The 288,358-nt window shown below is 40.2% G+C and overlaps 6 protein-coding genes and 1 long non-coding RNA gene across 15 annotated transcripts in view; 6 read left to right on the top strand and 1 right to left on the bottom strand.

The window, feature by feature from the left end:
• The window catches only part of LGR5 (leucine rich repeat containing G protein-coupled receptor 5), an 80,253-nt gene extending 48,038 nt beyond the window's left edge, over positions 1 to 32,215 (top strand). The window contains 15 exon segments of the mRNA XM_044449858.1: positions 6,035 to 6,250; positions 9,588 to 9,659; positions 10,477 to 10,545; positions 16,053 to 16,124; positions 17,812 to 17,883; positions 17,992 to 18,060; positions 19,026 to 19,097; positions 22,459 to 22,524; positions 23,370 to 23,441; positions 24,614 to 24,685; positions 27,557 to 27,682; positions 28,926 to 29,071; positions 30,441 to 30,524; positions 31,528 to 32,037; positions 32,100 to 32,215. Coding sequence (XP_044305793.1) covers positions 6,035 to 6,250; positions 9,588 to 9,659; positions 10,477 to 10,545; positions 16,053 to 16,124; positions 17,812 to 17,883; positions 17,992 to 18,060; positions 19,026 to 19,097; positions 22,459 to 22,524; positions 23,370 to 23,441; positions 24,614 to 24,685; positions 27,557 to 27,682; positions 28,926 to 29,071; positions 30,441 to 30,524; positions 31,528 to 32,037; positions 32,100 to 32,215 — 1,834 coding nt within the window.
• A 14,714-nt stretch (positions 32,216 to 46,929) lies between these two features.
• ZFC3H1 (zinc finger C3H1-type containing) lies at positions 46,930 to 94,379 on the bottom strand. 4 transcript variants are annotated; one of them, XM_044449801.1, is made up of 35 exons: positions 93,583 to 94,379; positions 89,209 to 89,628; positions 87,998 to 88,059; positions 87,492 to 87,690; positions 87,135 to 87,361; positions 82,016 to 82,139; positions 78,572 to 78,669; positions 77,683 to 77,886; positions 77,337 to 77,501; positions 76,461 to 76,598; positions 75,114 to 75,232; positions 74,668 to 74,814; positions 72,543 to 72,717; positions 72,251 to 72,382; positions 70,458 to 71,003; positions 70,260 to 70,369; positions 68,046 to 68,177; positions 65,909 to 66,030; positions 65,402 to 65,503; positions 65,158 to 65,277; positions 63,350 to 63,533; positions 62,466 to 62,652; positions 61,463 to 61,654; positions 58,890 to 59,127; positions 57,160 to 57,265; positions 56,521 to 56,719; positions 55,879 to 55,973; positions 53,940 to 54,050; positions 52,542 to 52,646; positions 52,286 to 52,451; positions 50,998 to 51,098; positions 49,978 to 50,079; positions 49,333 to 49,372; positions 48,014 to 48,076; positions 46,930 to 47,888 (listed from the first exon to the last, which is right to left on the bottom strand). In XM_044449801.1, exons 1-35 carry the CDS (start codon positions 94,184 to 94,186, stop codon positions 47,751 to 47,753), a joined length of 5,973 nt encoding a protein of 1,990 aa, XP_044305736.1. In that variant the 5' UTR covers positions 94,187 to 94,379; the 3' UTR covers positions 46,930 to 47,750. The 4 variants fall into 4 exon arrangements, with proteins under 4 accessions (XP_044305736.1, XP_044305738.1, XP_044305737.1 ...); XM_044449803.1 differs by having other exon boundaries at positions 46,930 to 47,885; XM_044449802.1 differs by having other exon boundaries at positions 87,998 to 88,056; positions 93,583 to 94,378.
• Positions 94,380 to 94,492: 113 nt separating this feature from the next.
• On the top strand, positions 94,493 to 139,456 carry TMEM19 (transmembrane protein 19). Of its 4 annotated transcripts, none has more exons than XM_044449865.1 (9): positions 94,493 to 94,667; positions 96,145 to 96,236; positions 121,710 to 121,869; positions 128,194 to 128,347; positions 129,646 to 129,759; positions 132,572 to 132,709; positions 133,133 to 133,384; positions 135,302 to 135,511; positions 137,502 to 139,456. In XM_044449865.1, exons 2-9 carry the CDS (start codon positions 96,187 to 96,189, stop codon positions 137,663 to 137,665), a joined length of 1,242 nt encoding a protein of 413 aa, XP_044305800.1. In that variant the 5' UTR covers positions 94,493 to 94,667; positions 96,145 to 96,186; the 3' UTR covers positions 137,666 to 139,456. The 4 variants fall into 4 exon arrangements, with proteins under 4 accessions (XP_044305800.1, XP_044305799.1, XP_044305802.1 ...); XM_044449864.1 differs by having other exon boundaries at positions 94,493 to 94,688; XM_044449867.1 differs by lacking the exons at positions 94,493 to 94,667; positions 121,710 to 121,869 and having other exon boundaries at positions 96,218 to 96,236.
• A 3,687-nt stretch (positions 139,457 to 143,143) lies between these two features.
• LOC123033313 lies at positions 143,144 to 144,240 on the top strand. Its single transcript, XR_006416600.1, has 2 exons — positions 143,144 to 143,800; positions 144,118 to 144,240. It is a non-coding gene; the product is annotated as an uncharacterized LOC123033313 (long non-coding RNA).
• A 1,835-nt stretch (positions 144,241 to 146,075) lies between these two features.
• Positions 146,076 to 157,346, top strand: RAB21 (RAB21, member RAS oncogene family). Its single transcript, XM_044449863.1, has 7 exons — positions 146,076 to 146,561; positions 151,190 to 151,249; positions 151,533 to 151,640; positions 152,332 to 152,395; positions 153,158 to 153,212; positions 154,153 to 154,241; positions 155,532 to 157,346. The coding sequence occupies exons 1-7, from the start codon at positions 146,397 to 146,399 to the stop codon at positions 155,669 to 155,671; spliced, it is 681 nt and encodes a 226-aa protein (XP_044305798.1). The 5' UTR covers positions 146,076 to 146,396; the 3' UTR covers positions 155,672 to 157,346.
• A 5,088-nt stretch (positions 157,347 to 162,434) lies between these two features.
• TBC1D15 (TBC1 domain family member 15) lies at positions 162,435 to 192,232 on the top strand. 3 transcript variants are annotated; one of them, XR_006416595.1, is made up of 18 exons: positions 162,436 to 162,551; positions 165,494 to 165,586; positions 165,773 to 165,847; positions 166,810 to 166,948; positions 170,890 to 171,100; positions 173,335 to 173,428; positions 174,485 to 174,682; positions 174,796 to 174,924; positions 176,310 to 176,413; positions 176,840 to 176,934; positions 179,032 to 179,148; positions 180,441 to 180,541; positions 182,488 to 182,587; positions 182,959 to 183,056; positions 186,381 to 186,497; positions 188,002 to 188,088; positions 190,817 to 191,096; positions 191,294 to 192,232. XR_006416595.1 is itself a non-coding variant. In XM_044449829.1 (17 exons), exons 1-17 carry the CDS (start codon positions 162,528 to 162,530, stop codon positions 191,009 to 191,011), a joined length of 1,977 nt encoding a protein of 658 aa, XP_044305764.1. In that variant the 5' UTR covers positions 162,436 to 162,527; the 3' UTR covers positions 191,012 to 192,232. The 3 variants fall into 3 exon arrangements, 2 of the variants coding, with proteins under 2 accessions (XP_044305765.1, XP_044305764.1); XM_044449829.1 differs by having other exon boundaries at positions 190,817 to 192,232; XM_044449830.1 differs by lacking the exons at positions 180,441 to 180,541; positions 182,488 to 182,587 and having other exon boundaries at positions 162,435 to 162,551; positions 190,817 to 192,232.
• Positions 192,233 to 199,205: 6,973 nt separating this feature from the next.
• TPH2 (tryptophan hydroxylase 2) lies at positions 199,206 to 265,099 on the top strand. Its single transcript, XM_044449831.1, has 11 exons — positions 199,206 to 199,310; positions 207,290 to 207,442; positions 210,568 to 210,751; positions 210,861 to 210,961; positions 216,243 to 216,310; positions 221,557 to 221,753; positions 227,034 to 227,169; positions 228,997 to 229,123; positions 258,797 to 258,892; positions 264,335 to 264,468; positions 264,577 to 265,099. Exons 1-11 carry the CDS (start codon positions 199,206 to 199,208, stop codon positions 264,749 to 264,751), a joined length of 1,476 nt encoding a protein of 491 aa, XP_044305766.1. The 3' UTR covers positions 264,752 to 265,099.
• Positions 265,100 to 288,358: the final 23,259 nt, after the last annotated feature.

The following is a 288,358-nucleotide window of genomic DNA, read 5'->3' as shown; positions in this document are numbered from 1 at the left end:
GAACAATTTGATGTTCTTTTAATACACTAACTGCTGTAAGAATAGAATATTTTTGTATCCTTAAACTGACCCTCTTGTAAGCATAATAGCTGCCTTAAACTTTCCACATGTTAGCCATATATTTTAAATTATAAATAAGGTATTGTTTATGAGCTAATGGATTTAGCTTTGAAAGTGCCAAAACTTTGATCAGCACAACTAAAACAACTGAATGAAAATGTAAGGTTTCATTGCATGTTTTACATATCAGTGTGCATTAGTTACATTATGTCAGGAAGCACAATCACTAATGAAATGTTTTATTATCGGAAAGTAGAAAATGGTTCTTAAGAATAAAAGAAAGATTAGATAACAGAGAAACAATTGCAGCAGGAGATTTTAAGGTACTTTACGAACACTTTAACTGGGTTCCCTGTTCTGTAAAACATGCCATAGTAGCTTCTTAATTCGGTTGGTTAAATATTAACTTCACTGGATTTGAATCAGAAATTAATATTGCTAGTCCTATATTTCACACACACACACGGAGGGAAGGAGTAACGTTGGAAGGTTAAATTCCACAAACAGACCTAAGTATTGTTTCAAAGCACATGTTATGGTTAGTTACAAATCTTGTCATATTTTGTGCATGAGGAATTCTAAACAAAGGCCCCAATTCAGCTAGTAGTCGCTAAAGTAACAATGGCTATACTTTCCACAGAGTAAGCACAATTGAATCCAATCAGATTTTACTTAAAAAGTAATGTACATAGGCTGGAATTACATGCCTTAGTTAAAGCACTAGAACTAAGTCACGTGCAGAATAATCTAGTCTAGACTGCAACCCATGAGGCAAAATGTTGAGGTTACTCTGTAGATCATTCTTGAGCATAGGCATGAGGCAGAGACAGCTAGAGGGGAAGGGAGGCAATGCGCCATAATAATCAGGGACATTGATCTCTAAGACAACGGAAGCCAGTATTGACTGTAGGACTTACAGGTCCAAATATATGTGAATCCAAGTGTTTAGTTCACACATGTACAATAACGGATTTCTAGCATTTCCTCTCATCGCAGATGGATTAGAAAAGAGTCAGTAGGCTTCTTGATGCCTCTGTGCTGACTGTCCCTGCATTATGTAACTCAGTCCCGTTCAGCCATACCCCAAACTTTTCCTCCTCTCAACCCCCTTCACACCCTCGCCTCAGTCTAGCATTGGTTGGCTTTGGTCCTGCAGACTGAGGGACTTGTGTGACTGTCACACACAGACAACCGCACAGATCACGCTTTGCTCTCAGTAGCAAATAGCTATCCGTGTCTGAGGCAGCCATGGGAATGAATCTCGAGATACAGTTGTCTGCTATCGTTTATCTTCTAGCCAAAAGGTTTACACTTGGAAATAATTTGATATCAGTGTAAAATAAGCTGAGAAAATCAGGTCCAGCTTTGGCACTTGGCATTCTTAGGCAGCCACTGAGGGTCAATGGGTGTTGATAACTGCTGATTTGGACTACCCTTTTTACCTTTTAACAGGGAGCTGGGAGTTATTTAATGTTTCTGTTTCAAGCAATGCTTCAGCACAATGCCATACTGAGGCATTGTGAGGGGCAATTCCAATGAGAGAGCACTCTGGATGCTCACATGCTGTTTGTCTCTCCTCTGCTGCCACCCCCCACCCTACATTTTGAAAATAAAAAAAAATCTTTACTCAGCCACTGCTGACAGAGGAAGCTTCCATTCAACAATGGAACATGTAAAAACTCCTTGTGCATGCTCAGAGCATTCCTCAAGCTCCAGGGACTTCCCTTGAAGTGAAAGATTTTGGAGTTTGCCTTGTGCCCATCGCCAGGCAGTATTATCACCCCGAAGGGGGAAATGGCTCAATTAAAGCTAATAGCATGAACTGGCCAATCAGAAATGACCCCTTATATCTTCAAGGAAGTGGGTCTTCTGGGCAAGCTTGAGGTCCCAGGAGCCAGTGCGAGAACATCCTGTTCCTTTTTCCACAAAGGTGAAGTGAGAACAGCTCCAGCTGCATTACTGGAAGGTTGTTCTTGAAGGTGTGCGTGTGTGCATGCATGCATTATGTGTATGTTCTGGGTTTGTGTGTATGGTCTGGACTTGCTGTGTGTCTGTCTGTATGGTCTGGTTGTGTGTGTACTTGTGTGTGTCTGCATAGGGCATGGTAGGTATTTGTGTGTATAGTCTGGTGTGCGTGTGGTCTGGTCTGGGATTTGTTAGCGTGTCTGCACTGGGGTTACTATATGTGTGTCTGTATGGTTTGGTCACGTGTGTGTGTTCAAAGATTGCTTTTCTGTGTGGCTCTGAGGATATTGTATCTTATTCTAATCGTGATCATCATTATCATCATGATCAGTGTTATGGTTTGTGGTTGTGTGTGTGTGTGTGTTATTTGTGGTATTCTATTGGCTTCCTAAGGGATATACTTTATAAGGGATATACATCATCATCATCATCACATGCAAAGGGATACTCATACATTCCCCTGTGCAATCTAGTCCTCCTTACAAGAAAAGCATAATCTGAGGATGTTATACAGTGCTGCTTCTGAGGAGGCCTGGTGTGGTGGATGCTTTTTGATGGCTGTGGAAAGGCATGGATTTTTGGATTCTTTATTGTGCTTTTCTGTGTGGCTCTGAAAATATTATGTCCCATTTCAATTGTATAGGTTCTCACTTGTTATTCCACATCTTAGAATGACTTGCTTCTCTGTGGAATGGGAATTGCTGCTGGAACAGGCGAATGTGGCCCCAGACAAGTGCTTCTGTGTGGCTGTGTGATTTTCTCGCTCCAACTCCCCTTTGTGTGTTCTGCACTTCAGTTTTCTTTTACCGTGGGCTGGGTTGATGACAGTTGGGGAATCAAAGAGGACTCTACCTTTCATGACCCTTTGGCTCAGCCTTTGTCCTCCACCCCTCCACACAGAACAGCCACCATCCTCCCTTGGGGATTATGAGCAATTAAATTGATAGGAAATGTAATATCGTATGCAGCTGCTCACCACAAATTGTTGAGTTACCCAGCATTACTGCTGCCTACCAGGGGGTTGGCAGGAGGTACTAGATGGCACTTTCCCAGGGGGAACCATTTAACCTGGAGATAACTCAGAGAAAAATGTTGCAAAATATAGGTTTTATGAAACTTAATGCTTAATTTTGCATATGAAATTTTTATTTTGTGATGCAGCTTGGCTTGGTATAGAGCATGCCTGCTTATTGTTTAGGCTGATGCCTAATATATCACAATCCTCACTGGTATAAAGCAGCAACCTTGGAGTTGGAGGGAAAAGCTGTAAGATCTAGGTCATATATAAGCCAGGATGTTTCTCCTGCTGGAGAAAAAACATGGGAATTGATTAAAGCTTTTTTCTCCCTTTAATCAGTGTAACTGTCAAGCTAGTGCAACTCTTAAGTCCTTGGCTTAGACAGAAACATCACACAGACAAGAAATTTATTTCTGACTAAATGCAAAAAAAAGAAAAAAACCCTCCATATTTTTCTCTAAAGTATATCTTACTTGCACAGCTCAAAATATGCTGTTCCTTTGCAGAAAGGAGAGGCTCAGGGTGGGTATTTCTAAACATTTCCAGCTTCTCCAGTTTCTTGACAGTCTTTCTGAACTATTTTGGAAGCTGTGTCCCTATGGCCTGCCATGTCAGTTATTATATTGAAAATTTAATTGTTAAAGGGCTTTGACACTGAACTTTATAAATTTGTTCCAACTGACCTTGTCTCAGTTATTTGCCAGCCTGGCATGAAGCCACAGAAACTGTTATTTGTTCTCATGCAGTAGGTAGAAAGACTGTGGACAAGGGGATAGGCATTTTATTTGACTGTAAATGAAGAAGCAGCTTTAAGTAAAGAGATTAGCATGCTTGCCACAAAGCTTCCTTTCTTTCAAATGAGTTAGGTTAGTTTGTGCTGGATTACTTGTGTCCTGCACAAGATTAGTCTGTCTGCATCTTTCTATTAATGTAAGTTTATTTTAGCATTGCTTTCCTTTTCTTGACATGCTTTAATCTGACTACATTTGGAGGTAGTTAGTCTGATAACAGGTTCCTGAATCACTGTCTCAAGACTGTATCATTTCAGCCTGTATCACTGCAGAACTGCATTTACTATATTCTTTCCCAATAACATCTCCCCATTCCACCTGGTCCCATTTTCCTCTTCTTATACTGTTTTTTCTTGTTTGTTTGTTTGTTTGTTCATTTATCATCAAGCCTAAGGAAGAGTTTGGGGAAGCACATAAGCTAGTTCACATTCTTGTGATTTTTACTTGGTTGTTTAAACAACATCTTGCTGTCCCTCTTAGAGCCTGGCAATCTAAAGACAAGTACTAAAATTTCACTTTAAAAAAGAAGAAATTACCCGCAACAGTAAAATTATACTAAATAATGCATTCTTGTTTGTAAAAAGTTCTTGTTGGTGTCATACAGCCTTGAGTGCCATAGTTCAGGAAGGCACACTAAACTTTGACATGTATTCATGTCAGATAAATAAATGCCATTTTTGCCCTGCCTCAAGCAATCTGATTCATTACATCGACTCAATCCAGTAAAAATAAGTCATAGCTCTAATTCAGGGTAGATTATGAATGGTTATGGCAGAACTGTAGTCCTCAAAGAGGCTAGCCCTTTTATGCCTTTATCCAAAACTGCGGGAGTTCTCTCCCTGCAGGGTAACTCAAAACTTGGATGCAGGAGCAGTGAGATCTGCACAAACGGGCCAGATCCCCAGTTGCAAAACCACGAGGGTCTCTGTGTTAGCTGCTGAAGAATTGCAGTTGAACTGGTGGCTGCCTTGTGCACTAACAAAAAGTCTGCTTGCAGGCAGACCTTTTGTGGCTTTGACTTTCATGATGTGTGAAAATAAACTGTGGCATTTGTGCCATAGCACTGAGGAAAGTGCAGAATGACACCTGTAGAATTCCGAAGAAAAGCAATGTGATATTGTTCAGCTATCGCTGGCTGCATTCAGTTAGAAGTTCTGGGCATTAAATGCACCACAGGGAGAACAGTGTGTTAAAGTAGAAGAGAGGCTTGCTAAATTGTTACCCTTAATCTCAACTTGAAAAATATACAGGAGAGATGACCAGCCATTAACATCAGCTCTTTTTGAATGTGATTTGGGTTGCCAGTGAAGTACTCTTAAATTCCTGTTCTTTAGGACAGCGTATGCACACCTGCCCATAGGGCTATGCATTTCTAATATCTGTGTATTCTTAAGGGATGGGTCATACATGATGAATGCAGAAAAAAGTGGTGGTTTACTTGTCCAAATCAATGTGCTTGTAGTGGTCAAACACTTCTGACAGAACTTGCTGTCTAAGCAACTTGAGGTAGTTTTAGCAGAAAAACTAGCAACAAGCATTACCACTGTGGAGTCAGTTTGTCATCAAAGAAATCCAATGTGATCATCAAAGGTCCAAAGTGACACTTATAAGGCCTTTTCTTAAAAACGGCACCCATGTCACAAGGCAGGTGCTATAATAATTGAACAGCCATGGAGGAATTGTCCACAGAAAAGTCAGGTATCTTTACCCCTGGGTGGTCATTTGTTCTGTACTTTGATATGGATTACACAACCAGTACAGTCCTGCCTGATTCCTACCAACTGTATGAATTACTGGGAGCTCATGTGGATCAAAGCATGCTACACATCTTCAGGGTGATGATCAAAGGCATGGAAATGGCACACTGGCTCCTTAAAACCTAGGCTGCCTTGCCATTCTTGAAGATGGCTCTACCCCAGTCAGGGGAAGGGGGGGAACTTTTTTTTTCCAAAGACCCCGCAGGTGCTTAGACTTCCAAGGACAACCAAAAGTAGGATATAAAGCACTTGTAAATATTGAAGTCTATTATAAACAAGTATTGTGCCCCATAGAAATTAGGACAAAGTTGCAAGACAGAAGAAATGGGACATGTTAACTATGAAATGCAAAAACATGTGGCTTTTGTTCCTTTTCAGTTCATTCATTTATAAAACACTGGATTTTATATAACATCTAACTTCTACATTTATGTTTCTCCTAGGCGTCTGGATGCTAACCATATCAGCTTCGTACCTCCCAACTGTTTCAGTGGCTTGGTTTCACTAAGACACCTGTGGCTAGATGACAACTCTTTGTCAGAAATTCCAGTGAAAGCCTTCCGGAGTTTGCCAGCACTTCAGGCAATGACACTGGCACTGAACAAAATACACCATATTCCAGATTATGCTTTTGGAAACCTCTCCAGCTTAGTAGTTCTGTAAGTTTTCCTTGCATTTCAAAAATATAACATCACGGTTAACTGACTCTATCAAGGACTTCATGCTGTTGACATTCTGAAATAATTTAATATAAACCTACTGAGAAATACAATGTACTATTAGCAGAGTGAGTAGCAAAAATGTGGAATGCTGGATAAATCCAGAAATAAGTGAACAACGCCAACTGAATGCTAGTACTTAAGTGGAGGTGGATGGGCTCTAAACGTTCATGCATTTCTTTATTCTTGCATTTATTTAAAGATGTAGTTTATCTTCTCTCACACATGCAAAGGGATATGAAATTAATTGTTGGAAAATAAGTTTTGCTTGTAGTCTGATCCTGAGATTTGCTTCAGAAGTAAACAAACATTTTAAGATATAGTGGCTTTTTCACGTGACTGTTTAGTTAAAAGGGAACAGATTATGTGGAAGGGGAGACCTCAGATTTGAGGTGAAAGATCTGCTTCTCCTTCTTTTTCCTGGGGCAATTGTATGAAGAGTCAGCCATCACACAGGTACCTCTGAGCAAGCCACTTTCAGAATTTCAAACAGATGGGTGCAGGGGCTGGGGAGTTAATGGTGACTGAAAACCAGTTTAATTTTTTTTTCTAGAGTTATCTTTGTTGATATTGGAAGAATGGCCTTTTCCTTGTGCCATCTTTGCCCTACTCCGAGTCATAGTCTCTGGAGAGCCCTTCGTAAAATATATCCTAAGATTCCTATCACTCAATCTCACTCCATTTTCTTTCCTCCTATCAAGGTTTGCGGGAGTGGGGGTGGGGGGGGAAGCAAAAGACACTGATTTGAGAGATATGCTGTCTGCTTTTTCCAAAGCTAAATTCTGGGTTGTGGGGGAGGTTTGTGTAGGGTCCAGTTTCTGCTCTTTTCACTTTGGAGAGATGTCTACTTTACCCTGGAGAGTCCCAGAAATAGTCTGAAGGGGTTCAGGTCAACTCAGGATTCAGCAATGCAGATTTTTTCTAAAACTCTAATTAATTAATTAATGAAATAAATACATATAGCTAAGTAGTAATTGATACCTTTCACCTTTTCCAAAAATTCCAAAATAGTTCCACTAATCTACCCCAACAGAATATAATTTGGAATTGTAAAGTATACAGGTAATAGTTAAGCAGAGCAATAAAACAAAAGTAGGTCTTACATGCTAAAATGTTGATGTGATCCAAATCTGCTTTTGATCTCAGCTGAATAATTGAAAGTTGCCCAGTTCCTTTGTGACCTCACAGAAATCTAAGCTATTGGCCACAGATGAACTACTGATATCTGCCTGCAAGATTCCTTTGTGACATCAGATTATATCCAGTAATGGTAAAGAAAGATCTAGAGAAGGCAGACAAATCAGGTTCTGAGATTATTGCATGAGTGAAGAGATTAAGAGGATAAGGAGGATAATGAGGTATAAAGGGAGCATCCAAAGATATGTACACATGGACCACAAATGCAAACCATACTAAACGATCATGCTAGTAATTGTTAAAATGCTAATTGATTTTTTTTAAAAAGAAAAGAAATAAAAGAATGATTTTCTTTGGTTCATTTGTATCCAAATACAACATCTGATTCGGCATTCTCTTTTTGTGGGCATAGAAAGGATGTTTCCTTTATTAACATTTAGTCACCCACTCTGCCATCTTGCAGTTTTGTCGGCATCATTATTATGTGCAGCAAATTATACAAATCTTTGAGTAGAATGGAAAATCTGATCCCATTTTCAACAGGAAAAAAGGCAGGTTGCTTACTTGTAACTGATGTTCTTCAAGTGGTCATCTGTGCATTCACACATTTATTTATTTATTTATAAAATTTGTATGCCATCCAATTGCTTGCATCTGGATGGCTTACAGCATAAATAAATTGACAACCCACTCTGGCTGCAAGTTAATAAAACACAGCAATAAACTCAATATTAAAACAAGTTAAAATATCGATTAAATAAAAAGGTCTTATGGGCCTTTGCACCTCTGCAGAGCCTATTGTTGGAAGACTTCTATAGCTAAGTGTTCAATTTGGGCAGAAGCCCCCTTCCTGTTCTCAGGAAGCATGGAGTAGGTTCTTGCCCATCCTCTCAGTTCCTATAGAAACTGCCACGGGACTCTGGACTGAGGGGAGGAGAAAAGACCTCAACCCAGTCCAGCCCCAAGAATCCATGGAAAGTGAGGAAGCAACTGCTGGAGAGATGACAGCAAGCGGGCCTGGAGGGTAGGATGTGTGAATGCACCAATGGCTTTTCAAAGAATAGCAGTTTCAAGTAATCATCCGGTCTTTCTTCTGTGTGGTCTCTGTGCTGCACACATTTGGGTGACTGGCTAGCTTACCCTGTGAAGGATTGAAGGATGCTGTCATCACTGTAGAATGGAAGAAAGGACTGCCATGCTGAATGAGCGGTCTGCACTTGCATGGACATCCAGCCAGTAGCGTCTGATGAAGACCAAGGGCATGGACCACATGGCTGCTCTGTACATGTCTTGCAGGGGGATTCTGTGTAAGGAGGGCCATGGACAGGGTCCATGCTTGTGTGGAGTAGACCTTCAGTTGCATGGAAGGGTGGAGGTGGAAGTTGACAGTGCTGGAGACCCACTGGGATAGTCTCTGCGAGGAGAGTGGCTCTCCTTTCTTCTGGCCATTGTAGCAGATGAACTGTCTTGGTGAGCATTTGTGTCTGTGTAGCAAAAACATTTTGGTGGAGGGGGAAGAGGCCAGAAAGATCATGGGATAGCTTGTATCCTGACTTCTCCTGCCTCCACTCCACCAACCACTCCTCCTCATCTCTTGCAGCCTTATTTGCAATCTTAGAAAGACCATGAGGCCTCTTCTTTCTGCACTGGCCACAAGGGGAAGGAGGGGGGTCAGATCGCAGATCCCCCCCTCTCGGATCAGAGTGCTGTCTCCAATGACAGGTCTGAGAACCCGATGTCCGATGAGCTATGGGGGTCATAGGACTGTGACCCTAAGATTGGTCCTTGTGTACTCTAACTGTAGTAGCTGCCCTTGCGATTGTAAAAAGGAAATACTGGATGTTGGAGTGAAAAGGAGAACAAAGAGCAAAAATTGAATTAGTTATATGTGAAGGGTAGAGAGGTAAATAAGGTGAGAAGTAGAGAACTTAAGCACTTTAGGAGAAAGAGCCTGGAAACAAAATGGCTAAGTGACAGGTAGAATCCCTCTCCACTATACCTGTGTGAAAACCTGATTTTCATATAATCACACAGGCCTGGAAAAGGATAACTTTCAGCAGGTTTACCCATCCATATGTTTCCCTTGATTCTTTTGTGCACAGCATGTTCTTCTGACTTTGCTGTTAACTTTCTACCACAGGCATCTCCATAATAATAGAATCTTTTCCCTGGGAAAGAAGTGCTTTGATGGTCTCCACAGCCTAGAGACTTTGTGAGTTGACCTTTCGTTCATTATGCTTTGTTTTCCGTGTTTTCACTGACATTCTGCAAAACTAAAAAAGCTAAACATGCTTTTCAGATCACTACAGGCTCCGAGTCTGGTAGTTTATGATGAATCCTGAAATCAGTTATACTTTTCCTTTCAGTAGCGGCATAGAACATATCAGTGGCATTTGAAGAGAGTAGGTGTTCCTTGCACAATCTTGTGTCATTATCAAGTGTGACATATTTTTGCTTAGATTGAATTAGGCCAACTAAAATAGATTAAACTAGTTCATATTTCCTGATACAAATTTTAATGTATATGGTTTTAATCTGTAGTGAACTGCAGTACCTGAAGTTGTATTTATTTTGGTTACCTTTTTTAAAAAGTATAATTGCATTTTTTTTCTTTTCGTTCAAAGTAATTTAGGATGTTGACACTGATTTTAAGAATAACAGAACTCAGCTTTCAGTCTGGTTTTCTCAGTAAAGGAAATAAAACTAAGATTATTTGGGGGACTAGATTAACTAATCAAAATAATAATAAACAAGGAAGATGAAACAGTTAGAAATATTGATAAATGTATTGTGTTCTTGAAGTTTATTGTTGTAAGCTGCTTAGAGATGCCTGTTGGAATAGTTAGTAGTATACAGGTATAAAAATAAACTAAACGTTAAATAAGTTCTATAAATGTGTAGTCTTTAGATACAATGCAGGCAATGATTTATAACCTTATAAATACAATGAAGATGTATCCTTGAAAAGATGAACAAATACTATATAATTCAGTCTATGATATCCTCTTCTTGTCGTTGTTTTAATCAAGAGATCTAAATTACAACAATCTGGATGAATTCCCTACCTCTGTCCGAGCACTCAGAAACCTGAAAGAACTGTAAGTACTGAAGTTAGGGTATCTAAAAAGATTCCTTATTCCCAATGCTCAGCACATAATTTCAGTGCTGGTGGCTTTATCATCCTGACTGTAGGATGTAGCTGAGTCCTACTAGAGATTCCCCTTGTTTTCCAGCCTAGGAAAAAGAAATTTCAGCTTGGTTTTCCAGCTTTGAATACTATTTTATTGCCTAAGTAAACCTAAATTACAATTACAAATTGATATGAAACTGGCCATCTTGCTCTGGCATTCTGCTTTATGCTAATTTTAACTGCCTGTTCCATTTGAAGTGTGAAGATTTTGTTGTGTTACATGGACAGGATCCAGATTTGGACTTATGCAACTGGGCTTGTGGAAGTGTAGGTCCCCATACCCTTCTCCCTGCAGCACCCCCAGTTGCTATACTGGGGGTCTCGAGATGTTTGTAGGGGATGGGATAGAAAAGCCTTTCTTTCTTTCTTTCTTTCTTTCTTTCTTTCTTTCTTTCTTTCTTTCTTTCCTTCCTTCCTTCCTTCCTTCCTTCCTTCCTTCCTTCCTTCCTTCCTTCCTTCCTTCCTTCCTTCCTTTAATTAATATACAGGTTGTATGGAGGCCCTGCTGTGGGGTGGGAGAGGGGACATTCCCAAAAATCAGGTAATCTTCCCCGTGCCATGGGGAGGAGGAGACAAAGAAATCTACTTCTGCCAGTAAAGTGGCATGTTACTAAATCTGAATCCAGTCCCATGTTTTGACTTGTAAGCTGATCTGAGAACCAAGGCTGTAGAGCATTCTAAAAATGGTAATAATTAGCTTTTTTTAAAAAAAATAATAATCTCATTTTAATAGAGCCACATAGGATTGTTGATAGGATAGCATGGGTGTTTATTAATGTAATAAAGTAAGGACAAAACTTGATCTTCTGTGATGTACTTGGGTAAATCTGTCTAACCAATTGCACCTATTATGAACTTAGGTACACTTTAGGTGGGTCTCAGTGGAGATCAAGTTTGTTTTGATAGAAACAACGTATCTTCTGCTTCTCATTATGGGTGTGGATTAATTACAATTCTTAAAAAACAAAACAAAAAAGGAAGATTGTCAGTGTTACAATCATTTAGCCAAACCACCATATTGCATTGTATTATTCTGATGGGCTGTCTGCACTCTTAGCCTTGGCATATGATCTCTCAGATTTATGAATAAAATTGAATTTTATCCAGATTTGAAGGTTATATGGAACTATAACACACCCTCTAGTGATAATGGAAACTATTTTGCTGTTTTTACTGGCTATTAAAAAAATGAATTGACCATTTTTGTGGTTTAATGAGGATACTTGATTCTCCATTTTATAATGCAATTGAAACAACTTCAGTGAAATTAGAACTGTAATGTCCTAAATTCTCGGAATCAATAAGATAATGTGAAAGGGCAACTGAAGTGAAAAAGGCTCATCTCAATTCTTTGCACAAACTACAAGAACAATTAAGTTGCTCTGAGGAGAGTCTCAAAATCATCTGGTTCAGCCCTGTGAACTAAGACAGATTCCTTTGACTGCCATCTCTTCTTGTTATTCAGTAGTACCTTTGGAATAATGCAAAGGAAGCAAAAGCTGCTTATAGCTGCTGATATAACCTTGCTTTTAGCAGCCAGTTCTTCTTCCTATGGATTGATCCGGCTCATATGTATCTCTGCCACAGCCACTTCCCTGCAAGAACTGGGCCCTGTAAGTGTGACATGGATATGGCTGATTGCCTCGCAAATGCCACATGGTTCCAACTTTGATATGGGATCCCAACCATGTAAAATCAGTGGCTATCCTGAATGTATGAACTGGGACACTCTGAGAAGCAGTAGTGCTGACAACATCCCTGAAGTGTATTTATTTACCATAAGTGAGGGTCAAACAATATGTTAAGTTAAATTGAATATGTCTGGGAATCAAGGGCTCTTTCAAGAATAGTCAAAGAAGAGAGGCAGACAATACTGAAGGAGTTTAATCCTTTCCCCTGTGTTGCAGTTCTGACAAAAGTCTCCTCCCCAGTACACTTTTGCCACCTAAACGTGTCCTAATTTAACCGTTTGTAAGGTGTGTTGTGTTTTCTTCTGTTAAGAGTAACATTTAGTTAGTTCATCTCCACACTCTCAAATAGTCAAAGGTCTTTGGATTGCTCACAGTAATTCACAGAATGTAGCAGAAATACAATATTAAAATACAATATAAAATGCAGCATAAAATTGTTGGTGTGTGTGTGTTTAATATGTTGTAAGCTGCCTAGGGAGACTTTTTGGCAGTGATAGGCAGCCTATAAAAATGTGAATAAATAAATAAAATTTCAAGGCATCCCTCAGAAGGCCTGAGATGTAATCAAAGTCTATATGTAGATCCAGGTCAGAAGAGGCATTTCCTCAGGTATTGCAATCCCAAACCATGTAGGAATTTATAGGTTAAAATTAGAGCCTTAGAAGTGTACAGGCAACTAGTGCAAGCAGTGAGAATTGGTCTTACGTGTTCAGAACTTCTGGTCCCAGTTATTAATCCAGCTGCCACATTGTGTATAAACTGCAGCTTCATCCAAACCTCAAGGGTATAATGTGGGGGTTACCAGGGCATAGATTACTGAAACCAATTTATCCCTGCCCAGATAAGGGCATAGTTGAGTCACCAGCAGAAATTGACAGGGGGCACTCATTTTGCATAAGGGCATCTGATCCTCCTGGGATATATAGTTCTAAGAGGACCCCAAAACTATGAACCTGCTCCTTCAGGGGGACTGTGACTCATCCAGAATGGGATAAGCCCCCTCTCTCCGGTCAGAAGACCTACACACTACCAGCACCTCTGCTTTGCTTGGCTGGACCTTCAGTTTATTAGCCTTCATTCAGTTCAGTGTCACAGCCAGGCATCTATTTAGCACATCCGCAGTCACAGCTGGGAGATGAAAAGGAAAAGTAGAGCATACTAACAGCAGTGTGCATTTCCCCATTATATTATTTCACTTTATATTTCCCTGCTCTGTCATCTAAAGTGTGGCTATCATTTAACATATGGAAACATTTTGCACTGTAAATGGTATTTGGATACAAATTCATCTGAATTTTGCCCATTGCTGCCATATGGCAGATGCATCTCCAAATTCCACCAGGATGACCGAAAAAGCATCCTGTATGCATTAAAAAAATAATTATGATCTAGATGAATGATGGTTCCATCAGACTTGTAACAGACTTTCTCAGTCCCTGTGTCTTTGAACATAAATTCAGCTATCTTCTAAACATGCTGCCAGCAAGGCTGGCTTTCTGCATTGCTTCATATGTGACATTTTTGACTTTGCAGCAAGCAGCCCTCATTTCCCAGAATCCAGGCAACACGTTGGACAGAATTTCCCAAATCCTCCACAGCAATTTCATTTACGCACATGGTAACTCATCCATACACAAAGAAAGGAGCTTCTCTCAAGAGTGACCACAGTACTTCTACTAGCAGTTGGAAATATTGTCTGAAATTGGCAATCAGGATACAATAGTTACTAGATTACAAAAATGAGGTACTAGCCTGTTGTGGAGAATCCCATCCCTCTTGCAACAGTTCCCTATATTCCAGTGCTAGGGATGGAGAAAGAGGCTCCCATCCTCTGACAGCCCACTTGCCTTCTCCATGCAGCCTGCCTGGTTTCCTCCTGGTGCAGAAGACAGGCTCTGTCCCTTCTCTGTGAGTCCACTAACCTGCACACAATACTTGTAGACTATGGATAGCACGGTAGTGCTTAAGACAGGCTTCATTATTAAGCTACTTTCTTCTACAGTCAACTTAAATATGGACACATAATGCAAATTGTGCAATAGGAAGCCGGCAAGACATACTGATTTCCTCCTCCTTGGATGGTATCTTTCCAGTCTCCTTTCCTGTCTTTTTTGCTCTTTGCATTTGCAAGATGTTCATGTTCCCTGTGCTAAGTCCCCTTGAGTCCATTAGATGGATCTCAGTGATGCTTTGCACAAGGCTTCTAGGTTTTTTGAAGCTAAGAGGTCTTCATCCGTTCCCTTGAGCATGTGCCAGTTTCTCATATACATTTTAAACTCATATTCTCTGTGTGGTGCTCCCAGGTATTCAAAGGTGTGTACGTACAAAAAGGCCGTATGCCTTCACATATTGCTTCCACACTAAACATATGTATATAAGTATGGTGACAGTCGCTGTTAAAATGAGGCCTGCTATAGTGTTCTGAGTTTAAAATATTTGAAACTATTTTTATTTTAACATTAGTTTATCAGTTGTATTTATCCCCCCAGTTAAATAACCACGATGGTCACCAAACCTTTCTGCAGATTAGGAAGGAGGCTAGCATGAATAGTCATTAACATTAGCTGAATCTTACTAATTTTTCCTGCACACCAAATAGTATTGCAACAGTTCACTGCCTGATCTTCAGAAAATATCTCTGTTGCATTATCCCACCCCCCCAGGATAAATTAATGCTAAACATGATGAAAACCTCTGGGTTTTAATATGAAGTTTAGATACCCACAAAACTGTTCAATGCTGTGTTCTACCTTAACTTCCCTTGTTCCCCATTTTTCCAGAGCAAGTGCTTTAAAGTGCAACTGGTTTTCTGGGCCATCTGAGTATGGTCACTAATCTCAGCAGCTGATAACCTTGCCTGAGCAATGAATAGAGGTGCTTGTGCTAGTGAACCATCCAGTGTTTCCATTTAAATCTGGGAAACTTTGTTCATACCCGATTGAACAAATGAACATTTCCCACACTAATCATTACTGTTCCTCTTGTTTGTAACAATAGATTATTACTCATGTGAATAAAATGCTGTAATTAATTGGGAGACAATTTGCTTCTTTCTTGAATAGGAGTAATTACATTGTTTAGCTTGTCCATTTAAAATACTTTCATAAAGAAACTATGAGAACAGATAAAATGTAAAGGATGCCCTGGGATTTTCTGTAAATCCACATTCATTAGCACCTTAATCTAAAACACACTGGAAGTAAGTTCTGTTGATTTTAATTAAAACATTGTCCAATAAGAGGCTTAGAAGAATGGTCTAAGTACACTCACATGGGGGACAAAGTCCTGCTGAACTCTTTGGGGCCTGCTTTGGAGTCAACATGTGTGGACTCATTACTAAAAGAAGGACTTCAGCAGGAACTGCATAACATTGAGCATACCAACCAGGACAGCATCAAATGCAAATAACTTTTGATCTTATTGCTTTCAGGGGGATGATTGTGTGCCCTGTGAAGATTATTAAGGGTATAAAAGGCTTGAGAAAATTGATGCTAATGCTACAAAATTAGGAAAATATTCCATCTGTTCTATTAAACTGTTTTTGTTTCTGTCCCCAACCTTGCTGCCATAATGTGGGTGGAATAGAAAGCCGTCCATTATTGCATCAGCTAGCATTCTACAGAACTGAATTTGTCTCAGGAACACGTGCGTTACCATATCTTTAAAACATGCAGTTCATATCTTGCAAATATATGTATGATATTCTATGTTGTTTCCTTTTCAGGGGATTTCATAGTAATAATATCAGGTCAATACCCGAACAGGCATTTGTGGGCAATCCATCACTCATAGCGATGTAAGTAGTCACAAAATAAGTGAATAGAAAAAATGAAATTAATTACTCAATGTCATTGTCAGTCCTATCCTATGCATAGGCTGGTGCTTCCCAACTTCATGAATTTCCATGCTCCTTCTGGACACTGTATCTTCAATGCCCCAACCCAAAAACTTGACTAGGTTTCCTGCCCACCTCCTGCACCCCGTGTTGCTTCTTCCACTCTTGCCTGTTCCCCAAGACCCGGCTCCATGACACTTTATCACTCTCCTCAGCTCTGGCACAGAGTTACCCTATCATGCTATTTCTTTCTCTGCCTCCTGCACACACCCTTTCCCCTTATCACTTCATTTCCAGCCTGATGGAAAGAAACTACAACTATCAGGAAATTTCAGCCATTTGAACTGGTTACGGAAGGGCCACTTCCTCCCACTGGTAAGCCCTGATTCTATAAATATGTATAGGCTTGCTATTAAAAAGTCTTGAGAAGATTTCGGAGGGCCCTTTTCCACTAATGGAAACCTACCTTCAAATTTTGGGGAAAATCTTAACTGCATTGTAGAATCCTCAGTTTCCATGTGCCAATACTAAGATTGCAAATTCCCATGTCCCTTTTTATGCTGTTGCACTCAAGTTGTTATTTGTGAAGGTCAATTTAAAAATATAGCCCATGTGGAGTCTGCTGACAAGCATGTATCCATGTTGGCATTTCTCACCATGGGCAAAGTATGGACATACTCCAGATTCTGCACATAAATGAGCCAATTCATAAATTAAGAAGTTCCTTTGGCCAGTCTCAGAAAGACCATTTTTATTATTACCCTTTCAGTTAGTTGGCAGTGAAGGAGCCAAACACAGATGAAAGTGTTGCATACTTGTTTCATGATGTCTTCAGTAACATATCTCAATGACAGAAGGAAAAGTAAGGAAATGAAGAAAAATGTGTTTTAAGTTACTTGTCTGAAGCAGTGTAAGGCCTTTTTATATTGTGCTTAAGTTTGAGGCCAAATTCTTCTAGACTCTTAGTTTGGATGTAATATATCTCAAATTAAGTCAAGTGATGCACAAACCTTTTCCATCCATGAATGACTGAAGACCTCTTGTGTGACTTATCCATAAATTCCTAGAGAACTTTGGTTAGCAGGTTTGGAACAAATAAGGATCTGAATCCATAATTTAAAGCTGGCTTCTGAATTGACTTGTTCTGAGCCTAGTAATCAAAGGGATGGAGCACGCAAGCACAAGGCTTATGCTTATCTTGCTTCATATTACATCCAGATCAGACCAAAAAGTTCATTTTCAGTGAATGCCACCCAATAAAATAAACAAGGCTTCACACAGAAGAAAAGATAGTAACTCTGGAGAGGACATTCTTAGGAGTGTCTTACTGTCACACTTGTTACACAAATGTCTGAAGTAATGCTCAATCTCATTCCTATCCATTTCAGGGTATTCCAGACTTTTATAGTCCACACTGATCCATAAACATACATTTGCTCTGAGATAGAATGAGGCTAGAATTGTAATTTGGGAACAAATTAGAGGAGAAAACCTGTTTTAGCAGATTAAAAGTAGCCCTGCGAGAGAAGACGTAATGAACAGATTGAAGGCAAGGGCTTCAAAGCTTTTATGAGCATCCCTAATTTATTGCACATGTATTTGAAGATATGCATCTTAAGAGTTAAATTTCTTGTCTTCTTCTTCGCAGCCATTTTTATGACAACCCTATTCAGACTGTGGGAAAGTCTGCTTTTCAGCACTTACCTGAACTCAGAACCTTGTATGTATTCATATCTTTTAAAGCACTTCACCCCCCAAACAACTCCTCCTCTACTTTAAAAAAGAAAGAAAGAAAGACACACTAATTATGTTGTGTTTGTAACTTTAGGACATTAAATGGTGCTTCACAGATAACAGAGTTTCCTGATCTGACCGGGACAACAAGCCTGGAAAGCCTGTAAGTATCAGTTCATGTTACTTCTGAAAGCAGATGGCATTGATTATTGCAGATGTTGAGTTGCTTTAAAGGAGCTGACCTCCGACCACCCATTTGCAACCTGATCTGCAACCTGGCTAATCCAGAATTCATAGATTTGAGTTAGTTTGATCCCTTTGACACTGTGACCTGGCTCATGCACTTACTGGTCCAGCAGTCTTCTTATCTGAAGGGTGGAGAAACAGGTGGGTACCTCTCTGCTAAGCCGTGCACACGATGTCACTATGTGAAATAATATTCCATACAGAGGCGCATAGAGGAGCCTGATTTGGCCATGGGCAGGTTCACTAAACATGACAGTCCACCCTGTGAAGGGTCTCCATGGTGTGGATTGTTCACAGAAGGCCCCTTGGTGCATCTGCCAGGCAGTCAGGCTCTCAGTGGATTATCCTTCCCTGGCACACACATGATATCCCTGGCTTCTGAGCATCAAAACCTCTCATGTCTCCCCCTTTCTTCTCTGGCTGCAACTGCTTTGCTTTTGTGGGTGGGCTTCTTTTGAAATAGAGGTTGATTTTTATGGCAATATATTTCTCAGGTTTGGGACAACTCACTGTGGGTTCAGCAATGCCTAGAACAAACCATGGATGGTCATGGTGGCTTGCAGCAAAAAACCAGCTATCCTCCAGGAAGTGGCCTGGTTTTGGGTGGCATGGCTGTCCACCATGCCTGGCTGCACATGTACTTCCACTGCAAGAGTCATGGGCTTTTGCTGCTTACCTCGCAGGTTAATGTATATGCACAGTATAGGGAGATGACTGGGTGCAAGCATGTTCTTTCTCTGCACAAAGAAGACAAGCAGAGTGCTATGACATTGACATTGGGCACCAGAGAGGAATGTATTCTGGCATTTCAATTTAATCAGGCAGTGGATCAGGCTGTTAAGTGATAGGTATTGACTGTGAGTAATTTTTATACCTCAACAGAACCCTTACAGGAGCTCAGATCTCATCTCTTCCTGAAACAGTCTGTGATCAACTCCCCAACCTCCAAGTACTGTAAGTGTGAAGTGTAATTTACATTGAGTAATATGAATTTGAAAAGTTATCAAGAATATGTTATAAAATAAATATATACATTTAGACTTCTAAACTTCTAAATAGGCATATAATAAAGAATCTAGTGCTTCCTAAAACAGCCCCATAAATAAGAAATGCTAGTTTTCAGAATGGATCATTAAGTCCTTTTCCCATTTCTGCTCATTTCTGGTTGTTTAGGGCACCAGTAGTTTCCTATTGCATTAGCAGTAAGTCCCTCTGGCATGCAGACAACATAGAATTCCGTCCATTATTATGTGAGGAGACACAGTGGCTTGGTTTGCATGACATGAGAGCACTCCATTGCTGTTGTGCTATGCCAGGCACCAGCCACCTCCCTTTCTAGATGGCTTCCATGGCTGCCCACTTTGCCATTGCATGGCATGTTTTTCAAACCAAGCCACAGAGGGTGAGCCAGTTATTTGAGGGTCTTCAAAGGGCTCTCCGATTGTACATTCACAAGCAGGAATAAATTTGTTTTCATGGAGATTTTTTCAAGCAACATGAATAAGGAAACAGAATGGTCTTATGAATAATACATGCAAACTAACATGGAAGCAGGGTAGACTTATGAATAACATGTGCAAACTGAGCTCTTAATCCCTATTAGGAAAGGTTCTACACCTCAAATAGGTTTTAAGGAAATAATTGAGAAGAGGCGATGGACAGACTGGGGAGTGAGTTCAATGGATAACTTGATAGTAGCTGAAAAGGTGGCTGTAGGTACTGCAGCAAATGCAGCTGTCAGAATAGCTTGCATGCGATATGAGAATGGCACTAGGAAGAGTAGAAAGAAATGCAAAGGCTAAATGTAATGGCTAGGAACCAGTGCAAAGTACAGAGAGAGAAGTGGTAAACCACAGTAACAGGATGTGAAGGGAAGCATGTTAGATTTATTTACCAAAGAGCAGAGAGATGGCAGGAGAGAATGTTAGGTGACAGTGGTCTAAAATGAGAAATAACTAGACAAGGGTAGGTCAAGTTTAAAAACATGTGCAAAACTGTAATGAGAACACCTGCACAGATGTGGGAGACCTAGGTGAAATCAGTTCAGTCATACATTTATTGATGATTTATTAGATTTATATCCTACCTTTTTTCTTACAAAAAACTCAAAGTGGCTTGCATAATTCTAGTCCTCCTGCTCTCAATCTTATCCCCACAAGAACAACTCTGTGAGGTAGGTTGGGCTGAGAGTCTGTGACTGGCCCAAAGTCACCCAGTTGGCTCCATGGCTGAATGGGGAATAAAAGCCAGATAGCCTGAGTCCCAGTCCCACGCTCTTAACTACTACACCTAGTTTACTAGATGGACATGGATAGCATTTCTAAAAAGAGTTTGCATTGTAATGGAAACAGTATTATATAAACTTGGTTAGCCTGGTAGATTGAGATAAGCTAATGATACTATAATTAAATCTCATCGGGGCAATGGACTCGGATATTTTAAGAGGGTTGAGGGGAAATTAAGCCTATATATGGATTTGTGCAAGCTTTTTATTTTTTTTTCCAGACAGTTTTTAAAAGTCACTGGTGTCCAGGTAGCATAAATCTCATCTGGGCTCAGAAATACTTGGTAGAGCTACATACTAAAATATGAATGGATTTTTTTCTTTCCATATCTTTATTTTCTCCCTAAGCCACATTTATTCAACTGGAATTTTGAATAGTATTCCTGAGATATGTGGGAGACCTGGTTTCTTATAATGATTAACCAACACATTATTGTAACTTGCAAGAATGTTGCAGTGTTAGTTTAATCACTATCAAAAGTAATCATTCTGTCTACTTCTTTGTGAATGGGCCAACTGCACTTTCCTTTAACAATTACATCATGACAAATGTATCTCCTATTAGTTTGCTGGGCCAGCCAACATTCTAACTGTAACATATTAACATAATAGCAAAATGGCCCTTTATGAGCAAGGCTTATGTAGCTTGTTGCAGCTCAGGGGACATCATCACATTCCTGCAGTTTCTCCCTGGATACTGCAGGGCTGAAGGAGGTAGGCGGGAAGGAGACATGCAACCCTGCTGCGCTTGACCATCATCCCTCAGACTCAGCTGGATTTTAACCACCAGGGTTAAAGTGCGTGATTAAAAATCCTAAGGGGTTTAACGTGTTGTGTGAACTCAGCCATTCTGTCTTTGGTCTTTAAAGGTATATAGCCTACAATCTTGGCCAGGGACCATATTGTTCCTTGAGACTCTGTTGCCAATATCTGCAAAAAATCTGCCAAGTCCAGAGGCTCTATTAGATTATTCTAGCAGAGATGCAACATCACCATACCTCATCTTTGTGGTACTCACTTCATTATCCAGTTTCACTACACTGACCATTTTTACCTTCACCCTACCCTGCCCTGTGATAGAATTTGCTTCTCCACTCTGAAACTCTCCCCATCTCCAGTGTTTTCTCTGGTAGCAAAAGTACCTTCTTTCAAGTCTAACTTCCCTGTGCCTCTGAAACATGCCTTCCTCAGAAAAGATTACAGGTGACTCCTGTGTTCTCCTTTCTCCTAAATGAACATCTCCCAGACCTTGTGAAGCAGGGAAGGGTAGAGGGGAGGAATCCATGTAACTTTCCCCATTCCAGGGGAAGTAATATTCTCTGGCAAGGGGGAATTTGATTTTTGAGCAACATAAATTTGAGTTAATTGTAAAGAATTAACACAGACATAAAATGTTACTTTCTGAGGTTAAAAACCAGAAACAAAGGACATATCCTTCTGTCCAGTTTCATTAATTTCTTTACAGAGGCAAACATCCTATTAAACCTGATGGGAGTTTTCCCTGCACAAAGGAGTACAGGATACAAATCTATTTCCCTTTTTTCTTTCTTCTTTTTACAATTTCTGCAAATTACCATGGCTTGTTTTTGATTAGTTATATTATACTATAAATGATCCCAGATGTTTCAGTTATTCTGTAATTTGTTGAGTTTTGGCTCAAATCATTTGAAAGGCCTTTTTTTCTGTAGTGATTGATTTTCAGAGTTAGTTCTAGTTCCACAAACCACTTTCCTCAGCTAAAGATATGGCAGTTCTAAAGGTCAGAAGCAAGATTATTTAATTTAAAGTATAGTCTGGGAAGCTAATTAAATTTCACTGTGATTGCAACTAAAAAGATGGGATCCTCCTAGGGAAAAATATTTCAAAACCAAGTATCTCGTAGATTATTTTAAATAATTAAAAGGGAGGACAATTGGATCCAGTATCATGCTTTTCCACATATATGCTTTTCCAGAAAGAAGTAATTCTAAAATGTGTTTTACTATTTAGCAAAGTAATGTACCTTGTGTTTTCTCTGCATTTGTATTTCAGAGACCTTTCCTATAATCGGCTGAAAGACCTGCCCCATTTCACTGCTTGTGAAAAACTTCAGAAAATGTAAGGTTTCAAAAAAAAAAAAAAAACCCTTTTAGAACTATAATCTTAAAAGTCTGAATGTCTTATTTGATGTCTTGAGTCTCAGTTGCCTTATTTCAATATTCCCTTTTTGATTAGGAACATTTTATCTCGCCATATCACCTGCTTTTTTTTCTTTGTTTAGTAGATTATGTGTCTCCTCTTGGATGACACGCTATAACCATAAGGACTTTTGATAGTGGAGAGGAATTATGCCTTTTAGATGACTCTGCCTATGAAACTTCCAATACAATGTGAAAGATCCAGACCTTGATCCAAAATATTGGAGTTCTGATCCTCCCATTTGCTTCGCCACCTTCTTCACTATGGCTTCTTTTCAGCTCTTTAATCCTGCTTCTCATTCTTTAGGATAAAGAGACACTCATCTCTGGAGGAGAAGGGATGCCTTTTGCATAGAAACTCCTGTTCTACTGCAACCTTCCCCAACCAAATATTGTAGGCTGCAATGTCCCAGATTCCTAAGCACTGGCCATGCTGGCTGGGGATGATGGGAGCTGTAGCCCAAAACATCTGGAGGGCATCAGGCTGTTCTAGTGGAACATCAAGCTCTAAAAGAAATCTCACAATCTAAAGAACCATACAGCTAGTTCTGTTTATTCATGGAAAATTTGGACCCATACTTCCTGAATGTACTTAGCAAACCGCTCCTGAATCTGAGACTACTTTTCAAATGCCATGTTTAATATGACATGGGGATTTATATGTATCTAAACTCTTGAGCACATCTGAAATAACACTTGGATCCTAGACAACATTTGAAATTCTTCCAAAGTTGTTATCTATAAAGCCAATTTTTGCTATTACAGTGACCTACACCATAATGAGATATATGAAATCCAAGTGGGCACTTTTCAGCAGCTGGTTGCCTTGCGTTCACTGTGAGTACACCTATCAAAGAGGTATTTACCTTGGTACTGAGAGTCGTGGAAGCTCACATTCCTTTGCCTGCTCCTACATATTTTGGCTTCTATTTTTTCCCTTTGATCGTTCTGCTTGCCGAGTTAGATTTGCCAAAGCAAAACAAACATTCTGACGTTGAGTATTTCCAGCATGAATTCACACAGCCATGAACCAAAGAAAACAAAAATCCATTGAAGTAGCTTCCATTTGTAGACTTCACTTGAAAAAATAGGAAGCTTGAATTAATCATATATATTGTCCTGTTACAGATACACTCCAAAATCGACTGTTGAAAGGAAAAGTTGAGTGGTGTTTATACAGATAACAATATTAAAGAAATAGGGGCGGAGTGTATAAAGCTATAAAAATTGACAGCCTAACGGAAAGTGGAGCACTGCATGAATATAATATTTTGAAAACAATGAAACCCATTCCTATACTGCACTGTGCTTGTAGTCACAAACACTTTCCCTGAAAGCACGTGCATCAAGAAGGGGGTGTGGGAGAGGAAGATGTGGGAGAAATGTTACAAAAAGGAAATCAACACAGGAGAGACGTAGGGGAAAAGATACATGCGCAAGAGAGAAAGGGACAGGTGAGAAAGTGATGGATAGTAGGTCCATTTCAGATGTTTGGTGGAGTAAACCCAGGTGTAGCGTATGCACAGTGCTTCGCCCTTCCCTTCAGCCTCTTGCACACATGGCATAAGAGGAGATTTCCTAGTTTCTTAAGCCACAGTTTGCTGTGATGTGTGAACTATGAAAGCTGGATATTTGAGAGTAAGGGAAAATGGGGAGTGGAATAAGAAAGCACTCAGGCCAGTGCTCATTAACACTGTGGCAAGCCAGGGTTTGTTAGATCCAGAGGCTTTACATATGAACCAGGTCAGGGTTTGCTGATTTGGCGAGCTAAGGGAAGGATGTGTCCCTTCAAAATTTCCAGCTGCAATATTGGCTGCAGGGATGTCGTTTCACTCTAGTGACTTTTAAATTGGATGTGTCTCTTTCACTCTGACAGGCCTAAAATCAACCCACTGGAAGTGATTTCGTGCCATTCTTTCATTCATTCATTCATTCATTCATTTATTTGAAGATTGGATGTAACAACTCCTTGTATTACTAAGCACATATCATTTTCATCCTTCCTGTAGGGATTTAGCTTGGAACAAAATATCGATCATTCATGCCAATGCATTCTCCTCTTTATTGTCCTTGATTAAACTGTAAGTGTCTGCTTATTTTTCTTTACTTTAATGTTCAGTAGAGACCTGTTATGATCATTCAGATACGCAATGGCAAAAAACCCCTAATTCAGTGGAGAGCAAAACAGATTAGAACAATTTAAAGAATGATGAAAAGCAAAGCAGATTAGTTGTTTTCCTTTGGCCCGCACAGTAGTGTTGCAGTCCTGCACTGACGATGGTTTTAATTAGTGATGGGGTAGAATCCGAAACAGAAGTGCATGGACACCAGATTTTTGATGTCTACCCCCATTTGATTTAATTAGGATGAGACCCAAATCTCTCCAGAATGCAATAAATACATTTCAACTCCCAGCCACTGTAGCATCTACGTTCATTCATTACACTCTTCATCTCGAAAGATTCCAAGAGCCAAGACTATGTGTTCAATGTAATTAAGACCATCCCTGCCCTCAGGTTTACAACTTAATCCATCTCCCCGTAATTTACTGAAGTTGCAGTGGACTTACCTTAGGTTTAGCATTAAGTCTGTGGACACTACTGTTGGCATCAGTAGCATAGAAGCTTGGCGCCATGAAAACTGTAGTTCCAAATGTCAACATTTCCCAACATTTCTGGAATCTGTAAGTCTTGCTGTGCATGCTTGCCTGTTGTAGATTCTCCCCACCACTCCAATACTTTGAGGGAAAGCAGAGTGATATTGTCACTTTTGTAGGACTCAGTCTGCCCTAGAGACAATTTGGGTTCTGGTTGATGTCACCAAACATTTGAAAGATGTTCAGCGTAATCATCTGAAAGGAACAAAATGTTTCCAGCATGGAATGGTGGGGCAGCAGCTCACCCTTCATTTCTTAGTAGATTGCAAGCACAAATATAATGAGCTATGTGAAAGAGTTTTGATCTAGTCTATTTGAGATCCTTTCTTGACCTCAGGCTCCAAAATACAAGACAGTCCTTTACAATGCAGATTTCTATTGACACTTCACAGCTAATAAGACAATGTAACTCGAATAGCCTTCTATTAAGCCTCTGCTCATGTAAAGAGAGTTGAACTGAAAGTGGAGGTTCTTCCTAGTCCCTCCACCTTAGCAATGCTGCAGCTGCACCCTCAGCGGGGGCTCTCATTACTGGATAATTATTAAATTATCAGCGCACCTTTGATATGTGCCTGCTTAAGAAAAATAAATTGTGCTGTGTGCACAGTGCTTCTTCAATGAAACGAAAGTGAAGGAAGCCTAAAATAATACTACTTTATGCTTTATATTGTGTGCCATTGAAACCCTCCCCTTCCAAACACACAACAACCAGTCACCAGTACTGTCCTTTCAGCTGAACAAACACCCCGGCAGATCAAATTCTGCCTCCTCCCTGTCGACCTGTGTGTGTGCGCGCCTGCCTGCCTGCCAGATCGGCTCTGTAGGGTTTGGAGATCCTCCAGAGTGATGTGACAACATGCAAGAGAAGGAGGGGGCTGGAAAAGTCCTATTACGCTCTCTTACTGTTGGATTGAACCTGGAGTCATAACTTCAGAAATATGACTATGGTTCTGGCCAAAGCAAAACAACAATCCCCACCCCACCCCCAAATTTGTGACAATTTTTAAAAAAACGTGATTGCTACAAATATTGCACTCTTTTTAAGAACATAAATAGCTTTGTGATAGAGATGTGAATTTAAAAGCTAAAAACTATGCATAAAAATCAAGTAGTCAAGCCATTCCTTAAAAGACGATACATGAAATTCAGTAGCCTGGCAAGAAACAGAACCGATCTTCTTACCACATGGAAAATATAGAGAACCCTTATCATTTAGTAAAGCTCTCCTCCTCTGCCACCCCAACCCTAGCTCTAGTCTAAGGTTAGTATGACGGCTCAGTGAAAGCAAGTAAACATCCACTTTTACTTTTTTGGTATGCAGTGCCATTCCCATATGAGCTGAATTGTTCTTTCAGACATCACGATTCAAGGTCTTTATTGAATGCTGGTTATTGGTCTTGGGTAGGCACTGCACAATTTTCTGCTATAGAAAGAACTTTTAAGCATGAAAAATGGGTTCTGCTACCTTCCAGTTAAAATTGTTGTTATAACTTTGAATAACTGAATTGATACCCCCTTAAGGACTTGTTTTTTTAAAAAAGGGGGGCCAGTCACACAACTGGACTATGGAGAATGTAAGATCTTCAGATAGAATGAAAAGCTTTGTAGACAATTCTGAGATTTAAAAGAATATGAATCCAAAAGAGCCCTTCCACTCCTTGAAGGCGTCTTCTGCTCGCAGAGGTCTATTTGACAACTCACATATTACTGTCGTGCAGTAAAAGTGAAACTGAATTTAGAGATGCTTATTTTGTGCAACACATCAGTAATCTTTTGTACAGCAAAGTATGAAAACTGCTGTAGAACCTGTTGTGGCACCCCATAATTTCTTAAATGTCTGCATTTATGGTTCTTTGGCTCCAAAACAAGACAGTCTGGTTAGCTTGCAACTCAAAGCACACTTGTTTGAAAGTAATTTCCATTTAAAGCATTGGGACTGACTTAGGACAACCTCTGTAAAGGGTCCTTAGAACATCAAAGAGCTGTTCACAATAAAAACTAAAAGGAGAATCCACTAACGTTCTTGCAGTCCTCTGTTCATTGCAATGAAGTTTCCGCAAGACAATTGCCAAGTGAATTGCGTTCTAAAATGAAGTGACAGACTCTTACTAGTGACCTCAAGGAAAAAGCTGTGTTTTAACTGAATCCAGATAGACGTTTCTGGAGCTGGTTCATCAATTCTCTGCTGAGCGGTGTTTTTGTTAGCTTAATAACCTGTGACAAAAACAAATACCCTTGAGTGAAAAAAATCCCATCCTTCTAGAATTGTAAGCTGATTTTCTTTGTTATTTTACAGGGATCTGTCATCCAACCTTTTGTCCTCTTTTCCTGTAACTGGCCTATATGGTTTAACTCATCTAAAATTAACAGGAAATCATGCTCTACAAAGTTTGATATCATCTGAAAACTTTCCAGAACTCAAGTGAGTACCTCATTAAAACTAATAAGGCACACTTGTGTTCATGTGCAATGGAAGGGGTGTCACTGTATAATGTGTGTTACTTCCTATTCAAAGTCTTTGAACCATAGCACTGAAACTAAGACATACATGGTAAAAATTATGGCCTTATTACATCCTTTTTTATCTCAAGAAAATATGATTGATTTTGAACACCCTGGTAGCTGCTCACTCTGAAACACATCTGCTTCTCAGCAATACTTTCCCAAAAAAATATACAAGCCTCTTTTGCTAAAATTACTTTGTATAATTTATACTTTATAGTGGCATGCTTCCCTCCTGTTTGATTGTTACTTCATCAACTACCACTTTGAAAAAAAATGTAGGCAGTATATAGCTACAAAGAAACATAGGTAGTTTGAGGGTGGAAGTAAATACTTTGGAATATTCACAATGCAAAAACACTGCATCTGAAACATCTGAGAGTTGTTAATGGCCTGCTCCTTTGAGAGGTTGAGCTGGCATGTGCGAGCATAAAAGCAGGCTCAAAGCCTGCCCAAGAGCCACACGGTTGCAATTTGCTGTGTTGTACCAGCATTATGCTCCAACCTGGGGGGTTGAGTGAGCATCACCAGCTACAGCAAAGACACAACACAGTTTGCCTTCTCAAAAAATCAGCCATGCAATGTAAAATTAATGTCATATCTATGTCCGTTGGCCCTCAGATAAGAAGTCTGCTGTTTTGAAGCAGGACCTACAACAGTCTTGCAGTGCCACTGTTCAGAATCGCAGCCCCTTCGTTCACTCCCTGATTTTCTGTGCTTCCTCTCCAATAGACAGTATTCTATATTATGCTCAGTCTACAATATGCTGCTTGCTTTTTGTTTGTTTGTTTTGGATGCCTTCCCCAATTAGGTCTTAAACACTAAATATTATCTGTATTTCCACAAAGATTGGGGGTCCCCCATGCCTCCTGATATCTCCCTTTTGTGTCAGCATAGTGTTGTTTTGACAGCACTCAGAACGTGAACACTAGAAAAAAGAAATGATGGTGAGATACATGCAAAGTTCTGAAATGTTCAGGACTCTTGGAATAATGTGCCCCCTTAATTTTTGATAGATTTGCGTTTAACCACTCAGAACCCTGATTTTCTATTGCTCTGATTTGGGACTGATTGCTATTAGTATTGCTGACTTTGCAAAGGACATGAAGGTTAAGTCTACTGAGTTGCTTTAATGAGTGTAACCATATCCTGTTCTTCTAAAGGGTAATCGAAATGCCTTATGCTTACCAGTGCTGCGCGTTTGTGGCTTGTGACAGCCACTACAAAATCCAAAATCAGTGGAGCAAAGATGATAACAGCAGTATGGATGAATTTCAGAGGAAAGATACTGGTGTGTTCCATGCACATGGTAAACTTAAAAGATACATTAAAGTATAAAAAGAAGGGATTTGCTATTGGTCTGAAGGTGGTGGCAAGTGGTGAAATAAATCAGTCCTTTGTAATGTTGCTATTTTAAAAGAATGCCAGTATGCATTCTAATTACACTTTAGTCGAGCAGTACGTTTTTTGCTTTGTTTTGATGTAGCACAGTCAGGTTACTAGTGTTTCTGCTCAGAAATCTTTGTGAGCATTCTCCTTTGCTGTTTCAATCTGTCTTCATGTTGGTTACTTATATTGTTCAGCAATATAAAATAAAAATATATTTTATGCTTTAAACTGTACTGTAAGCTGCTCAAGGCTTGCCATATATAACATGGTCTAGATTGTATGCACTGATCTAGGCAAGGGGAAACTCATCTTTATGGTTCAGAAAGATAACAGACTATGCATAGGTCAGGTAAAGAAGGATTAACAATAGGTCAGTCTCCATATTGCTAGGATAAGAGTGTTTCTGAAGTGCACTACATGAGGCTGCAGGTCAGGGTATCCACGACTGACAGACTTCCTCTTCTGTGTAGTCCGTAGTTAGGAACAAGGTCTGGACCAATAGGTATTTTTATTGTTTTGAAACATTTCCAGTATTTGCCACCAAAAACTTTTGATGGTAACATTCATCAGTGTGAATGTTGCTTTATGGAGATCATAAGAGATTTCTGCCTCAAACAAAATATTGTGTAAAAGATGACACAAAGGGAAATAAAATTGTAGGAGAAATAAACAGGAGAGGCATGTGTAATTGAGACATGGACTTAGTTACAGGACAGGTAAATAAATAAATCATCTGGAAATATTGAACAGGATAGCATTCTCTCCCTGCCCCCCCACCACCACCCTGAATGCTACTAGGAACACAAAAACAGCCTCTCAAAACTCTGTATGTCACAGAATACATGTGCAGAACATTACAGATGCTTTGGCCCTCTTTCCCAAATGAAAGGGAGAGGTGGAGGAGTAGTCCAGATCCGTCTGCCTCTGGGGGAGGGGAATCCTTATAATGAAGAAAGAGCCTGATGTCTTTGGTGCGCACAGCAGCCACTCCTCTACATGAAACACAAATGTTCCATTATGCTCCAAATGCTGCCCCATGGGAAGGAGGTGCCCAACTTGGCTGGTGCTGTGAGGAGCTCTCTGTGTACCCTCCAGGTGGTACCTCAGAACTCAGCCCATGTTGACTCCCCCGAGATAATATTTCAATAGTCAGTAGATCCTAACAGGGTGATTTGGAACTCTAAACCGTGTCATCAAGGCAGCAATGGTCACAACCATCCTCTTGTAGCTACAGATGCGATACCGTCCACTATCTAAGTGACTGAATGCTGTGGTCTTCTTTCCTACAGATGATCATGACTTTGAAGATTTTCTTCTTGACTTTGATGAAGATTTGAAAGCTCATCATTCAGTACAATGCTCTCCTTCCCCCGGTATAAATCTTGCTGTATTAGTCAGGCTCCTGGGGCAGGGGGAACATTGCTTGTTTTTAAAACACTTTAAGATCCTCTCTTGTGTATTTCCAAACATTTTATGGAGCCATGTGGGAAATGGGAAGGTCTGAAAAGGGCCAGTGCTAGACAGAATACAAATCCATAGCCAAGTATAGCAATGAATCCAAGACTGCCAGTGCTAAAAAGCATAACAACCACAAGAAGCAAGCACTAATGGGAAAATATCCTTAAATCCTATCTCAGATTGCAAGCTTTGCTGACCATGTTTACTTTAGTCTTTCATATCGCCCCTACTTCAGTCATTCTGCCATAGCCTAATCCTCACCCACATCCAGATGCTGAATTGGCACTGGCACTTCATGCTGTAACTCACTTGAAAAGAAAAGACAGGGCTGTTTGGCATTAGTACATTGCGTGGAAATCTGGGATGAGATGCAAGCTTCACCTGGTTTCCCGTTCAACAGACATTCCCTAAAACTGGAGATTTGACATGGTCAGTGGGCTTGATGGGTAGTAATCATATATTTTCCTATATTAATTATAGCAAAATAAGTGTGATATCAAATCTGATAACAATGTTTTGTTTCCTTGGATGGAGAAGCTAAGCCTTCTTTTCCATAAAAGCCCACACAGGTGGATTAAAATAGAGTAAAATGAATAAAAATATTGTTGTACTCTTTTAGATTGTTTTAATATAGGTTTGTTTGGAATTTTTCATATTCTATGGTTTTATTAATGGATGGTGTAAAATGCTTTTAATAAATAAGAAATGGTGCAGCAGGTATTCATGAGCAGGCAAGAGGAAGCCTAGAGAGCTGCCATTTTCCAGACTCAGATACCAACAAATTAGAGTTTATAGCAAGAGATAGTTGACTCCATTTCCTCAGTACAGGAATCAGAGAGAGGAATGGAAATGGTACATGACTTATAACTCCACAAGCTGAACTTCATATCACTATGCTTTCCTGTCTTGTCACTGCAGGACCTTTCAAGCCTTGCGACTACCTCTTTGGCAGTTGGCTCATCAGAATAGGAGTGTGGACCATAGTGGTTTTGGCCTTCATTTGCAATGCGTTGGTGATTGTGACCATCTTCAGATTTCCGCCGTACATCTCCTCCATAAAGCTGTTAATTGGACTGATCGCTGTAGTGAACACTCTCATGGGCGTGTGTAGCAGCGTGCTGGCCAGTGTGGATGCACTCACCTTCGGGGTCTTTGCTAAGTATGGCGCTTGGTGGGAGGGTGGGGCTGGCTGCCACACCATTGGCCTCCTCTTCATCTTCGCTTCCGAGGCTTCCATTTTCTTGCTCACATTAGCAGCTCTTGAGCGCGGGTTCTCTGTGAAACATGCCACCAAGTCTGAGACAAAAGCTACCCTTGCCAGCATGAGAATTGCTGTTTTCTTTTGCTTTGGGTTGGCTTTAATTGTTGCAGTGATACCGGTACTGGGTGGGAGTGAGTATGGGGTTTCTCCCCTGTGCATACCATTACCGTTTGGGAAGCCCACTGCTGTGGGTTACATGGTAGCACTAGTCTTGTTGAACTCTCTCTGTTTTCTTGTAATGACAGTAGCCTATACAAAACTCTACTGTAGCCTGGACAAGGGAGAACTGGACAATATTTTGGACTGCTCCATGGTCAAGCATATCGCTCTATTACTTTTCACTAACTGCATTCTCTATTGTCCTGTCACCATCTTATCATTTTCTTCATTACTAAACCTTACTTTTATCAGCCCAGAAGTAATTAAGCCCATACTCCTAGTGATTGTCCCCCTACCTGCATGTTTAAACCCACTTCTCTACATCCTTTTTAATCCCCATTTCAAGGAAGACCTAGGAAGTCTTCAGAAGCAGACATTTTCTTGGAAAGCATCCAAGCATGCCAGCCTGGTCTCTGTTAATTCAGAGGATGCAGAGAAACAGTCGTGCGATTCAACACAGGCCCTGGTAACCTTTGCAGGTACCAGGATATCATACGACATTGCTGCCGACAAGTCATTAGTGTCGCCCTCCTATCGAGCAAGTGAAACCTGTGACCTCAACTCAGTAACATTTGTCCCATGCCATTAGCTTCCTTTCAAAAGTACCTATCCTGTTTACGGAATTATCAATCTCAGCTAAAATGAACGTGCATGAATTTCTTATGCAAAGAGAGAAAAAGAAATGCCTACACCTATGGCATGTGTCAAAAACATTGAATGGCAGTGAAAACAGGCATTCTGAAATGCCATCAGATACTAACTCAGTCTGCTACACACACAAATCCGTTGTTGCTTAGAGCAGTCTTGTAAAAAGTGCAAAACCCATTGATGTCTACAGTACCAGCTGATTCTTTGCAATACTGAGCAAAACAACAAATACAAAAGAGGCAAGTTCCAAAAGTAATAAAACACTCAACGTTCCTAAATCCATTTGTCATCATAGTGAAGCTGATTTTTAAGGAGCTAACAATATTTAAAAGAACTGTCTTGCAAAGTAAAAGATAAGAGAGTGATAAGAAAGATGCATCTATCCTAGGTAATACACAATACATCTGAACTGCCCTCAGTGCTCTTGTTGCACAATATGTATGAAAGTGAAGGACAATACTTACTCTTTGAAGATGTGGACAGCATGGACCAGTGTGAGAGCCTTCCCAAGGCCATAGTTGGGGCTTTGAATTTTCCTGTGGCTCCCACTTTTCCCATGGCACCTGATGGTCACTGTTCAGATGGCAATCCTATATCCATTTAACTAGTGGTAGGACCCACCAAATTCAGTTAGACTGAGCAGACTTGTATAGGAGTGCACAGTTCAGTGTTTCCTGATAAAGGGGAAAAAATGATTTGAAGACCTCCGGTCCTTGCAGATCTTGCTAGCAGTCAGGATACACTTTCGTATTAGGAAGCCTATTAACATTAGCAGTTACGTTTGAAGGAGCCACATGGGATGGTGTGGGTAGAGACATCTGTATTCTCAGTTCTATGTTGCATCAATTTACTGCTTGACATAAACCTTGCAAAAGATAATAAACATATACAGAAACTGTGTGCGCACACTCACACACACACGCAAACTGGCTGCATGATGATTACATTCCTGCATCACCTTAGATTTTGAAGCAGGGAAGCATGCTGTTGGAGAATTGTTCTTAAATTTACTGTGGATTAAACAAAAGATCACTGGACCATTGCACAGTACTTATTTCCATGTTTATCTAGCTATTTTAAACTGTGGTTCGGTTATGGAGTGCTGCTTAATGTCATTAAAATGGTTCCACACATGTCTATATTTACTTTTGTATACAAGCTTGAGACACAAAAGAGTAAGTCAAAAGACTGACTATATTAAAAATGAATATTAGATTAACTTCAGAACAAAATGGGCTACTATGCATATTATTTTTATAAGTAACTACTTCAAATGCTTTGATTCAAAAATTTTAACTTGGAAATGTTAAAATTCATTTTGGAGAAGCTTTTTTAAAGATACAATTTGTAAATATAGAACTGTATTTATTATTACAGTAAAATCATGCTAAAAGATGAGAATAAGCCATGTACAGTTTCATACTGATATATTTGCTAGATTTCTATTTTTTATTCATATATTTGACTAAATTCACTATTTGTATATAATATATGTAAATGTGTAGTGTGTGTAAATACATTGTGTGCTTTCTTTTCTACTGGTGTTTCAAATATATGTAATTTGTAATAAAATATGCAGCGCCTTATGTGCACAAAAGTTGGTTAGTAGTTCCAAATATTTCCTACAGTCGGCAAGCTATTTTTTACATTAGACAAAAACTTCATCATAATAGAATAGGTAAATTAGTATATTTCAAAAGAGAAAACCATACCTAAAATAATGCTTCACATTCCCACTGTACCTAATCTAGTTTTTGTCACATACCCAAAGGGTACAGGGTTGTCTAATTTGAGAATTTTATGGCACATAAATTTGCTTTTCAATACTTCAGTGTGTTACGAACAAGCACATGTCATAACAAACTTCTCATAAGAATCGAATGAAAGGGTATAATCAGAGAATAATCCAATAATGCTGCATTACCATTACTATCACAAAGACTCTTCAAGGAGTAATGATTAGAGGAATGTAATCACGGAAAGCTTAAGAAAACATTACGACACTCAGCAAAATTTTTGTTTGTAGTAGCATGTAACTAGGTGTTTGACTTATGGAAATAAATGTATATTGATGGATGTAGACCAATATTTTAGCTAAGAAAGACACCATATCCAAGTTCATTTTGAGAATCTCACAAATCATCAATCATTTTAAAAGTTAACATCACTGAGTTCCCTTTAAAAAATTAAAAACAGTTCTGTGTTATCCTTAAAAATAGCACAGAAATTTGATTCAAATCTGTCTTGGAAATGAGGGATGAGGTTTCTTGCTGTATTTGAAGATTTCTTTCTTTAAGAGAAAGGCCAATGTAGACACAAAACTACTAAACAAATCTATTTTTATGCATGGTAAAGGGGGAAATTATACAACATTTTGTTCACATTGGGATCAATACTTTAAAATATTGTTATGGAACATTGATACAGAGCTTAGGATAGCCACTTACACATTACCCCAAAAAAGGAAATATATCACTCATACCACCAAAAGGAAAAAAAAGGACAAAGCTGGACAGAGACTTGTATAAAAATTGTACAGGCAAGTCATACATACAGATACAAATTTGAAAGAATTGCTATAGCTTAAGTAGAACTGCAGTGCTGAGTATTAGAGATTAAAGCTACAAAGTGCATGCAAATGGAAACTTTAAGTGAGCATATTATATACACCATTCTGTAGTCATAGTACATATTTGTGCTCATCGGGCATGAGTCAAGACAGGAATGGGCAGCTTGTGCTACAGAGGTTGCTGCACTCCATGTTAGGACATCTGGCAGATCACAGGTTGTCCACCTGAAATTAAAGGCAGTACCCGAAGTTGCAATTTATAATGAAAAAATATTTTGCAATTTGACTGAATTTCCAGGATTATTCTTTTTCGTATACTGAAAGGGTCTTTTTTAAAAATGAGAGTTTCCATATTGTTTGAAAAGGAAATGCCCCAGTAACTCATCCTGTAGCTCTACCAGGTGTTTATTATTATCTTGCTGGCATATGTCATCAGTGATTAGGAAAGCTGAACCTGTGGAGCACCTGTTTGGGCATCCATTCACTGGCCCGTTCAAGCAATTCTTTGCATCTCAGGAGAGGACAAGTCTGATCTTCTGTCCAGGCCAGGCAGACCTTTTTTCCATCCTTTTGATGGAGAGGTGAATAACACTTCCTCCCAGAGCTGTGCTGCACACTCCATTCCTCAGCCAGGGATACAGTCTCATTAATGCACTGCAGGTCACGTATTTGCTCAATGAACACCCAGATACCAGTGGTTCCCCAGGTCACATGCGTCATGATGCTTGCACTCATTTGGTTTCGTATTTCCATGCTTTTCTTAATGCTGCTTTACTCAGCCTGGGTTGAGAGACATTGGGCTCAGGCAAAGCCAACCAGCAATTTGTGCTTGCTCAATTACTACTATTCATTCATGCATTCATTTATAACTTTTCTAGACTGTCCCTTACCGAAGTCTCAGAACAGTTTAACAATAAGGTCAAGGTAAAGGTTTCCCGGTGACATTAAATTCCAGTCATGTCTGACTCTTGGGGGCAGTGCTCATCTCCATTTCCTAGCTGAGGGAGCCAGCGTTTGTGCACGGACAGTCTCCATGATCATGTGGCCGGCATGACTAAACCCTGAGGTGCACGGAACACTGTTACCTTCCCACCAAAGTGGTACCTTTTTTTAATCTACTTGCATTCGCATGCTTTTGAACTGCAAGGTTGGCAGTAACATAACCTTGAAAATTGTTTGGTGAGTGATAGTGACCGATGCAGTTCTTTTCACACAGGTCTTATGTGACCTGGGTTAGGTATCCCAGCAAGCTCCCGAGCCGCCGTATTCTGTGCTGGCTGCAGCATCTGAACCAGGTGCAAGAGTGACCTCCCAAAGAACGCAGTGCAGTACCCTAATTCTAAGGAAACAGTGCATGGATCACCATGGCTAGTTTATCTCTATCCAGGAAAAGGTGTAACTGGCATACCAAAGGAAGTTGGTAGCAGGTGCTCCAGGCCACTGAGGTCACCTGGACCTCCAGTGACAAAGATGGATCCAGGAGCATCCCAAAACCATGCATGGGAATGGAAGCCCATCCAGGTCACACAAACAGCCTCCGTTCCTGGATGTGAAATTTCCCTACCCATAGCTCCTCTGTCCTACTGGGATTCAGCTTCAGTGAATTAGCCTTCATCCAGGTCCTAACTGCATCCAGACACCATCTCAGAGCATGCACAGGCTGTCCCAATTTGGCTGTCACAGAGAAACAGAACTGAGTGTCACTGGCATACTGGCGATATCTTGTGTCACAACTCCTGCTGAGATTGCAAATCTCCCAGTCTCGTCATGTAGATATTGAAAAGCATTAGAAACAAGATAGTGCCCTGTAGCACCACATAACTCAGCTTCCATGGGGTTGAAGCACAATCACCCAGTGCTGTTCTTCAGAGCTGAGTGTGCAAGTACACATTGAAAAACTAAACCACAGTGCCTTCAACTTCCAACTCATGGAGGCAACCAAGAAGTATATCCAAAACTGCTGAGATATCAAGAGGAAACAACAGGGTCAAAGCCTCCTATCCATATCCCAAATCAGGGCAACCCAGGCTGATTTGGATCTAATTGCAGACTGAAACAGTTCCATTCCATTCAAGAGCGTCTGCAGCTAAGAAGCCACCATTCTCTTGAATACCTTATTCAGGAACACAACATCTGTGACCAAACAATAGCTGGCAAAGACCTCTGGATCCTGGCAGGTTTTTTTCAAGAGTAGCCACACCACTGTGCCTTCAAGGTCATAGGGACCACACCATACATTCATCACTTCTTAGAACCACCTGATCTGTCCCCCATGGAGATTGAATACACCATGAAAGGAAAAGGTAAAGAAAGCATGTGTGGACGCACACTCTAAAACCCAGAATCGAACCTACAAAACAGGACAGTGCACTGAAGATCTCATCAGACGCTTCATCAGAAGTAGTGTTCAAGTCAGGACATTAGAAATGAAACATTTCATCATTTTACTTTCCTTTAGGACACACTGAGATTTGTGATAATGCAAGTTAGTAGGGGAATTAGGATAGATTATTCAGTTCTAGATTGCCCAATAAATTCCCTGGCAGCCCTCTACTTCAAGGGTTTCCATCCCAAATACTTTGGTCATAAGGAAGACATTTAGAAACATTTCTCATTTATAATTTAGGCTCATGTGCCAGACAAGGGTACCTTAACTAGCTAGCAAAAGAATCTCAGAGGATACGTTCGAAAATTAAGTCATCCCCATCATGCCCTGTATTAATACATTCTTATAACTTGGGATAAAGTGTTTCCAACACTTGGTTACAGTCGACTTAATAACTGAAAGAGAATGTGATCTCTTTTTAGTGAACAAAGGGAATATTTGTCCCTAGGGAACTTGTGGAAGTGTAACATGACTGGAAACAGAATGTGTATGACAGATGATGGAGCCCATGTACAATTAAAGTATCATTCTTACTCAATATTTCTTGGAATTACAGAGGACATAAATTTAACCCTAATCTTAACCTGAAAGAAGGGCATGGAGGTTACATTCAGGGTTACTTTTCCTGCCTAGAAGACTTATTCAGCTATTCATGGCTTTCCACATGTTAAAAGTAGACATGCCTCGCGTTCAAGAAACATATGACTCTTAATGGTTAAGGCCACACTTTAAAGCCATTAAAGGTAGTTACTAGTAGAATGGAAACTGTTTGTAGAAGAAAAGCATTCCAAACCCTGCTAAAACACCAAGTCTCCAAGTTTGTCCCTCCAGTTATTGAAAGTAGCAGGAGCTTTGGGAAGAGCTGGAATGGACCATTAACATCTGCCTGAATCACAGAACTGTAGATCTGGCTGTACCATACTTTTCCAGTGGGCTGAAAGGCCGATGGGGTACCAGTGTAAATACAATGCAGTGTTTTAGCCTCAAAGCCGTGGTCAGTTCCTTTGGTGACAGGTAAGAACAGGCTGAAGACTTTGCAATTAACTTTAGTTGAATAGTTTTACTACAATGGAGCTCCATGGATAGTCCTATAAAGCTCGGAATAAAAGCTCCAATAGTACTGTTGCTCATGCAGCCTCTCCCAGAATAAAATCATGAATATGTTTACCACTGATTTTAAACAGTGCTTTTCCAATAGGTGAAACCTCTAGAAAATGTGATGAAATTGGATGGAGAAATCACGGAAGGTTCATAAACCAAGTGCATCAGGAGCAAAATATCTTTATGAGTAAACCACTCTTTGATCTTACTTGTAAGATAAATCCGAACAAAAGGCTTCTGAATGCTGGGCTGGAATATGTCCCTGAATAAAAGATATAAACATGAGTTTTATATATCCGTTTGGATTTTATGATCCTCAATTGACTCAGGAGAGTTCTATGAATAAAGTTGTTGTTCTTATCTTGGAATGAGTCCAGGGAATATTCCCCTTTCTGTAGCAAGGTGATTACTCAGAGCTCAACACAGGGATTAAGAGCACTTCCTTTGAACCTCCCCACCTATTTCCAATATTCCTTGTCAGCTTCCACTGTTCTGGCAACCGTGACCCTACCTGGATGGAGGTACTCTTGTTTCAGTTATCCAGGCTTTGCTCACCTATCCTTGGGATTACTGAACTGCATGGGAAATAGGACTGAAAAAGAGCTGGATGTTTTAGTCCAGAAAACGGTACACACTATGTCAGCCCTTGATCATCTCCACAGGTGGTCGACCAGTCAGTTGCTGATCCCATGTCAAGTTCTGGGCATGACCTCAGAGCCTTAAATGAGGTTACCCAAAGCATCATCACCTTTTGTGAGCTGATCCCCAGCCCATACATACCTACCCAGACTGAGGATCACCTAGACAAAATCTTTCTGGGTGCTTTATGTTTTCTTGCTTCTAAACTTCCCAAAGAAGTCTGATATTGGGCAGTGTATAAATGCTGTACAGATGTTGAAGTCTCCAGTATTTCTTTTTGTCTATAGCAATACTTCTCCACAAAAAGCAGGAAGGGACAATCTGATATTGGCTGCATTACCATTCTGCCACTAGAGCTGCAGACAATGCTGCAAAAGTACCAAGATTTGTATGCATTGATGAATCAAAGGGATTCAAACCACTTCTGTACAGACACTTCATTTCGGCTCTTTGTTGCAGAGGAAAAATGTATCTTTTCCATGGGGCTTTTCCCAGGAGTTTGGTTTTCTCAGCCTTTCTATTGATTCTGTTATAGATGGTGCTGTGGTATAACTACAGAGAAATGGATTTTCATCTTCCACAAAGGCTTTCTTTCGGTTTGTTGCAGCTTAAATTTTAATACCAGGTTTTTCTTGCTCTAAAAGAACTCATTAATGCAGCAAGAAAGTCTGAGAAAGGCCTCAAAGGACAATAAAGTCATGAAAAGGCCCGGCAAACTTCCTTGAGTGAGGGAATGCTAGGAGCGGAGATGCTTTTTTAAAATGCCTAAACGTGCATAGAATTGCACCCGAGTGGTGCAAATGGATCCAGCAATTCTACACTGAAATCTATTATGTCCATTCCATCAAGTTTTGTGAACCAGAATATTTTGACACATTGGATGATCTATTCACCCCCACCCATGCTTCCAAAGCAGAAAGTGAGACTGTCCCCTTAGCTTCCTTTTTCATCGATGACATTAATTAGCCCATCCAGCTGGTGAGCATCATCTGCATAAACTCTGTCCCGGCAAAATGAAATTGACAGAATATTTCATGATGAGCATCAGTGATTTCACAAGCAATCGAGAGGATATTCAGCTGCACATGATAAAGAAGCAGGGATATGTCTCCAGTTTACTTAAGTGGAAGCTTACTAAAGAGAGCCAAAGGCCCCAGATCATCTAAGTGATGTTTGCCTGCTCCACAATGGGTGCCCATTGTGAGCAGTATTTTTTAAAAAATCCACCAGCTTTTGGGCAGCAGCCAAGATACACTTTCCTTGTCCCTGTTGCTCTATGATGCCACATCCCTTCCTGTTTCCTGAAGCATCTTCTTCTGTTTGGCATTGCTCTGCTACAAATCACATTGCTAAAAGTAGAATGGATGATAAAGGAATGGTTTAGCTCTTGATTTCTGTATGTGGTACAAAACTCTGAAGTAGGGTTGGCCCAGGACATTTTGTTGCCACAGAAAAGGAAAAGGTGGTGTTTCCCATTTGGACCAGGAGCTGATTCTCACCTTAACACTGCCATTAAGTAGTGGGCTTTGGGGGTGCTAGGCTGGCCTCATAGAGGACACAGCTCAGTTCGCCAAGAGTTTACACCGTTCCCGAACACCTGGCACTCTGACACCTGAGACAGCCACCACACACTGTCCGATGGAAAGATCAACCCTGCAGCTAGAAGCTGAAATGGAGAGTGCTAGGAAATGAGCTCACAGTCAGTGGAGATAAGGTGGCAGGTAGCCCATCCCTCCCACTGCACCCCAGTCATCCAACTGATTTACTCATGAATGATGTTAGGGCAGCTTTAGTAATTTCTGCTCAGAAATCTCTCCCACACAGTGGCATCTGGGCACCCTTATTTTCTATTATGAGAACAAGGGAACGTTGTCATGTTCAAGTGACTTTTCTGATCTAGTGGTTTACCACACCTATTTTTTAAAAAGCATCTTCAAAGTAGGTTTCCCAACAACCAAGACATTAATTTTACATTTGAATTACATTCCTGTTCTTCCAGAAGTGAGCACAATATTTGGATGCACAACTGGGCTTTTCCACTGAACTAGTTTCCATGCATGACATCAAATCTGACTGGGTTCAGACCGCATAGTAACATGCACTCAAGAATTTGGGTTTCCATTAAACTGTAGATTGTGGTTGAAATGTGAGTTATGATGCTTTCTGAAGCTAGCTGAGAAAATAACCCACGGTTCACAAGGTAACAAACCACAGGTTCTCTTCACTGGCTGTTTGTGGTTTATGGGTTTGGATGACATGATCACTGATGTTTCAGCAACAATCCACACTCGGCCTTTGCATGGGGTTTATCATCTGTGAACCCAATCACTGTGTATGCATGGGTCAGAACAACTGTGGGAAACTGCTGGGCTTATTTAGCTAAGGGAAAAGAAAATCTTGAGTATGGAAATTATGATGCCAAAAATGGACTGCAGGGTCATGTTGCTTCTTACCTCTGCTTTGGGATCACACTACTTCATCATAATTGTTGAGAGATTTTTTTAGAGCTTCCTTCTGAAATCTTGCTGATGCATTGTAAGGCAATGATATTTAGAAGCAACTTCCTGAATTCCATATACTTACATCCTTTCTCCCTAAAAGTCTAAACCCAACAACCACCACAATGAGAACGTTCAAACTAGAATGTAAATTGAGATTTCTGGGTAGGGGTAGGGGTGGGATCCTCTGCTTTAGCAATCACAGCTCTCAGGTGAGGAGGGAAGAGGCCTTACAAATCCAGTGCACGGGGTGCCAGAGGTGGACTTTTTATTTATTTTTTGCTTTAAGTACAATACACACTGTACTTACATGTATATTGCAGGCATATTTGATACATAATTCATGCATGCTATAAAAATATCACAACCTGCCATGAGCAAACAAGATAGAAGGGATCTGCCTTCCAAATGCAGGTATACGCTTGAAGAAGGAACACAGATAAATGTTCTCCTGTCGCTCTCCTGCGGTCACTTCCTGCATACCTGGGAGAAGCTACTGTCTTTTCTCTTGGCCAGGTCAGTTCAATGCAGACAGGTGCAACCGAACCCTTTTACAATATAAGGCTACCATCCCTTCAACGGAAAAGCAAACACATCCCAGCAATCTGTGCCAACAATTTTACAAAGGGTTGTTTTCAGTTGAAATATGCCTCTTTTTATTGTCTCTGATAGCCAGCCAGGTCGGTTAAGATCACTTCCAGCAGCAGCAAGTTCTGCTGCAAACATATAAAAGAGGCCGTCAGACTCCTAACAAGCCTCCTGGGCTGGGCTACAGTCACAAGCACTTTTCTTAACATCACTCTTGCTTCAGCCAAAATACCTTCATCAGCTACCCCTATCAGGTAATCAAAATATCCACAATGGTTTGGGGCCAGAAAGGACTCTTTTCTTGGCACAAAAAATCAAGTTTTGAAAATGTAGCAAGTCTCTTCATTTCTAAACTTTCCCAGATTATGGAGAACAAGACCATTGTTGTTAAAGATTTCTCCTGGAACCCTACCTTAAGAATCCCAGTGCTGAAAGAACCCAAGTGACTGTGAGTGAGCCAGGCCCTCATCCACACAATGCGTGCCTACTATCCTTCTCACCAGATACCATGGACCTTTGCACAGAAGGACATGCTCTACCCTTGAGCTACAACTCATCCCCAGGGGGAAAGGAATTGAAAGGGAAGATTGGTGCACTTCTCCAAATTGCTATGCACCCCAGGTGAGGCAGAGAGGAATCCAGGAACACACCCAGGGGAGGAAATTCCCAACCCCCAACAGGCTGTAATGGAGACAAGAGAAAGTGTGCACTGCTCACTGGTTGCATCTGCAGAGCTCAGCAACTCATTGTGGATGAGATACCATGGTGGGTTGTGTCATGTGAATATGGATTATGTCCCATAGGGTTGCTTGTTTATGGGCAAGTTACCCTGTCTGGCCATGGCTTGTGCTACAGGTTGTTGGACACGTGATTGTTATGTCATCCAAATCCAGGCATCCAATGCTATTGTGGGGACTGAGAATTGGACAATCTTTTGATGGCTGTTAAAGGAACCCAAAGTAAAAAAAAAAAAAAAGCTCTTTGAAGCTTCCTTGTGTCAATGCTGAGAATGCCTGCTGCCACTTTGACAGCAAATAGCACCTGCCTCCACAAGCCTGTGACTTGCATTCTCAGCATAGGGGGGCCAAGACCAAAACTAACGTTAAGTCAGTCACTCAAAACTGATGCCAATGTTCTGTGCTGCTTAGTACAACAATGTCTGGATTCTGTAGTGCCAGCCACTACCATCAATCTCATATCTGTGTAAGTTTTCCAAAAATGTTAGGTTTTGATGATGTAACAGGAACTAGTCCATGGTGACAGGTGTAAACCAGCCTTCTGAACAGGAAGTGATGCCACACAGTCCCAGGCTCCTATTTAGCTGGATGTGGCTGCTGGGAAATGGCCTTAAGAAATGCAATTCTTCTCCATGCAACCACTTAGGATGCCATTTTACCTGAAAATCCTCCAGAGCATGTATTAGTATTTTCATGTATTAGTTTCATTTATTTATTTAAAATATTTATATGTCAAGTAGGCAGCTCACATTTGTAAACTACTCAAAGCAAATAAGTGATCCTTTAATGTTGAGACAAGATGTGTTTAATGTAATACTTCAATTCTACATTTCACACTTTTGAAATGAGGAATTTTATGCACCTCCCCAAAATCAGAGTGGAGTTGCCATAACCAAACTGAAAAGTAGTACCAGACAAGGAAGTGCCTTATCCTGCTTGGAACTAAGACCATACAAGGCTTTACTCATGAAAACAAGGATATATAACTATTATGTTTATTTTAAACATCCAAGAATGTAAGTTCTCTGGGCAGATTAGTTATCTATACCACTCAACAGCTTTCACTTATTCAGTGCTCTGGGTACTGTATGAATTGGACAAAATCAGAACTGCAACCAGGCGAGGCTAATTCCTCAGAAACTTTTTAAAATCAAGTAATTTTTGAAAGTTATAATGTATTTAGGGCTTTAGATATTCTGCAATATCTGAGGAGGGTGAATTTAGACCTTCTTTGCAGTAAATGAAACTGAATTTGGACAGGTAGATCTTTTTGATGTTAAGCTTGTGGGGAAGTTATTCTTAAAAGAAAAATGCAACCCTAGCTCACTCACACTGAGAAATATCTGTAATATACTCCAGCATGTTTGGCCAAATAACTAGGATACAGCTTCTTCCCAGTTTTCAGTTATAAAAGAGTGAATTCAATTTCCCAGACTTGCCAACATACCACAAAAGCAGATTGTTGTGTGCAAAGCTCTGAAAAAAAGCTTTTTCTTCAGGCCCTTCCATTTTCCAAAAGTACTGAGCTGAACATGCATTTGGGGACTACCTTTAATTTCAGCTGCTCGGGAGGTCTGCCATGCCCCTAGTGAAGATCCTGGATCAGAATTTTTTGTTCATGTAAAACTGTACTTTGCAGCAATCCAGACAGTTAAGTTGCTCACATAGGCTATTACTATGGCAAATGTGGCCAAAGTGTAATATGAATCTTTGTAGCAGTGTGATGAGCTGATCAGGCCAGATGAATTTCCCTGAATACTGCAGACCCAACATTTCCCTGAATACTGCAGACCCAACATGGCAGACCCAATATCAGCCAAATGGCAATACCTGCAACTGAAACATACTCCTGCTCTGGATTTGAGAAGACATCAGAACTTGAAATTAAGTGAATTCATGTAAGATAGCTAAGTTTTATAAGCCTCCTTTCCTTTTGCATACAGGACAGCAAAACTATGAGATGAGATACACAGGTGATTTGAGCAGACTGGAATAATGTCAGAAAGTTCATTAAAATATCTATGGATTTATGCTTTGGAAACTGTTTGATTAGCACCTTCCATTTTTGAGACTGAAATAGAGTGCTAAGACACTAGTATACCTGGAAAAACCTTTTTCTGGGCTGGAAAATAGAACTCTCCTTCATATGATGCAGGATGGCCCTAGGGCAGCTTTTCATTTGAAATTCATGTTCACCATAATCTTGTTCTGGAACTGAGCTTTCATTTTTGATACTCAATTATAGTTGAATTATAGACTCCTAATATGGGGGTCTATCAGATAAACAGTTTAGTGACCAATAAATTTATACTGCAGTATTAGAAGGGGCATCCCCCCAGTATAGTAAGGAACCAAGTCCTTGACAATATTGTGTGAACATGCCTTCTGTTACTTATTTCTTCACATGGGCCATTTAACGATTTGGACGGGAATTTTTGCTGTAACTTGAATCCAATTACTTTTATGCCTAATCCAATTTCTCCACCCCAAATATAAGACAATCCCAAAGTGTATTGTTCTTCATCATCATCAATAAGCATCTCAGTCCAAACTTCTTTCCCTTCCCATTCTTTTGGCTTCTGGGCCAAGTGTTGCTATTGCAGCTTGTTTAGTACTACAATGTTAAAAACTAAAATGGTAAATAAAAATTATGTTTTCAAAAATGTACTACCCTTTTACAGTTCAAGAAATCTTCTTGTCAACTCTAACAATGCAATGTATAAGCACCACCAAGTTCAATGGGAGTTTGTCCCTAATTTGTGCTGGCTTGCATAATAAAGTACCCTAACAGCTTACAAATATCATTCCACATAAAGTTATGATACAACAAACAGCACAATGTTTCACAGAAATATCATATAGGAATGGAAAGTATGTGAGACAGAGAGAATGTGTGTTTTTCAAAAAGTTCTCCACTTAGAGAACTATGGATGAGTAAATGAGTAAGGGACCATTTGTAGAAGTGAGAAAAATAATTTCAGGTTCTCTCTACACTGGAATAATTATGAGCTAAATAACAAGGGGGTACTATGTCTAAGAAAGATCAGTATTTGTCTGACACAGAGTTGCTTAATTTCTCTTTAAAATGTTGGTAGTAAAGAAACAGAAGGGAGGACTGAAGGAACAACTGAACGCTCTAGAACACTGGAGTATTTAATGCATAATTACTCTTGGCCCAATCAGTGGTGTAGTCACAAGTTCACAGAAATTAATTCTAGCTTGTACAGGCCACCCCAATGCTTGGCTCCAGGATACAGTTACCACCAGGATCCCTCTGCAATTCTATAGGGCATTTTAAAGACAACGATACCAAAGAAAATAAATAAGGAGGGAAAGCTGGGAAGAGGAAGCTCAACCATTTTGGCACACGTGTCTAGCGGTTTGAGATTGTTGTGCATGTCTATGTACCTTTAAATATTTTAAGTTGTCCAATAAAATAGTAGCGTGTTGTTTAAGAGATATCTGCAGCTTATGATTATGGTCCCATATGAAGATGGGAGCCAGTGTGGTACATGAGTAGTGTGTTAAACTGGTATTTGGAGGTCTGCCCCAGTGGATGACTTTGGGCTAGTCACAGATTCTCAGCCTAACCAACCTCATAGGGCTGTTGTGAGGATAAAATGGAGAGATGGGGAATCTTATAGATAGCCTTGAGTTTCATGCAAAAGGAATAAAGGCAGGGAATAGTAATAATACTAATGCTAATACTAGTAATAATGACCATGAAGACAAAAGATTTTTAAAAAATTATATTTAAAATATCTTTGTATAAACAATAGCAATACTACAGAGTAGTATCTTAATACAAATCAGCTCAATATTATTAACTGTTAAACTTTTATTATAAATTAAATTTTCTTTACAAAAAATTGCACATAATAAATTGACCACTCTTTAGGTTCTGATGCACTGGCATTTGCAATAGTAATTTTAATCTTCAAGTTTAAGTCTCCGCCACAAGTCCAGAATGCAGAAAGGGCACTAAACCACCCTCAGAGCCTTCAAGTGCAAAGAGCATACTTGTGGCCATGGCAGTTACTTTCCTTAAAAGCGGCTGCTTTTGTTTTAAATCCTGCAGTGAAAACCAACCTCCCAAATGAAACAAAAAGGGATTCGGAAGGGGGGAAAAGAAAACAAAGTGGACTGCTTCTTTTTAAATGTAAACACAGCCAATATAGTTAACCGCAAAACACAGATCTCTTAGGCATCAGTGCGAGCGTCAAGTGAAATCAGGAACAGCACAGAAGAAAGAAAAGGAAAAATTGAAAATTAAAAATTAACACATTCTAAGTCTGTCATTGGGATGAACTATACTTACGTACATGATGTTATGAGAGCCTGGCAGGGCCCAGAAGCAAGCCATACAGGGCATTCATTTATCCAAGGAGGCGACCATGTTAATTGTTTCCAGGTTCAAGGAAAGCAGACCAGAGAGACTTGATATGCTCAGCACTGCTCATCTGCTTTACACAGGCCTAAAGCCAGAGATCAGCCTGGAGAATCATTCAAATGATTTTGGCATTTAATAGGACTTAGCACTGACTGCACCCAGTGTTCAGCGATTCGTGCTTTCTGTTCTGTAAGTGTTTAAATTTAAAAGCTCATCTAGGCTGACTCCAACCTCTTGGCACTTGGAAACTAGTTTTCTCAGGTTATCAGTTTTACCTCCTCCTGATGCTTCAAACAGGAGCTGCTGTAAGAGATGGGGAAGCAGACATAAGATTTAGCCAGAGCTTGAATATCACCACATCGATGGACATGGCATATGCAGAAAATTGAAATGAAACCTTAAACTAAAACATAAGGAGAAAACATTACATCTTTCCACAGGGATGCACAAAGGGGTAACTTCTGAAAGGCTCTCTGATATAAGTGATGGACCTGTAAAGGAGAGATAAGAACCAATTCAATGTTATCCCAACATGAGCCAAGTTTTGTAGCATAATCACCTTTTTCTGTCTTATGACTGTAATACAGGTCAGGAGTAGGCAGTTTGTCATGTAGTGAATTAGTGGTGATGAATAAATTTAAGAAACTTTTGATCTTTAGTAAGTGCATAGCTTATAAAACTGAAGAACTAAAACAAATGTCTGCTGATAGCATTTTAAATGTGAAGAAGTTAAAGATTCCTAATGTATCCCTAGTTCAGACTGATTAAATTGGTTTATTACATCAACGCCTGTTTTAAAAGATCACACCAGTCACCTAGGAACTGTCAGTGTAGGAAAAGCCATTTTCGATGAGGAACTTAAGTTACTTTGGTTGCTTTGATAAAAACTCTTCATTGTGCATTAATGCTGTAATTCAATACCTGCTTATCTGTAGGTAAGTCTTACCAAAATCAAGGGGACTTACTTCCAGATAAACATATACAGGAATGCAATGTAAGTGAGGTAAAAAAAGAAATTAATAAGCAAGCAAAAAAACTACTTAAGCTGCAATGCTGCAGATAAGACAGCAAAACCATGTCTACTTATGAACTGCTCCACCACCACCTCCACAATAACTCTGCATTTAGAGGGAAAGAGACCTAACCATAAACTGCTTTACCTCCTCATGTGATGGTAGACAAAGTGGAATTATTTGCATTCACAAATCCTGGCTCAATAGATCATGACATAAGTGAACTCCAAGCTAATGCATGCAGCAAGCTTATTCCAACTTTGCACTTTCCTTTGTGCAAGCACATAAACAGGGAAGGGAATAGCTTTCCATGATGTGCAGATCTAGAATTATGGTTAAGTTTATCCAAAGGTACCATCATAAACCATTTTCAAACTTAGTATATGAATTCAATAAGAATTTCAATAGGCATACTCAAACATACTATCTGATTTGGACATTATGTGCCCCTCTCCAGGTTTGCTCACCCATCACCTAAAAATGTGATTGGGTACGGGCCATTCACACTGTGACAACTTAAGCCATTGTGATATTAGAACTCAGTCAGTGGCAAAATTTTCGGAATACAGAAAAGTAGGCAGCAAACATTACAAATCTGCTTACCCAGAATACTAGAGCTTCTGTCAATAATGGTAATTCATAAAAATAAAAATTCAGCATGCAGATGTTATTAAACCTGACAAGCAGGTTTAATATGAGGCAAGCAACTAGCTATTTTTGTCACATCTCCTTACCTCTCTCTGTCCCTTTAGAAAGCTCTCAGCAGCAATGGCTCTGAAGGGAAGAAATAAAAATGACTTATTTTTGCAGAACACTGAGGATTTATGGGAAGAACACTGAGTATGGAATGGAACTATAAAAGTCCTGGAAAGTAATAGACTAATTCCCAATGATGGTAATCTATAGTGAAGAGACAAAAAAAAGATCCATTTCATAAACAATCTTACATGAGCAAGACATTTCAGTTGTTCCAATTATGTACAAACACTGCAGACAATGATCAGTTCATCATCACTGGATATTGCTATTATGATATATAAAGGGGGAGGGTAGAAAGGAGGAGGAAACAGAAGTCAATAATTTAAATGGTAGAGCACTCCAAAGTAGCAACAAGAAAATTTATCAATACATTTTCCTTACTTATACACACAAGGCATACTTACTTCTGCATTATTTTGCTATGGGGAAGCAAGAGTCCTCATTTTACGACATTAGTGCCAGGTATCTTTCTAAACCAAAGCTCGCTGAAATACTGCAGTAATGAAAAACCTTTCTAGCATAAAACCGACTGGAAAGCTATTTCAGATTTATCTGTATAAATCAAACCTTATTTTTAAAAAATAGTATCTATGGTAACAGGTGTATGACTGTTGAATTACATTTTCCAGATGGGCAGGCAAGTTGGGATATTATATGAAAACATCTTGGCTTGCAGTTTCAGGATCTGAACATTGCTCTCTTCCCAATATTGTTGAAGCAGCCTGGAATGACAAAGGAGCACACGGGAACTTGCAGCAACTGTTAAAGAAGTATGGTAAGCAGCCTAAAGCAGCTTCAAAAGTTCAGTGTTCAAATATCAACTATGCTCATGGTATAAATCTGATGCTTCCAGTCTTATTCAGTAATACCGCTAAAAATCCAAGAACTGAAATTTCCTGTAGACCCCCTCCCACGCACACTTTAGTTCCTATCTTAAAATTTGCTATGGAGTAAAAATACCAAATACCAATAAAGATGTAACACTTTGAAACACACCATTTATATCCAACAGAAATAAAAGCATAGTATTTATTGCTTTTTTCAATTTTTAAACAATCTTAAAGTTACAATAGGCTTCTCAATGTCTTCTCTATACAAATTTACAACTTGTAAATTTACATAATTCATTTTCAAATTTGTTATATAAATTTACATGTTGTAATTTAAGCAAATTAAGTAGCCAAGATACCATTTGAGAAATACTAGGCTATAATACTAAATACCTTTATTAATCAGCACTCAGCATTTTTTAATTTAGATTAGCCAAAGTTCTGCTACATTTTAATACAATTTACAGATACTGGGAAACAAACCAATCTAGAATTCTACAACACACATGGAAACTGAATTAAATTGATAAAAATTATCAACAACCAATTATGATTCAAGAATTGTTAAGAATGACTGCTTATCTGTGAATGTGGTTAAGAAAACTATTCTAAACCTTCCTTTAAGTTTTAAATAAAATACTAGTTACATAGCTTTTCTCTTTGCTTTAAACTACTTAATTCCAGATTGTATCTTTGAGAGACATTAAAAATCTCCACTTACCTAATGTGCTTGCCACTTACCAAGATGGCAAGTAGAGACAGACAGACGCACGCACGCACTTTTAAATACTTCAACCAATGCTTTCTTACCTAAGTGCAAGTCCAGGATTAACAGGCATAGTAGAGCAAAATCGTTCCAACGCTTTGGAATGTTGAGACTTTGGAATACAACTCAGATAAAAGGAAATGACCTGTAAAGGTTAAATTTTTTAAAAGTCAGATAATTCCAGTTGCCTGGTATGATGGTGACATTCACCCTTTTGAATTCAATTGTATAGTAAACAGTACTGACTTGCCTGGACAGCTCTTCCAGGTACTACTGGTACCCAGATGTCTCATAGGAAGGAGCAGCACTTGGGACTCCAGACCTGTTCAGCATTTGCTGAAGCAGTGAGTCCTTGAAAAAGACAGGGAGGGCTGGTGGATAGCAAAGTATCAGGTAACACAGCATGTGACAGGTATCAGCCAAGGATGAAATCCAACCAGCCTAATGAACTTTAAGGGATTCAGCACTGGACAAAGAGGGCGACAAGCAACCTGTCCTCTTCAGGACAAGGGCTCTACCATGCCAGGCTTCCATAGTTCCCTCAAATCCTCAGTCTATAAAACATCTGATGCAGTTGCTTAAAAAGTTCATATTCTACTAGCTTATTTACTCTGCCCACACACCCCAATTTTTTTCCCATATGTGATGAATTTTCTGTATTTTAGCATTTCACTTTTCTTCATAGGTGTTTATATAAGGAATGTAAAGATGATACATGTTTACTAGTCAAAGATGGAACTTTATTGTTCAATGGTTTCCTTTTCTATAACTACTAGGTAATACTCAGTTTGGTTTTTTATTGTTCTACTCAAAATAAATCTCTAGTTTAATTTTAAAAACTAGTGTGCTACTCAAAAAGGCTATATTTCATTTTACTGTTGTTGTCTGTCTATTAAGGGATCTAAGAAAGTAAGAGAAGCCATGTAGGATCAGACCAAGGGTCTAACTAGTTCAAGCTTTCTGTTTACACAGTGGTCAACCTGGTGCCCAGAGGATCCCACATGCCAAATATGATAACAAAAGCACCCTCCTGTAAAAGTCTCTCAGCAAATGTGTTTCACCTTAGCTGGCAGGCAAATGCAAGAGTGGGCGAAGAGCTCATTATCTGTTTGTCCCAGCAGTCCTAGGTGCAAACTAATATGCATGACAGTCTGCCTTCATTCCATCTTAAGAATCTGGTCATGCAGACTTCATGACTTCAGTATCAATTCAGCCTTGTGCCCCTCCTAACATCTTGCCTGATTGGGAGAACTGGAGATCATGACACTTGTTCACAATTTGGTGCAGTGCAGGTTCTAATAAAGGTACTGCCTTACCATGAGTTTGAAATACCTTGTTATGGAATTCATAGTTGGTCCAGTAATCAGCAGTACTAAATGGAATAGGGTAACGGGTGGGGACTGTAACAAGACATCTATTCACAAGATCTGTAAAAAGCTTGAATTCTTGAACTTGACTGTTGGATCTGACAACTTTTTGATTAATAAAAACGAGGTAACTGAAAAACAGAAGTGAAGCCCATATGTTAACACTGCTGAATTACTTAACTTCTAGTAAGGTCACGAAACATCAGATCATTTAAACTTACTCCATCCAAATTTGCTGAACTATTTCCTCTTGCATAACTGCTCCCAAGGCTGCCTCATAGGCATCTGTTGCTTCTGCAGAACTTCCATGAAGAGACTGGTATAAACTATTTGGGATTTTTGGAGGGTGGGGGTTGTTTTGTTTTAAAAAGAAAGAAAGCAATGTTAGATTTTCAAATTTTACATTATTCTTCTAGAAGGAAAGGGCTATGGAAAACCATGACATTATATACAAGCAGCAGCTCAACATTTTCAAAAGTGAGTCAGTGTGCTCTGGTTTGCAAGTAACAATAAAGCACGGAACACAGTGTTCTTCAGATGTTTTAGTCTACAAAGCATTCCTCACTACCAGCCATTTGGCTGAATATGGTCTGAATTGTCCAAAATATCTGGAGAGCACCAGGTAGAAGATGGCTGGTTTAGCACTAGGTGTGATGAAACTGTGAAGTCGCATGCCCTTCTACTCCTCTCTGACTCAGAGAGTCAGGATTTTGTAACATTTTTACTTTCAACTAACTCTGGCCTCAAACCAGAAAATATAGTTTTAACACACTGCGGAAAGTTCTGGGCAGGCCTTCTTCTGTGCAGGAGAAGAAGAGGGAACTGGGGAGTTTATGAGCCTAAGGGTAATCATGGTTTAGCAATATGTGCAGCAAGGGCCAGTGTTTCCAGCTTAACAGCAGAGTGAATAAGTGTACCAAAGTTACACTTATTAAAGTGGCTTAAGTTATAACGTATAAATAAATTTCAGGTTAATCTACAAAGGCAAAACAGCTGTTCACCATTTCTTTCTGGTTTTGTTTTTTGGGGTTTTTGCCCATTGCTAGAGAAGCAATGCTGCAGTCAACAATGCAGAGGTTTTACCCAATACAGATATGACCTAAGATGAAGACCATGAACAAAACTATGAGAATTGCTCAGTGCTGAGCAGATTTGAAGACTGCACTTAGGCTGACATGCTTAGCTTCTCCAGTTATGTTTTCATATAGTTCAGCACGTAAATATGGTACATGGGGCTCATCTACATACCTTAAAACACATCCTACCTTATAGTTTATTCATTACTTTTACAACAGAATTCATAACATTCATAATTCTTCGTAACACTAAATGCAAATGACAGAAGGAAGAGTGGGCTGTGTGGGGGAAAGAGCTGCACAGGGAACCTCTTGTGCATGTTCATATCACCACAACAAAATAAAAATATTATAAAGAACACTGGCCACACAAGGAAGCTAGAAACATTCAAGAGTATTGCTAGGACTTAACTTCCACCCTCCTAAGATTGGCTCTACTGTAAGAATAGATTAGCTGTCCCTGCAAGAACGGATTAAGCTAAGCTCTCACATGGACATTGTTACACTATTAAACACTCTTAGATTCTGGGGAGAAAAACTCACCAGTAGATTTGCCACAAGTAAGGAATTTGCTGGTTTAAAATCTCTTCTGTAAAATTTCCTTTATACAATGGAGGTGTAAACTCAATTGGCATTGGATAATTCAAAGAATATCTACAAGAAAGAGTCCTTTTTCAGTGAGAAAATGTTCACTACATGGAATCATTTCTAACCTCCTCTATGCAATATAAGTCAGATAAGATTGAAATGAAGAAGAGAGTGGATGCTCTACTGTGTTGAGCTACAAGGCAAGACATAACTGAACCAGATGTCACAAAATATGGGTTGTTCACCAGCCACTGAAAAGCAGTAGCCATCTGTCTAGTTTTCCTGTACAACTTAACCATAGAGCACAGCATTTCCTTACCAACAGCCACCCACAATGCAAGGTAGGGTATTATCAAATGCCAAGATGATGATCAGCTGAACTAGGGACCAGATACACGGTTGCTACTTCTGACTGCAGCTGCACTCCAACTGTGGCATCTTGACTTCAGGTGAAAATGAGTGCTAAAGGCAATGGCATGATAAAAGTATTCAATGGGACTTCTCTACCTCTGCTGTTTCCTTTGGGGTTGCAAGAGCAACTGCATGAACAATGGGGCTTTTGTACTTCTAAAAATAAATCCAAAAATGACCAGGTATGTTTCTTTCTGGACTGAGACAGGTCAGTGGTTTCCTCTGCTGAGTGCTGCCCTATTCCATTTTTGCCCATTTTGAGTTATTTTTAACAGTGTCAATGCCCCAGTATTCAAGCAGTTGCTCCTCTAAGTATACAGGAACCATAGGATAGTGCAGAAAGTATTTAAGAGGTGTTTAATCAGCACATTTTGTTGAAATGTGTGAAAAAGTCTCAGCCACAGGGAATCCACTGGGGTATTTTGTAACTCAGTGACTGGGTGCCTGACTTAAATTTACATGAATGAATTTGGATCTTTATATTACAGGTACTTCATGTAGCTTCTGAAGTAGGTGCCTGTTGCTGGGGCCTATTTTAGAAGCCATGGGTGCTGCAGATGCACACCTCTATGCTTTGTATCACTGTCAAGTCAGTATTAGCTAGTTGACTTGGGTCATTTCAGCTTGGGCTTGCCAGTCTAGCAGAAGAATGGGTTTATAATAGCCTCTCACACAGAATTAGGCAGTGCTTTTCAAACGCTGGACTATATCTAACATAATACTAGTGAAAAACGTGCAAGAAGTGACATTGCTCTGCTAGTGGCCATTCAACATTCAAGTGCTGGCAGAGTAAGTAGGACAATGCCTAGTATATAGAAATGGAGTTCTAGAAGTGCTTTTACAATGGCTTGCACAAACTGCATCTAGTACAAACTGCACAAACTGGTCCTGACATAACCTTTGTGCTATGTGCAGAATAAAACTAGTGGATAGAACTAAAGTAACTCTGGTCTACTTTGAAATCATGTAAGGTTACTTTGCATACCCACTTTCAAACACAAGCAACCACAAAATAACTCAAGTCTGTGAATCAGTGTTCACTGTAGGGTAAAATCTAAAGTCATAACTAGTCATCATAAACTTATGCACACAAAGCTTAGAAACATGCAAGTAAACCACAGACTGACAAAATATAACTTTGGAACATGCTTCCCAGGGAGGTTTGCCTGGTGCCATCACTTTATTCTTTTTGGTGACAGGCAAAACTCTTTTCATTTTCCCAATATTTTAACATTTAATTAGTTTTATCTTTGATATTATCAGTAATGGTTGGATGCAGCATGCTGTTTGCTGCTTTTTTGTTTTTGTAAGCCGTCCAGAGACTCTAGTATTGGATGGCATATAAAAACTAAATAAATAATAAATAAAATATAACAAGTGTTTTTACAAGTATAGTTTACCAAAACTATAATCAGCAGAAGCAAGGTGCTGCATTAGTTATGCTCATGCCAGCACAGAATGATAGCATACTTGCTACACTTACTTTAATAGATCCACAGGACTACTCTCTTGATGTACGCCCTCAAAAAATGCTGCAACAAAGGCTTGCAACAGTGGAGGAATACTATCTGATCTCTTCTGTCATGAAAGAGTAAATATGACATTAGACTTTACTGCAAAGTAATTAGCACAACTCAAAATTATGCTGAATACATTCTTCTGTTTCCTTGAAAACAAGCCAACTCAATGGACCATCTTAGTGAGTGATACACAGAAGAAACTTAACCCAGCTATTACACAAAAGCAGAGACAGAGAAAGCATGAACTGCTGTGCTGCACGTACTTAACATGCAAGGCTGAACTCTGCAGCAACATCCCAGACTGAATGCGTAAATTCACCCTAAAGCACTTTACACAAGGGAAAAGAAATGGATAGCTGACATGAACTACTGATGCTCCTTTGTAATGCTCTGTCACCTGATGAAAGATAATGTCCAGATCCATATTCTAGCCTTTAAGCAATCACAGACAGTAAAAATGTAAATTCATCTCCTCCAAGTTCTAGAGAAAATCCTTCATCAAACCATTGTGTTGCAATGAACCTTGAATACCATTTTGTATTGGGCAAGCATTCAAGTTTATTGTAGTAATGGGCTACATTTAAAGTAAGCTGATGGTTATTTACCTGAAACATGAAGAATTTGCACATAAAGTAGAAAAGCTGGGCATTTTGAGGGTTTCTTTCAAATGCTGTAAGCCATACATCACAAGCTCTTTCAACCTCGTCACTCCGCAAGTACAAACTAACCAGAGTTTCCAAAAGTTGACAATCAATAGGGTTTAGTTTCAGGAGTGATTTACAAAGCTCAATGGCAGCTTCCCACCTTGAATGAAAAAAGGAAAGTGTTTCCCTTCAACAACTGCACAAAAAGTGGATTCTTTAAAAAAAGACAGCAGGCACTTAATGAGGCTCTTTGTGAGTTTTATCACTCTTTAGATATTATTTTTGATAATTACTTTTAAAAAATACAAATGCTAACACAGACATTCTCCTTTTGATGCTGTATTCTTCTTAGTTAATAACCAGAACATTTCAAATTGTATTTACTGTGAATGTGTGGGACAGGGGAGAAGTGGAAAAGGTTTGTTTGTTTGTTTATTTGGACAACTTCTATGCTGCCCCATTCGCATAAGCCTCGGGGCGGCTTCCAATAATGATTTGGAATAAGTCTGGATTATCACTGGAATTCTCTGCTTTTTAATACAAAATTTAAAAGTGGCATAATAAAAGGTTAACTTTCCAGCACAAACAACAAAATTGTACCTTTCTAGCAGCTGCTGCAAAACTAGCATGTTTCTGTACAAAGGAAGACAAAGAACTCTCTTTTCATCATCTGATGTATCCTCACTGGTGCATGACAGGATGGCATCTTACACAGACAAACATGGAATAAAGAATACACTATCACAAAAACAAAGTCTTGCCATAGAATAACTATAAGTTAACCACCTGCATGTGATAGACAAGATCAGCCACCTTGCCAGAAAGAATTACCTATGGAGAATTTTCATGAGTTACCTCAAAAGAAGGAAGGGCTGCATTTTCTAAAGGTGTACTAAGCGTGGGGAATGCCAGGAGTTGTAGGATGTTTTATCTAACCATGTGCAATCTGAAATCCATCAACTATTAACTTTCCTAAAAATTATTCACTGTCCTTAACGTCTGCGTAAGAATTATACACTGTCCTAAATAGAATGTAGGACTACGTATATGTAGTGACTGAAGGACACAAACAACTTCTACTTGGATAGTGTAGAATGGTGCTTTATGCTTAGAAACCAACCCAACTATTTCTAAAGAATTATTCATATGTATATTCCAAGATATAACAGGAACACATGAAATCTCAGATGTCTATGAAAGGCAAGAACCAGTTTTGGTTCTAAGTCCTGAGCAGAATGTGTACCTCAAATTCTTTCTTATAATAAACTCTCACAAACTCTTTTCTAAAATCCTACCTTGAAAACACTGTAGACCTTTAAAGGTATTAATTATACTGTATTACGATTATAATTATGATTATATTATGCCTTTGTGAACCACTTTAGGACTTTTTTTTAGAAAAAAATGAAACATGCCACAAAAGCAATCAAAAACCAAGTGTTTCAATTATCAGGGTTAGAAGTTCCATGTTTTTGGCTTTTACAGGGATTAGAAATCTAATATAATCCCATTGCCTATTGTGTTTGTTCATGTAGATAATTCTTTAGAATAGTTAAACATGGATGGATTGTCAGTATAAGGCACAATCTCATGCTATCAGAGTGGAGGCTGCTTGTTTCCTTCATTCACCTGCAATATACTTTTAATGTCTAGGAGACATTACAGGAGACATCTAATTTAGCACTAGTGCTAGCATATTACGTTGTATTAGTATAAGCAGCATCTAGCACAATACCAAACATTTAGCATTTGCTGGTGGAACAGGTTTTCTAGGGAAACACATTGTACCCGCAAATGCTGGTCATGAAAAGCTGCTTACACTAGCACGATATAATTTACATTAATTCTAGTGCCAAACTTAATAAAGTCCTCTAGCTACAATCCTGTACTAACCAAGAAGAAAGTCCTACCGAACTCATTAAGGCTTATTTCTGAATGTGCATGTATAGGATTGTTCTATAAAACCATTACAGAGTAATCATTGCACACTAGTGGCATTCTGTTAAGTGAATATTCCTCAGTCCCATTTAGCATGTTGCAAGGTTTGCATTTGGTTGTTTCCTTTTTTAACTTCCATCATTCCAAATTACCGAAAGGCATTTCCTCTTGTATATTCATCTGACATTTTTGACCAACCATTATTTTGCTGCTGTTTTATACAGATAGTCTTGATTCTAATTAATTGGCTATTTCTAGGATAAAGCAAGTACCATAGCCTCTATGTTGATAATACATTATAAGGAGGGCAGTAAATATAGAATTATTTTAAAGATGCTATGTGCATTGATTCAGGTAATATTTCACAACTGAATTCATACTGGTAGAATTACCTTCAAATACAGCTAACAATGTATCAGGATTAGCTTTCACATCTCCAACTGTCTTCCAAGGTAATAAAAATGGCTGCTTCTTCATTATTTTTGAAGGGTTGCTACTGGCAGGATCATAGAACTTGGCTGGCAGATTACCAAATTCAATCAGATGTATATAGGATAGCCAAGCTAAGCAGCGGTCAGTTATATTGAGGTGTTGTACTACAGCCTTTTCACTTGCTGATTTCAGAGCATTCTGTGGAATAGAAGGTGACATAACCCATAAAGTTTGAAATCTTAGAAAGAGAAATATTGTTGCATTATGCCTGGTTGTAGAAAGATATTCTAGAGATATAGTTGCCAAAAATTAGTCTTCTATTGCACACAATACCCAATGTAACAATAATCAAGGCTGAGGTATTTTGTACTGTATTGTATTAAATCTATCATTTCATACATATATTACTTTGTATAAATACAATATTGCAAGCTATTGTGAGTTATTATGAAAACCAACTGAAGAAAATCTGCGATATAAATATAAACCATAGAAACTATAAATTTATATCTTTTTTTCCAACAGGATGAACATTTCCAAACTGTCATATCACATTCTGATATCCTGATCTATACTTAGAAAGTAATAGTGCACTGACAATAACTATACAATATTTATAGCAAAACCTACCTCCATACCTCCAACTTCTATCCTCACCCAGTGAGATTGATGGCAGGATGGGGGCTGAGCCAAGGGCTTGCCCAGTCCTAGTCCAAGACTCTAACCACTACAACATACTAGCTCTCAAGTGGTAGGTTTCTCTAACAGGAATTACCATACCACTTCTTTAGCTAAACAAATTGAACTAACGTAGTGTTTACTAGGAAACTATTGATAAGCAACAATTTTGTGATCATGCTTTTCTGTACTTTCATGAGAAGCTATAATCAGAAACGATAACCTGGTTCTCATGACACAACAACCCACCATCGGTGGTCACCCATGGCAGCTTGACACGAGTTCCAAATCTGGTTCAGTTTACACAGGACAGCTTATTTTTCATGAACAAGCCACCCTGAGAACCACAGGCTTTAAGGTTCAGGGTGGTTTGTCATAGTGTCTCAATTCCACAGGAAAACATCATCATGGGGTGTCAGGAACAGCTAGAAAGCTGCCTGGAAAAAGCACCAAAAGCCTCTGCAGCTCCTTGCAATCTTATTAGTGCCACCTTCAACCTTGCTCACCCATCAGTGCCCTTTGCACCATGCTCCTAAAGATCAAGGAGAAAGGATACCCAAGAGAGTATTCCCCAAAGTGTTTCCCATCTTTTCTTCAGCTTAATCTCAGTGCACAGATGCAAAAATCCATAGCTATGAAATCCGTGCGATTTTCCTCTTGGCTTTAATGCTGTATCATAAAATTGTGCAATGATATTTGCTAGAACATGCTACCAGCAATTATGAAAACTCATGCTAGTACTAACTGGAGTTATGCTGGGAAAGACATAGCACAGTAGCAGGACTATAGTCTTTGAACACAGAAGATCTCAGGTTCGGGGCCTAGTATCTTCAGTTCAGGCAGCAGAGGTGTTGAAAGAGACCTCTGCCTAAGATTCCAGACTGCAAATGTCATTCAAAGCAGGCCATGTTAGATGAACTAATGGATCTTTCACTAGACCACAGCTTCACATGTTGCTAAGTTGCAAAGATGGCAGATTCAGTTGTGACACTTGCTGTGATATGCATTCATAGCCAGATGGGATCCAAAACAAGAGGAAACACGATTCAGTTCTAAACTTAGCACCATCTATCTGATTCATTCTTGGATTAAAAAGGCTAGCCCTGCAAATGAAAAAAATAGTATAATTCAGTCTTCCTCCACTGGCCAAGCTGGCTGGGGTTGACAGGATTTGCTGCCCAGAATACTTGGAGGCGAGAAGGTTCCAATGGCTGGAAAGGACTTAAGTAATGTGCTGCAATCCTAAGCACACTTACTAAAGAGCAAACCCCATGGAATTTCACTATAAAATATATGTATTTCATCTTCCAGAATTAGAGAAGCTTATGACTGCTTCACAAAGTACAAGTTTCTCCTCTCAAGAACATTGGGTGAACACACAGAGGTCTGTTTGTTTGTTTGTTTTGGTGACATGTCAATTTGCTTTTACCCCTTACTGATAAGTAATATGATATCCCTGCCTCAGTGCTATTTTCTTTTCTTTCCTTACTGGGACAGAGTGAATACTAGTCTCCATTTGGAACAGGCCAGTGTGGCTCAAAGAACCATGGAGAACCTTGTCCTGAAATTAGTGAAAGGGGCAGGGTTTCCCTTGTTAGTGCTGTCTGGAGAGGAAGAAAGAACGTGCAAGTGCATTGGGAGGGCATATGTGGACATCTATGTATATGTTGTACTTGCAGACACGTGGTCCAGTCTTTCTTTTAGCACCAGATAGAGCACTCAGGACTTATATGTTGTGGACCCCCAATCTAAAAACAACAATGCTATGAGAAATAAACAAGTATCACTGAGCACTGATGCCAGAATAATTTGAATAAAAATATAACTAATACACTAAGATTAAATAAACAAGTACCTGGAATAATGCAACAGCATTTTGATGTTTCCCAGTAAAAAGGCTTAGATGAACTCTATACAGCAGTATCTCCAACAACTGAAAAGACCAAATATCCAAGTTCTCTTCACACTTTGTTTTATCTGTTAAGAATTGGAGCATTCTTCTACACACATAATCCTTTCCATCAAAGGTGTTTTCCAGCTCTAGAAACTGAACAGCAGGAAGAAAAATATTTTTACAACAATCTAAGAATTGTTCCCTTTCCATTCATATACATTCAGTAGACTAAAATTTCAAAATCACAACTGAAGTACCTAAAGTATCTAAATTATTTCTCAAAAAAAGTCCATTATCACAATATACAATATGTTTCTCGTGTCTCTGATCATCTAACATACCAAACAGAAATCTAAACACAATAGTCAGGATATAAAAAGAAAAGCAAAGAGGGTGGGCATCAGATGCAAAACCAATGTGAGAAATCTCAAAGGTGCACTAAAAATAGGTTTCATTTAACTCATAGCTACCCTGAGACAGTAGAGAAAGCTATTTGGGTAACCAGTGCCCTTGAAGAAGAACTATCAAGCTGACACGCACTGGGCTAAACAACAGTATGCGGTGTGTACCTTTGAGGTTCCACCTCACTTCTGATCAAGATCCAGAGAATTGTATGTGCCTGAAGAACATTCATGTACACACAGCAATATTTCAGATATTAACTTTTAACAGCAAGTACTTGCACTGTTAGCCTAGAAGTGTATCTTGCTTTGCTTAAAATGGCTCAAGGAAATGAGAAATACACCACAAAAGCATTCTGTGTATGTAACACAGTATTTGATATACTTTCAGAGGTTTACTATTCCTTGACAGACAAAAGTCTAATAAATGAAAAGACAAACTATGACCTTTAAAATCTTGAATTAAATTTATAAAGGGTGTTATACTATGCCAATATATATGTAAAAATACTCAAAGATGGTCAATTTTGGAATCATTTAGCATTCCAAGGAATCAAACTTACAGTCCACCAGATCTTGTAAGCAGGAGCATATTCCACTGCTGTCTCACACATTTCTTGTACTTCTTCCTTAGCTCCTCTTTTTGAAAACAGCTTAAGGTAATGACACCAGATTTCAGAATTTTCTTTGTTGTTTTCTAGGGCTCGGGCCAAAACATTTAAAGCAGAATCCAAGCATTCTGAGGATGATCTTCAATAAGAAAAGAAATCAGAATATATTGCACATCCACATTTTGTTTAATGTTATAAGTCTTATCTTCACGCAAAATGGATTTTCTTCTCAGTAGTTCTACAAGAGTTTGAGGGATCTGAAATGGCGCTGGAGAAGGATGGTGCTACTGAAACAAGAACTTGCAAAGTAACTCCAGGGCATTTCAAGGAGGGGAAATGAAAAAGAAGCTCCTGAACAGAAAATGCTAAGTAACTGTATGGTGATTGTGAATACTGTGTTACAACCATGGTTTGCTGTCGATACTTTCAAACTAGAAAAATAAGGTTTCTTGTTTAAGTTGTTTCCGAGATGTTGTTTCTTGCCTGATATTTCAAGTTTTATCATAACCAATTAAAAAGAGTACACTATTTCTCTGTAACTTTAGAAATGCACTAAATTGTGTAACTTCTTTTTTGGCAAATGAGTCCTTGTACTACTGAAATGAAACATGTTTTCATTTGAAGTGTCAGAATATTTTATTACTTGCTCTACAGTGTGTACACAAAAAGCTAATCATTTTTTTCCAACTGCTTTTAAACAATAACCTTCCTGTGACTTTGCCAAAGAAACAAAGGGCCCTTTGATGCTTGTACAACATTTCAGTCATGAAAACACAGGTGAGACGTCTAAGCTAAGGAAGTGCAACTAATTTGTTTGCAAAAAAAGAATCACCTACCCTTCATTTTGATTTAGATATTTATAGGCCAATTTGATCCACAGCAGAACATTATACGGGTTCTCAAGTACGCTTGCCTCCAGGTTTGCAATGTCATCAGTCTCATTTGTAAAATATCTCACATCATCAGGGGTCACAACAGCATCCAAAGCAGGAACATTTGTTTTGTTTTGTACTGTAGGAGCTGCAAATAAAAGCATTTCTTTTTCAAGACTGCACAGTTTTGAGAATTAAGATCAAATCTACATTTTAAGTTGAGGTGAGGTAATACTATTGGCTAATACCCTATTGTGCCCATGTGCTGGCAGGAGAGATGGCTTGCACAATGAGATTTTTGTGCCTCTAAACCTCTCCGCCCGGCAAAAGGAACAGAAAAGCTCATTTCTGGAACAGAGCAAGTCAACAGCGTTTTCAGGCATTAGACCCACGGACCTGTCACAACCCAGAAACAAGCATTTCTACCCATTTTCAAGAACATTTAAGATGTGCAAAAGCTCTACTGTGAAAGCAATCACTCCTGTGAGAACAACTGAACTAACAAAAGTAGGACAGCCCCACAGGATTACTGTCATCTGTGGGAAGAATAAACTTAAAACTGAACATACCGGTGGGGTCAGGCAGAGTGATTTTCACAGTGAAGCAAACTAAGTGGCTCTGCTCCTTCTGTGGAAAACTGGTTTACTTTAAAATACCAGATTGAATCAGCAACAATGGGCAGCAGAGATAATAAATTCTAATGGAAATCTGGATAAACATTTCTTCATATTCTTATGGTAATTGCTAAAGTGCCATTAACATACATACATACATTTATTTATTTATAGCATTTTATATTGCCCCTTTAGTTGAATGACTCTCAAGATGGTTTACATCACATTAAAAAACATTAAAATATACCAACAGCATAAAATAATAACCAGAATCAAACCAATACAAGAAAATATAGAACTCATTAACAACAACACTTAGTATAAAATCAACCATATAAACCAAAAACTACAATAAAAATCAATTAAATTGCAAATCAAATCAAACAAGCCATCCACAGTGTCAGACACAATTAGATAAAAAATTTAAAAAATGAAATTTCAACAGTTAAAATGTTGAGAGAATATAAAGGTTTAGCCTGGTGCCAAAAAGTATAAAGCATCAGCACCAGGTGCACCTCTCTGGAGAGCAGTTTCCACAGTTGGGGTGCCACTGCTGAGAAGGCCCTTTTCCGAGTAGTGACTTTCCTTATAGCTTTTACAGATGGTTCCCAGAGAAGGACCTCTGATGATTACCCTTAATGACTGATGCAGGCACAGGACTGACTCCCTAAGCATATTCTTACCTTCCAAACTAACTCTTTTCCATCAAAAGCTAGATAAAGCGGGAGGAACAATGAACTTTTATACTTCTATATCCTCATCTGTTCTTTATGAGCTAGATTTAACCAGGGGCAGAGACAGAGAACCCATGGTCTCTCCTTCCCATCCTCCAGTACCCTGAATTTCGTTCCTCCTTTTCCAGAGTTGCAACACCAACCTCAGAAAAGAAGCCATGGCAGAGCTCTCTGCAACAGCTGAGAGAAGTGGACATTTGATCAGGACCTTTTCTTTACAAAGCTTTAACTCTGCCTACAGCCTCAGCAATAACCAGTATCTTATGACTCCTCACATGCAGTCTTAGAAGTCATAGGATTGTTCCTTAAGTGTCTATGCCAGATTTACCATTATGAGACGAATTTAAGTCATCAAGTAAACATTCTTTTGCATATTTTGTGATTGATCCACACCCCAGATTTAGTTGTGCTATATTAAGATTACCATATTTGATAGGGCCAGAGGACTGCTCCTCTTCATTGCTGGCATCACTGTCCAAAGGTATTTTTTTGGAGTATGTGGGCTTCCATTTCCTTTTTTCTTTCCAAGTTGTAAATGGAGGGGCTGTTAAGCAACAAAAATAAACCTGAGGTATATTTATGGAAGAGCCATTTTATACTGATGTAGAATGCATTATAAGGACTCATACATACATAAAACCATGCTGATATATTCTAAAGTTACTTACTGTGATTCTTGCTTTCATTCACATTGCTAACAAGCAGAACAGCCATTTGATCCATTGCCATGCGATCTTTGTTTACACCAAAAAGTTTTTCTACGTATTTTTCTGAAATGGGATGCAGCAATATGTAAGACACATGCTACTATCAAAATTTTATAAGTCTGCACATTCCAATGTAAGAAATCCACTCAGAATTCTGAAAAAAGTATAGATGCTACAAGTGCGTTTAAAGAGATGCCACCAGTGATAATCAATAAAAATGTAAGCATATTTTTATGAAGTTCGATCTTTCGTTAAGTTTAAATTGTTGAGGATTACAAAGGAACTACAAGTTAATAAGAGACTAAGGCCCAACGGAATACTGAAATACACTGTGATTAACATTACAGTGAAAAACTGAACAAAACACTAGATGGCAGCTCACTTCCTACATAATTAAAATAATAAAATAAAAATGATAACCCCCCCACAAATGGGTTGCTTTGCTGATGGTATCAACAAGCAATTTACCTGTTGCAGTGCTTATTTCTTCATCAGTACTTTTTTCTGAACAGCCTATCAAAGCTAAATTGTAAGAAAGAATATCCTCAAACAGCTGTCTTCGACTAAGAGTGCAGTCTTTCATGTGCTGCCTAAAAAAATAAACAATCCAATGTTAAAATAGGCTCAATGAACATTATACCAAAATTATATGAACAACACATAACAGTGTTAAAAACTATTCCATGTACCAGAGGCATACGGTTCTAAGCTGAGAATATAAACAATTAATGAGTCCTTTGCCAGAAAAAGCACACACTCCTCCTAATTCCAGGATTGGGTTCAGTATTTCTGAGATGCTGGGAGAATTCTTTTCAAATCTATAGTATTCATAAGCAAACTGAATTTTAAATACTGCTGAGATAATGAAATCATCCAGTTCTCAAACCTTAGTTAAATTTGAGAAGTTTGTTTTACACAGATCATTTATATGACAGGTTGTAGACAAAATGTCAGTTTGAAAAGGCTGCCAGTAGCCAGATGACAATGTCCTGAGGGCAAAAGATTTATCCCAAGAATATGCGTTTGAACAGTATGCCAGAGACTTTTTCAAAGAACATCTCAGAGTTATTCAAATACATCATAACTGCAGCAAGAATTATAATTGCTTCTAAATGGAAAATACCAGAATGCCCAACAAATAAAGATTGATAAAATATGCAATGATGTCAAAATAAACTAACTTGTAAACAGAAGACCAACTGAAGAATTTAATGAAAACTGGAAATTCTATTATATCCAGTATAATTAATATGATATTCGGTCTAATTAATATTATATAAAAGGAAGTTCATTAAAACACTGTCAATAATGTATAACTGATCTGAAGTGATTGGAAAATTTGTCAGTACGGAGAACTATAGTCATTCTTTTTTCAAGTTCCCACAGAATATTGATTGACAGAAATTTTTGGTCTCTTTGGAAATATATAGGTTATGAATATATTGCTTTGTTTTCTTAAAATCTCTTGACCATTTTATTTCACTTTTTTATTATACGCTTCTTCTTTATCTTATCTGCTTTAAAAAAATACACAAAATTAAAAAGAAAAGTTCTGAGGGCTGGATCCAACCTTAAGGCACAGCTGACACTCTCTGATTTAATCTAGTGAACAAAATTAAATAAACATATTTGAAACTCTATGCAGTATAAAAACTGAAGACTATATATAAAGTGAGAATTAATGCATAGCCTCAAAGAGTTATTGTAGCCATTTTAAAGCACTGCACAAATCCAAAGTGCTCTGTAAAACTAAGTGAAAGTAATAGCGTCACCTTTCTTTGTATGAGTTCTTTCCAGCTCATTCATGTAATCTTCTTAACAGCCCTGTTCTAAATGTTGGTTATGGGAAAAAATAGAACTAAGAAACGGTGGCAGCACGGCTGTTTCCATGCCTAGTTATATCTGAAGGTGTCCTTCCACCAGCAGAAGAGACACTACCCTGAAGAGATCTGTTCTGGACAGTCGCAAACCTTTCCAGAGCAGATGGGGTGGCAGACTGCACAAGTGTCAACCAGTAAGTCCACAAACATTAACCCTGTATTTAACTCAGTGGCCACAAATCTCTGGATTCCATTTTGTGGGAGGTACAGCTTTCACAACCTTGAAGTATTTAAGCCATATTGTGCCACCCACCACACAACAGTTTAAGGAGCCACCCTTATGTTCCGTACAGACATTGTACAAAACTCTTTTTGCAATAGCTAGGTATCGGTTCCCAAGGGAGATTCACCCATGTTAATCCACATACTGAGTTTCAGAAAGATGAATAAACTATTTTGGCAGGCAGTTTGTGATCTCTGGCTGTTGGGAAGCTAATAATATTGCCCTTTGTGCATACATAATGCTACTATAACTGATTTCTTTGAATGTATGTTAGTATTCTGTCAGCCATGAAAGTCACTTTTTAAGGAAGGGCAGGATAACATAATGGAACAATAAAAGCAACTTATCCCTTACACCTTTACATCCCAGCCTTAGGTGGTTAAATTTGTTATAAATAGTTTGCTCAATCCTGGAACAAATTTGCTTGGATCCCTAGACCAATAACTCATGCAACAGATATTTTACTGAAGACAGGGAATGGGGAGATAGATAGTCAACTCACCACTGGCAATCATCATCATTACATGTGCCTGTTAGATCAAAACGGCAGAAACACTGTTTGGGTTCAATCATATTGCTGTAGGATACTGAACTGAGGTAAAGCTTTTCTTTTGTTCGAAAATAAGGACTAAACCTAAACAGGGTAAATAAAAGGACCAGAGTTTTCAAGTCAAGAAGTGTCTTTTTTATAAGCAAAATTAAAGGTACTAATCTGACTCCAGTATCACTTCCCTTCTGAAAGGTAACATAAGCTGATATGTAGCACCACCTGCTGTTCAGCCCCAAAGGGAATAGAAGCTTGTTTTTCTTTCCTACATAGGACTCTTTAAGGTAAAGTCAGCTGGATATCAAAATCACCACTGGGAGGATGTACAAGTCTGTGCACACTCTCACACTTGATCTAAATTAGATCATGCATCATTCTATTCCTAGAAGAAAATCAATGCAATGGGACACAGCCCGTCTCTCACACCCACATGAACTTGTGTGCAGAATAATCCAACAATATCTAGTAACTAGCACTATTTTACGTTGTTCTACTGGAAAACAACCATAGTTCAGTGTAAGGATCTTGCATAATTGTGCTATTCTCATGTTACACAGATCAAATGAGTCCACACATATGCCGGACCTTGCTCTATTCACACCAGAACAGGGGTGGGCAACTTCCAGGGCTTGGAGGGCCTCTTGAAAAACCTGCAGGGGCTCTACCTCTCCCCTTCCCCACCAGAAGTGGCTGCCAAAATCTGTTGAGAAACAACATACCTGGAAAGGGTGCCTTGTTTTCCACCAGAACGGTCTGGCTCACATCTGCTTGGTGAGCTATTTGCAGAATGAGAAGTTGCCAGAAATGCAGAGTGCACAAGTGAAGCCATCTTTGTGGGACCTCTTTTGCCAAAGAAACAGAACCCTGTTTCCCAGCATAAATTTACCCCTCTGCTGGTAAACAAGGTTCACACCTCTTGTATATGCTGTGATCCAACAGATTTGCTGGGATTTCACAGAGGTGGCAGAGAGCAAGGTAGACTATGGCAGACAACACATAGTCCACCTGCACTTTAGAGTGACCCAAGACATAGAAGGTATATACAGATTATCACTAGGCTGTCCCCAGTAGTGGTTCTCAACTTAAAACAAGATATGATCAGTGCGTTCTCCGATCACTAGAGAGGCGGTTTTACCACTTGTAAGTCTCTGTTTACCACAGAGGTACAAAACAGGTATGCCTTGCAGGGAAGTGGTCATACATTTAAGACCTCTCTGCATTGTGGGTGGGCAAAATCTGCAATACTGCAGAAAGCTGTCTTCATTGATGGGGTCATGAGGGGATTTAAATGCCATTTCTTTATGACCCTGCATACACAGGTCACTATAGATCCTCAGCCACTCATGAGGGCAGCAGATGCTTGAGTAGATATAAAGGCCTGTTCATATAATGGGACAGCAAAACAAATAACCAGTAACAGTGAACCCAGTTTAAAAATGTGTGAATAAAAAAATTAAATTCAAAAATGACAGCTTTCATCACAAGTAAGAATATGCTACTCTACCACTTACACACTGAGAGAAACCAAAACTCAGTAAAGACACAACAGTTAACAATCAGCACCTGGGTTCAACAGCCAATCAAGCCACATTAATAAGCAATATTGCTTTTTCATCTCAACCTTTACACTAATTATCAGGTTTCAGCTGATCAATAAACACTGCCTCAATAATCTTCCTCCTTTGGAAGCATTATTCAATTGCTAGCACAGAGAATTCATCAAGGTTGCCAGCATATTTCTCTTTCACGTAAGGTCTAGCATTTGTTACACTATGCTGAAAAACAGCAAGCTGTCTTACCTTGCTAGGATAGAACTTTCTGTTACATAATATAAGAGAAATTATAATAGGTAATAAAATATTTTAAATAATTTAAATTGATTTCTTCTCTTTTCTAAGTGGAAACTCAATCAGTACAAAAACAAGTGGTGTTTAGCATCTTCTCATTGATTTCTTCTACTATCAGAAACCACTTAGTTTCACTGTCTGCACCAGGATCACCAATGTAGCTATGCTTGCAGAGTCCTAGTACCATTCTATCTCTCCCTTGACTCTCCAAGCGGCCCACCCCACCTTTCCATGTCCAGTCATTTTCTATTTCCAATCATAATCCTCATCCACTCAATATGCCATTTGTGATATGCCATCTTTAACCGTGAAGAATTCATACCTATAAGATTTAAAAACAAGAAGAGGGCTATGATATGGTCCAAATGGATATGGCTTTCCTTCTGTTTGTTTACTTGGCGCTGTGAAGAGATCTACATCCACTGTTATTTCCTAGGAAAGAGGTGCATACATGAGTATGGATATATTTTCTATTGTACAAAGACTCACGCCACAGTGACCTATCAAATATAGGAGTTACCTGACCACATAATTTTTCTTCATTGGAAAGTAAAAATGTTGTATTTTTTCTCAAGACATCCTTCAAGCCATCAGCTTTCACATAAAGTTTTTTCAGTTCATCAATATTGAGACCCAAAAAGAGCTCTGGTACTTCTAGTGCATTTTTAGAAACTTTGTTCATCGCTTCTTGTTTAGGGGTGTCTGTGTGCTTAAGATTAGGTTTGGTAAAAGAATTTGATTCTCTGAAAGACCGCCTTCGTTCTCTACAGGTGTTGGAGAAAACTTCATCATCAAAATAGTTCTCTTCAATATCCAAAGTCAATTTGTCTTGTGTTAGATCATGAAGGGAGGGCTGAGGTAGTGCAAATTCAGGTTCCTCTTCTGCAATGGGGAGAGTATTTGATCGGTCCTTAGTCTGATGTGCATGGGCTTCCTTCAGTTGCTGAATTTTTAGAGCATACTCATACTGCAGTTGCTGTAGTCTTTTTTTCTCCAGTGCAATTTGCTCTGCAGAGGGTTTTTGGGGACTTGAGGAAGATTTCTCCACTTTCAATATTTTGTTTGGCTACCAAGAAACACATGCAATATTTTAGTCTCTTACAATTGCTCATTAAATGCACAAAACAGAACATCTGAATTTCATATTCTAAAATTTTGCCAGAGAATTTACATGTACAAAAGGGAAACCACAGCATAATTTGCCACAAATCCAGTGGCATGTTTCTTAGGGTCTCAATAAAATTTTGACATGGTTAAGTTATAAGCTTTCAAAGTTTTGCTTTACAAGACAAGTGCTAATTCAACCACCTGGAAGCATGACAAACCCAACTGTTTAGTAAGTGGAAAGCAAGCAGAGAAAATCCAACCCTCCATTGCCTCTTGGGGAAGGGGGGATGGGTGACCTTATATTTGCCATCCTTTATATTACGGGTGACCTTATATTTGTCCTGGCCATGCTGAGTTCTTCATCTACTCTGCCTGAGGAAAAAAAAGGTATGTGGCCTTATTCCTCCACTGAACTTGAGTGCCCAACTGGCATAGCACCAAACTAAACTTCTGCCCAGCTAAGCTCCATATAAGAATGGGGGCAGGAGCATGTTTCCACATTACATGAAATCTGTTACCCTAGTTCCAAACTTAGAGCTAGAAAGGAGAGCAAGCTATTGTATGTGACTTCGATTATATCTTGGAGGAGTATAAGAAAGACACAAGATCCTGCCCCTTTGGGAGAGACATGGCTCTGGTAATAATCAGTTTCTTGCTGGTGACCAAGATCTACATGTTCCATGCAAAGTGGCCTTTGGGACCTAATTAAAGGAATTTTTATGGAACTTTTAGACAGGAGAAAACAGGGAGTATAAGGTAATTTAAATAAAATGTATTGGGGCGGTTTGAACATGCTTTTTTAAAGTTATGAACAACAATTTTACAAGAGGGACAAAATCTACATATTTGTGCTTCACCACAACATAATTCAACAAAACAAGTCACACTCCTGCTAACTTCACTGTTCATATAACTCAAAGCAAAGGGGAGACCTAAATTCTTAATGGTGAACACTGAAAGAACCACAGTACAAGTATCCAGCAAATCACTGCCACATCACAAAAGCCTTTTGAAAGTCTCTTAAGTTTCAAAAGCAGTTTGCTGCAAGGTAAGGAAGGCTACTATTTAAGAAAAAGCCCAAACCCTCTTGCATGCAAAAATAGTTGAAGAGTTCCCTTGAACTCAAGTCAATATAGTTAATGCAATAATCCATTTTGCTTTTTACAATGAGTTGAAAAATCACTAGGTTCCCAAGAATAAACTTACTCCAAAATGATCATGCTCAAGTTTTCGTTTTCCAATTTCTTTACTAGCCAGTGCTTTTGCTCGTGCAAGCTCTTCCCCATATTTTAACGCCAGTGCTTTCTTCACGGTTACTCGTTGCTGTACTCTGTGAATCTGAAGCATTTCAACATTCTTCAGAAAATAGCACATTTCAGCCAAAGCATATGCATACAGTAAGCTAATAAACTGCATGTTGTGTAAGCTCAAACAGCCTTAAAAAACTACTACTGCACATGACTGAGTATTCACATATCTATAGAGAAGGTCAATTTACTTGTTCTTGAAGCTTCTTCAGAAACACTTTATTAGCATTTAGTATCTTCTCTGTTGCTTGCAGCTGTTCATTAAGTTTAGCAACCTTGCTTTCAGCAAGACGAACAGACTCTTTCTTTTTTGCCTCTTGTTGTAGGAGATGTTTCAACACAGACTCGTCCTTCAGCAAGAGAAGTCTAGAGAGAAAAGAGCTCAAGTCTCACATCCATTCCTGTTCAAAAAGACTGTAGGAGATCAGAGCCACTATCAAAACTATTTGAGGTACAGACATTTTCATAGCCTTGCTTGTCAAACTGAATAAATTCAGATGACATGTAACGCATGATGAGCCACAGTACCCAGGGGGCCATATTGAATAAGCAACATGTGGGTTGTTGTGTCATGCAGAACGGGCAAGCCCTACAATACATAACCCTAAAATAGACCATATGTTATGAGAAGATTTTTTAATTTCCATATAGCCCATGTCACTACATGACAACCCGTGAGCAGGAGCTGCATATTCAAAATGGCAGCTGCGCATAGCCTGCATGCACATTATCAGCATGAGTTAAATACTTCACAATGGGCTTGGATGTCCTATAAACAGCCCCATAATTTTAAAATGAGAACAGTTCAGTACCAAAATATGCTACTAAAACCAAAGTAACATTAAATAAAAGTTATATGCCAAAGAAATCAAGCAATTCTATCCTCAAAGACCTCAGATTTTATAAAATACCTGGATAAAAATTGTGGCTCTTGGTATTCCTAGACATAGGCCCCTATCAAATAAAATGTTAGCTTCTTGAGTGGAAATGTGGGCATATAACTGAAAATATGTCTAAACAAAATTTTAAAATGTTACCATAAACCATAATAACCATAAACCATTATTATTATATAATAATAATAGTAAGTAACTAAAATACTATATGAACGTTCTACCCTTTACAGGAACCAAATAGTTTTAACCTTGGCGTAGAGGGAGCAGGTGTATGTTCTTGATTAAGCATAGTCCTGCAATTTGCTGCTCACTTAGGCCAAGTTGCTTTCATGTGAGCTGAAACATCCCGGGCCTGAGCTTGCTGGTGGCTACGGTTGCCAACCTTTGTTTCCAAAATGGTGACCTTTCAGCCTCGGTGTTCTGAGCAGATGTGCATTTACATAGCCTCAGATGTGCTGCAAATGCTGGTACTGAGAGCCAGTGTGGTGTGGTGAAGAGCATGGGACTGGGACTCAGACGATCTGGGTTCTAGTCCCCGCTCAGCCATGGAGCCAACTGGGTGACTTTGGGCCAGTCACAGACTCTCAGCCCAACCTCCCTCACAGGGTTGTTGTTGTGGGGATAAGACGGAGGAGGAGAATGATGCAAGCTGCCTTGAGCCCTTTGTAGGAAAAAGGCAGGATATAAATCGAAAAATAAATAAAATCGAAATAAATAATAGAAATACAAAGGGAAGCAACCAAGTATCTAGCTCTGTACAATGTTTAGAATAAACACCAAACAGAATTCCCAGAATGGGTATAGAATGTGTGCACAGAACTAGTCAGGTGCTGCTAATTAAATTTTGCTAATTTTTAAAGGTACTTAGTGTCAAGTACTTAAGCACTAATAGAGTGAAGCAATACTTAAAATGACATGTTTAAAACACCTAGCAAATTATACACATGAATGCAAGGGTACGGAGTAGGAATTAAACAGCATCCTTCAACATTTTAAAATTCAAGTATGGTAGTCAAACATCCTGAATAATAAAAGAGAGTTTGGGTCTGTACCAGGACCATGAAATCTAAACGCATGAAATCTGGCCTTGCATACTAATTGAATCCTAGGAGTGTGCAGCTCTGTATTATTCTGTTTTTAAATGCATCTGTTTGACAGTTTCACTGTATTAAATAAAAAAGGCTATGTCAATGTGTATGAATCCAGGTATATTCATTAGTCAAGAAGTATGACAATACTGTGTGTATATATATGAGCTGTTGATACCCCAGAAAAAAACTTAAAGAGAACTTTTCAGAATGAGAAAAGGTTAAAGCAACAATAATGAAAGAAAATTATGGGTACTTTGCAGTAGCCAGCAGAATATCAAAGTCTAGTTTTACTTGTTATGAAATTTTAACATTACAAGGAGGAGACTTACTTGTGTTTTTTGAGTTTTGCCTCTGCATCTGTAACTTGTTTTGTGACTATTGCTATCCTACCAGCTGCATCAACTTCCACATCAGAGTTCACTGGTGATGAACTTGCCTTCAAAGGTTCAGATATTACCAAGCGTTGCTTCTCCCGACTAAGGGATTCAAAACATGCTATTTTCAAAACTGCAAACATCAGAATAGACTGCAAACATTTTAAAAATTATACATATGCAGACAAAACTAGAAAATTATTTTCTGAGAAAGTAAAATTACAGCCCACTCAGGATTTAGTTACTATGCAAAAGTAATAAACCGAAAGGATGGTGAAACAAACCACGTAAAACACTTCAAATAAACTAAATGACCAGATCAGCCCTCTCTGAATGAGAAAATAAAACCAGCAATATTTGATAGTGGTTTTCTTTCTTACTGTTGCATAACACCAATATACCTGGCAATCTCTTCTTTCAGGAGTCTATACTCCATTTTTTTCTCTTCTGATAGTGCTTCAGGAGTTCTCACAGGATTATTTTCTTTTTCTGACTTCAAAGGTGCTTTGGGTTTTGATGCCTGCAACAGAATGATCCAACATTATTATATACAGGAAGTATAATCAGGAATTAAAGGTACAATCTTATGACTGTTTGGATGAGAAGTCCTAATGGGACTAAATAGGAAGCTGGATTTAGTCTGAAAGCACTTTTTGCTGAAAAGATAGGAGGAGGAAGTAAGGTAGGGTTAACTCCTCTGGCTCAGGAGGGGAGCTACCAACTTCAGTGTCCCTTTCAAGAGGGAATGCTACATAGAATCAGAATATCCACAGAACTATGAAAACTAAATAGCAGGAAGACACCTGAAAAAGTAAGTATACTCAAAAACTTTAGCTTCTTTAATGAGCTATCTTACATGACCTTGCAACCCATGCCAAACTTGCATGACCATTCCTAGCTGAGCTGAGATTTTTTCCTACCAACTTTATAGAGAAGAGAAAAAAATCAGAGTTAGGTCCAACTTCTCTTCCTTATTTATAAATAAAAGTACAGGCAGAATAAAAGCATTCCATTCTACATTCTAGATTAGATCCAAAGTAAGCAAGCCACCTAGGCTCACAGCAAGACGTCAGGTGTGGATAGGAAAAATAAGGTAAAATGTGCTTAGGTCATGGCTCTTACTTCAATTATGCAGAACCATACAGCCCTATTCCGTTATTTATTTTTCTTATTATATTTATATCTTGCCTCTTCTCTTGCAAGAAATCAGACAGTTTACCCAGTCTTTCTCTTCTCCATTTTATCCCAAGAAGAACCCTGTGAGGTAAGTTAGGCTATGAGACAGTGACTGGCCCAAAGTCACTGAGTGCGCTTCATGGCAGATGGGGACTAGAACAGATTTCTGAGTCCCAGTAAAAGAGTCTATCCACTCTGCCACACTTGGCACTCTTTTTTATCAGAAATTAGAACCAAGGACTGGAGGAAATCTCCTCTGGAAGGGGATACTAAAATTACCCTGCCTTCTGAGCCAGGAGAAAGAGTTAATCCAATTGTTCCCGCTCTCACACATCTACACAAAATAGACAGTTTTAAATCACGGGCTCTCCCACATTGGAGGCATTCAAGAGGCAGCTGGACACCCATCTGTCAAAGATGTTTTAACCTGGAGTCCTGTACTAAACAGAGGCTTTATGGGCCCCTTCCAAATCTATGGATTTAAAATTCTATTATTCTAGAAACATTTGAAACATTCATTAAAAGAATTATAAAATAAATTGGTTGATTACACAACCACACCCACTGTTTACCTCCACAGTTCTTCTAGCTTCTTTGATCATAGATTCTAGGCCACCAAACACACTTGCAGAGGAGTTAGACTGTTCTGCATCTGATTCACTGTCATCTGAATCATTTAGTGTAACCACAACTGACTTATGCTTTGGAAGCTACAGGGGAAAAAAATCATCTTGATTGAGGATATAGTCAGAGTTTCATATAATGCCATATTTTAAGCAAACAGCAAGCCTTGACTCATGTTACAGAATGATGGTTTAAATTTTATGCAAACTGCTGTGTTCATGTTTTTGAGTTTTCATTTCCCTTGCATTCCTCAAACTATCATCATCCACATTTTTCAGAACTCACTACCATTTGAGATGTTTTCCCTACACCCAAATGCAGTTCATTCAAAAAGGTTTCGAAACCTTTAATGACAAGGGAGTCAGAAACTACTTTCAGAACAGGGTATTTAGTGCTGTTTGAAAACAATCGAACCCAGCTCTGGGGAGGGGGAGGAAGGAGCAGGTAAGAAAGCAGTGGACAGTCTGAATCAGCGAAGCAACTGCAAGCACAGTGAAAAGGAAACTGAGGGATTGGGAGGGAGCCCCCTCATTTATCAGGATCCTCACCGGGGCTGGGCCTGGGCTCCCACCCACTCCGTGACGCCAAGCTGTGTAAGTTTTCTCTGATTCAGGTCTTGTACTCCATGACAAAGCCCAATGGGTGTGTGATGCAGAGAGACCATGAAGAAGAACCAATAGTATACCACAAATCTAGCTTCTTAATCAGCACAATCCAAATGTGTTGATTTGCACTTTACACTTTAGCTTGTGCCTTACATAGTTTATAGCTCCATAAAATATAAAGCACATTGACTTATGAAGTTAGTTTTTTAAAAACATTACCGTGATCACTGTTCGGGGTGGTCTTGGTACTCTTATAATCTTTGTGTTCTTTACACGAGGTTGACACACTGTATTAATACTGACTGCTGAAAGATTGCTTCTTGGCACAGAATGTGAATTAATAGGGAAAGGTGGTGAAGGTGGACCACTATTACTTGAATTCGTCTAGGTTAAAAAAAAACAAGCATTAAGTAACATATTCTGTATTCTATTTAAAACTGAAGTTGTCCAATTTCTGGCCTATAGTTCATTTTACCATCTAAAACTACACACAGAGCATGCCTGCTGCCCACCAGGATAAACCACAACTGCCATCTAGTGGTTACATTTAAAAGTTATAAAATACCTCTGGTTTGAAAGCTCGTTTGTTTGCTAAAGATTTAAGCAGCTCTTCTCGGAGTAGCATTTCTTCTTCCTCCTCCTCATCTGCAAATGGAGGCTTTGGTGGCTGTTCAGGTTCTTCAGGTGGAAGAGGAGGAAGAGGTGGCAAAGTTTCCAAAGAAATACCTGAAATTCCTTCCATATATACTTGGTTAATCGGTGGCAGAGTCTGAAACACATTGCAAGGAAAGCAATTGAACTTTTTTTCCCATTTGGCTGTTTTAAGTAATTCATTGTGCATCAGAGTAGACTGATGTTATACTTTAAAAAAAGGATCAATAATCCCAAAGACAAAATACTGCACTGTGGAAAATGATTTTCTATGGTAAACACTCATGAATAAGTACTTAACACAAGAGGCAACTAACAGAGTAATACTATTTTATCAACCTTCTCCAACCTGGTGATGTTCAGATGTTTAGGACTTGAACCCCATCAGACACATGCAACATGGTGAATAGCCAGGAAAGCTGGACTTTTAATTCAACTAAAAGAGTATCAGACTGGGAAAGCTCCCATACATATATACTTAGAACTCAGCAGCATTATATTCACTAAGTTCAATACAACTCACTCCTAGGTAAGAGGTTAGAGCTTTGCAGCCTTAGTTCTTCAAATATTATTATCAATCAAACTACAGAACTCATAACACATCCATAGTAACTAGGGAAAACATCCTGCTACATAATGCAAATTAAGTTGCAGTAAAAGGGCCAGAAGAAATTCACCAACATAAACAATAAATCTGTACAAATGTACAGATAGCTTCCAAATGTAAATATGGAAAACCTAACAATGTTACTAATTTCTGGTTTCTCTAGTTCAGAACTATTTCATCTTGCAAAATCACTTACTGAAGCCTGTGGTACAAGAGGCAGTGAAGTTTGTGGAACAGCTGGAGGAAAATATCCAACAGAGCTATCAAAGTATGGAGGCTGTATCGGAGAAGATGCTGGAAAAGGATTATGGAAAGCAAAAAAATAATATATGAGGCTGCATTTGATTTTTAGGAACCACTTTAGGGTTAATTATATATTTCCATTCATGGGCATCAAACTGCATGTAATATGAATTCATAAAAGAAAGCAGTAATTTCTCATATACATTACACTTTTCTTCTCAATCCACAGAAAAATATGGGAAAGATCTCAAATATGAATTAAGAATGACTCTTTCAACATGCCTGCTGTGAACTAAAATTCAAAAATTATAAATACATTTTCAGCTAACTGTCTCTAGAAAGCACATACACACCTCTACAGGCATAGTAGAATTTGTATTTTGTTAGTTCCTGGTGCCTTAATGTAAAATCAGAACAACACAAAACACCTAAAGCCATGTAGGATGCCTTAAGATATTTGCAAGTATTCCAAGAAAAAAATTGTTCACAAGTTAAGCTTGGAATTTGTTTGAAAAGATTTAACTCACACAATGTGCACTTTATTTCTTTCCTTCCAGTTCAAATATTGAAAGCTCACCTACTTTTGAAAGCATTGAAATGTTGATAGGTAAAAATGAAGAGGGCATTCTTTCAAAGTTTGGTTTACTGAGTAAGTCAAGCAAATATATGAATCAGATTGTGCTGTATTTAGGAAAGCTGATGCTTTCATAATGCAAAATTTTCTAGAACGCCTGCATCACAACAGACAGGATTTCCATTGTATTTGTGAAATGAAAAAACCCAATTAGTACAAATTCACTAGAAAAGAATCCAACAAAAGGCAGGACTATTTTAAAGAATCTTGGATCCCACCATAATGCTCTCAGCTATGAGAGCTTCCCAACAGCAGACTCCGTGCAAGTGCACAGGCCAGACCACAAAGAAGAACTAGTTTAAAGAACTCGGGACCTATCATGTCCTAACTCCTTTTAGTCTCATTACCTGTGTAATTAATAATAAATTCAGCAGAGCCTTTTCTATGTATTTGTAAACTAGTATGTGTAGCAGTGAGTGGGACCTCACAGACTATAAATAATCCAGTCTTCCAAGCATTCACTGTTTACTTATGAACAAAGTTCACATTAGAAGGGGCATCCTCGATCACATATCACATTCTACATACTTCCTAACTACTTATGAACTTAGGGCAATAATTCTAAACCAGCTATCAGCAGTGTGCTTACTAATGGTCCTCAGGATGAAAACATTTCAAAGAAAATACTGAATGGAATTTTCAGAGCAAAATCTTAGTTATTAATCTACCTCCAGATGGGACTACTATAATGAGATCTTTGTAGGCTGCCACAGAAAATGTTTGGAAATTCTGCCAGTCATGGGAACACAGTGCTTGGAGCATGCACCAACTATACTGTGTCAACTACACTGGTTTTCACTGCATTTCCAAGCCCAATTCAAACTGCTAGTTCTAGCCCTTAAAAACTTAAATGATCTGCAGCAAAATTATTTGAAGACTACTTTTAACAAGTTTCATCTTCTAAACCCCTATTTACAGGTCTACTCCTAAGAACAATATTTGGTAGACGGGGAGCTAGTAGAATACTCTAGCACTGGGGGTGTTAAGGTCCCTTCCTGTAGGCCTTTAGGAGAGCTTTAAAAATTTTTCTTCTCTCTGCTAAATTGGTATATTGGGCTGCTGAACAGAATCCCCCTCTCCCCTCCCAGTAACTGTAACTAGATTTTAATATAGTTTAGGCTGGATATTTTAATCTTATTAAAACAGTGGTTCATGCTTCAGTTTTGGATTATTCATGTTTCATTGATTACTAGAAACTGTTTTGAGAGGGCTCTACCATTAGTTGCTTATACTCTTTGAATGGGTGAATAAATAAAATACTGTCAGAAGCATCTGTTCTGAATAGTAATGCCTTGATTGCCAACATCCCAGTGACACAGAACATATGCCAACCTAGAAACATTGCCTCTTTGTTATTTCAGCACAGGTGAATCAATAGGTCTGCTGAAATTTATGAACAGCAGCAGACAGTACCATTAGATTACACTTACACCCTGGCTTTCTTCCTCTCGCAAGGAACCCAAGGCAGCTTACATGTTTCCTCCATTGTAGCCTCATATCAACCCTGTGAGATAGGTTGGATTGAGAATTTGTAACTGGCCCAAAGTCACCCAGTGACTTCAGGAGCAAGTGGGAACTCAGTCCTGGATCTCTAGGTCAGTGGTGGCAAACCTATGGCATGCATGCCACAGCAGGCACGTGGAGCCCTGTCGGCACACAAACCAAGTCATCCCAGCATCGCCCCAGCAGCTGAGCGTCAGATAACAGTGCGCATAGGGGCCATGCGCATGCTCAGAAAGGAGTAGTGGTGCAAGGCGATGACATCACAAGCCGCAACAGATTAGCCTCGATTCATCCGAGCTTTCACAGGGCTGGTCAGTGCGCTGCCAAGGATATTTGCTTGGACTGGCTGTTTTCAGGTTTTATTGCAGTGTTGGCACTTTGCGACAAATAAGTTGGTTTTGGGTTGCAGTTTCGGCACTTGGTCTCTAAAAGGTTCACCATCACTGGGCTAGGGTTAGAAAAACGAGGTGCCCTGGTATGATCTTGATTGTTTGAATGTGTTTAAAATGAAATGATGAGCTGGGCAGAAAAACTACTTTAGGAAGGCTTTTTCAAAACTGCCCTATTTTCAATGGTATTGCCCCTATTTTAGGGTTAGGGGTGTGCACAAGGGTAGGGGTAGGCCAGTGGTGGCGAACCTATGACATGTGTGCCACAGTGGGCATGCAGAGCTCTCTCTGTCAGCATGTGAGCCAAGTCGCCCCAGCAGCTGAGCACTGGATAACAGCGCACATAGGGGCCATGCGCATACTCAGAAAGGAGTAGTGGCGTCAGGCAATGTCACGTGCTGCGACTCATTAGCCGTGACTTATCCAAGCTTTCGCATGGCTGGTCAGTGCACTGCCAAGGATATATATATATTTGCTTGGATTGGCTGTGAGTTGTTTTTCCTAAACTAAAACCTCAGTTTTCAGGTTTTATTGTAGTGTTGGCACTTTGTGATAAATAAGTGGGTTATGGGTTGCAGTTTGGGCGCTCAGTCTCTAAAAGGTTTGCCATCACTGTCCTAGGTCCTCAGTGCAACAGTATAACCACTGCATCACACTGGCTCTTGTATTGTGCTGCACTATGCAAATACAAGATTGGTACAGGAGGCACTGAATTTGAAGTTGATAGTCTTTTAAACAGCCTCTAAGGTAACAGTCATAATGCTAAGAAAACCAATAAGCCAAAATAGTATGCAATAAACAAGCTACACATTGCCTCATTAGGAAAATTAACAGGGTGAAATGTAATTATTTTTAGGAAGGTAATACTTACCAGGTGAATTAGTTTCACTTTCTGTGTCCATAGCAACTTCATCATAATTGTCATATTGATAGATCCCTCCAGCACTCTCAGCAGACTGCTTATCTAATGAGCGCCTCAAGTCTTTATCTGAAGACTGCACAAATAATTTTTATGTTATTTGTGTTAACAAACATGTTATTTGGTTTCTTAAACTCTCAAAATCTGCCAGTTTTATCCCAAAAAACAAAAAAAAAGAGAAAGAAAGCCAATGGCAAGTATAGACTACCATTGCTTTTGAGACCAATCACGGTGTTCTGTATGTTGTAGCTTCTCGCAAGGTAACAACTGCAAGTTCAGTAAGGGGCAGCATAAAAAATGTTTTTACAAAACCAACACAGAATGCTCTGTTACAAATGGGTATCAAATTGTACAATGGCATTAGTATGAAAAAGATACTCTCTTTTCAAAGCCTCTGTATCAGCCATTTTTAAGTAGACTTGGAAGAAAACCTACAAAACATCCCCACATTTGCAAAACAAAAACTCTCCACACATGGCCATTAGAACAAAATGTAGTCAGGACAGTAAAGAGTTTTATACAAATGGTTATGTAACACACTTGCAAATGGTTTTCTACCCAGAAACCATAATGAAATACATCAGTATTTTATCACTGAAACTGCTTGAAGCCTCCAATTTACTTCATTAAAATAAAAAACTGAGATATTATTATTATACAGATTATAAGAAACAGCTTTCTATATACTAATTCAAGATCGCAATGAGGAATCATAACTGGAATCTGTTTTTCCACAATTGCTTATTGCTCATTGGAGTAGCATCACTCAAATTTTCCAAGTTCAGTAATTTCCAAACCCTTGTTTCATAAATTGGCAGATTTTCAAAGTCTTCTTATACTTGCTGTTTTTATGTGCTAGCAAGTCAGCTCCAACCTAGGATGACCCTATGAATGAATGCCCTCCAAACTTTCCTGTTCTTGATAGCCCTGTCCAGCTCTTGTAAACTCAAGGCTGTGGCTTCCTTTATAGAACTGATCTCATACTTGGTCTCCATTCTGCTGCTTATATGACCAGCCTACGAAATGAGACTCCACTCAGGTAGTTCCTGTCTTATGAGCATCCAAATTATGAACAACCCATACTTACAAAATGCCATAAAGCCCATTAATTTTTTTTTAAAAAATACTGCTAAAAATTATCACCATGGAGAGAGGAAGTGAAAAAAAGAGAGGGAGGCCTCCAAAGCATGCCTTCCTGTCCCACCCGTTTGGAGGGGCGAATCTCTCTGACACTTCCTTGCTACAAAGAGGAGGAGGACATGGAGGGAGGGGCTACAATTTTTCCACTTTCACGAGGATCCTGCATCCCTGGCACATGTGAATGTGGAGGGCCAACATACAAATCATACAAATCTGACTTAAAAACAATTTTCTGTTTCCTCAGGAATGGAACTAGTTTGTAAACAGGGGACTGCCTGTATAGTTTAAATTTAGGCGAGAAGCCTATTGTATTGTGCTGGATGCCCACAGGTTGCATTTTTGCACAGAAGTCAAGGACACTGGCTTGTGTTGTGCAATCTCAGGCAGCACGGCCTGCTTGAAGGTTAGACAAGATTCAAGCAACCCAGGGCTTGTTTTAGGGTTGAGAACTGGTGCTATCCTCAGACGATACCTGCCACCTGAGTTTGCATAGATGACAAGACACAGCAAACAGGGCACACATGGACATCATGTAAAAATGGTACCTACTCAACATTGCAATGACCCTTGCCGGTAAATTGCCCATAGGGGGTTGTCACAGCCTGTAAACAGGTTTGTTGTGTGCATTAGAGGCTTCAAACGAAACTATACTGCACTTGTTACCTAACAAAAGTATGAAGTCAAACACTTGGACCTTTACAGGACTCCCAAAAGTGGTGGGGGTGGGGAACACACCACCACCACCACCTTACATCACCACACATTTCAGTGGGTAAATCTATTAGCACAAGACTGTTAAATCTACATCATGTCATATGCCACCTGCAAAAGATCCCATACTGACAGTTCCTGCAAACCGATCTTCTTGTGCATGCCTGGTAACTGCTGGCAAGAACATCAAGCCAACTTTTTAAATGAAATAACATATTCTAAACTTTTAACTCCCATTCATCTTAAATTGTTCTTATTCTATAAATGGGGGGATTTATTGAACTATTTTTTTTATTTATGAACCACTTTTTCTGCTTAAATTTACCCAGACCAAAAGACACTGGGAAAGCAGGGAAGGTGGATAGCTGTACTTAAACATCTATCTTCCTGTGTTACAGAAGAACCTCAATTAGTGATCAGAACCATCTCTTTGCACAGACAATATTCACTCTATTGAATAAAGTCTCCTTACTATTTGCCTTCTATTTGCAAGTGTAGCTTTAAGGAAAATTGATTCTTCAAAGAAACATGCTATGACTTTGTAATCCTAACATGATATTTTGTATTTGAAGCACATCACTAAATTTTCTTCTCTTCTAGGATACATATGAGATAGGTAGGAATACAGCTGGGATTATGGAATTCTGCAATATCCCATTTTTCTGTAAGAGTTTGCACACTCATACCTGGTTGCATGTGAATGAGACAGACTATGCCCCATCTGTTTTTTTATTTATGATGCTTTTCTATGAGTATCAGGTATGCTGATTGTATTTAACATCTATGAATCATGAATATTTACAATGCCACAGTTTCCATTCATCAACATATGGTGCTTTTTTAAAAAATTAAAGAACACTTAGTGTTTGTTGACACTTGTTATAGAGCTACATCAGAACAAAGCAGTACATCCACTTAAAATAACTAACAAAATGAGCTTAATATTTTCAGTGCTTTGGCACAATTGCAAGCACTTTCTTGGTCTCAATACTTACTAATACACAGAATCTGTTTTGCATAGCCTTTACCAATAATTATCATGTATATCCACAGCAATCTACAATTATTTTGTTTATTCTGGTAGTCAGCAGAAATAAACAAATAAAATATTTTAGGGGATATAAAATAATGAAATAAAATATGGGAAATATAAAGAAACTCAAATATTAAAAGAAGTTCAGTTTCTCAGGATGCAATTATTCTCCTTGGTCAGTTCTAGGATCTTTATGTTGGATCCTCTTTCCAAATGGATGGCATCAGGCTCCTGCCATGCTAAAACACATAATGTGGCTCCTACAGTAGTGACAGCTAAAGGAGTCTGGCACATATTTTCATGTCAATTGTAGCTGGACTTACTTTTACATACAGAATTAACTCTATGGGGAAAACCAGATTTTAAAATTGGTAAGAAAGCATTTGTTTTGCAAATTTGGTCATACAGGTTTTTACTTTGGATTAGCTTATAAGTCTCGATAACTTTTTGCCATTTTGTACTTTGTGTGCTAATTATAAATTGCCAGTCACAGCTACAAGGCAATATATGTAACTGAAACATTTATTATTTCGTAGGCTTCGCCTTGCTGTTTTACAGCATCAGAGCCACCTGTGTTATTGGAAGTACCAATTGAGGCTGAACAGCAGCTACATCAGCCTACCATTTGTGCATGCGCATGTGCTGATTATCGATGAATATAGTGCTTAAGCAAGAATGAAATAATGGCTTCAAACACTCCATTTTATCCAATCGAGTGCTTCATTGCTATAGATTTCAGAAGGGATAAGAAATCTTAGGCTATGCTTAATTCAGCAAAAAATGATGCTTCAAGCATATTAGCTTAATTAAATCTGCCAACTGGTGGAGGTGGAAAGCCACTAATGCTTCTCATTCTGATATATTTTAGCAATGCCTGATGGCTGCTTCCTTCTGTGAGGAGGCAATTATTTGGATACATTTTATAATGGAAAGTTCTTCACTATTCAGTGATACACATGTTCTTCTTAATTATCTACCAGTCTTTTGGAATTTAAGACCAGGTCAAATTAAATGGATCTTCTACACCCCTTTCACAGCTAAGACTAGTACTAAAGTACTAGAAAGATAAAGGCGTACCTGATTTGGTAGAGGATATACAAATGGATACATATAATATTTAGGGTGACTTTGTTGAAACTGTTTAAAAACATTAGTATGCTTTGCTGCATACAAATACATACCCTAACATGTATGTACAGTAGTCCCCCGAAATTCAAGGGAGTAACATTCCTAAAGCACCCACTAATTGTGAAAAACCTGCGAATTTGGTGCCGGCGATGGGCGCCGGCTGCCAAGGCAGTGCGGGTGGGAGGCACAGGCCGGAGGGCGCACGCGTGGCAAGGCAGGGGCGTGTGTACGCAGAGATCTTTTTCTGTGAGCGAGTCCAAACTTGGAGGAAACGATCTCGCGAGTAAGCTGCTGCACAGGGAGGCACCAGCTTACTCGCAAGATCGGCTTGGACTCACTCAGAGAAAAATTCTGTGAAAGACTAAGGCTGCGAATGCTGAACCGTGCTTCATGGGGGTATACTGCAATTAGAGTTATGGATTTTTAAAACTTATCCAAAAAATGCTCTGATAATTTAGTTTATGACATTTTAGCTTCGTTCCCCTTTAATCTTCAAGGTGTGGTTTAGATTTCGCAATAGTATAAACATAAATAAAACAAGAAACTTTGATGCTCCTGCAGTGTCCCCTGGGATGTCTGCAAGAGGGCCAAGAGAAGAGAGGAGGCACCCTACCTATGATGTACTTGGCAGACTATTATGCACACCAAGGGTCAGGCGAATTCTAAGCAACACTGTTCAGTTTAGCATGTTGTGAGAATCTGCCCCATAGGTTGTTAGCCACAAACAACCAGTGAGAGAAAACATGGTTTGCTGATAGATTGTGAATTCAGAATTGTTCATGGACAATCTTAATTCATAAAAATAAGAAAGGAGAGCAATATTTTCAACAAGAAATTGAAGCTAAAAATAGCAATGTGTACAGCCAGTAAAGCTGAGGTAAGACTAACACAGGACTTGCAGGTCCTTATCAAGTCCTATCAAACTGTGGGCAATAGAGATAGGCAACCCCCAAATTAATGATCAATACACTAATTAGTTCTTCCATTTCATGTGATGCCACCACCAAGCAGCATGGCCTTAAGGCTGATATCTACAGAGAACCCAACTTGCTCATTTACCTTGCTTTTTGATCTTGTCTTTCCTCCAACCAGCTTCATAAACCTATTATACTGTTCTTCTTGATTTGAAAGATCACGAATTTTTCTAATTTCCTCTTCTCTTTTCCTTCTTTCCTCCTCTTCCTCCTGCTTCCGTTGCTCTTCTTCCTTCTGGCGCCTTTCCTGTTCCTTCTGCTGCTGTAGTTTTTTCCATACTTTTGTTTGCTGTTTCCTCAACGCTTGCTTAGCTTTAAATAAAGAAAAATGTTTCATTTCCCCCCAAATACAGGGCAAATCTCCCTAGAATGTATTTTACCAAACAGTAAACATTACATAGCTCAACCCTTTAAGCTACTAATAGCCAATTTAATTATTTACCTGCAGTGCTGGTTTTTTTTGCAGAATGTGATTTTGTACTGATTTTGACTTTTTGCTGTATAGCTTTTGCCTTTGTTAGTTTTTCTTTGCTTTCTTTCATCACCTGCTGTTCTTTTTGCTGCCACTTTTTACTGGCAGACTGAAGAGCTAGTAGTCTTAGTTGCAACTCTGACACTTCTTCTTCTTCATCAAGAAGTTTCTTTTGTGAAGAAAAATGAAAAAAGCATAAAGAAACATCCAAGTTCTCCCTTCGCCTCTAAATTTATCAAATTTATTTTTATGAAACAAAAGGCTTGCTATGGTGAAAGCTTTACAGCCTTATAAAGGAATAATTTTCAAATGTTACAGCTGAAATATTAAACACATTTACTACAGAGTAAGCCCCATTACACAGCAGGGCTCATTTCCAGGTAAACATACATAGGGTTGAAGGGCAATTTGAAACTTTGCTAAAATAGAGTTTACTTTCTTGATTTTACATTGGAAAACAAAGTTACTTTCCTTACCTTCTCTGCAGCAGCGTCTGAAGGGCTAAGTTTTTGTTCTCCTTGTTCCTTTTCATCAACTGCTTGAAAGAGGGAGAACAGTATATATTTACAAGCAAAATGACAAAGCCAAATGGTCACACAAGAAAATAAAGCATTCAAAAACTTTCATTGTGTATATATGACATGTTATCATGCATATTACACATAAACCACCAAGCAATTGCTTCTTATAAGGTATTAAAGAGTTTATTTGCACTGTGTGTAAAGAAAACCACAAGTGCTTTTTCTTGGTTTATTGTTTACATTACAGGCAAGTGAATTCCATGCTGTAGAAAACTGAAATAAAGAAAGCTTCCTCAATACCCCAACTCTTCCACTAACTTCTGTGAGTCAACCTCAAGTCCTGAAAATACCAGTGACACTGTGCAAGAACGCCCTTTGGAAGAGGGTCCTGCCACACCAGGTTCACACAGTCAGTTCATGACCTGATTCCTATAAAGAGCAATGTAGATTCTGCAGATTCCAAGACACCTACTCTTATAATCACAGTCATGTCTGGACTGAATCTATCCACAGCAATGGACTGAGTTTATCCACAGCAATGATAAATATGCCTGGCAAACACATCCTCAGTTAGATGACACAACACTGACAATGGCTGAAAAATAGATGACCCATCAACATAAGCTATGCAAGAAGAGATAACTATTCTCCCCAGTACTACAGTGACAGCACTACAGATTAAATTTGTTCTTTACACTTGCAGAGATATGTTGGTCAAGGAATAGAAAAAAGAAAATTAACACATATGTCAAAGGTATTGAATAAATGAGGTCATGGAATTAATTTGCAAGTTCTATGGAATCTTGTCAGTTTTATTTTGATGAATTCTCTTTTTATTGTTAACTGCTTTATATGAGCAATATTCTGTTAAAAAGGCAGGAAATATTCTTAATAAATATTAAATGCCTCATGTTCCAAGGTACTTTATGCTTACCAATAAGGCAAAGCTTAAACTGTTGTTCTGAGCTTACAGTGTTATAATATTATTGCCAACATTGCAAGTTACTTTGTTATATGCAAAAACTGTTTCTTTAAAACCATAATACTTCAGCTTTAAGCCTACAATCAGGCAATGCTTTTGTTAGTAACTATCAAATATACACAAAATCATGGGCAAGTTTGCAAAAACTTAAGCTCAAAAGTTTTCAACAATTATACATAGTTACCTTGATTGGTATTCAATAATTCAGATTTTTGTGTCTGCTGTTTGATTCCATCTTTTACTTTTCTCGGCTTGCTCCTCTCAGCCAATGTAGGCAGCTTTTGCCTGAGAGGTTTCAGTTCAAATGCCTGAAATGTTAACACTTTATTCTTCTCCTCAGGAGACACTTCATTTATAACATCCTTTGTAATACTGATATTTTCTATTATTATTTGGTCCTCAGGACTGTCTATTTCATCATTGCCTTGCTGAGCGGTTTCTTCTTTATTATTCAGAGTAAGTTTCTCATCTTTATTAATATATTCTAGTTCCAACTGGATCTGCTTGTATTTTAACAACAAATCTTCAAAACTCTCTTCAGTTGAATTATCACTTTTAGATGAATAGTTCTGTTTTCTGGATGGGGATTTTCCAAACATTTTGGCTGATTTATTTATTAAGAAAAGTATTTAGAGCACATTTGTCATCAATATCATCATAATGAAGCTAATATGTAGCCACTGAAATTTAATTTCCTTACCTGAGTGATTATACCGTAGCCTCATACTGAAATATAAAATGTTTCATTCCAAGCAGTGATTAAATCATATTTCAATGTGCAACAGACGAAGCATACTCTATTTCCATCTTTACTTACACAGCATTGCTTTAATCTAAGGCAGAAATGGGCAACTTGGGGCCATACAGATATTTTGGCTTGCAGTTCACATCTCATCATTGGCTGTTGGCTGAGGCTGATGAGTCACAGGCCAAAACATTTGGAGGGCAACAAGCTGCCACACTTTGTGTAAGGTCCTGGAATAGAGGAAACTGTGTCCTCTCCTCACTCTAAACATCTTAGGCTTGACATTATAACCACCTCCTCTTTTGGGCTTTGGAGAAATACCCTGGGGACATGCACTGCCACAACCAATCATGATTATTTCCCTCCCTGAGTGTTCCACTACCTAGAAGTTATTTTCTTCCAAGATCTATTTCAGCAAATTCCTAACCTTAAACAGCACAGCCTTAAAAATACTACTGAATGTGCTGTTATGGTATCTGCTTTTAAATACTTGGCCTCCTTCCTATTTAAATAAGCTGGTATCAGATTTACCAAAGTTTAAGGATTAAAATAAACTTTTTTCACTCATGTTAATGCTTTACATGTAACTCATCATTAGCCTAATGCAGAATCTGAAAAAAGGAAGTTACCCTTATTTATGACATGGATATACTCTGTAACAAAAAGAAACTAAGTTCTGTACCAAGGTAAGTTTAATTTTTTAACTTATGCCAGTTATCCATAAATCCCACAACCTCTATGTTATCTTAAAGCTTCCTAGAAAGTATTTCAAAAGAAACTATCCCAGTGGCTTTCTTACTGGCAAATGAAAATGTGGGAGTGTGAAAGTTACATGCTTAGATTAATATTTGGTATGAGGCAGTAACAAGGTTGGATGGGAAATATTACAAAACTGTTAAATGTACAACTTATACCTAATTCAGAAGTGCTACTATTTTCTTGCAAAGTTAGATAAGGTACATGGCATGCTTTTAACATCTGAAAACATTACACAAGCATTGTCATTAGGGTTTATGCTAGGAATGCTCTGTTTAAAACACACTCATCTGTATCCATCTTCCAAAGCAACTGTTCTTAAGAAGTCATCTCACTTTTTATGCCTTCATAGGAAATATACAGAATTAAACAAATGTTTGCTCTGGTATCAATGGTCATACCACCATGCTCAATTGCCTATCCTGAAGGTAAAGTTTAAATAGCTGAGCTTCAGAAAAGGCAAACACGGAGGTATCCTTTTTAATGGCACAACATTCTAATGAAATAAAGTAAGGAACAGACAGAGCAACTTGGTTCAAATCAAACAACAGCACATCATCTCTTAACCCACATGTCTGTCATATGTCCATTTCTGAAAGGCACCCAGGTTAGCTAACTGTGAGTTTACTCATGCTTTGTTTTAGGGTTATTTAAGGAGTTTGTACCCTTCCAATAACCCCTGCTACTCAGTAAGATTTAAATATTCAAACATGAGCCACAGCAGGCTGTTGTGATCATACAAACTGGCCCAATGACTTGTTACCCAGGCATTCTCCTCTATCATTATAGATTAAAACTCAGGTGTCCATATTCCAGGTTATTACTCTATCTACCATGTAACAATAGTAGATGTGTGTTCAAGTGATCATGTAAGCAAATCTACTCAATTTGCCAATTTATAGCACCACCTTTGAATAGGATTGAAACTGAATGCAGTGTATCATGTTCAAATAGATGAAAATGGGAGAGAGGGAAATAGCAACTGAGAAGAGTCATTATTCTAAACACTTTCAATCCTTCCATTCTGAACACAGAAAAGAGATGGGCAAGCTGTGACATAGAGCCCACACAAGCCTAGTCATTTTACAGTTTAGAATATGCTTCCACAAAGTTTTATTCTTCCATTTCATGTGGAAAACTGAAACTGGACACAGGCCAGGAACCACACCCTGTTCAACATGCAGGAGAACCCAGTGTCATAATTAAATGAAGTTCAGACACAAAAGGTTTACTTCAAGTAGTAAATACTCAAGATATTAATCATCCCAGGAATCCCTGAGAATCCTACAATGCTCAACAAATGAAAAACCAACAATGTCTTGTGGCAGCTTAAAAGCCTAACACATTTGTCCTGGCATAAGCTTTTGTATACTAGAGCCCATTTCAAGAGAAGTATGGCACTGATGAAGCAGGCTATAGTCCTCAAAAGTTTATGTCAGAGTAAGTTTATTAGAGAATGATCCTATGGCCTGCAGACACTGCTTGAGGGGTCATTAGGATAGTGTGGATTCCTGGATCCAAGTCAGAAACAGCACTCAACTTTACACCTGGGAACTACAATACTTACTCCTTCACTGCAAGAAAAGAACTTGGATGACTATCTAGCAAAATGCACAGCAGAAGGCATGAGGGAGGTGTAGAGCACCTCTGCCACCACTCCTGCTCTGCATTTGGGTGTTAACCTTTGAATTCTGAGGCTTGCAAACAACTCTGTAGGACTGCACCTTTAGCTTTTTTTAACGTGGTACAACAATCTTCATTGCTTCTGCTGCAATAGACTAAAATAGCTATCCTCTAGAATTCAACCAATGTAGACTCCTTGAACTGGCATTCAAACTTAATTGCAAGTGCAAGCCACTGTTAGAGGATATAATCAAAATCAACAAAAACTTGTGCATCATGATTCCATACATATGCATGTGAAAATGCTACTAATTTCAATCTCTTACTCTCCAGTGATCTTGGCCCTAATTCTGTAATTCAGTATATTCAGGAGTAAACTTTTCCCACCTATTATATTTGTTGTATGTATTACATTTGTCATATTTATAATATTGTTAAATGTATATTGTTAACACTGTTTCATTATTTGTTTTTAATGTTATGATTCTGAACTACTAAAATCCTGGTTAGACTCCTGAAGCATTCTATAAGATCAATAATAATATTTTCAAGTGCCTATAACTATAATATCATATCCAAGTTTGTATTCTGTATTTTATCCAACTATACAATGTGTAACATTTTAAAGGTTTGTTTATTTGGCCATTTATACCCTCTCTTCCTAGAATAAACCATACTGAAAAATATAACAAGAACATCCAGTGGAGCAGTCATGTCATGGGCAATAAATTATAGAGGGCTTTCACTCATAGGGTCACTATGAGTCAGAGATGACTTGACAGCACATAACAAGAAGACTATCATAGTAAATTAAAAGCAATGCTTAACACAAAAGCAAAGCTAAAAACAATACACTGAATGTGAATATAAGTCTAAAAGTTTGGTTAGCCCATTTCTTAGATGTCCTATCACCACAACCAAAGACACACCAGACTTGTTCTAGATCCTATGGACAACAATTCACTTAACTGTGAAATTAAGCTCTATATTTCAACACTCAAGCAACACCAATCTGAAAGCAAATGTGACTCATCTGAGGTGGCACCTTTACAGATGCCTAATACTTCAGAACCCCATCCAGCAATGTATCTTTTAGTGAGGCAAGATTTACTTATTCAAAACCTCCTTAAAACGCGCTCCCTCAAAAATAGTAACTCTACGTTCAGTCCCTCTATCACACTTGCAGAGAGAAGATAGCCTAACTCTACGTGCTTCCGTCACCACAGCCTCCACCCAACGCTGAGCCAGCAAAACAGGGCAAATGGCCTCCTCCAGGCTCTTCGCCGAGGTCAAGCAGCCCTAGTGGTCAGATCATTAGCTTGGTCAAGAGAAACACGACACGTCACGTATCCTAACAGCTCTTCACCCCCCACCCCTGCCATTTCCTGAGGGAAAGCAGCTGCAGAAATTCCAATACTCTCGTAGTAAGGATACATTTCCGTGGCGAAGGCTCCTTCCAGCCCTGGTTGCCGCTGTATCCGCCGCCGCCACCCACTCCTCCTGGAGGCCTTCCTGGGGGGTTGCCGCCGCGGCTCCTGCCCCATCGGCCCCCGCCTCGGTAGGCCCGGCCTCGGAAGCGAAACCGGTCCAGCGCGTTGTGACTGCGCTCCCAGAAGGAGAGCCTGGCGCCGGGGTCGGGGTGCGGTCCGGGCGGCAGCCGCGAGCACGACGAAGAGGGAGGCGGCGGCGGCGGGTGCGGCCGGAAAGGCTCCTTGAGTCGGTATCCTCCACCTCCGCTGTGGCCATGGAGGTGCCCGAGCTCAGGGGGAGGCTGGTGGCGCGAGAGAGAGAAGCGGCGAGACGAAGAGAGGAGGAGGCTGCTCCGTAGGTCGGGAGGCGGCCTACGCCGGGCGTACGGGCCCTTCGCAGTGCCTCCGGCGCTCTGCTCTCTGCTGCCGGGCTCCACAGGCCCATCAGTATTGTCGTCGTCGCTGATTTCTCCGTCCTCCAGCTCCCCTTCCTCTTTCGGGGAGCGGTCACTCGGGGCTGCCGCTGCTGCTTCTGCCACCGCCTTCTCCTCAGCCGCAGGGGCCGCCATAGGAGCTACTCAGCGCTGTCGGGCCACAGATGCAGGAGAAAGCGGTTCAGGCCGATCCGCCCACCGCAGCTCGTGACCGCCCCGCTCTGCTACGGCGATTTCCCCAAGTGGCGCGCCGACCCAACCAGACCCCAAACTTGTACGCACAGCGCCACCCTGTCCCCTTCCCTCGCAGCACTCTCGCGAGATCTACATATACTCTCGCTCGCCACCTTCTCGCCCCCTCCTCCCCACTGCCCGCTCGTCGCTTCCTCTGAAGACGGCGTAACATCACAAAGCAGGGGGACCGCGAATGGCACGATGGGAGTTGTAGTCTTCGTTTGCTGCAGACGGACGAGGAATATCCCTCTGCCCCGCCCCAGGGGAGAGAGGAATAAATAACGGTCCCTCAACAGCAACAGTATACGAGTTAAAAGGGAAGGGCTGGCGGAAGGCTTTTCCAAGGAGGCAGCCGTTTCGGTGAACGAAAGATACAGAGCAGGTCAGGCCTCAAGTTCACGGGGTGAGTGTTTGCACTCATCGTTAACTGAAGGCCTTCTCTGCGTTACGATACGGAGATGGCCGCTTGTTTAGGTGACTCGGAGGGAATGGCGAGTAAATTCACGGAGAGGAAACGGCTGCAAGTCACGGTGCCTACATAATCCCTCCGAGTTCCAGAGGAGTATCTCTCATAATGCCAGTTGCTGCGCATCTCCGTGACAAAGGCCTATGCTTTGCTGGCTTGCATGTGGGCATCTACATGGTCACTCCCAAGTAATCGGATGCAGGAGTAGAAGGGCCTTTAGTCGGATCCACAAGGAATTGTTAGATAAAGAGCTCCAGAAATGGTTAATTAAGGGCACAACCCTATACTTATTTCGACAGAAAAAAGAAGTCCCACAACTCCCAGTATCCCTCAGCCAGCTATGTGGGATCAAAACCCACACTTGGGTAATACCTTTATTAGGACCTAACACAATACCACAAAACACAGCACGATATTAGGACCTAACACAATAGCACAAAACACACCACTATATTAGGACCTAACACAAGCAATAGGCATCAGATGAAAGAAGGAAGGACATTGTGGGTGTACAATGCTTAGTAAAAATCAGGGATAGAGTTAGGGTTCTGTGAGGGGGAAAAGTCTTCAGAATGGTTTCATGACCAAAAAAATGGGAACTGCTGGTCTAGAGGGCATAGGATTGCTCCTTCCAAATACAAAAATCATTTAAAAGATTGAGGGAATGCAAAAGTCTTAAAGTCAGGTGCTGAGAAGCTGCCACTGGATACTAGTGGCAGTTTTCTTTGGATGATCATTTCAGAGGTGGGGCCACCACCAAAACAGCTCTTTTCCTTGTGGCTGCATTTTGAACTCAAGAATTATGGGGCACTTGCAGAAGGACTTTTATAGATTATTTCAAAATATGGGTAGCTACATATGGAAGGAGGTGCTCCAATAACCCCACAGCTGTGCAGAGCCACCACTTTGAATTGTGCCTAGACATTAATTGGGAGTCACTGCAGGCAAGGGAAGGCTAAAGTAATGTAGTCCTAATGCCTGGGCCTGGCCAGAATTCTCACAGTCGTATTTTGCAGTATCTGAATCATCCAGACCACCTTCAAAGAGAGCTTCACATACAATTCCAGTAACCCAACTGGGACTTTATCATGGCATGGATTTATCATACAACTAGGCCATAGGGTGAATCTGGATTTTATTTGTATTATTTGTACTGCTGTCCCAAGGCTATGCGATGGGATGGCATACAAAAATTCTAAATAAATAAAATAGGATGGGCAATAATTTCTTTTTTCTTCATGCTGGAAGGAAGCATAGGACTTCTTCATGCTGAAAGGAGGCCCGGGCTGTTCCACATCCCCACTGCTATCTCCAAATTGGAAATAGTGGGAATTTGGCATTTGGACTAAGGACTTGCTGATGCGAAGGAATGCTGTCACCCTTTCCCTCACAGATGAGTCCACCCTGAGATAGAAGATAGTAGCGGGGTTGAAGGATGATGGAATTTACCCATGCAGAGACCAGTGGCTGCTTTCCCCGGTGCAGGTGAGTCAGGCTCAGGCCACACAGCTCTGTTGCTGCTATCTCCAACAGGAGATTGGAGGAAAGAGCAGGAAGGAATCTCTACTGTTATTATTGGTCTCAGAGCATAGATAGCAGCTGGGATACCTATCCAGGGGATTCTTCCAGGAGGTAAGATTTGGAACTCAGGCCCTGCCTGATCCAAGGGACTACATAGGATGAGTTGGGATGCCCACAGGCACGGGCTGCTGGGTCTGTATACTTGTGATAAGCTGAAAGCAGCTATGAACCTGACCTCTGTTTGCAGGACCTCCTGCAAATGCCAGGGAAGTGGGCTTTATTTATTTATTAGATTTAGATCCCACCATTTTTCCTTTAAAGGAAATTAAAGTGGCTCACATAATGCTCTTTTTTTCTCTCAGTCTTATCCTTCCAACAGCAACCCTGTGAGGTAGGTTGGGCTGTGACTGGCCCAAAGGTAGCTCCACGGTTGAGTGGGAACTGGAACCCAGACCTCCTGAGTCCCAGTCACACCTAACCACTATACTGCACTGGCTATCACTTGTTTGCCCTTCCTGAATGGGAAATATGAAGAAAAAGTGAAGCTGGGATGAACAGCTTCACTGGCTCTGCATCCTCTCCTTGAAGGCAGAAGGCAAAGCAGTTGAGAGAAGACAGTTCCATGCAGTTGCACTGGGAAGAACATTAGTGGGAACCAAATGATGTTATGGGGCATGGCCATAGCTCTTTGATGTCATTTCACTCACAAAACAGTGACTGGGGGTCATTTATGACCCCTTCTACCAAGTTTTGGTTGCTCATCTCTGAGCTAGGCTATCTCATGCCTGGAAGACTAACCAAAGTTCTTAAAAGATGTTCAGTACCACAGAGGTCACCTGAGCCTCTAATCACAGTGAGGGATCCTGGAGCACCCATGACTTTCTATCTGACATTTCCAGGGAGTGCTGCCCCCTTTAGAACAGATTGAATCCCACTCTTCTGATCTAAGGAACAACTAAGTCACAGTGCTTCTGTCCTGTTTAGATTACATTAACATGTGAATTTATTTATTTATTTGGCATAAGTTTCTTTGGGCTGCAGACATCAAATGGAAAAGGAGTCTTTTCTGGAGAATCATTTAAGTACCCATTTTGCAACTCGCTCTGAAGTCATTTCATGCCTCTGGCTGGAGCGTTTAAGGATTTTTGTGATGATAGTGATACAGTCCTCCCTCGCCACACCCAGGGCTCTCTCTTCACTACATCATTCAGCTGCATATTTTAGAGAGAGAAGGAAATCATGCCTGATTTCTGCAACAAATTGCCTTCAGGAGTCTGTTTTATAAATCCTTTAGGGAGTGGCAGTTCTGTTTCTACACGCACACGCACGCACTCCAAGTCTACTAGCCAAAAAACTAAGCAGGAACAAGCAACAACAACACTGTGGATAAAGAGTAGCACTTATTAGATATTATTTTACTGATCCAATGATACATTTAGTTAACAAAAGTTTTACATGCTTACCAAGTACAAGTTGGTTACATCCAAAAATCCCCAAACCTTAATCTTGATTATGGTTCTTACATATATCACTTGCTGACTTATCACACCAGGACCACCCTTGAATATCTGCTTCAGGTCAGAAGCTATGTTACATAAATACAAGCTATCGCTTCATAGTTACAAAGTGGTGAACATAAACATTTGAATTCATTATAAGACACACAGTGGGCCTCTGCTAAAATCCTGATCGTATGCATATTTACTCAAGAGGTAAAGGCAACTTAATTCACTTCAACTAAATGTGCACAAGATTGCACCAGAACAATCTTTTCTTACAGTGCATTCCCATAAGCCATCGAGCTTGTTGCTGTTAAAACTGTGAACTGCTACAATACTGAAAGATGTCATCACCGCTACTAATGATCAATGGTAGTGGTAGGCAGATTGAAATGATTTTCCATAAATATTCAATATAAATACTACCTAATTTGTAATCACTTATCTAAGGTACTTATGGTAGAGAAGTGGTTGATGAAGATCCTTGGTTCAGTGGCAGAGCACTGGCTTTGCATTCAGAAGGTTTCAGGTTCAGTCTGCAACTTCCCCAAATGGGGCTAGGCAAGAATCCTGCCTGAAACCATGCAGAGCTTCTACCAGTTAGTGTCAGTTATACTGGACTAGAATGATCAGTGGTCTGATGCTGTATAAGGCAGGTTCCAGGTTTTATTTATTTATTTATTTATTTATTTATTTATTTATTTATTGCACTTATTGATATGTCAGCTTTCAAGATACAAATGTCACTAAGGTGGCTTGAAAGTAACATAAAAAACCCAACATCACAACAAACAATATTAACATTTTAAAATAACAATAATCAGGATTCTCCACACTGGGCTGTTGGAGAAGATGACTCTGGTGCAGAAAGAGTCCAGCTGGAACATGAGCAGTATGTGGTGTTATTTTCATTATATTTCCTCTCCCTTTTGGAAGCCTTTCCATAGAACAGTTGATGTTAAATGGCCTGAGCGGAGGGGAGGGGTATTCAGCTGGGGCAGATCCCGAGATCTTCTGTCTCTTACCCGCTCCCTTCTGCATTCTTTCCAGAGGGCAACTGATGAAAGATGGCAAAAAAGCTTTTTTGTCACATAGTTCCTCCTGAATTTTTATCTCTATAAATATTTTCTCTTAATGCCTGAATCAATCTCATTTTACAGAGAAGGAAATTTATCATTGAGGATTGTTACAAATCCAAACTATTCCCAAAATTCCTGACAATGCTTAATTGGAAGTAAAGCCCATTGAAGACATAATTCTAGATTCATCTTGAAGTGTTCAAAACTACTTCATGATTTTTTCATTGTATTTAATTTGCAAAATTTGAGGAACAATTTTGTCCATCATTTTTAGGAGACAGTTTATGAGGTGCAGGGGGGCAGTTTAACTTCAGCCTGCTTGTTCATTTGCTGTTTGCTCTTGCCCAGATGACAGTGGTGGTGAGAAGAAGCAGCAGGAGATACTACTGACAACTTGTTTGCTGGTGCAATGTCTGACAAGCATACAAGTGGTCTCAGTGATGAGGAAGTGGATGAAAAGCAATAGCAGTTGGTGACAGTGATTATGGGAAAGCATATTCACTGAAGAAGGGAGCCCATACCTTGCCAAAGGGCCCTGCAAACCCTGGAGCTGTCACTGGCCTGAAATAATAATGCACTGGATATTATGTGCTCTGCTGCAGAAATGCCTTAAATGTAACAACTGTTTAATGCCTGAAGTTGTCTTTGGGCAAGAAAGTTTTCTTGTACTAATTAGTATCAGTTTATACTAGTTTATCTCTTACCTAGGAAAGATTAAACTGTTTGCTGAGATTGAAGTCTGTGTCAAGGTTCACATGTAAAGATGGCAAATTGTTAGTTAATGAACCCTCGATTCATGGGAACTCATGTTGCCTCTGATTTGTGAAAACAGCATCTGAATGGTATGATTGGAAGCTGTCAGCATGGTGTGCAAATCTGGATTGACACGTTGTTTGGAGCCTAAACAACCAACAGTTAACTCATGGTTTGTTGGGTGAACCACTGGCTTGTTTAGCTCCCAAACGACCCATTACTCCAGTTGCACATTATACTGACAACTTCTACTCTCACTGATCAGAGATTATTTACAGAAAACTTGTGTGCAATGTGGCCAGCATTCCTGCATGTTGTGCATTAATTTATGCTGTCATGATTCAGTAGCTTCAGTATGTTGAACTTAGTATGCTTATGCACACCACGTAACTTTTACAAGGTCAAACATCAGAGTAACACCAGAAATACAAAGTAATTCAAATTAGGGAGTGCATGTCACTTCTGAGGCTTACCTCTGAGTAATAATTCTTAGTACTATTAGCAAAAATTGATTGGCTCATTCTTTTATTTCAGGTCTGATAGACAGTGGGTGGATCTCTGGTTTCAGACAGAAAGACTGCACCAATTACAGGCATGATGTGAGGCCTACAGGCTAGGACACACCCTGTCTTCTTTCTTTTCCAATGCAGCCCTGTCTCTTAGCAAAGTAACAAGCGAGTTTAGTTTCTGTACTGCAGAACTGAAAGAAAGTGAGCAAAAACTGACTTGTTGTGGGCAGAAAAGGAAAGTCTGTCAAGACAAACTACTGATAGCAACTTAGTATGCCGGTTTTGACATTTTCTTAGATCTTCTGTGTGCGTTTTTGAGATACCTGTTTTACTTTCATATGCTACCTGATTTTTTTTACAAAGATGCTCTCTAGAAAAGGTAAGAAATATTAATTTAACATGTAGAAACATTCACTCCCACTCTTTCAGTATATTGGTTTATGGGTTTTCTTGCTGATTGTATTTTGTGATAGTTGCAATAAATTCTGCAGAATCCTTTTATAAGATTCCTTCTAATACAAATAACTCCTGCTTCATTGATTCTTGTGCATGACAAGAGCAATTAATATGCTAAAATGTATAGCTGATGGGCATCTTTGATCTTATATGTGTTCCTCAACAATAAATCACACTGAATTCAATGGAGTTTGCACACGATAAGGACTGTAAGTCTAAACTGTTAATTATAACACTTCACACCATCTGAATTTAAAGCCACAATCAGCATAATAAATGGAAGATAACCATTTTCTGACAGTAAGCCTAAACACTTTTAGTTCAAAATAAGTCTCATTGAAAGGAGTCCCTCCAAGCAATTGTATGAAGGACTACACTGATAAAATGCCATATTATTTTGAGTATTTTGAGTATTTAATGCATATATTTATTTCTTATATGCATCTACTCAGGACAGTTCACCATTTAAAATAACACAATCTAACAGACATGGTACCATAAAAGGAACATGTCATGGGGAAAAAGGGAATTATTGCAATTCATACTCATAGTTGGAATTCACCTGGAGAAGAGCCTTTAGCATTCTCTTTGTAGTGCCTTTTCGTGCCTGCCAAAGACATTTTTTTGTTTAAACGAGTCTTCACTAATAAGCCAACCACAGTGTTATTGTTATAATCCAATTTTAAATGTTTTAATTCTGTATTTAGATCCTGTTTTCTTTCATTTATTCTCCTTTTTGGGAACATTGCTAGATATAGAATGGTTTATAAATCTTGTAAATAAATAAACAAAAGGGTATGTTTTTCAGCTTGTATGGGTGCAAAGTTGGTATAATTTATGGAAAGGTGGTAGGAAATATTGTTACACTGTCAGCAGCAGTGATGACAGGCAATACAATCCACTGTCCTCTTCAGGGAAGCAACTATTAGGCTCACCTCCCTCAGTTCTCTTAGTTCACAACTGCAGCCTGATTGTTGTTAGGATGATTTATAAAGCTGTCCAAGAACACAAGGTAGGCTTTGTATCTGATGTTCAAATGTTTTGGGTAGCAGGTCTTGTATAACAAGGCAAACAACTCAGTTTAAATAAAGAAAAGTGGAAGCCTGATAAATGATTATAGCATATATATCTAGAAATATTGCTATCAGACTGCTGCCTGACGTTTTCATCCTAGTTTAACTATATATAAAAGTTTCTGGTTGTAGTAGCCGCCTCAAACATTTTGCTGCCTGAAGCAGCTAGATTCCCACTGCTAGTGCCAAGGCTTCAAATAGTCTTGCAACACTATTTAGATGACAAGTCCTGTTTTATCTGTTCCTGCCTTATCTGGTACTGCCTGAAACAGGTTGTGTCATGCTCCTGCACTGTATAAGTTTACAAAGTTTCTGGGTGTTGGTTGGGAACTTCAGAGTATATGAATCTCTTTGGGGTGTTATTCCTGGGACCAGCTCTGGCCAACTGCTCTGAGGCTGTCAGCACACTTGGCAAATCCTGGCCAACCATGCCTTCACTCATAAAGATAGATAGCAAAAAGAGAGGGACATCTATCTGTTTATACAGCATCGTTTATATCCATGGCACATATAAACAACAATCTCGACATGTTACTTACCCTGAAAAACCTTAAAATATTTATTTATTTATTTATTTTGGAACATTTCTATGCCGCCCCATTCGCAAAAAGCCTCGGGGCGGCATATAAATGTTCCAAATAAATAAATATTTTAAAAATAGACAGGTTTACACATTAAAACACAGTAGGTTGGCTGTTTCTCAAACAATTTATGGTGCAACCATCAGATATCTGGCTCATCATGAGATGAACTTGTCTTCCCCCTCAGTCCTCCCTCAGGTATCTCAGGAGGCTCTGAAACAGGACCAACTGATCTCTTTCCCCCTGCTGCCATGGTGAACCTTTTTTCTTTTGTTTGCTATGCTTTTTCTGCACTTTGACAGCTAGCTGTCAAAACTCAGGCTTCTTTTTAAAATGGGAGTTTTTGACAAGGCTAAAGGCTATTTCATAGGATCACATACATATCTACTGTATGTGCATGTGACTCTGTAGAGAAAAAAAGCTTAACCCTGTCAAGAAAACTATTTTATAAGGTAATGTGAGCTTCAACAGCTGTCAAAGCGCCTTGCTCCTTTTTGAAAAGATGCAGAACACTGAGTGGTATCAGTTCTAGCCAAAAGAAGGAAAAGAAAAAAAAGGAAAGGGGGGAAAAGAAGATAAAGGAGATGATCTAGTTGCCACCTTCATTTACAAGCAAAGATCACTTGTGGCATTGCCTTCTCTTAACAGGTCTCCCGCTGACAGAGGGGAAAAAAGTAAACTCTTTTAAACTCTTTGCAGACTCTTTGGTTAATGTCCATAATGGGTGCTTGCACTCTGCTATCACTTCCCAAGACATCCCTGCCACAAAAAAATGTGGTAAACTGGTGATAGCCCCTCCACTTCAGATATTGCTATTTGTAATCTCCAGTAGAAAAAATTGGAGGAAAGGGTAAGAAAGAAAGCTGAGGCAGAACAACAAAGGCTCACGGTTGTGGTAGGAGGCACCAGCCTAGTGATAGTTATCCAGAGAGCTCTCAGGCACTTCTGGATTGGCTGTCAGTCTGGGCAAGCTTGGCAAGCCACTCTTGCCAAGTGACTTGTTAGCCATTTCCTGGTGCCCATGGTAGTATCGGTTACTCAAGTTTGTATGATATGACATTGTGGGCAAAACAACCCCAAGAATAATCCATGGGTTGTCAGGATGGCTTCTTGCCCATGACTGCTCAGGTTTGCAAGATATGAAACCCAATTGTGGTTTGTCACCTATGATGGATTGACACATCTTGTGAACCCAGAGTGATGTATATTCTCAAAATCAAAAATGTCCATTTCCACCTTTGAGAATAGTACTGATTCAATTGCAAATTTACTTTGATTGTCATCTTGGCATAACCCAACAATTCTGGGTGGCCAATTCAACAGTATGGTTTTAGTAAATGCTTAAAGAATCAGAAGTGTTATCTGCACAAATACCCACAAATCACAAATCTAAAGAAAATGTTAGGGCAGTTATACTAGAATTTCTTTTTGAAAGCTTTTTGGAAGTTTTCTGAAATTTACAAGATTAAAAAACAATTTTAACAGTTTAAAATATTGTACGAGTTCCAAAATGAATCTTTTTGAATCATAAGTGGTCATCTAATTGGTAGTAGTCATGCTTAAGCTTGACTGATTTCAACAATAGTTAGGCACGACTACTGCTGGTTGGATAAGAGCCATAACGTGGAAAGCAGACATCAGAATCAGCAATGAACATTCTGAAAAGCAATATTTAAGGCTTGTAGCACTCTTCTGTGTAGAACTAAAGTTAAAGCCCAGTGATTACAATTGGTTCCAGTTGTCGAACTCTAGGTTGTATTGGGCTGTTACACTTCAATCCAATGCATGTTTAGAATATATGGACATTCCCTTCAGAGTAAACATGCATAGAATTGGGTACTTTGCTTCACCTAGAAAAATGTTTCATTTTGTGGCCTGGTATTGTGATAAAAGATGACTGGTAATGATGAACTGATCCTAACAGGTAGTTGCAAAGCAACTTTCTAAAGTACCAATGCTAGATGGTTTTCTATCCATTTTATAATATTTGTGATTATTTGTCTCTTTATTATGAATTTTGAGCTAGTATTTTCTGGGACTTGTTCACCATGAGAGCAAGATGATGTACTTGCTAATTACTAGGTGTATTACATGCAATTCCCAGCTGGACTTTGTGTGTCATGTTTATCCCTCTTTCAGCATAACACTGAAAGTACTAGTCTGAAATTGCGATTTGTCTTCCTGAATTAGGACTAAAGTATGTGATTTTATTTATTTATTTATTAAAACATTTCTATGCCGCCCCATTCACTGAAGCCTCGGGGCGGCTCACAACATAAAGTAAAATACAAAAATAACAATATAAAAATAACAATATAAAAGAAGTCACCCTGGCCAGATAAAATAAGCAAATACTGTTAACAATTAAAATGACGCTTAAATAAAAAGGTCTTCGCCTGGCGCTGAAAAACAAATAACGACGGCGCCAACCTCCGTACTTTAAACAAGGGGCCTCCAACCTTTTTGGACCTGTGGGCACCAGCACAAAATGCCTTAATTAGTGGATTGCTGCTTTGGCTGGGGTTGTTCCTTAAGCAAAAGCTTTTATGTTTGCTGGACACTGCAAGATCTCTTTAATAAAAGATAGGTTAATTCATCCAATTTCAGTTGGCACATTATAGCTAACCTTTCTTCCAAACATATGCTTGGCAACATCCAATAGTTGCTTCTTTGGGAAAGAAGATATACACAGATAAATTTGGTAGTGGAGTAGTCTTTAATCTTCATTGATGTATATGTGCATGTTTTGCTGCTGTTTTAAATCATTTACCTGATTCATGGAAATTAACAAGTGAGAGGGGGAATGGATTATCTGCACACCTTTGAAACAATAAACATTTGCCTCTTATAATGCCATTGATTAAGGACTTTACATTGTTTTCAGTACATGAATGATTGGCATATAGACTCTTACTCATTTAGTTAATTTTTGTTGAAGACTATTCATAATGTCGAGAAAGTAGTATACATTTATAGAAATCCATGTATGTATATTAAACAAATGGAAAACTGAAATTAAAAATTCATGGGCATGTGGAACACACACTGGGGACCCCATTGTGGGCATCACTGGAAATGCCCCTGGGCATCACTTTGGGGACCCCTGCCTTGCACCTTCCTCTTCAAGTTCTTACTCTGTGTGCAGGATCCAAAGAAAGTGGGAGCAGGCAGCCTTCATTCAAGGCAACAGAAGCTTTTCTTTATTTTCTTAGTTCACAGGTAAATAATAAAATAATGAAAAAGCTAGGAGTTGGTTACATGTGTCATAGTCCCAACCCAGAATACAACCCCATACACAGATTGTAAGAGAATGAGAGGCTAAGCTGCATACTCTATAGTTAATATTTTGTTTAGCAGTTTGTTCATAGGTCAGTAACTGCAGCTGATTTATTTTGTTCTATATTTGCCATGGCAAGGGCTTCATATAGTTGGAACTACTAAAGCAGGTGCCTTCTAAATAGTAATAACTATTACTACTACTACTGCTGCATTGCATTTATATTCTGCCTTTTTTCCTCATGTGAGATCCCAAGGTGGCTTACATAGTCCCTTTTTATCCCCACAACAGCAATTCTGTGAGGTAGGTTAGGCTGACAGTGAATGACTGGCCTAAAGTCACCTAGTGAATTTCATGGCTAAGCAGGAACTAGAACCTGGATCTTCCAGGTCCCCAGTTCAGAACTCTGATCACCACACCACATTGGCAAATGTGTTGGATTACACCCCAATTATCTCCTCTCTAATATGGCCCAGCACATCTGGTAGGTTCCAGGTTATGGAAGGACTGCTTAAATTAATTTTTACTGTAGAGCAGTCTTCTGTAGTGGTTAGAATGCTGGTCTGGGACTCAGGAGTTCATGGTTCAAGTCCCCATTTGACCGTGGAATTCACTGGATGATTTTGGGCAAGTCAGACTCCCAGAATAACTTATCTCACAGGTTATTGTGAGAATAAAAATGGAGATGAGAAGAACCTTGCAAGCTTCCTTAGGTTCCCTGCAAGAGGGAAAAAGACGAACTGCTGGAAACAGTGGAGGACAGAAGAGCTAAAGTCCATGGGGTTGCTAAGAGTCAGGTGCGACTTTGCAACTGAACGAAGGTAGGATATCAATGCCATACATGACAGTAGTAGAAGTAGTAAAGCAGGAACAAGTAGGAAAAGAGAACACTCCAAGTCTACTGGCTAAGGATTATCACACCCTAACAAGTTGAAGGACCAAGTTCCACAGTCAGCAGATGTTCAAGGGTTACATTAATTCTTTCTGCAAAAAGTGCCAATTTGGCCAATTCAAACAAGTCTAGTTATAAATAGAATTTGAAACAAAATCAGATCTCGCAATGCCAGAATGTTCACAGTTCTAGCAGATGTTGCCAAGTAGGTCAGTGCCACATGATAATCAGCCCTAAGGATAGTTTAGTAGGAAAGTTCTAGACAAGTGATAGAGAACTTGTGGCTTTCCATATGTTGTTGAGCTGCACCTCTCATCATCCCTCACCATTCGTTATACCTGTCTCAGAAAATAGTAGGACTCTCAAAATGTCTGAAAAGGTTCTTGGGCCATGTGTTTGACCCAGTGGAGTCCTCTGAATTCCTTGCGTGTATATTCCAACCTTTACACCAGGGGTGGGGAACCTGTGGACTCCTAGATGTAATTAAATTCTAATTCCAGCATTCCAGTGCTTTTTTTGTAAAAAAAAAAAAAGTGCCGGAACTTGTGACCACACACACCACACACACACAGTGGAGCCTCCCAAGCCAGAGCAGCAGAGCAGCCCTCACTATCTCACTATCTCACTATCAGATAGCAGACACAAAAGCAGGCACCATGTTAATGATGTTTGCTGCTGATCTGCTACTATTCAAAATCACTTTGTAAAATCCATTGGAAAAAAAGGTGCCCGAACACGCTGGATGACAAAAAAAGCCCTGCAGCATTCTATACTATTTTTAAAAAAAACTAAAATTTTAAACAAATACAAAAATCATGTAATAAAGAGGAAAACTCTCAATACACAAAATCAAGACTTTTTTTCAAAATAGAAATCTTTCCTTTTCAATTTCCACTCTTTCTGAGATATCCCCTTCAGACCAAATATAAACCCTAACCCTAACCCTAACCCTGATCTAGATTAAAGAAGGGTTAAATGCAGACTTGAAAATTCTCTAAAATGTACCTGTTATATCCCTGTCTTTCTATGATTGTCCATTCTCCCCACTTACAAACCTCACTAAACAACACTGTTTGGTTAAACCAAGAGAAATTGGCCAGGATTCAGGGTTATGTTCTTTTGGAGTTCTCTGGATTATACCTTTATTCCAGTACATTTATTTTTTAAGATTTGTACTAGGATAACAAAGCATTTTCCCATGTTATTTAATTTGAAGAAACAGTTCTCAAGATATTAATGTCCTTGGACCAGATCCAGAGCTAATTTAAGTCAGTGCTGTGTTATTCATTGATTAAGGTGCTCTGATCTGCTTCAAAGGAAGATCTGAGCTACTAAAGTGCTACTAAAAGTAATTTTCCAAGTAATGCAATGCCTTTGGTCTGAACTGCCTCACTTCTGACTGTCCTTGTCATAGGAGATAGAGGAACAGATATGAATGTCAATTTCAAATATGTATTCTAGTGACTACAATCAGCTCAGTGAAACATTTCATTTGATTTACAAACATGGGGGTGGGGGGAGTATATTTTAGCTTCCTTTATGAAAATGGGCAAAAACATGCAAAAACATGCATGTACTTCAAGGATGTGCAAATGGTGTTTATAAGCCTGAGAGAACCTGACTCCCAAACTGTTGACTGGCTGGTTAGGGTTGGGCAGAGGAACCTCCCTGTCAGTGCAGGGGAGTTCATTCACCCTGCAAGTCTCAGTCATGACCACAGACAGTGTATCAATCAGCAATATGCACCAAAATGGGGACTTTCATGGGAAGGTTGGATACAGCCTTGAATCTATAGGGTCCAAAACACTTTCTTTTTCCTGAGAGACCCCAAGATTAGACCCTTCAACTATGCCTATCTCAGTCCAGTTTAGATAGCTTCTCCCATACAGTCAATGGGAGGAGAGTTTCTCGGAAATAAAGAGCTGTTGAGAAGGGAGAAGAGAAAACTGCCCTCTTCCTGTCCTGGCTGGTATGAGCCAAGAGGGCTTTGGACTGTCTGCCACTCTCCAGACTCAATCTGAATGCATCATGCTTCAGTTTGCTGTATTCTCCATTCTTAACTAGATGTAGATAAAGATATTTTACCTGCCTTTGTTGCAGCTTATGTATAATAGATGCATCTTGTTGTATGCGTATTTATTAATTTCAAGTATTAATTTCAGGATTTTTTGTTTTTCTTTTTAATTTTCTTTAGATTTTATTTTGTTCTGGTGAAAAATACAATAAAAGCTAAAAAGGAGACTGCTATGTAGAGGTGTATATTTTCTGGAAATGTTAAAGCCTGGGAGACTGGAAAGACCTTATATTCTTAACTTCTCTTCCCTCCAACTGGCTCCACCATCTTTTCTTATCCACTGCACTAGCCTTGCCCAGCCTGTTTGTTTTGGATTGACCAGAAATGGTCCCAGCATTGACCATTGGCTATGGTGGCTGGGCAGATGGCATCTGAGGTCCAATGCAGCTGAGAAGCACCAGGTTGAGAAAGGTGACTTTATACAGAGAATTCTTCACCTCCATTTGGGTTCAGTGACAGCACAGCCAGCATGACATACGGTACCAAAAAAAAAAAAAAAAAATCAGAGTAACCCACAGTAGCAACATCAAAACTTTGAGCAAGAGAGAGTAAATAATGTAATATGGCAGAACAGCCATAGAACAGCAATAAACCACCAGCTGCCTCCTCTTAATATATTCTTAAATACAGCAAAATCTTAGAAGGGGTTTGTATTTTGCTGAATATGGTCAAAGAGCAGTGAGTCATCATTTTAACTTAGTCATTTGCTAGTAAATCTGCTAAAGCTTTTGATGTAGTTTATATTCAGCTTATGCTAAAAATGCACCTAGGGCAAATACTGCTGCTATTAAATACTTTAGTAATCTACTCACACTTTATACAGAACAAATGACACATGAATAAAATATATCTGCCAGAGTTTGCCTTTTCTTTGAAGTGAATTCCAGGGAAAGAAATGAGAGCCTACCTCAGAATAAACCTGGCTAGGTGCAGATTGCAAGTCTCATTGGTAAATATGATTCAAATCATATAGAGCAGTCTTCTCCATCTTTATTTATTTGATTAATATCCTGCCTTTTCCCTTTTTTTAAGAATTCAATGCCCTTTGAGATCTTGATGCCCTCCACATATTTTGGACTAAAACTTCCATTAACCTCAGCCAGTATGGCATTTGGTCAAGAATTCTGGAAGCTGTAGTCCAAATCATTTGGAGCACACCAGGTTGGGAAAGGCTAATACAGAGTCTGTAGAAACTCACCAAGTACCTTCAAATTTTGAATATCTCCACATGTCTAGTCTTCAAACTTGCAGTGTCATATGAGATCATGATTAGGATCTTCTCTCCTAAAAAAAAAATGAAGCAGCTGTGGGTGAGAATTGAGAACATAGCAATGGAGAATGGAAGGTTCAATTATTTTCCTCTTGCATTATTGCCCTGGTTAATATCATGCCCCCCGCCCCGCTCTTTGCCTCATGGAGATGTCTATGGATAAATACCTATATAACACTAGCTTTCCCCTGCAGGGAAAATAAGAGTGGGGGTAGGGATATCAGAGAAACCCAGAGTGAGTTCAAATGACTTAAGATTTCTATGATTCTGCCCGGCAGATTCTGTAGTGGACCAGCTTTTACTGAGCTGTGCAGACTTACTTGCAGGCTTCTTTTGTTTTTTTAACTTGGGGAGAATTTCCCAGATCACACTTGTGCTGAACAGATTATTACTGTTACAGACCATTACAAAATGGAATGAAATTCTTGTATGTCCATTAAAAAAAATCTGATTCTGCCATTGAGCAGATGACAGAATGAAAGACAGCTGTTCCATGAAACAGATTTAACAAATCTGCCCATCCCTGTTCCCATGTTACATTTAGGATTTTAAAAACACCAATTTAACTTAACGCAGAAAAACAGTAAGTAAGTTCCTGTGGCAAGTACACCTAATGAGAAAAGAAGGCCAAGAAGGTGGCAGACCTGGGGGGGGGGGGGGCAGACGGGGGTTAAGTAATGTCTAAAGGAGCAAATAGAAACAATTCCAACAAGAAAAATAGGTAAAAGACAAGGGAAATAGCCAGTGGGGATTCACAAAGGCTTAGAGATGACCTGAAAACAACATAAGGGAAGTGAAAGGAAGAACAGGCTACAAAGGAAAAGTTCAGGCAAGTGAATATGAAATTGCAAGACAGCATCAGGAATGAGTTGAAGTTAGGGATGCTAAAAGCAACGAAAACCTTTAGATGCATGTAATTTTTTTTAAAGGAAAGAAATGGTGGTTCAGCTACTCAGAGGATGATGAAATGATAACAGATGGCAAAGAAACGCAGAAGTGCTTCATTCCTACTTTAGCTTAGTCTTCTTCCAAGATACTATGACCACCCTGAGCAAAGGTGAAGAACAAGCTGAGAGGGCAGCATTGCCCCTTGAGACTGACAGGCCAGGAACACCACATTACTCTGAACAAGTTATTGTCTTGAGGTATGCAAAGCACTCTCATGCCTTAGCAGATGCATTGGCTAATAGCTGTTTATGTCTGTTGTTGTTCTTGTTAACACCTGCATCCAACAGTTCTTCATTGCTTTCAACAGACAGAGGGACCCCAAGTACTACCAATAAAAAGGCGTGTGGCTATTCCAGCTAAACCAATTTTTTGTAGGAGAAAAGACAAGTTGGAAGAAGTATTGGGGAAAAGTTAAAGATGATATCATCTCGAATCGCCCCCAGTAAAAAAGCCTCATCTGGTAACACCTCAAATTACTTGCTTTTACCTACATCACTAGTGTTTTTTTGTTTTGTTTTTATTGATCTGGTTCACTCATTATAAAAGCCACTGTGGGTGAATTCCCTCACAGGGTTTCTTGTTACAGCGGTGGCCACCATTTTGAATATTGATCTACGGTGGGCTGTGACATAGCTTGTTATTACGTGCAAACCCAACAATCTACACTCACTAGGTCATCGTGTAACAACAAGCTACAATGTACTTCCACCACAACTGAATATTCAAAATGGAGTCACTGCAGCAAGAAATCCCAGGGAAGAAATTTACCCATGGTGGCTTCTGCTTATGTGCAAACTAGGGCAAAATGATTGTCACCGGTATTTGCTCATGAGATCTCCACTGACATTTCCTGAACAGTTAAGAGAGATGCAGTGAAACATGGAAGGGCTCAGAAGAGGGCAACAAAGAGGATTAGAGGCTGGATACAAAACCAATCACTGGCTTTCCAGCCCTGAAAAAGCAATAAAGTTTGAAGATGTCTGTTCAGAAATGGAGATTTTTTTATATGTAAGTTTTACTATGAGCTTAAACAATTACAACATTCTAACATCAGGAAACATATGGAAGGTAAGCATTAAAAACAAACATCTTCAGTGCTTCTTGGCATAGGTAGGCTATTTTCTATCCAGTTAAAATAAGGCAGCATTTCTGCAATGATTCTGCAATGTTTTAAAGAGGGTGGAATCCTTTTTTCTCTACTTGTTCTTTTCACCATGTGGTTGTGATCCTGTGTATGCTTGGGAGCAAATTCCATTGACAAGAGTGAAACTTGTTCTCTGACTAGCCATGGATAGGATCTGACTGTTGAGTGTATTTTGAGGTCACGTACAAGAATGAATAAGAAAAAGATGAAAGGAAGCTATAGTGCCTAACAACAAGTTTAATTAGCTTCCTGTATTTTGTCACTATATTTTTATGTAGAACAAGTTCTTCGAAGATTTCTCCATACTTCACAGCATTGCATTAGCTCATACTTCAGGTGAGTGTTCCTCCCTGAAGTTGCTAATACATAACATTTTAGCCTAAAAAGATACATCTCTAACACGCACATAAGGCTGAATACTAAAAGGAAAAAGCATAGGATAAGCCATATCAGTCACAGTACACTGTGTCTGTCATTTTCCTACCAACATGATATCTATGACCTTTTAGTACAAGCAGGAACATATGCTTCCTTTTCTTATCTTATTGTCCATGAGGTTCAGTGACTGTTGAGCCAGACCCTAACTGCATCCCTGTATAAAAGCTTTTTTTAAAATTAAAGTTGGATAGGAGTATAGGATCATCTTGGACATGCTCAGATGGACATCCCAGTCCAGACAGACACACTTCCAGTAAAATTCCCCTTTTAAAGAGACCCTGTGTTTTAACAGCTACCTTTCAAACTTGATTGCCTTTGGAAAAGGGAGAGAGGGCTTTTACTTTTCCGGAGTTGTTAGAGCAGGGATCCCCAAACTACGGCCCATGGGCCTGATACGGCCCACCAAGGTCACTTACCCGGCCCACCTCTGAGTTTTCAGACTCATTCAGAGAAAATGATCTCCGAACGATTCTGAAAGCTCTGAGCTGGTGGAAGCGCACCCTGAAACTCTTGTGCTGGATTTTCCCCCTATTGCATGCATGCGTTGGCTCTGAATACAGAAGAGAGAAGCGGGAATACAAAAGAGAGGAGGGTGGTGGGAAGAGAGAGAGACAGAGACACTAAAAAAGATAGAAGGTAAGAAAAAATATATTTTTAACTATATAATACTTTCATTAATGAATATTTCTGTGTCAGATTAATTTTATTTCCTAAATATAGCTAACTGTGGTATTATAGCATAAGGAGCAGAGTGCAGCCCCTCACAGGTCACTGATGATAATTCTCTGTGTGATTACGTCAGCTGAGAGAGCAGAGGTTCCTTGTGTTCTGTCATAACTATCTGCGCTGTGACAGCCCTGAGATATGTACATGGCAGTGACACCTTTCAGGAGTTATATACAACATGGCAGTGACAGGAACCACATGGCAGTGGAGAAGAGATTGAGGCACAACTTCTGAAGCTGCAAAAAATTATATTTTTTAATTAAAAAAACAACAACACAGGTTTTAAAAAAAGAGAAACTCACTTAATATTCACTAAGTCCTGCAACCCGAGTCCATCTTTACAAACTATATGCAGAGACATAATTTGTAGAGATGGACTTGGGTTGCAGGACATAGTGAATATTCAGTGAGTTTCCCTTTTTTTAAAAGCTGTTTTATATTTTTTTAAAATAATAAATCATAATTTTTAGCAGATTCAGAAGTTGCTCCCCTCCATCTCTCCTCCTCTATTTTGCTCATGAAAAATAAATTGTAATGCAAATTTTGATGTAGGATGCCACATGTCATGTATTTCTATGGGTGTAAGTGCAGATTTATTAGTGTCATTTGATTGCTATTGGAAATGGCGGTTAAAACAGGTGGTGTGCAGGTGACAGATCACTTCATCACCGCCTGTTCGTTGCTTTCCAAAAATTGATCCCCTGTGGATCACTCTACCACATATGTAAATGAGCTCTGTGCTCATAATGAGCTTATGATTGTTCTCTGCAGAAATAGTCCTAATTGTATCAGTTTTATACTCATTGTGTTGCTGTGGACACATTTCTGGGGTGTCACCATCTCCTTAGCCAAAAGCAGGCCCATGTTTCCCATTGAAATACTAATAAGTTTATGTTGATTAAAATTGTTCTTCATTTTAAATATTGTTTTTTCCTGTTGTCTTTGCACTACAAATAAGCTATATGCAGTGTGCACAGGAATTTGTTCATATTTTTTCAAACTTTAGTCCCCCCCCCCGCACAACAGTCTGAGGGACAGTGAACTGGCCCCCTGTTTACAAAGTTTGAGGACCCCTGTCTTAGATGCAGGACAAAGGGCAAAAGTGGGCCCTCATCATGGAAACTAAAAGGAAACAACAACAACAAAGGTCTTGCTGAGAAGAGGGTATAAATTCCCCTGAAAACACCCCTGTCACAGGTTTCAGACTACTGCTATACAAATGAATTCTTGCTGCTCCTTGGCAACAGGCACCACCTGAACGTTAGGCCAGACAAGCTTTGAAGCCCACCCACATGAGCTTCTGCAAGAAGTACATTTTTGCAAATGGGTTTTTTAAAATACTTTTTTGACCACAGTTCTGCATATTTTGTTTAAAAAGGCTGGACAGCCTCCCGCAGCTGCTGAAGTAGCTTGGAGGGATTGTGACTGCCAAAGCAGGAATTATGAAAGGCAGTTTGATAGCCACCTTTGCATTCTTGGTGGGGGGAAGGTAAAAGGGGGGGGGGACTATGGATCAAGGGATGGAGGGATGGCAAAGATTCATTCCTCCCAAAGTGTTACTTGGAATACCTGAGGACTAAAGAGGGAAGGAGGAGGCAGCAACCCACAATGTGCCTGATTAACAATGCACCCACTAACTTTCAGTGTAACATATCAGCTTAACAATCCTGAGAGGTAAAATGGAGATGGATGAATGATGTATGCCCCATTTCCTGTGCTCCTTGGAGCAGCCTTCCCCAATGCAATGCCCTTCACATGATTTGGACTAACAGTTGGCTTTGCAGACTGGGGCTGATGGGAGTTTAAGTTCAAAACGTTCCCTTCTGCCTGATCTCCAAAAACTGGAGCAGCTCAGCTGAGCAGATGGATCATGACAAACTCTTCTTAATTGTAAGGACAGTACTCCTTACAGGCAGTGGAATTTATAGAGCAGTCCTGTTCATGTCTCTTTAGAAGCAAGCCCCACTGACAAATATGTGTAAGACGATGTTGTAAAGCTGCAGTCCCAAGAATTGTTGCATGGCGGTATGTCCCATTGAACTCAATGTGGTTTGCTTCTTAGTAGATGTACATAAAAGATTGAGAAGCCTGGTTTGCCAGCCCCTCTGATACCATCAAGAAATGGAGCAAGGCATTCTGTTTATGCAATTAGGAAAGAGGCATGAGAGAAAAATGGTGTGGGGGGGCAGTATATATAGTGGTCAGAATTCTTATGACAGTGCTTAACACACTTTTTGAAAGTCCAGGTGACAATTAGACTGTAAATATTTATATTATTGTCGGGAATTTACTCATAATGTTTGTGATTTTCCTACTTGGTTTATCATACAGGAATTATATGGACCTAGAAATGCTTGCAGCCTGCATTTACTAGGAAGTAAGCCCCACAGACCAATGGTATTACTCCCTTGTAAATGCACTTAAGTTTGCAGCTTTAAATTCCTGCAACCCTGTTATATGGAATGGGTTAAACTCCTTACATGTTGGTTGCAAATACATTTATTTAAAATAATGCTGAAATAGGAAAAAGTAATAGTATGGAAAAGCATCAAGGTAACATAGTCTGAAAATATTTTGTGGGAAATGGTATTTACTTCACACACATGTGCCCACACACAGTTTAGAATAAACTAGTCTGCTATGTTTTTTACAGGATTTTAATCAAGAATAAGCACATATGAATTACTATATAATTCTTGATTTTACATAATTCTTGATTTTTATCAAGAATAAGCACATAAGAATAACCTAAGCACATTCTCTTTAAAAGATGTGCCTTCAGAATCAATGAGACTTCTAAAACATATATTTAAACATTATTTGTTGAGCATCTTAAAAAGGTGGGTGCCATTTAGAATATATGAGACAACAGGTCATTCCCAGATTAGAATGAGAACATGTCATTCCCAAATTGGCTTAAAATTTAATTTGTTTTATTGAAGTGATTTTAATTCATTGTACTTTTCCAACACAATGACTTTAAAGATGGCTTACAGAATTCATTTTTAAAGAAATAAAAATGGTAATAGATAAACAGAAACAAATGGATAAATAGAAACAAACAGCATTTCCATATTAATCATATTGTATCATACAAGCCATAAGTATTTTAAATTTACCGTAAAGAAACAAACTGCTATTTTAAAAAGCCAAGCAAAATATATAATGGAAAGATATCATATAAAATATTATAATGATTAAAAGAGTTCTGCAAGATTATTCAACAGCAATGGTTAAGGTAAACTTACCTGCATATGTTGTAGTGGATCAAGGATACAAGGATACTGGAAAATTACATAAATGCTTTGGAAAATTGTAGCCTAGTCACCAATGTCCATCGTGAAGTTTTTACCATTTCTCATGCAAGGAGAGAAATGCAATTTCTCTCCCTACTGCCTACTCAATTTCTGATTCATCTGTAGATCCTGTACTTCTTTTTTTAAATAACACTTTTTATTAGCTACATTGCTAACACTGTGATACACCAGGGCATGGCCTTAAAGTTGCCAAACTGGCTTGACTTACAATCCTGTGGAAGTCACTTAAGTGCATTTAATCTCTCCTGTTGGTTCTGACTGAGTTCATGAATTCTGAGCAAGAGGAATAAAAATACTATTAATTATCAGTGATATTTTTATTAATACTAGTATTAATCATTAATATTGGTAATACTATTTCCCAGAAATAATATTTGAAGATAACACACACTGCTGTTTTCTTATTTTAAGCTTCCTCTTGATACCACTTCCTTCATTATTTTTACTTATTCTCTACCTTAGTAAAAGAGTGTAAGATTATTTGTCTATTTTTCACATATATCAAGCCAGACTATTTGTTTAGTACACTGCCTTTCAGCACTAAAATGGCAGTCACAGCAGTTTACAACAAATTAAATGACAATAAGAAACAGCAATCTGTAGCAATGCTACTCAGTAGCATCGTTCTAAACATCAACTTTTTAAAAAAAGATATTTCTAGAGCAACTACTCTATTAGTATGTGCCTTCATTCAAATGTAAACAGGTTGACAAAACATATAACTACTAAGTAAATTACATTACTTTCAAAGCAACTCATTTCAGAAAGACAACAACTTTTGATCCAAGAACATTTGATTCCCATATTAATATAATTAAAGACAACTTGTGTAATCCTACATATGCTTAACTGGAGTAAGTCATATTGAACTCAGAGGCTTGCCTCTGGGCAGAGATGCACAAGACTGCACTGCAAAGAGCTTTCTGCACATGCTTATTATACTCAAAGGGGGAGAGGTTCTGATGCCTGCACCAATTCATGCCAAAGGAAGCCTATCAGCCCTGTACGAAGGCTCCTCTTCCCCTCCCCAGTTGCCGCCAGCAGCAGCCATAGCAGAAGCCATGGCAGCAGGCCTAGGCAAGGGAGATTAGAGGTAGAAGAAGCTTTGCCAAATTGCCATTCCACCAGTTTTAATAAATTCATCTCTTCCTGTTTCCTTCCACTTCCGGTTTCCTTGTCAGCTGTGCCAAATTGTGAGCTTGCACAGGAATGGTCTACATTTATTCATTACTTGGGAACTTTTTTGACCCAGGAATGATAGAAACGTGATAGATAGATAGATAGATAGATAGATAGATAGATAGATAGATAGGTAAGTAGATAGACAGAGGCCATAATACCCAAACTATTATAGATAATGGCTTGGCTCTCACTCAGATACTATTTGTCTTCCACTTTTCACCTTGGGCACTGACATCCTTCCCTCCTTTATTGTTCATAAAGACATATTTATGAACAATTAAGCAAAATAGTGCCCTCCCTCTTGTGAGAGCCTCCAAAATTTCAACACCCTCTTCTGTACAGGGATATTCAGGGACTTTTGATCTTTTGTCAGTGGGTGATTTTTGATGGGGCAGATTACTGTTACTATCTCCAAGGTGACATTAACAGCCCCAAGCCGCACATCAGAGAGGCTATCATTATTTCGCCATCTTTAAAAAGAAGTTTGCACTTCAAATGTGTGCTTTTAAAAAAAAATTAATTTTTTTTTGTTTAATTGGAACTTGTGCAGCTGCAGGGAGCTGCAGTTCTGTGGGTTGGAAAATGGGAAGCCTCATCAGGGCAATGACCTTGAGAATTCCTGTTATCAAAATGTACTGTTATTAACACTCTTTTCTTTCCCTGTGAAAATATTCCAGGCAACAAAGAGTTCTTTTTTTGAAACTTTATTGCAATATAGGGAGTTGGAGAGTTTTCTTCCCCTTTTCAACTCCCCGAGCACATGTTCACATCTCATATTTATGCCCTTTCCCCATCCTCTTTTCCCCTCCTCCTCTCCCTCATTTGCTGAGGTACTAGGTGGTTACAATCTTTTCCATCCACCTGTTCCATGTCACTCCAATACCTGTTCTTCCCTTCCACTTCATCCACCCCATGTGCATTATAAGGAGCTTATTTTCTATGCAGGGGTTGTTAGTTAATATCCATGAGGTCACTGAGCAAGGGTACTGCTATTTGTCTATGTGCCAATTCCCACCTGCTATCTGATCCTGGCCCCCTCCCACTATGGCTAAGGAATTTTCTTTGTTGCATTTTCACTCTTCCTGTTTCCTTGTTTCAAATCATCCTTTCATCCCTATCATATATCAACCCTGAATATTAACCCGAAGAGGCTCCAAACACTTTTTTGGTTAACCTTGCTTTGACATGGCATCTCTCAAAGGGCGAGCTGTCAATTCAAAGCAAAGCCATGAGTGAGCTTTGCTTCTGAAAAAAAGGGTAGGTTAAATATATCCTTCTTTCATTCCTTAAGTGTTCCCATCTTTTCCACCCATTCCTGAGGCACTGGGTGTTTGGGAATGTGGAAAAGCGCACTCCCACTTTTTGGTACCACTTACTTTTGAGAGAAATCAAAAGTAGGGTTTCTTTGCAAACAAGGGTTTAAACCAGGCTAGATGGGGCAGTTTGGGGAGTGTGTGTGTGTGTGTGTGTGTGTGTGTGTGTGTGTGAAATAAATCTAAGGCTTAGTTACTTAGTGGCAGTAGGGTAAAGGATGTTGGTATTTTTAGCCCCATTTTTTTTTACTTTGAAACCTCACCCTCCACTGGAATGTTCCTCCTGAATACTTCTCCATAGGGAAGAAGGCCCTCTGGCTGAACGAATTTTTCAACCTGAGCTTCATGAAACTGTCTGTTGTAATTTCCACGACAGATGAACGCAGTTACTCCTTTAGCAACTATATATGAAGAATTCCAAAATCTATATTAGTATAATATCTTTATTAGGTCAACCAAAAGACCATAGAACATGTACAAGTCTGTGAGATCTCCAGAGCTCTTCGTCAGGGAAGATGTTACAGAAGTAAGCTGGGGGGAATGGTGGGGAAGGGAAACCAACTTGATGGCAATATCACAGGGTCTTCATGTTCAGGGTCTTAGGACAAAGTGGGAGACATAAGTAAGCACCACATGATTTGCAAGGTCTGATGTAAACACCAGCAAACCTCCTCACTTTGTCTTTGGACTCTGAAAATGCAGACAACTGGTTATATCCAATGTTAGTCTGACTTAAGACCCATTTTAATGAGTCTACTCTAAGCAGGACTAGCATTAGATACAATTCACTCTGATGGCACCATCAAATCAAGTTTTTCCCCTTTTCTATCAGGAGTCCCTGCTTTTTGTAATATCTGACCTGATGAAGAGGTCTTTAAAGACCGAGCCTTTTAAGTTCTTTGATTGGCCTAATAAAGAAATTACACAAATGTGGATTTTGAAATTGTTCTTTCTCTTTTGTGTGTGTTTATTATTTACATAGTATTATTATTTTCCTCTTTCAAGGAACCCAAGCCATCTTATACAGCCCCTTTCCCATCCTCCATGTTATCTTCACCACAATCCCATGTGATGGGTTAGAGTCAGCAACTGACCCTGAATCCCCCAGTAAACTTCCTTGTCCAAATACCACTGGAAAAGTGTAGGAGAGGAGTGGCGTACCACGTGAAAAGCATGATTTTAACTTTGCTAGGGTAACAAAGCTATTGCTATCATGTCTTGGTTCTGGTCAGTCTTTCTGAAAAACAGAATGCTGAGTTAGGTAGACTAGTTATATATAAATGCTTCTAAACCAATTGAAAGCAGTGACCACAATCCTCTAAAATGTAATTTGTATATTTGTGGAAAAATGCTGAAGTAAATCTCACATATAATACTTGAACCTATGTTCATCTCATCAAGCTGAATGTTGAGAGATTCGGAACAGATAATTTTAACTATCTCACTGGATATTTAAAATTATGGGATTAACTGCTGAGGCTTCAATTTGGACATGGTTAAAAGGAGGTTAAATTTTCATTTGAAGGGAATGAATAAAATGTTGAATAAAACCAGCAATTGTGATATATGACCTCCTGTGTTGGAGTATGTTCCTTGAATTTACTTGTTGGAAAATACGAGTAAAGAATGCTCTTGCACTCATGGCCTACGTGTGGGTTTCCCCTAAGTTGCACATGGGAATGGAAAGCTGGACTAGATATTCCTTTGGTCTGATCCAGCACAAGTAGATGTGCTATGTAGATGTGGCTTTTGATGCAAGTGATCCCATTAAATGTATCCCTGGCTCAATTCTACCTTTCATGTGTGAAGAAAATAATTATACATAGAGGTCTCCTGTTCTCTTTGGCCTTGGCCATCATGTTTAGATAGAATTTAGGACTAAGAGAGGGTTATTGTTTAATACATCTGGAGGGCACCAGATTGAGGAAGGCTGATTTATGCCTCCTAAAGATGATAAGCCATGTGACTACAGCTTGCCAAAGAATGGTTGTTTCCAGTGGCATCTGTGTAATTACTGTAATTATACTTCAGGCCTGATATGCACGCACTTGTCACATACTTAATGTGTCTTACGCATTCAAATAACAGGTCCCTTCCTATATGCACATTCCACTATAGCTTCACATCAATCATATGATCATTCAGATGCACTCTCAAGTTTTGTATGAATGAAGGGAATATTTCAAGTGAGAAAACAATGAAGAAAATACATTTATTGATCCACTGTGTTTTGAATCCTTTCATATGGTTGGCCAGGAAAATCTACAAAAGATATATAAATAACTTTTGTTATAAAACTTAACATGTTTCTAGAAAGCCAGTGTGGTGTGGAGGTTAGAGTGTAGACTGGGGATCTGGGAGGTCCAGGTTCTAGTCCCTACTCAGCCATGAAGTTCAGTCTGTAACTTTGGGTCAATCACAGACTCTCAGTCCAGCCTACCTCACAAGGTTGTTGCTGTGAGGATAAAATAGAGCTATTTATTTTTTTTTTATTTATTAAAACATTTCTATGCCGCCCCATTCGCCGAAGTCTTGGGGCAGCTCATAACATAAAATATAATACATAAAACAAATTAACAATATAAAATAAGTTGCCCTGGGCAGATAAAATAAGCAAATAATATTAACAATTAAAATGACGTTTAAATAAAAAGGTCATTTATTTATGCTGCCTTGGATTCTTCACAAAAGGAAAAAAGACTGGACATAAATATAATAGTTTTATCAATCCTTTTCTTCTTTAAACATGTTTAAAATGCAGTTTAAAATTTTGGATTTAAATTTGAACATGTTAATATACTTTTCATACAATATACTTTTTAAAAAAAAATGTGCTTTGTGAACAGCCCAGAGAACTTCAGCTATTGGGAGGTATAGAAAATAATTATTATTATCATTATTCACAGAACCCATGCCTTCTCCTATGGTACAGTGAGTCATGCAGATGAAGCCAAGCTAATATATCTACAAGTCCCATTCAGTCAGCTTGGATTCATCTTTTTGACTCACTGCTGGGCAGGAGACAGAAGAGTGAACACATCTTATCAGAACATTTCTTCAGTTGCAGTGAGTATTTTTAAATCCCTTGGGGATATACATGAATGTTGGATAACTTGTATATTGATTTCATGGCTTCTAAGAAGAAAAGTATTTTCATTTAATTTAGGCAAATTGGAGCCTCCTATTTCTATTAGAGATATTTAGTGCGTTGGAGTTATGCTTTATGAACATGTCTTAATGTTAGATTAACAATAGTATCCCATTTCTGATTTTATTATTTTATATTGTTATAAATAGCTATGGGCTGTGGGACTCAAGATAAACTATGTTTAAGTTTTATAACAAAGATTATTGGTACATCTTTTGTAGAATCACCTGAAGGCCCATATGAAATAGTCTGAGACATATTGGATCAATAAATACTTTTTCGGTTCACCCCATTGGTTTTCTCTTGATTACCTCTTTTTGAGGATCCCATTTTGTTACAGTTAATAAAATACTCTGCCTGGAAAAAAAGAAGATAAACTGAGTAGGAAGGCAACAGATTTTACCCTTACTTTCAAAATCTTAATTGCGCTAGCCCAGAATTATTTTGGTAATTGATCTTACAGTATAATCCTATACACATCTTCTCAGAATTAGGTCCTATTATTCTTAATAGGAATTAATTCCTAGGCAAGGGGATGCTTTCACTTTCTCACGGTATATGTCCACTCAGAACATGTCTGTACATATCTACTCAGAAGTAAATTCACTTATTTCAATAAGGTTTGCTCCCATGCAGGCGAGCATAGGATTGCAGCCTCAATTTTAAAAAAGTACACATGGTGTAAACATTGTTTGAACCACTCATATGATCTGAAAGTGCAGACACACGAAGGTGCTTAAAGCCACAGGAAAGAAAACGGGTCCAGTGCGATCTTGTACAGGTTCGCTTGCTTGGGGCAAAGTCACATAGCGTCTATTGGTGCTTAAACCCACGAGCAAGTCAAGGGCGGTAACCTCATGAAATCAATTTGATTTGCACTTTGCCTTTTGCCTTGCACAAGCCCTTAATTCAAGGTGTCGTTGAGCTGACACCTAGATGCGAAGGCCAGCCGGCGCTCCGCGTCTGGGGACATTAAGCGAGATCCAATAGTTCGCCGGGCAAGAGGGCACACGTGGGAATAACGTTGCACGTGCAGGATGAACAGCCAGGCAATGAAGCGAGCCTGAGGCTTGCCGGAGTAAACCCTCCCCTCCCTTTACATTTCTCGGGCAAAGGGGAAGCGCTGAGCGGTAGAAGAGAACCCCATCCGTCCGTATGAGGTGCATGCGCACTACTAAACAAGGAGCGGGCTGGAGGCCACAGAGATAGAAAAGTTAAAGAGTGCTGATAAAAGGTTGAAAAATGGGACTGTTCGGTTGTATTTGACGCTCTTCCGCTCCTTTTCCTCTCCTTTGGGATGGAATAACGAGTACCATTTTCTTTACCACACGTGCGTGTCAATTAAAGGCGGGGCGGAAACTAGGTTTGGGGTTCGGGCTAAAACTTCAGTCAAGGCCACTCCATGTCAACCACGTGCGTAGGCCAAGTTCTGTTATAGGCAATGCCTGGTTGCGCAAGTCTGATTGTGTTTAGTGGAGTTTGCTTTCAGATAGGTCTTGCTATTTGAAAAATTTCTAAATTTCATCTCTGAGCATTTTACTCTCGGTAGATCACGCTCCTGTCCAAACACAGCCGCGGGCAACTTCACTGTTTTCTATGAGCAGTTCTCACTTCCGCTGAAGAAACCACGAGAATGTCAGCTGATGCTAACCCGGAAGCTTGCAACAGCGTGTGACTCTTCCACACAATCAGCCTATTATCTCGGGGTTTCAGCGACCGAGGCCGCTTGGGGTTCCAAAGCGGCGGCGATGGGGTTTCTGCGCCTCGCGCCCGGGGTTTGGCCGCGCGCGGGCGAGGGAGATGGGGCGGGTCCCGCCACCCACCCAGCGCCGTCAGCAGCAGCAGTCGAGGTCCGAGCGGCCCTGAGGTGCGTAAAAGCAGTGGCGGCCAAACTGTGGAGGGAGACGTGCGGGAGGCTTTGGCGCGGCCGCCCGGCGAAGCCGCCGCTCTCCACCTGGCTGATCGCGGGCTGGAGCCGTCTTCCGACTCCTCGCCCGGGCCCTCCCTTTCGCCGCGCGCCCTAAATCTCTTACGCTAGGTCAGACTCGCCACCTTCGCCCACTCGGCGCCCTCCTGAACGGTTGGGACTTCAGCCGTGCTGGTTGGGGGATGCTGGGAGTTGTAGACTCCATCCCTCAGGAGGGCGCCAGGTTGGGCGAAGGCTAAAGCCAGACGGAGCCTTGCCCCCCTCGACGTGGATGCAGCGTATTCCAACTGGGTGTACGCTCCTCAGGGGAGCCGTGCTGGGTTGTTGCCGCAGGGCCGAGCAGAGTCTTGGGCCACCTTTTCACGGTGCTTGAGAAGCAGGCAGGCGAGGAAAAAGAAAGTGCCCCGGGCCGGATTGGCCCGCTTCAAATCCCCTCTCTGTCCGGGTTATCTTCTCTCTTCGGCCTGCGCTGTGTGTACCATTTCCATGAATCGTTATGTTGCTATTGTCTTATGGCGATCATACTCCTTTTGGTTATTGTGCTTGGAAGCTGCTTTGGAAGGGTTCGTATCCTGAAAGTTGGGATATCAATCAGTGACTGGAATAATAAACACAGAGTGGGTTCTGATGCATGAAGGCTCATCCCACAATACGTTTGTTAGGATAAAGGGTGGATGGATTGAAAACTATTTTCCACGGCCTCCCACAAAGAGACCATGGGAACCGGGGTTCTAAGAAGCGATTCTTAGCACTCTGAGAAAACCACAATTCCCAGAACTCTTAAAGGGGAGGTTCTGGCAGTTAAACTGGTCTGAAGGTGATTTCAGTCCATGATGTACCTAGACCTGGGTCATCCTGCCTTAACTCATAGTTTGATTTCTATACTGTTTTCCAGTTCACTCCATTGGGGATTGCCCTGTTCCCCAGGGTGTATAGTACTAGATCTTACTGGAACCATTGAGTGAACTCTGTATTATTCCAGATGGAAATCTTTAGTATTACACTGTTGGATCTTGTTACAAGTAATCTGTTCATCCAATTAAAGAACTCTTAGTTGATTGATCATTTGGATGTGCATAGAAAAAGCAAAAAAGAAAAAAAGGTGCTTCTAAAGAAAAAAAAGGAACATTTATCTTTTTGAGATGCACTCATACACTGCATTGAGTGTGAGGAAAGTAGGGATGTTTCTCAAGATGCCCCTTGCTGTATATTTTTAAGTAAGTGCTTGTTTTGAAAATTATATATTTTTAACACCCCCCCCCCGATATTCTATTAATTGGAGCTCCTTTTTAAGCCAAGAGCTTTAAAAATGATCTTAGATTTAAACATTGTAGCCACAAGCATTTGAATAGAAAGCCACTAATTTTATGATGGTATTCCTTTCAATAAATCATAGGGAATATCTCCTTTTCTCTTGTTGCTTGAAATGGCCATCTGACACAATGTCCTTAAATAAGTGCCCCTGCCTGCCAGTTCTTTGCGTATCTTTATTTCTGTATTATTGCTGGGATATAGGCAGACAGACCAAAAATAAGATGTACTAAATATGTTTTGCCACTGCCTCCTCTATCTACTTTGCATCTACAGTGGTACCTTGGCTCACGAACTTAATCCGTTCCAGGAGTCTGGTTGTGACCCAAATTGGTCATGAGCCAAGTTAAATTTCCCCATAAGGTTCAATGTAAATAAGGTTAATCCATTCTGTAACCATTTTTTAAATCAGAAAAATGTGAAGCAAAGTGACAACAACAAAGATTGTGGCCATCTTCCCGCCCCCCCCCCCGCATGACCGCGATCATGCCTGTCATCCCTGCAGGCACCCGTCATCCCGGCACGCGCCCGTCATCCTGGTGCGCTGGGGGTCGGGGGAGAGATGGGCGTGATCGCAGGCACACTGGGGGAGGAAGAGACGGGTACAAACGGCGCGCTGGGGGAGGAAGAGATGGGTGCGATCTTGGCCTACTCCCCTCCGCCCCCAGCACGATCGCGGCCATCTCCCCCACAGCTCTGCTTTGCTGCTTCCGTCTTCCCTGTAGCAGCGCGCCTCTGATCACGCATGTCTTCCCTGCACGAATGGAACTGCGATCGTGGCCATCTCTCCACTTGGGGGGTGGGGGGGAAATGGCTGCGATCTTAGTCGCCATCCAAAGCGGTGTTTGTGACCCAAGTCAAAAATTTTCAGAAATTTTTGTTCATAACCCGATTTGTTTGTGAATCAAGGCGTTTGTGAGCCGAGGTACCACTGTACTGTCTTTACTTTGCATGTACTATCTTTAACCATAGGTATATATACTTCAACCATTCTTTTCCATTGCATTAGTCATTCAAAAAATAATCTTCCGTTCTGAATTCCTTCAAAAATGTGTACTGGAGGTGGGTAAATTGATGTTTATGTGCTTTCTACTGTTTGTGTGGGTTCACCCTATTCTGAAAGGATTGCTTGGATCTTCATTGTTCCACCACTGATAGTGAGTCCGACTGGGAAAAGTCTAGTGCCAGAAAAGTCTAACTCAGCATAAAGAGTTAGGGTGGGGAAGGCTGTGCAACCCCTTGTACTTTCTTTGACATAAAAATCAGATCTGACCCCCTACTTTGCATGTTAACAGGGCAGTCATATGACTAAACAATTGGCTGTCCTAGCATATAGTTTGGCCCTCAGTAATATTGCTTCTTTATTTTCTTGAGTTGAAGGAGATTCGCACTAGTTCCCCGAAGGACAGCTTGCATTATGAACCTGTTGCTCCTGGCATTTTCCCCCTAAATGTTTACTTTTCTCATAATGTACCATATTTTTCACTCTATAAGATGCACCTGACCATAAGACGTACCTAGTTTTTAGAGGAGGGATCCATGGAAAGCTTCCTGATAATCACAGGCACATTCCCCATCACTTCCCCATGGGCTTCATTAAAAGACGGGTTGCCATTTGAAAACACACAGCAACCTGTGATTAACAGCGCTCACCTGCGCCGGAAGAGAGGGGCGGAGCAGGGCATGCCAAGTGCGTGCTGGCCTGGTGTGGTGCAGCTGGGCCAGCAGCGTACCGGCAGTGGTCCTCCGGGTGGCGCAGCGGTGGCGGCGGCAGGTCTTTTCGGGCGGTGGGGGTGAGCAGTCCATCTCTCTGTGCGGCCGGCAGGTTAAAGCCCGCGGCTCCTCCTCCTCCGCACCACTCCCCCTGAGTGGCACAGCTCTCACCTGCGCCAGAGCGGGGGGTGGAGCAGGGTGCGCCGAGCGCATGCCAGCCAGGTGGTGCCACGTGGTGCAGGCGGCAGGCAGCGTCCCGGGCATCGGGCACACACACATTCGCTCTATAAGACGCACAGACATTTCCTCTTACTTTTGAGGAGGAAAAAGTGCGTCTTATAGAACAAAAAATACGGTATATTTGTGAGCAACCTAATTGCTACAGTATTTGATATATACTTAGAGTGGTACCTCGGCTCACGAATGCTTCAGTTCACGACCAAATCGGGTTGTGAACAGAAATTTTGGAAAAAATTTTGCTTCAGTTCATTAACTCTGCATCGGGTGATGACCATGATCACAGCCATGTTCCTACACAAACACAATCACAGTTGCGGCCATCTTCTCTGCTTGCTCTGCAGACAGACCTGTGGACACTTGCTGTGAAGCTTTTTTGTGTGCTTTTTAGCACATACAGTACTGTAAATATTATAGTATAATATTAAATATAATATTGAATAATGGCTCCAGAGAAAGTACAGAGCAAGCATGGTGGTAGAAAGAATGTGCAGATCAGTAATGAAGGCGACCAGAATGTGCAGAGTGGTAATGAAGGTGACAAGAACAGATTTTAGACAGACATTAGACAGATTTTTTGCCATAATTGACCCTGCAGCTAAGAGATAAAGAAGAGAGGAGACCTCTGAAAGAGATCTCCTCGATGTCCTTATGGAGGGGGACTCTCCCTCAAGCAATAACCTCCCCCCTGCCCCCCCCACCTAGGTTATTGTTCTCTACTGTACTGTACTTTGTTACTTTGTTGTTCTTTGTTACTTTGTTTCAAAGTTTTGTGATAAAAAAAACATTTACAGAAGGGATTAACCTTATTTACATTGAACCTTATGAACAAATTTGACTTGGCTCGTGACCAAAATCAGCTCGTGACCACATTAGTAGGGGTCAGAATGGATTAACCTTATTTTCATTGGACCTTATGGGGAAATTTGACTTGGCTTGTGACCAATTCGGGTCGCGACTAGAATCATGGTATGGATTAAGTTCATGAACCAAGGTACCACTTTATTTGTTTTTTAAACACTTTAATTGAAAGTATGTTCTTGTTTTTTCACAGGTGATCAACCTCAGCTTTTCCATGATATTTCATTCTTGGGATGACTTCAACAAAGATTTTTGCAAAATGATAACAAATATTATCATTTTGAGTGTATTAATTTGCATTTCATTATCTTTTTGGATTGTGTCCTTGACTGCAAGCACATATTATGGTAATGTTTAAGTGGCTGGATTTCATGAAATGTATGGTTTACAGCACACATACAATGCTTTTATACTCTTGGGATGCAATCCTATGCAAATTTAGGCAGAAGTTCTTCCATGCATAGGACTGCATCTTTAATTGCTCATCTGAATATGTGAGCAAGATTCTAAATGAGAATCTCTGAAAACAACAATCAGAATAAAATTGACTGTTGTCTTACAGATATTTCTGTAAGTGTGTTATCGCTAGAGAGTTGTAAGGTCTTAGAAAATAAATTAATGTTTAGATATGCAATAATTACCTGTAGTCATGCTATCAGTATAAATAATTGGCCCATAGTGTGGAGAGCCAGTGTGGTGTAGTGGTTAAGAGCATGGGAGTGGGACTCAGATGATCTGGGTTCTAGTCCCCGCTCAGCCATGGAGCCAACTGGGTGACTTTGGGCCAGTCACAGACTCTCAGCCCAACCTACCTCACAGGGTGGTTGTTGTGAGGATAAGATGGAGGAGGAGATGTAAGCTGCCTTGAGCCCTTTGTAGGAAAAAGGCAGGATATAAACCAATATAAATAAATAAATAAATAAATAAATAAATAGTAATATATTTAACATCTGAAATATAGGAAATATTCATATAGCATTATGAATGTTAATGTTTTTAACAAAAGTAACATACTTCTGTCAGTGGAGGTGATAAGCCAGTGTTGTCAAGAACATGTTCATTTGTCAGCAAATGCTTCACAATATTGAGTAGCTGATATTTTTAGAACGTTTAATAAAGACTACAGTTCCAGTTAAATAGCACCAGTTAAATAGGGAAATAACCTATTGATAATGGGTTGAATCCTGATTTAGTCATGATTAGTGTAGACCTGTTAAATTTAATGAGGCAGGTTAGGCATGACTTACTTGGCCCATTGATTTCAGTGCGTCTTCTCTAAGCATGAATTAACCTGCATGGGTAGTGGTGGTTCTGAACTACACGTCCTTTTGGATTACAGAATATTATAGCTGGCAGTGTCTGTGCATATGCATGCTTCTTCCTGTAGAAACCTTTCCTCCTGTGAACTGTATTCTCTATCACAGCAATTGGTTTACAAGCCTTCATATGAAATGTCTTTGCATATTTACTGTAAAGAGAAGTATAACCATAAAGGATGGTGCTGAAATTCAGGGATAGTGCAGGAATTTGTGGTTACTGGATTTGGGAATCTGTAGTCTACCAGAACCATTGAATCTGTAAAGTTACCTTGCTTTTCTGACACTTCTGACACACAAATCAACACTGTTTTTAACAACTTTCTTAGGTACTTTGCGACCCATTTCTCCATGGCGTTGGCTTTTTTCAATCTTAATTCCACTAATAATTAGTTCACGAGGATTTAAGAAAAAGAGCCTTGATCATGGTGGAGCAATAGGAGGTATGTTTCTATGCCTTAATTTTGGTTCTACATATATTTTAGAGATCTGTTGACTCCCATAAATTATTTTTTTCTTCGATGTTCTCACACAGTTTGATTACTTGTGTGTATGAGCTACTTTGCAAGTAATGCAATGTTTCTACTATATTCTGAAGTTATCCCACTGCAAGATGATCTTCTCATAAATGACATGAATATCAACCAACTGATTTGAAGTTGTTGGATCCTATCAAGTGTATATGGTAAAATTGTCTTGACCGAAATGTAACGTTAGCAGATCCATTGCTGACACCAAGGGTAGACTATGTATGATACATAGATTAGATTTGGTCCTTGGCAAGATATGGTCCTTGGCAGGCATCTACAGACTGTATTATTTTTATTTATTTATATTTCATTATATGCTGCCTACTACTGACGTCTCAAGGCAGCTTACAAGAAAAAGAAAAAAAGTATATATAACAATAATAAGGAATTAAAAGTTTCATTGTCTAATTTTAAAACCCTACAATAATAACAACAAAGCAACCAGTGAATTAAGTGGACATAGGATAGGAAGGGGTTTATGTTCAGCAGTCAAGAATGAAGAGATAGGGGAAAGTTTGGTGGCACTGGAAGACAATCTAAAGAGTTGTGTGAAAGAACTGGAACTTAATGGAGAAGAGAAAAGCTTGGGAACCAGAAAGGAATTAGAAAGATTCTCAAGAATTTGAGGAGTAGTTTAAGGGAAGTACTGAAGAGTAAACATGTTATTAGGTTTTAAGATTGGTTAGGGAAAATGAAGAGTAAAGAAATGATACATGCAATACTGGGACAGGGTAAGGATCAGGGTAAGGATCATTGGACTAAAGATTGGTTGAAGAAAATTGGTAAATGTAGATAATATATTAAATTTGAACATAGAATTTTACAGAAGGAAAAACAAGATAATAGGTGGATGAGAGGAATGACGAGTAAAATTTACAAAATATTACTCGAAGGGGAGGGCTAACTTGATCCTCATAAAGAGTCTTGGGAAATAGATTAAAAAAGAAATACTACTATGGAAGAATGGAATAACAAGTGGGATAAGAGAATTTTTAAATTTACATCAATAAGAATTAAATAGAATTTTTATAAATTAGTTTGGAAATGGTACTTAACTCTAGTTAAACTGAATTATATGAATAATGAATATTCCAGTGTATGTTGAAGATGCAACTGGGAAGTGGGTACATGTTTCCATATGTGGTGGGAGTACAAATATATCCATGAGTTTTGGGAAGTGTCATTATTTAGAGAACAAGTGGAATTAAATATTAAAGAACTGATGACAAATTTATTAGCTGCAGTAAGATAAATAATATCAAGGAATGGGAAAATAAAAGGTGATTATCAATTAGGTGGCTGGTAGAAAGAAGTTTGGAATATAGCTATTAACAATAAGTTAACTTGTGCTATTAAGTGGAAAAAGGTTTGATAAGTAAAAGTAAGTTTGAAAATACTTGGAGATCATTTATTGAATATTTAATAAAGGAAAGGGGTGTGAACCATCACAAGTCAGTCCAGTTCTGGAAGAAAAGTGGGAGTAGGGCAATCTGAATGAATAAATAAATGCTCTTCCATTAAGTAGCATCGTGCTGTTATTATTGTATGGTTTAATTATGTTTATTAGTATTGTTATTACTATTATATTAATTGTATTGGTTATGTCTGTTCAAATAATAAACTAAAAAATAAATTTAAAAGGTAACTACTCTTGGCACTTTGCTACTGGTAATTTGAGTGAGGAGAGATGTACACACCATATTGCATCCTTTCTCTTTTCCTCCCTCTCTTTGTAGCTTTGCAGTGTGTGTGATTATAATTTATTAGGGAATTTAATTTATGGGAGATGTTTACAGAAATTTACATAAATTTAGCATTTATTGCACAAGGGCAAAATCTTTAGTACTGAAAAGATGTTTATGGATAAGATGCATGAAGACTTGTGCAGTTCAGAACTGAAATTAAACGCGTAATGAATACTGGTTTGGATGACTCCATGGGCCCTGAGATGGAGTGATATTTTCAGCCAAGTGATCAGCATTTTCTATGGCACAAGAGAGAGGAAGAGAGATAAAAAAATGAACTTAAATTTCGCACATGCTGTGTAGAGGTGGAAAAATAAGGCAATCCCTACCCAGACTCACATATTTTCAGTGATTAAAAAAAAGGAATGGTGAGGAAAGAAGAAAACAAACTTTTAGTTAACTAATTTGCTGTGTTGCTGTGACTGTGCAGCCAAAATGGAACTCCTTAAAAAACAAGATGGAAGATGGCCATGCTTGTGAGAATCACAAGGTTTCCAAAACATACAAAAGTCTTTTATTAAAAGAAGCCAAAGGCGCAACCCTCCCCACCATGAAAATAGCCTGAGGACTGAGCATGCCCAGTAGTATGTTTGTTGGGAAAGAGGAAAAACAAAGAATCATGGACTAGAGCAAATGAGATTTAGTATTCTGAGAGAAGGCATGGCTGTTCTTCCTTTTTTTTTGCAGATTATTGCACTTTTCTATGAGAATATTTAGACTTATTTTGTGGCACATTTTCCTATTTCATCAGTTAAATAGGTGTTTTGCTATATTTTATGGCTACATAATGGAATCTGAAGATCACTGGATCCCAATCCCTGCTCCCACTTGAGTGATTTATCTTGCATATCCTTAGAAAGGATTGCTGTGTCAGCTGATTTTGAACTAATTTTTTAGTTAATCACTTACTTGTGATTTAGTTCTGTTGCAATACTTTGTTGGGCATAGTAACTTGTCATTTTCCTCTCCCCCTCTCTCAGGTTTAATAGTTGGATTTATCCTCACTGTTGCAAATTACAGCTTTTTCACGGCAATGCTCATGTTTTTCATTACTTCCTCCAAATTAACCAAATGGAGAGGTGAAGTAAAGAAGCAAATAGATTCTGAATACAAAGAAGGTAAGTTTTTAAGATAATTAAAAACTTAATTTTGACTTTAAAGGAGTAAGGATGTACACAGAGTGGAGCATACACTATGGATTGAGTCCAGAGATACAATTCTGCAACATGCGCAAGTGAAAGCTGACTTTTCAGTCCCCTCCTCTCCCTGCCAGCTTCCAAAGCTGTTTGGAAATGCCCCACCAAGGGAGCCTACTGAGTGAGTAAGGTTGGGGTTGTTGGGAAAGGAAGATTTGTGGGAAAACAGGTGTTAGGAGTTCTGGGGGATGATGGTTATAATGGGCAAGAAAGTAAAAACCTACATAAATGTTTTTTGGCACCATCTAGTTTCTAATGAGTTACTAATTCTTTTATTGCATGCTTTATGGGTAGTAGTATGTTAGATTTCTTGTAACTCCTTGTGACCTCTGTATTTGTATATAGGTGGGCAAAGAACCTGGGTGCAAGTGTTCTGCAATGGTGGCGTGCCTGCAGAACTGGCTTTGTTATACATGATTGAAAATGGACCAGGGGAAATTCCAATAGACTTCTCGAAACAATACACAGCATCCTGGATGTGCCTGTCACTACTGGGTGCTTTGGCCTGCTGTGCTGGGGATACATGGGCTTCAGAGATTGGCACTGTCGTAAGTCATGAACCCCGGTTGATAACTACCTGGAGAAAGGTTCCAGTAGGTAAGACTGAATTCTGCTTTTGTTTCCAAAAATCATATAGGTGTAATGACAGCAGTAGATGTGGCCAGGAGTACCCTGATAATATGTGTTGCTCATGTAATCTTGAATTTGGTATAAAGAGACTGCTTTGTGCTAGCTTAATTTAACTCTGCCCACTGTTGTCTAACTCCCTTCCCTTGTTGCAGCAAAACCACAGTTAAACTGGGCAGACCATCTAAAACTAATGGAAAGAGTTATAGCAGCTTGTGGATCTTTCTGTCTCAGTAGGGGTATGATTTTATGCAAACTTGTAGATTTACCCATATGCTTCATTAAAATACTGTAAAAAATACTGCAACATACAAAGTTTATCTACCTTTTAGGACAAATAGTTAATTTTATTTATATATTTATTTAAAACATTTGTATGCCGTCCTTTGCTATCGCGTCTCAGGACAGCTTACATGATTCAAAACAAAACCATAAAACAATCGATAGAACAATACAATAAAATGATCAAAACCAGAAACAAATCCAATCAAAACCAAATATAATATAGTTTGCAGATATATAGTATTCAGAATGTCAGACTTTCTGAAATAGTGCATGTTGCTCCTTACACTTGGCTAACATCTCAATTCAAGAGGTAATAGCCATTAACCATTAATGTTTGAAGAAGCTAATAGCCACTTGGTTGTGACCACAGCTGGAGGAAAAGCTGAGTTGCTGAACTTTTGTTGAATGACCTAGACAGCCAGAGGACATCAATATGGTTTCCACATTCCTCACCTAATTCTGTGCTCCTCTGACAAAAGGGTGCTTAAGGCTGCCATCATTAGATATTAGAAGGCAGGTGTCGAGCTCAGTGGTCAAACAACTACTTTTCATGTAAAAGTTTCAGGTTCAGTTCCTGACTTCTCCTGGTAGGGTTAGGAAAGAATCCTGCCTGAAACGCTGAAGAGCTGCAGCTTGTCATCACTGTTGATTATACAAGGCCAAATAGAGCAAGGACCTGACTCATTATAAGACACTTTCCTATGGAGATTCCGGGGTGAATTTGCACCAGTCACTGCCTCTCAGCTTAACCTACCTCAGAGCCTTCTTGTGAGGATAAAATTAGGTGGAGGAGGACTATGTAAGCCTCCTTGGGTTTCTTGCAGGACAAAAAAGGTGGAGTATAAATGCACAATAATAATAGTAGTATCAGATATCAGATTCAAGGTACCTACACTTTGCTTGTGGTCAAAATAAATATTGCCATTGCCATTTACTTTAATGTGCTGGTGAAAACCTTTCTGTTTTCATAAACATGGTGACACATCAGCAGTGCTTTTTGTGGTTTTGTGTGCTTTTACCCTTCCTTCTTCCAGGTGAAGTTGCCCCTCTGTTTATCTTTTAGTGGTATCCATTGTATACCATAATGTCTACACAGACACTGATATTAACCATGGGCTTTAACTAGAGTTTGGGTCAGGTTTGTTGACAATGGCGAGTGTCAGACTGAGTAGGGACATAATGCTACATGGGGGTTAACACAGACAAGGGAAGGCATAGAAGAGATTTGTAGGGATGGAACTTGCAAGCTTGTGGCCAGTTCCATACCTGTTAATCATGGTTATTTGATTGTGAATATTATATTTATGCAGGTCCTATGTTTTTGTCATGGATTCTTAAAACAGGATTAGTTTAAAATCTTTTAAGGAACAATCAGATTATCCTAGGTCCATTCTAATGCTGCTGTGATGTGTTCCAGATAAAGATGGAGCTTATCTTAATCAGTTTTCTTCTTCTAAAGGAAAGTAAGAATTCTCCTCATCACTTAAATGTGTGTAATAAATGTAGAGCTTCTTTTCTTTCTACTTCATTGAAGATATGTGCTAAATAGTTTAGAATGCCAATTTCATTTGATTTTTTAAATTTTTTTGTTTTTTTTTTAAGGTACCAATGGTGGTGTTACTTTAGTGGGCCTAATCTCAAGTCTGCTTGGTGGCACATTAGTAGGTGTAGCTTACTTCATTTCCCAGTTGATCTTTGTGAATGATCTGGATATATCTGCTCCGCAATGGCCCATTATTGTGTTTGGTGGATTTGCTGGTTTACTAGGATCTATAATTGATTCTTATTTAGGAGCAACTATGCAATACAGTGGTAAGTTACAAAAAAAACCTTAGTATAAAATTGGTGCGTTATGATTGGGAGACGTTTTCAGTAATGATAGCATAGGGATACTTCAAAGCTTGTAATTCATAGGGACTTCAAGAATACCTTGGGAATTCCCTTTTAGTACTGATTGCACTGTTGTATCATTGGGGTTTCAAGATGAATATTGATCATTAGTGGTAGTGCTAGAAAAACTCCTGGCCTGTGTCTAATGCATAAGCAATGAATATATGTTTTGCAGTCTGTATGATAAGATTCAAGCAGTGTGGCATTATACTCTTGTAAATCCTCTGGTTTGACAGACAGAAATGGAAATGTAAGTGACCAACTTGCATAACCAGGAGGATATTGCTCCTCCCTTTCTAATAAATGAAGACCCTTTGGTTTGGCAAAAGAAATGTAAATGTAAACCATAGTGTGTTACCAGGACGATGTTGTTCTCTCATCTCTAGAAATGATGTTTTAACAGAAAAAATAATATTTTGCTTGCAGATTAGCCATGGAGCCATTTTTGGGCCACTTCATTAAATGGGACTTATTCCCATATGTTTATTTATATTTATTTCATTTTCATACTACCTAAAAGTCAAGGTTAACAAAAGTTAAAATTAAATAAAGTTCAAAGACACACAAAGATTAATTTAAAAGAACAAAACCATAATAGCACTTGCTGTGATTCAGCATAGCAGCTGTTCTGAATAAAGTGGAATATATAAAAACAAAGTTAAAAAGTTAAACTATTAGGAAAATACAAAGGTCTTTAACTGATGCTGAAAAGAATACAAAGTAGACATCTGGTGCACCTCTTTGGGGAGCTTATTTGAAAACCAGAGTGCCACAACCAAAAGGGCCAACTGCTTCACTTACTTGAAAGGGGCTTCCAGAGAACCCTCAAACATAGCCTCAGGATCTGGTTAGGTACATATGGGATGAGGCAATCCTTTAGATAACCTGCTCCAAGCTGTTTAGGTCTTTGAATGTCAGTACTAGCACTTGGAATCTTTTATATGTATGAATGTTTAAGACTGCAACCTTATGTGCTGTGTAAAATATAATCACTGGCTGTGATAAAATTAATACTATTTATTTACTTAATATAGATTTATATACCGCTCCATAGCCCACAGAGCTCTCTGAGTGATTAATGAACATTAAAACCCATATACAAACAATTAAATACAATGATACAATACAACAAGCACTAAAAATACCAAGCAATAACTTCGGTACTTATAACCGCACCCAGTACAGCAGCAGCAATATTAAAAAACAGATATATAAAATTTCCATCTTAGTTCTTAAAATATCTGGTAAATAAAAAGGGTTTTGCCTGGCACCGAAAGGATAGTAAAGATGGTGCCAAGCCATGCATACCTCTCTGGGGACCATATTCCATAGATGGAGTGCCACTACTGAAAAGGCCCTTCTCCTGTTCACCACCTCTCTTCTGGGTCTGATAAAGAGAGAGGTAGAACTGAGTGTTATGTGCATGTTGATAACATCTCAGCCCATACCTCTAGATGACCACTCCCTGTAGTTTCATGTAGATGTTAAAAAAACATGTTAAAAACATGGGGGATATAATTGAGTCCTGCAGAAAACTCCATGCTACAACTGCCATGGCACAGAGCAAATATCCCCCAGCACCACCTTCCAAAAATGATCAGCCAGGTAGGAGCAGAACCACCACAAAGTGATAGCATCGACTTTCAACCCTGCCAACCTATCCAGGACTGCCATGGTTCATGGTGTTGAAAGCCGCTGAAAGGTTCAGGAGAATAAACAGGGTTTTAACGTAGGATTTAAAATAGAGAATAGACTGCAATTTCAGTGCTTTAATTGTTAATGCTTTTATCAAAAACCTGTATTGAGTATCTTGTAGTTATTTATGGGGCATTTATATATTTCATTTGATATCACATATCCTCATTGGAGAAAAATGTCATCTAATTAATATTGTTGTTTTTATTTCCCACAGGTTTTGATACACGCACTGGAATGGTTGTCAACCATCAAACAGAAGATGTAAAGCACATATCTGGAAAACCTATCCTAGATAACAATGCAGTAAATCTCTTCTCCTCTGTAGTAATTGCTTTGTTGTTGCCTGGAGCAGCATGGGGATTTTGGCCAAGAGGGTGAAGTCAGCATACTGATTCCCATATATTTTATTCAAATAAGCTGTGAAGTAACGGATTATCTGCGAAGCACTTTTATAACTCTGGGCTGGAATGTGTTTTCTTGCAACTGTTAAAGAAGCATGAGGAGTCATCAGGCTATTGAAACTATACCTCTTACAGCAACTGCAATTTTTGGTGGCAAAGGGGACTGAAAGAAAGAATATTGATTTGACATCACTTTTTCGTAACAGAATACAATTCTCAGTTGAATTATTTGAACTGGTGCTTTTACAGCTTTTGATACATGGTCTCAGTTCATTCACCATGATCTAGGAATTACAAGGGTAGGAAATAAGGCAACCAGAATTTAAACCAGGGACAGACTTCCACTGCAATCAAACAAAGCAATGGATCTTACATCATTATTCTGTAGTAGAATGGTAAAGCATTGTATTTCTTTTGTACAGTGTGCTACGGAAGGGTGTTGGGGAAATCTTAACACTGGTTTGGTTTCAGGTGTATGACTGTATAAAGCCAAACTTTTTTTTTATAGTGGAACACAATAAAATGGTGGATTTTGAAAGCATGCATGCTATTTTCATAGCATTGCCATAAGATCTAATACATAATTATTGATGTCTATAGTTTAAAGATTTAATTTATTGAATGTAAACTTTAAATATTTAGAACATTAAAATCCTGGTTTGGGCCAATGTCTGTAGTTATTAGTTGCAGTTTTATCCTGGCATACTGAACAAATAGTATTCTTGCATTCCAAGTAGTTTTGTGTTTTTTTGTGATGGGTGTTGCTGTTCATTTGTTTTTAAACCTGATTGTGATAATAGCCAGCAGTTTCACTTTCGCCATCAGTCTAGCTTGACTCCGTAACAGATACAGTCTACAGCTGGATTTCTGGGCTTGCAGATGGTTCATCTTTAGGTAGAAAGAAGGACACATTGAGGTAAAAGTTGATATCAGTATGACATTTCTTTTGTTTCAGTGACAAACTTTCAAGTAGTCTTATGTTCATGATGTTGACAGCATAAAATTAATTCATCTAGTTTGAAAATTGATGGTTTTCTGTAATCTTACAGTTGTGATTTTACTAAGGTTTCACGTAAACCACTGATGCTGTTAATAAGGCATTAAATATGAAGTGCAGTAGTTTAACTGATACTGTAAAGAGGATATGCCAACAGACTGGTTTTAAGTTATTGTTCATGCAAATACTGTCTATATTGTCTGAATAGGACGGAAGTGAAAAAGCAAATTGCAAAGGTATGTGAAGAACACTGGTCAGCAAAACACTAAATGCCTTGAATCAAATAAGTGCACTGTAGAAAGCTTTTCATATGTATTTAGGGTTACATGTGGCCCAACAAAAGGAATTGCTCAAAAGAACATGTCCCTTTATGGGAAGATGGCAAAACGGGAAATGAAAAGTGCTACCTTGAGGCAATAGAAGAAATGGCAGTGAACTGGAAAAGAGCTGCCAGAGGTTGCTGCCTCTGACAACTTGCGAAATCTCACCATCAAGACAACAGAAAAAGTATGAGAGTAAGTTATACAGGGGGAGGAAGGGAGAGGATAAGTGAATTTCAGATATTTAATGTCCGAGTGGAAGTTTCCATAAATCGGAATATTATCCTCGCCTCCATGTAAGTTCTTCCTGCCCTCACCTCCATGCAAGTTCTTACATGGAGATAAATGGGCACTAGCTAGCTTTACTGGATGCACAGATAGATAATTTCTTATCCAGATACAGCCTGGTATAATTTTATAAACTTCAATTAAATCTGATTTGAAAGTGTCATCTAGTGTTTTTATTTATTAGTCATTAGAAGAAAAACTTCAGAAACAAAATTGTATGACAGATTGCTTTGAGAACACTCAGACATGTGTGACACAAACAGATGTAACTACATCTATCTAAATTCTGTCCATGCCTTGACTAGCACCAATTAAAAAAGGGACAATCCTTTGCATTATCTTTGAAATCATTATTGAAAAGCAAATCTGTCTTGTGATAGGTGAACCTATCCCATCCATAAAAAGTCAGATACTCTTTCCTTGCACCCTACATCAGGGGACAGACAAATAGTAAAGAACATCCGTAACTTGAGCAACTGGGTCTGCATGAGATGGCAGCCCATTATTAGGAGCTACCCCTGTCATATTATTTAAATCTGGACTGCCTCCTGAAGTCACCAGGACAACCAGTGCCTTGTAAGGGTTGTTGAATCCATGATCAATTAATACGTCAACTGAACCCAGGTAACCAACTTCATAATGGGTCCAGAAAAGCAGCAAGCAATATGCACGTCAAGAACCTTGCCGAGCTCATCTGAGTCACTGCCGCAGACAGTCACCCCACCAATGGCACGATGGAGCAGCCTGTACTGCTTTGGTGTACATTGACTAAGCCCATGTTTACTTGCCATTGCTTTCCCTCCACTGTTACGGGACGGATAGTTTTTCATGTACTCTGAGGTAAGAGCCACTCTGAAGTGTTCAGCCAACAGGTTTTAGGGGCTGTCACTGATTCCCCACCACTTTTCTAATGTTTTAAACACAATTGGTCCATTTTTTTTAAAGTGAGTGTTGTGCAAGTGAAGGTCTGCATTTGCAGGGCTATGAAATGGGAAGCCTTGTCTGGGATCATGTGGAAGATGTTTGCTGTCAAAGTGCAGCAGAGAGCAACTATGAAGACGTTTAGTTATTTTAAGCTTTTTGACAGATGTCAAAAGGCAAGCTATCAAGAGAAATCAAAGCTGTGGAGGATCTTTGGTTGGAAAAGGGAGTTCAAGACATTTCCCTTTAAGCTACAGTGGAAAGGGGAAATGTTGATCCCACTCCATTTTTGTTACTACCTTTGACAAATGTCAAAAGGTTTCTTTTTAAAATGGACTTAGGCAGGTCTTACACAGTGTAGTTTGGACAGGGAAGTAAATGCATTGTAGATGCAGCTGCCCTCTGATTCAGCAGGACTTTTACATTCCTTACATGCTTTCATGACTCTGGCTTGGTTTATACAACCTCAGGTATGGAATGTTGATTAATTGTGGGTCATGTTTGAAACCTGCACAATGACTTTGTGTACTATATCCAAATGGCTGGAGTATGGGAATTGTACAGGTTGATAATCTTTAAAAATGCAGGGAGAAGGTCTGTGAAATTCAACAAATGAAGGCAGCTAGGGGCATCTGAATTGCCAAGTATATTTGGAAATCACTAATATTTAGACTAGAGGAATTAACTAAATGGTTTGGAATCAGATCTCTTATATGACATTTCCACCATGTATACATAATTTTCAAACAGAACCTGATAAGCATGATAAGAACCTTTAACATTTTTTCTCTATTGCCCCATTTAATTATTTTTTTATGTATTGGGCTAGATGGGCTAATAGGAATCTGGTTTATAGCAGCCAGACCATGATCTACCCTAAACAGACAGACCATAAAAATAGCCCACTGGCTGTGTTTAATTTTGAACCCTTCCCTTCAAAATATACTGGCTGCAAAGAGGCTTCCTCTGTTTCAAGATAGGTGCAGGCTTTTCATGTTTTATATCATATCTCTATTACTGGAAACAAGATCCAAAGAAACCCCCCCCCCCCAATTACTGGAAACAGGATCCAAGGAAACTAATAGTAATTATTTTACTGAGTGCATATAAAAAGCATCAAATCCAGAAAAAAAACAAGAAATTGTAATCTCTAATTATCTGCTGTGCTCTGGCCCAGGTGGTTTCTTCATCTGGTGTTACAAAATTGTACTTTCTGGTAGCCATAAAGCTGGAAAAGTAATGCACAAAATCTGATTTGACTACCACTCAAGAAAAGACACATCAGACTTCTTAAAATATGCTCACTTTGCATTATACAGTGGTACCTTGGCTCACGAACTTAATCCGTTCCAGGACTCTGGTCATGACCCAAAGTGGTCATGAGCCAAGTCAAATTTCCCCATAAGGGTCAATGTAAATAAGGTTAATCCGTTCTGTAGCTATTTTTTTACTCACAAAAATGTGAAGCGAAGTGACAAAGAACAACAAAGATTGCGGCCATCTCCACCCCCAGCACAAACGCGGCCATCCCCCACACCCCAGCACGACCGTGATTGCACCCGTGCAGGGAAGGCGGGTGCGCTCACAATCGTCACCCGATGCAGAGTGTGTGCCCTGTGGCAAAATTGTAATGAAATTTCTGTTCGTGATCCAATTTGGTCGTGAACTGAGGTGTTTGTGAGCCAAGGTACCACTGTTATGTCCAACCGGGCCTGCTGTAAGGACAGCATCCTTATGGTGCAATTAATTCTATGCATGTATAGACCAAAAAAGGCCCTAGAACATCTTTTGCCTTCCCCAGCTGGCAACTGGCTATGTAATGGAAAGATTCACAGAAGCACCCCTAGCATTTTTGGGGTTTACAAACTCACACCACTGGATACTGGTGTAAGTATACATTATTTCTTTATTTTTCGATTTATATCCTGCCTTTTTCCTACAAAGGGCTCAAGGCAGCTTACATCTCTTCCTCCATCTTATCCCCACAACAACAACCCTGTGAGGTAGGTTGGGCTGAGAGTCTGTGACTGGCCCAAAGTCACCCAGTTGGCTCCATGGCTGAGTGGGAACTAGAACCCAGATCGTCTGAGTCCCATGCTCTTAACCACTACACCACACTGGCTCTCCTTAGTCTCACTATGGACACTTAAAGCAGAACAAGGCTGAAATCCTATACATCTTACCTAAGATAAACCTCACTGAACATAGTAGGACTTGGATCAGAGTGGGCTTGTGTAGGATTGCACTACAAGTGGCTTTTTAAAATTTAAAAGTGCCACTTACGTGCTCTCCTTAAAGCTGATGTTTTTGTTGAAAGACTGGAAAGTTAACATGCAGTTTGTCTTTCAGTAGCATGAGGGCAAAAGGTTCAGATGCACCACTGCATCTATTTTGACTTCTGCTTGTTTGTCCATACAAAGTATCAGAGACACTTGTAAATTGCTTTTTAAAGCACATTAAGACCAATAGAGCACAAAGGCAATGATATAAATCTATTTGCTTCTTCAGCAGTTGGAGGACCCGGCTATGGCATTTAACCACATTCTGTAAAGGTCAATTCTAAAAATGGATTTCTTACAATCTGTTTCTGGTCCTAAATTTTAGAAATGGTTGTGTGATAAATGGCTTCTATTTAAAATAGATAGCAAGATAATAATTGCTCTGTTTGTTGTGATAAGCCTGAATCCAGATAAATTGCTCCAAAAGGCCGAGTCACTAAGCAGATGTGACTGTTTTCACAGTCTTTGGATGTTCAAAGCTGTGCAGTTAGGATCTGATAAACTTGAACGTAAATATGTCATCTATGTGTCAATTGTTATTTTTGTCTCAAAGGAGAGTCATTCTTGAATATTTAGAAGTGCATGCAAAGTAATTTAAAAATGGTTGTAACTGTTAATCCTATAGCAGTATCAATCCTTTCTGCAATCCAGTAAAATGTAGTCCATTTACTAGTCAGTTCCAAACCAACTCTTCTCACATACACTGTGGAAGGCAAGTATAGTTTCATGTGCAGGTTGATATGACCAACATGCTGATACTTAGAACAATTACTTAAGGAGCAATACAATAAAATGGGCTAGACAAATGTGTTGGGGGGATTTGGAGGGATTTTCACTCTGACTCCCCAACCCCATGGGCAGCACACCCTAGGGCCTCTGCAAAAAGAATGGGTAGCTTTGCTGCCAACATTCAGCAACAAACTGCTACAGTGGAGTAAAAAGATCAAATCTTGCTTGAGAACAAACTGAATTTGATTACTAGTCTTCTTCAATGCTGGTCACCATTTTTTTTTAAAGAAAAGGGCAAGTTTCGGCAGAAGTTGAAATTGCTGAATACAGAAGTTGCACTGACCCCTATATTGCCTATCCTGCCATATTCACTTACTTTTGAGTAATCCCCGTTAAATTCTTGTGACTTAGACTTCTGACAGACGTGTATACAACTGCATCAATAGTGACCATTGCTATCCAACTATGCATGATTATACTAAAGTCTAATGATCTGCCTTTTCTTGGCTTTGCATGACAAAAACAGGACTCCTGCTCTGAAGTTTGATACCTATTCCGGAAATTTACCCTGTCAACAGGTATGCTAATATGGCCAAATTAGCAGAGCAACTACTTTATATGTACTTGCTAATACTAGAGTATAAATCTTGGCTAGAGTATGAAAACAAAAATGTATAGACCCATGAAACCTGTAATAAATAATGTCCAAGTGTGAGCAAATACAGATGACTCAGGGTTGTGGCATATAAGCCCAACTTACTTTATACATTGTGCTCTGTTGCACAATGGATGACCCACAGATGACATCACAGCACTGGCCCTTTCTACAAGAGACCCTGCAGGAAAATCAGCTCTCCCTCTGATTGCATTTGCACCTTTCTCTGGTTGCTTTCAGATATCACCATGGCACTGATAATCATTGCCTCCACCTCCAAAAGACGTGTATTAAACGCCTTACAGTGAAATTACAACACTGTAAATAAATAAATAAATTTGTGGATCCAGGGTTCTGGCTGTTGTTAAACTACAGGTTCTATTTTAACAATAGCTAGATCAAATTAAGACAAAACACTCCCTAGAATAAAAAAAATACAAAATGAAACTGTTGTATATTAAGCTCATTGTGAGAAGGCAGGACAACCTGGAGGAGACAGTCACTCTAAGGAAACTGAAAGCAGAAGAAGAAAGGAAGATCAAACATGAAATGGATTGACTCCATAAAGGAAGCCACAGCCTTTAATTTGCAAAGGCTGAGCAAGGCCACTTAGATGTCTTTTTGGAGGGAATTAATTCATGGGGCCCCTTATGACACATACCACCACCAGCCAGGACATTAACCCATCTGAAGCTTCCCATTTTTGCACTCACAGAATTGTGGACCTCTCCAGTTGTTCTAGTCCAACTTTTTTAAATTATGAAAATATTTGCACATATTATGGACACAACTTTTTTAAAAGAATTGTTTGCTGATCACTGACCACCCCCTCAATTTGCCAGCTGGGCACTGTGAAAAAGCTGTTAAAAGAGATCATGAAAACAGCAGTCAAGATGTAGATTATGATCTTCAAATGTGAAGTTTAAAATGAGGGGGGTGGAATGACATGTCAAGCAAAAAAGGATTCATTATCAGGGTGGGGTAACAGCCAAATTGGTTCTGCCATGGGATACCCAGAGGAGGATCAAGAGGAAGCAGCAAAAACCCCATGGTGAATCTGTTGGACTCACAAGGGGTTCTTCGCACAACAACCAGCCCAGTGGTTGATTGCCTGGGTGGGTTAGTATAATGTGCAAATACACTCATAACTCCCAGCTGACTCTACTTCACACAGTTGTTGTGAGACTAACAAATCATGTTAGGGTTGGGAATGGGAGAATTGGAAACTCATCCTGGCCTCCAGGAAATCTGGATTGATAGGGAAAAATAATGACCAATGTTAAATATAGTAATTTTTTTTCCAGATACTTTGCAACCTTTACAAAGTTTCTGCTCTGATAAAATCAAAAGGCTACCCAGAAAACTTCAGATTTTCAGTTTGCAAATAAAGCACTTCACTGTTCAAATTTTATACAAAAGTGACAGCCTATGGTTAACTATGTTAAGGTTGTGGACTACCATAATACTGGACTTGCCCATTTGTCTTCATGTGTATTATGACAAAAATCGCAGAAGCCAAGCTATATTTAGGTAATTCTATGCAGTCAATTTTAGGGGTGGGGGCTCTTTAATTAACCCTGTGTATTACTTCGGCCGTGAAGCACACAACTATCCTATCTCTTCCTTCTAACAGCCACTCCATGCTTTGCAAGTGCTCAATGTTAGAATGCTTGTCATCCCTGGGGGAAAGGAATAGGCTAAAGCATGGTTAGGATATAAATTTAAAGCTCACTCAAATCATGACTGTAGGAAAAATGGAGTAGGCTTTTGCTACCCTGATACAGCAAAATTCCTCCGCTTTCCAGGAGGGGGTGGGCTCCCTTGGGCTCCCGCTGGGCTGCAGAGTCCTGGGTTTTGGCACCAAGGGCCGGTCCCAGCTGCAGTACTGGACATGTGGAAGCGCGAGTCGCGAGCCTCTTTCTCTCCAGACCCTGGTAGAGGCTGGGAATAAGGTCTTTGCCTGAAGCCGAGCTGACGATGACACTGCAGGCCCCGCAGCATGCCAGGCCTGTGGCGGAGCGCGGCGCGGCTCACGCCCTGTCACGGCCACCGCCGGCGCTCCCGCGCCGCGCCGCGCCCCCTCCCCTCCCGCCAGCTCCCGAGAAGTTCCCGGACCAGACGCGGCTGCTCTTTCTCCAGCTGCCCCACCCGCCTTCCCTCTCTTTGAGGAGGGGCGGGGCTCGGAGGGCCGGAGCGTCCTCAGCCACCAAACATGTCGCGTGACCGCGCGCCGACTGACGTAGGAGGAAGAAGACGCCGCCGCCATTAGAGGGAGGCCGAGTGAGTCGCCGCGGTGCAGGGCAGCGTGGCCCTATTCCTGCCTTGCCTGCCGCCTTTCCTTCCGCTCCCAGCCGCCTCCCTCCCCCGCACGCCGGGCCTTTCTGAGCGCGGCTGCGTGCGGCCCCGGAGGCCCCTTCCTTTCGGCCTCAGCCTTCTGCGGCGCACTCGTGTAGGAAGTTGAACGGGGTTTCGGTCGTCGCTGATGTGAGGCCGCGGCGGCGACGACCACTTCGCTGCGGATGGCGACGGCAGCGGCCACTTCTGGCTCGGGCGGCGGCGCTGCCGGTGGGCGAAGCTTCTCCTTCAAGGTGGTGCTGCTTGGCGAGGGCTGCGTGGGGAAGACCTCGCTGGTTCTCCGCTACTGCGAGAACAAGTTCAATGACAAGCACATCACCACCCTGCAGGTAGGTCCCGGCGGCGGGAGGCCTCCCCGGAGCTCGGCCCGTCGCTAGTCTCGGTTGGTTTCCTTGGAAGAAGGGGGGGGGGGGGGGGGGGTCTTTCTGGTGTGTGCAAACTCAGGCAGGCACAGCCGTAGCCTTCCTTGAGTTGGGGGTGGTGACTTGCAAGGCCCCGTCTACGTTACCCTTAGTGCACGCTTCTATTCTTCAATCCGCTTTAAATGCTACCCTTTTTTTTGGTTCGTTTGTTTCGGGTTATATAGTGAGGGGTGGCGCTTGGATCAGTCGTGCACAAGTTTCTTGAGTGGGCTGTGTTTTGTTTTTTTACTGCTTCTGTCATAATACCGCTGGTAAACAATCTTTTGGAAGTAATAGGCTTAGAACAGAGCAACAACAAAACCCGAAGCGTAATATTTCTGGGGGATCTTAATCCTCAAAGCATAGCTATATCACTGAAGAGTAATGAATTTAAGGACAATTCCTAAACAAAAACAAAGAGCAGTTATATAGGAAGAGGTATACAGCAGGTTATCAAAACAGATCTAAAAGTCTTGTGGTATATTAAATACATATTTACTGGGGTATAAGCATCACTGGTTTGGAGCCCACTTCACCAGATACAGGACATGCATCTGGCAAACTGCATTCTTGTCCACCATGGTAAAACTGTGCCACATCATGTGCACATATCCATGTGGTGACGAACAGAACTATTCTGCAGTTTGAACACATCAGGTCTGTGTGTGTGTGTAAGGCATTGGGGATCAGTGTTCATTATCATGACTTCACTCCAAGTGTTGTTGTATCTGATAAGTCTGACTCTGAACTGTTTTTCTAATTTTAAGGGATAGCTGTCTTGAAGGAATGAGTGAGAGTTTGCATTGACAGAGTTTTCTGGGCAAAGGAGCCCAAACTCTGGGTATCAAAAGAATGAAAAGTCAGTGTTGGTGGGAATAGAATGAGAATGAGAAACTATAGCTGCATGCTCTTTCTGAAAAACTATGAGCTTGACCAAAGGGATGGGATACTAAACAGAAATGAGCAAAAGAGCAATAAAATTCTGTTAGTTATGCAAAGCCCTAAACTGTTTGGGCTGTTTGTTTATGATTGCATTCTTTTTGTATGCTTCTGTATTCTTGCATGCATTCATATATTCTGTTCATTAACACAATATTGTGAAATTAGACATGCATTTTTAAAATTGCCTTTTGGACTTTCACTTTGTACTGAACTGTTTATGATATGGCTAATATGCCATTTAAATATGTTTTACAACCAACTACCTTCTATTAGGTGATAATATGAGGTGCCTGTTGTGGTAGTTCATATGCAGTCTGTATAAAGACATAGCTTGAGTGTATTGAGAAGTTTATATGCAGAGTTGGGAATTATTGATCACACTGAAATTAAGTCTATATACAGTCAGGCTACAGAGGAATGTGTGATTAATGTATGCATCTAAGGACACTAAACAAGGCCATTTGCTTAGGAGGCAGAATACTTCTGGAAGCAAGACTTTATGTCTCATTATGTTTCCTGAGAAGGGAAACAGATGACTTTGTAACATTAGAATATTATAGTTTGCTCTGTTCACTTATCAGGCTTTCAGTACTTTCCGCAATTAAATCTGGTCTTTCAAGGTAGTGGTTGCAAGCTATCAACTAAGCAATGTGTTCCATGTAAGTTTAAATATGGCAGTTGCTTAAGGAAACAGGATAACAGTAGGTCTGGCATTAAATTTTGGCAAAACTACTAGAATAGTTCTGGCCCTGTTTTCTACACAAAACAAGAGAATGTACCATTGATTCTTCTGCAGAAGAGTAGAGAAACACTGCTCCCAAATTTACACATTTCCTTAGCTGATGACAAGAGGGTTAACCTGTTCTCTCCTATCAATATGCGGGCAATCAATCAAAAAGAAGGGTGTGGGGGCTGACCCAGCGGGCTTGATGTTTTTGATGATGGATGTTGTTTGTAGTTTTCTTTTTGTTTTTTAGGATTATAATTTCAAATAAAACTTATTTAAAAAAAGAGAAAAAAATATGCGGGCAATCAGTATTTTTTCCCAGGCTTCCCAGGTCTGCAAAGCCGATAAGGTGGCTTGTTAGGATCTCCCATTTCTCGGTGTCAGCAGGGAAAGTTCATTTCCTTGTCAGGTTGGCAGAATACCTGCATTGTTCTGAACAATTAGTGATACTTTGATGCCAGTAGGGAAGTAATGAAACCCTAAAAACTTGCAGCTGCTTTTTAAGATGTGCCTTTCTCTAGGCATGGAAGTGGGAAGATAGTCTGCACTTACTTCGAGTTTATATTGCCTCAGGTAGGTCAGAGCTTCACTCTTCCTTAAAATAGAAAAGTTGGGGCCCATCTGTTTCTCTTTTCTGAAACCTAGCTTTTGTCAATTTCTCCCTTTCCTCTAAAAAGCTCCATGAGGTTTACATGATTCTCTTTCCCCACAGGAACCCTCAGGTTAGGCTGAGAGAGTTTGGCCCAAGGTCAGGAGTTGAACCTAACTGTCCCATCCCCACCAGTCATGACCACTGGCACACTATCACATTTTATTATATGAAAACATATTGTTTGTGAATCATAAGCACACCAAGAGTGTGGAGCATATTCTTTAGGCTCAAAATGGACTTTCAGTGCTTCTACACAAAAATAACTTGAGGACTTTGGTAACTATTTCTAATCACCGTCAAACACAAATATTTAGGGAAAATGAGATCATAAATATAAGTAGTGGTAGATCTTGTAGAGTTGGAAATTATTGTTGCAAATAGTGTATCTGTTTTGAAATGTTTGGATTTTATTGGATCATATCCTTTAAAAAAATCCTTATTAAAACAGGCAAACTTTCTGTATCATAATTCTTAGACCAGCAGTACATACACATCGATGTATGTGAATTATCTGTTTTATACATTGCACTTTGTTGAGGTGCAGTTGCTGCAAAATCACTAAGTAACTTGTAGGACTGTGAAATCATGTTACAAGATTCAATATGGTGGTATGATCTGATGTTGAAGTTCACTTCTTAGAATTAATTTATGGACATCCGTTCTCTGAAATAATATCCACAGGATGTTGTAGTAGATTTGCAGTGTGCTGCTTTCTTTTAGTAAGAAAGAGACAAAACCGCATCTATATTAGAATGTTTCCCTCTGACAGAATACTGCAAGTATGGGCCTTCTCCCTCTTCTAGCCACAATATTAGGGGAAAGAGACGGGAAGACAGGCAATTTCTATTTCAACAAGTAAACAGTCATCAATCCACAGTACTGAGTGGCCATGTATGTATTCTCAGGTTGCTCTGTGATTAATTCCAGGAGAGGCAAGGCGTTTCCTTGGCTAGGGAAACATATCCTTCACACATTCTTCTAATTTAAGATGATATATTAGGTAAAATTGCATTATTGCAACACAGCAACTATATTGGACAGCCCTAGTAAATTCATAGGTGGAGACATGTAATGCCAATTTGGGATAAATTGAAGTAGGTAATATTTTCATATTTGGTCTAAGCTTACTTTATTACTTTAATGTAAAAACATTATATATGAATTAGTGTACAAAGTTATACCATGTTGCATATTTAATACATTTAAAGTATGGATCCTTTGCTTTTGTTCAAGTAGTAATTACAAATAAACCTAATATAATGGAGCTTAGCTGCTCTGCTTTGATATACCAAACATCTTGGGTTTTGCCATTTTGGAAAACAGGAAAATGGAACTTAAAACAGAAATTGTCAATATTATAATAAACAAAGACAAATGATTTGTGTTAATAGTGTTGTGGAGATTAGACTATAATCTTAAAACAGATGAACCTGTACAACCTCACTGGCCAGCCACAACAAAAAGCAACCCCCCCCCCAAGAAACCCCATCAATCCCACAATCATTGCCATTTCAACTCAGAAAGCAATTTTTGTTTCTCAGTTTACAGACTATATATTGTTAAGGCCTGCAGTTTCCTGGTTATTAGCCATTTTGAAGGAATGAAATACTAAAACCACCATTTACTCCTTTGCTTTAAGATGCATCTGTTCATTCTAAAAGAGAATGGGTTATAGAACCCCCCCCCCATCACCAATAATTTTCAATTGATTCCTGGAAAAAATGAAGGATGGAAGGTGCAAACAAACATTTTTGGTCAAACTTTTTATCCAGAACTTCATATGGATTTGTGTGTATTTGCTGTGGTCCCAAGTAAATAGGCATATGACATACGTTGTGAATAATAAGCATGTATTTTCAGTACCAGTCTCTCAAGTACCAATTTTACCTAGTCTCTCTCTAGCTGCTGTAGCCATATATTAAACAAAAAATTGGCTATTCAACACATGTGTGCTCTTTAGAATCAATATGAATTAGCCTTTTAAGCAGGTAAGGAAACATTGTAGGTATATTATGATTAGCTTATATGATAACGGACTTTCTTAATTGAAGGAAAATGTGTACCTCTTGTCCTTAGTTTGGTTCGATTAAAATATTTTTCTTGCAGCAGTTTATTGGTAAAATGCCCTCAGATGCACTCTTATGGCTACAAAACATTGACTTTTAAAAATACATTATTGTTACTTGGCATAACTTGGCTATCACAGAAACTGATGTGTGTGTGTGTTCTTTGTAGGCATCTTTTCTAACAAAGAAGCTAAATATTGGAGGAAAAAGAGTAAACCTTGCAATATGGGTAAGTGCCTGTCAAACTTGCTATTTACTGTCAGAAGCAGTATATTGTATATTGGCTGCTCAGAATCATGAGTGGGAGAGTGCTTTTGCCTTCATATTCTACTTGTGAGCTTCCTATAGGTGTTGGACACTCTGTGACTAGAATAATGGGTCACAGGTCTTTGATCTGAACCAACATGTCTCTTACGTGCCTAAAAATAATACAAATTACCACAGCAAATAGCAATGACTTTGCTTCTAGTAGTTTAAGTGAAAATTAACTTACATATCTTTGCTACATGCAGGATACAGCAGGGCAAGAAAGATTTCATGCACTGGGTCCCATTTACTACAGAGACTCTAATGGAGCAATTTTAGTGTATGATATAACAGATGAAGACTCTTTTCAGAAGGTAACTGTAACCTTTCCAAACATGAAAGCTTCAAGTTTGCTACATGTGAACTGCCAGGTTGACAGTGTTCAAATTAATATTCTATCTTTTTGGCTTTGCAAATGACTTCAGTATGTGTGCTGTAAACTTAAGTTGATTGTACAGTTTACTCAAATTTCCCTGCACTATTACCCTATACATCTCTGCTTAACAGTAAACACTGAACTTAATGGGACTTTCTTCTGAGCAAAGATGAGTAGGATGTTACTGTAAGGGGATTGCAGGGAGTTCATTAAGACTTGCTTCCAAATAGGTGGGTGTAAAGGATTGCAGCGTTGCAGGTCAATCCTGCCTGCTGCTGCAGAGAGTACTATAATGTTATTGCCTCCAAGAGATCCAAAGCTCTGCCAACTTAAGCTGGGTGGAAGAGAGACATGTTTAAATATTTTCATGTCAGTTATTGTTTTTACTATTCCCTTCCCATTCAGAGATTGGTTCTCTACTTTTTCGTAAGGCTTCGCTTTCCATCCTTGAAGAGAGAGATTTAAACAATCATATGGTCTTAGGGATACCCTCACTGAAACCATACATTCATGGCCTTCAGTTAGGAAACTAGAAGAATTCCCCCTGCTTGTGTTAAGAGAAGTATCCTTTTGTCACCTAAGGCTTATTTTAATTATAAAAAGTAACAGTTTTTTTTTTATCCTTGCAGGTAAAAAATTGGGTCAAGGAATTAAGAAAAATGTTGGGAAATGAAATTTGTCTATGCATAGTTGGTAAGCTTTTGGTTTTAACATATTATTAAATTGCTGGGGAATCCTGTTTGTTTTCTTTAAATACTAACTTGCATATTAAATGTTTGCTCATCACTTCTAGCAGTACTTTTCTAAAGCTTGCATAAAAGCTATTTTTCTGCTGGTTGTATTTACTGTAGCACAGCAGAGGGATAGTACATATACACAATTGGAAAAGTGGAAGGTACAATGGCAAAAGCAATATGAAAACTTTGAGCAGAAGATGGCAAATTTCTGAACATGAAGTTTTTTTTTTTATTAGACGTTTATCTGTCTTTAAGAAACATCAGTACAAAACCTATTTAGGAACAAGCTGCAAGCTTCCTTGACAGCAGTATTTAGGCTGGTGAAGGACTTCCTCAACGAGGATTATGATATTCAAAAGCTTCTTCATCTCTTTAAAATTAAGCTTAGTTGTAAATTTATATGTGGTGTAATAACCACAGCTTCCTGTATAACTGCATAACTGTATAACTGAAGAGTTTGGTGTAGGGATGTAGCAAGAATTGTGTGGGATGAGCAAGAATGCATTTCATGCCCTTCACTACTGCTGTCAGTATAAGGAACCACAGAAAGGTCTCAATATAATACATGCCTAAATGGTCTTGGGAACAGCTAATCAGTGTAATCTGGTAAAAATTGAGTGGGTGTAGAGGCAGAAGAGTGATGGTTGTAAACAGCTTGTAGATGTTGTGAAGATGGTGACTTCTGATTGCTTACTAAGTAACTCTGAATTCCTGACAGGTAACAAAATAGATTTGGAAAAGGAGAGACATGTGTCTATTCAAGAAGCAGAAACGTAAGTTAAAATTTCTAAATTTCAACAGTACTTTGAAGACGATATCATGTGTTAGGCAAGCAGTGGTACTGCTTAAGTTTACACAATATGTAGTTGACTATAGAGGGCATTAAACCTTCTGAACAGTCACTAGTGACTTCTAATCATGTTTTTTCCTGATTGTGGAGAAACATCTATTTCTTGAGATCTGTGGTCTGAGTTACCAGGAGCTTGGGAGTGGCAAATGGTTACCAGTATCTGTAACCAGGCATGTGAGGGAAACATTGGTTTATAAATTTAAGACAGGGTTGGCTCTGTTGTAGAAGTCTGGGTTGGAACTCTCTAGATACTGAAATTACTCAGTGCCTTCTTGATACAAAAAGATGTTCTGAATCTATTTGATCCTTTTATCCTTTCTCTTTGCTAAACTTCTGTGGTTTAAGTCTTGCAGAGGTGTGGCTGCTGTCACTGGAGGTCCTTGCCAAGAGAGCTCTGTGCAGCCCAGGGATGAGCAACTTGTGGCCTTCTTATTTTGGTTTATAGCTCCCAGGATCACTAGTTGTTTGCCACAAGTGGCCCACCTGTGATAGCGCCTTCTCTGACCTTTCTTCAGCAGGGAAAAACATTTTTGTCCAGACAAGCCTAGAGCCTCATATTCCAATTGTCAACTGACTGTTTAATATGCTTCATTTTGTTAATCTGGTTGTAGTTTTTGCCAGCCTTTTTGACTTTTTTTCACCTGCCTTCTTTTATTTTGATGCGTATTTTACTGTTAGCTATCTTGAGCATATTTTAAATAATAGCTTTTATCAGGGCACTTCCTGCAATTGCACCTGCATTTAGCCTCTCTGCTAGATACTTGAAGGCATCTAAATATTGCATTTGATGTTTCATTGCAGTATAGGATAATATGTATACTCTGATTTTTCAGTGAGATGCTAAAGGCTTTCCATTTTTGCAGGTATGCCGAATCAGTGGGAGCAAAACACTATCACACATCAGCCAAACAGAACAAAGGAATAGAAGAACTCTTTCTTGATCTCTGTAAAAGTAAGCTTTTTTGTATTTATAGATTTGTTGGGCAACTCAATGCAGTGAAATTAAAAACATAAGTTTTGAACAATACGTTCTGTAAGATGCTGCACAAATGCAACAAGTTTTCAAAAAATCTGTGATATGAGTCATATTCTGTAATACTTTAACCAGAATAGGATTTTCTGTCAAAGTTCATAATTTAGCTCTATGAATGATTGCCATTATGCAGTTTTGAGTAGTTTGTGCATGGAATTTTACTGCATGCTCAGTTCGTATTATCAATTAAAATTGAGCTATAACTTTAAATAGCAGCTACTAATGTGACTGCACTAATTTACCTTTTTTACATGCTATATTTTAAAACAGTTCTTTGCTTTACTGTTAATTCTTGTTCTGTAGTAAAACTTACATGCATTTTAAGATGTTGAGACTTAATTATTTGCCACTATGCTGTCTTGACCCAGGAGCTTTTTCCTTCATTTTTCCAGATTGTAAAACTTGACAAAAATGGAGCTTGAATACTTCTGGGGCAGGGAGGAATAATGTGCCGTACCTCACATTCTGTTTCATACAGCATCCATATTTATGGGGTCCTCTGGTCCCAGCTGATGGTCTTTAATATCTGTAGCCTGCATTTTGTTAATAAGACCATATGTTGCCATTGCTCAGCTAAGTCAATAAGAATCTTCTGCACTGACCAAAACTGTGGTGTAGTTAGAATATAGGACTAGAATTGGAAGATGCTAGGTTCCAGTCCCCGTTCAATCATAAAGCTCACTAGATGACTTTGGGCAGATCACTAACCTACCTTACAGGATTGTTGTAAGGATAAAATGGAGAGGAGGAGGTTGATTATGTATGCTGCTTTGAGCTCCTTGGGTGAAAAGTGGGATATAAATGTAACATACATTTGAAGATACTACTAAAAATACAGAAATATTTTGCTAGTTGCAAACAAATAGATTGATCTTGAATAATCTGAGGTCTCTGCAATAAAATGGTAACTAGACAGGTCCCATTTACTATCACTTCTATCTCAGATTTCCCATTGGATCACTAATGCATGTTGATGGGATGGCTAATACTTGTTGTCCCCTATTGGGCAAATAACCTTCTGGGTATGTAAAACTACCTTTCTGTTGAAGTGTTGTGATTCTTAGCTTACAAATGTCACATGTTAAAAGCATTATTTTGAAAAACTGCAGTACTTCTGAATGTGCTGAACCTACCGGTGTGATTCAACTTGCTGTTACGAATGAAAATTTTTAGTGTCATCCAGCCTAATGCAATATCCTTCAACCCTAGGAATGATAGAAACAGCACAAGTTGATGAGAGAGCACGAGGCAATGGTTCCAGTCAGTCAGCAGCTGCAAGGCGGGGAGTACAGATAATTGACGATGAACCAGCAGCTCAGAGCAGTGGAGGTTGCTGCTCATCTGGATAATTGTATAAGACTGTGCATCTTTGCCTCCTTAGTGAAGACTGCCATATTCAAAGTCTCATTCTTTATCAGTGGAGAGCCGGAATTAACAGTATTTAAAATCATTTGTAACAGTTCAGTACCATTAAGTGCTAAACTAGTGGAGTATGTGACCTGAGAATTGGCTTTTTCTACAGTGGTTAACAAAGCAAACCAATGGCCTTTTTACATATTTCTTTAATAACGAATAATATTGCATGTGGAAAAGACTTATGGCTTCATTTATATTTTAAATGAGATCATTATTTAATAACTTATATACACTATTGGAATGAAACATTTTTTGCAGCCCTTTGTATTTTGTGGTAGATGGAACTGTATCACTTCAAAATTGCAAATTGATTTCTTTTTAATTAGCAGATACCTGGATACTATTTTTGCAGGGATGGCATTGACCTATAACTGTCTGACTACTTTGATATATTCATCCTGTACTCCATGCTGGTAAAATAAATTGTAAATTACATATTAAATATTTTATCTGCTTTTACAAGTGCAGGTGCAGAAATATGTACATTAGTCTTGTCAGTGATTGTGAAGTGAATACCGGTGAAAAGATACAAGCTAGTTACTGCTCACTTTTTTCTCTGCTAGGTTATGGCCATTCTGTTGGCTTGCTCTGAGGTTTAGATCCTTTTTTTGAATTTTTTTTGGCAAATAATTGATTTAATACCTTAGGTACAAAAATTGAGCTGGAATGTTGAACTTCTTCTACACTTATTTCTATGAGTAAGTTTGACATGCCTAAAATATTCAACTGCTTCAGTTTCTTATGTCACACACATGAACTTGGCCTCTTTCATTTGATAATCACTAAAAAAACTTGCTGATAAAACTTCTCTTGTCCTTATATCATTGCTTCCTCATGTAATGTTTTTTTCCCCCAGTTAAACTAAAATAGTGAAAATAACTTGACTGCAACAGTTTTCTTTTTGTAGGTCATTAAAATTTGCAGGAACTAAGCTGTTACTCTTATATACGTTTTGTTTTAAATTCACTTTGCTTTTCATTTGAAAGAGTTTCAAATAACTTCTGAAGATAACTTGTCTTCTGAAAAAAAAAAATGAAACGAACTGTTCCTGTGTCAACACTAGAAGTGTACAGCTAAAGCAGAATATTTGACTTCCTAAGGGAAATATTATTAAGGTGTGTTTTTGATAAATACCTATATGTTGGTGTGGAAAATACCTAATATACAGTTTAGTTTTAGAAACTGGTATGTGCAATTCTAACTTCACATATGCTGGTTTCGGTTTTCAGTGATACAGTGATGAATATGCATGCTCAAACATGGAAAAAGTCACACTGGGAAGTTGATACACATCCCATTGTCTTCACTGTCCAGATCCTGTCACAAAATCTTTAAGAGCAATAGTTTTAGAAAACACTGCATGCATTTATCCTGCTTAAATTGATGTCTGGAAATGAACTGAAGTCTATGGAGAGAAACTAGCTGTCACACATGGCCATAATCTGGATAATCAAATATGTTGTATTCTGTTCCTTTAACCCTTACTGAAATTGTAAGCTAGATGATCTGTTAAATTCATATGTTCTAAGTAGCTTGGTTGCTGTGACTTCTACCATGTGCTACTGTAAGCTGCTCTGTCATCATTAAATATTCATAATTAGTACCTTCTACCAATAGCTACTCTTCTGTAGTGAGTACTGCATAGCATGGGGCAGTTATAAATGATCATAGGTTCAAACCAAAGATGGATCTAAAACTGAACTAGAAGGCAAGTCAGCACTTTGCATCAATAGTCATCACTTTGCCTTTCCAACTCTGTCAAAGCCAAGTCAAAACACTCCTGAAAGGTGGGCCGAGAGAGCAGGTAGGTTTGCACAAACATTGCTTAAATAACCACACTACTTTATCTAAGTTCTGATGCGTGCCATGTCTTTTCTTGAGTTGTATGCCCTTCCAGTAAACCATGCCATTCAGATTCAGATGATTGGACAAACCATGTCTAAGCAAGTAAATGGCAAATTTAGTCATGTTAGGCAAATCATACCCAGCTGCTTTGGCTAATTAAAGCCATGGTGATTGTGTAAATCCGGTCATTAAGTGCCATGCTGGGTCACTAGTCATTTGATTTGGGCTAGGATTTAGAATCTTTTTGGCACCAAAGAAAAATTGGGCCCTAAGCATGAGTATAGCCCATCCCATCTGTAAGAAAAATCTTTTTGCTACAACTCCAAGATCCCCACTATACATCCTGATCCCTTGAGCATAAATCTCTTGATGTAAATTATCTCTGCAGGTTGATTAAAAAAATAGTATATGATGTGACTCATTTCTTTTAGCAGAAATGTGCTGTATCTCAGTCTGACAGTACTGATTAGCTGTTGCCCAGGAGTGAATTTATACATTCACTTCACTCCTACTCTTTGGAAGTGTTATTTAAAGACTTTACCTTCAAACCTCTCAACATATGCAGTTAATGCAAGAGGGTGTTGGTGCTATATTTGATGGTTGGCTTGATTGGGTGGATTTGGGTGCATTCCTTTGGTTATTAAACAGTTCATGGACCGTATAATTTTTTTCTGTCTAAAAATGCATAGGATTGCATGTACCGTATGTTTCTTTTATTTCTGACAAAGATATGTGGGCTTCTCTGAAACTGCATTTACATGGTTTCTGCCAAAATAGACTTGGTTTGAAGTGCATTCCAGTGCTAATCATGTTAATCTTTATCAATCTGGTATCCGAGCAATTTTCTCAAGTTCCTGTTTTCTGTAGAATAACTGGGTCCTTCAAAAGCTCACATCCAATTCTCATCTTGCTTATATTGCTACCAGTCAAACAATAGGCACAATAGTGCTTTCTAGTTTTAAAAAGCCATTGGCTTTAGACTAAACAATGAAGGACCATCAAGACTGCCTCCATAGATCAGCTTTTAGTGCCAGAATTAGAGGTGAGACAGTTTGCCAATTTTTATTTGCATGGGAGCAGTTGGCTGGCTTGACCTCTGGAAGTAAGTAGCAGACTGAATTTCTATACAGCTTCTGGAGAACCCCTAACCTTTCCTTAAGCTTTGGCATTGTTGGCAGGATTTAATTTTGGCCTGCCATATGCTCAAATGATAGAAGAAACGGGAATAAAAGTGGAGGGTTTGGAATGTGGTAGATGTTGGGAAAGTTGAATAGGCTTTAATAGAAGTATTGAAATTCCAGTCCTTCTAATGATGGTGTTGCCTGACATAACTCTAGTATTTTGAACATCTTTGAGGTGAATACAATTAACCCGTTATGCAATTGGAAAAAATGGGCATTATATTTTCCATGGAAATTGTGCTATTTGCCTCTTAATGCTAGATAATGGATAGTTTAGCACTCATGCTAAAAGTCAACAATAGTTAAAGTAGACACTGTCACTAATGTCCTGTTAGATTTAAAAGTGGTGTGGAGGAATTGCTATTAAAGAAATGCAAAGCTGAAGTCCCCTCAGATAAACGGAACTCAATTTCTTCTGGATAGGGAAGCGAATTCCATGAGCCCAAGATGGACTGAGAGATGCTTGCTTGGTGACCACCACCCCACCATGCCACAAGGCAAAATGCTTTTGAAATTCAAGGAATTTTTTTTCTGGTGGTATAGCAGGAGACATCTTTGAAGAACAGAACATTCCACTAGATTAATATATGCCTCTCTGTGGTTGAAGTTTAGATTACTCTGCTAATTTCAGTGGGTCTATTTAACTTTGTTTTTCAATAATGAATAACCTTACACTTCTGTGGAGTTGTTTTTAAAAACATGTAATTATACAGCTCCAAATTGATATAGAAAGGCCATTGGCAACTAATATGTTAACTGAACAAACAACAGTTGTATTCAAATTAATCTAGAGATTGTCAGCTCAGTCTAGATATTATCAGTGTTAAACTGCATGTAAACTCAGCGTTGTACCTATGTGTAGTAATCTGGATTCTGTGGTATTGGTCATTGTAGAAAGATTAGGTCACTTGCACAAGTTTAACACTGTAGGTACAGAAGAAAAGCAGAAATACCAGACACCATCCTAAACAGTTGGCAACTGTGGGATTCTTCTAGATCCATGCTATGCATGCTTAAGTAATGGTAAAAATCTGTGGAGATGAGTCCTTGATAACTGAACACAGAAATGCAGTTCTTCTGGTATAGTGAAATGTGGTATCTGTATTTTTTCCAAGACAGAAGCTATTCTTCAACACAGTGCCTGATGATGAATGCTGTAAAGAATATAAGAGCTTTGCTGAATCAGACTGAAGACCCCTAGTCCGGATTTCTGTTCACACAGCCAAATGGCTACCTATTGGAAGCTCACAAGCAGGATGTGAGTGCAACAGTGCCCTCAACTTGAATGCTCGAGTATCATTGTAAATCAGGATTGGTCCTAATAAAAATAATGGTTGTGTTCCCGCTTGAATTTGTGTCTATGGCTGCTCTCACTGTCTTCTGACATTTTTGCATACTGACTTGGAAAGTTTAGTGTGAATGTTCATAACCTGTCAAGCATGCCAATATAAGCCATGAAAGTTAAATTAGATTCTACTTGGGAACAGGAAACAGAGACAACAATAGTTAAGCTTTAGCAGCCAGCGCAAATAGTGTGCTGAATGTTATTGAGGCTAGCTGCCTATTACATTTACAAACAAAGAGAATACCAAAATGGCACCATAAATATGGTTGCAATCTACTGCAAATCATCCGCTAAAGTGGTATTATGATTCCTCTTGAAAGCTGAAAAACCAGTCTAGTAGTATCAAATGTATTACTATTCCAGTGAAGTCTTTGCCATACCCTTTCCTTTTCCCTTACAGAGCATAGTAGAAATTTGAGATGTTTCAAGAGGGAGCTATACAGATGTATAATTTCCAGGACTGTAGCGCAATGCCACTACACTGATGAGCAGGTGTTACACATAAGTCATATTTGCATTTCTAGCCTTGCCCCACCATTGTCTTCAGACAGCTCTCTTGAATTCCTTTGAATGTACATTAACAACCTATACATTGTACATTTATCCATATACTTCCCTCTCCCTCGCTTTTATTGTTTGCATTTAAAAAATTTACAAGAGAAAGCAATACTAATTCAGAATTTTCAAAGTAAGTTTGTGGACTAAAGATGCACATGTGTTTGTTTAATCCAGTGGTCTCCAACCTTTTTGGGCTGCTGTCCCCTTTCCTCTTGGGCAACAGCCCTAGCGCCTCCATCCTTTTTTCTTTGTATTAGGTCTATTGCTCTACTGCAAATTTAAAGCAGCCAATCATTGCTGCTCTGGATCTTTCCATTGTTCCTAGGGGGGCAGGACCATTAACGGGGAATTACTGATCTAAGCAATGGATGACCACCTGTTCACCTGTATTTCTTTGGCCTTTTCTTTGGATGTGCATTATCTCCTCGGTGTAGATGCTATGAGTGAGAAGATGGACCATTTACTATTTTCTATGGATTAGTGAATGTGCAGAATATACAGATCACCATTAGTTGGAATGGGACAGAATGCTGAACTGTACACCTTCCTGTGATTGGAATTTACAATTAAAGGTAATGAAAGCCAAGGTTTTAATATGCTTCTCCGTTTTAGGCATTTTCTGTGGCCATTCAACCCCCCGCCAAAAAACCCCCCAACAAAAACAACATCAAAAACAAAACACCAGGGCAGGGGAAAACAAACTTAATTTACATTTAATAGGCAGCCTAACCAACTGCAGTGATGTCTAGGAGCCTAATCTCTGACAAAAACTCTCAGGAAAAATGGTTGAAAATGGTGCCAGTGTCCTACGAGACTAGAAAGAAAGAATGCAATGGAAGATAGAACTGAGGAATGCATCCTGATGACAGTCCACGGGTGGGTGATGACCAAGGAATTCAAACAAAAGTATAGCTTATTTTAAAGTAACACTTGTATGACTTAGATGCATTCTATTAAAAGCAAATCTTTAACAGACGAGAGACTCGGTGCAACCCCTGCAAGTTTAGAAAAAGTCCTTACGACTCCCAGTATTCTCTGGTCAGCCTTGCTAACTGGGGAATTGTGGCAATTGTAGGGCTCCCTCCCCCACTTAAACATACACCGGATCGCTCCTTTAATTCACTTATGTTCTGACATGTTGGAGGGATTTATTTATTTCAATTCTATACTCGTACCGTAGTCGAAGCTCTCTGGGCCGTTTACAACAGTAAGTAAAAACCTGCGGATGGAGAACATGGTGGGCCCCGCCCCATGCCAGTATTTCAGCAGATGTTCCCCGCTGGGCAGCATTTTTCTGTGGCAGGACAAGGCTATGAAATTCAAGCAAACCGTGCGCGGGGCCACCACTATTATGCACCCGCCCCCACATTTCCACACAGTATTTGCCCTCTCCCTCGCTGCGCCAGCTTTTCGTCGGGAAAGGCAAGGGCGAGCTGAGCCCTGACGAAGCGCTGCCTCAGCGGTTCTGGGGAGAACTGGGCTTGCTCGTCTCTCGGCTTTCGCCCACCGAAAGATAGGCGGGAAAGCAAAGCGGACCGAGCCTCTCTCACAGAACGCCGAGCGGATCTTTTTCCTCAAAACCGCTCAGGGAAGAGGAGCGAGCAACATCACCACACGGCAGCTCCGCCCATCGAGTCCCACCACTTTCTCCATTACCGCTTTCGGTCATTTTCGTTGGCTTCCGTCGGCACACGATCCGTTTCTCTTTTTTGCCACGCCCCCTCGCCCGCCGGGTTTTTTTTTAAAGGTGCGCATGCGTCGACCTGCCGGGGCCTACGAGGCGGGGTTGGATCGAAGTTGTTGTGGAGCTGCTAGGAGCACGTGAAGAGAGCAACGTCATCATAAACATTTGTAGCCAACATGGCGTCTCATGCGGGTGGAAAGGTAAGAGGAAGGGAGGAAGAAGACGCTTTCTCGATTCCAGGCTGAGGGCAGTTCCTTGAAGGGGTTCTGGTAGTGGAGAAGTTCCCCGTCTCATCACCTGCCGTGGATGCTTTATTGTTGAGGAGCTGTGGCGGCGGGGGGCGCGATGACTCAGTGTTCCCGGCTAAGGAGGGACGGTGTCAGGCCTTTGGCTGACGTCCCTCGAGGAGGTGGCGTGGTTTGATTGTGTGCGGTGGCATGGGCCGTGCCTTCACCCGGTGGCGAGAGCCGTAATGCTCGTCCCGGAGCTACTGTTCTCTGACACGTGGAAGCTGCCTCGGGTAGGGGAGCGGTTATGCCTCTGCCTGTGAGGGGCGTGCAACGTGGGTTTCCTTGGACCGGAACAGTCTCATATGGCAAATTAACTTTCCTGCTATAACTGCCATTCATTCGTTTACCATTTTCAGACGCTCAAGCATTTTCGGGTCAACATGTTGCACATCCATCCCCTGAATGACTTGGAAGGCAGAGCCTATCCTCACACTTTTGCTGCTCTTGTGCTTGGCATATGGAGGAGAGCTTGGAAGTCTATCGGAAACCAGACTAATTTGTATTTTGTGATTATAGACAGGTTTCCCCTAGCCTGATATCCTTCAGATGTTTGGAGTCCAGCTCCTAGTATTCTTGTCGATTCTGGTGGCAACTCATGCGAGTTGACATCTAAAACATCTGGAGAGTACTAGGATCACACTAAGTTGTCTGCTGTGTTATCAAAATGCAGACAAAAGCAACTTGACAGAATGTTTGCTTACAGTGTTCTTTTGTGTGTGTGCATTTCTTACAGAGAAGCTTGGTAATTAATATAGCTAGCAATAAGATTAGCTATCTGGCTTATTGTAAAGTTAAGTGCATGGGCAAGTAAAATGGTTAAGTGTGGGAGTAGGACATCTGTCAAATAGGAGAACCAATTTGGATGAGTTTGGCAGTGGCAGAATGCAGGACAGGGCATGAAAACAGTGAAAATAGAACAGGGGCTAATAGGCATCCATCCCTTACTAATGCAGTGGACTTTTCACAGTGATTGCTACAATAAGTGATGTAGACCAATATAGTAAATAGAACACCGTACATGGACATTGGGTGACTGAGGCTCAAATATTCGCATAGGGTGTAATCCTAGACTTGTTTAGGTAAAAAAAGAAGTCCCAGCATTCTCCAACTAGTCATGTTTGCCAGGGTATGGTGTTGTTATAGAAGTACTTTTGTCTGAATATGTATAGAACTATACTCTGAATTTAGTGTTAAATTTGCAAGGTAACCACGAAACTTACCAGTGACTTGGAATAGTTGTCCTCTTAATTTATTATTATTTTATTGAGTATGCATTTCCTGAAACCAATTGAGTTTCTGTACAAAAAAAATAAGTGGAATCACATAAAAATAAACTAAAATAGCATTAAAAACCACAGTGACAGATACAAACCATTTATGCTGTGTGCTACCCATTGCTATGATTTAGTCAACTGGACATAAAGTAGAGTCAATGAACTCAGTCTGATTTTCTGACACCCAGCTTTGGTTTGAATTATATCTGAGGTAGACGTGGCAACACAGCAATCTATCACAAATTGTGGGAGCCAGATCTGGTCAAACATCCATGTAGTCTGTTAATAAATAGCCATGCACAGTGGCCAACCTCACAGTAGAGCATGAATTAATAAGCTTCCCCTGCTGTTGCACATCAATAGCTTGCATTTACTGGCATACTACTTCTGAAAATGGAAGGTCCATTTAGCTTTCACGGGACCAATAGTCCTTGATTAGCAAATATATGGAGTCAAGCCATATCTCCTTCTAAAGCCATCTAAGGCATTTGCCATTAGCATTTTCCTGGCACTGACTTTCATACATTAGTTGTTGCTTGTGGAAATACTTTATGTCCTTAATTTTATACTAATTTACTTTATTGGATACATAGTGTTTTCATAAGCATTTATCATATCTCCTTTTAGGGTACAATTCTGTGGCCTCCAGACAGCCATAGTATAGGCTGAAATCCTACCTGTGGCCTCAGAAATTAATTCTGAGTTCAGTGTTGGGACTTCAGCCACATAGTGCCTTCAGAATCAATGTATAAAAGTCCTGAAATCATAAATGGGTGTACAAAAAGTTAAGTAATGGGTGGCATGTTCCAGGGAATGGGAAGAGAAGGAGTGAGACTCTGCTGGGATATGAGGAATCCTGGCAGTGTCTCATCCTCTCCTCCTCTTGAGCAGAGGGTGGGGGAAGACATTGATAGCTGAAATGAACTATTTGTGTCTTTTGCAGGGTAGGAGGAATGCTAAGGTCATTCTTGCTTCCTTAACTGGGTGCCTTCAACCCTCCAAGTTCTGAGGGTTCTGAGACCTTTTGGAATTTTAGAACTTTTTTCTTTCTAAACAAGCAGAAGACAGTTATGTATCCAAACAAGCAGATCAATAGTGGATATATATACTTTCATAATTGAATATAACTTATCTTTATTCTAGATATGTATACAGGCAAGGAAACATTGATGTTTGCTGTCATGAATGAGGGCATAGGCATATCTCTTTGTTACTACGGTTCAGCATTATAGAAACCTATAACAAGTATACCCTAACATATGCCATGTGCTTCCTAGCACAGAGTAGGCACAAGTCTTCTGTTACTTCGGGCATATCTAGGCAATACTTACTGCAGAACTGGAGTCCTGTATGTTTTCCCAGTTGGACCGGCAATATCAGTAGATAGAGTGGTAGCCTTTTCTAACAGAAACCCTATCCAGTTTGTTACATCTTTGTGTCACATACTATCAGGCAGATCTGGTCACCCTGAAAAATGGTACAGGTTGGATTACAGCAGTTGGTCCTATTCTCAGTACATTAGATTGGCAAAAATACTGTTATGAAACATCTGTCTTTATTCTTTTTTTATTCTTTTAGGTTGTATATGAACAAGAAGGGGTTTCCATTCATTCCTCCAGTGGAAACGATCAGGATTCTTGGCTATCTGGGATCCTACGAGTCATAGAAAAGGTGCAAAATTTAAAAAATCATGCTGTTTCTTGTCTTTAAGCATGTCTTCTATCAATCTAGATGTCTTACTGACAAGTGTATCTCATATGTATGTAAATTAAATGAACTCTATTATTTTTATAAATAGGAAAAAGTATAACCTTATTATTGAGATGCGTTTGAATAATTACGTAATTTGTGTTGTAGGATACTGATGTGGTGGTCGACTGGAGACCAGTGGATGATTCATTAGACTCTTCTAATATACTATATGCTAGAAAGGTATGTTTACTTGCAGCAATCTTCCTTGAAAGGTGTGGAAGCTTGCTTTAAAAAGAGGCAAAATAAAACCTGTCTTTGATATTCAGAAATCATTTCTGCTTTTGCATGAGGAATTAGCATAAAAGCCTGAATTCTCTATCTTGAGTGTTGCATACAGGATTTACAGATCTCCAGACTTGCCATGAGAAGGATGAAGTTCTTTTATGTTATCATATGCTATTGGTATAGAGCAGGGATGGCTAGACTTGCTCGGTGGAAGAGCCACATGTCAGTTGTTTGAGAACTGCAAGTAGGTACCTGTGGGCAGCAGCAATGGGTAGCAAGCAGGTGCCTGCAGGCAACAGTGGTGGGGGGTTGGTGAGCAGCAGGTGGGCACTTGTGGGCATCTACAGCAGTGAGTGGCAAGCTGCCAAATAAACTCAAAGAGCTGCATGTGGCTCCCAAGCCTCAGTTAGGCCACCTCTGGTATAGACAAGATTGTTTTGACTGAAATCTATCTGGGGTTGCATTGATGACATATAGCAAGCATGATAAACGTCCATATGGCTTCCCCTTGTACTTTGATATCAAAGGTTGGAAGTGGGAACAGAGGAAAAAAGCCTGCAGTGAGGAATGAGAGGAGAGTAACATGGAGTTGGGAAAGCACTAACAGCCTGGACAAGTGAAGGATTGAATGTACTGTAACTGAGTTATTCATAAGCTTAAGGCATTTTGCTTTTTGTTTGAAACTAAAATGCTGCTGTTTCTTCTGTGTGGAAACACATCAGAATTCTCTTACTCCTTGATAGTTATTTCCACCAAAGGATGCTAGGGTTTCACTCACTCTGTCTTTTAGCTTCAGTTGGTTTTGACAAAAAGTGTAGTGCATCTTTTACAAGATCACTTTATAGTTATGGAAATTAAAATGGCCTGCCTAACTACTTTCAAGAAAAACTGGCATTCTGTTTTTATATCTTTTTTAGGATTCCAGTTCTGTTGTTGAGTGGGTCCAGAGTCCTAAGGAAAAGACTCAGCGAGGGCCAGAACATATGAACAGCTATGAGGCAGAATGGGATATGGTCAACACAGTCTCTTTCAAAAAGAAACCACAGTCAAATGGAGGTACAGAAGAATATTGTCTATCGCAGTAGAGGTCCCTTAGTTAGTCCAGTTCAGTGAGGGATGATCCCAAGTTCAGAGCTATGTATATATTGAGGACACTCCTAAGATTGTGTATTTGGTCCCTGTTTATTATAGAAGCTTTGTTGTTTGCAAAACTTTCCTTAGCTGGTATTGTTAATTATCTGTCAGTAGTGGAGACGCAGGTTCTTCGTCTCCTAATCAGAGTGAATACGAGTAAAAGGGTGTTTGTCAACAGTCAGTGTGTCCTCTCCACTTTCATTTTTCCTGACAGAATTGTTTGTATCCGAAATGCAGTTTGTTCCTTCCTTGTTCAGTTTTTTTCCCTTTAGGTTACTGTTGATTTGGGTAAAGAGGTTTGTATTTAGTCAGATTTTGGAGAACTATTATTCTTCTTTGCTATGTATACTTGCAGAACAATTATTCTTCCCCAGCAGAATAACATCTCCAGAGAAAGTAATACTACCTAATTCATTTTAAGAGGGATTGACGATGGTGGGAAACTAGTAAAGGGAGTGTTGCAGCTTAATATATCAGAAAATTATGTAGTTCAGAGGTCCACAACCATTTTGGACTGCAGACATGTTTGAGAATTTGACAAACTACTATGAATATCACCATAAAAAAACTTAATCAGTGTATCACCACTTTGGCATCTACCTGTCATGTCTATGTATATTAGGCTGTGTTTTATTCAGCAAAACTTTTTGTACCATGTCTATTTAATACTACAATATCTCTTTGATAAGGAATTGGCTAATTTGGCAAATTGCTGGATGTGCAATATGGTTAATGCTTTTTTGAACATATGTTTTTGAAATGTCCAGTAGTTTCTTTTTTTGAGCAGAAAGTTAGTACACAGATAAATTTTGGACTGGGACAGTTTTTAAGAACGTAAGAACCACACTGGATCTGACCGGGGTGGAGTCCATGTAGTCCAGCATTCTGCATGCACTGTGGCTAACCAGCTTATCAGGGGAAACCTGTTAGTAGGGCATGAATGCAACAGTATCCTTCTGCCTACATTCTTGAGCAACTAGTGTACATAAGCGTACTGGAGGTAGCATACGAGTGACAAGGATTGATAGCCTTATCCTTGCATGAACTTGTCCATTCTGCTTTTAGCCATCCAGAATTGTGGCTATCACTGCATGTTGTCGGATCTTTCATATTCACTGATGCACTTCTTTAAAATTTTAACCTGCTTCATGCACATTAGCAAATGGAAAGAGAAAGACATTCTGAATTCACCTGATGGTTGAAGGACTGGTGCTATAAAATTAGAAGAATAAATGTCTACCTCCTGTAACACATTGTCTAATAGACAGTAATGCATTTTGAAGTATTCAGATAACAATCCTAGCTTCCCATTTCAAAACCTATGTAAGAAACTGTATATGTTTATATATGCATATATATTTAAAAAAATCTTTGGAAATGGGTTGTTAGAATTTAGGTGCCTTTTTCTTTTATTTGTTCTCCATGAAGAAGCTTTGTTTACTAAAATTTGTGAACTTTTTCTAGCTGAGTGTAGAATAAGCTTTTTGTGGAGAAATGTCACTGGACTCAGTAGTACTCAGGCCATGGGGGATTAAAATCCAGAATAAACTGGATTGAGACAGATATTAAAGGAAATTATTTAATTGCCTATAGTAATAATGGCTTATTTTAGTTCTTCAGTGTGATTGTTCAAAATTAAAACTTTCACCTGTAAATATTTCTAGTAAATATATTTAGTAATTTGAGCTGTGAAGGATGTTAGAGCAACACACATGAACTGGATAGCTTATTAACAATTGTTACTACATGTTAGAACTTTAGACTGCTGTTGTAGGATAAGCAGCAGTTTCCCAGGATTAACACTATTGTTAACACATGATCTCCAGTGTGGTGTAGTCGTTAAGAGCATGGGACTGGGACTCATACGATTTGGGTTCTAGTCCCTGCTCGGCCATGGAGCCAACTGGGTGACTTTGGGCCAGTCACAGACTCTCAGCCCAACCTACCTCACAGGGTTGTTGTTGTGGGAATAAGATGGAGGAGGAGAATGATGTAAGCTGCCTTGAGCCCTTTGAGGAAAAAGGCAGGATATAAATCGAAAAATAAAATAAAATAAAAATAAATAAATCACCCCAGAGGAGTGACTGAGGCATGCTTATAGTTACTATCATAATCCAGTTACATATGTAGCTTGGGGGTTTGTCTTCTAGGCTCAAAGTACTAGAAAGCCATTATTGTTAGAATATAATAAACAGAACTGTATGCTGGATCACAGTACTAGAAATGTGTGTGGTGAAGTGGTGGCAAGTGGAATGAGTGGTGGGCTGTAATCCTCTGAATAATTTCTGTATGCTGATGTAACACTAAATAAACACTCTGGGTATAATTGAATAATCACAGTACTTTGACAGGATATTGTATCTTGATAAAGGCACAGCATAGCTAATGCTATCCTAGTTGCTGGTTGGGAAGGAAAGAACTGAATGTACCAAGACTTGAAATATGAGGAGGCTGGTCAAATGGCAAAGGTACATATAAATTGCCTTATACTGTCAGACTATTGATCCATCTAGTGCCAGTTGTCATTGACTGTATTAGGTGATATTCTCCAAAGTATTGAGCAGAATCTTCCATTTCACTGGTCTATAAATTTTGGGAAATTATCGACCTCCAAGATAAAATGTGCTAATTCTTATATAATTTGATTAGATGAATTAGAAAGCAGATGATAAAGGTGCTGGTTGGCTAAAATTTTCAAGATATTTCAGAATAAAGATTTATACACAGGCGAGTATATTTGTCTACAAGGGAGGGAGGTGTCTGATGATCGTGATACCTCGTAACTTCTCGACAAAGTATGGTAGAACAATGAAAATGGTACCACATGGAAGTGTATAAATTTATCTTTACTTTGAGACTAAAGATTATTACCTAACTGTAATTTATTGTTCTTTTATTGCAAGGTACATTTGTCTTGGTCAGATCTACACATCATACAATTACATCTGGTGGCTTGTGAAAGTGTCATTGCCTAACATTTCCAAGGAACAGTTGCATATTTTCCTCAGAATTCAAGATGCCTCAAAACCTTGTAAACAACACAGATAACTTCTGCTACATTTGTGGCAAGGTTATATTTGCATCTCAAAAAGTGCAGTATGATGGCAGTGGTAAAAAAAGGCAGACCACCTATATTTTGGATGCAAAATAGGGGATCAGGACAAGAGTTGGGCCCCTCATTATTGTTGCATTACATGTGCAACTTATCTGCGTCATTGGCTAAACAAGAAGAAAAAGTCCATGCCTTTTGCAGTCCCAGTGGTGTGGAGGGAACCCATCAATCATAGTAACAAATGCTATTTTTGCATGGTTCCCCCAGTTGCAAAAGGGATCTCAGCTTCTTGAACTCTTCAAGTGAACTGTAGAATATCCAAACATTCAATCTGCACTGTGACCTGTACCCCATGGTGAGGACTTGCCAATTCCAGATTCACCAGAATCCTACAATCTAGATTCAGATGATAAGGACAATGAGCATAATCAGACATCCCCCTCATAATTTTGAATTATTTTGACCTAAAGTTGTATTTTGGAAACGAGCCAATTAATACTCGGGACTTAATTTTCCTTTATTAGTGACCTAATTCTGGTAAAATTTAGCTACTTTCATTTCCAAGGCTTTCTCCTTGTAGTCCAGTGTTTTCTTTTAACCAGTGATTGACCATCTGAATGTATACCAGTGCTTAGCCAGCTAGAAATCAGTAGGTGAAGAGATACTATTGAAAACTAAGAATTGAGTATAGTGTGTGCTGCTATGATGCCATATATACTTACTCTCAGAAGACTGTTAATATGTTCCAGTGTTGTGTGTTGCATATTGGTTTAAAGTGAAGAAGCAAAACATTATTTTTCTTATACTTCAGATGCGACTGTCTGTACAAATGGAGGGAGCAAGTGGTCCTTCCTGTTCAGTTTGACAGATCTGAAGTCCATTAAACAAAACAAAGAAGGAATGGGGTGGTCCTATTTGGTGTTCTGTTTAAAGGATGATGTCGTCCTCCCAGCTCTTCACTTCCATCATGGAGACAGTAGTTTATTGATTCAGTCGTTGAAAAAATATGTGGTGCTGTATGAGTAAGTATTCTTAATGAAGATTCTTGAATGAAAAAACAACCTAGTTCTATAGTTTGTAAGGTTAAGAAGGAATTGATTTTTTAAAGACTAAAAACTGGCCATTAGTTAAATTCTGTTCATATTAATACCCAACATCAGTAGGCTCAATAATATGCATTCGTTGCATTTTTAAAATATCAAATTTAACAAATGCAGTGTTCCAGAGAATCTGTGGACTCCTACAGTGTTATTGCAGGATGCTACTTAACTAACGTGTTGTGTAGAAATTGAAGGCAATAAGAAATATTTCCCTGAGGAATGCTTATATTAGGCCAGTTTGCACAATCAACCAAGTTATGTTGGCTTAAATAAGCCACAGTGGCTTGTTTTAATCCCTGCCCAGTGAATTGGGCACCATTTTCCAAATTGTTTGCGTAGGAATACCTTGTCTTATGCAGAACCAGGCAGAATGACTTGTTAGAGGAATAACAACACTCGAATAATCCTAGAACAGACAATGGTTATTCGTGACTTACTTGCTCCTCAAAGAAGCCATGGTACTCAAATTTGGTCAACAGAAAAAGTTGCGCCCAGAAGAGTAAGTTGGGGAACACTTATTTGGAACGCAAGTATTGTTTGATCATGTGTACGTGATCATGTGATCTACATACATCATTGACTTGTAGATGTACTTAGAGGATCCCAGCTGATAGCCTCGTGGTATATAGGAAGAAAGATAACAGTGCATGTGGGGAAAAAGAGTGCTAGAGTAACAGTTTCCTGTATTGATTCTCTTGCCCCTGTTAGCTTTCTATGACAATAAATGAGCATGGATGCAAAATAGGGACTGCTAGCAAGGTTTGAGGTATTTTTTATCCAGTTGTTATAATGGGGTACAATGATGTTCTGCTTTCCTAGGAATAGCAGTTCAATTGGATCTCTTTTTAAGGTGGCCTTGGTTAAGCTTTACTAAGCAAAACATCCACATTTTAAAGAATGCATGTGGAGATACAAAGGTGACTCCCTATTTTTGGCTATGTTAAGAGCTTTGTATTTGGACTAACATTCTGCACACAGCTAGGCTATCAAGCCCTCTCTTGTCCTCTGTAACCCCTGAGTCTGTCTCTTGCTCACCTCTTTCCTTGATTCATAACTACGTAAAAGAGTTTATTCTAGTAACTCATCTTGGATCAAAATGGATAACCCAGATAATGAGAATGATAGTACATATCCTATCTAAATTATTTCTAGGTTGCCTTTAAGGAAGCCTTAGTAAAAGAAGATTGAACTATGGCACATAAGAAAATTAAGATTAGAACCAAAGGCCTGATGATCAGCAGTGAGGAGGGATTTTCTGTGGTGGATTGAACAAACGCTAACACCAAGATAGCATTATCTTCAGCCTTTGTTTGTATATATTCCTTAACCATGATTGTGCATCTTTGAACTACTTGTGAAAATGGACTCCTGAGCAGGTGTATTCTACTTAGCACTCAATCTGTTAGAAGTTTTTAATAGTTTTTCCAGGTACTAGTACCAAATTAGTAGTTTGAAATAGATGAAAGATATATCTTTCATCTGTTTCATATATATGTATTTGAAGGCTGTATTCATCTTAATTATGTTGGAATAATCCACATTACCATGGTAACTATTGTAAATTACTGCTCTGGGTAAGCTTATTTATTGTTGATATAGCCCAAGGCAAGTTTAATTAAAATGGAACTATTGTAAGGCATTTCTTTTCATTCTCTTGAGTTAGCTTAGTGTGATACAACATGAACCTGTTTCCTGTGCTGTATGAATAAGCCCAGGTTTGGTTTATTAACAGTCATGTCATCGGGACTGATAATATGGCCTCTTGTGATTTTCAGATGTGATCTCTTGGTGAATTTCATATCCTCTGGCACAAATGCTGCATCCTTTCATCCTGGTATTGGAAAGTGATAGCATTTATTAAAAGTCTTATCTAGAGCTTTAATAATAGGCTGTAGGTGTTCCAGGTAACAATGCATAAAAATAATCATGTTTTTGTTTCTTGAACTAGCAATAGTGAATTCAGTCATCTAATGTCCTGAATAATTAGAGATGCCAATCAGACACTTGCAGCTTTCTAACTAGGCTTTTATTTTGTGCATATACCTACACCTATATACATCTTAAATTATTGCACAATGAATGTTATTTGTAACAGTTTTGCTTTCTCAAATATAATTGTTGAATTGCTCAAAACTCTCTTTTGCTCATGGCCTCAGATCACCTCAGGATAAAAGGATCCTTGTGAACTGTCAAAGTATTCCACAGTCCTTTGAAAATCTCCTTGATGAATCAACATATGGTTTAATACAGGTCTGTATGCTCTACTAGTGTTGTACTTTTTAAGTTTATGATTCAGTTTATTAAAATGCCTCTTTCTTGAAAGTGATTAAATTCCCACACTGTTGAGAGCTTACATATATAGTCTTCTGTAGAAACAAAATGTTTATAGCTTTATAACTCATTTGTGGTGACTGTCATCTTGTAGAATAAAGGTGGGTATATTTAAAGTAAAAAAAGTAATATAATAAAAGTAATATCACTCTCTTGCAAAATTTTTCTTCACTTCTGCAGGGTTTTCCCCTATAAAGTGTTATAGGGATCCAGCCTGTTCATGTTCACCCTCCTTATCTTACATTTTAGAGGTGAGGGCAGGGGATGTAATAATGAAAATATCTGGCATTATTTTTTCTTCAGTCATTTTAAGGCTTCTGTGCAGGGTCTACTCTCAAGGAAGGGCCCGATTTCAGATTATCCTGGACACAAATCTTGGGTTATGGGGGACGGGTATAACTAAACAACTAAAATAAATTAATAAAAATAATTAAAAAAAATAAAAATAAAGGTATTGAAGATTGCAAGGATGTATGTCACTGGGATTCCAAGGCATTAAAGTGTGAGGATCTGGCACATTCTTCTTCTGGTGTGTGTGTGTGTGTGTGTGTGTGTGTGTGTTTAATTTGATTATTCCTTTTGTCCATGGGTGGATAATATTCAGTCCATGGACTAGATTGCTACCTGGAAAATTCTTGGGAGCCAAGTGCCAGCACCTTTATTCAGTTTTCTAGTCCCCACTTCCTTTCCTGTTTCATACAGATCAGCTGAGAAGGCAGGCAGCCATTTTTATCTCCATGGTGGTATGTTGGACAGTGAGGTTTAAATTCCCATTCCCAGTATGCAACACTAGGAAAAACTCATCTCTAAGTACTACTTAGGAGTAAGAGCTCTTTCTTCCTGAGGAATAGTCTCTTGGGTGCAACTTATGTCAGTTATTAATTTTGAGACTTTTATTATATGATCAACTCTTGTGAAGTCTTCTAAAGGCTTGCAAACAAATATGAGCCAGATTTACTCTTATGCTGTTCACAGAAATTGAAGAAGGATCCTTACACAGCAACCATGGGAGGATTTTCCAAAGTGACCAACTACATTTTTGATAGTTTACGAGGAAGTGACTTGGCAGCTCAGCGACGGCCTCCATCAGAAATGGCAGACTTCATTAGTGATGCTATTCCAGGACTAAAAATAAATCAGCAAGAAGAACCAGGATTTGAAGTCATTACACGAGTAAGTGTTAACTCTAGATGTTTGAAAGCTTAGAGAACAAGACATTCATTTGTACGTGGTTTTAAAATTAGTGCCTTGGCTGTAACCTAATGGCTTTTTGGTACATATTTTAGATTGATCTAGGAACACGACCTGAAGTTCACAGAAGGAAGCCAGTGTCAATGGAAGAATGGACTATGACCATGGATTCTGAAGGAAGAATCTTAAATGTTGACTCTATGAAGCAAATGATATTCAGAGGGGTAATAAGTTAGGAACTTGTTTTTACACATATGTTTGATTCCTCTTTGTTGGGATTATGGCTGGCCAACAAATATTTACAAGCTTCTTCACCCCCCCAGAACTTTGGCTTAAATTAAAAATCATGGTGGTAGCAGTGATGTAGCACTGCTAATATAAGCCATTTAAGTAGTCTTTTGAGCTCAGTTATTCTGGCTTTAACCATTCCATGACTTATATTGAGCTAATCATGCTACTTTTGGTGACAGCTAGGTAATATGGTGCTATTGCAAACTACTGTATCACTCCCTGAGTGCCTGATATTGAATCCGTTGATGAGGCAGAGGTCTAGGAATTACTGTCCTTCACATTGAATGGTATACAAAAAAGCATGCAGTAGATAAAAAATAAACTCTGCAGTCTTTTAAGAAAGAAATTAGTAGACTGTGCCAGCATTAATAAAGGTTTAAGTGAAGTTCCACAGGGCTTTAAGTTCCTTGCTTAATCCATGAGTATTTATAGAAAAGAGCTGTCTTTAGTTGGAAATCTGCAAAATAAGCTGGGTATGAACAAAGTGCAGGTTATGAGAATTTCAGAACAACTCTGAGTAGCAACCTGAGTTCTTTTCTTATACTAAGCCAAACCATTGGTTTGTCCAGCCCATTATTGTTGATGCTGACCGGCAGTGATTCTACTTGGAAATACTGTTAATTGAACCTGGGGCCCCCTGAATTAATTTTGCCACTGAGCTATGCCCCTATTGTGCAGATAGCGTGTAACAGTCAACCACAGTACTATGTGGATGTTAGTATTAATCTTGTTCTTCAAGACTCAAAGCAAAGGGAAATGGGACCTTGTGCTACTTGGAGGCAATTATTTGTTGTATTAAGATTTGGGTTTTCCATAAACATAGAGGTTTTAGGTTAACCTGCACAACATCACCTGGTATATTTTTGAATAAACAGTTAAATAAATACTTCAGAGATATTTAGAGAAGACTTGTCACTTTCAAAAGACTTGCAATCTAAATATTGATAAAATGTGAGGGGAAGGATAGTGGGGGCAAAGGGAAACATGGAAAATCTTACAAACAACTTCAGATTTTTAACTCTTAGATTTATAAAAAGAATGCTGCAAAGTATTATGGTGGGGAAATGATGGTAAAAGATTAGGCCTTAATGAGTTTTGAGAAAGGAAGGTTGAAGAAGCTAGGTAGCTCCAACAGCAAGAGAAAGAGAATTGTCATCAGTCCACAAGAGATGACCAAATAAAATTCAAAAGCAAAAAACAGTAGGAAACAATAAAGTAGTTAATGCTGTTTGTCATAAACCTACCTTATTCCTTCAAGCCAAAATGTGTTGTTACCTTAAAATGTATGTTTTTAATTATTATGTTCTCTTTTCTTTAGGGGCTTTGTCATGCTTTAAGAAAGGAAGTGTGGAAATTTCTTTTGGGTTATTATCCTTGGCATAGTACGAGGGAAGAGAGAACAAATTTGCAGAAAACGAAAACGTAAGTTCAGGCACTTTAGAGTTGAAAACTATATACATACCTTTTTTAAAAAATACAGGTATTTGTCATCATATGTGGTACCTTTGCAAAACTACTAGTTTATCTTACCATCTTTCATAAAGGCTAACACAGGCTGTAAACTAAGGGCATATCGCACTTGTGTCCAAATGCTGGAATTCTTCCTATTCTGCCCTGTGCTTGAGCAAAGCAGACCACAGTAAAAGAGCCGTTACATATTACTAAAAGCTAATGTTTTGTATACCCATTTGTCCTATCTCCTTTGGGCTTTGTTTGCATTTTATTTCTGCTCAAAGTAGCAAGTAGCTGTTACTAAGCATGTTACATAAAGTTGCATATTTCACTGCTTTCTTTCAAGTTATAACTATGCTTTTATCATGCTTCCTAATCAATACTATTTTTCTTCAGAGATGAGTATTTCAGGATGAAGCTTCAGTGGAAATCTGTCAGTGAAGAACAAGAAAAAAGAAACTATCGATTGAGGGACTACCGAAGTCTTATAGGTAATTTCAGGTGGAATGCAAGATAAGCATTGGTGATCAATTTTAAACTCTTCACAACTGGGATGATATGATCAGTGCCTAGAATAATCTACCTGCTGTGTTCCTTAAAGACTGTTTTTAAAATCATATTGTGACCATTCTGGTTCATTGTGTCATAGACATTATTTTCTTTCACTTCCTTCACCTCTCTTTTAGTGTCCCCAAAAGGTAAATACTGTATTAAAGGGATTAATAATCCATACAAAAGAGAAAAATATTATAAAAAGGTTTGTGCATCTTCTTGTAAGAACACGACACAGTTATTTCAGCATGCTTAACTAAGCAGTGCTTTTTTGCTCTGCAGTATTAAAACACTGTGAGCAAGTATGTAAAGAAAAATATGAAATACCTTAGGCAGTGTACTTTGTAGTGAAGGAACAGCAAAGTAGGATGAGGCTTCCAGCTCTTTCTTTGCTTGTTGATTTTCTGTTCCAAACCACCTTTTGCAGCTCATTTTAGCTCTGAGTTTGTAAGCATTTGCTAAAACAGACAAACACACTTTTGAAATACAGAGAAATGACTTGGAGGTGTGATTTCAAGCTTAGAAATAGCAAGTGTTCTTCCTTTTGTCACTTAAATTGTTGAAACAGTGGACACAACTAAATGAGATATTATTTTTAGCCTGTTAATACAATCAGCAATTCAATTATATTAACATCAGAGTTAAGTGTAGCTAGAACTGTTATTTTTATTTATTTATTTAGTAAACTTCTATGCCGCCCCATTCGCCGAAGCCTTGGGGCAGCTTACAACAATAAATAAATACATATAATCATACAAAAACAATATAATTGGAAATGCCCTGGCCAAAGATATAAAATCAATAAATAAGCTAACAATTAAAATGCCGTTTAAATAAAAAGGTCTTTGCCTGGCGCCAAAAAACATATACTGACGGCGCCAGGCGGACCTCTCTGGGGAGCTCATTCCATCAGTTGGGCGCCACCGCAGAGAAAGCCCTCCTCCGGGTACTTACCCTCCTAATATCCTTCACGGAGAGTTCCCAGAGAAGGGTCTCTCCCGCTGATCTCAAGGAGCGGGAGGGCATGTTTGGACGTAAGTGCTCCTTTAGGTAACTAGATCCTAAGCCGTTAAGGGCTTTATAGGTAATAACCAACACCTTGAATTGGGCCCGGACTTCAATGGGGAGCCAGTGGAGTTGACGGAGGACTGGAGTCATGTGAACATAACGCCCAGTTCCCGTCAGTAGCCTGGCAGCTCTATTTTGCACCAATTGAAATACCCGGACCGTCTTCAAGGGCAGCCCCACGTAGAGCGCATTGCAGAAGTCTAATTGGGAAGTTACCAACGCGTGTGTCACTGTTGCCAGGCAGTCGTTCTCCAGGTAGGGATGCAGCTGATGGATCAGCTGAAGCTGAAAGAAAGCTCTCCTCACCCCCGCTGTTAAAATTTGTTATTTTCTGAAGTCTTTTTTTTATAAAAGTAATTTTAGTCAGATGTTGTAGTGTCAACTGTGTGGCATATTGAAGCAATGTGACACCTTCGAACTTACATTAGAAGCTCAGCAAAGAACTAAGCTTGGCAATGATTAAGGAAACATGACAAGATGTATTTCCAAATAATGCCATCTCATACTAAACCAAGCAATTAAAACTTCAAGAAAATCTCTTTAATTTAGGGTTGATTGCATATCAGCTTTTCACCATTACATTTAAAGCAACAACATATTTAATAAATTTGAGTGATGTATCACATTTAAAATATCTGAAATAGACTTCAGTGTATTTTAATTTAATGAAAATGTTTTACATTTTAATCATGAGGTTTCTATAAAGATGTTTAACATTTAGAAACTGTTTGAAAATCTGCTTATAAGAAATCATCTTATTTGAAGCCAGAAGATATTTTTAAATACTCTTAAAATCTGCTTTAATGCATTTTAAATGACATCCTAGGAATTCAGTTGTCTTACTAGACACTTCAAAGCTCAACACAGTGTTTGAGAAATGGGAAACCTAAGGAACATTCTGAATTTTTTAGATATAGGCTTAGCAGAGGCTGTTTGAAAATGCAGGAAAACTGTGTGCTGTTTTTCAGAAAAAGATGTAAACAGAACAGACCGAACAAACAAGTTTTTTGAAGGCCAAGATAATCCTGGGTTGATCTTACTTCATGACATTTTGATGACCTATTGTATGTACGACTTTGACTTGGGTAAGTAGGTATCTGGTTATTTCTTGAAATTAGTCGTCAGAGAAGTCATGATATAGTCAATCTGTATTTTGAAATCTAGTTTCTTGACTAACCAGTACTTGATGAATTTTTGTGTGTCTTAACTATTAAGGATGAGTGAGACTTGCCTAGAAAAAGCAGAGCTTGAAATGTTCATGCCTCTTGAGGAAGGAGGATTCAGAGGGGAGGACATCTTTATGCAGCCCCCCCCCCCCCCAACCTCCCCATGCTCTACTTTTCAGTGTTAGAGTTGCTAGGTTAGGTAGGCATTTGGTCTGAACCAGAACAGCTCTTTTTAAATTATATTTTTGCTAGGCGTTAAGTTGTTAAACCTATGTCTGGGCTGTACCCCTTTGGACTGCCAGTAGAGGGCCCATGACTAAATTCTCCTCAGTTTTGCATCTTTCTATAGATGGATATACAGAGAAAAATAAAAATGCTTCCATACAGAAAATAACCGTGTCTGTGAGATGGGTTACAGCCTATCCTTCCTGATTTTTCTGTATTGTCATTAGTGTGCACTTTATAAATACGTACAAATCAAGACTGTTGGGTCTACTCCCATCAGCAGTAGTACCAATCAGATGTATATCATCTCAGTGAAAAGTAGGGTGAAAACTTTGTTGTGATTCTGTACCTTTTGCCCACAATGTTATTTGTATGCCTTTTAACTCATCCTCTTTGCTGCAGCTAACTCTGTTGGTTCTGTAGTGTGACCGCATGTGAAATATGGAGTAGAATTCTGATCATTACACCTCAAAAAGAATATTGTATTACTGGAAAAGGTGCAGAAAAGGGTAGCCAAAATGATCAAGTGGCTGGCAAGACTCTTCTATGTGGAATTATTTAATCTACTAAAATATTAAGACTCAAAGGTGATCATCTTCTGAGTCTTAAAGAAGAGAGAAATTAATTCATCTTAGATTGTAGCATCTTTGCCTGTCATATGTTTGAGAATGTCTGTTCTCTTCAGTGTCTTTAAGCACATGGAAGCAAGGGTTGTTGAAACAGTAGCATTTAGTTTCACCTAGACCTGTTGCAGAAAGACATTCTATACACCAGGATGCCTCTTGTTAATTACAGACGTTATAAGGCCTACAGAGGCCCTGGGGTGTCATCTGGTTCCCTGCTGTAAAATACTTTTTCACCTCCAGTTACAGTTTAATTTTAAGTTTGGAACTCTGGATGGGAGAAACTAAATTTTTAGTTCCTTTTGGAGCTTTTAGATAAAGTACACTTTTGTTCCATTAAACTGTTTCTCTGTTTTATTTAAGGCTATGTTCAGGGCATGAGTGACTTACTTTCTCCTATATTGTATGTGATGGAGAATGAAGTAGATGCTTTCTGGTGCTTTGCATTATATATGGAGCAAATGGTAAACATTTTAATTTTTAGACTTATTATCATAAGTTATTGTTTCTATACATTTCTTCCTTTACTGTTTCTGTTTAATCTTAAACTTTGTCAGCATTAAAAAAAATCTCGTATTGGATGATAGCCAAACAGAAAATATATGTTTAATAAAATACGAAGGTAGCTGGAGAAGGCAGCAGTGAGGGTATTATGAACTGTGCCTATGTGGTAACAGTGCAGGATGTCTTCTGAAGTAGGTTGCATGCATAATTAAAATAGCTGTGTGTTCCTCTGTGTTAGGACGTAATTGTCTGTCATTCAGCTACCTGTATCTTTTGGCATGTCCAAAATGTACCATCTTCTTGCATTCCAGGTGGTCACTTTAAAAATCTTACATTACTTTAAGCATCAGTTCCTGAGTTTGCTTCTTATCTCTTTGATCCCCATCCCTTTTTCTTTTCGGTTGTGCTATTTAGAATTGCAAGCTTGTGGGCAGAGACTTGTACTTTCATTGACGTGTGTGTGCGTGCGCTTGTGTGGCTGGGTGTGGGTGGCTGGGTGGCTTGGTGCATGCATGCCGGCCATACATTTAAGCTGGTTTGACTAAAGGAAAGGGCAAATGCCACATGAAAGAAAGCCTTTGCCTACATTGCATTCTGTGAATTTTGTTTTCAAATGATCACCTGGCAACTGGAGAGTGCAGAGCATAACCTGAAATCTATGTTAGTGAAGTGAAGGAGAATCTTGGCCTGTAGGAATGGATGGGCAAATTATGTCATGCTTGGCACAGGAGTAGCTTGATCATTACAAAGTTGTTATGGGAAGGGAGGGCTTCCTTTATGTTCTGTAACATGGGTCCTCAAACTATGGTCTGCGGACTGGATCCAGCCCGCCATGCCCATTTAACCAGCCTGCCCCAGAGGTTTTGCATTTGCTGTGTGTGGGCACACAGCTTGCTTGTGCGGAGACTGGTTTGGATTCGCTCGGTGAAAACAATCTCCTCGCGAGCAATCCAGCGTCTCGCCGTGTACGCGCCTGGCAGCGGCTTGCTCAAGGGAAGATTGGTTTGGATTTGCTTGGAGAAAATGATCTCCTCATGAGCAAGTGGCTGCCTCGCCCAAAGCACCCCCTGCCCCACCTTGCCTCGCACGCCCCAGCCTGCCCCCTCCCCCCCCCGCTGGCACCGCCTTGGCAGCCCGTGCCCACCACGGGCACCTTTTAACTGGCCCCCTGTTGGAAAAGTTTGAGAACCCCTGTTCTATAAGAGGCATGCTACAAGTCTTCTTTCCACATGCTAAAGTGATGTATCATGCACAAAACACTTCATCTATGCCCATTTCTTACTATCATCTATTGTATCTGAAATCCAGCAGCTTAAACATATAATAACATGGGGAATCATGTGCACTGCACTGCTATGTAGAACAAAAACAACCACATTTATTGCATATGCAAGACTCTGATTCCTGTATTCCATTCATTGGCAGTCTTTTTACTCCCTTGTTTGAGAAGGCAGCTATCACATGTTCAGATGAGTATACCCAATTCAGAGAATGCACACAAATGCACACTTTTTAAGTCAAAACCTGTACCCTATCTCAAATAGAGAACCAATGTAACTTTTAAAACCAGTTATACAGTTCTTATTTAAAATGCATTCAAAAATAGTTCCAAGAACAGTTATACTTTTCATTAAATGCACTTCTAAATAGTTTAGAAGCAGAAACTGTCTCATACTGAGGTCGTTGCTTAAATATAGTTTAGAAAGATATAATATAGACAGTACTATAAAAGCTTTGTGCATAATAGCTCAAACTTGCTCAGATTGCTGCTACTTTTCATCAGGTTAGTGGATCAGACACTGGTGCCCAGAGTTATAGTTTTGTGAGTATATGAGTGTTTTGACTGAATACTGATATTAGCATTCATGCAGAATATAATTATTTGTTAAACTTGTTTCCCATTAAGCATCAGAATTTTGAAGAGCAAATGCAGGGGATGAAGACACAGCTAATTCAGCTTAGTACTTTACTTCGCTTATTAGATAGTGGATTTTGCAGTTACTTGGGTATGTATAGTATATCAAAGCAACTTACTACTGTGCTTATTGTCATGTTCAGATATTCTAATCCCTTTCTCAATTATAAAAAGAGGCATATTCTTATAATGAGTCTTGTCAGTCCCAGAGCCCTTTAGGTAGAAGTGGTTAGATTCCTGTATGAATTGACAATGCGTGTCCAAAGAGAAGATTGATAATATTGTGTGAATGATTGTTTGTCCATAGTTTCCTCAGGTCTTCTCCCCCATAAATTGTAGACCTAGCTAAATAACATTTTCAATAAATAATTCTAGTCATTTTGGTGCCTGGAATGCACAACCAGCTTTTCTGTCAAGAATGTGTATAATTTTTTTTCCTTTCCTTTTTGTTTTTTGTTAAAGAATCTCAAGATTCAGGGTACCTTTATTTTTGCTTCCGGTGGCTTCTAATAAGATTTAAAAGAGAATTTAGTTTTCCAGATATTCTTCGCTTATGGGAGGTAAGAGAATATTTTTAACCTCAGCTTTGTTCTGTTTCTTTAAATGCTGGAAATACTATGATCAAGGAGAATGGGGTACAGTTTAGCTAAACTCCATAATGGTAAGAGAGATGCATAATAGTGGCATCTATCTGAAGGATGGCAAAACTGACTTCTGGGGTCAACTTTTTGACAAGCAGGGATGTGGAGGAAGGAAGTGCTGGGGCTGCAAGTACTTTGGGGCTAGTGTCTTGCTATGCGTACAGCCAGACCAGAGGAGACACTTTTTTCTGTTTTTGGGCCACTCAAAATAAGAGTTAGAGGGGGCTAGTAGGCCATCACATCCAACCTATGACTGATGCAAGAGACCCAAAACGAGAGCATCTCTACTGGGTGATTATGCAGCCTCTGCTTGAAGGAAAGTGCCTAGGGAATTGGTTCCATTGCTGAACTTCATTCACTATTACATTTTTCCTTAAATCAACCTTCCTGTAACCACAGTTCATTAGATCTAGGCCTACCCTTTTGGGGTAGTACTTGGAAGCAAATGTTTGCCCTTTCTGTATGAGAGTCTTTCAGGCATTTGAAGAATGCTGTCATTACCAGCTCAGTCTTCTTACCTCCAGGATAAATATGCCCAGTTACTTTAATCTTTCCTCATAGCACTTGTTTTGCCCAAAATCACCTTCATTGCCTTCCTCTGAATCCCATTCAATTTGTCTCCATCCTTTTTAAAGTGTGAGGCCCAGAAATAGATGCAATAATTTAATTGAGTCTGACTAATGAGGAATAAAATAGAATAATTACTTTTTTGCTAATGCATCCTAATAATGCATTAGCCTTTGCCAGAGCAGCATCAGACTGTTCACTCACATTCAGGATGTGATTGAATGAGATACTTTCCATGTATATTGCTGCCAAACTAGCCATCTCCATGCTATGTATCAATATTTGGTTCCCCTATGTAGAACTTTACAGTTCTCACTGAGATTTCCTATTCTGTCAAAATCAACTTTTATTCCTCTCTTTTGAGGTGCTATCTTTTATCATTTGATGCCCTTTGAAAACTTATTAAGGATTCCCAGTATTCTTTCATCTAAATCTAAAACATCTAAAAATGTTGAAGGATACCAGGTCCAAGATATCCCTGAAGTCTCTCCAACTTGAGCCATTGATGATCACTTTTTGACTACAGTTTTCCAACTATCTGCACATTTACCTGCTGATATGGTAGCTCCAGGTGAACAGAGTTGATTTACATAATCATGCCATCCTCATTAGCTATCACTAATAAAGTTGTGGTTTCAAACCTTCTTGTTCATTCTGTACCCCTTCTGTTCCCCAGATTATTTTACACTGGAAGTATAAGTAGCATTCTTTTAGCTGCAGCTGGTCAAGCCACATACAAATTACTTTAGCCAACTTCATGGAACAGCAGTATTTATCAATTCAAGTGGGTGAAGGAGTCTTTCCTCGAGAAAGCAAAATTGACTTAGTGTTCACTTCTCTGACTTCTTTCTGTCACTTAGTCGCAGCAACTGAGTGGCCTGCCTCCCTGATACTGACTGGTGACTTCAAAGTATGATCAGGTCATTATAGGAAGTGTTCTGTATTTCCTTCTACTTTTCTTCTCCTACCATAAAGAAGGCATACTTCTGGTGGTTTCAGGAGTCCAGAGCAAGTTGCGCTTTCTTATTAACTCAATTACAGTAGTCATTTACTCCATTATACTTCCAAGACTAGTTGTTGAAAATCAGGAATAGAAAACAATGCATGATCCCACATAAGGATGATGAAGACCCACCAGAACTATGAAACTCATTGTGAATAACATATGCATCCAGGACATAGCACTACCATTTCCCTTGTCAAGGTCTCCAAAAAAAATCTGTAGCAAGAAATTAATTATAGATAGAAAAATACAATACCTTACTTATGAACTATGTAGATAAGGGTTTAATTAGAGCTATCAACTCTGAAACATTTATAACTGTTAATGAAATCTATAATGAAAAGTTGCCCAACTATTTTTTTTTCCCGTTGCTGTAATTAAACTTCCAGAAAAATGAGCATTCTTTGTAGACCTTGGGAATTACAGATATAGTCGGTCTTAAATTGTGGAAAGATAGAGAAGTTGAATGATGCTTCAGCTAAAATTTCTAAGCATTTAAAATTAACATGGAAGCATTTATTTGTAACACTGCCCAGTAAAACTTTTTAAAAAATGCTGTAATGCAACTTTGCATAATAGCATGGAACTATCCTGTCCAAAAGCCCTTGGCTTCTAGTTTTTAGGTTCATGCGGATAACCCAGGAAATAAGGATCTGTTGATTTGAACTGTCATAACTAAATAATAAAAAGGAACTAGAATGAATTTATGTTAAACAATAAAGTGACTGAGCTTCCTCTTGTTTTGCATTTAGTTGTCGATTCAGGAATACCTAGTTCTTGCCTTTGTTCAGCATGATGTTTGATTCTAGAATTCTAAGTTGCTGAGAGGGGAAAGATCTGAGTTTCAACCAACAAAAACCCTGGGCTTTCCTATCAGCCCCCTTGAATACCTGTTTCAAATGTCACATTTGTGCAGCTCAACAACGGTGTATTTTGTTAACCCAGTGCAAAGCTTCACTTCCTTATACTCACATAATGTCCTCTTCTTGTAAAGAACATGTGACGAGGACTTAACATGGAAATGCAGAGCGTATTCTTTTTTGTGGTTTTTTTCCACCATTCCTTTAAGGAAATTGTCATAACTGTTTTTAGTTTCTGAACTAAGACCTGCTTACCTTTAGAGAAAGAATTGCTTCAGCTGCCTCTCTTGCCATTTTGTTTGCTCTTAGCTTCAGTAGATGACAGTTTATCTTAAGATGGCAAACATTTTTTATTTGGTATGGTAAACTGATTAAAGACAAGTTGGAATGCTTGGGCAGCATCCAGGTGTTATCCCATTAGTGCAAATGATGTTGCACTAGTTGAATTAGGTTTTGAATTATGTGCAAGAATCCAACTGAAGTTATATTACAAGCATGATTGTGCACAACTCTTGTGCATAGTGTTGATTTACTTTACTTCCCATCCTTGAGCAGGCTGACAACAATATCTGGAGGGCCTCAGGTTCTCCACTCCACTCCGGTCAATAATATCGCTAAAACAGCAAACAAACCCCCACTTGTGCCAAATGATTGACAAGTGATTGTCAAGAAAGCATAATTTGTTGTTATGCTTGCTTAGGTAATTGAACTATCTTTCAGGAGCTGCATTTCACTTCAGGTAAAACATCCAGGTTCTTGATTCATCTTCTAAATATGCACTTAAATTAATCTATAACTTTAATATTTTACTAGGTGATGTGGACAGACTTTCCTTGTCAGAACTTCCATCTTCTTATCTGTTGTGCTATCCTGGAATCTGAAAAGCAGCAAATAATGGAGCAACATTATGGCTTTAATGAAATACTCAAGGTATCCATTGTGTTTTAGTTTAAATCCAGATTATTTTCCATTCTTCCTTGTGTTGGCAAATGAATGATATGCAGTTCCACAGCCGTGTAAAAAGTGAGACAGCACAACGCATGCTTGTGTTATCCATGTTTCCAGTGTGATGAAAGATGCTTAGGTTAGAGTTAGCAGGTATCAGTAATATATTACATAATTGAATTAAGTGAAACTATTAAGCAGTTTCTCATACAGCTATGTGAAACTGTTTGTTGTTTGTTTGTTTGTTAAGAGCTGGTAGGAGGATGACTTGTTTGTCTAGGACAGGGGTCAGCAACCCGCAGCCCCGGAGCCGCATGTGGCTCTTTCATCCCTCTGCTGCGGCTCCTTGTCGCTCAAAATATGTGTCACAACCGCCAATGTGCAACACCTGCCAGCACGTGATTTGTTGAGCTTTTCGACCCCCGGTAGGCCAACCATGGATAAGTTCAAGAAAAGTTTCAGAAGAAAACAGAACGTTTAATGGTATGTGAGTGGATTCATTTGCTTTCACTGCTGACGAGAATGGTTTACCAGTATGCTTAATATGTGGTGAGAAATTGGCAAATAACAAAAAGTCGAATGTTGCAAGACATTTCCAGAATAAACACAGCCTTTGCTGAAAAATATCCGGATGGAGATGAGAGAAAAAAAGGCATTTTGGAACTGATGCAGAAGGTTGATCTGAGCAAAAATCATTTCAAGAAGTGGATTAAGTCTGCAAATTCAACTACATATGCTAGCTTTGTGGCCGCTCAGTCAGGCACAGGAAACTGTTCACAGATGGAGATTATATAAAATAAACATTCATTGATTTCATAAATGCAACACACTATAGTTTTATACATAGCATAAAGGTAAAAAACAATATAAGCAGTGTTATCTTCATTTTAGATGTCAAAAGTGTTTTCTGGCTCCCAGTGTTTTCTGTGGGAAACGGGTCTAAATGGCTCTTTGAGTGATTGAGTAAGGTTGCTGACCCCTGGTCTAGGAGAAGCTTCATAAGTTTCCTGCCCTAAGAGGAGGATTCTAGTTGAAATATGAACTTTCAGAAGCTTTAGATCTTCACATTGTGATGTTGGGGAGGTCATCAGCCCAGGGGAAGTGTAACAGCCCTTGGTTCAAGAAAAGACTGTTATAGGGTGTTAAAATTTTCATAGGAAAATGGAAATCTCTTTTTGATCTAAGGGCTTGTTTTACAGTCCTGGGCCTCACTGAGGCTCTGTGGGTTGGTAGTGAGAAGTGACTTCAGCTGAACATGATCAGTCAATAGCCTGGGGTTGCAATTCCAGGGAACAAATTCAAGTAGCAGCCATTATTTACATATCTTGCCTTGACCATATGCTGATTATGCAGTTGAATGAAGTTAACAACATATTTAGTAGAAAATGCCACCATAAGGAACCAGAATTCTACAGCTCAGAAAGCTATGCATTTAGCATGACATCTTCCAGCCTTTGCTGTACTTTGTCATTCTTCTTTTCTTTTTTAGCATATCAATGAACTGTCTATGAAAATGGATGTGGAAGATGTGCTTTGCAAAGCAGAAGCTGTTTCTCTGCAGATGATGAATTGCAAGGTAAAAGTAAAGCATATTTTATAAGCTTTTGATGAAGCAGCACAGAAGAAGTAGAAATTTTCTCAGTCTCTGGAGGGAGTTTTTAGATTCCAAGGAGAGAGTTTGGTTGCACCTGAAGTTGAGGTCTTTCTGTAGAAGGTAGTTTTACAACTGATGGGATATCTGAATGTTTCCTCTGTAGAGTTAGTTCAGAACTCTTATGGGATTGTCTTTAATTTTCTCCTGAGGAACACCTGCAGAATTAGGACTAACCTTTATTGAAACGTACTTGTGATGCATGGGCAGTTGAAACTGGTTTGTATGAGCAACTTCCATTTGTCGAAAAATGTTTTCAAAATCAACTGCAAATTTTACCTCAGAAGTCCTAGGTAAATTTTCTCAGAATTACTTTACAAGTCTGTGGGATCAGTTTCAAAGCTTTACATATTCTTTCTCCATTTTAGAGCTAAACAGATATTCAAAAAGATAATTTATCTTCATTTTAAGCACGTAGATTTATATTCCTTTTCAGAAATGTCTAATTCTAATTGGTTCTTACTATATGAAGTTACATTAGGTTGTGAGGACTATTTTATAATATTTATGGTGGTTATTTTAAAGAAATCATTTACAGTACCTTACAGGTCCATTGTATGTCCGTTGCTTTTTAAAAAGGGATATTTCATTTCTCTGAGTCTGGGGAGGTTAAGGATATTTCTTACTCTTTCCCAATATAAGGGGCAATCAATATAAATTGTCCATTATATGAGCATCCTAGGAAGAGATTTCATATCTGTATTCTTCAGCCACTGTCAACTAAATTCCCCCTCCTCACAATGTGGACCAGATGTTTACACTTCTAGGCAAAGATGTCAATGACATTCGAGGAGCAAAATTAGCTTTTTCAGCTAATAAAATGAGTCATGTTTCAAAAAAAATGTAAGGGCAAGGGATATGATCAATGTTATTGTATTTCTGAAATTATAGAACAGTTATGTAGTTATATATCTGATTGCTGAAAGTGTTAAGTTTGTTTGCATGTATATTGTTGTGGCCTGTGGCTTTAAAGTTGTTCACCTTCAGCTAAGCACATAATTATATGAAGTAATCCTTCAGAAAATGAGATCCATTGTTTAGTTGAGGTAAAGATTTGGCAATTCTGAAGAAATGTGTAAAGGTGTCTCACTGGCTACCTGGATGCTGATGCACCTGCTCTAGAAGCTACAGATATAAATTTGTGCTCTTCTATTTTCCCCTTGATTTAATACCAGAAAAGGCTACAGGATGCAGCTGTTGTACCAGTGTGCTTTGGTTTCTTTGCACAAAATGCACTGTTTTGTTCTGTGGTGACTGTCAGTTTTCCTCCTTTTAATTTAAAACCAGAGAGAGAGAGAGAGAGAGAGAGAGAGAGCGAGAGAGCGAGCGAGCGAGCGAGCGTACGCGCGCGCGAACTGTTGGCACTTGCTCAAGTACTCAAGACCAAGTTAGACACTGAACATTCAGAGTGTCAGGCGCCTTAGTGCAACACTGCATTTTTCTCTGTTAAAGAATGCAGTGTAATGGGATGTAGAACAACTGGGGCATTGGATGCATTGGTTTGAAGCTGTCACCTCCAACCTGTTGCCTTGGAATATACATATGCTATTAAATGCATTCCATTTTTGTTGTGCAGTTCATCAAGCCCCCTTTTCATTCTGTTATCTGTTACCAGAATCACATTTGTATAGTTTCCTAAACTTACATCTGTAATGTACTCATGGAATTTTGTCCTTCTGAAAATGTATAAATCATCCCAAAATATATGAAAAGTCACCCTTCCCCCAAATTTCTATTTTCATGCATTGGCTATGGGGGAAATGTGCATTTTTGGTCACTTTTATTTTTTCAATGCCTAACTTTGTGTAAAATTCTGGAAAGGTTTTTTCCTTTAATTTGCAGAATCCATATGATCCACTGTGCAATCCATAAGTCAGAGTCATAGAAATCTGAACTCATTTGAATTTGTTACAACTTTATCTGACATTCCTGTTGGTGCCCTTTGGATGACTCAATTTCTAGTCATTCCTACCTGGCTTGGTCAGTGAAGCCCCAATTTGGAACCCCAAATATTTGACTGGTCTGGAGCAGAGAGCTGAGTGACCTTCCAGAAACACTTTTATCCCAACTTTTTATTTACATTAAAGGTGTATGTGTATCAGAAAGATAGTAATTGGAGGAAAAAAGGTAGCTTTGAAAATGGCTGCTTATACCAAATGCAGAATTCTCCTACAGCTATTTTCCTGGAAGTAAACAGACTATTTCAGAGGCATTTGCTATTCATATCAGGCAAATGGCAGGCTTTATGTTTTCTTGTCGGTACATTTTATGTCTTTCAATAGGTACTTCTGAATTGGAATTCTGGAGTCTTGCTTAGTTTCAACACATGGCACCAATAACCCAGTCCAAACAACACTTTAGAATGGTACTCTGCTGAGTGATAGTTTCATTTATTAATGTAAAAAATAGGGATAGGGTGAATACTGTTGTATTGCCATTTTCATTGAAAGCATCCACTAGTCGTCATCATAGGGTTACTTTGATGGAAGCAAATAGTTTTTCCTTCCAGAAACAATGGAAAGCTTACTTTATCACACATTTTGTATCTCCCTGTGAGTGAGTTCAAGAAAACATTTCATGTGAATTTAACATGTTACCTTTAAAGAACCACCACGGCAACAACAAAGCAACCAGTGTCTGTGTGTTTTCGTAGGAATTGCCTCAAGCAGTCTGTGAAATCTTGGGATTAGAAAACAGTGCTGTAACTACCCCAGATTCAGACACTGGAGAAGATGAGGCTTCTGGAGGACTAAATTGCCCTGTGTCAACATATCCAAATGTCTCCATGCCTGTTGCTGCTGCCAATGGAACAAATGGGAGCACTGAACGTATGGCCCACCTCATGTGACAAATTGACACTTGCACAACTGTTTGGTTGCATTTTTGAAGAGACACTTTATTACAGCTGTTTTTGTTTCTTTCAAGCACTTGAGGTGGGTATTTAAAATTTTGTGTTAATTAAGCTTTAAAGTTTTGGAAAAGAGATCATGTACTGTATTACTCTTGCATCAAAGCTTTACAACATGAGCTAATTATTTTTGTAGTTCCTTCTACCAAAATAGCCTTTATGATTTTCAATAACATTCCTTAACACTTTTGTAGCCAAGTTGTTTTTTTCTCTCTTCTCCAGTGAAATGGGCATCAGATGAATGTGAATGGCTTGGAAATAAATGCATCTGTATTGCTTTTACTTTGAAAAGTCTTGAGCATTGATGGTTCTTCAATATCATAAGCTTCAAAAACCCTTCTATACCATTTTCTAAGTGAAAAGATGCAAACTTCATAAACAGTGCTTTGTAAATGAAAGGATTATATTCCTTCTCAGATGTTTACAAAATCACTTTTAAGTATTTGTGGTGGTTGAATGTAAATTTGCAATGAAGATTTTCATCTGTTCAGTTCCCTGGTCCTGTGTTCTATGTAATAGCAGGGATGGCTGAACAGTGCATTTTAACATCTCTTCACTTATACATATGTATTTATGTATAAATTAGATACATATTCAAACTTGTGAGTATTAAAGGAAATCTATTTTTGACTAAACGAACTTGGCTGTTCATTTAGGCAATTTTGACCAAATTTTAATACATAGCTCCAAATTTGGCTATTTTTGAAAATCATTTTCTAAATAAGGATAAATACGTGTAGATATTTTCAGTTTCTCCACCTGAAATAATTTTACAAAGGTTGCTTTGCTCAGTTAAGTAATGTTTATCTTTCTTGAACACTTTAATAACTTATTAATCAAAATCAGCCCTCATTGCCTTTATATGAAACTACTTCTAAAAAGCAGATAAAAATAAATGCAAAATATGAATGACTGTGCGTGTGTTTCCCCATTTAGTTCTGCATAAGTTTCTACTGAGGGCACTTCTAGCACAGAAGGATCTTTTTGGGGATTGTGCCTATTGTCCTTACTAATGAATTTGCATATGAAAAGTATAAGCTTATACTATGCCATTCATTGACTTTTTAAAGTATTGTGAAATCCGACATAACCATTCAGTGTATTTGTTTCTATTTGAAAACCTCTGTACATACTATGAAATAAAATGCAAAGTTTACTTAATGTTCTTAATTAAAACATGCTTTTAAAATATTGTGTAGCTATGGGGGTTTTAGTAATTTGCATACGGATTTCAAGTATCTAATGGAGAACAACTCAGTTTTCTTGTCACAGAACACTTTAAGCAAGATATGGCTGCTGTTGACTGATGAGCAAAATAACAGAAGAAGTTAAATGTGCTTGTCTTATCAAAATCAGAGGGACTGTGTCCATACCTAACCACTTGAATTCCAGTGTTTTCAGGTGACTTGAAGCACACAATGACTGGATTTGCACAACATAGTAACCCACCGTAACTGACTAGCCATGGTGGGCCACTGTATTATCTGAATGGAAGCTGCTTCCCACAGAGACACTTTATATTGGGGCAACAAGCCATGCGGACACCTCATAGTTTGTTCCAGGGGGTTTTTTGACTCATGAGAGCTTGTCATATCATCTAATCCCATTATGGCTTGCAGGGAGCTGCTAGTGAGCTGTTTCGCAAGGGCAGCATATGTCCCTTGCTGATTTCTGCACCCTTGCCCATCTTACCACAAGTGACAGCTCTTCCACCAATACCCAAGCAATGCGTTGGAATGACCAGCACCAGGTCACCACCTTTTTATTTTTTGTGGTAAAAAACATACACAGATATATTATCTTGCTTTACATTTTCTTTTGTTTGTCTTTTGGAGGTGCTCAAGTGAAAACTTACAGCTGCCTGATATATGTAGTCTTGTCTGGTTGGTGTCCATGAAAGTTTCCGTTGTCAATGGGGGATGCTATACAGCTGGTGTATGGCAACTGACAAGACTATAAGATAATCTGCACATAGTTGCCGAGCTTTCAGTAGGTGTAGATGTATGAGGAATCTGTTTGGGGATGGGAGTCCATCAGGTACTCTGGTGCCCAGATTCCAGACTGCTTTGAAGCAACCCTGAGTCTCAGTTCTTGCAGAGCATGCCCAGCATTTGTGTAGCGCTCGCCAAGAGTCGAGCCCCACTTGCTGTGCAAACAGTGCCCCTCTTCTGCACCCATCACTGCTGGCAGCGGGGGGCAGATATGAGGGTTGGTCACTGCAAATGATGCCAGGTGTACCTGCTTGTAGGGCCTCTCCTCTGCGCCTGCTGCCACCACAGTGTGGGAAGCCGCAGTGTGTAGGGAAGAAGGTTGGAAGCCAGAAATGGCACCTGGTGCACATGCTCACAGTGCCCCTCTTCCATGTCCTGCAGCTGCTCTTGATGGGGAAGGTTGCTGGTCGTACACTTTGAGGGTCAAAGTACTTGTGGACTAGAGGGTAGATTCCAAAAGGATTCCTCCCAGCCTTAAGATGTACCAAAAGTGTGTGATGATAAGATCTCCCCCTTAAAAATTTAATCTGACTTTGAATGTTGCCCTGACAATTTCAGTACCCTCCTCACTTCCCTGGGTCTCCAGCTGTTCATGGAACTCTCTGTCCCCGTCACCTTTGTGGCTCATTTTCAGATATATTACTGCAGTAGTTAGATTGGTTTACTGACAGTTCTTAAACAAAACACTGGCAAGGTAATGAATAGGATGGGATGAGTGGGGTCATTTAGAGGGTATAAATCCCACTGGTTGCTGGCGCTCCATTTGCTGTGTTCTATTTTGCCACTTGTAAGGATTTTTCAACTTTCTCTCAGATTTGTCCTTCTCCCCACCCTTGGAAATGCATGCATATTTCATTGTTGGGAAGAACATGAAGGAGAAATGTCCTCAGATTTTATGGCTGGTATTCAGTGCAAGTTGGAACACCATGTACTTTCTAGGTATGAAATTTGCATATATTTCGCAGTTTGTCAGACTTGCGAATTCTTTTAAGGGGGGGACATGATGGGTTCTGGGTTACTGGCTACAGGACCAAGGGGGAAGAAGGGCTGATCAAACCATGGTGTACCTGATGGATAGATGCACTGTGATGGATCTGATGGAAGCACTTTGAGTAGTACAGCAAAGAACCTAATATGTATTAAGGCGCCTTATTTGCAAGGTCAACCCGCCAAGGGTAGTAATAGGATATTTTTGCAGATCCCCCTTTCACAGTCACATCCTATTCCATATACTGGCAGTAAACAGTCAGTGTGTCTTTTTCAAACAGATATTTGGTATTTGGGGAGCTACAGGTGTGGGAAAGATGATATGTGAAATGAAATGAACCACTTAAATTGAACCCAATATTCCTAAAGGATTAATTTTTTCTATATACATTCTGAAAATAACATGTAGTGAATAAAAAGCAAATATGTATATGGGCTTGGTCACTTCAGGTGATAAAAGCGAATTGCTGCATTAATATGGAAGAACTGATGAAACTTCCAGTTATGAGCACATAAATCAAGAGGTGAAATCTCTGTGCTTCTGTGCTTTAATATCATCGGTGTGCTTATCTTTGATCAGTTAATAACGGAGAACCCCATTCTGCAAATGGCAAGGATTCCAGGCCCAGCATCCCTAGACTTTCATTTCCTGCTTACAGGAAATAATTTTTAAAACTACTTTGCCCTTTTTGTTCTTTTGTAGAGCTTTGGCATTATTATGTTATACATGGCCTTAGGATTTAATAATTTTTCTAGTATAGTCTATTGGCTAAATGTTGGCAAGATTCCAAAATGAACAGTGCTTAAGGTTTGAAGGCAGCTTTATTAGGGACTTCACTCAGCGAATGTCCAGTTACTTTATGTAAAATTTTAGGTCTGCTTTGCTGTGGAAATTGGAAAAAAGGTCATATAACATTACTTCAGTAAGTATGCTTCTAAATTATAATAAATTTTATCAGAAATAAATTCAGACTAGTGCAAGTTACTTTTGCAGAATTATTTATGAAGTAAAATAGCAACTCAGAGAGATCTTTTAAGTCCTCTGTAAGAGCTGCTGTACATAAAGGTGTGCTTCATTTTGAGTGCAATCCCATGATCTTCTGACCTACTCTGGGGAGCCCTCGGGTGGGTTAGAATCACACCTCCAACCTCAGAACAACAACTACAAAGAGTAATCCTTCCACCTTTGCAGTGGCACAGTTCTTTCCATGCTAGGTGGACCCCGAAGAAGGAAGACCACCTTCGGAGCCAGGAAGAGCACGTAAGCAAGGTACTGCTGTCATCTGAAGAATCCCAGCAGTGCCTCAGCTTCTCATGAGGATGGGAATATATTTCGATTGCCAAAAATCGACAAATAAATGTTTCCAAAGGGGAGTAGAGTGTGGAGGCAATCGTGGCCTCTACACTTCTTTCTATTGGATACTTGTAATTCTCTTCTGTTTGGAACAGTCGCTTGGGCAGCCACATTGGATGGTCCCAGTATTTATTTTGAGGAAAACGTCACCTCTGTTGAAACACCTCTGTCAAAGCAGTACTCAGTACCTCAGTGTGGAAACAAAACAGAATTGCTCAATAAAAACAATATGCAATGATACAAGCTGAAACAACAGCAGCAATAAAAACCATTGGTTAACACCCATGAACATCTCAACCAGATAAGCAAAAAGCTTGCTTTTATTAATTTCTAAAAAAATCACAAAAATATAAAGTAATATCAATTTTCATAATTGATATTAAACACTGCACCTCCTTAACCACTGTAATAGTAGAAGGAACTAGTGTGCCAAGATCCCATTTGAAGAGAGGATTCAGACATAAAGATTTCAAAACTGATAAATGGATAATCTAAAATGAGTAGGGTAAAACCAAGATTTGGAACTGTTCAATAAATATACCCAGTAACATAAAGCAACATCTGGAAAGCCAAAACCAATTTCTTTGATAGAAATTGCATACTTTTCAAAGAAATTCATGACGGATTTTATGAAACAGAGCATTATGTTTCATAAAATACTTGCCAGGTTTAAATAAAGACAAGAAATCTCACAAGTAAAAAACCTTGCCTAAAGTAGTTAGTATAGTCAAGACTATGGTTTTCCCAGTTGCAATGTATGGCTGTGAAAGCTGGACCATAAGGAAGGCTGAGCACCAAAGAATTGAGGCCTTTGAATTGTGGTGCTGGAGGAGACTCCTGCGAGTCCCTTGGACCACAAGGCGATCAAACCGGTCGGCCCTAGAGGAGATCAACCCTGACTGCTCTTTAGAAGGCCAGATCCTGAAGATGAAACTCAAATACTTTGGCCACCTAATGAGAAGGAAGGACTCACTGGCGAAGACCCTAATGCTGGGAACAATTGATGGCAAAAGAAGAAGAGGACGGGAGAGAATGAGGTGGCTAGATGGAGTCAGTGAAGCAGTCGGCATGAGCTTAAGTGGACTCTGGGGGATGGTGGAGGACTGGAAGGCCTGGAGGAATGTTGTCCATAGGGTCATGATGGGTTGGATGCGACTTTGTGACTAGCAACAACAACAACAAAGTAGTGATTTAGCAGCTGAAGAGAAGACAGAGATGGGGCCAAATGGATAATTTGCAGGAGTTTCACACTTTAGCTGCAAAATGGTGCTTGGTGCTTTCATATATCCCAATCAGACCTGCACTCTGGCAGACGTGGAGGTTCCATTCAGATCCAAGAGAGTGGATAGGATGGTATGGGAAGCGATGGTGCTTCAGATAACTTGAGCACAACCTGTTAGTATTCCATTGCTCCAGCAGTAACTTTTACTTATTACATTAATTAAAGTGTCTCAATGGCAAAGTACCTTTAGGTATCATACAGATTAGAAACTTCCATTATTTCTTGGATAAAGTAGGACTACTTTGTGCTGCCTCTTAGAATAACTATTGCTTAACATTAAAATTTTTTGATTCCACATGAACTGGATGATAAGCATTGTGTGTTTTGGCATTCAACATGCATGCTTCACTATTCATGGTGCCCAGGGAGACAGACTTAGAATTTTTCCATTCCCTACCACAGTCAAGAGCCATTTCAGACTCCATGATTTTTATTTATTTATTTATACATACAAACACACACTTTTTTCCCCAGGAAATTGCAAAAGCTGAGTTTCATAAGATTCTCTTTTGACAGCTATGGACACTCATTTCACAGTGTTCTAGCAGCACTTCGGAGAGTTGCTCAGCCTTTGAAAAAAGGTGATTTATTATTATTTTAGGTTCAATTGTACAGTTGTAGGAATTTGAAGCTTTGGCTGCAGCAATGTCCAGGGGAGTAGCTATTGCCAAGAGACATTGTACCAAAACTGGACATTGTCCAGATAATACTTCAAATAGACAACGCACCTCTTGATTCTGTTTGACAAGCTGTCAAGAGAAACAAAAGGCAGAAGGGATCTGCTGCTTTGGAAAAGGGGAATTTACACCCCTTTCAGTGTAAGAACCTCATCTTCCCTGTACCTCCTTTACTTCCTTTCAGAGTGTACATTTTGCACTTTGTTGCTAGCTTCTAGCTGTTTCAAAACGTTAACTCCCTCATCTTTTTCTAGGGAAGAGAAGTTTTGACAGCTGTCCCTTTATAAAAGGAATATTGACCAAGAAATGGGTGGTTTTGCATTGGAGATTATCCTTTTCTCGGGATAATGCAGCTAATCAATAACAAAAGCAGTTCTGCTTTGATTTTAAGGGTTGGTTCCAGATTTAGTCATACCTAGAATAGACTCACCAACATCAATGAGACTCAATGCTTATCATGACTAAAGTCTCATTGATTTTAATGACCACTCATAATTTTTTAAAAATTTAGATTCAAAACTAAGTTTTAAATGTGACTATTTTGAACACAGCATCTCAGGAAAATTATATTGTTGATTGGGTTGGACTCTTATTGAATATTTTTGGTTCTGTGACATACTTGAAAAATGCCAAATGCTGTTTTGTGCAAAATGTTTTATTACATATGTAAGGAACCTGCATCTAAGACCTATGAAAAAAAACAAAAAACAAAAAATTGTCAGTCATCTGGGTATGGCTGAAGAGTGGTGCATCCTGGATGCTAGGGTAGCAAAATAAAAAAACTGAATTTTATATTCTATTAAAAGTATTTCTTGGTAAACATATATTCTCCCTCCCCCTTCTCACACACATTTTATCTAGATATCAGAGGAAATTCTGTCAGTAATTCATATATTACATTATAGACAATAGCTATTACTTTTATTTTCAAGTTGCACAATTCCACAAAGAGGTATATGGCTTCCATTGGTTTAGTAGCAACAGATGATTAACCATGACATATCCCCACATTCTTTTATACAGTGTCAGTTTTCTTATTAACGCAGCCAAAGTATTGCATGAAGTGAGAGCATGACAAGCTGAGCTTTAATGGCAGTTTAGACACAGCTTTGGTGTAAAACATCAGTGAAACTTTAATACCAAGACCACATCACTGGAATTTGACAAACAAGTGGGTGAAAGAGAGAAGGGTAGAATATTCCTGTAGACAGGACAAGAATGGAAACATGAAAAATAATTTTGGTATGAATAAATTACTGAAGACATCTTCTAAAATGTTAGCTGCCTTTACTGTAAGAGTCCTTGAGATGCATGATACACAGCTTGCCTGTTAGCTCGAACACCAGGCACGGGACCAGGCTGCCCTGTTTGCTCTAAGAATACAATGGTTCCCAAATCATGACATACTGCTTCGTTGTTCACCCTGTCTTGGTGCCTTCCACGTCCCTCCTGAAAAGAAAAGTCCTGCCATGAAAAATACCACTAATTCTCAGAACCTCTCAGCTGGGTACAAGAGAGTGCTATCAATCAAAAGCAAGCAATTGCAATGACTGGCTAATTGATTGCATGTGGAAGGCAGCAAGACAACTCGGTGTGCGAGCACATGTGTGTGCGTGGAGAAGGAAGTATGTTTCCCTGCCGCTGTGGGGCGTTAAAACTGCCAGCTGGTGAAGGCTGTCCTAATCAGCCTTCTATCAGTTCTTGCCTAGGCGTATAAAAATCACTGGGAGGGGAGGCACTCTGATTATGCCTTGTTCAGCACCAACGGGGTGGACAGCTCCCCGCAAGCAGCCCTGAATTCTGTTTCCACCTGCTTTGGAGAGGAAAAATCGCACAGGCCACCATGCAGCCAGCAATGATGATGTTTTCCAGCAAATACTGGGCCAGGCGGGGCCTTTCTCTGGATTCAGCCGTGCCCCAGGAACATCCTCTCCATGGCAACATAACCGTAAGTATCAAAGGCTGTGACAGTCCAGAATGAACAAATTATATGCTTCTGATGGCTCCAGGCTTTTTCACCAACTTTTTGAAACTGTTTCTAAGAGGGTGGCCATCTTAATCTATTGCAGCACAACCGACAAAGAATCTTGTGGCAATTTAAAGACAAAAAGTTATTCTGGCTCATACAATTGTAGTCTATAGTCCACTTTATCTGATGCATGGAGAATTATGGAGAGTTTCAAGTTTTTTATACCATGCATAATATTTGTGTGCTTGGTGAGAGAATGGTAAACAGTGAAGTGAAATGGAAATTCAGAGCAGATAGTACTGATAGTGAAAATCACATTATTAACAGTGGTCATTGCAGTGCAGCAGCTGCTGGAAAACATCTGGTGGTGATTGATTAAAGTTTATGCCAGAATACATTTGTTAGTTTTTGCTGTTCTTCATACGCCTGAATAAAGGCTCTTTTTCTAAACAAGCTTGTTTATGCCTAAAGTTTCTGGTGGATCTGTTCCATTGGTCAGCTCCTCCTCACTGTTTAACTTTTCTGTAACTCAGCTGTCTATGTACAAACCATCAAGGATAGGTTTTACTTGAAATGTAAGTCTCTATAGAGAAAGTGAATTTCTTTTTCGCATGCATCTCTGTCCATTCCCTTTCATTCTGCTGTGGATGTGCTTAGGTGCTGAACTTAATTTGCTTTGGTACCCAAAAGCTTGCTTTCTTCACTTTAGGATTTATAGTTTCTATCTGGTGATTTTAAAAAAAGTTTTAAAGACTTTCCTAGCTTCTTATGGAAGCCTAAGACTGGTTTCTAAGCGCGTGTACTTGAAAGTAAACTCATTTGCATTAATAAAACCTTTGTCCATGTAGGGCTGATAGACTTGAGGTATGAGATAATTTTTTTTTGTAGCCAATCAAAATGACAGGAATGTTAAGGACTAAAATCCATTGTGGTTGTCATGAATGGCATCAGTTGCTCGTTACTAGTGTCATTTAAAAGCAAAGTCAATTTCTGACTTTTGGAACTATGAACATAGTGCTTCTTCGGTAACTGTATATTCAAGGGTAATCAAACTTTGCATGGAAGAGCCTTTCTTGTGTCTATATACTTGCAATAATGAAACATACATCGTGGAGAGGGGGAAACTGGCAACAGCATGAACAAACATGCCAGTAAATGCAGTTAGCATGCACAGCATGAAGTACAAGGTGTTAAATATCTTCATCCAGCCAAATTAAATTTAGAATCCTGAATGTCATAGGCTGTTCAAGAAAGAGAATAGCTTGCAGCTTAAGGAAGCTGGTGCTTTTTGCTGTCTGCTTGAGATATTGAGATGGAGCCAGATTCAGGAACATGCAACTGGGCTCATGGAAATAGAATTCCGCCCTCCGCATGGCAACTCCTTCAGCCTCCCCACTGCCCCACTCTTGTGCTAGAAGGTGGACTGGGGAGTTCTGCTGAATGAAGTGGGCTGTTGCATCCGGAAGAGATGGCATCTCAGAAAATCAGGCAGCGGCATCTTCTGGGAATGGAGCTCACTCATGGAAGGTGCCTCTGTCCAACTTTCAGAGGTTTCTGGACCCTTCACCTAGCACTTGTGGAAGAGCAAAAGGAGCTACCGAGAGGAACAGGTGATGAGGAGTCTGCTTTTCTACTGTCCAGGTGGATTAAACAGAATCTACATTACTCGCACTGACCTGGTCTGTATTACTCCCACTATTTAAGCCATAGTGGGTTGCACTAGCCACCTCAGTGGTTTCTTGTGTTATCCAGACCTAGTAGGGGTGGTTTGTTGTAATGGATAACAAACCACCCCACAATGCACAACAGATCATGGGGTTTGGGTGGGGATAACAAGGTTTGTGGTCCAGCACATTTGAAGAATGCCCTGTTGGAGAAAGATGACCTGTGGTGGTATTAGTCATAAAATTACATTTTTATATTTCTGGTGCAACTATCAAACTCTTTGTTGAATTTGCTAGTTTATTCAGTGCTTGTGGTGCCTTTAAACATGACTGATATGCTAGATCATGGTGGTGTATGTTCATGCCACCAGCATTAATCTTGGTGCTGATTACATGCATTCTCCCAAGTCTACTAGCTGGATCAGGAGTAAAAGAGCAGCACAAAACACAATGGTGGCTTCAGAGTCTTCCCTGCCCCTCAATAATGGAACATTTCCTATGAAATATTTCCTGAGTTGTTTCTTTGGACCCAAAGTACAGGTTACTCCAGGGATTCCTAGTGCAGCACCCATAGAAATTTCTAATGGAGACTTCATTCTTTGACTCCTTTTTGACAAAAAGTTGAAAAATGTTAGGGCACAAGGTTATCCCACTTCCTGAATCTTCTACAGATCAGCTGTTCAGCACTAGGAACAGAAAGCAATGCAGAGGGGTTGAGAGAAGAGAAAGTAAGGGGCTATGTGTGGGGAGAAACAGATGAAGAGGGTACTGGGGAGAAAGCCCAAGACTGGAGTTTGGAAAGCGAGAGAAAGAGGAAGGCTAGGAATGGGAAAGGGAGAGACATTGCAGAAGGCACTGCAGAAGAGAAATACGGAAGCTAGACGCTGGGAATGGAGAGCAAAGTGGAAAGGTCTGTGTAGATAGAAAAAGAAGGGGTGGGCTGGGAAATAATTCTTTCCATCCCTGCCTGCTGCCTTTAGGCTTACCATTTCTACACACACACACACCTCTTGGCTGGTCACTTTACCACAACGGCCCTTATGTTATTAGTCACATCCTCCACGGGAATGAATTTGTAGTAGTTTCTCAAATTTCCAAATATGTTCATGGGACTAAAAAGAATGGCCACCCCGAGTTACTCAAAGTCATGTTGTTGCTAGCATAGCCACAACCCGGTTTGGGATCCTCTCATTTGGGATAGAGGACTTTAATCTTCCTTCCACTATGGGTCAAATCCCTATAAACATTCCTACACCTACAACTTGTATTGCAAAACAGTGATTCGTTTGTTTTACAGAGCACTTATTTGCAATACAGATTGCAGTTGTATGTGATCTGCTCCAGAGTGAGGCCATAGTGTGTATTTAGGGGAGGATGAACCATCCCCATATCTGTGCTGGAGACCTCACCCTAATTAGCTTCCCCGGACTTTAAAGTAAGAAAAATGGTCGAAATTTTGTCCTCCAAATTGACAGCCTTAGAATGAATTGGTGGAACTGAACCTGTCAGCTTAGGGATTCTTCAAACATTACAAATTTCAGTTTTCTGCCCTGAAAATAGTAGGCAAGCCATGTGATAGTTGCAAGTCTATCTGTTTAGTGCCACATGTGCAGATCTTTTTGGGGATGCACAACTGGACACAGCTTCTGGGGATATGTATACAATATGAACGTACCACAAAACAGAAAAACGTGTGGCTGTCCTATGTGGCAGAGTACACAGACTTTGCATATAATGTGTAACAACCAATTGCTGTTTAGGAAATTCGTCATGGTTGATATGGCCCTAAATAGACTTTGATTAAGGGTTTTATCTTGTTTTCTTTCATTCGTTGATTATCTTTGCAATTTTCTAGCAATTAGCACACAGTGGCTTTCAGTAAGGGTTTTTTGTTTTTGTTTTTTAATAAAACAGTTGCCTCATACAATTATGGGAATTCATTGGCTTTAATAGAAACAGTCTACTGAATGCCCTAAAGTTAAATGATGTGGAGTGCCCATATCAACTTGCAATGAAGAGTGTTAATTCCAGCATATTATCTCTTCATAGCCTGCCAGTAGATAGCCATCGAGATATGTGAAGTGCTTCTTCCAAGCCTAAAGAGAAATCACAGTGGAAGATTGGAAATGGGAATGAGCGAGAGAGACAGATGACAGATAGTAGTGAAGTGAGGAGGACCAGAGGGAGAAAGGAGTGGCTGAAGAGAAGACGAGGACCATGTTTCAAACATGGCACAATAGCAAATAGGTTTATCACCAAAAGTAGTTTAGCTGTTGAGCCTCGGGGAATCTTTGTTCCCTTACAAGCCTACATGGTGCCTTGCAGAAGTATTTGGCCCATTTTGACTTTTCCCCATTTTGTTGTGTTACATTTGGGATTTGAAATGGATTTAACCGGCATTGTTACCACTCGATGTACACCAGAAGCTCAGCACTGTGGAGTGCCAAGTATTGGTAACGTGGCACGAATGTTGAGTAAACAAAAACAAACTGAGACTTGTCAGTTGCATAAGTATTCACCTCCTGAGTCAATACTTGGGCAACAATTATAGCTGCAAGTCTTCTGGGGTAAGCTGCAAGTCATCGTCTCTCAGCAGTGTTGCCTGATAACTGCCCTGTGTGCAATGTTTTCCCATTCTTCCAGGTGCTCCAGCTCTGTCAGGTTAGATGGGGACTGTTGCAGCTTTCAAGTCTTGTCACAGATTCTTGATCAGACAGAGGTCTGGGCTTTGCCTAGACCATTTGAAGACATTCAAGTTCCTGTTTTTCAGCCACTTCTGTGCTACTTTTCTCTGTGCATTTATCATCACTGTCCTGCTGGGAAGTGAATTTCCAACCCAGTCCCAGGTCCCTTGCAGGCTGAAACAGGTTCTCTTCTAGAATTGCTCTGTGTTTGGCTTCATTCTTCTTGCTCTCCATTCTGAACAATTTCCCAGTCCCTGCCAAGGAATAGCAACCCCACAACATGATGCAACCACTACCATGCTCCTGGTGGTCTTTTCAGGGCAGTGAGCACCGCTCACTTGGTGCCACGCTTAGCACCTTGCTGCAAAGCCAAAAGTTCAGTTTTGGTCTCATCAGGTCAGAGAAACTTCTTCCGTACATTTGCTGGGTCTCCCACATGTCCTTTTGCAAGCTCCGGACAGCCTTTAAGATGGATTTGTTTCATCTATGACTTTGTTCTCACCACTCTTTCCTGAAGCCTATATTTGTAGACCATCTGGGTGATAGTTGTCCCATCACAGTTGCAGGTCTCTCTGGCTTCTTCAGAGGCTATTTATCTATTATATTTATATCCCACCTTTTTTTCTTTCAAGGGACTCAAGGCAGCTGACATATTTCTCTTCCTCCTCTCATTCTTATCCTCACAACAATAGCTCTGTGAAGGAGCTTGTGCCGAAAGTCTGTGACTGCCCAGTGAGCTTCTTGGCTGACTGGGGACTAAAACCTGGATCTTCTGGATCCTCAGTGCAACACTCCAGCCATCAAATCACAGTGGCTTCGCGGTTGCTTCTCTGACTAATATCCTTCCTACCCAGTCACTAAGTTTTGCCTAATAGCCTTCTCTAGTCAGAGCTGTGTTTGACCGATTGGTGTTTTCTGCACAATTTTATCCCAGAATTGTTTTGATAGCTCCTTGGTCTTCATAATGCTGTTTGTTTACATATGCCCTGGTAATTTTCCTGGAGGATGTAAATATCGTAAGTTATGGTAGCTTGGATCAACTTTATAGTTGAGAATCAGAGCTACTGTTTTGTGTGGCTCTTCGTTTACTGGAATATTTCAGAATATGATACTGGGAAATTGATTGTTATGACTCAGTTTCCCCAACCTTTTTCCTTTCAAGAAGATCAAGATGAAAAGCTTCTAATGACAGACTTCATTATGGTAAAGCCAGCCAGCCAGACTTTGTGGTACAGCAGGAGTACTGCAGATGTTGGGAGCAAATGACAACTTGTCTAGTTAATGAGACAGCTATTGAGATAAAGTTCTGCTCAAGTCAAGAAGCTGATTCCAAACTGAATCCTTCTTTTCCCTTCACAATGAGACTTCACTCCACCCTCGGGGAGTCTCAGGAAGATGGCAGGAATGACCCGGAATTAGATGATCAAACATTAAATTGTATCTTTTTCTGGCCCTGCCTATTCCAAACATTTGGCTTATCTTGGAGCTTGTGAGCATTAGTATTTCAGCCAAGAATTCTGATGCCCTGCCTCTTTTTCCAGTTCAAATTCAAAGTCTCCAATATCTATCTTGGGATGCTGTATTTTGGGAGAAGTGGGTTCAGATCTCACAACAATGTCTTTCGATGTGGAAATTATCCAGTGGAAGAATGGATCCCTGCAGCTCGTCTGTGACTCTATTTGATATTTGCATGGAACCACCCCTATAAATTGTCAAGCTTTAATATATATAGAGAGCTCGATTCTAAGAGGTAATGACACTATTTCTTATTTCCACCTGAAACAAGTGCTCCTGATTGCTCCTGGATCCAGGTATCTTCACAGAGGGTCTTGTAGGCAGTGTTTTTTATCAGCTTCATCTGAGTTTCCAATGTGCCACTTTCTGCAAAAGAGTCATTTCATCACCAACTCTCAGTTACTTCCAGGCTGGAATACTCTAATGCATTGTCACGAGAATTGTCCTTGAAGCTAGCATGGAAATCGCAGTTGGTTTACTAGGCAGGCATGTGGAGTATATAAGCACCAAAGATGCCAGAGTGCCACTGGTTACCACTTTCTTTGTAAGCTCAATTAAAAGCACTTGTTTGAATCTTAAAAATCAACAACACCTATTTGGCTTGGGGGATACATTAATTCCCACCTGTCTGTCTCCATTCTTTGAGGTCTATTGTTGCATGATTCTGGGCTTGTGGGACAGATTGAAATCTTGATTTCTTGATTTCTTGCACATTGACCAGCAGTCAGGCATTTATAAATATAAAGAATTTTTGCAACGAACCCTTGTTGTGCATTCCATCTCCATCAGATTTTACAGGTAATAAACTCCCTCATAGTATCCACACATTTATGGAATTTCCTTCCAGTTAATAATTACCAGTTTTGGATATTTGAACCATTTAGACATAACATGATGATCTTTTTGCTAAGCAGGATTTTAATTATTTGATTGCTGTGAATGTCACCAGCTCAGTCGCCATTTTGCTTTTCCAGCTAATTAATAAATATTGAGCAAGTTTTAAGGTACTTGCCTGTTTGACTCCCTATTATACATGAGAGGCATTTTCTAGATTCCTTCTACAAATTGGTACAGAGTGATGCTTAAAAATCTGCATGCAGATGAATAAATAGTAAACATAAGTGTCTGACAAAGTGAACATTTTCTTTGTATCTTTGCAAAGAAAGGTAACAGACAGCAAATGTCTTTCAAATAGCTTGTTATTCAAGCCCTTGCATCTTGTACATAGAAAGATCATAGAGATCATAAAGATCATAGAGTACATAGAAAGATCAAAGTGGAAGATGTAATTTGCACAGTCCACTGTGATAGGTTGACTTACTGCATCTCTAGTCAAATGTTACTTGGGTTCTCCAAGATCGAAGGACCCCCATGACCTCCAAAAAGCCTCCAGCAAAGCGCAAAACCTAGTCTTTGATCATCAGGGTTCGTGACCTTAGTGGTTAAAAAGATATACTTAGGATGCTATGTAGCTGGATTGCCAGTGTCTTCCAACTACCATCCAGCCCCACAAAAACCACTGGAACAGAAATTCAGCATGAAATCAACATGCAAAAATGCTGCAAAGAGAAAGCAAGAGTTAAAAGTGAGGTTTTCATATCCTTTTAGCATTTAATTCTTTCACTCTAATAGGTGGTCCCTTGTCATTAACTTGATATGCAAGGGATAGTGATTTGGAAACTTCCCATATGATCTCTGTGTGACTAACACTGTAATTTATAAAGCAAATCTCAGAAACTATAGTTCTGCAAAACCTGGAAAGTTTCCTTTTTTTTCTGGCAGTAGATTGAGGACATACAGCAAGAATTTTATATACATAAACAGGTACAATAACCAAAATTATAGCTGTGCAATGATATATTTTGTGATGCTCTTGTTTTGATCTTTTTTTAGAATAATCATTCATGGCTGTTTGTAACCTATAATTCTTCTGAATATGCCTTTCAAATAGGGAAAAAATCACTTCATTCTTAAAGGGGATACCTAAATGCGAAAATCTAACAAGAATAGTCTGATTGAAAGGAAAGTTTAATGCTCTTTTTTTCCTTTTGAGGAGTACATAGAAATCTTGTATTCTGTATCTCTTTTCTTTCAGCTTAATAGAACCAATTCTGGTAAAAATGATGATAAAAAGGGTAACAAAGCTGCAGGCAAGAATGAATCAACATCTGAAGGTGGGAAGACAGCTGTGGTGTTTTCTTTGAAAAATGAAGTTGGTGGCTTGGTAAAGGCTCTCAGACTTTTCCAGGTAAAAAAAAAGCTTCATTTGTTTTTTTTTATTGTTGTGGGGAGGCACACAATCACAGTCAATTTATTGGAAATAAACACTTTGTGGATTGATACCTGTTAAGTTGAATGTTGATCCAGACAAGATGCAAGTATTGTTGGTTAGGGGGTTTCACTCTGGAGCTGGATATTAAACTTTTTTGAACTCCCTCCAAAGAACTGTATTATTGTATAACTGTCCTATCTGTGGATGCCCAAATGTGTAGCAATAACAAGGAATGCCATTTGCTAGGTGGTGAAGCAGTCATGAACTTGCAAAGAGAAACAGGACCTAGCTTCATTTATGTCTTAGTTACATTCTGGTTACACTTCTGTAATATGTTCTATTACATGCATAATCATAAAGTTGGAAGAGGCCAGGAAGACCATCATGTCTAACCCGCTGCTCAGTGTAGGACTCCAAGATTAACTATCCCTCTAGATAGCTGACCAGCTGCATCTTGAATGCCTCTAATGTGGACAGCCCACAACCTCCTTTAATTGGTTCTATTGTCATACTGCTCTTAACAGTAAAAAAAGTCCTTCCTGAAGAAGCCTCTGTAGTTTCCAGACTGTCTACAATACTGGTACAATATGCATCTGCTGGAGTATTTTAATAGGAGCTCATTAGATATTGATTTGTGTATGGGTTCAATTCAAAATTCTGTTCATTTAAACTGCCTGAGAACAAGATGTCATTAAGTATCATCTCCCCTCACATGAATCTATTTGGTTCCTGAGATCGAATTCTTATCTTTGTACCATCACCATGGGATGTTTGGCAATAGGCAGGAGAGGAGGGCCTTATCTATAGCTCAAGTGCAGAACCTTAGACCCATGGGCCAAATCCAACCAGCCCCTGGCCATCCAGGGTTCTCCAGAAGGCCCTGCACCCTCCCCCTGGTCGTCTACTCTTTCTGCCAACTATCAATCATTGGTTGGTATCCTATGATGCCCCCCCCTCCATCTAAACCCCCTCCTAGCGCTTTGTTACTGGCAGTAAGACAGCGAAGACAGCTGGAAAATGGAGGAAGTTGAAAGGATGAAAATGGATGCATTCAAAACATGGTGCTGGGGGAGGCTTTTGTGAAAACCCTGGACCAACAGAAAGACCTAGATTAGTCCTAGATTAGTCAAGCCAGAACTTTCTTCAGAAGCAAAAGAGTTGAAAAAGAGGGTGCAATATTTTGGGCAGTATGAAGAGAAAGACTAAGTATGTGATGGATCATTTTCATAAAGGAGGCCATAGCCTGGCTGAGCCAGGCTATGAAGGAGAGGGCATTTAGAGGGTATTCATACATAGTGTTGCGATACGCTTGAGACGACTTGGTAGCACACAACAACAACAACATTGTTATTGAACTGAATATGATTGAAATAAATACAACGTAATGGACCTTTGTAAAGCAGTCAAATGCTTCAGATGTGGTTACTTTCCAATTGTATCTTTGAAAAGATTCCTTCATAATAGGGTGGCTTATCGATGCTGTTCTATGTGGTTTTATGCAATTTTATGTGCCATAGTTGATAACCCCAGTTACAAATGTAGGGTAAAAAGGCCAAGTAAAAATAAAAATAACAGAATATATTAAAAATAGAAATAAATAAATATATTTTAAATATTGGCCTTTTTATTGTACTACTAACTAATGTGATGTAGTGCTTCCTTGTGTTTAAAGCATGTACTATTAACAGAAGCATTATGTTTTTAGGGCTGTCATAATCCTCTACTCACTTACTACAGGATGGATCCAATTTTTATATTTTTGTTTTGTTATTTATTTGTTGGAAGCTGCCCCGAGGCTTATGCTAATGGGGGACATACAAGTTTCCCAAATAAATAAATAATAAATAAATAAACTTACTATAACTAAGTCCCACTGACCTCAGCTGGACTCACCACTTAGCATACATTTATAGAATTGCATAGTAGGACTCTGGAATGAGGTACGTGGTCTATCTACAAAGACATTTGGGAATTTTGGCCTTGGTCCTAGATAGATACGCACACTTAACTTTATGTATTTAAATGCATTTGCTGATGGGCTGCAGTATGTTATCTCATGCTATTTTAGAACCTGGATAATGGAAAATTGTAAACTCATTTGGAATGGTTCTGTTAGTGTGTATATTAATACTGTGGGGAAGTGGTAGGTCCCTGAATCTCACACTTGTGGAAGGGTAGGGAGAGTGAACAGGTTTCTCAACTACTGCCTCTACAGAAAGCATAGTTTTTCCGTGGTCTCTCCTTACCTAGGAGTTTGATGTTAGAGGACTTGGTTGAGGTACTCTTAGGAAGCCTACAGCTTAGCTGAAGCTGAGGTTCCTTCTCCATCAGTCCTGGATGTTTGGGAGCAAGCTGTGAACTCCCTTACTTTGATCTGGAAAATGAACATTGCCAAAAATGTGTGACCCATTACACTCCTGTTGACATCCCTGCAAACATGCTGATGTCGGAATACCTCTAAACCAGCACAAGCTGTTACACGCTGTCCTGCTTCCCCCCCTCCCCACCCTACTTACATGCCTACCATATGCTTGTTTTGCTAGTGACAGGAGTGTGTCTGATGTTCCCCTATGAACATGGATGTGATCTCCCCCCATCATTATGCATGGTGGAAGATCTGTGTGTGTGTGTGGGGTGGGGGGGGAAGGGTTGTGATCTTTTATGACCAACAAAAGCACACATATGTTTGAGTCTATTGATTAGGTAGATTAAAATAGATTGAAATAAATATTTCTATTATATTTTAAGCCATTCCATTTCTTGGTCATTAATTTATCTTGCCAATAAATCTGGCATTAAAGTGAGTGTGTGTGTGTGTTACTGGGAACAACTGTTTTATAAGAAATTACAATTGTAAATCATTTTTAATTATCCTAAGATATTTATAGTTCTCATCTTAGACATCCAATGAAATGGGGCAATGAGCACATTCGTAATTTTACAGTGGGACTAACAATGACAAATCATTAATTTAATGCATTTTAGAGTTTATTTTAACATAAAAGCCTTCAAATGTGTACTGAATTAGATACAGTCACTAAACCACCACTGTTCCAAGTGAATTTAGTGTACCTGTGAACCAATCTTTCCCTTGTCGACAGGAAAAACATGTGAGTATGGTTCACATTGAATCAAGAAAATCCAAGAGGAGGAGTTCAGAGGTAGAAATTTTTGTGGATTGTGACTGCACCAAGAAAGAATTCAATGAACTCATCCAGCTGTTAAAGTATGAAACAAACATTGTAACTCTGAATCCACCGGAAAACATCTGGACTGATGAAGAAGGCAAGATCGGTTTCTTTTCTGTCTCTTTCTATTTTATTTTGAAAATAGACACATTTTGTGAAGAAACAGTGATAATCTGATACCTCCTATAACTCTGTGTTTTATCCAGAGCTTGACTGTGTCCCTTGGTTCCCCAGGAAGATTGCTGAATTAGATAAATGTTCACAGAGAGTTCTAATGTATGGCTCCGAACTGGATGCAGATCACCCTGTAAGTGTCAGTGGAAATGTCAGTGGAGAGTGTCACAAATATTTACTTGCGCAATCACTTTGACATGGTTCACAAAAAAGGAGACGCCACCATGGGTAAATTTCTTTCCTGGGGTTTCTTGCTGCAGTGACTGCATCCATTTTGGATATTCAGTTGTGGTGGAAGTACATCGTAGCTTGTTGTTACATGCTGACCTAGTGAGTGTGGATTGTTGGGTTTGCACGTAATAACGAGCTATGCCACAGCCCACCCACCACAGCCCAATATTCAAAATGGTGGCCACCACCATAAAAAGGAACCCTGTGTGTGTATGGGAGTGAGACAACCTGAATGAATAAATAATCTTACATTAAGTGGCATGATTTGTTGGTCCTGGTAAAGGTAGTGCTGTCATCATTGCATTGCTTAATTATGTTTATTAGTAGTGTTTAATTATGTTCATTACTATTATATTAATTGTCTTGCTTATGTAAGTCCAATTAATACAATGTATTAAACATTAAAAAAAAGAAAAAAAGAAACCCTCTGAGGAAATTCATCCACAGTGGCTTTTGTTATGAGTGAACCAGGCCATTAGTAAAAAACCTAGCCATGTATGTAAAATCAAGTAATTTGGGGTGTTTCCAAAGGAGGCTTTTGTAATGCGATGTCCCTGATCATCCACATAATTTTAGTGGGGGTGTTTTCAGATAGTATCATGTTTAACTTTTCCCCAATACTTCTTCCAATTCGTTTTTTGCTTGGGTCCCTCTGCCTGTTGAAAGCAATGAAAAACTGTTGGATGCAGGTGCTAAGAACAACAACAACAACAACAGACATGAACAGCTACTATTCAGTGCATCTGCTAAGGCATGAGAGTGCTTTGCAAACCTAAAGGCAATAACAGCCCAGTAAAGTATGCCAGAAATAAGATTCTTATACTGCATTTTAATACTAGTACTTAATACTTGCTGTGGAAACAATAAATTATTGATACAGTATTTTATTGCATTATGATGTATTGCTGCAGCAGAAAGATGTAGAGTGTAACTTGCAATGGCATTTTTCAAAGGTTGGTCACATTTATTAAATTCATGTGATTCCTTCTGGTCATTTGCTCCTAATTCCAATGATTCTCACTGAAATGAAGTGGGATGTGCATTTCTTTTGAAACCCACCATCTTTTGTGACATCCTCTCACACATAGCCCATATATGGAGGCTCCTTGAAACCAATCTCATAGAGTCATACGCTAGATTCAGACAATACAATAAACCCACATTCAACCATGGGTTGAGTGTGGGCTGTTGATGAACCATGGGATGTTGTTGAAATTTTGTTGTCTGAATACAGCCAAGATAACAAACCTTGGTGAACAACCCGCAGTTCATGATCCAACAATGAATTATGGGTTCTCTTCATGAATTGTTCATAGTTAACAAGGCATAGCTTGTTTTCAGACAACAGAATAAACCATGATTTAACAACAAGCCACACTCAACATTCCGAAACTCTTGAATATGGGTTATTGTGCTGTCTGAATCTAGTCACAGAATCGGTGGAGGCCTTATGAGCCATCTAACCCAATCCTGTTTGATGCAGACAATATAAAGCTACAGCACATTTTACTCTTCAATGTGAAGATCAGGGGAGAAGAAACTCCAGTGTGCAGATCTAATGTGGCCTGTGCTGATGTCTAATCCAGTTCACAGAGTGTTGACCCCCCGCCCCCCGCCTTCCTCCAATCCCCATCCCTTGAGAAGAAATCTCGTATTTCTGACTGGAAATTAACTAGGGATTCCCACTTGGCCATGGCTTACAAGCGCTGCCTTGAGCAAGCTCTCTTCAGGTCCCTTCTTTTCCACTTCCCTTCTGCTCTATTTGGGACATGAGAAGGGCAGAAAGGACGCACTTGACCATCACTGAATTGCTTTCCATGCAGAGTGAAACATGGAGCTCTATGATTCTTTCTCCATGGAAAAAGTGGGCACCGTGACTCTCATAATGTCACAGGGATGGCTGTGCCTTCAGTGGCAGGCCCTCACTCCTTGACATCATCCAGCCTGCTAGGCTCAGTGCAAGGGGCACTCTGGCCCCCAGGCCAAAAGGCGTTGCTCATCCACTGTGGAAGACATTCCATGAGGGAGACCAGGATCACTGCCATGACCACCACCAGCCTGGACTATTGTTTCAACCATCAAACTGCTTATAGGATGAACACACGAAGCTGCGTTATACCGGGCAAAACATTGTTTCATCTAAATCAGTATTTCCTACACTGTCTGGCAGCCGCTCTCCAGGGTTTCAGCCAGGGACTTCCCAGTTCTACCTGGTGATGCCAAAGATGGAACTTGGGACTTCTAGCCTGTGTTTGGTGCATAAAATAAAACATTTGACCTGCTGTTCGTGTTAGGAAGTTTCTCTGAGTTTTCAGCCGTACTGTTTTGATGCTATAGGTTCAGCCCATTAGAGCTAAACTTGTCTTTTGAGGCAGCAGAGAGCAACTTTTTCTGTCTTCTGTTTATTGAGTAATGATCAACCACTCAGACTGGCCTTTACGGTAAGATGCATTTCTGTGCTACAAACTGCCACTGGGAAAGTTTGGGGATTGCATTTCAGATTAAACTGTACAGAGATTCATTTCATTTTGTAGAATGTAGGCTTCTGTTCAAGATTGGGGTGGAGAATCTGTTCTGTCTAGAGGTTTCTGCGCAATACCGCCTGTATACCCCCCCATTGGCCATCCTTCTCCAAGCTCCCAAGTTCCTGCCTTTAGAGGGCAGCCAATGTAGGTCTTTCTGCACCAGCTGGGTGGGAGGAGTCGGCAGGGGAAGAGCTCCAGCTCCCTCCTCCAAGGTGAGGATGCTGTCAGCTGAAATATCCTGTGGCCTCTTGGACACTGTTCGGGAGCCATAGGAATGCTCCCTGCTTTGCTTGAATACCTAGAATCATGTACACTGCTGTGAATCCCCTTAGAAGAATATAGATATTCAGTGCATATTCCTATCAATGTGGGAGGGAAAAGGAGATGGCGTTTGAAAAGCTGCTCAGACTCGGGGAGATAATTATGAAGTAGAAATCATAGCACACTTCAGGCTCAGCAGGAATGCAGCTGGCGTATAGGTTTCCTGTGTTTTTTCCTGTGTTTTTAATACAGTCACACTGCTTCAGCTCATACTTCACACTCTGTGCAGGCCCACGTACTGCCAAAAATCACAAATCCAAAGCTAGGGGGAAATTAACCTATATGAAACTGATTGCTTGCCTTCATTTGCTTGGAATAGACTTTGCATTTGCTTAATCTTGAAGATCTTAAGCCAGAGGTAAGGAACCTGGGGTTCACCAGATGTTTTAGTCTACAACTCACAGCTACCCAGCCAACAAGGCCAATGGTATTTGTTTTTGCCACCAGATAGATAGTTTAGTTTAGATAATTTAGCACCAGATAGATCGCTTTGTTTGGAACAAACAGAATTGTAGCCAAGGCAAGGTAGAGCTCAACCTTTTCTTTTCTTGTTAGACTTGAGTACAAAGCAGAGCTCATCACTGGGAAGGGCACTGATTATACTGCTGACTTCCTATCTTCAATTAAGTCTCCCTTATTTGCATTGTACTTTATAGATAATTAACTTGGGATAAAATTCCATCATGAATGGTCAGGAGTAAGTTGCCTTAAGGAGAGATGCACTTTTCTGCTCTTTTTATTTTTTTAAAAGCTTGAACAGTTTGTTTAAATAACATGACATTAATATTTCATCCTTTTACCTGAAGGGCCCTCGGGATTTTCAGTAACTCTTTGAGATGAGCACCTAAAATGACTTGATGGCTCTTTCCACTTATATAGCAAAAGGAATAAAGCAACGAAATGAAGACATTCTCTCTCTCTCTCTCTCTCTCTCCAAAATTCACAGGGAGGAGAGAGAGAGGCAGGCAGGCAAGGATTACAGGAGTTGCTTGCTGGAATATTTCTCCCCACTGTACACATATGGGGCCATTTACCACCAACTGCCTTGTGGGAAGGATTCTAAGAGAAAGACGGAGGCAGAAAAGCAAGCAAAGAATGCTGCTGCTGAACTGCCCCTCCTTGATGATTTGTTCCATATTGATCTTGTTTATTGTTTATTTGGATGTTACTTGTAAGCAACCTTGGAATGATCAGAATCTTGAAAGGCAGAAGAGAAAGGATTGTAATAGAATTAGATGAACCAGAAGCCCTCCCCCCATCCCACAACCTCATGTCCTTTAATGAACCAGTTGAATTGACATATTTGTTTTAGTTGCTTTATGAGGTGGCAGTATTTGAGTAAATAATTATATTTGGCTGTTTTTAATTTTGTATTAGGGTACCTGCATTCTTTCTATGAATGGGACCTAAGAAATCTGTTGTTGTTGTTGTTGCTGTTGTTACCATCTTTGCAGATGGCATGTAGAATTGTAGTTGTAGGCCAGATGGACTCTGACAGTGCGAGAAAGAACAATCCTACTGGCCTTCCCATAAGCCCCTGAAATGAGAAGCTTGTGGGCATCCACTGCAGAGCAGGTGGTGTGGCAGAGGAGATTGCCGCTGTCCATCCTCCCACTCTGCGCTTCTGTTAGATGAGCTTTCCACCCATCTAGATGGAGGAGCTCAGAGGGAGAGGAAAGAAGCCTGGAGTGGCTTCAGGATATCTCACATCCCTCCCCACCTCCTCAGTGGCCCTTTTACCTGCTTCTCTGGTCACCTTCCTGAGCAGCTGGTGCCATCCTTTCTGTGCTGTCTTCTACCACAGTATTTTCCTCCATTCTAGAAAGGTTGATCTGGCCTAAGAATAGGCTTTCTGCATGTGGCTGTAAGCACTTCGCAAGCAAATGTTGGGGCTGTAGGCAGAAAAAATGGTTCACCAAGAGGTGGGCAGCAAAGCTTTGATTCCCAGCTCTGAGGCTGGAGCACAGGCTCTGATCCTGGATTCAGGAATGCCAAAATTCCTGTGGCCCTTTGAGTGTTGTCTAGGGGCCATAGGATAACTCCTTAAACCTTAAGTAATATTCCTAAGACCTAAAACTTTTCAGACAATGGTGTTATAGTTTGCAAGCTCTTTGCTGCAGATTAATTCCTTTCTTGTGACTGCCTGGCTGAAAACTTCAGTCTTAGTGAAGGTGTGTTCTTTTCCCCAACTGTGTGTGTATGTATCACTGTGTGTGTCAGCAGCTCCACGGCTGGTACAAATTAGAATAATAGGCATTTTAAACCCTTTGATTTCTTTAAATGTCTCTTCTGTTGTGTTTATTTTTGTTTATTATAAATTATTTTTATTTTCTTTAGGGTTTTAAGGACAACGTCTATCGACAGAGAAGAAAGTATTTTGTAGATATTGCCATGAGTTATAAATAGTGAGTACTAATTTTTAAACAAAAACAAGGAATTGCTACAGATTAAGAAAGTATGCATGGTATGGTATTCTCAGGTATGAACTTTGCAATAGGACGATCGTTAGCCATTAAATTGTGACCATGTCACAGCCAAATTAACATGCTAAATGTATGACCTGAGCTTATTTGGGATGAATTGTAGAAGGTATGACACATCCTTCTGTTAAGTCCATTAGTCCATTCATTCTCATCTAAGATGGGTAACAAGGAGCCGTACAGATGTGGTTGAACAACAACTCCTACCATCCTTCACCATTGGCTATGCTGGCTAGGAATTATGGGTATGGAAGTCCAATGGCAACTAGAGAGCTAAACCTACCCCATTCTTCACAGCCTCTCTAGGGTTTCAGTTGGTAGTCTTTTCCACCCTCTTTGGTGATTCTAGGGCAGGAAAGGGGCTTGCAGATCAAACTGGTCTACCTGTAGTGCCAGTCTTTGGGGTTCCCAAAGAACCTGATCCCCTTTCCTGCCTCCTCTTGCCCCAGACACCAGTCTCTTGGTTTTTCCTAGCACAGTGCTTTCCTGCATCCTAAAGGGGTTGAAATGCCTTTCCTGAGGATCATGCTGCTGCATATGTTTGTAAGTGCTTAGCAAAGCTTTTCTCTGATCTTATGCCTGCGCTGGGTCCCAGTGCCAGTGGATCACCAAAATTAATCGACACCATGAATTCAGACTAAATTCTAAATGTTCTAGCTGGACAAAATTTAGTATAGGATTACACACTTGTGGCACAGTGCTATTCATGTCTACTCAGAAGGAAGACCTTTTGAGTCCATTGAGGTTTAATCACAGGTAAAAGCACAGGTAGAACAGAAGTGTTAGTAGCTTACTTTGGTACTAATAAGATAAATCTTTTCCTTTCTAAATGCTCCACATTTATTTTTTTTAATAAAAATGTTGTCTCTGCAGATCCAACCTACATTGTGAATTCATTATCATCCCCAGGAGTTAGTAAATTTCCAGTACTACCTACAAGTGCCTGCTGTTTTGCAATTTTCTTGTCACATAGCCTTCCAAGTCAAGCTAATTCCAATCATATTCTTGTTTTATTTGTAATGGGCCAAATTCTTCACACTCCAAAGAAAGCCCATGCTAATTTTATGTACTCTCCAATTTTATGCTTCCTTAAAAAAACAAAAAACCTTTATCTCCTTTGTGATTTCTAGTTTGCCTCTAGTTTATACATGGAAGTGTAGCCAGGAATGGTGGAGGTCAGCATTTATTGTTCCCAGTACAAGGAAGAAAGCACAAGGCAGGAAAAATAACTGCCCATCAAAAGCCTTTATGTTGTGGCTATATATATAACTAATAAGGATACCGCATGAAAATAGGGAGGGAATTTGTATCCTGTGAGCAGAAGCAGCAGTTTTTCCCTCTGTATAGATCACCGCTGTTCTATTAGCATTTTATATGGTTGTGGATCTCCTAACTGTTTCCGTGCAGGATCCTTTTGTATAGCTATGCTCTGCTTTGGTTGTACTTGACTAGTCTCTACCCAGCCTGAATCATTTCCCTTTGCTACTCTACTCTGATTTTTTCCTCTTAAATTCAAGCTAGGAAATGTGTGCTTTTGCTTAATTAAGGCCAGGGAGCAAGGGTGGCGTGTGGGTATGGAAAAGCGATCTTCAGCAGTCTCCTGGAGTATTTCTGGGGCTGCTTTGGCCTTCAGCTGTTGTTTCCTCTGGATCCTTCTCTTATCTTACTGGTTGCATTAAAAAAAGGGTAACCCATAAAGAGTGCTAAGGAACAAATACTAGGATCAAGCATCATTTGATAATACCAAATTTCCCAAAAGGAGGATCTTTATGTTGTCCAAAACACTTTGGGATAAATATCTCTGTGGAATAAAATGCCTATTTTCATTGCTTTTTGGCACATATTTTGGTTGCCCTTAATTTTCGATTAGATATATTTATACAGACAGCAATAGCTGTGTTTCATCTGTTGCATTATTTTCTTATCTCTTGATGTGCAATTTGTAACACCTATTTTAATGATATAGGACCGTCCAGGCACCTTATAGATGAGCTCAGAATGGGTTCACTTTGGCAATCCCTAAGAAATATCTATCAATGCCCTTTCACTTTGTATTAGGGCTGACTATTCTGGTAAATCAACCAAAGAGCATGCAGGGACCAGTTATTTGTAATGGAGAGGGACTGGTCTTGAATGTTTCAATATGGGGATCTTTATTCCTATTCCCCGGTGTATGTGGCCTGGTCATGCTTACTTAGTGGGAAAGAAGCAGCACTCTGAATTACATCAAATGATGGCCTTCAAAATGGCTTCTGAGATTTTTCTTAATGAGACAGACTCTGGCCAAACCAGGGCTCGTCTTCCTGAAAAGATATATTCATAGAATCATAGTAGAGTTGGAAGGGGCCATGAAGGCCATTGGGTCCAACCCCATGCAGTTGCAGGACACCACATGACACCATCCCACTCAGATGGCTGTCCAGTTTCTTTTTGGATGCCTCTAGTTTGGGAGAGCCCACCATCTCTCTAGGCAGCTGGTTCCACTGGTGACTATGGAAACTGACTGTAGCTATTCTACTCATTTCACTAGGTCGGTCTGTCTGTCTGTCCACCTATCCTCTGCCTCTACCATTTTGTAATTTGATATGCCACTTTTCTCAGGGAAATAGCCATTCAAAACAGAGTTAACTTTGGATACTTTTAGGGGACACTTGTTATGCTCATAGATATGAAGTATAGAGCATGAAGATTTGCAGAAAAGGATATGCTAAATTTCCCAACAAGGGAGGCATGATGAAAGTTTAAAAAGAAACAAACAAACACACAAACCTGAGTTAAATACAGTCTGCCATTTTTGAAACTTTCTACCTATTTGGCCCAGCTTATTGAAATGAGACCTATCCCTATCATCAATTTAGCAGTTGTTTATGAATATTCCAGCTGCACAGAAGTGTTTAAAAATGGTTGTCAGTCTGCTAAGCGAGGAACCAGTTGAGCTATTGGTGTGAAGTGTTTGGAAGGGGAACGGCGTTATCACAATCAAAGCCAGCAGATGATATTTTGCTACCTGAAGAGAAGGACAGGATGGTGCTCCGTCAGTACCCCATTCCATGGATAAACACCACCTGGAGTGAATTGCTCTTCCGCACTGGCAATCAGCCTCAAGGCAGTAGGCTAGCTTAGGGGGCATAGAGGAGGCCATGCCCCCCTCCCCCTCCAATATCTTGCTGCTGCCTCCCAGCACCTTCCACCTGAGACAATTGCCCTCAGTCTGCCTCATGGCAGCACCAGCCTTAATTACACTCATAATACACTTGAGAAATCCAGGTTGCATTCTTTATTTCTCAGTTGTTTCAAAGCCCGCTGCATGCTTGTTGTGATGTGCCATCAAGCCATCTCTGCTGTATGGCAACCTTACGAATGAATGTTCTCCAGAATGTCCAGCCTTCACAGCCCTGCTCAGTTCCTAGAAACTCAAGACTGTGTTGAGCTTATGGAGTTAATCCATCTCATATTTGGTCTTTCTCAACTATACCATATTTTAAAAATATGCTAAGTGGCATATAAACCCATTACATCAACCTTCCCCAATCGTGCATCTTCCAGATACATTTGGACTACAACACCCAGTCTTCGCAGTCGATGTCCCTGCTGGGTGGGAATTCTGGGAGTTGCAGTCCAAATGCCTCTGAAGGCCACCAGGTTGGGGAAGGCTGTATTAAATAACATTATGGATCCACTTCTGGCATGAATTGCTAGTACTCATGCCCGCCCCACCAGCAAAGCCCTTGACGTAACTTTTTATTCTTTGCAAATGAAAGAAGTGAAGGTGGGAGAAAGGAAAGGAAGACGACTGCACTTAATGAGAATTTCCAGGCTGAATAGGCAGTCTCAAAGCATATTAATTCCAAATGATTCTGTCTCCGCAGGGGATACCCATTATTGGAGCAGCTTCTGTAGTGAGGGCTGGTATCAGATCTCGCATCTAAGAAATGTCTGGCACATAGGAGGGAAGGCTCATTCAGCCATCATACCACTTGACAGTTGGATGCCCAAGGCTCCTCCATCAATGTATTATTCTAGCCCTTTTACTTTTCAAAGTGCTTTATGCTTGTTATCACATCCACAACAGCCTGAGGAGAAATGTCATTTTCCAGGTGGGAGGCTGAGGCTAAGACAGGGCCATGGTCATCCAGAGATCTGGAGGGCTAAGCAAGCATTTCAACATGACCCAGGATCCCCACTCACCATGAAGCATTCACACCTGGAGTGTTTTATTTTTAGGTATACCAACTTGGCAAGTGATTCAGTCAAAGCATGCAAAATGGCCTATAGCAGGGGTGGGAAAACACTGCAGGCCTGAGGCTAAATTCAGTTCTAGATAAGCAGTTTTAGCTAGTCCAGTGGTGTGTGGGACAAAAAGGACAGGGTCAAAGTAGTTTTATTTATTTCCTGAATGAATAAAAGTGCAGAACTAAACAATTCCTCCCCTTCATAGTTTTGCTCAATGGACTTACTGTCAGTAACTAGACACTGGGAGAGACATTTCAACCTTCCACAATGGGGGCAGGATGCATGCAAAAGCTGGAAAAACCACCAATGATTGGCAGTCAAGGGAAAAGGGGTATGATCAAGAAAAGGGCATGGCTGGACAATGGACCAAATTTGGTTCACATATCTCAGCACGGTGATGTGAGATTTTTCAGCATGGTGATTGTGAGATATTTTAGAGTGCCCAGCTCAGATAATGTGATACACTATAGGTCTGGAGGAACCCTTATCTCAATTCTCCCCTTGTGTCGGGTCTGCCTTGTGTGAGGTGTGTTTCTAAGAAATGTGATATATATACCAGTTCCCTGAAGGCTACGTGGGGAATTGGAGGTAGGAGGGAGTGGATCTTCTTAATGTGCTGCCTTAGAAACTCCTAAATGCATGTGTATAAATTGGATGGTGAGCTTTTTGCATGCCACATGAGCTGAAGATTTATTATTGATGTTTAGCATGCTGTAATTTCCCATCTTAGAGATGAGTGCAGGACAGCAATGTCAGGTGTTGCTGAAAATAGGCAAGGAAAAGACTGAAAAGTAGTTACTCCTTTTAAAATACCAGTGTATATCTAAATTTGGGTGATCATTGAAGGAGTTTGGGAGGAGGGCTAATGGGAAATAATGAACTGGAGAGCTGTTTGTTTTCAGAATTCTTGTGTGTTTTGTAATTCTTTTCTTCTTTAGTGGCCAGCCAATCCCTAGAGTGGACTATACACCCGAAGAAATAAAAACTTGGGGAGTAGTTTTCCGAGAACTTACTAAACTCTATCCGACTCATGCCTGTCGAGAATATTTGAAGAACTTCCCTTTGCTGACAAAGCACTGTGGCTACAGAGAGGACAATGTCCCTCAGTTGGAAGATGTCTCTATGTTTCTTAAAGGTAAGAGTTCAGCTTGGCTTGTGGCTGGGCAATGTACTATAACAATGCCAAATCTTGTCCTTCTGCTGACTGTCTCTTGTTTCTTCTGCAAGAAAATGTCTGCTGATTTCAGAAAATCTTAAGTCCTGTGCCATGTCCGTGGCCAATATTCATCACTGGTAGTCCCCCAAGGTCATTCATGTCGCACTACTAGAACATAAGGGGAAAAGAACATCAGAGGAGAAATTCTGGCTCAGACCAGGGATCCCATATCCTGTTCACACAGTGGCCAAACGGCTGTCCACAGGAAACCCAGAAACAAGACATGGGTGCAGCAGCACTAAGCTGTCCATGTTCCTTGTAAGTGGTGTGTAAAGGCATACTGCCTATGAGGCTGGAAACAACCACGGCCCCATTGTGGGACCAGTGCTTAATAGCAGATCCCCAGTGGTGAAGCACCATCTGGACAGGTCAGCACCATTCCCTTTCACTGGGGCCATTGACATGTCCCATTCTGGGAGGGCTAGTTTAGGCTAGTTTGCAGCTATGTTTTCAAGCACTGGCAGTCATCTCTGCTAGCCCAAGGACAGTGCTGGATATTGCTCTTAGCCACTGGCATGGGGGTAGGATCATTGTTGTCAGAGAAAATATTCCTGTGCTCATGGTTTTAGGTTATGCAAGGGTCTTGTGTAGATATTCCTTTTTCAGTGGTTTGGTCCTGCAGCATGTCATATATCTTTGTGCTATTATTAGATCATACAAAATATGTGAGACATGTTATTAATATGCTGGATGAAAACAGTAACCTCCTTTTGGAAATGGTGGAAGATCCTTTCAGGTACCGTAAGATACACTTCACATGATAGCTCATACTTTCCCTGGCGACTAGTGCCAAAATAGAGCAGTAAGGAACACATCTGTACTTTTCTGATCTCTAGATGGCTGCTTCTGGAGGTAGTTAGCTGTTTTCCAACACTTTCACACACCCATATGTATGATTCTGACGGTGGCCTTGGATGTGCTGGAGCTGCAGAAGAAAGAGAGCACATCAGTGCCTCACGCTCCTTGCTCTCTTCCTCCTTCACAAAGGCTGCAGTGGAACCTCTGCATCCCTTATCCCGCTGCCCCAGGATGAGATGCATAAGATCTCACATGGTGAGCTGCTAATCCACTTTGCATGTTGCAAGGAAGCACAAGGTGCCAGAAGAATAATGAGCATGGGACTTATGCTTCCTGTTCTTCCCTCATCTCTGTCACTTTTGGAGCTATTCTTAGTTGTGTGATGTCTTGCTGCCTTTAGGGCCAAGATACATGACCATGTTCAAATGCCAAGGACCTGGGCAGAAGAATGTCTAAGCTGATTTTGTCCTGATGTAAAGTTATTGTATACCTACCTTGCAGCTCATCTCTTAAGTACAATCGCACATAGCCAACTATATGATGAAATGGTTTGCAGTGACATGGTAAAAGCTGCACCACTGAAGGAACTACAGGCCCGCTATATTGTGTGCAGTAAAAGAGTCAATGTGGTCCAGTGGTTAGACCAAGACCCAAGAGGCTTAGTTCCAAAGCCCACACAGCTATGAAGCTCAATGACCTTGAGCCAGCTGCTGCCTCTTAGAACAACAGTGTTTGTGAGGAAAACTTTGGTACACACTTTGAAATCCTTGGAGGGAGGGTGAAATATATTGTTGTTCTTACTGGTTTGGCTGTACCAATCTTTTACAGATGAGATGATCATGGGAAGTGGGCATCCATAAAATAATTATTTGTATTGAATAAGGGATTACAAAACCAATCTGTTGGTAGAAAAACACATACCACTCAAGAATCTTGATACAGGGATGGGGATGGCATGTCCCTCACCGTGGCCTACATGGACTAAGGCTGATAGGAGCTGTAGCCCACCCAATCCCCCCCACCCCACTTTAAATATTCTTATTTGGGGAGTTGTTACAGCTGAGAAAATTCACACTGTTTTGAGGGAGTTCTGCACAAAAGTCCCAGCTGAGTTCTCCTCTCCCTTGAGACCCTCTTCATTGTGTCAAGTGGCTTCCGACTATGCCTGAACTACATCTGAATACAAAATGAGCAGATAAACTCTGTGTCTAGAAGCCTGATCCATCAATAAAATATGCGACAAGGTTTTTCTTATTTGCACCACCTCTTTATTGCATTTTCTACTTGCAAAATGAGGAGTCCGTATGTCTTTGGTGTGAAGTCTTCTACAGTGTAGGGCTCTGTAAATTGCATCAGATAAGACCTGAACACGAATCTTTGAAAAAGAGAAAAAGCATTTCATTTTTTTTTCCACCTCAGGGTAGATTGACAAGTGCTTCCTTGTTGCCTTTTCGTGAGATGATAACTGAACTGGAAGCTGATGCATCTCTCAGCCATGCATTGGATTTGAAAAACTATAACTCAGTTCTCATGACACAGCAACTCATTGTGGGCAACTAGTCACAGTGGGTTGTTGTTAGGTGCAAACCCAGACTGCTTCTTACAGGGTGGCATGTTTATGGGGAACAAGCCACTCTGACAACCCCACAGCATTTTCTGTCGATTTTTTACCCTCTGTTGGGTTGTTGTGTCATCTGAACCTGGGAGATCCGTCACATTGTGGGAAGTGGTAAGCTAGTCTACTGGGAAGACTGGCGTATTCCTTGTGCTCTTGGTGAATCCAGTGCTCCACTGATGCCCAAGTGGCTCTTCTGAGCAACTGCCACTGGCTTGGTATCCTTTTTCGGGGATGCAGAAGAAATGTGCACAACTGACAGGGTTTGAAGAACAATCCATTATTTCACCAGGGTGCACTTAACCCCTGCCCAAAATGTGATGTCTTGCCTAGCTAATAACCTGGTATAAGACAGATGCCAAAGTGTAGCAGGTAACATCCATGAATGCTAACCAGATAAGGCTGCGTTCTTTGAACAGAGCAACGTGCACACACATACGGTTCCCTGTTCAAAAGCAATACACAAATTTGGCAGATAGGGTTTTATTTTTTAAAGAATCTCCTCTCCTCTCCTCCCTCCCTTTCAAAGGTGCTAAAAGTAAGTACTTTCCAAAAAGAGAGAAAGAAAAGGATGGAATGTAGCTCTCTCCTTTCTGGAGTACGTAAGGACTGGAAAAAAGTGGAGGGCATTTTTTTTAAATAGAAGATTACATTGTTAAGGATGAAAAATGCTCCATACCCTCTTCCAGGGCAATCTCCCTTCACTATTTTGCTTTGCAATTGGTAGCACATTTTTGACGGTTGCCAAGTGTGCACAAAGTAAACTATATGCAACCTATAGCCTATTGGTCCATGTCCATTGATGTTGCTTACTGCACTTTGACAGCAAAAATTTACCAGGATATTAGCCAAGCAAGACTCAGGTGTATGTGCGCACCTGGAAAAACTGATTTCAAAAACCGAAATCATCCTTTCAATCGTGCACATTTTTTGCCCCTTGAAGAAGGGTATTGAGCCAATGACACTTGCTTTAAAGCGGACTTAGACATCAGCAAAGTAACAGTCTGTGGCAACAGCACAGGGTTCCAGGAGTCATGGGGAACCGGCGAATGAAGGTGTAGTGGTGATCAGAGCAGGGGGTGGGATAAGACGGATTCTGCTGTGTAGGATCCTGGGATAATAACTAGAGAGCTTGGGGGAGAACCATGGTACTCCTGACTGTCTGATGGCAACACTGTGAGCACCCCCACATGGGGCAGCTAATTTGCAGGTGGGTTGCTGTGCCATGTTTACTTCCCGATGGAGATGGAGATGGAGATGCTGCTAATTTGCTCTGATGCTCATGTCAGTTTGCCTTTTACTCTGCAGTGAATTTGCTTTTCTCCCAGGTGTTAACATCTTCTGATCCTCCTCCTCATCTTTTGGCAAATTCTGTTTAAGGGTCCTATTCTTATTCCAAGATCAAAGTGCCTAGTGTAGTACTCTCTGCTTCCTTTTTATCCTAAGAAAAACCCTGTGAAATAACTTAGGCTTAGAGAGTTTGTTGGGCCCCAAGTGTCATATCTTTTAGACTGAGAACCTGAGGGTGGGAACTCTCTTGGCTTTAAAAAAGTTTCATTTTATATCTGTAAGCCACTGTGGAAGTCTTTTGGGAAAGCAATATATAAATATTTAAAATAAATAATCAAACAAAGCATTTCCTTGAAGCTATGTGCAGCGAAGAATTGCTTGTAGAAATGGCTTAGGGAGCACTATTTTGAAAAATTGTTTAGTTCACAAAAAGCAAGTGGACACCGAGCCTTGTTGCCCTCCCATCTTCACACAAATCAGCCAGATTGCTTGTCCTGTGTCCTGGATGATTTTTTTTGCTGTTCAAGCAAAAGCTTAGCAGCAGCTTTTGCAATGATTCTCAGAGCCTATATTTTTAACACTATCACCTGCATAACTGGGCATGGGGAGACGCAAGACGCGCACCACTGTGAGGGCAACAAGGCACCTGAGGAAAAGTTTCCAGCTGAAAATAAAATACAGTGTGTGGCTGAAAGGTTAACCTGCCCCCGACGCCCTCTCCTTGCTTTATTCTGCCTTTATGACTGCCAGCACTTAACATTAATTGGCTTACTGCTCTTTGAGGTTGGTCCTATCTTTCAAAGGTGCCTCCTGCATTCTTCTCTTTGTCCCCAAGGAAAGGAGCTGAAGTAAGATTCCTTTTTTCTTTGCTCGAAGGTAGAAAAGCACTCTGTGGTTCAAAGGTATTATCTCAACCAAAGACAACAGTAATATTTTTTTGGGGGGGGGGGAACTATGCTTGGATCCTTTCACAGTAAACAGTATCTAATGAGATGAGAAAGAGGTTTGGAAAGAACTAGCCTGTTCAAAGTCACCAGGAACTTGCAAAGAGATACTTTTGATGAAAAGACCCTTTCTTTAAGAAGTGCATATCCACATTTGATTGGTACCCAAGATGTGTAGAAAACAACCATACAGTTCAGTTTAAGTTCATGTTCTTGATTGTCAGCTATTGTTGTTCTATAAGGTTGCATGGAGCCCAGTATATTTTAGACACATTTGCTGGCAGTGGTGGTTTCCACAAGAAAGGCTGCCAGTAGAAATCAAGTAGTATCTGAGGAGATGCAGAAGACAATCTGTGTCTTGTGACCACGTGGACACAGAGCAGCCAACTGCTAACACAGCTGGGCTCACCCAACATGTTAGCCTATATGCAAGGTGCAAATCCAGCCATTGTGTAATCCACCTCCTCCACTGTCATCATTTGCAAGAAAGATCTATGATTCGATTGCTTAGCACTTGACACAGAAATGATTAGGATTTCTTTTCCACTTCAGAAAGATCTGGTTTCACAGTCAGACCAGTTGGCGGATATCTCTCACCTCGTGACTTCTTAGCGGGCCTTGCTTATCGTGTTTTCCATTGTACCCAATACATACGCCATGGCTCTGATCCCCTCTACACGCCTGAACCGTGAGTATCATTGGTCATGATGCATGTGATGCGTGCCTTTCGTATCCAGTCTTTTCTCTATGGAATTCAAGGAAGCATGCATTATTCTGCCCCATCTTTCCCCTATCCTCACTCCTCACAGCAACCCTGCCAAGTAGGTTATCCTGAGCAAAACAGCCCAGGTTCATATAATGAGCGTTGTGACTGAGCGGGGATTTGAATTGGGTCTCCTCAGTTCTGGATCAAGCCCTAAGCATCATACCACCCTTCCCCAACCCGATGCCCTCCAGATGTGCTAGACCTGAAACCCCATCATCCACAGCCAGTCCCAAATGATGGAACACCTGGGGGGGGGGTGCTACCAGGTTGGGAGAGGATGCTCTAGATAATTAGGTAAGCAGGCCTATATCTATAGGTGTATGACTAATATGCTTGACTTGGCTTTTAAAATAGTTATTTTAAGGTCATTTTTAATGTTTCACTATGCCTTTTTTGTTTATGATTAAGTTTTCTGAGTTTGGGTACAAACTGAAAGCTTTTGAGTTCACCCTAGTAACTGAACAGAAAAAGGTTGGTCCCATAAGGAGACCGTGCAGTGTGACGTGCCCCTCCTTGGTGTCCATGCCTTCCAGACAGCTGTGCCTTATTTCAGTATCGTTCACCCTCCTTTCTCTCCAGCCTGCTCTTCAATCCGTCGCACCAGACTGGCAGAGGGTGGGGAGGTTCACAAGGTTTCTCTCTTCCATGAAGCACAGCCTAAGCCATCTTGCAGCAGCGTTTGTTGGCTCTCTTAGGGCTCTCATGCAAACAGTTGCCTTGAACCCACAGCAAAGCTTGCCTTCCGCACACAGCATATAGCACTCCTCCTGAAAAGAAAGGTTGCCACTGTAAGTCAAGGCCCAAAATCAACTTAAAAGATCCTGTTCTGCACAAAGAACGTTCTCTCTCAAAGAAAAGAGCCCTCAGCATTGAAAAGCGGGTGATTGTCAGGCGGAACGTGGCACATGAACTCCATCACCTGCAGGAGGATTTGGATTATTGTTCACCTGGTAATGAGGTGGCCCCATATCCAGTGGTGAAGGTTTCTTTGAGAAGCAGAAGGTGGCAGTTCAGAATCGCAAATGAATGCTGCGACTCTACACTGACACTCTGTTCACAATCCCCGGGTATCTGATTCTGTGCTGTCAGAGAAAAATGAATACAGAAAATAGACAAACTGGGAAACTCCCGCTTGCTTAGCAACGACCCATTGTCCTATTCACGCATAGCATATTTTTTGCCTACATGTCGGTAATTCAGTGAACAAGGCAAGTGGATTGGTATGAATAATGCAGGCACATAATAGTCAGCTGTGCTGTTTGGATGGGGGTGGGCCGCAATCAGGGCTGCAGTGGGGAACAGAACGTAACACCAAGAAAAACTACCCTGGACGGGTGGGAATCCACATGTACAGGGATAACCCAAGTAGTTTTTTGCTTGATAGCAGAGACGAGAGGTACCTTTTAAGTGATGAGCAGGAAGAATGATGAGGAAGGTGATTAAAATAAATGAAAGGCACTTATTTTGTGATGGAGTGGTTCCATCAGATTTCATGGCTTTTGGCACAAGATGCACTTTGCAGAAGACGATGTGAGCCTGGATTGGAAGTTGAATAACACCAGCGTATTCCAGGAGCTACTCAAAGTTCTATTTTGTAAGCAAAACTTTTAAGAGTCAAAACAATCAGGTTGGGGGCTTTTTTAAAGTGGGGGTGGGAAAGCAAAGAAGCTATTCTGAGATTGGTTCATATGCTCTGCCTCCTTGGTGCTTCTCTACATATACTAATCTTGCATTCTAATTCTGTGGCAGGGATACATGCCATGAACTCCTGGGACATGTGCCTCTGCTTGCTGATCCCAAATTTGCCCAATTTTCCCAGGAAATTGGCTTGGCTTCCCTGGGCGCTTCGGATGAGGATGTCCAAAAACTTGCCACTGTGAGTCACTATGTTTTAAAGTGTGAGTTCTCCTCAATTGTTAAGAATCTGGCATGTTTATAAAAATGAAGAGTGTTTTTCAGTGTGAGGACACAGCAGGCTATTTGCTTATCTCAGCCTAACATTCGCAGACCCCGTCCTTCTTGGGCAGGCCTCGGGCTCAGGCTTGGGCTTGGGCTAGTGCCTGGTTAAAGGCAGTGGGCTAAGTTGCCCACCCTGTGTTTTGGCATATGTATTCTGGCAATATGTATCTCATCGCACTGAACCCACTGAACTCCCAGCATGCTTTTCCAAAAGGTATTCTACATGGCGAATCTGATTACATGCACTGTGAAGATGGAGATGAAGATCCAGCTAGTTGTGAAAGTCAGCCTAGTCATTTCTTGCAATGGCCTGAGCAGTACCACGTGTGCAATGCAGAGGAATGAAGTGCAGTTCTGCCTGGCACGCACTGAGGAAGGTCTTGTGGGCCATGTTCCTCAGAGCTCCCCGTATGCCAGCAAAGCCTAAACAAGAAGCTACCGATGTGTATGAGGAGCAGCTCTATCTTTCAAATTTTTCTGCAGAGACTCATATGGAGGCAAACCCCTAGTATTGCTTGAGTCTTCAAGCTGAATTTATAGCCATAGCAGAGAAATACATTTCTTATTTATAAATGGAGTGTTTGGGAAGACTATAAATATTGAAGGAAATCTGCAGTGCCATTTTTTCAGGTAGTTTTAGTGAAGGTTTTAAAAAAAGTAACATGAAGGGAGATCAGAAATATTTCTGGAGGTGTATATGGAGATGGATCAGACAGTTTTGCTTGCTCCCACATTTGATCTCAAATTCTTTCAGTCTCAGGTATGGAGACAATTGTGAATTTTAAGTTCTTATTAAAACTGGCCTAGCAAAATCCTCATCTTTCTTGAAATTCAGAAAACAAATAGCTAATGTGCAAGCAAGTCTATTTGTACCAAGTCAAGTAGATCAATTCAATCTTTGAACACAGTGTGATAAATTAGAACTTTCTAATTACTCTATAGCAGTGATTGGCAGATTTGATGCACATCCAGAGCTTCATCTGGGCATTTCATCACATTTCCTTTAACAAGCTTGGAAACACTTGGTGTCTCTGATGAAGAGTCTGTCTATGCTCATGGGCACGCATAAGCCCCCAGAGCCGTGGAGCTTTAACCCACACCCAATATTTCTAATTTGGAGAAAGAAAGTGTTGCACCCACCAAATGTATGTTTGGCAATATTAATTGGCTTGTAGCTGACCTTTCTGCCAAGAAAATGGTGCTCCAGGCAGCTTGTTTACGCAGTATTATGATTTGTAATAGTCTCATTATGGTAATGATGGTTATGCTCCATTCTCTTCTTTTATTTGTTGCTCTCATATTGAAGCCCTGAAATTAATGCCCATTGTTTCAGAAGTGAAGAAGGCAGCATTTTGTATACCAACTTTTTAAGCATCTTCCACAGCACTATCTGCAAATCTGTCCAATTAAAGAAATTGCTGTCAGGAGCTAATTGGCTCCATTAAACTCTTTCAAATTCTCCCCATACTACTTTGAAGCTGCTTTTCAGCCTCTTTCTTATGTATTAAAAACTGCAGCCTGTTATTTTCTTTTTTGGTAACATTTATTGTGACATTTTAATCTAGTGCAGAGGAATGAAAACTAAACAGATTCTGTTCTTTTTTGCTGGCCTGCATATAGACATAGGCGAAAATGGAAGCATTTCAAAAGCTTAGGGAGCTCATTTTTATTGATATAAATGACTTATGCTTGACTGAATGATGCTGGAAGTCAATGCTACAGCAAAATTAAAACAACAAACACACACACAATACAAGCACATGTTTGCACATGTAACTGTGTGGGTTAAGTTTGAATATTTTCAGCCAATGAGAGAAAAATAAATAGCATTTCTTCTGGCTACCTCATCAGTTTGGGGTTTTCTTATAAGCCTAAAAACAGCAGCTGCTGTGGTCAAATATTACATTCTGTTAGCTTTTCCTCTGATGCTGTAGCTCACCCTGTTTATCAAGGACAGTTGTTTCTTGCCTCCCGCTGCCATCACTGCCCATCTTTCTTATGGGGGAGACCTTATGAATTGATTTGTTACTAAGCTACTAGAGTGTCATGCATCATATCCTTCCAAGGCATTTCCTTCAAGCAATTGGAGTCCTCCATCTTGCAGAATTCTGATATGCATTGACTTGCGGTTCTATCCAGCTCAAACAGCCACCAGTACAATGGGGACTTTTGGCAGGAAGGCCTTTTCCTTTCTCTGTAGCTATCTAGGTCTGCTCTGAAGGGTTAGGGGACCCTTCAGAGAAGACTTCAGAGGCATGTGGGTGGGACTGTGATCAAGGAGAAGACCATCCCATGAGAATAATCCATTTGTGTGGTATTAGATTTAACCCTCCTGAATAAACTTGGTGATTGGCATGCAGCTCAGAATCCACAGTTCTTTGAATGCGCCAAGGAACTTCTTGGGTCGAAAGCTCATATCCAAAATAATTTGAAAATGCATATGTGAAGCTAAAGATGATAGATGGGGATAAACTACAATCCAGTGGCCTCTCCACCAGAGGCTCATGGACCTCCAAATGCAGAGACTTGTGTGTGTCCATCTTTGGTACCACCACACCTTGCGCCCTGCATTTTATCTAGACGAGCATCAGGGGGGAAGACTAGCCACTGACAGGCCTTTCTGCCAGTCCTCAGCCCCAGCCTCCCCCCATCCCTGCCACGCCCCCTTTTCCTTTTCCAAGGCCCAGTGATGACTGAAGGGGGCAGCCGGCACCGTTCTTTCTGGTTCAGCTGTGAGGGGCATGTTGTGTCGTTCTCTTAGCAATACGTATTTGGAAAGCATTCAGTCCAAAATGCATATTCGAATGTGAGTGCATATGTGCTTTAAAAACCCACTGGGCTTTAATGAAGAAACAGAGCAGAAAAGGTTTGTGTGCAAACACATGTGGGAGTGACACTGGCTGGGAAGAGCCCATTCTATCCACTGCAGCCTGTGCTACATTTCTCAGTGCGGGAAGTTGATGTGCTCTAGACGAAAGGTGCACGCGGTGCACAGCTTGTTCTTTTGTGTGGCCAGCTCTTGAAGAGGTGTACTTTGAACTGTGAGAGCGTGTTGTCAGACAAGTACATCTTTCCAACAGTTCTTTAACCAAAAGAACAAATGGTGTCTTGGCTTTTTCACCGGCAGAGGACTGGCTATTTCAGAACAGATAAATACAACCCCAGAGGCAGAGTCAAACCTTCAGAAATGTGTAAGCGTGTGTGTGAGAGAAGTAACCTTTGGCTTGACAGTGGAGGTGGTACAAGTGTGCCCTACTTTTCATCCGTGAAACGTTAAGCAGAAGGCATGTTTATTTTCACCAATGAAAGCATTACTCTAAGTAGCGTCTAAACTGATAGATCTCAACAATGGATCTGATCAAAAATACATTCATAAGCCAGTTGCAATTTTTGGTAACATAGCTAGTAAATGCCGAACCATTAAAATTGGCAAATCTGCCAATTACTGTCCTGAAGTAATGATCACTTTTGCTGCAGCACAGATCATTATCTCAGCACCTAATACTGAGATGACATTAAACATGATATTCAGCACTCATCTGACCTCACCTGGAGTACTGTGCCCAGTTCTGGGCACCTAAGTTTCAAAAAGATGCAGACAAGCTAGAAAGGGTCCAGAGGAGAGCAACAGGGATGATTTGGGGACTGGAGGCAAAGCCCTAGTTAGGAAGTTTGTGAGAACTAGGCATGTTCAGCCTCAAGAAGAGAAGGTTGAGGAGGGATATGATAGCACTCTACAAGTACCTGAACGGTTGTCACATAGAGGAAGAAAAATATCTCTTCTCATTCATTCTGGAGTGTAGGACATGAAGTAACAGACTTAAGTTAAAGAAACCACGTTTACACTAGACACCAGGAAGAATTGTCCTGGTCAGAGCAGTATGACAATGAAACTTGCTGGGGAAATTGTGGGCTCTCCTTCACTGGAGCCTTTCAAAAAGCATCTGGACAGTCATCTAAAGTTAGTGTAAGTTGTGTCCTGCAATAGCAGGGGTTTAGACCTGATGGCCTTCTGGTGGCTTTCAACTCTATTATGCTATGATTCTATGAAATATCACCCTCTTGATAATGACTGCAGCATAAGCCCCAGAACCCTGTGACATTTCACAGATCACAAATGGCTACAGATGCATAGAGAATATACAATGTAAATAGGGCAGTGTTTAGTAAGGCTAAGAAAATGGTCATTTGCTTAAGGAATTCCTGGTGGAAAAGATGATCTGGGTCAATCAGGGTGTTCCCCCCACCCTGCCCTGCCCGACCCGGCCCTGCTCCCACAGGGACATATGCAGCCATGAAAAAAAATTCTCATAAAAATGAGAATTGTGCAAATCTTGGGTGCAAAAATCTCCAAAAGGTGGAACAGCTGCTCAGATGTGTTGCTTGAGCACTCTGAAGGGGCTGTCACCAACCGCCACCCTGCAGATAGCGACAAGTGATTTCCAGGAGGGAAAGGATCCAGGGGGATGCTGTGGCAACTACAAAGGGCCAGGGTCAGTGTTGGGGAGGGTGAGCCAGTGACAGTCTCCCTCAAGTGCCGCTTGGGCACTCGATGGGGCAACTATCGCTGGCACTGGCCGGGGAGAAATGGAGCTGCTCTCACTGGGAGTGGTTTGGATGACCTCAGAAGGTGGAGCAAGAGGGTTGTGCCACTTTTGTCAAGTGCCTTGCATGCCATTTCTCTGTCCCCATGACGAGGTTGGTCTCCTGAGTTCAGGTGACATGACGATCCATCACAGGTACAAGCCCTGAGAGAAGTGGTCCAGGTCTGGCCAAGGACACACGACGAGTGCTGTGCCGTGTAGGCCCAGTCAGAATGAAATCCATTGGGCATGATAACAATTTTCTGCGGTAAATTGTTCCTGGAGGTCTTCTGCCTTCCTTTTCCTAGCAATTGGTACCTCCCATTTCTCCCCCTGCCCTTGCATAACAAGGAACACATGTTTTCTCCAGCAGGTTAAACTCTTTAAGTTTTAACACAGAAAGCAGTCAACATGTATTCCTTGCTCAGCAGCAATTTGCTATTTGTTCATGATTACATTTTTATCCAGTGTCCTCAGACAAATGCTCTCGGGGCAGCTAACAAAACAAACAAATGACATGATGTATCAATAAAATCAATGAACAGTAACAACTAGCAGAAAATAAAACACAACCCATCGACACATGTGCTGATAAGAGGGAACTTTAAACGCCTCAGAAGCTTTGGGGAAAAGCTGCACAGAAGCTAGTGGAATTCTGGAACTCTGGAATTAAGACACTGAGCTACTGCCACTTTGCCTCGTTGCTGGTGCTTCTCATGATAAAGAATCGATTGCCAGTGCAAGATTGCCTAAGGATCTTGCAGGCACACATGGCTGTGTTGTGATTCTGGCTGCAGCTGTTCAAGTAGGACTCATAGATCAAAGCTCTGGTGAGGTCCAGAGATTGCTGGGGCTCACTGGCGTTGCAACAATGACTTGAAAATCACTACGTGAAGTGATGCTCATGTCTATCTGTCCTGCATTCAAACTGCATTCATCCAGGTGGGCCCTGCCTTTAGAGGGAGCTGCCTCAGACAACTGTTTTGTGCTGCCACAAAAGGGCAGCATCTTGTTGCTTATCTTTTTATGATTTCTGCCTAACAGGCCGAAATAGCTTGGTCTGGAGTTCTGTGCAGCTTATGAGGGTGTGGCAAGCCCTGTGGTTCTCCATCACGTAGCAGAGTGCCTTGGGCTATCCCTGACAGATACTGAAACCATTTCAGAGATTCTTACGTCAGGAAAGTAAGTGCAATAAACACCCCCTTCTTCTCACCTCTTCCTAGACAAATACGCCACATTAGCAAAATCAAATATGGTTGCCTTCTTAGGCTGCAATCCTGTGCACATGTGCCAGGGAATATATTTGTAGACTGATAGGACAGAGGAGCTGGAAGGGGCCAATACAGTCATCGGGTATAACGCCCCCCCCCCCCTAATGCAACAGATGAATCTCTCCAGGGTGGGGGGTCACAGCCTGCCTAGATGATTGCATCCACTGTCATATTGCTCCAACAGCTGGGAAGTGTTTCCAAATGAGGAGCTGGATCCTGGTTTCCTGGAACTCCAGCCCATTATTTCATGCCCTGCACTCTGGAATGATAGAGGAGATCCTGGCCTTCCTCTGTGTGACTATCCGTCAAGTCCGTGTAGAGTGGTATCCTATCTCCCCTCAGTCTTCGCTTCTCAAGGCTAGACATGCCCAATTTTTTCAGTCTGTCTTCACAAGGCTTGGCTTCTGCTCCCCTGATCATCTTTGTTGTCCTCCTCTGAACCTCCTCTAAATGTCATTGAACCGAAGACAATCCCAGCACCCCATTTAGTCACATGGGTTCCGTAGCAGAGGCACTGATTAAATAGATGTGAGTCTGTATAGTCAGCCTGATCTCTCTTTTGTGCTGAAGGGATCTAAGCAATAGGACTGTGAACAGGATGGCTCCCAAATCCTGCAGGAGATTCTGATAAAATGCACAGATATGCAAAAGAAATGGCTTGATTTGACTCTATAACTGCTAAAAGCTTTCAATGATGTTATCTTTACATATAGAGTATAAAACTACAATGCTTATGGCACCTTAAAGACAAATAAACTGGGGCTTCAAAAGCATCCAGTCCACAAAAAACTCTGTTATAATAAATATGTTAATCTCGAAGGTGCCTTAAGATTTCCTGCTTTGGATGCAACAGACTTACATGGCTACCCATCTGGCAATAGGATGCAGTTTTCAGAAGTCCTGAAATGGGAAAGATGCATAGGAAAAACATACTTAGCTACCCAGTAAGTCCAAAACATTCGTATTCTAGATGTTTTATGGTGATGTGTTCTAAGGGCTTGTAGAACGAGCATTACCCAGCGTGTCAACTTTCAGGCACAAAAATGTAATAGATTTTGATATTCAAGTTAATCAGAGAATAATGTGAGCCTGACAAAGCATTTGTATGCTCATTATGTCTGCCATTTTCTGGGGGAAACATCATCATCATTAAGAAATTGCAGAATCGGCAATCACAGTCCTCAGTTGAAGTTCAATCGCTCACGCTGTGAATCTGTGATTTGCCAGGGTGGGGAGAAAAGGAAGAAAAGGAAGAGAGAAAGCTCTTTAAAATATCCTGATGAGTTCTGCAGTCTTCAAGAGCAACTGAAATAATTAGTTAAAGGTGTATTCCTATGCAAGTTTAGGCAGGAAAAAAGATTTTTATAGGGCTTTTTCCTTCCTAAACTTGCATAGGATTGCACCCCAAGTAACATAGATCATCCTCCATATATTTGCTTTTAAAGATTTCTTCTGGTTTCTTGCTGTAAATGGAATGGAAGTTGAACTAGAAAAGAAATGTGTGGGTGTCATCCTGACCCCATTAACACAACTCCGAAGGGATGAGAACTCAATTGTCAGCTGTTTTCTTTTTAAAGATCAAACAAAAGGGTAGCTCTGCCCTAAATTACCAAAACCATGTGAGTTTATAACCATTGTGAGTTTATAGCTATGATGGGCAGAGCTTGCTTTATTAAAAACTATAATGTTTCGGCTTTTTGTGAAAAACATTCTCTGCCTTCCACTGTTCATCCCAAGCCGCTTACATGTGTAAATTAAAATAATAGCAGCAAAATCACCATTTTTTTAAATGGCAGCAGTGAGTAGTGGTATAAACATCTAAAATCCCAAGAATGAATAAACCAGTGTGCGGCATGATCCCATGGTGCCTTAGACAACATCCTAAGAGCCATAGGATTTTTTGGGGTAGCGGCTCTAAGCTCAGAGCTGGGTCTCTGCCCGTAGATCCCCTTTGTCCCCTCACGGCCAGTGCAGAAAGGACCCTCTTGGCTGCTTCTCTAAGGCCATCAAAGTGATCTCTGAGAAAGGGTAAAGAGGCATTTCAAGAGGTGGGTTGGGAAGGAGGCTTGGTCTCTGACATGCGAGGAATCCTGGTGGCACCCCTGCCACATTCGCTCCCCATCCAAAGCACTGCAGCTATAGGGCCCTTTCCAGCCATCCCAGGGGCTTGCAGGCTGGGAGGAGTGCTGAGCAGAAGATGGCACCCTGCATAGCATGCCCATAATCCTCCAGATCTGGAGGCTTGCAGGCATCCCCTGAGGGCTGTGCCCTCAGTTCTCAAAGGGCTCCACAGTGCTTGGGGAACATTGGCAAGGATGGGCATTGAGTTGCCTGCTACTGAAGCTCTTTCCAGAGCTTCTGTGCCCCATCAGAGAAAGCATCCCTGCTTTCAACCTTATGATGATTGATTGCTTGGAGCTTCTTTGTTCACATTGTAGGTACATATATAAAATAAAATAAAATAATCTGGGACTCAGATCTGCAGGACCAATCTCCTGCCACCAAAAAAAAAAAAAAGGGGGGGGGGGAGGAAAGGGAAAGGGAAATGGAAAGGGAGGAAAAGCCTATTCTAGTTTATATATGCTCTAAAGTCTGTGTGTATCTTTACAGGAGCTTGTCTCCTAAGGGCACCCCTATTTACAAAAAGGGATGTATGGACCAGAGAGAGGTAGTCACTGATTTCAGAAAATATCCCCCAGGCAGAAAGATGCAAGGGCCAGGGCAGGAGGAAGTGAAGCATGTAAGTGCCAGAAGTCAGCCATCCAGGGAGACGAGATGCAGCAGAGGCCATGAGGGTCCCCCTCCCTTTATTTCAGCAAGCACCCGCCGGCAGCAGAGTAGCAGACAGAAGCCCAAGTGCAAGGGCACCCATCTGCATACATTGGTCCATGCTCAGAAGATGGGATTGTTGGGCAAAGTTTTCTGGCCGTACCTGGAAATATTTGCATGGGGCACCCAAGGGCTGTCACATTTGCTGAATCCAAGCCTCACAGACTTGTGGGTTCAAAAACCCACAAGTTCTAAGAAGAAGACTTCGGCATAAACAGGGACCATGCAAAAGACAAGCTCCCAAGGCAGTCCAGCAGACGAAGAGGAGGCAAAGGGATAGTCTGAGGTCAGTCCAGAGTGACTCACATCAGCCAAGGCAGTGAGCGTAAACCAAGCAAGGAAGCTGGATTTAAGAAGGTCTGTTCAACATTTATCTAGCAATTATCTTGGCTGTACACTGCTGCTCTTTGTGCAAGTCAAGCTTTCTCAGAGGAGGCTTCTGGCCCAGTCTAGGATTCCATCTGCATGTCTGTCTTCCTAGGTGGTTTCTCACCCCAGGGCTTGAGGATTTGTCTACATTCACCCGCAAGGCATAGTCCTTACCCTCTGAAGGGCACACCTCATCATAGTCACTTTGAGGTTCCTCCTGGTCTACTGGCAGATCTTGGACATTTTTGGTTGCAGGTGCTTCAACTCTTGGAGGAGGAGTCTCCTGGTGGGGTGTGACACGGGAAAAGAACGTACAGGGAAGTCTTCCCTTCCCTTGATCAGAGAGTGCCAAAAGCTGTTTGGTAAGCAGTCAGCAATGTGAGCGAACTGATGAAGGGGCACATAGGAAAACTTGTCCTCACACATCCTCTTCCCCGATGCAGTTGGGGAAGCATGAGAGAAATGGGGGGGGGGGCTTAGACTCTCTGAGGGCCACCTGTTGCCTGCAGTCCCTGAGTTGTCCAAGCATCAGCAGCTCTTCAGAATTTTAGGTAGGAATCATTCCCTGCTCTATTGCAAATGCCGGGGATTGAACTCAGGACCTTTGGTATGCGAAGCAGGTGCTCTTCCCCTGAGCTAGGCAGCTGCTCTCCCAGTGAATAATGAGAACATTACAGAGCTGATAGAACACCTGAAAGAAAGGTCTCCACCTCTTCTGTAGATCCTTTCAGTTCGGGTGCTGCATCTACAAATATGCAAACTTATGTATATCTTTTCAGCCATGTGCATCGCAGTTATTTTTCTCCTTATGGAAAATAAGCTCCTCCTGGTATTCCATGTTGCTGTATCTTAAAGGAGCTAGTCTGAGTCACTATCTACTCTGAATGGCCAGATCAAATTCATGTTCCCTGATTCTTTCTCTCTGCTTGATTCTGGGCAGTTTTGGTTCTCGGGCTAGCAGAATGAATGAATGGATGAAAATTGGTCATAATAAGCTTGAGTGTATACCCAGGATAGGGCTTAATTAATTACTTGATGATACAGCTTGGAAGGGTTGGCATCGTAACATTAGGGGCACCAGGGATGGATAATGGAATATAATCTTTGCATTTTTTAATGGGGTGTGATATGATCTCTTTGTCAGAACAGCTTAATTAAATTTTTATAAGCCCAGCCTTCCCATCCTAGAACCAAACGGGAATTTTGCCATTGTCACGAGCTCCCTCTGGAACAAATATTAGCTTCATTTACATTTAGCAGCCTTATAATACTAAACTATGCACATATAAATGAATGTGGAATACAACCCTGTATTATTTATTGTTATCTTCTCCACACTGAATGTATATACGTATTTGTAGAGGTTAAAAAGAGTAGCATGATCTTCCCACTAACCATGATAGCCTTTCTCCTCCTAGCAAAGAAATCCTTATTAAAACCACAATGTACAGCTGACTTGGAGGCTTTGTTCAGTTTTTGCGAGGCACTACGATGGACAGAAATGATCTAGAGCGAGTGCCTCAGATCAGAGCTTCCTACCAACTTGCATCGAGGTAGGCACTGCTGAACACAGAATGCTACCCTCTGCTTGCTTAGGTGAAAAACATGAATACTTTGGAAAACTAACATGTGAGCACTGAAAGCTGGTGGATATGAGTGGTACGTAGAATGTGTATTTATTGATATACTTTATGTCTCATTTCCAAAGCTCCCAGTGCGTAAACATGGAACTCCCAGTGGTCTTCCTCCAAGGCTGAGCAAGTTCTTCGTTTCCACAGTTCTTCAATGCTAGGCTTTTCCTTAGTTCCAGGCGCTGTATTTCTGTGTGTCTGTGAAAGGTCACAAGGCCAAGTGCAAGAGCATTATCCACTCTTAGCTGAGCAGAAGAGAACACTTTCCATCATGGCAGCACTATGACAGGGACAGCTGCACCTTCAGAAATACTCCTCTCAACCTCCATGTCTTAGATTTAAACCATCAGCCCTGGTCAAATTGGTCCTTGAATTTGGGAACATGGAATAGTGAGTCTGGCAGTGGCTCCCAGAGCTTCAGACAAGAACTTTGCCAGCCCTACCTGGAAATGCCAGGTAGCTACACCTCATCCCCTCCTCTCTGTGCAGAGAAGGAAGGGTAGTATCCATATTCATATCTGAAACTTGTAACAGCCATCTGTAAATCCAACCACACTTTGGAAAATATCAGTGGCCCATTTTCCAGGACTGAGGAGATTTTTGGAATTTATATGAAGATCAAGCTGACTGATATTTAATTCTCTGGAAATATACTTTTTGCAGGAAATGACGCTCGAAACTAGGAAGATGGGTCAAAATGTCAAATTCCTCATTTGGAATTCTCTCATGACTAAATGCAACAACTGAAGCCCAGTTTAACTGCAGTTTCTGACCAATGAATAAGGGTTTTTCTTCCCTAAATAAATGTACATTTCTTTAGTAAATTATTAAAGTATTTATTCAGATCTCAGCTGAAAAGTCTCCCTGGGCAGATTCCATATAATTAGTAAAACAAGAGAGTCCCTGGTCAAAGCTTTACAATCTAAGAAGACATGATACACAAGGAAAGGAATCAGGAGGGAAGAGGAAAAAGTAAGTCTTTCAGTAGGACTGCTAGAATTTCTGCTTCCTCAGATTTTTTCTTATTTTCATGTTTTCACCGCCTCCCATCAAGATACTAAATAGGATTTGCTTATTTGTTTCTGAGAGTTTAAAGTACTTCATGAAGTTGCCTAATCTGATGTATATAAACACAATCCATCCTACTTTTCTGCTCTCTATTCTGGTGAAACTCAAATGTTGGATGTGATAATGCAGACCAAAAACTCATCTAACCAACAGCTTCTTCTTAACCTGCTTTATATCTCTGGTAGTTTTTCTGACGGTCTCTTTCATGATGGAAGAGGCTTAGGTTGTGGAACCTTCACATGGGATAAGTATTTTAAACACTGGAAGGAGCTGCAAAGACCCTTTTGCCTAAGTTCTCACTAGATTGACTTATTATGTGTGCATGTATTTTCAACATGTGCATGCAATCCCATAACCAAGCTTTCTGGGTGGCTCACAATAAACAGAAACAATATATAGTGTAATTTTTGCTCTATAAGACGCACTCCCCCCCCAAAAAAGTAAGGGGAAACGTCTGTGCGTCTTATAGAGCAAATATGTGTGTGCAGTAAGTCTGTCAGATGTGCAGCCCATGAGGAAGTGATGGGGAATGTGCCTGTGATTATGTGCCCATTTGATTCAGAATACTTTTTTCTTGTTTTTCTCCTCTAAAAACTAAGTGCGTCTTATGGTCAGGCACGTCTTATAGAGCAAAAAATATGGTAGATCATGAAGTCAAAAATCAACAGTAAGATAAAATGCAAGAACAAAACTTCCATCAGCCATAAAATGAAAAACACAGATTTTAAAACTGAGATGCTTGAGTTACATAAGTTATTTAGTGGATGGAAAAAGAATAAATAAAAGACCAGAGGAGCGGTGGCAGATGAATCTCTGCAGAAGGGCTGTTTCTGCAGAAGGTGCCTCTCCCCAAAAGTGAGCTTTGCACTGAAAGACACAAGTTGCTTATGACTTTTTTTAATGTTTATTTTGTATATTCAGCTCCTTTATGACATATTTACAGACTTCTGCCTGTTAATGCAGTGGTGAGTCACCATGCAGATGTATATTTATAGCACTTTTATTCCCCCATCCACGCCCTCACCACTGCGAACACCCTGGCAGATGCGGATTTCTGTTTAAAAAACGGTTTCTGCAGCGGAGCTTTAAGCTCCCCTCCAGCTTGGGGAATTTTCTCAGTAACATCATTAGCAGGTACATAAAAATGCCCAGCCCATCCTCTCCCTGCCCCAGTTACTCTTTTCCTTTGATGTATCGTTCAGGTTCAAATGAGCAAAATTCAGCCTTGCCTGCCGGTTTTCATAAACTAGGTTAGGCTGAAATCATGGGGCAGTATCCAATGTGACACGACTGCTAGCTTAAATTATGTTGTGCTAGAGTAGATGAGCGTTAGCACAGCACCAGCTGTGCTTGCTGGCAAGATGATAGAAGACTCATTGTACTAACAAGTGCCGTGGGAATGGTGCTAGAGGTTGTTTATGCCGGTGCAATGAAATTAGCGGTCATGTCAGCTTGGATACTGCCCATATGTCCCAGCTTTTCCCAGCCTGAGGCTTTTCAGATGTCTTGGACTCCAACTCCCATCATTCCTAGCCAGGGGTTTTCTGGCTGTACATTGCACTGAACTCAACAGGACCTCTGAGTAGAAGTGCATAAGACTATGCTCTGAGTCAGAAACGTAAAGAATGGTGGCTTCCAAGAATTTATTTACTTAGGGAACAATCCTGTAACCTCTAGACCTTGCCTGAAGGGCTGTGGGATGGTGGGGGTTAGGGTCCACCCCTCTGATGTCAGGTGCAGAGCTCACATCATAGAAGAGACCATTGGAGAATGGCTTTCTTCAGCCTCACCTTCATGCAGGGGGTGAGGTAAGAACCATGGTGCTGGCCTCTGAAGCTGACCTTGGAAAGCAGGGAAGAGAGGGAATCCTGGTGGAAGGGGGGAGGCCGGATACACCGGCATATGAGCTGCCCTGTGTCTCTTCCAGCCTCCTTCCCTCCCGCTCTGCCCTGTGAAGAACCTTGCTAGATGGACAAAAAAGCCCACCCAGCAAAACGAGAACGCAAAACCCAGCAGTTGGAGGTTACCATGAGTGGAGACAACTTTGGCCTCTACTGGTGGTTCCACCTGGCCTGCTTCTGCCCAGCATGTCACTGGGAGCATGGAAGCCTCTCAGTTTGGAGGCTCTTGTCTTGGGAGGGTGCAACCCATATGCTAGGGCCTTCAGTTACTTTCAGTAGTTAGATGTTGCCTCCCAAGGCAAAGCACTACCAAGCCAGGAAGGGCTCATATATATGGCAGAATCCTTTAGCTCAGCCTTCCCCAACCTTGTGCCTTCCAGACATGTTTGGGTTGTGGTGGCCAGGATTCCCAGTCAATGGCCCTGCTGGGTGGGAATTCTGGAGCTGTGGTCCAAATGCCTCTGAAAGCCACCAGGACAGGGAGGGCTGATTTAGCATCATGCTGAGAACATGAATATCATGTTTTGCACTATCATTCACTTGCAGTGTTGGCAGGGCAGTTCCCCAGTGATCTCCCTTTGACCCATCCATCTCTGGACGTTTCTGCTGTTCCCAGCCCTTTCCCCATCTTGTTTCCACTTCCCAACTTGGATGGTCAGGTGCCCCAATCTACAAAGCTGAATGACGGAAAGATTGTTGCCCAAAGAACTGGAGGTTGGATCCGGAAAATCCTTCTGGTCCTGGGAGGAACTCAGAACCATTAGAGGTTGGAAGTTGGGTGCAAGCTGATTTTTGCTAGTTTCTCTTGCAACACCCGGCTATTTTGCAAACCTTCAAAGCAGCTTTTCTAGTGGCTCAAAGCATTGTAGCGGGGTGGGGGTGTGGGTGCAACAGAAGTCACCCACTCCTAACATATTCCTTCCAATGGCTGTATTCCTAGAGCAAAATCTTGCTTTCTGGTATTTTGGCTCAATCCAACATGTCTGTCATGACACACGATACATCTTGAACAATGCTGATTCAAACAAAATGAAAATACTGCAAGGCTGCAGTGAATTAAAGCAGATAGTTGTTACTATCAAGCAGATCACTGTTAAAAAGCCTTGAAATTATCAAAGGACAGGCTCCTGGAATCATATATACACAATAGTTTTATACATTGTGCTTTAAAATGTGTCCTCCCCATTTAAATAAAAATGAACGGCTGATGTATTGTTCATCAGGTTCCCCCTCCCCATCTGTGTGTGTGTGTGTGTGTGTGTGTGCAGAATGAGGACTGCAAGAGGCGGTGCTAACTTCTGATATTGTGGTTTCTCCTCGTTAGTAGCTAAATTAGGTCCCAGGAGACCAACCAAATGAGCTCACTATTCATGACCCAGTGTCGGGTGATGCAGTCAGCACACCCTGATGGCTGCCGTCCTCTTGACACTGCTCCCCTGGGCATAACTTCATCGGCAGCAACATGAGTATGGCTATTGTACTTGGTATCTATTATCACTTGAGCTATGAAAATAGGGTTCTGTTCATATTAGGGGGCATGATGCCAAAATTAATTCTAATTAGAAGGTCATTTTAAAAGCGAGTTGGTTATTAAATGCACTACTTCTGAATTCTAACTTGGGAAATGTGCAATAAAACCCACTTAGGCTGTAATCCTACACACACTTACCCAGGGATAAGTCCCATTGAATTCAGTGGGTTTTCCTGCTGAATACACAGGCATAGGATCACTCAAATATTGTACTAGACTATGTATTATCACTGACACATACTAAGATTTGGGGTAGGATAAAAATTGGAAGCCTATCAGCCTGACTATAAACAAGGAAGCAATTGTATTTGACTCCCCATGACCACACTCAGTTTTAATCGAGAGAAAAAAATCCCAGAGGTTAAGAACAGTATTCTCAAATGTGTGTACTGGGGACAGAGAGAGGGAAAGAGAGAGATTGCACAAATTGATGTCACTTTTTCTGTTTATTAACTGTAATGCTCCAGTTATGTCTGAGCACATCTACTTCCTACCGGTGAAAGTCTTACTTCTAGGTGGCACTACCTTTCTTATTGAACCTGAATGTCCATGAAGACTTTTTCTGTGCTGCAAAGCACACTTTGTTTATTCTGAAAAGAATCCCTCCCCGTCTGAGGTTTCTATTTTGTTCCGTCGCATTGAGCTGCAAAAGGGGATGCCTTGCCTAAGAGCTGTAAACATCACACTTTTGTTGTTTTATTTCTTGTATGCCTCTCCTGCCACGTCGAGCTTTTCCCTGTTGCTCTTTTTTCAAAGTGTGGGCAGACTTTCCAGGTTGCTCCTCCGCGCAGCCAGCCCCAGCCTCCTTGGCACAGCCGTGCTGCTCCGTGATGCCAGCGACTCTGTGGTCTCAGCAGGATGGGATTGTAGCTTGCGTGTATGTGTGCCTGCGCTAGGCACAGGTCTGAGTTCTGACAGGGGCAGCAAGTCCAGGTTCAGGCTATGGCAAGGCCAAGCAAAGCAAATGTGAGGTTCATGCAACACAGGTAACACCAGTGAAGGTCAAGCTGGCCAGTAATACAAGTGAGCTCAAATATGGCTTCAGCATCAAGCAAACTGCAGCTAAAACGCTTTAGCACTTTCTGTAGCACTTCTAGCTAAAGAAGGCCCAGCCTACTTCGGTAGCCATCAGCTGCAATGATGGAGGGGAGCCAATGGTTCTGCTGTGCCTTCTGCGCTGGAGTCCTTGGGGGATGGCGAGGGAGGTGGAGATACGCTGGCAGAACAAATTCCTCTTGCTGGGAAACTTCCAGGGCAATCGTGACGTCTGAAGACAGTTCCCTTTCTCCCTGTGATCAACACCTCATCCTCTAAATATTGGAAGTCCAACCCGGAGGGAATGATGATAGCCAAAATGTAGCTAGCACTGCTTCAGCAGAAAAGATTGTTAATAGTAGTAGACCAGTCCTTTTCACAACCAGCATTTCCATTTTGAATCAATGTGAAGTGAGTCCATGAAAATGACTGAATTAATACACGCAGCAACGAAAACCATCCAGATTTTGTATGTGATTTTCCATTGCTGCAGAAGTCTGGGCTGGGGACTGTTTCCCTCCCCAAGAATGGTGGGCAGCTTGGGAGGCACTTGCTGGTCAGGGCAAGGATACATCCAGGATAATAAGCTAATGGGTTCCATGGCCACAACGTACATGTCGTATTTCCATTTTGCTACTCAGTGGAGAAGGTAAAAGAACCACCGACAAATGTTGTAGGCTTTGGTCATGTAGGTAATGCAAACTGAACAGGAGTGTGGCCATCATGAAGCAGAGCCCCTAGCTCAGAGTAGGAACCATGTTCTGCCTAAGGGCTGAATTCCATTTCAGAGGAACTCTCAGGAGCAACATTCCACTGCTTGGTGGGTGCCAAAGGCAAAATCGATGTGGTCGAGCTACAAAAATGAAATAAAACCCTTGCATGTTTCAGTTTAACATGCTTACTGTAGACAAATATTTCAACCATCTGTTGTTGTTTCTGATATTTTTACAGTGCTTAACAGCTAAAGTTCTCTGGGCAAAGGCAATAAAATACAATATAAAATACAGACAACAAAATCACCATAATATTTCACTACAAAATTTTAAAACCAAATTGAAGCAGCTTAACTAGTTTAGAGAAGTTAAAGCAATGGAACCTGTTCAACAGGTGTCAAAATGCCCCTATGTACTAAGTAGAACTGTTCAATTTCTTTGGCATGGAGGGCAGTCTTAACCTGGTGCTGAAAGGATAGGACTCTTGGCATTAATTTAGGAAGGGGAAAAGCTGGAGACCCACCAAAGGACCATGGTGGGGAAAAGGGGGTTTGGTCAGGATAAGGGTGTGTGGACCATCTGTGGAATCCCATAAGGTCCACTTTGATCCATGCACCTGATGCTCCCCACTCCAGCCAAGGTTCTCTCCGTGTATTCATTCCAGGTCATTTTGTCTGGGATATTTTTGTTGTCCTCAGAAATGATGGCAGCTGCTATTTGTCAAAACCAAGAGAGCACAGCAAAATGCTAAGTCAGTTGGGTGTAACTAACCCCTTACATTGTGGAGGGAAAGGATATTTCTCTAATTTTACGGAAGGCAGCATCCCCAGTGGAGGACGTGGGGCTACAGGGATGTCTGTGTTTACCCTGCTTATTTTTTGTAGCTTGGCATCCAGAGGATCCCATTTTTGGAGATCTGGAGGAAGGATGTCAAAAGGCTGATTCTGCTTCCCTCAAGATAAAGTGTGAACTATTTTAGACAGCCAAAACTAGAGCAACAGCTTGAGGAAGAAATGAGCAAATGTCCGCTTAAGCTACTCAGAAGAACTTTGAATATAAATGAATGTGACACACTTTTTAATGTCAATTGGAAGGGGAATTGTTTTCATTGCATATTGTTCTTTCTTTAGAATGCCAGGATAAATTAATAACGTTGAATTCCAAATCTTTGAACCTGCCAGAGATAAGAAGCAAGTGGTAAGGGAATGAAAGCAGACTTTCAAATATCGGCATCAGGGTGGTCTGCTCATTTTGCCCAGGAGAGCCACATGCTTAATTCTGTGATTATTTTGCCCAACAATTTTTCACATGCCAAGATGCCAAGAAAATGCCAAGCAGCCATCAATGGTTCCAAGCGAAAGGGAGAGAAAGCTGTTTAACCCTTTCTTTGCCAGTCATTTACATACCCCAATCACCGCTCACCTGTCATTCTCATGGTGACTTATTTTCCTCCTATAGCTGTCTGTGTGCAGCAATTTTGAGTATACGAATGATTGGCAAGGAATTGGTAAAAATTCTCCAGCTCTTTGAGCAGCTCCTCCCTTGATCCTTTAGCCAGCCTGAAACCACCAGTTACTGCATTGCTTTTCGAAACAAAATCAGGAAATGTATTTCTTGATTTCACCAGCTTTACTCACTCACTTTGAAATTGTCTTGCTTACAATTGGGGAAATTTATTATCCAGCCTTTACTTCCTACCTTTTTTCCAATGAGTTCAGAACGGCATATACTTCTCAACCCTTCCTTTGTGTCTTCACAACAGCCCTGTGAGGTGGGTGAGGTGGGTGAGGTGAAAAGGGAATGGAAGACCCTGGGTCACCTTGGCCAAGTTTCAATTTAAACCCAGGACTTCCTGTTCCTAGTCCAACACAGTTCACCAGTGCACTACACAACTTATGGGTTATCTACATGCTGTTGGGTAATGTGCATTTGTAATTCTATACCTCAGGACACAAATAAGTCCAGCCTACTTTTGTAGTCCAAGAAATTGATTCTAGATCATTCCCTTTTGGGGGACTGGGGCACAGGATCAACTGGATGTCCAGGTCTTTGGTCAGGATCTGTGCTTCAGCATCAGAGCTGAGGGTGAGAGCAACACAGAACTGCTCTGATTGTTCTCTGAGGTTGGAAAATTCTTCACTTAACAGGGATTGCTGCCCTCCTCCCCCAAAGGTTCAAAAGAGTGATTTGGAACTCAGGCTAAATTTCTTTCAGTGTGCCCAGCTTAATCCTCAGGGAAATGCAAGATTTGTTACCAGGTGTGACCACTATGGCATGCAAACTCCATCCTTCTGCACCCAATGGCAACAATCTGTGAAGATGCTCATGGCACTCTTGTAGAATATGAGATGTATATACCAACCCTAAAAAGGCTCCAGGGCCAAAATTGGGAAGCATGCAATACAGTGGTGGTGATGATGAAGATATGGATTTTTGTCTCATGCTCTCTTAGCTGCAAATATCAAGGGGTGGGTGCAGAGGTCATTGAGCTTCATGCAAAGGGCTGTTGAGCCAAGTCGGGTGGAAAGCTATATGCATTCTGTTGTGATTTTTCATCCTTTCATAGGTTATAATGCAACTTTGAACTTGCATCAGGGACATGATGGACATCATACCATGGCTGTGTTTATTTATGAAAACCATGCATTAGCTGACTGCCCAATGTGCAAGGTGTGATGTACACTAGAAATAAAATAAAAACATGTATGGAAGCTCCCCATTCCCAGTAGGGCCCATGAGCTGAGTTAATACTTTTTATATATGGTATTTATGTGCTATCTTCAAGGAAAAAGCCATGTTGCCCATGGAAGGAAGAGCCTCCAAGTTATCTTTTGACTATGGAGAAGCTGTAGAAGCCATCAAAATTGGCATTGACCCTTTCATCTAACAAAACTCTGGCCAGAAAGCTTGCCCGAGAAATGGAGTTAGGCTTTGGATTACATGTTAGCTGAGCCACCACAAAACAATATTTGTGTAGAGGTAACTAATGTTGGTATCTAAGCTTTAGCTACCTAAAAGAAATTTCACTAAATAAGCAAGTATATTGGAAAGTCTAGATATTCCCTTTACTCCTCATATTGAGCCTTGTTATAAGGAATGGATAAAAATGGATTAAAATAACCCAGCAAAATAATCCTTTGCTCACAAGTCCACTCCAGTTCTGGCACAATGCAGAAGTAACCATTTCATCTCTAACAAATATTCAGTCCATAGACAGTATCCCATATCCAGGTTATTAAATTTTAACTCGCTTCTCTGCAATTAGCTGGAAGAAGCATTAATAAAGATGTTCCACACAGCACTTTTAATTAGTGGGACTTGCTTTTAAGCAAACATTAGTGGAGGATCTTGGCCATGGGGAAGGGCATGGCTAGAGAATTCAGTGCTATATCAAGTGATGTGCTGTTATTTTTAGGCTGTGGCAGGAAAGCTGCGTATGTCATCAGTACCGGCCGAAATGTATGCCATGCCATACCAGATTCAGGCTTCTGGGAGTCATTTAGTGCTTGTTCTCCTGCAAAAAACTTGTGAGTTCTTTGGAACAAGAAGAATTCTTGTGGGGAAGTTGATTTGCTTAGCCTGTTCTGATCCAGCATTTTCTTACAACAGGCGTGGTCAGAAAATAGGTCTCCAGATGTTGTGGTCTGCAGCTCTGAGTGTTCCTGATCTGGAGCCCTACACATATGGGGATTAGGTTCTACCCACCCTTGATAGGACCATAAGAAGTGAATAAATGAGCTTATGTTCAGCATATTTCCAATCACTGGGATTGGTGTAAAAATTAGCCCATGAGAAGGAAGAGCAATGGGCTTATAAGAGTTTTCTGTTGTGCCACACTTTTGAATGAATTTGGCAAAGGTTTGCATTTTGTAGCTTCCTCTTAGAAACATCTAAAGGAATGGTATTATTAGAAAAGATGTTCAGAATCTCCAGGAAAAAGGAAAGAGGCCCCTAATAATGGGCAGCTAGCTGAAATTGGCACAAGATGCAAGAATATATTTTCACATTTGACTAGTAGGGGCTCTGAGTTGTTTGAAAAAATAATAGGATTATTTGGGAGTACAATACATAAGAGAAAATTGAAATATTTTCTTGTTCAGATATTCCATTCAAGTGCTGTTCTCTCCATTCTGTGGTTTCTTGTCCAAACTCTGTCATTTTAATATGACTAGATCATTGCTGAGGGAATGAAAGATAATAGTCACCTAGCTGAGTAATTTTAGATTCTGGCTTAATGGTTGTGGGAGTAGGTGGGCCTTCTTTGGATGATAAGATGCATTACTGTTGTTATTTCAGAAAGTGAACCAGGGTAAACTAGTGGGGAGAGTGATGGACTCAGGAGATCTGGGTTCAAGTGTCTACCGGGCCATCAAGGTCACTGGGTGACTTTGGACCAATCATTGACTCTCAGCCTAACCAATCTCATGGGGTGGTTGTGAGGATAAAATGGAGAGGAGGATTATGTAATCCTTGGGTTCCTTGCAGGAAAAAGGCAGGGCAGAAATAGAATCCATCAAATAATAGTGTGAAGCCAGCCCTGCTGTGCTTGGGGCTTCTCCAGCTGTGACCCTCCGCTCCAAAGTGTTCCCTTGACATCACCATTGCTATGCGACTGTGGGCTGCAAACTGACCCCAAATCAAGAGCATTAAAACCCACTGATGTAAATTACTCTAACAGCACTAAATGTCATCTTTCAGCTAATTGTGCATCCTATGGGCTTGCTGAGGTACAAAGGACCATTTCTATTCTGCTTCGGTTGAGATTCCAAGTCTGTTTACTTCTTAAATTTCCATAGAATTTCATTTCAAGGATCTCTTGGCTACTTCTGTACAATGTAAATTTGGACAGTTCTGCTATAATAACTATGCACTGTTCTAGGTAGGTAGATAAGTAGATATAACACCCGCCTCCTCCCGCCATGCATTTAGCCATCAGTGTGTCATACACTAGGTGAAAAATAAACCTCGCCGGTTTTGCTTGTAAAGTACAACATGACAATGCCAACCTTCTTCAGCAGCTGTTTATAAATAGATACTTCCAAAGAGTACATGTGAGTGAAGTGCAAAGTAGTGGGAGAATGGAGAGGAATACAGTGCTATTAGAAAGGGAAAAAGTCATGTTTAACGAATCACAAAAGAAACTGCCGCTCTCTCGGCCTAAATGCATTTTGAGGTAGCAATTTACACAGACTGCTTGAATGAAAAGGGTATTTGGAAAACAGGTCCATTTGGTTTTTAATTATTATTTAGAACCAGCTTTCTGTTTTTAATGGTTCTAACACCAAAAGAAGTGAACAATACGTAATTCAAACAAAGACTCATTCATCATTCCATCTGGGGTTTTTTTCAGCTCTTCCAGTGAATGAATGGCTATACTTTAGATGTGATCCTGAATTTGATGTGAAATATTGAGAGAGAGAGAGAGAGGGAGGGAGGGAGGGAGAGGAGAATGAGTGAGTCACATTTAAAGATCCACAGTTTGTATCCAGTTGGTGCCACTTCACTGATGGAATGCTCTTTGTTCTAGTGGAGGCTTTTATTAGTGGAACAAGGGGGGCGATAATATATGAAAACTCTTTTCCTCTGCAGGGCTCATGCCCACCAAGTCTGTTCCAGAGACATGGAGGGATCCTTTAAAACAGCATAGGAACAGTGCTGGGGTCTGTGAAAGATCACCAGATATCCCCCTTTCTTTCCATGAATGAAACTTGTCAACAAATTAACTAACATTAGTTGCATCTGGGGTCACTTTGTTACCCCCAAAAATGTGCCTTAGGAAAAGAAAATGCTGCATATGAAAGATCTTTGTTCTGCCTGAATTCTCTCTCCACCCCTTAGGTTTCAATCAACTTAAGAATGGTTGTCAGCTCTGAGAAAGTACAGGTAATTTAAAGTTTGATCCTACCTGAAGCTGTGCAAGACAAGAAAATTAACATAACAATAGTTTGGCCTGCTAACTTAAGAAAAGAAAAAAGAAAAGAAAAGAAAAGAAAAGAAAAGAAAAGAAAAGCTTTCCCTGAATAGATTTTAATTCTGTTTTCTGGAGATTTTAGCCAAGATTCTTAACTTAACTTAAAAAGACCAGAATGACCTTACTGAACCTTTGTCCATTTGGGGCTTTTGTTTGTGGTTTTACCATAAAACTATCTGGGTAGGGTATTGTAGACCCCATGAATATTTTCGCTTACAGAAAAAATAAACCCGCAGGAGACAGGTGGCTGAAATATAGGGAATTTGTAGACTAGGTGGTTTGTGGCAATGTCCTCAAAGGATAAATCTTCAGGACTACTTATGTGGAAATTATAGCACAGGAGTAGTATTTTTGGACAAATCATCCATATCCATGGAAATCTAACGTCTGAACTATAATAGATACATTTTGAAGATATTATGAAGCAGTGATGGAAGAATCTTTTATTCAATAAAAGCCATGCATGCATTTGCAAAATTGCACACAAAATGCAAATAGTTGGAGAAATGCATACAAGAACGTGCATGACAATGCACATAGATTTTCATGTGATGGCTGAGTCTTCACACAGTGTCCCCCTGGATGTCAGGTGCCATGGTTGAGCACCCAACATCCATCCTGCTGAGTCCCACCCCACATCGCTGCTCTTATCTTTGATCTGAAATAACCATAAGCATGCCCTGGCTTGCACAGGAATTCCCCAGTTGACTCTTGGATTTCAGATCAAAGGTAACAGTTGGGATGCCCTCTAAGGGAATTCCTCCAGGGGCCAGGGCTTGCAGGTTAGGATCTGCCTTGCTGAGGAAACTTGGAAGGTTCTGCAGGCTGGACTGGGCTGCCCAGAGGGTTCTACACCTTTATATTAGGCATCAGGGTGGTGTGTTGGTGCAAGCAACCTGGAATATTCAGGTTCTATTCCCCACTCAGCAATGATGCTCACTGGGTGAATTTGGACCAGTCACTCCCTCTCAACCATAACCTGTTTCACAGGGTTTTGTTGTGAGCTTACAATGAAGCATTATGTAAGCTGCCTTGGGCTCCTCATAAGAAGAAAATGGTGGAATATAAGTGCAGTGTAATATTAATAGTAATCAGGTGTTCTCAAGCTGATTTTTTCCCCCACTCCCAAAAATGTATCACTTGGAGACAAGTCTCATTTAAATGGGCCTCCTATGCTCTGGATTATCATCCTCCTATGCTCTTGGCATCTATATATGTGATATGCTTCAACTAAATCAGAAAATCAACTGGAAAAATCCCATACTGGTAAAATTTAATTGAATTTTCATCTTCAGTTCATACCTTGATTTGTGGACCAAAAAATGTTTCAGGCAAAGGTCTATCTGGATGGATCAAACAAATGCATAGGTAAGAGTAAGAAACTGCATTCCGTTTTATCAGCTGTGCTTTTGCTGGCCCTGTATGTTACACTGATAATATCTACAGGACACTCCAATCGAATGATATAGTAAAATAAACTTCCTGCTGATTTACCTTTCTAAGGCTTCCTGTTGCTCTGCTGACATTAACTGAGCACTTCCATTGGCCCAAATGTAAGGTTCCTTTATGCATGAGTAGGCATTGCTTGAATGGGTATGCTCATGCTTACGTATGTTTGAGAAATGACCATTGATCTCAGCAAAAGTTAAGTGTGTGTGTGTGTGTGTGTAAAAAGCACTTTCTACTGAAATATCAGAGTGTCAGAATAAGAAATATAGCAGCTCTCTTTGGGAGTATCCATCAAGGGCAATGGAGGCTTTATGAGTCCCATAATACACCCGCTGTAATTGTGCAAGCCACCTTGCGGATTGAGCCAAACATTTTAGAACCAGCATATAAAGAGACCTTTATATGTAGATAGGTGCTTTAATTAAGACTTGCTAATTGTTTCTCTTGATACGTTGTCTTAGTAGTCATAGAAAGAAAGAATGAACTCTAACCAAAGATTCCCAAAAGAGAGAGTTCTGTTTAATCATTGCCTTGGTTTAAGCCATGCATTTAATTATTCTTTCAACACAAGATGTTTTTAAACCAACCCTGAAAGGCTTAATAGAGAGTAATAACATGCAGTTTATTAGTTAAATAAATTAACCAACTGATGGGGCCTGATATTATTCAAACATGAATTCTATATTATTTTTTCTTACTTAGTGTGATCAAGAATAGTCTTAATCAGGGTGATTTATTACCAAACAGTTGTTCAAAGCAGTGAAATCATGTGTACTACGGAGAATATTCTGCAAAGGTTAAAATAATTGTATTAAGGACTAAAGATCTGAAGATGGCAGCATTGGGTGAGATACCTAATATTACAGCCCGGCTGACAAAGGTTTTGTGTACCAGGCAGAATCTACTATAGCCATGGCACAGAGCAAGTATATCACAGCAGCTCCCCTCACAGCTTCCTACGGAGGGCTTTCCTAAATATACACTATTGATAAAAATTGGAACTTGGCAGATAAAACTTACATGTAGCCATCTGGAGAGTTTATATTTAGTTTATCTATATATATTCACAGAGCACAAGCTTTTCAAAGGCTGTAAGCACTTAAAAATTAAAAAGGGTTTTTGGGGCATGTATATGTGGTGATAGAATGACTTCTTTTTAATGTACTAATTCTAGCAGTTTTCTATTATCATTGATCTTAGGCATAAAGGAATAAATTCCAGGATATCTCTGATAAACAGGTGAATATAGTCTCTATTTCTATTAATGAATGGATGTAATTAGGATGTTAGAGATTAGCGAGGCATCTATTCCACACAATGTTATGTTCAAGTTGACTATAAAATGAGGACTGAAAGTAAAGATGGTGACAGAATATAGCAAGAGAGAAAACACATTATCTTACCTCAGTTAGTTAGGCTGCTGGTCCTGAATATGAGATGTCTCAGGTTGTCAGCTTCTCCCCCAATCAGGGCTGGCCCTCTGCATTGCCCCAGGGAAGCCATGGATGAGGCTGCTCCACTCAGCAAGGAACCATCATCATTGCCTTCTGTTCCCTCCCAGACTAATGACAAGGCCTTTCCTGTTTCCTAGGGATTAGTCCCTCATAACATTGCCATCCCCTTGTTTCACAGAAGTCAGAAGTTCCAGAAATAGTCAGTGGGCTGAAGCAGCAGCAGCATAGCTAGCTCCTTCAAGGTGGTAGGGCCAACTGCACTTGCCAGTCTACCAAGGGCTTCTGCTCTCTGTTAAAACAGTGGGTGGATCCATACCATATTATAACCTGCACTGGCTGGGTTCAGATCACATGACAAACCACCCCTGGTTTATAAGCCACCATGGCTCATTGTGGTGTGAGATCTCAGTCAATGCATCTCCATAGCCTTGGCAGCTGTCCATGGTCCTGACATCTTCTTAGTGAGATTTGACTTGCCTGAAGAGAAGAGAAGAGAAGAGAAGAGAAGAGAAGAGAAGAGAAGAGAAGAGAAGAAGAGAGACTTGCTCTGGCTAGAAGAAACCATGTTCGACTGCTTCCACCTGCCCTGTAGCTCCAAATCCTGGTAGACCAGGATTCTCTGCAACAAGAATATTGACATAAGAAAGAATAGGAATTAGCCCCATATAAATGCAGCTGCATAATTCCTCTTCTGAAAGCTGCTCATGTTAATTTATTCACCCATATTAATTAGTTGGCCTGTGCTTATAGACTACTTAATCCCAAGGCTCTAACCAACTTACAGTAAAATCCACAGTAAGCTATGAAAAACATCTACTGGGTGTTCACATGCAAAGTAAAGCAAGCAGTTCTTAGCCTCAGAAACCAGTTGCAAACACAGGAGGCCTGACTCCATGGAGTACCATGCAATGAATGCTGTGAAAACAAATGGTTTTACATTTATTCCCTCAAACGTCAGCTACTACCATTGCATTGCAATTGCTTTTGAAAGAGTGCCAGAAATGCTGAGAGACCAGGGAGGTGAGCTGCTCAAAGAGGGAGAAGGCCAATTTCTGCTTCACTAGTGCAAGCCCTTGTGTGAGTTCAAGCAGCTGTGTGGGTCTCTCCCTAAACCCACAGAAGAGGGTTAAAATCAGGAATAAACAGATTCTTGAATTCTACTTAGTGGCCATGATAGTGTGCTGTCAGGCAAGCCTTTGAAGTGCGTAAGCTGCTCCTTCATTGTGCAAATTCTTCAACAAACTGATTCAAGTAACTGTCTCCAGGTTTTCTAGAATTACCATACACTGGCTCTTATTCTAAGCTAGAAACTCAGGATTACAGATTGCATTTTACAACTCTCATTCAAAATATCTTTTTACATCTTCTCCTAGGAGTCTTCCAAAATTCATACAAAGTCAATATCCCTTGTAGAGTAGTTATTTCCATGGCTGCAGCTACAATTTCTCCCACAGTAAGAAATGGCTAGGAGGAAAATAGCATTGATAAGGTGGCTGTATCTGAAACTATGTTCTAGATTTCTGTTGAAATAGCTGAGCTGGATTTTTTAAAAGCATTTGTTCATGCATCTGTCCATGAAAAATGGATGCATGGTTATCCCATGACTGGGGATAACCAGTCTGCTGACTATGTTCACAGACAATACCAAAGTGAGGGTGGTGGCCACAACTGAGGAGGAGGTAATCTAGATCCAGAAGGATCTGGTCAGGCTGTGGAAGTGGGCAGGGGACAACAGGTTGGCATTCAATGTGGATAAGTTCAAGGTCTTGCACTTGGGACAATGGAATAGGTGTCACAGGTACAGGATGGGGACAAGTGGCTGGAAAGCAGCACTTGTGAAAAGGATCTCAGGGTACTTGTTGGCAACAGGCTGAACATGAGCCAGCAGTGTGATGAGGCAGTTAAGAAGGCAAATGCCACTCTTGGATGTATAGCCTGAAACATGACTTACAGATCTAGGGAGGTGTTGATACCACTCTACTCGACTCTGATGTGCCCACAACTGGAGTACTGCACCCAGTTCTGGGCTTCACATTATAGGAGAGACATAGCTAGGTTAGAATTGGTTCAGTTCAGGGTCACAAGAATGATAGTTGGGGTGGGAGGGATGACATATGAGCAGAGATTGAGGGAACTTGGTCTTTTCAGCCTGGAAAATATGAGACTCTTTTAGCAACTCATAGGCATGTGAGGGGATGTCGTGTGGAGGAGGGCCATGACCTGTTTTTCGCTGGAGTGGAGGGCAGGAAGTGTTCTAGCGGAGCAAAGCTCAAGGAACCAGGCTTCAGGTTGGATGTCAGGAAGTACTTCCCGATGGAAGCATCCTATTCCTAGGATATGGAAAGGGCTTCCAAGGGAGGTGGTTGAGGACCCATCAGTGAGGGTATTCAAGAAAAGATTGGACAACCACAGGTTGGGGATTACATGAGCAGAGCCGCCTGGAGCTGGAGGTCAAACTAGATGGCCCCTTCTGACTCGCTTTGTTTCTATGTTTCTGTGAAAAAGTTAAGTGTTGAAAGTATGTAAGACAATGCTGTGCAATATTGTAACAGATCCATCTTTGCACCCTTCAAATAAGTCAGTTTTAAACTGGACAAAGATGAGAATGAGAAGTCTAAAGTTCTTGCTAATTTCAAAATATTGACCAGGACTAAGTGAGCAGGGATGGAAAAGTGTCACAGGGGAATTGCTCAACTGCAGGTCATTTCTGAATGGTTACCTCCTCCAGAATAAACTTACCTGTGCAGAGGCCCTCTTCAGAGATCCTTTTATGTATGCCTCTGCCCAGTAAGGCAGGTGCTGATACGAGAGAGAGAGATTGATTGATTCTGGTTGTGCCTCCCTATCTCCTGGTGTTTGTCATCATGCCTTTTAGAGGCGAAGGGATCTATATTTGCCCAGACCTTTTCAAGCCTGAGTTGGAGCACTGGATATGTTTCTACTCTACCACTGAGATGTCATGTCTTTACTGTTTTTCTGCTGTTCTTTCGGTTCGATATTCTCCAGCTCAAACAATATCAATAACATCCTGCTCTGTTTTCCCCTGTTTTACAACTGTTTTTCTTGAAGAGAAGGCAGGGGTTACTGTTTTTCTGCAGGTTTACTTTTAAAATTGTGTTCTTAGCATTCATTGTTCAACTTGTTATTTTAAAACACGGCTTGCATGTTTGGTTTATTACCGTGGAAATAGCGATACTGAAGGGCAGTGTATGTTTGCATATACCAGTAGATAAAATATGTAAAATCGCTCTTTTTCATAATTTCTTTTATTTTGTTTCAATCAGAACCCCAGGGGCTGTTTCAAATTACTCACATGTTTATTATGAGGTTCATTATACTGGCTGCTGTGAATGATAGATACAGGCCCCATGCGGCTTCTGTTTGTTGATTCTGTGTGTGGTGGTGGTGGTGGTGGGGGTGGTGGAGAAGGGTGGGAGGGAAGGGAGAAAAGGCTTAATAATTTGACGTTGTCAAGCAAGCAGGGATGAATGTCTTAAGGATAACTGCTTCCTTTCAGGCATCATGGTGATTTTTATAATAATTATTCCTAAATAGATTTATGAAGGAACCAAGGGAAATAAATCAGAATGTTCCTGATATTGTCCCATGTAGGGAAATTACATTTAAAGTACTGATCCATGGATGTCCTTGATTGAACTTATTTAAAAAATCATGAAATTCCGAAGCGGCAAAACCAAGTGAATGACCTGATTTCATGCCTGCTTTGGACTTGTACATGCACCCATGTTTATGCTCCTCTGTTCTTCCCCCCTATGTTTTAATAGTGCTATTTTTTCACCATTGAATTTGGCCTTTGTAAGCAAGATGGGCAGCTACGGGCTTATGGAGCTGGTCTTCTGTCTTCCATTGGAGAACTCAAGGTATGAATGTAGACAGTAAATATCCATATCTCTGAATCATTCATGTATAGAAATCAGATCTGTCTTATGCTTTTCAGATTTGATTTCTGTGGGATGGACATTTAAATGTATTCAAATATACCTTCCTCAAGTAAAAGCCTTTTCATTTTCAATTCCAAATAAACTTTGCAATTGTTTTCTGACAAGGAATTATCCTTTTAAAGAAGTAACACCAACAAATGCAAAGAAGTATATTTGGAATGGAAACAGTGCTGTTAAATAGTGTTCCTAAGCATTTTCACATGTGTGTATGCAGCAAAAATAATTTCCTTACTAGACCCAAATGTGCCCAGCCTGTGACAATATCTCAGTCTAGTCAAGAGAATCTTTCTCCCTGCTCATCTTCTGTAGCAAGTCCTGGAATTTGAGTTGCAGAGAATGTACAAATTGGCTGTTTCAATGAACGGATCATGCTACAAACCAGAATTCATTTTCCTTGGCTGCAATCCTATGCTCATTCAGTTCCCAGTGACACCCACTGAACTCAAGTCAAGCTTATTTCCAAATGAACATGCAAAGGACTGTGCTGTACAAGCTGCATCTTGTTCAGTTCAATCGTACATCACACTGGTTAAGATATGCCAGCCATAGTCCTGTGCAAGTTTATTTGGAACCAGGTCCCACTGAACTGTGACCACACATTTCCCCCTGTAAGTGTTCATAGGATTACAGCAGGGGTGCAACACCCCACATGTGTTGCCCCTGTGGACTGGGGGGCCATACCTGTGTGGATGGGTCCACACATGCACACACATATTTTATGCAGACTTGTAATATTGGCAGGTGGGGTCCTATAGTTATTGACCATCCATCTAAAGTGTTAATAGTTGCAGCTTTAGATAGATGACAACTGATGTTAAGATGGCCAGTTCAGTGTTATAGGTCTTCCTAAAATCTACAGTAGCCTCTGACTTCATATAAGTAATCAGTTGTTTGTTTCTCTAATATTGGAAGAAAATAGACCAGCCTTCTCTACCTGGTGCTGTCTAGGTTTGTTGGACTTAATTGTTGGACTTAAATCCCCTTAATTCCCAGCTACCATGGCTGGGTGGGTGGGGGAACCAACTTGGGGAAGGCCTGAAATAAATTTTATATTTATATTTTATTTATATTGCGATTTATATCCTGCCTTTTTCCTACAAAGGGCTCAAGGCAGCACACATCATCTCTCCTCCTCCATCTTATCCCCACAACAACAACCCTGTGAGGTAGGTTGGGCTGAGAGTCTGTGACTGGCCCAAAGTCACCCAGTTGGCTCCATGGCTGAATGGGGGCTAGAACCCAGATCACCTGAGTCCCAGTCCCATGCTCTTAACCACTACACAATGGTGCTGAGCCACTCCTTACCATGTGAAACAGGAGCTGTTCATTAGAAAACATCACTCAATAGGTGTGCATTGTTTTTCTATTTCTAATGCATTTCTACGTATACAGAGTACAGTATTCCAGCACTGAATGCCTCCAGAGGTCAGAGTTCCTATATTTTAACCATATATTGTAATTTTAAGATATGGCCTAAGACAGGGGTGTGCAGAAAGCACATCTCTAGATGTTTTGGGTTCCAACTGTCAGTGTTGCTCACAATTTCCCATCCTGGAAGGTAAAATCCAAAATATCTGGAGATCTACTTTCTGCTGACTCGGGGCCTAAAAAACACTGAAGTCAATAGAAACATTCTCCTATACTGTGTGTTTATCTCTGTTACCTTATCATATTTCATGGAGACATAGATTTCCAGTTGAGTGATCCTGCATCTTTTCTTGTCGAAAAATACTCACACAACTAAAACATTTGCTGAAATGAGATAAAACTAGCATGGCCTTGATTTAACCTCAGGTCCCCTAAGTCCATAAAATGAAAGTTTTCCAACAGGACAACAACACTGGTTAAAAGCTAAAGCCTGATCCTTGTATAGATTTATGGCTAGAGTCTCCTTCATTCACTCTAACCAGTATATAACATCTATTAATGTCACAAAACCTTTGTAGTAACATCAGTGAACATTATCTGAAAATGCCTGCTCTCATGAAGAATCTGATCATTTTAAGTGGGTGATTGCCAAAGCGTTTGCTTTGTTGCACCCTTTGCTAACTGAAGTACTCGTATTAAATCTCTGGTGATCAATGTGTCTGATTGCAAGGCCAGCAGCATGGATAGGCAAGGTTCGATTCTGGCGAGGGACCTTCACCCCACAGAGGTCTTCTGATGAGATCATTCTCCTCCTCTTCACCTTGGAAATCTGCTGATTCGCTGGCTTGGTCCAGATAATAGGGGTGGGATGAGTAGCGAGCAGCAGATGCCCTGGCTCTCTGTTGGTCAAGCCAGCTCATTGTACCAACGCTGAGAGGCTGAGAGCAATGCAGGTGAGGACAATGGTGATGAGAAGCTGCGCTTCCGCGGAAGGATGCCTATCCCAGAGCACTCAAAAACTTGGAACTGGTACCGGCTTGGAGCAAAAAGAGCTTGCAAATACACATTTTAATGGGTTCGTTGTTTTCTGAATGAGCATGAGAAATAGAGTGATAATGAGAATCAAAACATTCCATGGCAGTTTAGAGAGGACCAGCGAGTTCTAGGGAATCTCTTTAAGGAATTGATACTTAGAACAGTAGCCATTCTGAGATTAATAATAACGGAAAAAGTACCTTTCTGTTGGGTAAGGTTTGCTTTACAGTCTTCAAGAATACAGTGTCATCATTTTACTAAATTTATAGCAGACGTTATTATAGAAGACATGGCCATATGATGCTATAATTATGCCTGGAAGTTGAAAGCATACGATGTATTAAATCCTAGTGTTCTTTGAGGTAATAAAATCATTTAAACCACAACTTTTTAAACCTCTTGACACTGCTACTCCAGGTTACAAATTCCGTCTTGGTCTAGCAATCATTTTGCCAATATTGTTAAAAAGGAAATTGGATTGTGTTTTCTGGGGAAACGAGGACTGCTCCACAGTCATTTCCAGAGTTATTTTTAAATTTAAGACATTTATATCCAGTCTTTCATATGCATGTGTGCACACACACACACGCGCATGCACACACACGTATCCCAGCATACTTTATAGTACAAATTAAAGCAATAAATACAGTAATATAGAAACAAGTACAGTAAAGATGCTTAAAAATGGCAAGTAGAGCTACATAGTGAAATCTGTTATTAAAAAGTGGCTATTTATTTATTTGACTTGTATGCCGCCTCATTAGCCATAAGACTCTAAAAACAAGGATAGATAAAACAAGGAACTAATAGTAAAACCAAAGAGGTAATTAAACAGCACTGGAGAAGAGCCTGGCACCTAAAGGGAAGCAGAGTGGATGACGGATATCCTATGTGGTGGGAGGGAGTTTAATAAATGTGATACCACCACTGAAAAAGTTCCACTTGTCACCACCTGCCTGGAGAAGGGTCTCAGACTGCAAATATCCTTAGGCATTCCTGCAGTCCTTCAGACTGAAAGAGGCAGAAGTAGATCACAAGCTGACCTAGATGCCAGCCACCAGCTTTTCTGGCTGTTGTACATCCTGGCAGAAACCTATGGGAGTTGGAGTCCAAAACATCTCGAGATCCACTTTCACCTCGCACTTGCCAGCAGCAGGGCCTCAACCCAGACCTGAAAAACTGAGATATGGGATCCCAGAGAGAAAGAACAGAGCTTCCTCCCCCTGCCGAAGACATTCTTAGGCTGCGGGCTGGCCCTACCTACTCTTGCTTGCTTGCGTTTACTTCTTAGCAGCAGCTGTAATAAAAAAATGATTGGGCTGTGAGTGTCTCTCCATTCTGTACTGTTTCTTTTAGGGCAAGACAGGGAACCCACAGCGACTCTAGCAAATTGTTCCATAGAAGGAAAATAAAAGTTGCTCTTCTGGAGATGTGATTTATGTTGAGAACAGACACCTGTCATGGGTGACTGATGCTTAGCTCTCTGGGGTATGCTACCACATCTGAATTCAATACTAAACACATTTTAGATGTACCAATATTTTTTGGCACTTTGTTATCCATCTTTCCTGTATAGCCATCTAGGAGTGAATCTTTCTGCTGTTAAGCTTCACCATTTCCTTAGTCTGCAGGGAACACTGTTCTGCAGGTACTCTGCTCTAGAAATATATTAGCACAAGAGAAAAATCCAAAGGTAAGCTTAGCCTGAGATGTGCAACACTGGCTTAGTATTCCTGAAATGTTATCTAGAATTACTGTTTCTTTGAAATAATTGAACCTAAATAATAGAATCCACTCTATATTTGTGTCTGAAGACCTCTTAATATAGAATTACTTATAAAGTCATCCATAGATTTTCAACAAAGAATAATGGAGCAGAAATCTTTACAATATCAGATTCCAAAATTTAAGTACTTTTCAAGAACATGCATGCACTGTCATGGGTGCAAAACTTTCCAGATGAATTCCTGGATGTATCAGTGAAGACTTTGTATGTTTTAGAACATTCTTTCCTCAATTTGGTGTCCTCCAGGGCTTCAATTCCCATCAGCCCCAGCCAGGAAGTAACAGTCCAAAACATCTGGAGAAGACTCAGTTGGGGGAAGCTGTTCTAGCATTTGGGGTAGTACACGAGGTTCTATTTTGGTCTGTTGTGCCTTACACAGAGCATTTTTCTCTAAGCCCGATCACTTTTAGATCTAAAATTGACCAAAGTTGTCCTCTTGGTAAAACAACATGTGTACCAAACATCCTTCAAGGTAGGTTGGCATGTTTTCTTCACAGATACATCTGCTTGGTGCTTTTTTCAAGAATCAGCATGAAGCAAAGACAGTCCTTGGATGGTCAATGATGGAGAGGGGAACCACAGAACCCAAAACATTCTTCACCACTCAGTCAGTGCCAAATTTTTCCCTTGTTTGAGTATTCCTAACACGACCTGGTTTCCTGCTAGTGCCATTTTTGGCCAGTCCAACCCTTTTTCAAGCAAGGGAATATAGAGTAAGGTATTATCTCTCCTTTGTTTTGTCACAAAGAAGTTGATTGAACACAAATAGCTCTTCTCTGTCTCCTCCGTCCATATACTGTACATCCCAGCATGCATATGTGCCTTTTATTAGGATACAATAAGCAGTGATCACCATACTTTTAGACCTGATTGTATTGCCATGGTATAATATTTATTAATAACCTTCTCATTTCCTCTTCAGATTTGATGATTTTAATGCCTTCTGCGTACAGCTTAGAAATATCTCTTGACTGTTCTTGATTATGTGATCATTTCGCCATAGAGTTTTGAATAAACACTGATTTGCCCAATTCATGATGAAAGAACCCTCTGAATAAAACACGTGAAACTAGCAACTGTTTGAGAACATATTGCACTATGAAAACTGGGTGCATAGAAACACTTGAAAGTTCTGTAATATAATGTAACAGATGATCCGGTGTATTTTGCAGCATGCTCTGTCTGATAAAGCCAATGTGAAAACATTTGATCCAAAGACAACCTGTTTGCAAGAATGCCTTATCACAACTTTCCAGGAAGCATACTTTGTCTCAGAAAGTTTTGAAGAAGCAAAAGAAAAGATGAGGCAAGTTGTTTCCCTTGACCCTTAAAAACAACCCCCAAATCTAATTTTCTCTTATCTGTAGGGTGCAGAAATAGGAGTTAATTTTCTTTTTCTTTTTTTTTCTTTCAGGGACTTTGCAAAATCAATCAACCGTCCCTTTTCTGTATATTTCAACCCATACACCCAAAGCATTGAAATTCTGAAAGACACCAGAAGTATTGAAAATGTTGTCCAGGATCTTCGGAGTGACCTCAACACAGTGTGCGATGCTTTAAGCAAAATGAATAGATATTTGGGGATATGATCTCTTCAGTGCCATAGCTTTGTAGCATAGCTAACTCAGCACTGTTATGAGATGCAATTGCCTCTTCAGCACTGCCTGTTCTCTCTCTATTGCATGGCCGTTGCACTTGCTCAGTGTGTCATTCTATCTAGCTGTAGCTTCTGCTATGTCAGTGCTAATACGCAAATTCACATAGAAATGGAACATACATTATCTCCCTGTTTGGTTACATCTCTGTCTCATCACAAGGTGAGATTAGGAAGTTCACAGGGCAACTTAAAACCAATCAGATTTGCAAATCTTTCAATAAAATGATATATTAAAGCCAAAAAGCATTACAACTAATAGAAAAGAATAGCAGTTGTAACCGAAGGCTACAGTGTGACCTCCAAAATATAGTTTTACTAGTTTCTGAAGACTGAATGTCATTGGGGTGAAATGCCATAAAGTTGACACCACAACCAAAAAGCCTGTGCCTTTTGTGCCAGCCAAGTTGGTTTCAGACAATGCTGTTCCTTAACACAGGGCCTGGCTTGATGATCTTGGCCCAGGCTGAATTCATGTGGGTAAAGGTGTTCTAGGAGGTGCTCCATTGCCTAACTCTAATGGGCTCTAAAAGTTACAAAGTTACTGACCTGATCAGTGAAAGCCCTCCAAAATGTCCTGTCCATGACAGCTCCATTCAGGTCTTCCAAGTATGAGGCCATGGCTTCCATTATGGATTCAATTCGTCTCATATTTGGGCTTACTTTTTGTCTTTTGCTTTTGGCTTTTCCTGGCATGATTGTCTTCTCAAGTGAGTCTTGCTTTCTTATGATGTGTCCAAAGTGTGACAGCCTCAGTTTTGTCATTTTTGCTTCTAGGAAAAGCGCTGGCTTGATTTGATCTATGACCTACTTGCTCCTCTTTCTGGGCATTCACAAAGCTCTCCTCCAGCACCATGTTTTGAATGCATCAATTTTCTTCCTATTAGCTTTCTTCACTGTTCAGCTTTCACACCTATACATTGTGATTGGGAATATGATAGTCTGGATGATCATGATCTTAGTCTCCAATAAAATGTGCTTACACTTGATGATCTTTTCTAGTTCCTTCACTGCTGCCCTTCCAGGTCTTAGTCTTCTTTGAATTTCTTGGCTGCAGTCCTTGAACTGATGACTGAGCCGAGGTACGTGAAATCATTCACAAGAAGCTTACATTTGTTAACGAGCAGGCTGACACACTCTAGACCAGTTGTGGTTTCTGGATGTTCTTCACATGGACCATGCAAAGGGTATTACTGCAGGAACAGACTTCAAGGGATCAATGCCTTCTAGAACCATCTGGATCCCCAGAAGTGATAACATTCACTTGAGCCACCAGGGCTAGAGCTGAAACCTCAAGTCTAAAGCCCGAATCTAGAAAGTCATGCTCCTTCCCCAGGCCCCACCTCTTCCTCTCAACCAGTCCGCTTTCCTGGTAGTTTCCTGGTCCCCGCCCCCCCAGGCTTTCTCATTTCTAACAGGTTGGAAAACAATAAGAGCTTTAGGAAGCAACACTAGGTAAATTGTTGCCTGAGCATGCTAGGAGTTGCTGTCCTTTTTTTCAGTCTAAACTTGCCTAGGATTGTACCTTTAAGCTGACTGGGCTGTTTTTTTTCTTTTGCATTTTTGATCCTGCCTCTTTTGCCTTTGATCCACCTATCTTGATAGTTTTTTTGAAGCTGAATTCATGTCTTGGGCTGAAAGAGGTTCCACGCCCCTCTTCTCATCCTTCAGAGAAAGCACAACTTCATCTAGAGCAGGTAAACCAGAAACTGCCCAATATAACCAGTAATCCAGGTGAGAAAATATATGCTGGTGCTCAAAGGTTATTCTTCACTCGAGGGCTGCAGCATCAAGGGCTGGTTTGCAAGCAAGCAAGCCCTGGCCAAGCATCTCACCATTCCTCCGTCAATGCTCTGCAGTAGAGTCAGAGAGTCACCATGTTCTGAATAATCAGTGGATGATGGTTATAGATGTGCAAGGTCATACTGTTGCCCTCCACAAATGTGCTGCTGAAAATATCTTACTGGCCATTGATGGCTTCTTCAACATGAAGCCTCTTGGGGAAGACAGATAAAAGAAGCATCTCTTCTTTTTGATTAGCAATATACAGATTTTTCGACTGTTCAGCTACTTGAGGCCCGATAGATCTTTTTTTGGGGGGGTGGGTGAAGGACGTCTGCAGAGTTTTCATTTTCCTTGAAAATGAAGACGTATTTCTTCTTGCTCAGTGATGACTATTTTTCCTCCTCTATTTGTATCTTTTGATATCTCTTGTGACTCAACTGAATGGTTTATGTAACACTTGGAAGTGTAAGAACATCATAGATTTCAGTTAAATGGTCATTGGAGGATGTAGAAGATAGCATGCATAATGGACCAATATTTCAAAGCAGCCAAATAATTGTAAAGCACTGAAGTGCCTTTTCATTTTATATATATATATGAATATGATTTGGTTTCAGAGAGTCCTTTCTAGGAACAGAAGGGACTGAGATGCAGAAGGGGCACCTTCTGGAGGAAATTTCAGATTGCCAAAATGTCACCTCTCCTCCTCCTCTGGTGGGCTGGCTTCTATAGATTAGGGCTGGCATATGGAACTGGGGTTCAAAGGCACCCTCCTGGGGTCTTGGTCTGGCCCTGCGGAGTTCGCCACGTGCCCTGCAGCTTTTCCCAGCCATAGACTGAGTGCTGTTGTTCCACCTTGCATGCAGCTTCCCACCTTCTAAAATATAAAAATGCAACAAGAGCTTGAAGGCCGCACGGGTGATGTGCATGTTGGATGTCACCACCTCTGCATTTGGCACTGTGCACAGCTGGAATGCGGGCCCTGAAAGAGTCTTCAAAGGATATTCTTGCCCTCCTCCTAAAGAAGAAAGTGAAAGGGCATTTCAGTGGCAATCTATTGAACTCAGTTCAACGTGCTTTTCCCTAAATATGCCATCATTTATCTGTCTCATTTTCAGCTGAGTGATATGTGCTTGAAAGAAATATTACAGCATGATAATAAAAGTGATGCTTAATCAGGCATAATTTATCTCAACTAAGTAGCAGAGATATGATGTATTGTTTGGAAATTCCTCTTAAATTCATTGCCTAAATCAAGAGATATAACCAATGATAGCTGTGTGTGTGTGTTTGATTAGGTCTAAATGAAGAGAGCAACTCTGAGTACAAACAGCTTTTTAAAAAAAATCAAAATCTCAATTGCAATTAAAAGTGACAAATTAATCCCAAATTGCACTTGGCTGTAGAGAAACTGCAGATTCTAAATTAGCTATGGAAATCCTGACAGCATTTTCCCTGGCTTCCAAACTCTCTGAGTCCATTGTATCTTCCTTTCTGCAGGTTTCTAAATATGCCTAAATATGATGTTTATTACTGGGCCATTTTCAGCTCTCTGAATTAGAGAAGGCCAGTTTTCAGTGAAGAAGATTATGTTTCCTAACAAGTGACCTGACCAGGTTGGATTTCATCTTTTGGGGCTTCTCTGCCTGAGGAGTTTAAGCTGCAAGAGTTTAAGCAGCTGTTTTACTGATGTTTCTTTTTTCATTGTCACTGTGGGAGGAAAAATGTGCCCAGGTACCTGCTTTCCCTGGCAGGGGATACCTTTCTCTGCCTTTTCATATGTTCTAGTACCCAGCCACAAGGTGGCGCTGTGGTATAGCAGCACTGCTGCAGATTTGCCCCTTCGCACTAGGTGTTGCACTCTAAAACTAGACTTGCCTAGCTCTAAAAAAACCTGCTAAAAGGCTAAGGAAGCACAGGGGAGGCTCTGGACGATGACGACATGGTGAAAAAGCCCTGCAACCTTCTGTGGCTGAGAGAGCATGAGAACATAATAAATGGCCCATGTACAGAAGCCCCAAGTCACACCAGCTGTAGTTCTGTTCCTGAAATAGAAATGGTCTGGACAGGCCAAGTTAATAGAAGTGAAGTTTCAGTGTTGTATATCTTGAGCAGGGCTGGCCCTAGGAAATATACCAGTCTGGGCAAGAAATACCCCCGACCCTAAAATACAGCATATACCTTTCTTTTGTTATTATGTCTGATATTTATAGTGTTTATAATTCTTGATACTACTGCCTGAAGGTAAAGCCAATGTTCCCCCGATATTTATCTAGACCAATGACATCAAACAAGGAAGAGAGAAAGGCAATATTTTAAAGCTAATTAATGGAAATTCTGTCGTTAGCACCAAAATAGCCTGTGGAACATCCTTTTAAAAGATTAGAATCACTTAAGCTTTCAGTTGCCTTCACAAATACTGATTTACCTAGCTACATTCTGTGTCCTCTTCAGCTGGGCACCCAGGCCCATATGTAGCAGACCTACCCTTGAGAACAGTCCTCAGGGATGTGTCATTGCTATTTCTTGGAACTGCTTGTTCAGGGATAGTAACTATTCACATCATGTGCTGAATTTAAGCATAAAACAAATGAACAAAAATAAATGATACTAACATGGTCTTTTGACTGCTCTGGTTATCATAAATCTCTAAGAAGACTGGCAAGGCCGAAATCATCTGTGTAAGTTATTTGCTTGGCAGTCGCTTGAAATGCAACCATGAAGCAACTCCAGATGGTAGAGCACCTTTCCGATGACACCAATCATGACAATGCAAACTGCAAAGGTGGGAGAGAATAAAAGAGGATACTTTTGGTGCTATAGAAATTCCTGAATCGGTGTGGAGCCATTTCTGCCTGCTCCCCATTGTATGCCAAGCTGGCCTCCTGAAAGCAAGTCTACCGGGTGCCAGCTTAGGTGACTGGATGTCATCCTGCCCCACCTCTGATCCCCATGGCCCACCCATGGCAGGGGACTTCCATTTATATCCATTCTCCTACCCTTGGGGGAAAGGTCTGTAACTTCATATCAGCACACCTAATTTCACGCATCTCCAAGGAAAGATTCCAGTCTGAAATCCCCATGTGGACACCACTGATCAAGACTGACCAAGGATTTGTCATGGTTGCCATGTTCCTGCGAAAGCCACTGGATCAAGGTAGATGGAGACGTTTGCAGAGAACTGGCCCTGCACGTTTCACTCCCACCCGATGCAAGAGGTGCATCCAGCCATGTCTGTGGCACTGGAGGGCACCTTGGCGCGCATGTCTTGGGCTGCGTGCACCTTTGTTGGTGCCCGGGCAAATACATTCCCAGCCCAGGCATCCATTCGGCTCACCTGTGCAGATCAGCCAGGCTTCCCCACACGGCCAGGACAGCTTCCTGCTCTTTGGTGTGGGTGCTGCTTGCAGACGGGAGTGTGCTGAAACGGTTGCCTTTCTCAGGAGCACTGAGTTACATTTCTGATCATGTGCCCTACATTGCCATACGAGATGCACCACTTGCCTCACTTTCTTCATTATACCCTGTGAGGAAAAAGTATTATGAAGGGGAGAAAACCCTATAGAGAGGGAAAACAACGAAGGGAGAAAACTTTTTCTACCCAAGGCTGTTAATCTGTGGTAACTACTTCAGATTGCTCACAGAAGTGAGATCCAAGCATTCCACCAAAAGCATTTTCTTTCCTGGTTTTCCACCACCCAACCTCTTGATTGCACTGTGGTATAGCAGATAGCACAATCACACAAGCCAAAATCATGCTCACATTGACTTTTACAATTAAATACATTTCCCCATCTTTTAAAACCCAAAATGAACAAACAAAAACAACCAAGAGGGTCTTAACATTATCTAAGGACCCCGTAAATAAGAGGGAACAACGGACACACAATGCTTCATCAAGAAACGCCCCGTGCAACCCCTCCTGTGGCAGCAGCATCAAAAGAGACTAATCCGTGGTGTGAGCAGGCCAAAGGAGCTGTGTCCTCCTCAGCTCTGTGTCTCTCCTCTTCAGTGCTCATCCATTTGCAGCCGCTCAAGACAAGCAAGTGATTCTTGGCCAGAGGTTTTGCACATGTCTTCCCACTTCGAGAGTCTAACAATTCTCTGGTAACACTTCCCCCAGGAAATAGTAGGCTGTAAGAGTTTATTTCAGTGGATCTCAAAACCACTATAAAAATAACAGAATCAACTTGCCTTTATCAGGTAATTGAACCAAAAGAATCTCGACCACAAAGAGTCCAGCCTCCACTGGAGAACGACAGAAAAGGCACCCCCTCTTTTTTATTAGCATGGTGCAGATTTCATTAGAGTGTCAGTGTTTATTCTAAGCTATTCTGAAAGTGTCCACAGCTTCTTTGTTTTGTTTTGTTTAAAGAAGTAGCACATGTTAATTATGTAGAGTTAAGAAGTAAATCTTAGAATGGATTAGGGACCAGCTGTTGAAATCTCATAGACTGTTTAGGATTAATGAACCCAACATCTTCTGTGAAAATGTATCACCAAAATGGGCCACTGTGAAAGGATAACGTTTTCCTGCTACTAAAGTGTGCTTAAAGCAATAGTTTAATTTTCTTATAGGAGACGCAGATGAAATGCTACAGGGTGTTACAACATGATTATTTACTCTTAGCTTAATCAGATGTTTTGTGATGTTAGGTGTAGGGTTCATCCAGATGTCAAATTGCCATCTGATTCAGACCAACCTGGACATTATCTTGGTGAATGCATGGTTCCAGACATATATTTAGGTGTTGTAGGAGGTTGGAGCAATGCACATATCCTGCCTGACCCAGAACATTCAAGGATAAATTTCAGATAAAGAACTGGGCTCTGCAGAGTCTGAAGACTGCATGGGATTAATGCTACCCAAGGACCTTTCAATTTCTGTAAGGAAGCTGCTTCGACAGAGGTGAAGCCTGCCCTGCTCCATGTGCCAGAGGAAGAGGCTGAGTATCTGGCAGAACTAGCCAGTATCTTCTTAACAAAAATCAAATTTGGTTGAATCGATCACCATTTTAAATAAACAGAAATGGTATGTATGGAAGCTAAAACTACTTTCCATTGATTAAACTGTCCAGAGCATTCCAATGCCTTATTCCATTCATCTCTGACCTTCTGTACATCTACTTTACTACATTTTAAAAGGCTTCTATAGACAGCTATTGTAGGGTTATCTTTCTGTAAGGAACCATTTAAGTCTCCCAATAATTCAGGAAGCATTGAAGCACTTGGTGCTGATGGGCTGCATACAGACTTGAGCCAATACTGAAGCTGAATACGCAGCCAGCCAATACTAGACAACAAATGATATCTAGTCCACAATACTGAAAGTGGTAGGAATTAATTGTCTCAGCAGATTAGCTGATCAAAAGTATAAATTCCTTGCCAGTCCAACTCCTCCATAAAAGTTTGTCTCTCTATTTTCAAAACTGGGTTCTCTCTTAAGGCTAGTTTAGCATAAGAATATGGATCAAACTGCAACTGGTGAACCATTGTGTCCCAGGACTCTCTCACTGCTAAGACTGGTGGTGGAGCCATCACTTCCTTTTTAATATTCCTAGATCCTAGCACCATCCAGCCAGGAAGGGATGCCAAATAATTGGACTCTTCAAGTCTGCTTGAGAGCAAGGGTCTCCTCAGAAGTAGGGAAGTGCTGAAGCTTAGACTAATGCCTTGCCCTGGTGTGGGCTGGGAGACCTGGTTACATTCAGTAGAAGCCTGCTGCATCGACAGCACTAGCTCCCAGTATCTTGAAGCATTGTCTCTTTTATCTTGCTACTTGTGGGACTGTTGCGTGGGGCTGCTGGCCAATGGATTCTTGGTAAGACCCTGCTTTGAAGTGTCCCTTTGGTCTCCTGCATTCTTGACCTTTGGCCTACCTGCTTTCTTTGCTACACAGCTTTGTTTCAGAACGGGCTCCAGATGGAGGCTGATGCAGCCATAACAGGAAGCAGAGGGTCAGCAAACACTACTGGTATTGCACCGGAGCTCATTTTTGATAGCACAGTATTGTTGAACTGATGTGTTGGCTACTGCTGCATCCCTGTTATGGCAGATAGCAGAAGGTTCAGTGTCATATTCTGTTCATTGACTTACCACTGCATCTGCCCTTAACCCAGCATTAGTGCACAGCAGGGAAGGGGAAGGAAATAGGACTCTGGACTTCTCTAGTAATCACTAGTTTGGTCCCTGAGTGCTACAGAAGATTAGTGAGAGGGCAGATTTTTTTCTCCCCTCTGTTGCTCCCACTGTTAGGAGTAGAGCCAATGGGGGGAAATTCCAGGACTGCAGCTTCCTAATGGTAAGATCTATTTGTAACTGGAACTGCACTGGGAGGTGATGGCTTCTCTTTTGTTGGGAGTGTTTAAGTTGAGACTGGTTGCTCATTAGGCAGTGGTGCTGCATTCTGCATGGTAGAACTTGGACTAGAAGACCACCGAAGTCTCCACCAAAGACCACCAAGAGCAGACAGATGGAACATGAAGTGAGCTTTCATCACAGTAAGCCAAGAGGGCAAACTGATCCCCCCATCGTGACCTATTCATTTTTCAACCTTCTGGATCAGAGGGAAAGCAGTACAAATGATCACATCCCACACATATAGAATGTGGGGATCCAGAATACAGAAACAATGTATCCCATTCCAAGCTATCCAGCCATAGCTGTGTAGTCTTAGAGAAGAAGAGACCTGCCTAAAGGTAGTGAATGCACAGGTCTCAAAGAAACCTCACTTTCAGAAAGTGAGCTGCAGCTCCGAGCCTTATTTTACTTGCAATATATCTTCAGAGTTTTAATTTACAAATTAGGATAATCTTGTGGTCTTCTTTGTTGACAACCTCATTTGGCAAAATAAGGGCCTTATCGACAGTTATTAAATCACATTCATTCCTTTGGAAATAAGTTACATTCATCTAGGTGTTTCACTTAACTTTAGTGTTCTGGACTCTGGAAATTGGGTTTCTGGCTCAGACACATTTATTTACTGCGTACCTCAGAATGGATGCTTCACGGGTATGAGATATAGGCAGGCTTTGCTTTGCTTGCAAATAGTAAATGGTCCTGAGCTTCACAAATGAAAAGCATTGCAATGTTTATGGCCATACAAAGTCTAAAGATGAACTGCAGCATTTGGAGATGTATTATTGAAAGGCTGTATGTCCACTTGCATTTGCAAACAAAGAGATGGCGCCCAACATGCGGCTCCGTCTGCGGAATGTTCCAGTTCATTGCACTGAGGGAAATATGGGGCTGAGGGGAACGTAGGAGATCCTTAACAAAAGTATCCGTCTCCCAAGTCTCCTCAATTTAAACCAAACCAGGTCCTGGTAACTTAAAACAAACCAAAACCGTAGCTAAGGGGTTGTAGATAGGGGGCCTGCCCCCGCCCCCCGGCTTTCTGGAATAGAAGCACAATTTCAAAAGCCGACTGTCATCACTCGGCGCAACCTTTTCACCCTTTGCCAAAAGTAGAGTGACTGAAGCAGAATAAAAGTTTGTATGAAGCTCTGCCTTGTGCTGGAATGAAATAATCGATGTGGGCAACAGTAAAACTGTCTTCACTGGAGCACTTCATTTGTTGAGAAGAACCAGCCCATGTGGATGTTCTTGAAAGCCTTCATCCCAACATGAGCAGGACTGGGACCGTGTGAGTAGCTCCCACATTATGAGGCTCACATAATGTAGCCCTCCTTGGATGTCTGTGCATTCAGCGTGGGCATGTGCAGGGAGTGGACCTTCGAACCTGCAGCTGTCCATGGGGTGGTTTCTACACAAACAGGAGGTCTCTGTGGTGGGGCTGTGGACTATGTGGAAGGTGACTAGGACCATCACCCTTGCTTATGAGCTGGAACATGTGATTGGAGTGTGCCAGGGATTTCCGAAGGGCCCAACTGATTACTGCTTTCACTCAGAACTGGATGAAAACTGAATAGAAAGCAGAATTTCAGAGACCCAAGTTGGGATTAATTTCCTTTGGCAGTGCTCCGATGTGAAAGCTGTGTCTTCCATGCTCTGCTCATTGGTTGCAGAGCCAGACTGGGCTGGGAACTTCATTCCTGCATCTATACCTGGAAGATGTGTTGTTCAAAGCTCGCCTGCTTGTTAGAAACACTCTTTCCTTTCCTTCGGAAGAGAAAAATATTCCAAGAATGCAGAGAGTTCTTTTTAAAACTTTATTGCAACAAAGGGAATGAACATGGTTTCCTTCCCACTTTCCAGTTCAACTGAACACATGTTCACATCCCATTTTATGCCCTGCCCCCGGCCGCTTCTCCCTCCTCCTTTCCCCTCATTAGCTAGGGTACCGGGAGTTTACAATCTTTCTGCCCACCTATTCTGCACTGCTCCAATACCGGCCCTTCTTCCCAACCCAGCCCTGCCCCTGGTGGGCTACAATAGGCTCATTTTGTCCTGCCAAGCTTGTCAGTTAACAATCAGAAGTGATTGAGCTGGTATGCGGCCACTCTGCCTATGTGCTTGTTCTCACACTTTGTGCTAGCTGATCTTAGCTCCACCCCCCTTTAGGCTAAGTAATTTTCTTTGTTACCTTTTAAATCTTCCTACTCTCTTATTTCAAATAATCCTTTCACACCTATCATGCAGAAGCTCAGAGGATGTTGAAATACTAGTATATACCAATTGAGTGGTAGGCTAGGCTTGGTAAGGTTCCTGCTGATCATCACCTTCACCTTCATCTCCTCATCCTCCTCAATATTATTCAGTAGCCTTGATATAATCCAGTACTCTTTGAGCACTTTGCAAAAACACCTTAAAATCCAGTATTTTAAGCACATCTATGGGCATCCTGGGTGAATAATCTTATCCCTATGATGCCAATGCCTGGGAATGAAGGAAAAGTTTTAATCTGATGCTGAAAGGGTGACATTGTTGCCACCAGGTGGACCTCAGTGTTGAGAGTCTTCCACCATCTGGGAGGCCATCACTGGGGAGGCCCTCTCTATTCATGCCAGGTGTGACCAGTGCCTGCCAGAAGAACGCTCTGATGTCTAAGTACAAGACTTAATCCCAGCTCTAAATCACACACTGGGACTAAGCCTCAGGCTTCCCTGGTTCAATCCCTGAGAAAAGCCTTCCTAATTCCACTGAAATGTAAAACATGGTGGCTGTTCCTAATGGAGGCTAATGGAGGAGAAAAGTAGCCATTTGCCTAGGAGGTGGAAAATCTAAAACATGAGCAGCTCAGAATCAAGTACATAGGCAATCCTCCCTAGGGACATCAGAGCTGTGCTGGACTGAAGGAAAGGGCCAGTGAGTTCAGTCTCCTGCTTTGTTCAGTGACTAGTCAGATTCCTCCTAAGTCTAGAAGCAAGACAGAATGGCAATAACTCCCTTCCTCCTTCTCTCTCACACACATGCACTTAGCTATTTTCTAGAAGCTGGTACTGACTGTGCTGGGTGGGAATGATGGGAGTTGTAGTCCAAACATCTGGAGGGTACCAGATTGGGGAAGCTTGTTCTAGAGTTCATGCCTAGTATGGAAGCATCCACCACTGAGGATAGATAGAGTACATTTTTAAAAGAGCCTTATTCCAATTCTATCATTTGATGGTTTCAACAAACTCATTCCGTTATGGTTTAACCTCCGCTCCCTGTCTGCCACCCTGCACCTTACACTGGCAGCAAAAATTTAAACTCCGACTAAATATGTGGAAATGCCTGGCAGAGATTCCCTTGGAGGCACTATTGCGGTCACTTTATTCTATTAACTCTTGCTAATTAGGAGAGGCCCAGCACCCTGCTGAATCAGGAGCATTTTCCATCCTTAGCATTTGCAAGTGAGTGAATGCTTGTTTTGTATACAAGTTCCCTGATTCCAATGAATAGCTAATGAGGCCAATTATTGGGAAATGTGTCTAAGGCTAAGAACACTTTGAATATGCCTGCACAGCAGAACTCCTTCCTGGAAATCAATTTGGATGAATTCCCTTCTGATAATTATATCTGATTGATCATTATCTGTGGAACTATGAAGGCACAATCTTCTCAAATCAGACACGTGCTTAGGATGAAAAGCTCAGCCTTTCTGTGTTTTGTTATGAAGGCTAATCAATTAAATTAAAATTGTCCTGAAAGAGCTCTTTTTGATTCTGCTGTTACCTTTCTTTTCAAATTTAAGGGACAGGTTTTCATCCGAGCCCTAGCTTGTTGGCCAACATTTGCAGAGGGTACACTTATTCCCCAATGTTGGGATATTTTCTTTAAAATATGAATGTCCTTGCGATAAAGAAGGCAAAAGAGTCAAGTGGTTACATTCCTAGCAAGACTGGGTCATTGTTGTCAGCCCTCAAAAGAAAAAACCTTTGGGTTTATAGATAAGTGGTGTTCCTTTGTATTGTGGCTATGCATGGAGAAAAAAGGCAAATATTTCAACATTTTAAATTGTTCTATTTATTTTTACTCGTTTGCTCCCCCAAAAGATTAAAAGCACAAAAATACAATAACAGAGATAAAATCAAATGCAATGCACAGATGAAATCATTAAAACAGCAACTCAAGTGGGGCATAAAACAACTGGGTCAGTTTAAAAATACATTGCCACAGCAGACGGTTAGAGCAGATTAAAGGCACAGTAGAATGAAACCGTTTACATTAAAAAAGTTAATTCCAATCCAGTTTAAATGTGTGTGACTCAAATAGTGTAACACTGCTTTTCGATTCTGTTCTGATACCTCAGCCCTATATATGGCTACTCAGAGGTATGACCCAGGGACTTCAATGAGGCTTCCTCCCAAGTAAGTATTGGTAAGATTATTGGCTACACCCAAAGCTAAGGTATAGAAATCTGGATTTAATAATTATGTAGTAAATGGAACCATAATAATGCTGTGTTGACCTGACATTCTAGTATCTCATCACATGTCTATTTTATGAGTCAAAGGAATATAATCTGAAGAATTGCATCCAGTTGAGAAATAAAAGCCAAAAGAGAACTATAAATATGGACCCCAGGATCATGCAACATGCCCAGATTTGCTCTCCATTTTTTCTTTTTGCTTTAGTGTGAATGTTGATATTTTACAGGTAACTGTCATATCCAGATCTGACCACTTATAGATTTGCAGAAAATTCAGGAGCTCCTAGGACAGTGGTGGCGAACCTATGGCACAAGTGCCACAGCGGGCACGCAGAGCCCTCTCTGTTGGCATGCGAGCCAAGTCGCCCCTGCATCACCCCAGCAGCTGAGCATCAGATAACAGCACACACAGGGGCCATGTGCATGCGAGGAAAGGAGTAGTGGCACCAGGTGATGACATCACAAGCCATGACTCATTAGCTGTGACTTGTCCGAGCTTTTGCATGGCCAGTCAGTGCGCTGCATTTGCTTGGCCTGGCTGTGAGGTGTTTTTTCCAAACTAAAACCTCACTTTTCAGGTTTTATTGTGTTTAGAATGGGCAGAAATGATGAGCTGCTCAAGGAAGGCTTTTTCAAAATCGCCCTCTTTTCAATGGTATTGTAGCCTTATATTAGGGTTAAGGGTGTGCACCAGGGCAGGGTAAGGGTTAGAAAAATGAGGTGTCCTGGCATGATTTTGATGGGTGGAATGTGCTTAGAATGGGCAGAAATGATGAGCAGTGCAGAAAAAGCTACTCAAGGACGGCTTTTTCAAAATAGCCCTCTCTGTTGGCACATGAGCCAAGTCACCCCTGCATCGCCCCAGCAGCCGAGCATAGGATAACAGCACACACAGGGGCCATGCGCATGCTCGGAAAGGAGTAGCGGCGCCAGGCAATGACATCATGAGCCACGACTCATTAGCTACGACTCGTCTGAGCTTTCACATGGCCGGTCAGTGCACTGCCAAGGATATATATAGATATTTGCTTGGACTGGCTGTGAGTTGTTTTTTCTAAACTAAAACCGCAGTTTTCAGGTTTTATTGTAGTGTTGGCACTTTGCAATAAATAAGTGGGTTTTGGGTTGCAGTTTAGGCACTCGGTCTCTAAAACATTCGCCATCACTGTCCTAGGAGAACAGTGTTGGTGCCACTGAACAGGGGACACTTCAGAAAGTAACGCATTGAGTGTGCTCAGTTGGATGTAGACAGTTGGGTCACACTTGCCATTCTTGCTGAGACCGAATCCACAGCTGATGGCAAAACTGGTTGGCTTTGCCCGACAGCCCATCATGTGTTGCTATCCATAGTGCAAACTAAAACCAAGCCAGTTTGAGTGTGGGCGATAAGCCATCCCCAACAATGTGGGTTGTTTTAGAGGCTTTTTCTACCCATGATGGAAGGAAAAGAAAATGCCCCATGGGCAAACATGTTTTGATTTTGTGTGCGTGCAAAAATGTGTGTGAAAAATGTTATTCATACATTTCACAGATATTTGAAGGTATTTGAAGCCCTACCCAAGGTGATGTCCAGGGAGAGATGTTTGTTGCCAAAGGGCAAAATGTACCAACTTTGGATTTTGTCCAGAAGATTCTCCAAATACATATCTCCCTATTTAGTTTTTTTTGACAGATGTCACAAGGCTGAACTCTTAAGAAAAACAAAGGCATGAGCAATCTTTACCTGCAAAACAGAATTTGGGGGATTTAAACCTCTTTTGGAGATCCTCAAAACCCCCACCCCCAGGTTTCCACCAGGCTATACATTTTGCACCTTGTCCTGAGCTTATAGGTGCTCTGGACAGTGCAAACCTGCACTTTCCCCTCTTTTTAAAGTTTTGACAGCTATGTCTCAGAGCCTGTAGACCCTTTGAGGGTGGTGGTGGGGGAAGTTGAGCCGGGTGGTTTGGACTGGGAAATATGCCTGTGTGATGCAGACTCAAAGTAAAAATGCATGTGTGAATTAACCTGAATTAAGCCCGTAGCTCAAGGATAGGGAGCGTGCCTTAGTTATGGGAGACCCCAGATTCAATATTTGGCAGCTCCAGTGCGGGATAGGGAGCCCCACATCCAAAACTTTGGAGATTAGTGTAGATTAGAGGTGTTCAGGCTCTTTCAATTCGAAGGCCAGATTCCTTGGTGAAATTCTAGAGGGCTGCAAGTCCACTGGGGAGTCCAGCTGATAGCAAAAGGGGCAAGCCTTCAGGCAGGCAACTGCACAAAAGCCGGGAAAGCCGGTGAGGCCAGGGAAGGGGGCGTGGCCATGAGGGAAGCCCAGCGGGGCTGCGTTTGGCCTCGGGCATGAACGGCTACAGTCTTGGCGTGGAAAACGAAGAACTAATGGACGAAGGCTCTGACACAGTATAAGGCGCTCCGGTTTCTGCAGAGCAGTAGGTTGGGATCACACAGTGATGCCCTCCTCTGTCGCTAGGAGGTGTATTCGACTAAACACAGGCGAGTGGCAGGAAAGGGTAAAGGTCCTGCGGATTCTTGACCAATAATTTTCATTTGGAACAAATAAAAACCGTTCCTATTCAGGCATACTGCATTAAGACAGGCTCCCAGGTTTGCTAAGCAAGTAATTTTATTTTCCTAATTTGAATTATGGCATTACAAAATGAGTTTGTTCAGCAGATGTACAATGGCAACCAGTTGATATCAACATTATCAGTAGACTTCATAAACATTGTGTGTCTAACAAAACAGCCCCATCCTGGCTGGCAGCTTGGCCGTCTTTTAAACTGTTGGCTGACATTTTGATCTGGTTTTTTTGTGGTAAGGTCAGTGTGTTTTCATTCTTCAATGTCATTCTTTGAGATCCCAGGAGAGTTCGCAGGGGTGACATTTCATAGCCATTTGAGTATAGGAAATACTGTGCAATGCCGTGCCATTTCTCTTTAGCCTCTCCTCAGTTAAAGAAAATAATAAAAAATAGGAATGGAGGGGGAGAGGGGAAAATGCTGTTTTCACACTATTATGTAAAAGCTATTATGCTCATAATGCTCCATTTCACAAAGCAACATGCATCCCACTCCTCACATCCCTCCATTCCCACCCTTTCCTGTTAAAAATGAAAACCTGGTCCAAAAGAATTGCATTAAATCTGTAATGTAAATGTCCCTGTGTTTGCAGGCAAGGAAATGCTAAATGAATATTGGGAGATGCTAAGTGTTGGGAGAGCAATTCTTTCTAGCTGTGTAGCTAATGGACTGAAGGAAAAAAAAGAACAATTTGTTTCATATGATGATTCACTAGCACTCTAACTGACAAGGTTTCAATTTCTGAGTCCTGTTTCATATTCAGCTCCTTGTTTTACACTGCAATAGTACAATTACCTGCCTATCTGTTGAGCTTTATGAAACAGGGATGGATTGGACATTGGAGGAGTATAAAAACAGGCATGTCATTTCTTGTTGTTCCAGGCAACATGGGATGAGAAATGGGACGATTTCCTTCCCCGGTGCTTTGCACCCCTGAAACATTAACTAAATTGTGGGAAAGACTAGGAAATATTTTTGCCCTTTTTAATTATTGTGAGCTCTATATGACGTATTGCAATAACATCTCATCAGGTGCTATTGAAAACTGAATGCCTGCCCAGGCACAGCTACAAAGTCGAGAGATTCATCATGACCCCCACAACATAAATCTGAAGGGAACCTATAGGAGTGCGCTGGGACTCATTTTTCCATCTCTGTTCAACATTTTCATGCCTTTCTTCTGTGCCCAATTTGCCGATGAGGATCACAAAATGCTTTCAGCTTGAGGTCGCTTGGCCAGCTGCCAAAAGTGTATCCAGGGCCCTATTACAGAGGTGGATTGACAATGCAAAGCTTTTAGGGTGTGGAGCAGTTATCCCGAGGGAATCCAGTGCTCCAGACTTAAGCACTGCCTTGGAAAGCCACCCAGGCAGCTTCAGTTTTACTGCCAGTCTCTTTGACAATAGGGAGTCATTGGGGTTATTCCACATTTCAGATTTTAATTTGCAGATGTTTCCTGATCTGTGCATGATGTTCAATAACAGAATATACTCCTTTCTTGACTCACAGTGGAGCCTATTTCACAATCATTCCTGCTTGTTAACGCTGGGGCCACCTTGCAATTAATTGCAACTAGGGGACTGTCCAGGGCCACCATGGGTTGGGAAGCGAGGAATTCACCTCAAACAAACAGAAATGGAAGTAATTCCAGCTATATGTTTTCCGGATGGGGTGATGTTTAAGGACAATGGTAGGGTCCAGTATCTCAAGAACCTCTATTCTTCTCCATCAGATGAGCTGAGCATTCAGCTGAGGACCAGATGATTATTGAGACAGAAGAGACCACATCCCCATGGCCTGCTAGCCCCACACAGTTTGGCGGATGTGTTCCAGTGAGGAAAGCATGGTGATTGGTGTCCTTTGTCAAAAAGAGGACACCAAAAGAGCCCAATGGGTAAGCCATACAAGCAAAACCTAAGAGAAATCCGTACAGCAGATTCTGGGAGAGAGGACTGAAATGATGCTCTTATTTAAAGCCTTCGTAAAAGGGACCTGGTAGCACCTTGGTGCCGTCGTTATTTGTTTTTCGGCACCAGGTGAAGACCTTTTTATTTAAACGTCATTTTAATTGTTAACAATATTTACTTATTTATCTGGCCAGGGTGACTTCTTTTCTTTTATAACTTTTCTAACTTATTTTATATCGTTTATATTTTTTATTTATTTTATATTATTAATTTTAATTTTATATTGTTATTTTTGTATTGTATTTTATTGTGTTGTAAGCCACCCCGAGGCTTCGGCAAGGGGCGGCATAGAAATGTTATCATCATCATCATCATCATCATCATCATCATCATCATCATCTACAGGGATACCAATCCCTCCTCAAACATTGAGTGGTTGCTTCTCCAGAAGAGGATTGTTCTGGAAGGATTGATGGAAGATTTGAGGTCTTCAACAGGATGTCTGTGAGCAACTCTCTTGGCACTTAACAGTCTCCTTTCCCCTTCTGATTTTTAAAGTATGCCTTAAGGTTTTTTATTTTTAAAATGTTTATTGGAAAGCTGGCACATTGCAAAAGACTGTTCTCCCACACCATCTTTTGGGTTCCAAAGAACCCCAACTTTGTAGCTCAGACCCTATCTTTGTCTTATACTTCAGGTCCTGGGCAGGTTGCTGGAGAATCAATCAAACAATCAATCAAACAAACAAACATATTTTCTACTTGTGTAATTGTGATATTCTTGGCATGGAGGTAGCCTTCCTGTTTTGCTGTCAGGAGTGCTCCAGTTCCCTTATGTACCTTAACACTTCCCATCAGTGATTCTTTTTGATGCCTCTTACAGTTCTGTTACCATCGCAGCCCCATTTCCTTTTGTGTGTGGCAAAACCATGTAGTGCGCATGGCAGCTCATGTTTATATCATGTTCTTCTGTACCTGTTGGGCTGAAAGTGATCTTTGTTTTTCTGTAAAAATATGAAGATGACACTGGGATTGTATTGGAATCAGGGAGACAGTAATGGGAGTGGTGTTCTATTTCCATATTGTGTCATCTTTGTACTTCTGCTATTTTTTAAATACACAATGCAGCTGTGTGAATGTTTATTGGAGGCAAAGTTGATAACAGCTCAGTGTTAGCAACCTCTGTTAGCAACCTCATCAGAAATCACCCTGATGTGTGACTAACAAATGACAGGTGGTTTGATGGACTAGGAATGACAGGTGCAGTTGCCTGGAGAGTGCCATGACAAAATTAAATGAAAATAAAATAATTCAGGCAATTTTAATGTAATAATTCAGGCTTCCATGCTTATTAGGTCAACAGAGTTTTGGCACAAGATGTTATCAGTATCAGCTCTATTTCTCTGTAACATCTGAGTCAGAAGGAGGTGTGCATGTTTTAAACTGGTGCTTGGATGCAGAGATGGTCAGGATGAGGCCCAATTGGGGCTGAATCCTGATATAATAGATCGCCTATGGATGAACAGTCCCTCTATCCAGGATTTGGTTGTTCAGCTGTCCCTGATGGAGGTTGCATTCCCATGAATGCAAAAGTTTATAGTTTGGTTATGCTCCTGGATTCATCTTCGCCACTAGAGGTCCAGAGCACACATTACCAGCTCCAGTTGATGTGATGCCTATAGTGGCTTCTAGATAGGGAGAGTCTTGGCTCGTGCACTGGTAACTTCATAATTAGATTACTGTGATTCACTCTGTGTGGTGCTGTCTTTGTTGAACCTGGTTTGGAGGCTGCAAGTCCTGTAGAGCACAGCTGCAAAGATACACAACAGGGTACCTAGCTAGGTTCACCGTAACTCTCTTGAAGGGTAAATAAGCAGAACTGGGGAGATAAAACTTGCCATCTGCTCAAGGCATGGCTGCTGCTGGTCCCTATAATGCACTGGTCCAGCCTCTCAACCCACTCTCTACCCATTGTAATGACAGGCATTTCATTAGTTATTAAACTCACCTTGGGCTTTTAAATTTGATGAGGCTATTGAGCTTTCACTTATGTAGATATTTAATTGACAAGGCTAGCTTGCTTTTCAAATCTCCTTGTGGTAATTGCCACTCAAGGTTATGGAAAAATTGCTTATGGGGTTATCAAGCCAAAAACATAATTGACATTATTTAACTAACCCATATTGACTTCCATATGCCTTGAGGTGTCTATGGCTTGTGGCAACTGCTCATGGAAAGCATTTGTGCCTGTGTTTCTTCCTTGTTCTGATGCTTTCTGATGATCTTTCTTTGGTCTGTTGTGACCTTGCAGTGTATCAAAACATTCTGCTCTGCACTCACATGAACAGATGGACAATAGCTTTGGTGTGGCATCCTTGTGTTCATTACATTACATCCTTTCACTCAATCATTCATCAGAGGAATGGTGACTGATTAGTTTCAGCTGATTGCTTTAGGCAGCTACTAGAGCTTTACAAAATGTAATTCTTTTTAACGATAATCAAATTTTCAACATTTTTCCTGGATGAGCCAGCTCCTTTTGTTTCTCATTGGTAGTAAGTAAGATCAGCATTATCGAGTTTCTTCCTTTTTCTCAAGTCTGCTCTTCTGTTCATACTTGTAAGCCAATAAAACTGGTCTAGATGGCTTTAAAGGGGATTCAAGGTCCAATTCCAGTTAGTCACTGTGACAGCACTAAGAATGGGATGTGATAACATTACAGCAACATGATCATGACCAGTCTCTTTTCCATCAGTGCTGTGCACCAGTGAAGGATATTTTAGTAGTTTATCTGGATAGGCTGATGCAACAGCACTGGCGACAGATGCTACACAAAGATATTGCACAACCTTGTTGATCAGCACAAAAATGGAGGGTCCTGTAGTAATAGATATTCATCCCACTTATATCACACTGTTATGCCAAGGAGCTGAAGGGAACTCTGTAGTTTCTTGCCCTGTTCCATCATACCTGCACTACACTATTGTAAAGTAGGTGGTTGGGCTGAAAAATAGTGACTGTCCCAAGATGAGCTTCATGGCTAAGTGATGGAGGACACAGTACAATGCCCTCTACAGTTGATGCATATAAGCTTCCATACCCAGAGGCTTATATGCATCCAATGCACAGAGCAAGGTATGGCAGCAGCAGTCTCCATTCCACCATGCTCAGACTCTGCATTTCATCTAGATGGCTGTTTTGGATGACTTCATGAAGTGCTGCAGAGGAGGAGGAAAGAGGCTGGGCTGGTGTTTGGATATCTTATAAACTGACAGACCTGGCCGCCTCCTGTCAATGCAGCCTTTTACTTCATCTCCAGAGCCAACTTCTGAACCAACTTCTGACCCTGTAGTGGCAGCCAGCACCGTTCTTTCTGTGCTGTCTATGAGGCAAGCAGGGCAGGGGCTCCACATTCAGAGGTCCAGCTCCAAGGTTTCAGGACCTTGGAGATGGGGCTCCAATTAATCCTGTGCCTCCCAGACAATGTTAGGAGGGTATAGGATTGAACCTTAAGTGAACTTCATGTCTAAGTGGGAAATGATCCCTGGCTCTTCCTACTTCTAGTTCTACATTCTTACCACTACATTACCCAGGCTTTCAGTATGAAGGGGTGACATTACTGTTGATATAGAAGGACACCTAGAATTATCTGCCCTTGTACCACCATACACACATTTGGTCACCATCAAGGCAATTTAACCAAATCCGATTTCCTTTTGAGAATTTCCAATGTTTAATAAAATATACTAGAAAGAAGAGAAAGAATTGTTTCAGATCATGTATTATAGAAGAGACAAAATGTAACAGTTTTAAACACAGGGATTTTTAGTTGGAGAAGCAACATGGCTGGTGTGCAGGTGTGCTCTTGAATGAAATGGATTACATTGATCCATTCCAGCTTCAGGCTTGGCTTTAGTATAGAATTGGGCTTGGATGCCCAGAAGGATAGCCTTCTGTGGGAGCATGATAGGGTGAGAATAAGTTATTCCTTTGAAAATTAATTATTCTTGATCATTTGGCAGCTTTGGATACTGTTGGCCACAATAACCTGGGAATAGGGGCACTATTTTATGGTCATTTGGCTCTTATTTATAAGGTTTCCTCTGGAGAAGAATGCTGGTGACTCAGCCTTAGCCTCCCTGACAGTTGAACTGTGGGATGCCACAGGTTACTAATTTGTCCCCAGACTTAATGACTTCATGTTTAATGCCTACATGAAGTCATTAAGAGTAGCCATCAGGTGGTTTGGGGCAAGATGTTATCAGTATTCTGCTGTTACGGAGAGAACATCTGAATCAGGAGAGGCCACCTACCTTCTGCTGTGGTGCCTGGATGCTGTATGAGTTGGATGAAGGCTAAAAAACAAATCGAATCTTGTTAAGATACTGCAGAATGAAGCCACTATGATGCTCAGTGGGGCTTCTACACTCATCACACCTGATTGAAAAGAGCAGTGCTGGCAGCCTCTGGAGCCATGATCAAGATTTTGCAGGTGACATGCAAAACCTAAACAACTCAGGAACAGCTTACGTAGCAAATGGCCTCAATGCCAAGTCAACCTTCGAGATCTTCAGAAGAAGCCTGATATCATCAGGGCCTTCAGAAAGGTGGTAACTACCCTCCAAACATGATTCAAGAGACAGAAACTGTGGCATGTTTCAAATCCCCTTTGGAAACATGTTTGGACAGGATTTCCTTATCTTATAATCAACAACATTGCTCTGTGTTACTGTTTCTGTTGTAATGTTTTACATTAGGTATCTGTATATATTTTTATTGTGCTTAAGTGGGACACAATATTTCAGTACCCAGCATCTGGACTTCTAGTTTTCATTTCTGATGGCACAAAATAAAGAAATGCTCCAAGTCTTCAAGGTGGGAAGATTTCCTCCTGCAAAATAAATCCAATAGGCGTTTACCTGGAAATTTTCCTTCTAGGTCTCTAATCTAATTCTATATTCTTTGGGTTTTTCTTAACTCAGACTTCTGCAAGTGATGTGTTTTCACACTCCAAGAAAAGAAGAATCAAGGACTTTTTTTTCAGGTATAAAACATGACAGTTCTTATCTCCTTGCCAACCAAGAGAGAGTCTCTGAAACAGTCCATATGTATTTTAAACATGCATTCATGGATGTACCTCTGTCCTTGGCCTCAGGCGAACTATATGGTTGTACTATTTCAGATTGTTGGATGGGGTCCCACATGTTATTGCAGACAGCCTTTTTAAAAAGTACACTGACATGTCAGGGATGAAGCAATGACCAGAACAGCTTGCAATGTCATGCTATTTTCTCTGTGGAGAGAATTGTGAGCTACAGACTGTCCCAAGGCGAGCCTTACCATTATGCAGAGTGAAGCAGCCACTTTGGGTGGCAAGTGCTGATGGATAGAGCAAATTTCTGGAGGGCAGAGGTGTGGCTTACCCTGCTTCTCCTAAAGTAGCATTCTGCCTTCAGGTGGAGTGAGGATGCTGCCCTTTTATCAGTGTTGAACTAGAATGTAACTGCTAGACTGGCTGGCTTCCACATGGGGCATATGTGAGAGAGCATATCCTTTCCTTTAGGCAACAAAATGGCTTGACCTGGCCCTGAGCCGCCTGGGCATAGGCTTCCCATTTCAGTGCGAACTAGGTGTCTATTCCACTGTTTACTAGATAGAATATTTATTCACATTCTCCCAGGCCTTGTATCTGAGGCGCATATTTGACCAAGAAGTCAATGTGAAAGGCCATAATAAATCTTTGTGATTAATTCTCTCTTTCTCTGGGAATATAATTACTGTTCTAGGGGACAATAAAATAAGTGCGGGGGTGGAGGAAAAGAAAAAGCCACTATCCTGAACGGTGCTGCAAAAGCTGTGCCACTGTTTCAACTTTCCAGGATCAAGGCAATAACCGTTCTCTATACATCTGATATTCCGGTGAGATAAAGGCTGTATTTGGAGATATAGAAATCACTTTTTAATTTTCTCCAGGAAGGAATATAAAGTGACCAAAAATAACTGGTTATACTTCTAAACTTTAATTCAGCTCTTGAATATCCGTAATGAACTCTGAAAGACTTTTAATGGAGGGTGGGAAGAGAGATGTAAACTGAAAGCAAATACAGTCATGTGGTGGAAAGAAAAAGGAAATGAGATAAAACCACACTTTTTAAAAAAGAATCCCTTGTGATTTGTGGGTTTGTTCTGTACTTTGTGAGAAGGTGGAAGATTTATCTAGCTCCTAAATATTTTATAAGCAAATTAACAGAGCAAGGCTGGCTGAAAGGATATGGGGATGATGTAGAGCCACTTTTCAGGGACCTGAATATCTCTGACCATTTTTTCCTGCTGATTCTCATTTGGGGGTCATGCTGTACTAATATGCAAAGTCAGGCGACTTTCCACAGGGAAATGTCATATGCATTCAGTTTCTTCTGTGTACCTGGAAACATTCCCCTATCACAGCCGTTCCCCCAT

Source organism: Varanus komodoensis, unplaced genomic scaffold (assembly GCF_004798865.1).
Source record: "Varanus komodoensis strain SLA01 unplaced genomic scaffold, ASM479886v1 scaffold61, whole genome shotgun sequence".
NCBI lineage: Eukaryota > Metazoa > Chordata > Lepidosauria > Squamata > Varanidae > Varanus > Varanus komodoensis.
This window is presented reverse-complemented; position numbering and strand designations above follow the sequence as displayed.

Coding starts and splice junctions, on each gene's coding strand:
- TBC1D15 (XM_044449829.1), top strand. CDS start 162,528: ATGGCGTCTCATGCGGGTGGAAAG. Junction 171,101..173,334: donor AAATATGTGGTGCTGTATGA/GTAAGTATTCTT, acceptor TCATGGCCTCAG/ATCACCTCAGGATAAAAGGA. Junction 176,935..179,031: donor GGACTACCGAAGTCTTATAG/GTAATTTCAGGT, acceptor GCTGTTTTTCAG/AAAAAGATGTAAACAGAACA.
- TMEM19 (XM_044449865.1), top strand. CDS start 96,187: ATGATGGAATTTACCCATGCAGAGACCAGTGGCTGCTTTCCCCGGTGC. Junction 96,237..121,709: donor GGCTGCTTTCCCCGGTGCAG/GTGAGTCAGGCT, acceptor CATTATTCACAG/AACCCATGCCTTCTCCTATG. Junction 129,760..132,571: donor TCATGGTGGAGCAATAGGAG/GTATGTTTCTAT, acceptor CCCCTCTCTCAG/GTTTAATAGTTGGATTTATC.
- RAB21 (XM_044449863.1), top strand. CDS start 146,397: ATGGCGACGGCAGCGGCCACTTCTGGCTCGGGCGGCGGCGCTGCCGGT. Junction 146,562..151,189: donor AGCACATCACCACCCTGCAG/GTAGGTCCCGGC, acceptor TGTTCTTTGTAG/GCATCTTTTCTAACAAAGAA. Junction 151,641..152,331: donor ATGAAGACTCTTTTCAGAAG/GTAACTGTAACC, acceptor TTATCCTTGCAG/GTAAAAAATTGGGTCAAGGA.
- ZFC3H1 (XM_044449801.1), bottom strand. CDS start 94,186: ATGGCGGCCCCTGCGGCTGAGGAGAAGGCGGTGGCAGAAGCAGCAGCG. Junction 87,362..87,491: donor AAAAAAAACCAGCACTGCAG/GTAAATAATTAA, acceptor CTTTATTTAAAG/CTAAGCAAGCGTTGAGGAAA. Junction 72,383..72,542: donor TGAAGAAGCTTCAAGAACAA/GTAAATTGACCT, acceptor GAAATGCTTCAG/ATTCACAGAGTACAGCAACG.
- TPH2 (XM_044449831.1), top strand. CDS start 199,206: ATGCAGCCAGCAATGATGATGTTTTCCAGCAAATACTGGGCCAGGCGG. Junction 210,962..216,242: donor AACTGGATGCAGATCACCCT/GTAAGTGTCAGT, acceptor TATTTTCTTTAG/GGTTTTAAGGACAACGTCTA. Junction 227,170..228,996: donor CCCCTCTACACGCCTGAACC/GTGAGTATCATT, acceptor ATTCTGTGGCAG/GGATACATGCCATGAACTCC.